The sequence below is a fragment of the Homo sapiens genome, chromosome 4, assembly GCF_000001405.40.
Source record: "Homo sapiens chromosome 4, GRCh38.p14 Primary Assembly".
NCBI lineage: Eukaryota > Metazoa > Chordata > Mammalia > Primates > Hominidae > Homo > Homo sapiens.
In genome coordinates this window covers 82237767-82462231 of record NC_000004.12, presented here as the reverse complement: position 1 = coordinate 82462231, position 224465 = coordinate 82237767, and the positions used below count along the sequence as shown (strand labels likewise).

Sequence of the window (224465 nt, the reverse complement as noted above, 5' to 3'; positions counted from 1 at the left end):
CTCTTTTTGGAAGTTCCAGAGGTTTTTTGCCTTCCTTCCCCTCATAAGGACTATGAATTCATCTGACTTCATCTTCTAGCTCATTATCCACATTAAAAAAAGTTTTTTAATGATGCATAACTGTGCATATTTATGGGGTACACTGTGGTGTTTCAATACATGTATACATTGTGTATCACTGCTTACATTCTTAGATAGGTATTTTTCCTCTCTTGCCAATCTACTTTATCTTTCAAATTCTTCCTACGACCTTTCTCCATCATTTGTGAATGGTTTTCCTAGGATCTAAAAACGATTCCATTCAACTAGTTTTTCCCTTACTTTGCAAAATAAATCTGATACTTCAATTTTCTCTTAATTCCTGAAATCTATTGATTTTCTGTCCTCCTTACTCAGTGTACATGGGTAGTAAAATGCCTCTCCACCTCAATCCTTTGCTGGCTAGATGCTGTGTGCCTTCCTTTTTATTCAATTCCTTTCTAATCTAGATCCTAGTGCCTAATCTTCTCATTTCTTCATTTTCCAACTACTCCTTAAATAACATTAAGATATACCCCTTTCTGCCATCTGCCTATGAGCTTTCCAAAAAAGGTATTAAGTTCATCCTTTTATTACTATTTGTGGTTTTATCATCATTTACAAATTATTCCCATTTCTAAGATGTACCTAAACTCATTTCCTTTCTTTTTTATTCATATATTTTCATAGACCCTAGATTTCTTAATTGGCTACTAGATCAAAATTATCAACATAAAATCTTTTATATCCCCTGTCCTCTCATAGTTCTAAGACTTCTTTTTCCTTATTCAAAGCATTTCTAAAATTGCTCCTCCAGGATTCGTGAGTTTTTCTTGATTAGTTAGGAGAGTAACTCCCTCCTTCAAGCATTACCTTAGAGACCTCAAAGTTAAGATTCTCAAAAATATAAGGAACTCCACTCATATCCTGAATGCTTACTATCCAAATGGAATAGTAACCTTATATGTATACATAACTCAAATAATAACCATGAATTGCCACCGGCACTCCATTAAAACACACACATGATACACGATTAAGATAAGAGCTAAATATTCTTGTTTTTCAGTTTCTCTTTTGCTATGGCGGCATGTGGATAGAGTTCAGGAACCTATATAAAACTGAGTGAAGAAAAAATGCTTTTATTAATCACAACATGAAATTAACATGACATCGTATTAGAATTAAACCAGGATAAATACTGCTGTTATAAAATTTACATTTCTCACATCCATTCCAGAGGAAAATCTTACATATTAGGGCTCATCTTAATGTTATGGACTGATTTCAGTAAAACTTTTTAAATAGTAAATAGCAATTAACGTATTCTCAAACTGTGCTAAGTAGTTAGAAAGGCAACTATAAAATCTATAATGATAACACGTGGCAGGATTAGAACTGTTCTGTTAAACATTAAGAACCACATCTCTGTTTTAGATGTTACCTCAGTGCACCTTTTTCACTGGTAAGGCAACTGCTTGCTGTGGGTGCCACAATGATTACCAAGTTTCTTCTTAAGTAAAAGACACTTGTTTGATCAAGACTCAAGTGAGTTTTCTTTCCCAATTTTGTTCTTTTGAAGCAGAAGGAAATACCTTGGTCTTTGATATATATAAGGAGGCAAATATGAAATACAGCTGTTATAATCTTCTAAATCACAAGGGCAATGAATTATTCATTTTCTTTGAAAATATTCAGTCTTTGAAATATTTCATTTTTAAAATAACAAGGCTTCTGAATAATTTCTCAAAACTAGCTTTCCATTTTAGTACACGATTTGATAAACATAGCACATTAGATAGGTATTTAGCAATTTCTTCTACCAACTACACTTTGCCCTCACTAAGGGTTAGAGTATGATTTGAAACAATTTCTACATATAAAGCATCTTTAAATAAGTTTTGTGTTCACTGAACTGAGACTTCTTTCACTTATGTACCTATGGAAGTTAATCTGAGCATACACATATATACATACTTGCATACATATGTGTACATATGTTTTTTAAGTAAGTTACTTTTACCATTAGAATAAACCTAGACACTACAGGGACAACTCTGGGGAACAGGGCGGTCTGCCTTAACAACCCTTCTCTAGGTTGAGGAAGGCAGGTATAGTTCACTGAAGGATGTGATGAGGCTGTAGTAAGTCTTCTCATCATCTGTTAATCCTGCGTTGCCTGGTCTCACCACCACAGCTACGTGCACATCTGCTTCCTCAGCAGCACTGGCCTCTGTGAAAAATCAAAGGATGTGTGTGTGTCAGAAACACCAAAAAATGATGTCTGAGATTTGCAGCAAAGTCAGCAGGGGGATGTGGGGATGGAAGAAATGAATTTGGCCCTGATTTGATGACTGTTGAAGCTAAAAGATGGGCACCCTGGGGTTGACTATATTATTATCTCTTTTATGTATGTTTTAATTTTTCCATGATAAAATTTTAAAAAATACGTAACTGTACTTGACAGAAGAGAATGGCAGTGTATCCTACACTTCTGAGCTTTATTAAGTACTTATGAATGCAGAAGGATGGAGCCATGTTCTGTCCTACACCTTTCCTCCACTTCCTCCCATCAGCCCATACCGAGAACTGAGCTGTTTCCCAAAGGACAAGCTGTTGGTAACACGAATTAAAATGATATGGGGCTGGGCACGGTGGACCCAGGAGTTCACTTGAACGCCAGACTTGAGTCCAAGAGTTCGAGACCAGCCTGGGCAACATGGTGAAACTCTATCTCTACAAAACAATACAAAAATTAGCCGGGCGTGGTGGCGTGTGCCTGTAGTCCCAGCTACTCAAGAGTGCTGAGGTGGGAGGATTGCTTAAGCCCAGGAGGTCAAGGCTGCAGCAAGCCGAGATCGCACTACTGCACTCCAGCCTGGGTGACAGAGTGAGACCCTGTATCAAAAAAATAAAAACACAAAGAAGATAATGGGACAAATGGAATCCTATGGTTTAATCAGCCCAAGATATCTGCTCTTACCTCCAGACCCTAAACATGTCATACTCCCAGCCTAGAATGGAGCAAGTTAGAGTGGGAAATGGGATACAGGCCTGTGATAAGAGAGATGGCGCTTACTAGGACAGATAGAACAAAACTGGTGAGAAATCTGGAATATATATATATAAATCCCGTGGAATTTAGATTTGGTGTAAGAGTAATCACCATTAGTTTCTCAGCCTTTGGAGAAGAGTCACAGCACCTGAACAGATTAACTGAAGGGCAGTCGTGCTGAGAGAGTTAAGTTCCCAGGAGACACACTGGGGCTGAGCTGTTTCTTCCACCCACCCACCTCCTCAAGTGCCTGCTTTCTGTTCTGCCTGTGAAAGGGCCTGTCACTTTCCCAGAGCAAACAGTACTCAAGACTCCCCTCTCTGTGTGGGAATGTCTTCTTCAGACCACCTCTGCAGATGCCATTGGAGAAAGGCAGCTATCTTCCACTCACCCCTACTTCCTAGCCTGACTGCCCTGAGCAAAGTTTTCATCGTGACTGGCAACCCGGGAATATGACCAAGTTAAGCCATCACAATCCACATGGGACTTGACACTACAAGTGGCCGTTCCATATTCAGGCTTTTTATCTAATTCACTGCAGGGCAAGTTTTATCCCTAAGCATCTATTTGCTCTACTGTTGTAATGCTGAGACACTTTTTCATACTTGGGTATTATTTGGGATTTTATTTTTTATTTTATTGTGTTTTTTCAGAAGGGTCTCTCTCTGTCGCTCAGGCTGGAGTGCAGTGGCATGATCTCGGCTCATCCCAACCTCCGCCTCCCAGGCTCAAGCAATTCTCCTGCCTCAGCCCCCAGCCGAGTAGCCAGGATTACAGGCGTGTACCACTACTGCCTGGCTAATATTTGTATTTTAGTAGACACAAGGTTTCACCATGTTGGCCAGGCTGGTCTTGAATTCCTGACCTCAAATGATCCACCCACCTTGGCCTCCCAAAGTGCTAGGATTATAGGTGTGAGTTACCGCGCCCAGCCATTATTTGGGATATTAACTTAGTTTTTCATTCTGCCTCAGCAGTGGAAGTCTGGGCATGTGGTACCAAAACAGGACCAGAGAGAAAAGAGCAAGCAGGCAGACAGCTCCCTGCCTCATCCCAGCTGCCGATGACCCAAGTTCTGGCCTAAGTGTGTATGGGGCCAGCAGAAGATGAAGGGCAGGAATAAAACCTCCTTACAGAGAATCAAAGGGAGCTAATTTCATTTTGAAGCCAATTTAGGGATTATTTCTATTCTCCAAAATTAGGAATAATTTCTACAATTGCAACTGAGGAAATGGCTTAAATGAGAAGAGAAAGATCTGAAATTATAGATGTACTATGTGATCCCAAATACAAAAATTAAGTGGCTAAACACAAGAATATGAAGAAACTATAAGTGGTCTAAGGACAGGGGTTATAATTCTTAATATTGAGATAGAGCAAAGGTCCGGGGATCACAAATGGAACTGTGCATTTAATCCCAGAACTGGCTGGCTCAACTACCTACCCCTTATACTCACAACCCCGCTTGCATGCTCCTTCCCATGACAACTCCTCTAAGTCTTCCTGTTAATTTCCTGTGTCATAGTGTGTGTGTGTGTGTACATAGCGATGGCTGGGAAATCACGGACAAGGAGTTAAACGAGAAGAGTTAGTCTTTTCAATGCCACTTCCCCACATGCAACCCCCAGAGTTGGTTCATTCTTTTTTGAGACAGTCTTGCTCTGTCACCCAGGCTGGAGTGCAGTGGCACAAACACGGCTCACTGCGGCCTCGACCTCCTGGGCTCACCTGATGCCCCTGCCTCAGCCTCCCATGCAGCTGGGACCACAGGAGTGAGCCATCATACCCAACTAACTTTCTGAATTTTTCTGTAGAGACAGAGGTCTTACATTGTTGCCCAGGCTAGTGTCGAACTCCTGGGTTCAAGCAATCCTCCTGCCTGAGCCCACAGAAGTGCTGGGATTACAGGCATGAGCCACCAAGCCTGCCTTCACTGCTGTGTTTTTTTTTTTTAATTCAAACATGAACTTGAACCAGACACTGTTTCTTTATATAAAACCGTAAAACTGTTTTATTTTTCAAGGATCCCCATATAAAGTTTCTTTAAAGAGGCAATGTATTTGTAGTGCCAGGCTCAGTTCATATCCTGGAGTATATAATATAAGAAGTCTATTACTCACCTCGAGTAACATCTGTCAGAAACAAAATGTTGTTGGTTGAGCACCCAATGCTGTCTGCAATCTTTCGGTAACTTTCACTCTCTACTTTGTGTCCAATCTTGGTATCAAAGTGACCATCAACAAGCTGAACAAAGAGAAGGGGAAAGACTGGCAATACAAATACACTTGCATGCCCCTCATGCCTTTCTCTGAAATACATGACAATCACAATTACTTCATTCGTTCAGTATTTTCTGAAAATCTACTTAATAGGGAACTTTATGGAGGCTATACAAAGTAAAAATAAAGATTTTATAGCAACAGACATTTGGAAGAAGAAAACTACCAGCTCAACATACATAAGATCATTTCATAATCTACCTGGTTTTCACTACCGTTCATTTTACATCTGAAATAGTTTAAAATAAACATGCCCTACATCCTACCCTTAAAGATGATTTGCACTCAAACTACTCACTGGATTGAATTTTACTCCTGATGAAAGATTCTGAACACTGTCCTTTAATCTTACGATGAAAAAATTTCTCTAACCTGCCTCATGAATAAGCTATTATTTTACTTACAAGAAATTCTCATTTTCTAGTTAAAACGTTTTGAAATTCTACCCAAGGGCTCGTCTATGTCTCTGCCCTCTTGGAAACAATTGGAGTCAAATCTGTAACTTGCTAATTTGACCAACAGTAATTAAAATAAGTCCATATTTAGGGTCAGTTACTAAGATGTGATCTTTTGAATGTTTTCAGAACTTTTCACAAACTAAAAACAAGCATAGTAAGCACTCAAACTGGGTTTGGCCAATGGGAAGGTAAAAAAAAAAAAAAAAGTAATTTTAAGTTTTTTTTTTTTAAAGTTAAAACTGATTTTGCTTATTTTCTTTTTCTTGCAGTTTGCCTCACTTGGTAACTAGAGAGTAAAATTCTTATTAGTGAACTCAGTAGGTACTTTTGTCCTGTCATGATTGTCAGAGAGAGCAGAAAAGAAGTTGTATCTGTATTAAGAGAACAGTCACCAATGATTAAAGGGTTTCATTATTAATATTTGATTTAAAAATAAGACAGAAAGTAGGAAAATACTAAAATTAGAATATTACAACCTCCAAAGCCAAAGTGTTCTTTGCACATGGTAGGTGCTCAATACATATTTATTTTAAAAACTTGTCTGGCCAAGTTACCTATTGTAAGTAACCTATTATAAGTTCGGTCTATATTCAAGTTACCTATTGTAAGTTAAAATAAGTAAATTTTTTTTTTTTTGAGATGGAATCTCACTCTATCGCCCAGGCTGGAGTGCAGTGGCACGATCTCAGCTCACTGTAAGCTCCGCCTCCTGGGTTCAAGCCATTCTCCTGCCTCAGCCTCCCGAGTAGCTGGGACTACAGGTGCCCGCCACCACGTCCGGCTAATTTTTTTTTTTTGTATTTTTAGTAGAGACGGGGTTTCACCATGTTAGCCAGGATGGTCTCGATCTCCTGACCTCGTGATCCGCCCACCTTGGCCTCCAAAAGTGCTGGAATTACAGGCGTGAGCCACTGCGCCCGGCCGGTAAATATTTATTTTTAAAAAGTATCTGGTCAAGTTACCTATTGTAAGTAACCTATTTTAAGTTAAGTCTATATTCCAAGTTACCTATTGTTAAGTTTGGTCTATATTCAGCTAATCAGCACTTCTTTTTAAAACCCTAAATGTAGTCACTTCTTTCACTGATCACCCCATCCTCCAGGGGGTGCAGGGATGATGACACAGAGGGGCTAGCAAGAATTTTCTCATGTACATGAAATGCAACAGGTGACGACCTTATTACATTTAAAAATGTGCCTGGTTCTCCTATAATAATGCTGGTTCTTCTTAAATGAAATCTATATTTCTTCAAAGAGCCAGAAACAAATGAGTGCACCTTGTTCTCTGCTGTATTCAAAAAGTCTTTATATATTTCTCAGGACTGCACAATCCTATTTTGCATCCTAACTGATTTTATTTTTCAAGACACAGAATAAACTTTATATAACAACCTTATATAGAAGAAACTGTAAATACAATATAATTAAAAGTGATTATTTTCTTCTTACCTAATTTTAAACAACCAAAAAAAAAAAAGCATTCTATTAGTTCCAATTAGTTTTCCATTAAGATTCATTATTTTATGCTTTGATAGCGTCAAAACAACAAAGTAAACTAGGTAACCTACCTCAAGAATATCTCCCTCCGTAGAATGCCCGAATAACAGTTTCTGTGCCTCCACACTCCCTGAGGAATAGATGTACACCTTCATTCCGGCCTCTCTCCACTTCCTGACTGCTGGAACTACATCTGCAAAGAACCTAGAGGGAAGACCACTAAGTTAAAATACAGGAACACCTCATCTAGCCAGATAAAAACCTGTCAAAACAGATGCCATATGTTTCTCTCTTTGTGCCCACATGGTAACCTGAGAAGCAGCTCCCTGAGACTACAAACTCCTGCAGTTCTAATAAACATACTGCCCAAGTTCCAGGCTCACAGCAGATTAGAAGCAACAATCTATGTGGAAAGGAGGATAGTTTTGAACAGACAGCCACTAGTGACAGTAAAAAGGGACTACAGATAAAAGGATGAAATGGGAAAGTGTTTTTTAAATTCCCGAAGAACTCAAAAAAGCAAACAACAGCAATGATATAATATAATCTTTGATGTTCTTCATGACAAGAAAAGGTTAAATTATGTCCACTGTGCTTTAAGAAAGCATGGAAATGCTTTTAGAAAGATCTGCACCCAAAATAATCAAAACAAAGTTTGAAGGCTCAAAGCTATAAACTTATGATTAGCTAGAAAATGGAATTACTTTTTTTTGAGACAGGGTCTTGCTCTGTTGCCTAGGCTGGAGTGCAGTGGCATGATCTCAGCTCACTGCAACCTCTACCTCCTGGGCTCGAGTGATCCTCCCACCTCAGCCTCCCAGGTAGTTGGGACTACAAGCATGTGCTACCACCCCCAGCTTTTTTTTTTTTTTTTTAATTTTTTGTAGAGATGGTGCTTTGCCATGTCACCCAGGCTGGTCTCAAACTCCTGGACTCAAGTGATCCCCCCACTTCAGCCTCCCAAAGTGCTGGGATTACAGGCATGAGCCACTGCACCCGGCCTGCATTTTTTGAGAACTAAGAAAACAATGTTTTATTATATGGGGAAAAAATTACATAACAAGTCAGTTGAGACTTGTACCAACTCACATTAACCAGTCAGCAAAAGATGTCTTTTTCTGACTTCTGACACTCAGTCTCTCTTACCAATTCTAGTGTTTTCCATAGTCATGGAGGAAATTAACATCACAGGAGAAAGGTGAAAAGAGAAGCACAAAGAACTTGGGTTGTAGAACCAGTCATCTCTAAAAGATTACCTGGAAAATGTCAGTGGAGTCTTCCGCTTTATATGTATTAACATGCTTAACATGTTGCACTAATTGAAGGAAAGAGATCAACGTATTCAAAACCAGTACACATGTAAGTATGTTATTCTGAGTACTAGTTTGCACTCATGGAGACAGGATTTTTCCTGTCTTCAGCAGTTAGTTGTATAATTAAGGAACCAAGACCAAGAGAAGTATGGGCTAACTACCGGGTGCACAGTCTCCTGTCTCCACTTTTTTGAGTGCTTTACAAAGTGAACCTGGCTGATATTCCCAGATCACTGGCATATCCTGAAATTCCAGTCCATCCTTTAAAAGGTAGAAGCTCCTCGTAAAGTACATAAATAAAGAAACAACATCTCATTTGACAGAAACACAAAAGAAATATATGCAGCTGGAAACAATCTTGGATCCTAGGGTTTACAGCAGGCAATGGCCTAAAATCCTTAAGAATTTCACACCCAGGTGCAGTGGCTCACACCTGTAATCCCAGCACTTTGGGAGGCCAAGGGGGGGCGGATCACAAGGTCAGGAGATCGAGAGCATCCTGGCTAACACGGTGAAACACTGTCTCTACTAAAAATACAAAAAATTAGCCGGGCGTGGTGGCACACGCCTGTAGTCCCAGCTACTCGGGAGGCTGAGGCAGGAGAATGGCGTGAACCCAGGAGGCGGAGCTTGCAGCGAGCTGAGATCACGCCACTGCACTCCAGCCTGGGTGACAGAGCAAGACTCCGTCTCAAAAAAAAAAAAAAAAAAAGAATTTCTCAGCAGGCCTGGCACAGTGGCTCACGCCTGTAATCCTAGCACTTTGGGAGGCCAAGGTAGGTGGACTGCCCTGAGCTCAGGAGCTTAAGACCAGCCTGGACAACATGATAAAACCCTGTCTCTACTAAAATACAAAAAATTAGCCAGGTGTGGTGGCACGCACCTGTAGTCCCCGCTGTTTGGGAGGCTGAGGTACAAGAATTGCTTGAACCCAGAGGGCGGAGGTTGCAGTGAGCTAAGATTGTGTGAATGCACTCCATCCTGGACAACAGAGTGAGACTATCTCCAAAAACAAAAATAGGCCGGGAGGGGTGGCTCATACCTGTAATCCTAGCAGTTTGGGAGGCTGAGATGGGGTGGACCACTTGAGGTCAGGAGTTCAAGACCAGCCTGGCCAATATGGTGAAACCCCATGTCTACTAAAAATACAAAAATTAGCATAGTGGCAGGCGGCTACTCCAGAGGCTGAGGCAGGAGAATCGCTTGAACCCAGGAGGTAGAAGTTGCAGTGAGCTGAGATTGCGCCACTGCACTCCAGCCTGGGCAAAGAGCAAGACTCGGTCTCAAAGCAAAAACAGAAACAAACAAACGAAAAGAATTTATCAGCAATATGGTATGGACAACATAGCAAGACCACACCTCTACAAAAATGTTTTTTGAATAGCCAGGTGTGGTGGTGCGTGCCTGTGGTCCCAGCTAATGAGGAGGCTGAGGCGGGAGGTTCACTTGAAGGCTACAGTGAGCTATGATGGCACCACTGCACTCCAGTGTGGATCACAGAGCAAGACCCCAGCTCTAAAAAAAAAAAAATAGGCCAGGTATTGTGACTTACGCCTGTAACCCCAGCATTTTGGGAGTCCAAGGCAGGCAGATCGCTCAAGCCCAGAAGTTTGAGACTAGCCTGGGCAACATGGTAGAACCCCATCTGTACTAAAAATACAAAAACTAGCTGGGCATGGTGGCACATGCCTAGTCCCAGCTACTCGGTAGGCTGAGGTGGGAGGATCACCTGAACTAGGGGAGGTCAAGGCTGCAGTGAGCCATGATCATGCCACTGCACTCCAGCCAACAGAGTAGGACCCTGTCTGAATCAATCAAGAATTTCTCAGTAAGTATAATACTCAAAAGTCTCCTCAGGCAGGAGTGCTATTAGGAACTCCATAACCAAGACTCAAAGAATCTGTGGAAGTTGCTCAAAAGAGCAAAGAAGAACGTGGTAGTGCGGACATCCTCTGAGTAACCTCAACACGGTGGGGCACAAAATTTCCTATGTCTCATAGAGCAAAAAGCAGGTAATTAACAGTCCAGGCAAGCAGCCCAACGGAGCTGTCACTCATGTGCTAAGAATCAAATATGACTTAGTTCAAGGAAGTCACCATTTTCTAGGAAGCTATTTTAAACGGAGACTTTGACAAGTCCTTCAATCAACCCACAAGACCAGACTGGCAGGTCCGGGTAATCTAGTCAGCTGAAATATTTTAGCCAAGTTTTGAAAAAATGAAACAAAGCTCACTTGTTAGACTAAAAAGAGTGTGGATTTTTATCTGTTTTACCAGTCTTGTGACTTACGCTGGAAAGAGAGGACTGGTGAAAAAACATATTTGGATTTGGGACTGGTGAAATGTTTAGGCTGACTCAAGCACATACTCTGCTTTCATGCGCCCAGCTGTGAATGCCGCCCTCCACATGTGGCCCTGCAGCTGTTTGAGTGCAGTGGTCTTTCGATCCAGGGACATCTGCCAGCACACATTATCTACCACGGCCTGGATCATCTGTTGCAGATCATCCACTCCATTCCCAGATGCTGCAGGGATAGGAACAGCCCCATCCAGGTGGGCGTCCTCTTCAGCCTTTAAGTCAGAAACAACATGATGTTTGTTTTTTGCTTATTCAAAAAACAGTCATTTAAAACGAGACCCAAAAACCCAGCAGAACAACTTTCTCCATCATTAGCCCTAGTATGGCTGCAAATTGAAACATCATATACTTTGGAGCTGATACAAATGATTCCTAAAAGAACCTGGATTAATAAATTTACATTACCTTTCCTTTTGCTAAAAGCTGAAATTTAAACTGAGACGCATGTTGTATATGAGAAGAGAGAGCACATAATGATAGAATTAAGATTTGATTTGTTGATTCACTACTGGGATCAACAAACCAGGACTTTAACTCAATCTGATAATTTTCTCTGCACTATAACTAATGGAGAAAGAAACAAAGAAAATCTCATAAATTAGTTTATGCCTGGAATTCAGCAAAAAGAAGCTAGTGAAGTAATGAGGTTGGTTCACATTCAGTCTCCTATAATCTCCCACATCTTGCAAAAATCCTAGTAGCCACTTAGAACAATGACCTTGTGACAAAGCAGTCCAATTTCTAAAGATACATGTGTACATATTTATATACAATAATGGGGGACTATGTATGTATGTTTCAACAAGGTTTTGACAACAAAAAAAGGTAAGGGAGGAAAGTAAAGTAAGTCCTCATTTAACATCATTGAAAGGTTCTTGGAAACTGTGACTTCAAGTGGCATGACCTTCTCAAGTAATGTCATTTCCTTCAACATCATTTTGTTATAACATTTATGTGGAGAAAAAATTGGTTTTGTTATGGTTGGTTTAAAATTGAAAATTGAAATTTAAGTGTCATTTCACTTAGTTTCCAAGAACCTAAAGACAACATTAAGTAAGGACTCACTGTATTTCAGATTAACCCTGAGTTATCCAGAAAATTAAAATCCCAAATATTCCATGCCCAAAGGACATAACTACATTTTGAATCCTAATTCCTAACAGTAAAACATCCACAGAGAGCATTCCACAGTATCCAATATAGAACTAGAAAATAACTGCCAGTGAGTTAGCTCTGCAGACCATGTAAGATCTTTGCCACTGAAGCAATTTTAACAAGAAAAACAACAGAGCAGGAGTTCCATAGCACACAATGTGGAAGGAAAAGACAGACTGATGACTGGTGGGGAGAAGAGGGTAGAACAAAGCACAGGAGACCAAAGGAGGTATGAGGGCTGGGCCAGAGTGAGCTGGGGTGAGGAGTCTGGAAGGGGAGTGTGAGTGTGAGGACCCAGGAGCACTGCAGAGGGGGCAGCAGGGGCTTGCAGTAAGGAAGGAGGGAGTGCAAAATGATGAAGTACTGTCATATGGAGAATGACATGGCTTGGATGTGTGTCCCCACCCAAATTGCACATTGAAATGTAATCCTCAGTGCTGGAGGTGAGGCCTAGTGGGAGGTGACTGGATCGCGGGGATAGACTTCTCGTGAATGGTTTGTTTAGCACCATCCTCCTTGATGCTGTCCTCACAATAGTGAGTTCTGGTTGTTTTAAAGTGTGTAGCACCTCCCCTCCCCACTCTCTTGCTCCTGACTTTCACCATCTGAGACGCCTGCTCCGGCTTTGCCTTCCATCATGATTAGAAGCTTCCTGAGGTCTCCCCAGAAGCAGATGCCGCTATGTTTCCTGTATAGCCTGTAGACCTGTGAGCCAATTAAACCTCTTTTCTTAAAAATTACCCACTCTCAGGTATTTCTTTACAGCAATGTGAGAACAGACTAATATAGAGACGTTAATAAAAAATGTAGAGACTGCTCAAAACCTTTTGCATTCTACCCAGAAAGGACTCTTTTTTTTTGAGACGGAGTCTTGCTCTGTAGCCCAGGCTAGAGTGCAGTGGCGCCATCTCGGCTCACTACAACCTTCACCTCCCACGTTCAAGCAATTCTCCTGCCTCAGCCTCCCAAGGAGTTGTGACTACAGGTGCCCGCCACCATGTCCGGCTAATTTTTTGTATTTTTTTTTTTTTTTTTTTTTTTTGAGACGGAGTCTCGCTCTGTCGCCCAGGCTGGAGTGCAGTGGCGGGATCTCGGCTCACTGCAAGCTCCGCCTCCCGGGTTCACGCCATTCTCCTGCCTCAGCCTCCCAAGTAGCTGGGACTACAGGCGCCGGCCACTACGCCCGGCTAATTTTTTGTATTTTTAGTAGAGACGGGGTTTCACCGTTTTAGCCGAGATGGTCTCGATCTCCTGACCTCGTGATCCGCCCGCCTCGGCCTCCCAAAGTGCTGGGATTACAGGCGTGAGCCACCGCGCCCGGCCTAATTTTTTGTATTTTTAGTAGAGGCAGCGTTTCACCATTTTGGCCAGGCTGGTCTCAAACTCCTGACCTCGAGTGATCCACCCACCTCGGCCTCCCAAAGTGCTGAGATTACAGGTGTGAGCCACCGTGCCCAGCCTAGAGTTGCCTTTTTCTAGAGCTATTTAAATTGCCTAACAATATCATATATTTGCAAACTTAAGCCCTTTTTGGGTGGGCTGGGGGTGGTAAGCTCATGCCTGTAATCCCAGCACTTTGGGAGGCCGAGGAGGGTAGATCACTTGAAATCAGGAGTTCTAGACCAGCCTGTCCAATGCGGTGAAACCCAATCTCCACTAAAAATACAAAAAATTAGCTGGGCATGGTGGCAGGTGCCTGTAGTCCCAGCTACTCGGGAGGCTGAGGCAGGAGAATCGCCTGAACCCAGTAAGCGAGGTTGCAGTGAGCTAAGATCACACCACCACACTCCAGCCTGGGCAACGAAGTGAGACTCCATCTCAAAAAAAAACAAAAAAAACAAAACAAAACAAAACAAAAAAAAACAACCAAAGAGCAACTCCAGAAACAACAAACTGACATGATCCAGCCTTTAATTATGTACTGTGAATTCCTAAGCAGGCAACTCACTAAGTCACTGCAACTTCTATCCCCTATCAAACCAGGGCACTTATTTTACAAAATGCTCAGAGCATGTCCTAAATCTCCAGGTACCCTCATTTCTAAGACACTTGGGAATTTAAGACAGAAATGTCCCAACCTGTTTCCTCAAAAGACTGACATCCTGCTGGCACTCCTCTTCTTCCCAATGTGTCTGCAGATACTCTTTAACATTTTCTTCGATGTAAGGAAATAAAATGTCCTGGATAAAAGAGTAAAAGAAAATACAAGAGTTAGCTTTTATCAGTTGTAAAAGATCCAGTTCTTCCACAATCTTACCTACATAACTGTAACAAATAAATCAATGGAACTCTATGAAAATTGCTGCTGTGAATATGAGCAAGAAAGAGAGACAGAGGCCAAGAAACAAATAAACTAGACCAAGAGTCGGCAAACTACAACCTGCAGGCCAAATCAAGTCCACTGCCTATTTCTGTAAATGAAGTTTTATTGGAACATAGCCACACTCATTTATTTAAATAATGTCTGTGGCTACTTTTGCATCACAATGGCAGAATTCAGTATTTGCAACCAAGACCATAGGGCCTGCAAAGCCTAAAATATTCACTGTCTGGTCCTTTACAGGAAAAGTCTCCCAACTACAGAACTAGATGGCCAGACCAAAGGTCCTTGAGGATATGGATTAAATGTGTCTTGCTCACAGCTTTATCCCCCATGCATACCACATTATTGTACATATCACTCAAATAATCTGCTGAAAAGAATGGTGTCCATACATGACAAGTATTTAAAAAAAAACAAAACAAACTTGATCACCATGACTCTTTCTTGGTAACTAGACTACCTTTGGAGCATCCTATAAGAAAGTGATATGCAGCTGGGCATGGTGGCTCACACTTGTAATCCTAGCACTTTGGGAGGCCGAGGCAGGCAGATCACCTGAGGTCAGGAGTTTGAGACCAGCCTGGCCAACATGGTGAAACCCTGTCTCTACTAAAAATACAAAAATTAGCCAGGTGTGGTGGCGGGTGCCTGTAATCTCAGGTACTCGGGAGGCTGAGGCAGGAGAATCGCTTGAACCTGGGAGGCAGAGGTTGCAGTAAGCTGAGATCCCATCATTGTATTCCAGCCTGGGGGACAGAATAAGATTCCGTTGGCCAGGCGCGGTGGCTCACGCCTGTAATCCCAGCACTTTGGGAGGCCGAGGCGGGTGGATCATGAGGTCAGGAGATCGAGACCATCCTGGCTAACAAGGTGAAACCCCGTCTCTACTAAAAATACAAAAAATTAGCCGGGCGCGGTGGCGGGCGCCTGTAGTCCCAGCTACTCGGGAGGCTGAGGCAGGAGAATGGCGTGAACCCGGGAAGCGGAGCTTGCAGTGAGCCGAGATTGCGCCACTGCAGTCCGCAGTCCGGCCTGGGCGACAGAGCGAGACTCCGTCTCAAAAAAAAAAAAAAAAAAAAAAAAAAAAGATTCCGTCACACAAAAAAAAAAAAAAGTGATGTGCAAAACAATTCAGTAATAAATAACCTGTCAGTAATCCATGCATTAGGAATTTCTTTCCCAGTCAGGCTTCTACCTCCGCTTTTTACTAGCTGTGTTCAAACAACTTATGCTCCTGAGCCACAGTTTTCTCATTTGCTACACAGGACTAACACAAGGCAAAGTCATCGGAGGATTGCACTGTCTAATGGAAAGCACCTGGCATCTTACCACTTAATATGTTCTTTTTTTTTTTTGAGATGGAGTCTTGCTTTATTGCCCAGGCTGGAGTGCAGTGGTGAGATCTCGGCTCACTGCAACCTCCCTCCGCCTCCCGAGTTCAAGAGATTGTCCTGCCTCAGCCTCCCAAGTAGCTGGGATTACAGGCACCTGCCACCACACCCGGCTAATTTTTGTATTTTTAGTAGACACAGGGTTTCACCATGTTGGCCAGGCTGGTCTTGAACTCCTGACCTCAAATGATCCACCGGCCTCAGCCTCCCAAAGTGCTGGGATTACAGGCGTGAGTCACTGTGCCTGGTGATATATTCTTAACATATTCTCCAGCACATGCAGTTAAACTGAGCAAGGATTACCCAAATTTCATGATAAATAATAGCAGAGAAGTTCCCAGAAGATAAATCACAAGCACAACCAACTTATTCATTCAACTTTCCTGAGAGCCTACAGAGAGCAGGACACTGGAGTTATGAAGCCACTCTTCTCAGAGAACTCAAGGAAATAAAAGGTGCAAGGTTTCAAACAATATTGAATGTTCGAGAACAGCCTTAGAAGTTGGAGATTACTTTAGAGTTCCTGATCATCCAATATGCCCCTCTCCTCATCTATAAAATGCGCCACTGTACTAAGTCATCACAAAAGCTAGACAATGAGGCTAGAATTTAGTATAACATCTGGACTATAAATATTATTTGCTGCTGGGCATGGTGGCTCATGCCTGTAATCCCAGCATTTTGGGAGGCCAAGGCAGTAAGATCACTTGAACCCAGGAGTTCAAGACCAGCCTGACCCTGTCTCCACAAAAAATTAAAAAGCTAGCTGGGCATGGTGATGCACATCTGTGGTCCCAGCTACTTGGAGGGGCTGAGATAGGAGAATTACTTGACCCCAGGAGGCTGAGGCTGCAGTGAGCTGTGATTGCACCACTGCACTCCACCCTGGGTAACAAAGCGGGACTCCTACTCAAAAAACAAACAAAAAAACAAATGATTTACAGTCAACATGTTAGCAGACGGTACTATTTTAGTGCAAAAGTGTTACTGCATAAAAGTATGTACATGAAATAATCAACTAAATTGTGAAAATTTTATCCAATCTTTCAACATACTTATTGAGAATATCTGTAAGACAAATACAATGCCTTCAAGTTGCTTATTAAATGGCCTGGCATGTACTATCATACATTATAAGAATTTTTTTTTTCTTTTTTGAGACAGAGTCTTGATCTGTCACTCAGGCTGGAATGCAGTGGTGACAATTACAGCTCACTCCTGTCTTGAACTCCTGGACTCAAGAGATCGTCCCACCTCATCCTCCTGAGTAGATGGGATTACAGGTGTGCACCACCTGTAATTAGCCTTGCTAATTTTTTAAAAAATGTTTTGTAAAGACAAGATCTCGCTATGTTGCTCAGGCTGGTCTTGAACTCCTGAGCTTAAGCAATCATCCCACCTCAGCCTCCTAAAGTGCTGGGATTACAGGCATAAACCACAGTACCCATTGACAATAAATGTTTTAACTTCAGTTATAATCCACTTACAGATAATTTCAGAATACTATAGTATGACAAATATGCTACAATAAACTCAGGATTCTACAAATAAATGTGCGAATATTTTCAGTCCACCAGGCACTTAGGGAGTTGTTATGATTTAGCAGTACATACAACAAAAGGCTATAGAACTAGAGTTATTTGCCTTGTAGGGGAATATGATTAAATTCCATTAGATGTTACAGAGGATACTGTGCAAGCAGCAATTTATATTACTCTGCAAAGCTCAGTGATCGCTTACTGAAAGAGCCATGAAATTTCGAAGACCTAATTTAAAAAGTTGCCTTGTAAATGTTTAGAAGTTCAAATATGGATATGCTTTACGGTCACGTGGTTGTTTTAATGAAAAGGTCATAGAATTAATAAAAATCAAACTGTTGTTACCGTATTTATTCATCTCCTTTGAAGAAAACGGGTAATAAAAGGTACCTCCTAAAAATAGTGCTGAGAGGCCAGGCCAACACAGTGAAACCCCGTCTCTACTAAAAAAACAAAAATTAGTCGGGGCGTGGTGGTACACGCCTATAGTCCCAGCTACTCCGGAGGCTGAGACAAGAGAAATGCTTGAACCCGGGAGGCGGAGGTTGTAGTGAGCCGAGATTGTGCCACTGCACTGCAGCCTAGGTGAGAGAGTGAGACTCCGTCTCAAAAAAAAAAAAAAGAATAGTGCTGAGAGTACAGCTACATAAAGAAACTACTTTAAAAGCTTTCTGGCCGGGCGCCGTGGCCCACGCCTGTAATCCCAGCACTTTGGGAGGCCGAGGCAGGTGGATCACTTGAAGTCAGGAGTTCGAGACCAGCCTGGCCAACATGGCGAAACCCTGTTTCTACTAAAAATACAAAAATTATCTGGATGTGGTGGCGCGAGCCTGTAATCCCGGCTACTTGGGAGACTGAGGCAGGAGAATCGCTTGAACCCGGAAGTAGAAGTTGTAGTGAGCTGAGATCACACCACTGTACTCCAGCCTGTACTCCCTGGGTGACAGGGAGACTCTGTCTCAAAAAAAAATAAAAATAATAAATAATAAATAAAACAAAAGCCCTCCAAGGGAACTATACAATGCAAATGATTTATAGTACTTGAGAACTTAGTATTTTTTAGAAAACAAATTAAACAACACAAAAGCAATATTGTGGGCTATTATTTCCCTTTTTTTTTTGAGACTGGAGTCTCACTCTGTCCCAGGCTGGAGGGCAGTGGCACAATCTCAGCTCACTGCAAGCTCCACCTGCTGGGTTCATGCCATTTTCCTGCCTCAGCCTCCCGAGTAGCTGGGACTTCAGGCGCCCGCCACCACGCCCGGCCAATTTTTTGTGTTTTTAGTAGAGACGGGGTTTCACCATGTTAACCAGGATGGCCTCGATCTCCTGACCTCGTGATCTGCCAGCCTCGGCCTCCCAAAGTGCTGGGATTACAAGCGTGAGCCACCGCGCCCAGCCCCCATTGGTGGGCTATTATTTCTTTCTTTTTTTTTTGGACGGAGTGCAGTGGCATGATCTTGGCTCACTGCAACTTCGTCTCCTGGGCTCAGGTGATCCTCCCACCTCAGCCTCCTGAGTAGCTGGGACTACAGGCGTGAGCCACCATACCCAGCTAATTTTTTGAATTTTTAGTAGAGATGGGGTTTCGCCATGTTAGCCAGGCTGGTCTCAAGCTCGTGGACTCAGGCAATCATCCCATCGCGGCCTCCCAAAGTGCTGGCATTACAGGCATGAGCCACCATGACCGGCCCCACATAAATTTATGTTGCTTTTTATTCTCTAACATTAATAGAGACATACGCCCGGGCGCGGTGGCTCCGCCTGTAGTCCCAGCACTGTGGGAGGCCAAGGCCAGTGATCACTTGAGGTCACGAGTTTGAGATCAGCCTGGCCAACATGGTGAAACCCCCTCTCTACTAAAAACAAAAACTTAGCCAGGTGTGGTGGCTCGCGCCTGTAATCCCAGACATGAGAATTGCTTGAACCCAGGAGGAAAAGGTCACGGTAAGCCAAGATCACGCCACTGCACGCCAGCCTGGGCGATAGAGCAGGACTCTGTCTCAACAACAACAAACAAAATTAACTGGCTTGATGGTTCCTAAATATAAATCACATCATACAAATAATTAATAAAACAGGTTACAAACAGTATGTACAGCATAATCCTATCGGGGGGATATTTAACACACTGAACAAAATATGAGAGAACATGAACTTAAATGTTTACAAAGGTTCTCTCTGGGTTATGACATTAAAAGAAACTTTTTTGCATATCTCTTTTCTGCAATAAAAATGTATAACCTTAATAGTGCTAAAAGTTAGCAAAACTAAGTGTTAAAAAAAAAATCATAGATTGCCGACAGTGTTTTTTTTGTTTGTTTTTTTGAGACAGAGTCTCGCTCTGTCACCCAGGGTGGAATACAATGGTGCGATCTCAGCTCACTGCAACCTCCACCTCCTGAGTTCAAGCAATTTTCCTGCCTCGGCCTCCTGAGTAGCTGGGATTACAGGTGTGTGCCACCACGCCCAACTGATTTTTGCATTTTTAGTAGAGATGGGGTTTCACCATGTTGGCCAGGCTGGTCTCGAACTCCTGACCTCTGATGATCCCCCGCATCTTGGCCTCCCAAAGTGCTGGGATTACAGGAGCCACCACCAAGCTGGCCTGCTGACAGTGTTTTAAATAAAATCACCCCCTACAAAGACAAATAATTAAAGGCTGTATCCAGTGAATAAACTTAGGGGAAATTACATGCAATGGACAAGAAGAGCTAGTTATCTGAGGCAGAATGACTGAAGAATTTAGCAAAATCCAAATTCCAATCAGAATGACTACACTGTGACTTCAAGAGAATAGAGCTTTATCGGCACAGGTAGTGAATCAGCTATACTATGATCAGTCTGAAGAAAGACCACATTTGTGCTGAGCCACTTTTCTTCCCTGGCTCAAAGTCACTTACTTTGATGATCTTGTCACCTAGCATCTTTCTCTGTTAAAGTTAGCCTTCCCATGTAGTTTTCCCACAGATGTTTACTGCCAGATGTCTGTGATAATAGTATTAGGAAAATGTAATACATTAGGCTTTTTTGGTTTTTTAAATTTATTTTTGTTGTTGTTGTTGTTGTTTTTGTAGAGACAGTCTCACTATGTTGCCCAGGCGGGTCGTGAACTCCTGGGCTTAAGTGATCCTCCCATCTCAACCTCTCAAAGTGCTGGGAGTAAATAACTGTCACAAGATCTGATGGTTTTTACTTTATTTTATTTTATTTTGAGATGCAGTCTCGCTCTGTCGCCCAGGCTGGAGTGCAGTGGCGCCATCTCAGCTCACTGCAAGCTCTGCCTCCCGGGTTCACGTCATTCTCCTGCCTCAGCCTCCAGAGTAGCTGGGACTACAGGCACCCGCCACCACGCCTGCCACCACACCCGGCCAATTTTTTGTATTTTTAGCAGAAACGGGGTTTCACCGTGTTAAACAGGATGGTCTCGATCTCCTGACCTCGTGATCTGCCCACCTTGGCCTCCCAAACAGCTGGGATTACAGGCATGAGCCACCACACCTGACAACCTGATGGTTTTATAAAGGGGAGCTCCCTTGAACATGCCCTCTTGCCTGCCACCATATAAAATATCCCTTTGCTCTTCCTTCTTCTTCCACCATGATTGTGAGGCCTCCCCAGCCATGTGGAACTGTAAGTCCATTATACCTCTTTCCTTTATCAACTACTCAGTCTCAGGTATGTCTTTATTAGCAGCATGAGAACAGACTAATACACCAAGCTTTGTTTAAATACTTCTAACAACGAGAATTGCTACTTTTTGGAGTGGTCCATGCCATCTGCCAGATAGTTTCAGCAGTTGTGGTATTAGAATTGCTCTTCAAAAAGGCTTCCTGAAGACCACAGTAGGAGCTATCAAGAAGTTTCTGTGTTCTGGCTGCCACATGGGGCCACATGGTCTCAGGAATTAAAATCCTACTGTCCTCGTCTTCATGGGAGTAAACAGGGCTGGACCCATACAAGGGGTGTAGGTTGAAAACTGAAAGCTTAGGAATGAACATCAGATTTCACATGTGCATTCAAAATGAATTAATCAATGTGGTGCTGATAAGACAAAAGATAGCCCCATTAAGGAGATTAAATTATAATTAACAAAAGATACACTGTTATCTAATTAAGTGCAATGAATCACACTGAACAAGGGATTGTTATCAGTACAAGAGGGCTAGTAATTGGAGTAAGGTTTTAAGAAGCAGCACAAAAGAAACAGAGTATCTCCAATGAGTTCCAGAAAGGGAACTTGACTGGCCCAGAGTCCTAGTCCTTAACAGTGGAGGGGAAAGGAAGGCATTCACATTCATCTCCTTGAATCTGCCTAACATCCCTGCAAAGTAAGCCTTCTTTCATAGAGGAAGACACTGAGGTTCAAAGAGGTTTCGCTGCTGGTGCAGAGTAAAGCCAGGACTCAAACCCAGGCCTATCAAATCCCAACACCTGAAGCCATCCAGCTCTCACGGGTGAATGACTTCAAGGAGCACTACTCACCAGGATCATCTAACTCCCTGGATCTTGACAGCATATTCTCTATGGAAATTTCTAATATAGCTTTGATTCCCCAAAGAGGTTTCATACAAAGAAAATGAGAGATTATGGTTCACCCAGTAGTTCTGTAACATTTCCTATAAAGTATCAGCAATAATAATTCAAGTAGTTATAGTAATGGGAGTAACTGCCAACATTTACTGAGCACTTACTATGACAAACACTTCTCTTTTCTATCTATAATCACTCCTTTGTGATCTTACCTAATTCCATGACTTTAAATACCATTTATACTAATGATCCCCAAATCCTTACCTTTAGCTTGGACCTTTTCCAAATGCCTACCCAATATCCCCACTTGCATGTCTATTCAGTATCTCAAACTAAACACATCTGAAACCAAACTCTTGATTCCATCCCTTAATCCTCCTCCTCCCCCTACATCTCCACATCACAGTAAATGACAGAACCATCCTTCCAGATGCTCAGGCCAAAAACCTTAGAGTCATCTTTGACTCCTCTTTCTCTCAAACTCCACATCCAACCAATCCATCAGCAAATCCCATCAGCTCTACCTTCAAAATATATTCAGATCCAATCACTTCTCACCACTGCCACCACCAAGCACTCAAAATTTACTCAACTTACTGATAATGTCATTTTAATCTTCATAATAACCCTGTGAAATTGGTGCTACTACTTCCTCCATTTTTCAGAGGCACATAAAGGTTAAGTACAAATTAACAAACTGAGATTATAGTTTACCAATCAGGTCTTTCTTTTTGAGTTTATAGAGTCAGATGCCTGGAATCTCCCCAGTATCAGATCGGGGGTAAAGATCCCACTCTTTACCCCCATCAAAGGGATCTAATTACCTTCCTGAACTTACAACGACTTGGACCCATACAAGACCAGTCCAGAGAGAGCTGGAGTAAGTATACACAAGCTTAACTGTCAAACACTGGTCTGATTGTGAGCTCCAAAGTCCCACCAAGGTCTCAATGCTGAAATTACCATTAGTTTCCAAACCGCATGCCTTAGTTTCTCTTTACTCAGTAAAGGGGTACCAGGTCCACACTTTTTAGACTTAAGAAAAGGAACTTGTTAGAAGGTCACATCATGAATCACTGGAAAGAAAATCAAGCTAAGAAATGAACCCCTCATGCACATACCTAGAAGGCAAACAACCCCTTTCTGTCCTAAAGACATTCTGTCTTTGAAAAGAAACCCATTTTCCTGAAATGGTATCACCTGGGAAAGGTCCAGAGAGGATCCAGGAGGGCCTCTGAGGATAAAGCTACCAACTTTCCACACGACTCTTTAGTGAGCTGATGGGAAAATGGGTGCAATAGGATTAGGGCAGGTTGGTTTCCACTCCTCTTCTGACCTGCACCTCCAACAAAACCAGTTTTGAAAATCAAATGAGTTGATAAATGTGAAATTCAAAGTTTCATATAAAAATAACCTTTTATTGTAAAAAAGAATACTTTGTTTTCTTTAGTGGAGTGGTAACACAGGGTAAGCTGCAAGGATAGAAAATTTTAAGACCCATCAGACAAAGAAGAAGTAAGCACTTTTCAGGGCTAAACACAGGGTATCATTTTAAAAGTCTGTATGAGCAAGATAAAATCCAGCCTATGTATTTAAAATATAGGGGTTATAGCTTAAAATCAGTGCCCCTTTTAAAAATTGTTATTTTTTCGATCACGCCACTGCATTCCAGCTCTGTCACCCAGGCTGCATGCAGTGCAGTGGCACAATCACACCTCACCACAGTCTCTACCTCCTGGGCTCAAGTGATCCTCCCACCTCAGCCTCCTGAGTAGCTGGGATTACAGGTGCACATCACCATGTCCAGCCAATTTTTTATTTTTTGTAGAGATGGGGTCTCCCTATGTTGCCCAGGCTGGTCTTGAACTCCTGGACTCAAGTAATCTCCTTGCCATGGCCTTCCAAAGTGCTGGGATTACAGGTGTGAGCCACCATGCCCAACCCCTTTTACTCAATAAGTCTGACTACATATCTTTCAAAGATCTGTATGACTTTACTGTGTACCTAGGGAAAAAAACAGAAGGAATATTCACCAAACTCTTAATGGTCACCTCTGGATGGCAGGAGCATATCAGGGCTTTCACTCTCTATATCATACTCTTCTTTGTCTGCAATTTTATAATCAGGGCGAACTAATTTTCTAGGAAGAATATTTGGGGGGGTAGAAAAACCTTTCCTCTAGTCTTACATTAACAGATGCAAGTTTCTATAAATAACATATTTCACTTTTTATCTTAATTTTGTTAATAAAATTTTCTCTTTTATGACATTTAATTTCCATTATCAGCTGGTTTCATCCTCTATAACTTGTAGGTTTTGGAAATGTTGAGTCAATGAATTCTAATGCCACTCTAGAAACACTTTCAGTTAAATTGTTCAAATATAATAGAGTACCACCTTGAGGAAATCTGAAATAGCAAGGATTGCAGAGTATGGAAGAAACTGAATCCCAGTCCCTCCCACACCCATTCCGGAATGCATATCACCATCACCCAGCATGTTACAGCATGCCTGATGTGTAAGCACTGTGTGAGGCTCTGGTCTCTGCCCTTGAGGAGCCTTCCACACAGCTTGAAAAAGAGGACACACATCCAACATCACAAGTCAGCTATTGGCTCCAGTAGCAAATACTACACATGGTACTGACAATGAGTTCAGAGGACGAAGAGAAAGGACTTTGAAATTCCTGCTTAAATAGGTCCTTTACAAGAAGAGGTAGCTCTTACTTCCATATTCCCACAGCTTAGCACAATAAGTAATTTTTTTTTAAGTTAATGAGTGCATGGGACCCACACTTGGAGACGAAAAGGTATGACATTCCAAGCTGGAAGAATGGTGGCAGCAAGAAAGGGCATGATTGGAATGTGCATGTTCAGCTATGTAAAGTGTAAAGAGAGGGATAGAAAGTTGGAAAACCCAATTTGTTGAACTCTCATCTCACAGCCAGTGAGAGACTACAGAGGACTTTGATTATGCAAAGGCGACCTATTTATGTAACTGTCTTCCTTTCTAGGTTCCCTGAGGAACCTGAGGGTGACAGCTGGGTCTTAAGGACTCTGGATCCCTACCATATCCTGGAACATGACAGGTATTCAATTAAATGTGAGGGAAAGGAAAGAAGGATTGATTAGGCTGGAAAGATTATGCTAATGCCACAATACTGAAGGTTCTAGAAAAATAAGGAACCAGAAATCAAAGTGAGAGGTGCTTTCTTTTTTTATAATTTTTTTTTAAGACAGGGTCTTGCTATGTTGCCCAGGCTGGTCTGAAACTCCTAGCCTCAAGTGATCCTCCAACCTTTGCCTCCCAAAGTGTTCGGATTACAGGGGTGAGCCACCATGCCCATACTGAATTATTTACTTAATGCAGATTCTTTGGGTTCCAACAACGATAGGATGATGATGATGATGATGACGACGATGACATATTCTGTGTGAGAGCAGGATGAACATGACAGTCCCAGCTTTAGGGAACTAACAGGTGGCTGGGTGAGCAGATTGTCTAAGGCTCATGTGGTAGGCAGCCCAGGTCTCCTGAATCCTAGGTGAGGTCCCTCCCAGCTAGGTGGGACAGCTTCCTCCCAGAGGCCAGAGGTGCTTTCTATCCACCATTTTTTTTTTTTTTTTTTGAGACAGGGTCTTGCTTTGTCATCCAGGCTGGACTGCAGTGGCACGATCATGGCTTACTGCAGCCTTGACCTCCTGGGCTCAAATGATCCTTCTACCTCAGCCTCCTGAGTAGCTGGGATCACAGGCACATGCCACTACACCTGGCTAACTTTTTTTATTTTTAGTAGAGACGAGGTCATGCTACATTGCGCAGGCTGGTCTTGAACTCCTAGGTTCAAGCAATCCTCTCACCTTGGCCTTCCAAAGTGCTAGGATTACAAGTGTGAGCCACCAAGGCTAAGGCTAGCCTCCATCCACCTCTTGATATACGCAAGACAGTGATTCTCCAAAGACTCCTCACCTTGTTTCAAGCTGAGTCAACAAAAATCCTCTCACGTACTACCATGAATGTAGCTGGGAAACACTGCCCTAAGCAGTAGAAAAGTTTGGGGAGAGGGGGGCAGTTGTTTATCAACCCATCAACAACTACTTATCTGCCATTCCAGTGCTTCCACAAATTCTTAGAGATCAACAATATCCTGCGTCTTATTTTTAACATATTTCTGGGTAGGGCAATAAGGAGCAGAAGTCACTGGGAGTAACCATGGTAGACGTAACTGGGAGCATGGTGGGTTTCAGGAAATGTAAGATCCCTCTTTTCCTTATCAATCCTTCCTTCATAAGCACTTTCTATTTCCTCCAGTCTGACACTTCCTGCATTATAATCAGTGTTTCTATAGGACTTCGTAATTTTCAAAGGCTTTTGAATTCCATCTTATTTAACCTTCATCACCACCTTTATAAACAAAGCATATCCTAGTAGCCCATCCCTGCGGATGAAAAAGCCTAAATCCGTAGACTGAATGAAGATAGGGAAAGAGACCCTATTACAGTTACTGGTGTCAATAATAAATAGCACAGGTAGAAGAATGCTTCCAGTGTGCCATTCCTTGTAGGCTGTCTTCTAGCTGTTTCATTGTGCAGGCAGAGTGCGCATCCTACACTTCTCAATGCTGGCAATAATAGAAGTAATACTACTTATCAAATGGATGTTTAACCAAAGTTGGGAGATAACTATCAGACTTTAAAGCTCTCTTCCTAAAAAGACCATAATTTAATATAGCAGTTTTCATAAGAAAGATGTTAACTGCAACACTCCCCAATTATTATCTTCTAAAATACATTATAAGAGGACATAAAGAGGACTGTTAAATAATCAAGAATGAATTCACTATTTCTAAAAATGCTTTACCAGCCTGGACAACCCAGTGAGACCCCATCTCTGCAAAAAATTTTAAAAATTAGCTGGACATGGTGGCACATGCCTATAATCCCAGCACTCTGGGAAGCCGTGATGGGAGGACTGTTTGAGTCCAGGAGTTTGAGAACAGCCTGGGCAACACTGTGAAACCCCATCTTTATAAAAAATAAAAATAAGCTAGCTAGGCATGGTGGTGCACACTCGTGGTCCCAGCTACTCAGGAGACTGAGGTAGGAGGATTGCTTAAGCCTGAGAGGTCGAGGTTGCGGTGAGCTGTGATCGTGCCACTGTACTCCAGCCTGGGTGACACAGCCTGACCCTGCTTCAGAAAAACAAAGACAAAAAAGAACAAACACCAGAGGTATGTGTCCTGCGGTAAAGTGCAGGGATGGTGGCGGTGGATTTAGATGCGGTGGGAACATCTAAGGAAAACTGGGCTCTGCTGCAGCTCTACTCCCAACAAATTTTGATGATCCTCAGGCAAGACACAAAGACATGCTATAAACTGAAATTTGTTACCATATACTTTTTTTTTTTTTTAAAGACAGTCTCGCTCTGTCACTCAGGTTGGAGTGCACTGGCACGATCTCGGCTCACTGCAACCTCCGCCTCCCAGGTACAAGCGATTCTCCCACCTCAGCCTCCCCAGTAGCTGGGATTACAGGTGTGCGCCACCATGCCCAGCTAATTTTTGAATTATTTATTCCTTTTTTTCTTTTCTTTTCTTTTTTTGAGACAGCGTCTTCCTCTGTTGCCCAGGCTGGAAGGCAGTGGTACAATCTCGGCTCACTGCAACCTCCACCTCCTGGGTTCAAGTGATTCTTCTGCCTCAGCTTCCTGAGTAGCTGGGATTACAGGTGCCCACCACCATGCCCGGCTAATTTTTGTATTTTTAGTAGAGACGGGGTTTCACCATGTTGACCAGGCTGGTCTCAAACTCCTGACCTCAGGTGATCCACCTGTCTCGGCCTCCCAAAGTGCTGGGATTATGAGCCACCATGCCTGGCCTACTTTTTGTATTTTTAGTAGAGACTGGCTTTCACCATGTTGGCCAGGCTGGCCTCGAACTCCTGACCTCAAGAGATCCACCTGCTTCGGCGTCCCAAAGTGCTGGGATTACATGCCTGAGCCACCGTACCTGGCTTGTTACCATATACTTTTATAGCACAGTACTTCACATTGATTAAAGAACTCTCATACTAACTGTGTCATTTAACATACACAACCACCAAGCAAAGGAGACAGGACAAACAGTAGCATCCCATTTCCAAGGCTGAGTGCAGTAATGGAAAAAATAAGAGTTTTTATGAATAAGACAATCTGAGTTCAAATCCCAGGCATCTTGTTCAACTTTTCAGAGGCTTTGTTTCATCCTAAGTAAAGTGTAGACAGTACATACACCTCATGGTCTTTTAGAATGAGTCAAGGATTGAGTACTGCACGTATACAGTACTCAATGTTTCCTTCCATCATTCCACAGAAGGAAGGGCTACAAGTTCACACACCTACTCTGACTTTAAAGCTCCAAGCAGATTATCTTTCAACTCCCATGCTCAACCTTTCCGTGCTCAGATTCAAGAATGTAACTCAGCATCTCTTTAAAAGGTGTTTAAAAGATTAGTCACTGAGATACTCTACTAAAAGTTTTTTGTTCAAGTAGATTTGTGAAATGTCACTCTCTTGAAATCTCACAAAGTGTGTATGTGTGTATATATATGTATGATACCGAAGGTTCTGAGAAGTCTTGCAATAAAGAAATCTATTTGAACTCATTCTAACTAGCATTTCCCAAAAGTGCATTTAATGGAATCCTTTTTTACATAATTACCATAAACATCCACACAGACCTAACTTTCTTTTAAACATACTTTTAGGAAAAATGGTTTTGATAAATTCATGTCTAACAAATTATAATAATAGATTAGATTATAATAGATTAACAATATTAATAACAATAGATATTATTATAGGACAGGGCACAAGAAATTATCCTTTAAACAAGATCCCTAAATCATTCTTTTGCAGCCTGCATTGAAATTGCACATTGCCTAGCGTCAAATTCAGAAAAATTTATTTAGGCAACTAAGACATTTTTATTTTTGGATTTCAGAATAAGTCTGCCACAGACACAAAGATTCCAAGAAGTGGCTCATAATGTCATCTAGCAGAAGACACACTTGGGGAAAAAGGTGGGGGAGGGGTATTATGTTTTGTTGCAAAATTGATTTTGTATGAGGTTTCTTACTCCCCAAATCTACCTTCAGAAAACGGTAGTATCTAATGATCTAATGCCACATCACTACCTCTCCTGTCCTTATCCTTGGTCTCCTGATGACCGCAGAAAGCAAGAGAGAGCCAGAGTGGAACGAGTGAGCTGTTAACTATAAATTACAAAAATGAGGACTCCTTTTTTCTCTGAAAACCAAGAAAGCGGTTACTCTGTCACAATCCAAAAAAAAAGGAAATTAATCAATCATCAGTATTTGTCCTGAAATTTTCCGCAGAGGTCTCTGGTGTGATTAAAAACGTGGGGGAAGGTCAGGCGCGGTGGCTCGCGCCTATAATCCCAGCACTTTGGGAGGCCGACACGGGAGGATTACCTGAGGTCAGACCAGCCTGGTCAACTAAAAATACAAAAATTAGCCGGGCGTGGTGGTGCGCGTCTGTAATCTCAGCTACTCGGAAGGCTGAGGCACCAGAATCGCTTGAACCCCGGAAGCAGAGGTTGCACCACTGTATTCCAGCCTGGGAGACAGAACAAGACTCTGTCTCAAACAAAACAAAACAAAACAAAACAAAACGTGGGGAAGAGGCCGGGTGCCATGGTTCACGCCTGTAATTCCAGCACTTTGGGAGGCTGAGGTGGGTGAATCACTTGAGGTCAGGAGTTTGAGACCAGCCTGGTGAAACCCTCTTCTACTAAAAATATAAAAATTAGCTGGGTGTGGTGGCACATGTCTGTAATCCCAGCTACTGGAGAGGCTGCGACAGAAGAATCGCTTGAAGCTGGGAGGCAGAGGTTGCAGTGAGCTGAGCTCACACCACTGCACTCCAGCCTGGGCAACAGAGCGAGACTCCGCCTCAAAACAAAAACAAAAACCGTGGAGAAAATGCTAAACTCGATTTCTTCTGAACCTATGCTAAGATGTCAAGGTACTGTGATTCTTCTAAAAGAATTTTAAAGGTTGTTATGTTTGGTGTCCTAAAAGTGTACATGGATTTTATATTATAACCTACATCAAGAAACTCATTCAGGCCAGGCGCCTTGGCTCATGCCTGTAATCTCAGCACTTTGGGAGGCCAAGAATTCCAGACTAGCCTGGGCAATATGGCGAAACCCCGTCTCTACAAAAAATACAAAAATTAGCCAGGCATGGTGGCTCTCCCTTCAGTCCCAACTACTCGAGAGGCTGGGGCAGGAGGATGCCTTAAGCCCAAGGAGGTAGAGGCTGCAGTGAGCTGTGATTGCACCACTCCACTCCACTCCAGCCTGGGAACAGAGTGAGACTCTCAAAGAAAAAAAAAAAAAAGCCTTATTCACAGATAATTTTTTTTAAAAATGGAAACTAAAATAGAATTTAAAACCCAAGCTGCTCAGTTTCTTGGAAGATGGATTTTTCCTACTTGGTAATATACTTTGTATATCTCGACTATTATTGTGCATGCAAGCACCTCTAAGAAGTACTTGTATCTGCAATGAATTCTTAAACCTCAGGGAGCCAAATAAAAAGACAAGGCCCGAGGAATTCTTTCAAAAATTAAAGTAACATTTCATATTTGCTTATTCTAACAGACAAAGAATAAAGAAGGAATCCGCTAAGTTGCAAGCTGAGGTGCAGACAAGTGCTGGTTCACAGTGACATCCTAGAAGGAATGCTCTGGATAAGAGCTTCAAGCTTCTGTGGTTTTCTGAGGAAAGTGAACGGAATCTAGACGTGTCCTATAGCTCAAAAAATCAGCGCTATGGACCACAGCGCCTAACAGAGTAAAATAATACACTGTGCAGTTTGGCCACTAACAGCAAGAGTGGGAAGGGGCGAAGAGGAACCTTGATTGCCCGACACCAGGGCCACCTGAAAAGTCATCTTGACACTTCAGTCTTTCCATTTTGAGATCGGAAGCTTTAAGGACCATTAAATCGCTGCCGCTGCCACACCAGGCCCGACGGAGCAGAAAGGCTGCGCTCACCTGCGGAAGCGACCGGGTGCACACCTGCCGGGTGGCGAGGCCCGCACCGTCACACCCCGCCCCGGCTTACCTGCCCTTCGGTGATTTTTAGCGTCAACTTCCATCCCTTCCCACCCATCTGGATCCAACCAAGCGCAAGGGCGGGGGAGGGAGAAGCTAGTGTCGCGAGGAAAAGCATCCCCGCAACCCACCGCAGGCTTTCTCTCCTTCCTCCCCATTCCACACAAGAGGCAGCCACACCGCCTCTCCTAACCCTCGTCTCCAATGCAAGGCCTGAAATACTTAGAAAAAATAATAACTGTTTTTAAGGAAAAGTAACATCCCCGCTCCCTTCCGCCCCTCACCTTCACGAAAGCAATCGGGGTTGTGGTACCTTCGATATCTAACAGGATCACGGTGACTTCGGCGGGGACCGAAAGCACGACCATTTCCCTACCGGATGCTACGGGACTCGGCCTGCTGTTGGGGAGGGCGGAGGGCGGCGCCGGCTGCGGCTGCGGCCCCCGGTACCGTCTTGGGCTTCCGGCGGCCCCGCGCGATCTCGGAGCCAGCGACCAAGTGCAGCCCGCCGCGCGTGGGGAGAGGACACTTCTGCACACCTGGAACTGGAAAAGGCGGCCGCCCAGGAGCCCTGAACTCGTGAGCAGGACGGGGCAGGAGCCCGAGACCACGTGGGCAGGAAAAGGGGCGGCCCTTGACGGGTTCGGCGGGGCGGGGAGGGTGAAGGCGCCAGCGCCGATTGGCCGCCGTCAGGCCTCGAACTGGATCCGTCAAAATGGGCCTCGCGTGGGCGGGAACAAAGAAGCGAACGCGGGAGCAGGGTGCGCGAGAGCGCGCCCTCCGCAGACAGGTTGAGCGAGCGGGAGAGGCCCGGGGCACGTGCAGAAAGGAGCCCCGCGAGTGGCGCGCCGGGGATGTGAGTGCCCCTTGCCCTCTACTGAATCCAGCCCCCTCCCCGCCCACCGCCTCCGCCTTTGCATAGATACAGTCATCTGGCCAGCCCCCGCCCCTCCTCCCGGCGTCAGCCCGCCAGAGGCCGCGCGGGGCCCGGGCTTCGGCCGATCAGCCCGGGAGGCCCCGCCGCGCCCCCTTGGCCCGCGCGCCCGTGGTCACAGTGGAAGAGGCGCCCGCGCTGCGCTGCCCGGAGGAGCCGTCGCGCGCCCGCTTCCTGTTCGGCTGGTTCCTGCCAGCTCGAGGACAAAACACGCGTGCGCGCGGCGGGCGAGCGCGCTCGCCGCCTCAGTCGCCAGCGCCGGGCGCAGTCCGCCTTTTTCCGGAGCAGACTGGCCGCGGTGCTAGTCGGTAGCAGCGGCCGCCGCAGCGGCTCCGCACTGGCGAACCGAGGGCAGAAAAAGGCGGGGTTGACGGCTTTTTGGTAGGAGTGGGCTGGACCGGACGCCAGAGACAAAGGCTCCCAAGGCAAGAGGGACTGTGGCCCTGCGTCGGCTCTGCTCGGGACTGCTGACCCCAGGAATTTACGCCCCTTCGTTTTTCTCTTCTGATTCTTCTCTTCTCCCAAGCCCGCGTCCCCTCACGCGTGGCCTCTCTCCTTGCCGGGAGGGCCGCGATGGAGGTCCCGCCCAGGCTTTCCCATGTGCCGCCGCCATTGTTCCCCTCCGCTCCCGCTACTTTAGCCTCCCGCAGCCTCTCCCATTGGCGGCCGCGGCCGCCGCGGCAGCTAGCCCCGCTCCTCCCTTCGCTCGCTCCCAGCTCCGCCCGGCAGGGGGCGCGCCGGGCCCAGCGCCACGTCACCGCCCAGCAGCCCTCCCGATTGGCGGGCGGGGCGGCTATAAAGGGAGGGCGCAGGCGGCGCCCGGATCTCTTCCGCCGCCATTTTAAATCCAGCTCCATACAACGCTCCGCCGCCGCTGCTGCCGCGACCCGGACTGCGCGCCAGCACCCCCCTGCCGACAGCTCCGTCACTATGGAGGATATGAACGAGTACAGCAATATAGAGGAATTCGCAGAGGGATCCAAGATCAACGCGAGCAAGAATCAGCAGGATGACGGGTACCGCACGCTTCTTCCCCCGCTCCCCCTCCCCCAGCGCGCCGCACGCGCCCTTCGTTCCTCGTGAGCCGCGCGCTGCCCCCATTCTTTCTCAGAGTCGATTCCCCGCGTGCCTTCTGGGCCCCACTAGATTGGAGGGAAGAGGAAAGTAAGAGATCGAGGGGGTGACTGGAGAGACCCGGGAAGAGTGGGGGAAGGGCGGAGGGGTTGGAGGAGGAGGGCGGCGGCGTCTGTGTCCCGAGCGCGCAGGCGCCGCGTGGGACCCGGGGGGGAGGGGCCGGCCTCCCAGCGCTGCACGCTGCAGCTGCCGCCGCCTCTTCATTGTGTCTCTGTTACCACTCGGCGCGGTTTTCCTGGGAAGAGTTTTAGAGGACTGAGTTGGGGCACAAGCAGGCGACTGGTACCCAGATTCACAAAACGTGTTATGATTGATGAGTTCTCTGGGTGGAACGTTGGCTTGACAGCTGAGAACGAAGATGGACCTAAGTAAGATAAGATGTGAGGGATTCATCTAGGAAGTTGTGCCTTCTACCTAAAGGAATCTGGGCAGAACCTTTACTGTATTTTATTGGTCTCTTTTGAGCTTTGCTTTATGTAGTGCGGACAGTGAGCTGTCCGCTGGTTTGAGTAACTTCGTTGGGATATTGGGATTTTTGTGTGACATAGATTAAATGTAAACATGAATTAAATTGCCTACACTTAGGGGGTAAATGTCCCTGTTTTTATTTCACGATTTAATTCCAGAACTGAAGGATCATTTGAGTTATTGTTAATTTTTTTTAAAAACACTTTTATTTCTAGTAAAATGTTTATTGGAGGCTTGAGCTGGGATACAAGCAAAAAAGATCTGACAGAGTACTTGTCTCGATTTGGGGAAGTTGTAGACTGCACAATTAAAACAGATCCAGTCACTGGGAGATCAAGAGGATTTGGATTTGTGCTTTTCAAAGATGCTGCTAGTGTTGATAAGGTAGGAACTATGTTTTGCATTGTGCTGCTTTTGTGGTGTTTTGCAAATTTTTCTGGGGGTTATATGGTGCTGTCAGATTAAATAAATCTGTCTTGTAGGTTTTGGAACTGAAAGAACACAAACTGGATGGCAAATTGATAGATCCCAAAAGGGCCAAAGCTTTAAAAGGGAAAGAACCTCCCAAAAAGGTTTTTGTGGGTGGATTGAGCCCGGATACTTCTGAAGAACAAATTAAAGAATATTTTGGAGCCTTTGGAGAGGTGTGTGATTATGTTTACACATGTTAAGCTTGATGTGTTTATAAAATGTTCAATCCTTGTCCGATTTATGCAGGGCAGATTCATGTTTCCTGTAAGAGTAGAATTAAATGACTGCTCAAGTCGCTTCCAGTGACTGTACCTTGATTTCATTGCTGCTCTGATGGAAACCCAACTATCTAATTTAGCTAAAACATGGGCACTTAAATGTGGTCAGTGTTTGGACTTGTTAACTAGTGGCATCTTTGGGTACAAAATAATATTAATTTCTCTCAATGCTTCAAATATACAACAAATCACTGTAGGCTGATGTTGATCATAAAGCAGTGATGTCTGTATAGAAGTCACCCGATAAGAATAACATGTTTAAGTTGAAGCCTGAAAAGGCCTTTGGCATTCTGACACTGTAACGTTTTACAATTATGGGATGACGTTGAGTGTGCATCTCGATTTCAGATTGAAAATATTGAACTTCCCATGGATACAAAAACAAATGAAAGAAGAGGATTTTGTTTTATCACATATACTGATGAAGAGCCAGTAAAAAAATTGTTAGAAAGCAGATACCATCAAATTGGTTCTGGGAAGGTAAAGCCATTTAAGCACTTTAAATGAAAATTTAAATAATTGAAATAATTTCTTGATGTGGAGAAAAATAAAATGATTTAATTTTAGAACTTCGGTAAAAATTATACTTTCATGTTTTTTGTTTATAGTGTGAAATCAAAGTTGCACAACCCAAAGAGGTATATAGGCAGCAACAGCAACAACAAAAAGGTGGAAGAGGTGCTGCAGCTGGTGGACGAGGTGGTACGAGGGGTCGTGGCCGAGGTGAGACTTAATTCTTGAAATATGACTCCGTGGTTTATTTAAGCTGTATACTGCTGAATATGAGTAGTCCTGTACCAAAGCAAAACTTTAAACTTAAAACCATTCCAGCGGAGGGGGGACTGTTCAGCTTAGTGGAGGTTGTGTGTGGTGGTTTTTTGTTGTGAGCTCACTGGTTTCAAAAAACTGTTAAAAGTGTGGCCACTTTGACAATTAGTGTCATCACTGATAGGAAAAGTGTACCATTACATGATACACCGTGGTGTGATAGGTTTTCTTGGGCAGGAGTCCTTGTTTTAAACAGAACAGTGTACCTGTCTTCGGCTTTAATGGAAAATTGAATGATTTTCCATTAAGTTTAGGAAGTTTGATACTGGCACAATTGGACTTTCTGCCTCCTTTTTTATAACAGCTGGAAAAATAGTTTTTCAAGCAGATAGCAATATATATGTCCATTCTGCCCTTTAAGATTTGCAGAGTGAGAGACAAGAACGCATCATTTTATGTTAGAATTGGGGGTCAGAAGTTGTTTCCTAACAATCATTGTGCATTGTTTCAGGTCAGGGCCAAAACTGGAACCAAGGATTTAATAACTATTATGATCAAGGATATGGAAATTACAATAGTGCCTATGGTGGTGATCAAAACTATAGTGGCTATGGCGGATATGATTATACTGGGTATAACTATGGGAACTATGGATATGGACAGGGATATGCAGACTACAGTGGTAAGAATATTTAACTTAATTTTATAAAGCAGTGGTATTAAAATTCATTGTTAACATACAATCCTGTTCTGAAATTGTGTGTATGGGCTTTCCATTAAAGTGTTCGGAGTTAAGTGTTTGAGGCATGTTACAATCATAGGATGATTATACTAACATAGACTGGTGGTTATAAATGAACTAGGATGTATGATTTATGAGTAGCATCTAATGGGTGCTAAAATATCTTAATACTTTTTATTTAGCATGCAAAGATTTGTAGATTTAATAGTTTGTGTTTGTAAAGAAAGTTTTGTAGAAAACTATCTTAATGAGAATTCTGTGTTTTCAAAATAGGCCAACAGAGCACTTATGGCAAGGCATCTCGAGGGGGTGGCAATCACCAAAACAATTACCAGCCATACTAAAGGAGAACATTGGAGAAAACAGGTGTGTATAAGAGTACAGGAAAACAGTAGAAATGTCTAATTTAATTTAAAGATCAATAGACAAATGAAACGTAAAAACAAAATACTATGTAGCCTGTTTTTACTAAATTGTTGATTTTTTAATTGCTTTATGAGCCTGTTTTGCCTAAAGTGTCTATAGATCTTTAACTTTAAAGTCTTATCTCACTTTCTTTAGTATTGCAGAAAAACTTAAGAGTTTTTCTGTTTGCTTTTGTGTACCAGGTGGTCTAGAGGAATAATTAAACATTTTAGAACTATTAACAGGTAAAGTACTGAAATGGGTACAACTTAAGGAAAACAAGAATGTTGTCTTCTAACTCTGACATTATACCTTGTTTGTACCCGCCAGCGGGAACTTCATTGCAGGCCGTGTGTCACCCTGACCACGTCTATCTCTGGGGGTCGCACGTTGCGGGCAGAGCGCAAGGCATACACCAGAAAACGCTGTCCTGTGGTATGGTCTCTTCCAACTTCATGTACCAGCGTAAAGATTAAAGTGGAAAACTTCAGACTTTGGCTTCATTTTTAATCTTTTTGGAGATTAAGTGTCTAAACTTAACTTAAATGGTTTTTTACAGGAGTTAAAGTACATAAATGCCTTTTTACAGCTTAATCATTTTGGTCTTCTGTTTAGTGTTGTATTTCAATTGTGGAGCCTCATTTTAAGTGTTCATTCTTTTAAGATTTAATGCTTGCTTTTTCTTTTTATAGCTAATAGTGAAATCTACAAACCAAAACAAGAACTTTTAAATCTGGGATATAAATTAAAGATCATATGCACAGATCAATTTATGTTCTTGTAATAAACTTATTAGAAATTGGTGTTTGTGATAGCATTTTACTTGGGTTACTAGAGATGCTTCTAGTAGACCTTAATCTAGCATAGTTGAACCTCTGAATATGGGAAGGTTGTATTCCCAGATTCTTTCCTGAATAGATTTGAATTTAATGTCATTTGGGAACTCCAGGGTGAGTTTATTGACTACCCAAACTGTATTTTACCAATAAATATGCATATGATCTTTAATTATTGAAGAAAATAAAGTGAGGACTTAAAACAATTCATGAAAGTGGACCTTTAAAAGCTTGTCAGAGTTGCACAAATCTAACTGGTATTTTGTTTTTGTTTTTAGGAGGAGATGTTAAAGTAACCCATCTTGCAGGACGACATTGAAGATTGGTCTTCTGTTGATCTAAGATGATTATTTTGTAAAAGACTTTCTAGTGTACAAGACACCATTGTGTCCAACTGTATATAGCTGCCAATTAGTTTTCTTTGTTTTTACTTTGTCCTTTGCTATCTGTGTTATGACTCAATGTGGATTTGTTTATACACATTTTATTTGTATCATTTCATGTTAAACCTCAAATAAATGCTTCCTTATGTGATTGCTTTTCTGCGTCAGGTACTACATAGCTCTGTAAAAAATGTAATTTAAAATAAGCAATAATTAAGGCACAGTTGATTTTGTAGAGTATTGGTCCATACAGAGAAACTGTGGTCCTTTATAAATAGCCAGCCAGCGTCACCCTCTTCTCCAATTTGTAGGTGTATTTTATGCTCTTAAGGCTTCATCTTCTCCCTGTAACTGAGATTTCTACCACACCTTTGAACAATGTTCTTTCCCTTCTGGTTATCTGAAGACTGTCCTGAAAGGAAGACATAAGTGTTGTGATTAGTAGAAGCTTTCTAGTAGACCATATTTCTTCTGGATTGTAATAAAATTGTTAGTAGCTCCTTTTACTTTGTTCCTGTCTCTGGAAAGCCATTTTTGAATTGCTGATTACTTTGGCTTTAATCAGTGGTCACCTAGAAAAAGCTTTGTAATCATAACACAATGAGTAATTCTTGATAAAAGTTCAGATACAAAAGGAGCACTGTAAAACTGGTAGGAGCTATGGTTTAAGAGCATTGGAAGTAGTTACAACTCAAGGATTTTGGTAGAAAGGTATGAGTTTGGTCGAAAAATTAAAATAGTGGCAAAATAAGATTTAGTTGTGTTTTCTCAGAGCCGCCACAAGATTGAACAAAATGTTTTCTGTTTGGGCATCCTGAGGAAGTTGTATTAGCTGTTAATGCTCTGTGAGTTTAGAAAAAGTCTTGATAGTAAATCTAGTTTTTGACACAGTGCATGAACTAAGTAGTTAAATATTTACATATTCAGAAAGGAATAGTGGAAAAGGTATCTTGGTTATGACAAAGTCATTACAAATGTGACTAAGTCATTACAAATGTGACTGAGTCATTACAGTGGACCCTCTGGGTGCATTGAAAAGAATCCGTTTTATATCCAGGTTTCAGAGGACCTGGAATAATAAAAAGCTTTGGATTTTGCATTCAGTGTAGTTGGATTTTGGGACCTTGGCCTCAGTGTTATTTACTGGGATTGGCATACGTGTTCACAGGCAGAGTAGTTGATCTCACACAACGGGTGATCTCACAAAACTGGTAAGTTTCTTATGCTCATGAGCCCTCCCTTTTTTTTTTTAATTTGGTGCCTGCAACTTTCTTAACAATGATTCTACTTCCTGGGCTATCACATTATAATGCTCTTGGCCTCTTTTTTGCTGCTGTTTTGCTATTCTTAAACTTAGGCCAAGTACCAATGTTGGCTGTTAGAAGGGATTCTGTTCATTCAACATGCAACTTTAGGGAATGGAAGTAAGTTCATTTTTAAGTTGTGTTGTCAGTAGGTGCGGTGTCTAGGGTAGTGAATCCTGTAAGTTCAAATTTATGATTAGGTGACGAGTTGACATTGAGATTGTCCTTTTCCCTGATCAAAAAATGAATAAAGCCTTTTTAAACAAAATCCAAACTTTTAATCAAGTCTTGATATGTATGACTGAGAAAAAATACACTACATCTAGAGATGATTGAGATGTTTTGCAAAGAATTGAAGGGGGAGTGAGAATTGGTTTTTCTTGCAGGGGCTTTGAACTCTAGATTTGGGCTTTGAACTCTAGATTTAATTCAGATTTCAGGGTCTATCAGTTCACCAACTGATGCAAATTTGAACAGATACTCTAAGGCTAAGTGTCCTAGGTTGGATGAACTGAAGCTACTATCAAGATCTCGTTCCCAAGGATTAATTTAGAACAAAGTAATTGGACAAGTTTATTGGGGAGGGGATAGAAATGAATTCTAAAGTACCTATAACAAATACTCTGTGTATGTTTTTTACATCGTATTTGCCTTTTACATTGTTTAGACCAAATTCTGTGTGATGTTATCCTCGGGAAGAGGATAGAAATTAATTCTAAAGTACCTATAACAAATGCTCGGTTTGTATATGTTTTTATACATCGTATTTGCCTTTTGCATTGTTCAGACCAAATTCTGTGTGATGTTATCCTAACAAAACACCTTAGTAATTTCTTTGGTTAACATGTTAATCTGTAATCTCACTTTTATAAGATGAGGACTATTAAAATGAGATGTCTGTTGGGATGCTAGCGTGGATAAGCAGAGCTTATTCCATTACTCTTCAGTGGATCTTTATTTTCATAATGGCAGAGATCCTCACTAATCTTCACAAAACTTAATACAAGGGCATATCTGAACAATTAAGCTACTTTCCAGTACCAAGATTTGATTTAATGTCAATCAGGATGCTAGGCTGCGTGCTGTAGATCATGCCTGTAATCCCAAGCACTTTGGGAGGCCAAGGCAAGTACATTACTTGAGTCCAGCCTGGGCAACATGGCAAAACCCCGTCTCTACAAAAACTACGAAAATTAGCTCGATGTGATGGTGCACACCTGTAGTCCCAGCTACTTGGGCTGAGGCGGGACGATTGCTTGAACCAGGGAGGTGAAGTGTGCAGTGAGTCATGTTTGCGCCAGTGCACTCCACCCTGGGCGACAAAGTGAGACCCTGTCTCAAAAAATCACAGGATGCTAAACTTCACCAATTAAAAAGTTGACTAAGCTGGCCGCACGCAGTGGCTCATCCCTGTAATCCTAGTACTTTGGGAGGCCGAGGCAGGTGAATGGCTTGAGTCCAGGAGTTCAAGACCATCCTGGCCAATATGTCAAAACCCCAGCTCTACTAAAAATAGAAAAATTAGCCGGGCGTGGTGCTGTGCTTAGGTGAGAGGATTGCTGGAGCCCAGGAGGTAGAGGTTGTAGTGAGATTTGTGCTCCAGCCTGGGCAACAGAGTGAGAACTTGTCAAAAAAAAAAAAGTTGACTAAGGCCAGGTGTGTTGGCTGCAGTTGAGCTATGGTCGCTCCATTGCACTCTTATCTGGCCTAGGCAACAGAGTGAGACCCTGTCTTTAATTTTTTTAAAAGTTGATTCAAAAACATGTAAGTGTATGAATAATTTTTAGTTATAGATGTGTGTGTATACCATTTGAATTGATTCTTGAGTAGTTAGAAAGGGTCATTCATAGAAAACCCCCTTTCCTTAAACTTTCAGCGAAATAGAGTTGACATCTAATCTGTGGTTTCAACTTTAAGCAAAAACAATCTAAATTTATATATTTTTTATAGTCACTAGAAAATATTGTTTATAAATATATAGGCTGTTCTTTTAGGATTGGTTGGGGTCTTACATTTGTCTTGAAATAGATTAGATGTGGAATTTCAGCAAGATTTAGTTAATAGCAAAAAATAAAAATACACCTTAGACTTTACTACTTTTTATAAACGGTAGGAAAGGATATACTGATGTTGTGGGTATTACAAGGTAATGCTGAACATTCTGAAGACCTTAACTTCTGCTGCTCTTCCCTCCCCCTCCCCCCGCCCCAACAAGAATGAGGTTGGAATTGTGCTTTTTTTTTTTTTTTTCTTTCCTTCCCTGAGTCGGAGTTTCACTCTTGTTGCCCAGGCTGGAGTGCAGGCTGGAGTGAGTGGAGTGATCTGGGCTCACCGTAACCTCCTCCTCCCGGGTTCAAGCGATTCTCCTGACTCAGCCTCCCAAGTAGCTGGGATTACAGGCATCTGCCACCATGCCTGGCTAGAATTTTTGTATTTTTAGTAGAGACAGGGCTTCGCCATGTCGGTCAGGCTGCTCTCGAACTCCTGACCTCAGGTGATCCACCCGCCTCGACCTCCCAAAGTCCTGGGGTTACAAGCATGAGCCACCGTGCCCCGCGGGAATTGTGCTATTCTTAAGTGTCAGTTTAATCTCTGGTTTTACCCTTTAAAGACATGTACCACTTCAAAGAGACCACTCAAAGAGATATACCCATTCGGAGAGCTGTATCATAATCTTGGAGAGTAGTGAGACTAAAGTGTAGTTTGAAAAAGTATATTCAGCCAGACGCAGTGGCTGGCTCATGCCTGTAATCCCAGCACTTTGGGAGGCTGAGGCGCGCGGATCACGAGGTCAGGAGTTTTAGACCAACCTGGCCAATATGGTGAAACCCCATCTGTACCAAAAATACAAAAAAGCAGGGTGTGGTGGTGGGCGAGTGTAATCCCAGCTACTTGGGAGGCTGAGGCAGGAGAATGTTGTGAACCCGGGAGGCAGAGGTTGCAGTGAGCCAAGATAGCGCCACTGCACTCCAGCCTGGGCGACAGAGTGAGACTCCATCTCAAAAAAAGAAAAAAAAAAAAAAAGTATATTCAACATAATGTTGTCACTTAAAATCCAAATAACCAAAAAGGCTAATTTTGGTTTCTTAAAGACCAGCACAAGCTAGAAAATGTGAGAAACTTTACTTGCAGGCAAGTTTTTCTCATACTCTTCCAATGGTAATCTCCTTTTGGGAGTCTGACCAAAAGTGAATTCTCTTCAAACCCAAAAAAATGCATGTCTATAAATATTTTCAATGTAGTTTCAGGAAAATTAGAGACTTAGAAAACTGTTTTAAAATGCTCTTGAAGCTGTTGGCTTTTATGGTAACAAACTGACTAAAATTGATTGAATTTGTTGTAATTGATGAGGTTCCACAAAGGGAGTTTCTTCATATGTTCTCCACCTTCCACCTGGGTATTTGTATTGGCTGGTGAACACTCATAGGGGATTGTTTTATTGATGACAGGGTCTCACTCTGTCGCCCAGGCTGGAGTGCAGTGATGCCATCACGTCTCACTACAGCCTCAACCTCCTGGGCTCAACCAATCCTCCCACCTCAGCCTCCCATGTAGCTGGGGCCACAGGCATGTGCCATCATACCTAGCTAATTTTTTTTTTTTTTGATTTTTAGTAGAAATGAGGTCTTGCCATATCGCCCAAGTTAAACCTTTTTTTTTTTTTTTTTTTTTTGTTTTATCATCTTAGAGACAGGGACTCACTATGTTGCCCAGGCTGGTCTCGAACTCCTGGGCTCCAGTGATCCTACCGTTTAGGCCTCCCAAAGTGCTGGGATTACCAGCATGTGTCACCATGCCCAGCTTTAGCTTTAATCCCCTGATTTTAAAATGAGGAAGTCAGCTAATTGAATGCACCAATGCTGATTACATTCTGCAGTCTATTAAACTATAAAACTCCTATCAGGCATACTTGACTTTAAGCATTAAGACTGGTCAGTAATCTTTAATACACTTGGTTTCTGAGTGTTGAGCTCTATTGTAGCAAAGTAGGATTATATTACAATTGATCCATTCTTGTTCCTCTAATGGAATTTGAGCCTGGATAATCTGGAGCAACTACTCTTCCCATGAAAGACATGGCCTATGAAATTGACTCACTATTTAGATTGCCCTTGAACCATGAAACATCTGGGGCATATATGTTTTTCATAGACCCTGCAAGCAGAGGAATGACAGGAGGGTGGGAGCAGTGGGGGTTAAGTGGTATTATAGAATAATTTCAATATTTCATCACCAGGAAACCCTTTAAATTTCTTCTCTCCATAGACAATGTGTTTTGAATGGCTTTATTTGTCAAATATATTGCTCTCATTATGTAATAACATTTCTATTAATCAAAGATATATAGCTGTCAGAACTACAATGTGATAATTCGCATCATACCAAGTTAATTTAATGGCAGCCAAATCAAGAATATTTCTGTTAACTTGTGTACATTTTTTAATGATATGTAACGTCTAACAGGCTTTTAAAATATCAAAAACGCTGGCTGGGCATGGTGGCTCACACCTGTAATCCCAGCACTTTGGAAGGCCAAGGCGGGCAGACCATTTGAGGCCAGGAGTTCGAGACCAGCCTGGCCAATATGGTGAAACCCTGTCTCTACTAAAAATGCAAAAATTAGGTGTGATGGTGCATGCCTGTAATCCCTGCTACTCGGGAGGCTGAGGCAGGAGAATCGCATGAACCTGGGAGGCAGAGGTTGCAGTGAGCCAAGATCGTGCCACTGCACTCCAGCCCCTAGGCGACACAGCAAGACTCTGTCTCAAAAAAAAAAAAAAAAAAAAAAATAGAGTTTTAGAAGTGAGAGTAAGAGGCAACATTTCAAGAGGTAATGGCTTAAAATTTTCCAGAAGTGACAAATGAATCTACAAATATAATATACCCTACAAATTGCAATTGCAATTAGGAAAAATAAATAAAAATCTCCACGAAGATGCACTATGGTAAAACCAAAAAAATCAACAACAAACAAAAGCAGCCACATCTAGAACCAACTACCAGTAATCAGGAAAAGAAATAAAGGCACATGTTAAACTACCATGAAGATGCAACCATCCAAATCTAAAATGTGGAAAATTCATAAGAATATCCCATTTCTTCAACAAGTAAATGACATGAAAAGAAGTGGGAAATGTAGGTGGATCTAAGATTAAAAGAGACTTATGGTAAGCAACATTTATTATAGTAAGCAAGAATATAAAGTGCAAATTAATGATCAAAAAGACAAAGGATCCAGCCTGGGCAATAGAGCCAGACTTTGTCTCAAAAAAGAAGAAAAAAGAAAAAAGGATAAGTGTGGGCAACGAATGTGGAGAAAAGAGAACCCTTTCACACTGTGATAATATAAATTAGTACAGCCATTATGGAAAACAATATAGAGGCTCCTCAAAAAATTAAAAACAGGGCTACCATATGATCCAGCAATCCCATTATTGAGTATATATCCAAAGGAAATGAAATCAATATGTCAAACAAATATCTGCACTCTCATGTTTATTGCAACATTATTCCCAATAGTCAAGATATAGAATCAACCTAAGTGTCCATCATCAGAAGAATGGATAAAAAAAATATGGTAGGGCTAGGCGAGGTGGTTCACACCTGTAATCCCAGCACCTTGGGAAGCCAAGGGGAGTGGATCACCTGAGGTCAGGAGTTTGAGACCAGCCTGGCCAACATGGCGAAAACCCAAAATAGCCAGGTGTGGTGGTGTGCGCCTGTAGTCTCAGCAACTCGGGAGGCTGAGGCAGGAGAATCACTTGAAACCAGGAGGCGGAGGTTGCAGTGAGCCAAGATCGTGCCAGTGCACTCCAGCCTGGATGACGAGTGAAACTCAATCTCAAAAAAAAAAAAAAAAAAAAAAGATAAAAGCAAAATCTGTGACAACATCGATGAACCTAGAAGACATTATGTTAAGGGAAATACACCAGACACAGAAAGATGAATATCACATGTTCTCATTTACATGTAGAATCTAAAAAAGTTGATTTCACAGAAGTAGTTAATGGAACAGCAGTTACCAGAGACTGGGGAGGGTAGGGAGAAGGAGGGGATGGGAAGAGGATGGTCAACGGGTACAGAGTTACAATTAGGAAGAATAAATGCTGGTATCCTATTTTACAGTAGGGTGACTATAGTCAAAAATAAGGTATATCTCAAAATAGCTAGAAGAAAGGATTTTTATGTTCCCACCATAAAGAAATGATAAATGTTTGAGATGATGGATATGTTAATTACCTTGAATTGATCACTACACAATGTATACAGGTATTAATACATCATATTGTATCCAATAAATATGTACAATTATTGTGTGTCAATTAAAACTTTTTAAAAATTAAGTACATCATTTTTATTATGACATTGTACAGGTTTTATGGAATATAGAGAGTTATTTCCCATGTTTGAAGAATTCCCATCCTATGAGTCGTGATGTACCAAGAGTACCACCCAATATAGAAATTTAAAAATCACTTTCCCAGGCTCCCATATACCCAGAGCATAGACATGTTAACTCAGCTCTATCGATCAGAATTCTCTTGCATTGGACTTTGAGCCTGAAGGGTGAATCAAAAGAAGTAGGAATTTTGTGGAATCAATGCTGGGACAGGGGGCAGCCATGGTGGCAATGACTTTTCAGAAGGAGCAGTGGTTCTAGCAACAACATCCAGTATCTAGCACTGATAATGGTGAAAGGAGCAGCATCTGTGTGTAGCAAGAGCAGCAGCAGCAGCAGAAACAGGTGTCTTTATGAATCCAGTTCTTGTGTGATTTTGGAAATATTTCCTGCATGAGCGTTTCCAAGTGTGGCTTTCCAACCCCCCTGCAGAGCCTGAGATATCAAAATAGTCATTATTAAAATCACTCTTAGCTAAAACAAAGACAAACAAAAAACCCATGGGAAATAAGAATGGATATTTAACAAACATATTAACCAGAAGCACTTCCACAATAGCAGAGTAAGGACATCCAAAAATCTGCTCTGTCAAAGTGTGTCCAGAATTGGTTCCTTCCAGTGGGTTCTTGGTCTCGCTGACTTCAAGAATGAAGCCACGGACCCTCGTGGTGAGTGTTACAGTTCTTAAAGATGGTGTGTCCCTTCAGATGTTCAGATACGTCGAGTTTCTTCCTTCTGGTGGGTTCGTGGTCTCGCTTGACTTCAGGAGTGAAGCCGCAGACCTTCACAGCGAGTGTTACAGCTCTTAAAGGCGACGGGCATCCAGAGTTGTTTGTTCCTCCCCATGGGTTCATGGTCTCACTGACTTCAGGAATGCAGCTGCAGACCTTCGCAGTCAGTGTTACAAAGAGTGAGCAGCCGCAAGACTTATTGTGAAGAGCGAAAGAACAAAGCATCCACAGCATGGAAGGGTACCCCAGCGGGTTGCCCCTGCTAGCTGGGTGGCCAGCTTTTATTCCCTTGTTTGGCCCTGCCCATGTCCTGCTGATTGGTCCATTTTACAGAGTGCTGATTGGTCTATTTTACAGAGTGCTGATTGATCAGTTTTTACAGAGTGCTGATTGGTGCACTTACAAACCTTTGGCTAGACACAGAGAGCTGATTTGTGTGTTTACAATCCTTTAGCTAGACAGAAAAGTTCTCCAAGTCCCCACCGGACCCAGAAGCCCAGCTGGCTTCACCTCTCAAAAGCAATGAGGAGAAGTGGCAAAAATGGTCAAAATCAACATTTTCAGAACTCTGGATAATAGTCTTGCAACAATCCAAGGAGTACTTTTTTTCAAAGGCTTTATTTCAAGGCCAGGTGTGGTAGCTCATGCCTACAATCTCAGCATTTTGGGAGGCTGAGGCAGGAGGATCGCTTGAAGCCAGAAATTAAAGAGTATCCTGGGCAACATAGAGAGATCCTGTCTCTACAACAAATTAAAAAAAAAGAAAATTGGCCTGGCACGGTAGCTCACGCCTGTAATCCCAGCACTTTGGGAGGCTGAGGTGGGAGGAACACGAGGTAAGGAGATCCAGACCATCCTGGCTAACACGGTGAAACCCCGTCTCTACTAAAAATACAAAAAATTAGCTGGGCGTGGTGGCTCGGGCCTGTAGTCCCAGCTACTCGGGAGGATGAGGCAGGAGAATCGCTTGAACCTGGGAGGCAGAGGTTGCAGTGAGCCGAGATTGCGACACTGCACTCCAGCCTGGGTGACAGAGCGAGTCTCCGTCTAAAAAAAGAAAATTAGCTGGGCATGGTGGCACGTGCCTGTAGTACCAGCTACTCAAGAGGCTGAGGCAGGATCGCTTAAGACCAGAAGTTAGAGGCTGCAATGAGCAATGATCATGCCACTGCACTGCAGCCTGCCAGGACCACAGAATGAGACTATCCGCACCACCTGCCCTAAAAAAAAAAGGGGGTTTTATTTCAGTAAGAACAGGGAGCTTTGTGTATTCTCATCCTCCTCTCTCCAGCTCCATGGTAGCCTTGAAAACCAACATCTCTGCAACTACAGTGAATACAAAAACCAGATGCTTAGGAACCACTGGGACACAACGGATTTAGAGCACCCCACAAAAACCAATTCCTATAGAACTGCAACTATTTGACCTACCTAATAATTCACTGAAACAAGCTCTATACTCAAATTTGTCCTTATCTCACCTCAGAGCTCACTCAATGCAAAAAGCCATAGCCCTAGATTGAGTCTCAAAAACATTCGATGGCAATTGTTTAACATCACACGCATCTGAGGTGGCAATATGAGTTAGGGCTAATTAGAGACTGACAAATAAAACCAAGAAATAAAAACTGGGAAATAAATTATCCATTGAGGGCTTTAAAAATCTCCAACACATTCTTGAGACTCTAGAAGGCCATACTTACAGGCAGACCTGTGCACATGCCCAGGAAACAGCTGAGAAAGGGCTAATCTCTCACTGTTGCTTGACCTTGAGGGTCTACACAAGCAGGAAGAGAAGGCTAACTCAGAATTGCTACCAGCCTGCTGGAGCATCAAAGTCATTCCCCAATACACTCAGAGAGCCCCGCGACAAAGGCTTGTAGTCTTATTGCTTCAAAGCATTTAAGGAAAACACATTAAGTGAAATTGACAGAATTCAAGAACAACAGTTGTAAACAATGAAACTTCATTTTGAATAATGGATAGAACAACCAGGCAGAAAATCAACAAGGAAACAGAAGACTCAAACAACACTATAAAACAACCAGACCTAATAGACATCTATAAAACACTTCTCCCAACAATAGCAGAACACATATTCTTTTCAAATGGACATGGAATATTCTCCAGCATAAGCTGTATGACACATTATTTTTAAAAAAAGCCTGAATAAATTTAGAAAGATTGAAGTCATACAGAGTATTTTCTGTGACCACAATGAAATCAAATAAGGACTTAGCAAAAGGAAATTTGAGAAATTCACAAGTATGTGGAAATTAAACAACAAACTCCAAAATAGTCAATAAGTCAAAGAAAAAATACAGGGGAAACCGAGAAGTAATTTGAGATGGATAAAAACTAAAACAGCATATGAAACTATGGGATCCAGCTAAGTTAGTTCATGGAGGAAAATTTATAGGTGTAAGTGCCTATATTTAATTAAATTAATTAATTTATTTATTTGAAACAGAGTCTCGCTTTGTTGCCCAGGCTGGAGTGCAGTGGCACAATCTTGGCTCACTGCAACCTTCGCCTCCCAGGTTCAAGCGATTCTTCTGCCTCAGCCTCCCAAGTAGCTGAGATTACAGGAATGTTCCACTACGCCACTATGTGAGCTTGTTTTTGGTATTTTTTGTAGAGACTGGGTTTTGCCATGTTGCCCAGGCTGGTCTCAAACTCCTGGCCTCAAGCAATCCACCTCGGCCTCCCAAAGTGCTGGGATTACAGGTGTGAACCACTGTACCCGGCCTGACATCTTGCTTTTTAAATAAAATATTGGGACTGGGCATGGTGGCTCACACCTGTAATCCCAGCACTTTGGGAGGCCAAGGCGGGTAGATCACTTGAGGCCAGGAGTTTGAGACCAACCTGGGCGACATGGCAAAATCCGGTCTCTACAAAAAATACCAATAATTAGCAGGGCCTTGGTGGCCTGTGCCTATAGTCCCAGCTATTCAGGAGGCTGAGGTGGGAGGACCACTTTACCCTGGGAAGCAGAGGTTGCAGTGAGCCGAGATGGCACCACTGCACTCCAGCCTGGGCAACAGAGTGAGACCCTGTCTCAAAAAATAATAATAATAATAATAAAATAAAATAAAAAGTAAGATGTGAAATCAATAACTAATTTTCCACTTTAGGAAACTAGGAAAAGAAGAACAAATCAAACTCAAAGCCAGGAGGAGAAATGAACTAATAGGATTAAAGTGAAAATTAATGATATAGAGGATATAAAAACAATAGCGAAATCAACAAAACCAAAAATTGGTTTTTGAAAATCAACGAAATTGACAAACCAATAGTTATATTGGCCAATAACAAAAGAGAGAAGACTTAAATAACTAAAATCAGAAATAAGAGAGGAGACATCAATACAGACCTTACAGAAATAAAAAGGAATATAAGAAAGTACAATGAACAACTGTATAGCAACAAATTAGATAGCCCAAATGAAATGAGTAAATTCCTAGAAAGCAAAAACTATTCAAATTAACTCAAGAAGACATAGAAAATCTAAAGAACTCCAGTCTGGGTGATAGAGCAAGACCCTGTCTCAAAAAAATAAAGTAAAATAAAAACTAAAACAAAAAGAAAATCTGAATGGATATATAATAGGTAACGAGATTGAATTAATAATTTAAAAAGAAAAACTTTCCATGAAGCAAAGTCCAGGACTAGATGCTTCCAAGGTGAATTTTACCACAATGTTTAAAGAAGAATTAACACCAATTCTTCACAAATCCTTCTAAAAAACAAGCGAGAACTCTTTGCAATTCATTCTATGAGGCTAGTATTACTCTGATATTAAAGAATGACATAGACATAACAAGAAAAGAAAACTACAGACCAATATTTCTTATGAATACGTACACAAAAATTCTCAAAACAAACCCCAAGCCTGGGCATGGTGGCTTATGCCTATAATCCTAGCACTTTGGGAGGCTGAGGCGGGCGGATTGCTTGAGGTCAGCAGTTCGAGACCAGCCTGGCCAACATGATGAAACCCCCATCTCTACTAAATATACAAAAATTAGCCGGGCACGTTGGCGCATGCCTGTAATCCCAGCTACTCAGGGGGCTGAGACACGAGAATTGCTTGAACCCAGGAGGTGGAGGTTGCAGTGAGTCAAAATCGCCCACTGCACTCCAGCCTGGGTGACAGAGTGAGGCTCTGTCTCAACAAGAACAAAAACAAAAAACCCTAAAAGTTAGGAAACTGAATCCAGCAATATATAAAAAGGATTATACACGATGAACAGAAGGGATTTATCCCAGGAATGCAAAGTTTGTTTAACATCTGAAAATCAATATACCACACGTATTAATATAAAGAAAACCACATGCTAACCTTAACAGATACAGAAAAAGCACTTGACAAAATATAATACCCTTCCATGATAAAAACAAATACACACAACAAACTAGAAATAGAAGGTGTTATCAAGTAAACTGTGTTCCCCCTTCAAATTCATATGTTGGAACCCTAACCTCCAATGTGGTTGTATTTGGAGACAGGGTCTTTATGGAGGTAATGAAGATTAAATGAGGCCGGGCGCAGTGGCTCACGCCTGTAATTTCAGCAGTTTGAGAGGCTGAGGCGGGCAGATCACTTGACGTCAGGAGTTTGAGACCAGCCTGGCCAACATGGTGAAGCTTCGTCTCTACTAAAAATACAAAAATTAGGCCGGGCGCAGTGGCTCAAGCCTGTAATCTCAGCACTTTGGGAGGCCGAGGCGGGCGGATCACGAGGCCAGGAGATCGAGACCGTCCTGGCTAACACGGTTAAATCTGTCTCTACTAAAAATACAAAAAATTAGCCGGGCGCGGTGGCAGGTGCCTGTAGTCCCAGCTATTGGGGAGGCTGAGGCAGGAGAATGGCGTGAACCTGGGAGGCGGAGCTTGCAGTGAGCCGAGATCGCGCCACTGCACTCCAGCCTGGGCGACAGAGCGAGGCTCCGTCTCAAAAACAAACAAACAAACAAAAAAACAAAAATTATCCGGGCGTAGTGGTGCATGCCTGTAATCCCAGCTACTCACGAGGCTGAGGCAGGAGAATCGCTTCAACCCAGGAGGTGGAGGTTGCAGTGAGCCGAGATCGCGCCACTGTACTCCAGCCTGGGTGACAGAGCGGGACACTGTCTCAAAAAAAGAAAAGAAAAGAAAGGTTAAATGAGTTCATATGGGTGGGGCCCTAATCTAAGGGGACTACTCCCATTATAAGAAAAGGAAGAGACATCAGATCTCCCCCACTTCACCAACACAAACGCAGAGAAAAGGCCATACGAGGACACAGTGAGAATGCAGCCATCTATAAGCCAGGAAGAGGCCTCAACAGAACCCAATCCTGCTGGCACCTTGATCTTTGGATTTTAGTCTCCAGAACTATGAGAAATAAATGTCTGTTGTTTAGGCCACCTAATTTGTGGTATTTTCTTATGGTAGCCTGAGCGGACTAATGCAGAAGGAATTTCCACAACCTGATAAAGACTATCTAAAAAAAAAAAACCCCACAACTGGCTGGGTGCAGTGGCTCCTGCCTGTAATCTCAGCACTTTGGGAGGCCAAAGTGGGAGGATTGGTTGAGCCCAGGAGTCTAATACCAGCCTGGGCAACATGGGGAGACCTCATCTCTACTAAAAAATAAAAATAAAAATTGCAGGGCAAGGTGGCCACGAACCTGTAGTCCCAGCTACTTTGCAGGCTAAGATGGGAGGATCACTTGAGCCCAGGAGGTCGAGGCTGTAGTGAGCTGTGATCGTGGCACTGCACTCCAGCCTGAGCAAGAGAGCAAGATCCTGTCTCAAAAAAAAAAAAAAAAAAAAAAAAAAAAAAAAAAAGAAAGAAAGAAAGAACAAAAGAAAGAAAGAAAAGAAAAAGCAACAGTAAAGCTGATTTTTTACTCTTTTGACTTCTGAATAGAAACCGTGAAAAACAGTTAACAGTGGAATGATGTGCTGAATGTGTTGAGGGTAACTACAACTGAGAATTGCCAATCAGTCAAAATTCTTTTAAGGTTGGAGGTGACTCCAGGTGCAATGGCTCATGCCTGTAATTCCAGCACTTTGGAAGGTTGAGAGGGGAGGATTGCTTGAGCTCAGGAGCTCGAGACCAGCCTGGGGAACATAGCAAGATCCTGTTTTAACAAAATGTTAAAAAATTAGCTGAGTGTAGTGTGCGCCTATGGTCCCAGCTACTCAGGAGGCTGAGGTGGGAGGATCACTTGAGCCCAGGAGGTCAAGGCTGCAGTGAGCTATGATGGTGCCACTGCACTGCAGCCTAGGAGACAGAGCGAGACCCTGTCTCTAAAAAAAAAAAAAAAAAAAATTGGGGTGATAAAAGACATCTTCTAATCTTCTGCAAGAAAAAAATTAACACATAATCACCAGAAAGCTGTCACCAAAGGAAATTCTAAAGCTAATTCTAATTGTAGAAGATAAGTGATCCCCCAGGGGTACATAAAGGAATGAAAGGGAAAGAAGGTGGTATAAATGTGGGAAAATGTAAATGACATTGATTACTGTAAAAAACTAAATGTTCATAGAGGAGTATATATTTTTGTATACATGCCACCAGTTTTATAACATCATGGATAAAATTTAGTTTTCAGAGTTTTATTGTTATGAAGACTATAAACCTCACTGTACAATATTCCTTATTCCTTTGGATTGCGGTAATTGTTGGTTGTACATTTCCCAAAGTAGTATAATTTATCACTATTGCCATATTGCTCTCCAAAAACACTGAATAATCTACGGAGCTACTTACAAAATTTTTGTATTAATTAATTTGATTTTGTTATATTTGCCAACATTGGTCTTAACTTTTTTTTTTTTTTTAGCTTAAGAGAGATGTAATGGTAACTTAAAGTTCCTTTAGTTTTCTTTCTTTTGAGAGGGAGTCTTGCTCTGTCGCCCAGACTGGAGTGCAATGGCGCAATCTTGGCTCACTGCAACCTCTGCCTCCCGGGTTCAAGCGATTCTCCTGCCTCAGCCTCCCGAATTGGTAGGATTACAGGCACCTGCCACCAGGCCTGGCTAATTTTTCTAGTTTTAGTAGAGGCGGGGTTTCACCATGTTGGCCAGGATGGTCTTGATCTCTTGACCTCATGAGCCACCCGCCTCGGCCTCCCAAAGTGCTGGGATTACAGGTGTGAGCCAATGTGCCTGGCCTAGTTTTCTTTCTTTACCTTTTAATATGACTGAACTAATTAGTAGTTCCCAAAAACGCAAAAAAAAAAAAATTTGGATTATTTGCCTTATAAGTTTGTCATTGAAGCAGGGTATTTTGACTGTCAATGTGACCATTCAGAATATTTAATATACCACGATTTCTTCTTTGTAATCGTCACAGTGTGGACAGTTATTTATACAGAAACTAAGTGTGTGGGAAAATTAGATTAGTAATATATTAGAGCATCTACTACAATGGATGAAGCTGAATGATGAAAAAGGAATTACTCATTATTTCTCATGGATTTTCTAAGAAAAAATGCAAATTATTGGCCAGGCACGCGGTGGCTTACACACTTTGGGAGGCCGAGGCAGGCGGATTGCCTGAACTCAGGGGTTCGAGACCAGCCTGGGCAACATGGTGAAACCCCGTCTCTACTAAAATACAAAAAATTAGCCGGGCGTGGTGGCGGGCACCTGTAGTCCCAGCTACTCCGGAGGCTGAGGCAGGAGAATGGCTTCAACCTGGGAGGCAGAAGTTGCAGTGAGCAGAGATCATGCCATTGCACTCCACCCTGGGCAACAGAGCAAGTTTCTAAAAATAACATCTCTTTTTAAAATTTTTATTTATTTTCTTTTCTGGTTCATGTTCTCTCATGAACATCTTTTCTCACTGCAGCCTGAACCTCCTGGCTCAAGTGATCCTTCTGCCTTGGGCTCGCAAAGTGCTGGGATTATAGGCGTGAGCCACCTCACCCAGCCATAAATTTTCTTTTTATTTCTCTGAAATTATTTAATCAGAATCAGTTTTTTTGTAATTTATCTATTTATTTTATTTTATTTCGAGATGGAGTTTCACTCTTTTTGCCCAGGCTGGAGTGCACTCGGCTCACTGCAACCTCCGCCTCCCGGGTTCAAGCGATTCTCCTCCCTCGCCTCCCGAGTAGCTGCTAATACAGACGCCTGCCACCACGCCCGGCTAATTTTTTTGTATTTTTAGTGGAGACGGGGTTTCACCATGTTTGGCCAGGTTGGTCTCGAACTCCTGGCCTCAGATGATCCACCCGCCTCGGCCTCCCAAAGTGCTGGGATTACAGGCGTGAGCCACCACGCCCGGCCCTATCTATTTTTTTAACAGGCTCTCGCTCTGTTTCTCAGGCTACAGTGCGGTGGTACATTCACGACTCATTGCAGCTGCAAACTCCTGGGCTCAAGCAATCCTCCTGCCTCAGCCTCTGCCCGCCTCAGTGTGTGGTGTGTGCCTGTAGTCTCAGCTACTCTGGAGGCTAAGGCAGGAGGATAGCTTCAGCCCACGAGGTCGAGCTGCAGTGAGCCATGACCACATCAATGGACTTCAGCCTGGGCAACAAAGCAATACCTTGTCTCAAAAAAAAATTTTTAGGCCGGGCGCGGTGGCTCACGCCTGTAATCCCAGCACTTAGGGAGGCAGAGGCGGGCAGATCACGAGGTCAGCAGATCGAAACCATCCTGGCTAACACAGTGAAACCCCGTCTCTACTAAATATACAAAAAATTAGCCGGGCGAGGCGGCAGGCGCCTGTTGTCCCAGCTACTCAAGAGGCTGAGGCAGGAGAATTGCGTGAACCTGGGAGGCGGAGCTTGCAGTGAGCCGAGATCGCGCCACTGCACTCCAGCCTGGGCAACAGAGGGAGACTCTACCTCAAAAAAAAAAAAGAAAAAGAAAAAGAAAAAGAAATACCCTATTAAATATACATGAAAGATTTTAAGTTGTATCCTGATTTCAGAAATATTAATATATGAAAAAGATCATTTTAGGAAAAATAACATACCATATGTCTCTGGTTCTTTTTTTTTTTTTTTTGAGACGGAGTCGCTCTGTCGCCCAGGCTGGAGGGCAGTGGCGCCATCTTGGCTCACTGCAAGCTCTGCCTCCCGAGTTCACGCCATTCTCCTGCCTCAGCCTCCCGAGTAGCTGGGACTACAGGCGCCCGCCATCACGCCCAGCTAATTTTTTTTCTACTTTTAGTAGAGACGGGGTTTTCACCGTGTTGGCCAGGATGGTCTCGATCTCCTGACCTCGTGATCCGCTCACCTTGGCCTCCCAAAGTGCTGGGATTACAGGAGTGAGCCACCGCTCGCGGCCTTGTCTCTGGTTCTTTTTTTTTTTTTTTGTGGTGGAGTCTCCCTCTGTTGCCCAGGCTGGAGTGCAGTGGTGCGATCTCGGCTCACTGCAAGCTCCGCCTCCCGGGTTCACGCCATTCTCCTGCCTCAGCCTCCTGAGTAGCTGGGACTACAGGCGCCCGACACCACACCCGGCTAATTTTTTGTATTTTTAGTAGAGACGGGGTTTCACCGTGTTAGCCAGGATGGTCTCGATCTCCTGACCTCGTGATCCGCCTGCCTCGGCCTCCCAAAGTGCTGGAATTACAGGCGTGAGCCACCACACCCGGCTGTCTCTGGTTCTTAAAGATTATCCTTAGACTCCTGCTCCCCTCGTGCAAGCTGCAATCATTTCTGCCCCTATTTGTTAGGATCCTGACCGCCAATGAGTCGACAGTCTCCTCCTCCAGACTTTTCTTTACATTTCAAAACTCAGGGTAGTATATTTTGGGGGACAGGAACAGTGCTAAATATATTCGCCTGCTAACATACTTAATTCTCACAATAATCCTGATGAGAGAAATCCAGTTTAGAGCCTTGTAGAGTAACTTGCTCCATGAATATCTGTTAATGAAAACCTCAGCAAGGACAAATGATTTGCCCATGTCTTGTCCTGTTAGAGACAGAATTCAAACCTGACTGGCTAGAAAGCCTGTGCCCTTTTCTGTACATCAACCTGCATGCCAGTATTGTGTTCAAAGGTGTTTTCCCTATCTTGGATTCCTGTGGAAAAGTTTATCAAGACCATCTATGTACCAGTTGATCTATAAAATCTCAATGCTTATTCGTTTTCTTTTTCTTTTTTTTCTTTCTGTCCTGAATGGTGTTAGAGAGAACACTATCTCACCATTTCTGCAGGCTATTTTATTTTATTTTTTGAGACAGTCTCGCTCTGTCACCCAGGCTGGAGTGCAATGGCTTGATCTCAGCTCACTGCAAACTCTGCCTCCCGGGTCCCAGCGGTTCTCCTGCCTCAGCCTCCTGAGAAGCTGGGACTACAGGCACCTGCCGCCACGCTCAGCTAATTGTGTCTTTTTAGTAGAGACAGGGTTTCACCATGTCGGCCAGGCTGGTCTCGAACTCCTAACCTCAAGTGATCCGCCCACCTCAGCCTCCCAAAGTACTGGCATTACAGGAGTGAGCCACGGTGCCTGGCCCATTTCTGCAGGCTTTAAAACTGAGAAAATAAATTAGCTGGGACTGAGAAAATAAAAATATGCCCCGCTATGCATGAATCTGGGAGGACACATACAAATAAAGTTAGCTGCAAAGTTAAAGAGAAATAATGTTTCTCTCAAGGACATGCTGCAGCTGTAAAGCATAAAAACAACCCCCTTGCTGGTGTGACTACTGTTTTGTCTCTGACTGAGAAGCTTAGTTCCCTGAAATGATAGACCAGAAACCACGGAAATTATGTCAGGAAAAATGAAATATCCCACTCTTACTTGGAACATCTAAGGCACAAAGAAGCAACTTTGATTTCCAATCCAGGTGCAAAGCTTCAGAGAAGGACTTTCTGAAAACAACATTCCACCTTAACTTCCTAGTACCCAAAGAGACGGGAACCATGGCCAGGCGTGGTGGCTCACCCCTGTAATCCCAGCACTTTGAGGGGCCGGGGCAGGCAGATCACCTGAGGTCAGGAGTTCGAGACCAACATGGCAAAACCCCGTCTCTACTAAAAATAACAAAATTAGCTGGGTGTGGTGGCAGGCACCTGTGGTCCCAGCTACTCAGGAGGCTGAGGCAGGAGGATAGCTTGAGTCCAGGAGGCGGAGGCTGCAGTGAGCCGAGGTTGTGCCACTGCACTCTGTCTCAAAAAAAAAAAAAAAAAAGAAAAGAAAAAGAAAAGAAACAGGAACCTGTTCTCCTTTGCAGTCCAGATCTGATGTTGTCCCACTTTACATACAACCCTATTTTGCTTTGATCCTATCAAAATACTGCTTTATTTAATTTTCACCTAAATGTCTCTCTTCCCCAAATCCTATCTTTTTTTCTTTTTTTGAGACAGAGTCTCCCTCTTGTCGACAGGTTGGAGTGCAGTGGTGTGATCTGGGCTCACTGCAGCCTCTGCCTCCCAGGTTCAAGTGATCCTCCTGCCTCAGCCTCCCGAGTAGCTGGGACTCCAGGCATGTGCCACCATGCCCTGCTAATTTTTGTATTTTTAGTAGAGACAGGGTTTCACCATGTTGGCCAGGATGGTGTTGATCTCTTGACCTCATGATCTGCCTGCCTTGGCCTCCCAAAGTGCTGGGATTACAGGTGTGAGCCACCATGCCCAGTCCCTATCTTTTTTTTTTTTTTTTTTTTTTTTGGACATAGGGTCTCACTGTAGCCCAGGCTGGAGTGCAATGGTGCAATTACAGCTCACTGCAGCCTCCACCTCCTGGGCTCAAGTGATCCTCCCACCTCAGCCTCCTGAGTAGCTGGGACCACAGGCGCATGACAGCACACCAGGCTAATATTTTTGTATTTTCTGTAGAGACAGGGTTTCACCACGTTGCTATGCTGGTCTCAAACTCCTGGGCTCAAGTGATCAGACCTTCTTGGCCTCCCAAAGTGCTGGGATTATAGGCTTGAGCCACCATGCCCAGCCCCTTATCTTATCTTTTCTTCTGTTTGGTGAGACATCTCATAGTTTCTCTGATGTGCAGTCTCTCTTGTTGCAGCAAGTCAGTAAACCGTACTTCTTTCAACTACAGGTTTGTCCCTGATGGTCTGAGGCTGATTGGGCTGGAACAGTATCATGGAGGTATGGCCAAGATCCTCGGTGCCGTGAACCAGAACCCTTGGTAATAATATGCGCATCTGAGACTTCTTGAGTCTCCCCTGCATTAGGCCTCTCTGTCCTTGATTACATGGGTTTTGCATTGAAACTGGACTTTTATTATCTCTTTGGTCCCTTAGGGTCATGCTGATTTCTTGAGTCAGCAGGCAGAGCAATTTATCCTTGGGGTTAGGGCCCAAATTCATGAGTTTTTCTTTTATGTTTTGTATTTTAAAAAGAGAGAGAATTTATTTTAAAACAGTTTCTTTTATATTACTTATAAAAGTAATATTTTTATTTTTGACCACCAGCCAACCTCTTGTGGTTTGCCTCTAAGATACTTGCACTACTTCCTGGCATAACTTGACAGAGGACCGTGAATTATAGAGGCTACTCTGGAGAACTTTGGCTCAAATAAGATTGTTCATTTTAGACATGTCTTAGAATGAAAAAGGAAAAAAACCCAAGTCTCATGAGGGTACTGTCTTCTCTATTCTTTTTCTTTTTTATTAAAATTTTTTTTCTCTTTTTTAAATGTTTTTTCTTTTTTGTCTTATCTTTCTAAAAGAGAGATCATTTAGTTTAATGAAAGACTCCCTCCCTCCCCAAACATCCTTCATTTCCATTCTTAGGGGTTTAATAAATATTGGCTGCTTTATTCTATGAGTTGGCAAAATTGTCAAGGGCCCAAGTTACTGTTTCAACCAGGTGTAACAACTTGTGTGTGTGCAAGTGTATCCTGAAATGGGTTTTTCTATATCTAAACTTCTTCCCTCTCCTTAGAGCAGAAAGATTATTAGCTTTTCTCCAATAATTGTATATGTATCTATAGCTGGCTCTTGCTTTTTCTTTTATTTTCTTTTCTTTCTTTTTTTTAAAGAGACAGAGTTGCACTGTGTTACCCAGGCTGGAGTGCAGTGGCTATCCACAGGTGTGATTACAGTACACTACAGCCGCGAACCCCTGGCCTTAAGCGATCCTCCTGCTTCAGCCTCCTGAGTAGCTGGGACTACAGGTGCATGCCACTGTGTCTGGATTCTTCTCACTTTCTTTTCCTGTTTTCTCCCTCCTATCCTCCCTCAAGAAATTTTAAAGGTGAATTGACTTAAAAAAAATCATTTTGTTGTCATGTGTGCACTCTAGAAATATCTAGTCCACATAAATAATCAAAAATTTCTAAACAGAAAAAGTTAAAAATGGTATTTTGTTATGTAAAAATGCTAACACTGTATTTTAATTTTCATAATACTGAAGTTAAATTTCTAATGCTTTAAACTTTCTAAATTTTTATATTGGGCTTAAGAGTCAAATAACTTATTATTTCCAAAAATTGTTTAAGATTGGAAATATAATATGGTGTTTAATTAAATAAAAATGTAATTACAGATGTCTTTTGAAAGGTTTTGATTATGTGAAATTCCTGTAATACTATAAAATGTGTTAATTAAAATTTTAATTTCCAAGTTATTAAATCTTTAAGAACTTATAAAACACATTAATTGATATATGATCTTTGGATACTTGAACAATTTTAAGTTAAAAAATGATACAAAACTCTGGTCATAGCATATGATGGAAAAATCTTAATCTTCTGAGACTTGTGATGTCTTCAAAGGAACCACTTCAATGCAATTTAAAGAAAAAGAAAAGTAAAAAAAAGCCCTCCCCAAGATGGCTGCTGAAGACGAACTACTGCTCCCGCTGCCCCCCGCCGAGCTGCTGGAAACCGGCAAACAGATTCTGGACGAAGTAGAAGTAGCGACTGAACCTGCCGATTCCCGGATAGTCCAGGAGAAGGTGTTCAAGGGCCTGGATGGATCTCCTTGAGAAGGCTGCCGAAATGTTATCGCAGCTCGAGTTGTTCAGCCGAAATGAAGATTTGGAAGAGATTGCTTCCACCGACCTGAAGTACCTGGTGGTGCCAGTGTTTCAAGGAGCCCTCACCATGAAACAAGTCAACTCCAGCAAGCGTCTAGATCATTTGCAGCGGGCTCGAGAACACTTTATAAACCACTTAACTCAGTGTCATTGCTATCATGTGGCAGAGTTTGAGCTGCCCAAAGCCAAGAACAACTCAGCCGAAAATCACACTGCTAATTCCTCCATGGCTTATTCTAGCCTCGTTGCTATGGCATCTCGAAGACAGGGTAAAATAGAGAGATACAAGCAGAAGAAGGAGTTGGAGCATAGGTTGTCTGAAATGAAACCTGCTGTGGAAAGTGGTCAAGCAGATGATGAGCGTGTTTGTGAATATTATCTTCTTCACCTTCAGCGGTGGATTGATATTAGCTTAGAAGAGATTGAGAACATTGACCAGGAAATAAAGATCCCGAGAGAAAGAGACTCTTCAGGAGGCATCAACTTCTAACTCATCTCACCAGGAGAGGCCTCCAGTGAAACCCTTCATTCTCACTCAGAACACGGCCCAAGCCAAAGTATTTGGAGCAGGTTATCCAAGTCTGGCAACTATGACGGTGAGTGACTGGTTGAGCAACATCGGAAATATGGAGCATTACGAGATCAGGAAATAGCCAAGGCAACACCAGAGGAATTCAGAAAAGCGGCTCAGCAATAGGAACATCAAGAAGAAAAGGAGGAAGAGGATGATGAACAAACACTCTACAGAGCTCTGGAGTGGGATGACTGGAAGGACACCCATCCTTGGGGCTATGGCAACCGATAGAACATGGGCTGATGTTCCCACAACACTGACAGGACTGCAGGGTGCACACCTCCCACGCCAAGGAAAGCCAGACAGTCCTCCCCTCCCTGGGCTCACGCTTCAGCTGTGTACAACGAAGGCAAAGATGCTAAATCTTGTTTTGCATTCAATAAAGTGTCAAGTGATTAAAAACAAAAACAAAACAAACAAAAAAAACCTCTGGTCACTAAATACAGATGTGATCTATTCTTATTCTTATAACGTTATAAAATGACTATAAACAGGATGTGTAAATGTGCTTTTCCGAATAGGGGATCTGATAAAAAAATAAAATAAGCAAACAAACAAGCAAAAATAAACTGTGTAAATGCTTTGAATGATATCATATATTGGTTTGTTTTGCCAGCTTAACATTTATGAAGATAGTCTAAAATGTGTACCAAAAAAATTAGGTAGATATTTCTTGGTTTACTGTCTTCTAGACATCCATGCAAAAAACAAAAGTTGGTTGCTTTGGCTAAAAGTGATAATTAATAAAACAATAAAGGCTATACTCATAATAATTACAGAGAAATATGAATATGTATGCAAGATAATATAGTTTATTAAATAAATTCTGGATATATTTACATTATAATTTCAAGTATAAATACATTGATTTATTTAATATACTGATTGGATTAATTTTATCTTAAAGTTAAAAGCTTTAATTTTGTAACTTATTTACATAGCCATGTAATTATATATGTCTAAACACACACATATAAATGTATATTAAGATCAATTGAAGAATCATCTATAAATGGTTAAAAAATTTTAAGGTGAAATCAATGTTAGTAGATTTATTAAAAACAGATAAATTCTTGACTAAAAATTGTTGCATGGATGATATTCTAAAATAAAAAAAGTCAAATTAGAATTTGGATTTTCTTTTTGGAAAATGACTAAGTTAGTCTGTGACCAGATAACAGCTATCCTTTTGAAACACCAAAATACTCTATTAATTCTCTAGACTTCTTGGCATACTCTGGAATAATTTTGACCAAAAATTCCTCACTTTTCAGTTAAGTTCCTAGTAATAACTGTTCCCTACTGACGTGGTTTTTAAATACGTATAATAACTATAACTGTCTTTTGGAGTTTTTGTTTGTTTTGATAGGGTCTCGCTCTGTCACCCAGGCTGGAATGCAGTGGTACAGTCTCCACTCACTGCAGCCTTGACCTCCTAGGTTCAAGCCATCCTCCCACCTCAGCCTCTCCAGTAGCTGGAGCTACCAGCATGTGCCGCCATGCCCAGATAAATTTTATTTTTTTAATTTGAGACGGAGTCTCCCTTTGTTGACCAGGCACAAATTGTGCAGTGGCACAATTTGGGTTCACGGCAACCTCCACCTCCCGGATTTAAGTGATTCTCCTGCCTTGGCCCCCCAAGTAGCTGGGATTACACCACTGGGCGCACCACCACACCCGGCTAATTTTTGTATTTTTAGTAGAGACGGGGTTTCACCCTGTTGGCAGGCTGGTCTCCAGCTCCTGACCTCAAGTGACCCGCCCGCCTCAGCCTCCCAAAGTGCTGGGATTACCGGTGTGAGCCACCGTGCCCGGAGGTCTTGGATTTTAAAAATTATAATTTCTGTTCATACCTTATATCTTCTGACAATTCTTCTTCATTCTGCCTTTATATTAGGCCCTAAATTCAGAATAATAAAAATGTTAAGATGTTTTTTATCCTTCAAATATCTTTAGACTTCCTGAAATGACTGTTAGGTATCACAAATATTTGCTCATTCACTTTCTACTCAGGAAGAATAATTGAAATAATTGTTTGGCCTAGAGTGGTGGCTCATGCCTGTAATCCCAGCCACTTTGGGAGGCCAAGGCGGGCAGATCGCTTGAGCCCAGGAGTTTGAGGCCAACCTGGGCAACACAGTGAAACCCATCTCTGTGAAAAATACAAAATACAAAAAATTAGCCAGGTGTGGCAGTGCACGCTTGTGGTCCCAGCTACTTGGGAGGTTGAGGTTGGCAAATTGGTTGAGCCCAGGAGGCAGAGGTTGCAGTGAGCGGAGATCATGGGGAGATCATGGCACTGTACTCCAGCCTGGGCGACCCCAACTCAAAAAAAAAGAAAAAGAAAGAAAGAAATAATTAAGTGTGGGCATTTTTCAAACTTAAACAATGGTGAGAACTACTTTTTAGTAGCAATTAAAAAAAAAGGACAAAAGAAAAGGAAAAAACCCATATTTTATGAATTTTCTACAATGTGACATTTTTATTTTAAAAATAAGTAACTTAAAAATAGATATTACTCAGCCGGGCATGGTAGCTCATGCCTATAATCCCACACTTTGGGAGGCTGAGGCAGGCAGATCATGAGCTCAGGAGATTGACACCATCCTGGCTGACACAGTGAAACCCCGTCTCTACTAAAAAAATACAAAAAATTAGCTAAGCGTGGTGGCGGGCGCCTGTAGTCCCAGCTACTTGGGAGGCTGAGGCAGGAGAATGGCGTGAACCTGGGAGGCGGAGCTTGCAGTGAGCAGAGATCGCACCACTGCACTCCAGCCTGGGGGACAGAGCGAGGGTCCGTCTAAAAAAAAAAAAAAAAAAAGGTAAATAGAAATTTAGTTAAAAATAGAAAGTTAAAGAGCATATCAATCATATACATATTTAATGTATTTTAGTTTATCTAAATCTCTCTTGGTAAGCCAACAGCTGGAAGACATGCACTAAGAAAATGGGAAGCAGTTGGTAGAAATAATTTTTGGATATGTGGAGAAATAGCTGGGATTAAAAAAAAAGTGCTGTGGGAATCTGGGGTCATAAAGAGACTGTTGCAGAAGGGGGATGTTAGAAAGAACAAAAAACCGGGAATTTAATTTTTTTCACAGGAAAATGAAACAGAAAAAACTGCTTTGGATATAGCACAGAGCCAGTGAAGGATATACAATGGTACTTCTGAAACAAAGGGAAGAAAAGAATGCCCAGAAGTTTGTGTATAGGAGAACCTACCCAGCAGTTCTGCTGTGAGCATCAAGAGGGAAGGCTAGGTCTTTCTTCATGAAATGGAGAGCCTGGAGAATGCTGGGCTGGTAATGTCAGCAGATCAATTTACCTACTCAAAACTCATATTTCCACTTTCCTTTTGGGTTCACAAGGGTGATCTGCTAAGATGGCTAAAGTCTCTGGGGACTTTTTTTTTTTTTTTTCTGAGACAGCGTCTTGGTTTGTTGCCCAGGCTGGAGTGCAGTGGCATGATCTCAGCTCACTACAACCTCTGCTTACCTGGTTCAAGCTATTCTCCCACCTCAAACTCCCAAGTAGCTGGGATTATAGGTGTCCACCACCATGCCCAGCTAATTTTTTTTTTTTTGAGATGGAGTCTAGCTCTGTTGCCCAGGCTGGAGTGCAGAGGCGCGATCTTGGCTCACTGGAACCTCTACCTCCCAGGTACAAGCGATTCTCCTGCCTCAGCCTCCCAAGTAGCTGGGATTACAGGTGCCCGCTACCACACCCAGCTAATTTTTGTATTTTTAGTAGAGACGGGGTTTCATTGTGTTGGTCAGGCTGGTCTCAAACTCCTGACCTTGTGATCTGCCTGCCTCTGCCTCCCAAAGTACTGGGATTACAAGTGTGAGCCACTGTGCCCAGCCTAATTTCTGTATTTTTAGTAGGGACAGGGTTTTCCCATGTTGGCTGGGCTGGTCTCGAACTCCTGAGCTCAAGTTATCTGCCTGCCTGGGCCTCCCAAAGTGCTGGGATTACAGATATGAGCTACCACGCCCGGCCTCTGGGGACTTATTAATTTACTATATTTTGTTCTAAAGGAGGACTTTTAATGTTAGCTAGTAGTACAGTATATTGTATAGAAAAAAGGATAGAGGCATGCATAACAACTATTAGCACAAATACATATGTGCATTTTTTCTCTTCTAGCACTGATGTGACTCCTGTCATTAGCAGTTGTGACACACATTGCTTAAAATCAACAGCTGATTCAACATTTGGAAATATAAACTTTATGAATAAAAATTATATAATCCAATTGAAGATTTCTATAAGCTCACCCAAGAAGTATAATACCTCAGCTAACTACATTCTCGTTTGGGATTTTATTCTTCCTTTTTGCTTACAAATATTCTTGAATTTATATTCCTAAAGGCAAAAAAAAAAAAAAAAAAAAAGGCACATACTAAAATGAGCAACTGCTTCTCTTCTTTCTTTCTTTCTTTATTTTTTTGTTTTTTGGAGGGTGTGGGGACAGTGTCTCGCTCTGTTGCCCAGGCTAGAGTGCAGTGGCGCGATCTCAGCTCACTGCGACCTCTGCCTCCTGGGTTCAAGCGATTCTCTTGCCTCAGCCTCTGAGTAGCTGGCACCACAGGCACATGACATCGCGCCCAGCTAATTTTTGTATTTTCTGATAGAGGCGGGGTTTTGCCGTGTTGGCCAGGCTAGTCTCGAACTCCTGACGTCAGGTAATCTGCCTGCCTTGGCCTCCCAAAGTGCTGGGATTACAGGCATGAACACTGCGCCCGGCCCCTTTATTTATTTATTTACTTATTTAAAGACGGAGTCTCGCTCTGTCGCCAGGCTGGAGTGCAGTGGCGTGATCTTGGCTCACTGCAACCTCTGCCTCCCGGGTTCAAGCAATTCTCCTGCCTCAGCCTCCTGAGTAGCTGGGACTACAGGCGCGCGCCATCACACTCAGCTAATTTTTTGTTGTTGTTGTTGTTGTTGTATTTTTAGTAGAGACAGGGTTTCATCATGTTGGCCAGGATGGTCTCAATCTCTTGACCTCATGATCCACCCGCCTCGCCCTCTCAAAGTGCTGGGATTACAGGCGTGAGTCACCGCACCCGGCCACATTCTTTATTTTTAACAGCTTTTTTGAGCTATAATTCACATTTCATGCAATTAATTTATTTAAAGAGTAAAATTGTATGGTTTTTAGTGTATTGACAAAGCTGTGTACCCATTACTGCAATGAATTTCAGAACATTTGTATAGCCCCAAAAAGAAATTCTTTACCTATTAGCAATTGCTCCTTATTTCTCTCTGACGTCCCAGCCCTAGGCAACCACTACTGTCTGTTCCGTCTTTATAGGTTTGCTTCCGGGCATTTAATATACATGGAATCATACAATATGTGGCCTTGTGTTACTGGCTTTTTCACTTAACGTGATGTTCCCCGCTTCATCCATGTTGGAGTACATATCAGTACTTTATTCCTTTTTATCACTGAATAATAGTCTATCCTATGGTGTGAAAAAAAAAGCATGAACACAGCAGGCTGGAGACTGCTATCCTTAGAAAAGCCTGCTTACGGCCGGCCGGGCGCGGTGGCTCACGCCTGTAATCCCAGCACTTTGAGAGGCCGAGGGGGCGGATCACAAGGTCAGGAGATCGAGACCATCCTGGCTAGCACGGTGAAACCCCGTCTCTACTAAAAATACAAAAAATTAGCCGGGTGTGGTGGCGGGCGCCTGAAGTCCCAGCTACTCGGGAGGCTGAGGCAGGAGAATGGCGTGAACCCGGGAGGCGGAGCTTGCAGTGAGCCGAGATCGCACCACTGCACTCAAGCCTGGGGGAGGGAGCGAGACTCCATCTCAAAAATAAATAAATAAATAAATAAGTAAATCAATCAATCAATAAATAAAAAGAGAAGCCTGCTTACCAGATTGGCCCTTGACTGGTGTCTGGGACCTTGAATTTGGGGAGATTTCCACCATTCCCTAACTGATATGGATGGTTTATTCTGCCTTAACTATTTGTATGAACTCTGGTTTGTGCTATCCACCTGTTTTCCGCCTAGAGTCTGCAATCTTGGTACATGCTACGCAGAGGGTGCCTACATGATCAGCTCCCAATAAAAATCTTAGGCATTGAGTCACGAATGAGTTTCCCTGGCAGACACCATTTCACAAATTATTACAATTCATTGCTGGGGGATTTAATCTCATCCTGGGTGACTCCACTGGGAGAGGACTCTTGGGAAGCCTGTGCCTGGCTTCCTCTTGACTTTGCCCTTAGTTGATTTTGCTTTGTATCCTTTTGCTGCTATAAACCTTAACCATGACTATGACTACATCCTGTGGGTCCTCTCATCAAATACAGGGGTGAGCTTGGAGGCCTCCAAGACATATGAATATAGCTTATTTTACTTATCCATTCATTAGCTGATGGACATGTGGATTATTTCCACTTCTTGGCTATTATGAATAAATGCTACTATGAACATTCATGCACGGGTTTCTGTGTAGACTTTCATTTTTCTTGGTTATTGTTGTATAATAGAGAATTTGGCCTCATCCGTGGTTCCTGGGGAGAGACTCTAAATCCTTGTAATTTCCGAAGTAATAGGAGTATCTTTGTTTTTCATGAGGCTCTCAGATCACACCTGAGTTTACACTGAGGTGACTCATGCTGGGCACCTTAGAAAGCTTCAGGAAGGGGGCTGATCATGTGATTACAGAGTTGGGGCTTTGAGGCATGTGATATCACCCAGTGTCCTGGGAGGGGAAGAGTCTGAGTCCATTCCTGTGGCTGTTGATTCAATTAATCATGCCTACTTAATGGAACACCAATACTGAATACTGAACCTCAGTGGAGCTTCCTGGTTTATGAACACGTCAGTGTGTCAAGAAGGTGACACATCCAGAGACAGCACAGCAGCTCTGTGTTTGGGACCCTCCCCGACCTCTCCCCATGTGTCTCTTCATTTGGCTGGTTCTGATACGTATCCTTTATAATAAAATCGTAATCACAAATATAGAGCTTTCCTGAGTTCTGTGTCATTCTAGTGAATTATCAGACCTTAAGGGGATGTGGGAGCTTCCAAACTTATAGCCGGTAGGTCAGAAGTGAAGGTGGTCAGAAATGTAGACTACAGTGAACCATGATTGCGCTACTACACTCCAGCTGAGCCTATGGAGTGAGACTCTGTCTCTTAAAGAGAGAGAGATTGGAAAGAGAGAGGGAAAGAGAGAGAGAAAGAGAGAGAGAGAAACAGAGAAACAGAGAAACAGAGAAAGCTGACCAGAAGATCTTGGTGGCAGAATTCAGGAATGGTGGTAACACTCTAAACTTTATATGCCTATTTTCAGAGTGAAAGTGCTTGGGGGTGGAGTGTAGAGGACTCTCTTTTGTTACTGTATATATTTCTGTGTGTCTGGATTTTTAGAATTAAATTGTATTCATATAGTACTTGTGTGTTTTAAAATTATTTTAGGTCTGGTGTGGTGGCTGACACCTATAATCCCAACACTTTGGGAGGCCAAGGTGGGAAGATTGCTTGAGCCTGGGAATTCAAGACCAACCTGGGCCACAGAGTGGGACTCTGCTTCTACAAAAATTATCCTGGCATGGTGGCACACACCTGTAGCCCCAGCTACTCAGGAGGCTGAGGTGGGAGAGTTTCCTGAACCTGGGAAGTTGAGGCTGCAGTAAAACGTGATTAAGCCACTTCACTCCAGCCTGGATGATAGGAGTGGCCCTGTCTCAAAAATAAAATAAAATAAATAAAATACTTTTAAAGTAAAAATGAGAATACATAAACTGGGTATGGTCCTCTTATCTCAGCTACTGGGGACCTAAAGCAGGAGGACCCCTTGAGCCCAAGAGTACAAGACAAGCCTGGGCAACATAGCAAGATTCTGTCTCAAAAAAAATATATATAGTACAAAATAATATAACACAGTGGTAGACAGTAGAAGGAGACTGACTTAAACCCAGGAAGAAGAGATGGGCTATACTATGTGCTAGGCCTATCATGCTGTTTGCAACACACAAGAGGTCACAATGAACTGTTTGTGAACTGAATGATGTAGTGATGTTGGCAACTTCCTGAGGAAGAGCATGAAGGCAGCCTTGGTCTCTGCTGTAGCCCACAGGGAGGTATGCCATCTTCCTGAGCCTTTAGCTGGAAAGTGATCTATGGTCTACAGCAGCGATCCCCAACCTTTTTGGCACCAGGGACAGTGACACCCGAAGTGTGTTGCTTATGTCCAGTCTACTCCGTAATCTCGTTCTGGTTGCTGTCACTGCAGAAAACCCTGCTTCACAAAGATAGGACGCTGGAAATGGAAGCAGGCTTTCCAGTACTTTTGTGGCAATCTCAGGATAATCCACCTTGACTTTAATCCAGAACATATGGAGATTTGAAGTTGACTCAAACATACTGTTTTTTTTTTCCTTTTTGTTTGTTTGTTTATGTTTGAGACAGAATCTTGCTCCATCACCTCATTAGTGTAAACTCAGGTGTGATCTGAGAGTCTCATGAAAAACAAAGATACTCCTATTACTTCAGATATTACAAGGATTTAGAGTCTCTCCCCAGGAACCAGGGACGAGGCCAAATTATTATACATGGATGCTCTGCATCCATCTCCTCACAGAGCTACAAGAAAAATGAAAGTCTACACAAAAACCTGTACATGAATGTTCATAGTAGCATTATTCATAATAGCCAAGAAGTGGAAATCGCCCAGGCTGGAGTACAGTGGTGCAATCTCAGCTCATTGCAATCTCTGCCTCCTAGGTTCAAGTGATTCTCCTGCCTCAGCCTCCTGAGTAGCTAGGCCTACAGGCACGCACCAACACACCCAGCTAATTTTTGTATTTTTAGTAGAGATAGGATTTCACAATGTTGGCCAGGCTGGTCTCGAACTCCTGAACTCAGGTGATCTGCCTGCCTCAGCCTCTGAAAGTTCTGGGATTACAGGTGTGAGCCACCGCGCCTGGCCTCAAACTCTTTTGAAAGCTGAGAGAGGTGATTACGCACCAGCTGGGAGAAAGAAGGCCCTGGCTCAGCCTCTTTCAAAATCTCTGCTAATGTTTGAAACGTGTCAGAAATCCCAATGTTCACTTGTCGGCCCCATAATTCCAGTTTGGTTTTGAATGCAGCCACCTTATCTGCTGACTTGAACAAAGTTGTCGTTTTCCCCTGAAGTGACAGATTGAGTTTGTTGACCAGGTTGATATGTCACACAAGTAAACAAGTTTTGTGACCCATTCTGTGTCACTGAAATGTGCTGCCAGTGGTGATCGTTTTTCTAAAAGAAATACCTGGAGCAGCTCTTGTAACCCAAAAACTCTGGCCAGTGAGCTACCTTTAGAAATCCATCTCACCTCTGTGTATAAGAGAAGACGTGTGTGCTCTGCATCCGTCTCCTTGCAGACCTGCATGAACAGATGAGTTAAGGGCATGTACTTTAATGTGGCTGATAATTTTAATCACATCCTGCAAAACGTTGTTAAGTTCAGGTGACATTTTTTGGCTAGCCAGCATTTCTCTATGGATGACACAGTGTGTAGACTCATATTCAGAAGTGACCTCATGGCTGGGGACGGTGGCTAATGCCTGAATTCCCAGCACTTTGGGAGGCCAAGGCGGGTGGATCACCTGAGGTCGGGAGTTCGAGATCATCCTGACCAACATGGAGAAACCTCATCTCTACTAAAAATACGAAATTAGCAGGGCATGGTGGTGCATGCCTGTAATCCCAGCTACTAGGGAGGCTAAGGCAGGAGAATCGCTTGAATCTGGGAGGCAGAGGTTGCAGTGAGCCGAGGTCAGGCCATTGCACTCCAGCTTGGGCAACAACAGTGAAACTCCATCTCAAAAAAAAAAAAAAAAAAAAAAAGGTGATCTCTTTCACCCAAGTAGTGAAACCAGAAAGCTCTCCAGTCATGGCAGCCGCTCAGTCCATGCATATACCAACACAAGATGACCAATTCAGTTTTCCTGATATGTAATTATTCAAAGACTTGAATAGTTCTGCAGCTGTGGTGTTGGTTGGCAACAAAAGTGCATATAACATATTCTCATGCACATCCTCCTGAAAAAATATCACACAAAAACAAGCATTGTTGCCTTGTTGTCAATATCAGTAGACTCATCAATCTGGATGGCATACCATGGTGACTCACTAATCTTGACAATCGTGCCTCAATATCCTCTGCTATTTCATCAATTCATCTAGTGCCTCTGCAGCCTCTCCTAAAAACTAACGGCAAATGTCTTTAGCAGGAGGCAGGATCAACTCTTCACCAATAGCAAAGGGCTTCTTAGCTTTTGCAATGTGGTTAGCCACTAAGAATGATGCTCTCAGTGCAGACACATTTGATGAAGTGGTGGCCTTCAATAATTGCTTTTGTTCTTTGTGTTCACTTTTTTTCTTTTTTTTTTTTTCTGAGATGGAGTCTCGCTCTGTTGCCCAGGCTGGAGTGCAGTGGCATGATCTTAGCTCACTGCAACCTCAGCCTCCCGGGTTCAGGCAATTCTCCCTGCCTCAGCCTCCTAAGAAGCTGGGATTACAGGCGCCCACCACCACACCTGGCTAATTTTTGTATTTTTTAGTAGAGACAGGGTTTCGCCATGTTGGCCAGGCTGGTCTTGAACTCCTGACCTCAGATGATCCACCTGCCTCAGCCTCCCAAAGTGCTGGAATTACAGGCATGAGCCACCGCACCAGGCCTGTTTTTTTCTTTTGAAAAAATGCCAAAGGCTGGCCGGGCGCGGTGGCTCATGCCTGTAATCCCAGCACTTTGGGAAGCCAAGGTGGGTGGATCACCTGAGGTCAGGAGTTCGAGACCAGCCTGGCCAACATGGTGAAACCCCGTCTCTACTAAAAATACAAAAATTAGCTGGGCGTGGTGGCGTGTGCCTGTAATCCCAGTTACTCGGGAGGCTGAGGAGGAGAATCACTTGACCACGAGAGGCGGATGTTACAGTGAGCCGAGATTGTGCCAATGCACTCCAGCCTGGGTGACAGAGGGAGACTCCCTCTCAAAAAAAAAAAAAAAAAAATCCAAAGGCTTGTCTTTTAGTGCAGGGTGCTTGGTCTCCATGTGGCAAAGAAGTTTTGAAGGTTTCATGGCTTTGCTGGATAGCCGGTTGCCACATATTATACAAGGCAGGCTTGGAGAATGTGAATCGCCTGTTGCAATGAACCTGTAATTTAAGTAGGACTCTTGGCATTTTCTTTTAAATGCACCTTTCTTTTTGTTGGCAGTCTTCTGCTGTCTCATTATTGGGTCTTTCCCCTTTTTAAGGAAGCTCTTGGCCGGGTGTGGCGGCTCATGCCTGTAATCCCAGCACTTTGGGAGGCTGAGGCGGGTGGATCACGAGGTCTGGAGTTTGAGACCAGCCTGACCAATATGGTGAAACCCCGTCTCTACTAAAAATACAAAAAGTAGCCAGGTGTGGTGGCGCACACCTGTAATCCTGGCTACTCAGGAGGCTGAGGCAGGAGAATCGCTTGTTGCAGTGAGCCGAGATGGCGCCGCTGCACTCCAGCCTGGGCGACACAGCGAGACTCCATCTCAAATAAATAAATAAATAAATAAATAAATAAATAAATAAAAATAAAAGAAGCTCTCCAGTGACATTTGCTTTTTCTCATTTTGGCTAGGGCTAGCTTGTGGGCTTAGCAAAACTGTGACTGAGACAAGTGCACAGTGATGGAAAGAGGCAAAGACAGAAGTGGTAAATCAAATAAAGGGCAGGCCACACATGGACTAAAATAAACGTCAGATTCTGACTTAAAGCCTGCCACCAGATGCAGCTGTACAATTGAAGTACATCGACTCATCTGCCACTTTAAAGCTTGCCACTAGATGAAGCTTAATTGTCACTTGCTGATAAGGTTTTGATATGAGTCTGCAAACAACTAATTTATTATGGTCTCTGCCGTCAAACCTCTCTGCTAATGTTAATCTGTATTTGCAGCCACTCTCCAGCGCTAGTGTCACCACCTCAGCTCCACCTCAGATCATCAGGCATTCAATTCCTATAAGCAGTGCACAACCTACATCCTTCACATGAGCAGTTCACAGTAGGGTTCGTGCTCCTGTGAGCATCTAATGCCACAGCTGATCTGACAGGAGGTGGAGCTCAGACTGTAATTCTCATTCACCTGCCGCTCACCTCCTCCTGTGCAGCCCGATTCCTAACAGGCGTGGACCAGTACCAGTTTGTGGCCCAGGAGTTGGGGACCCCTGGTCTACAGTCTTATCAAATGTGGTGGACACTATCTGCTTTCACCGATTTTTTTTTTTTTTTTTTTTTTGAGACAGAGTCTTGCTCTCTTGCCCAGGCTGGAGTACAGTGGCACAATCCCGGCTCACAGCAAGCTCCGCCTCCCAGGTTCAAGCCATTCTCCTGCCTCAGCCTCCCAAGTAGCTGGGACTACAGGCACCCGCCACCTCGCCCGGCTAATTTTTTCTATTTTTAGTAGAGACAGGGTTTCACCGTGTTAGCCAGGATGGTCTCGATCTCATGACCTTGTGATCCACCTGCCTTGGCCTCCCAAAGTGCTGGGATTACAGGTGTGAGACACTGCGCCCGGCCAATTTTGAGGGAAGAAACCTAGAATGTATATTAAATATTTTGAGGTGCTGGGCCAGAATATGAAGTACTTGGAAATACAAACAGCATTCTCAACAGGGTTTTCAGTAGAAGATTGGCAATGGGAGGGAAGAAGAAGGGTATGGTATGTAGATGTACAGCTGCATAGAGTTTGGTTTCCTGAATCACATCTTTGGATAATCTTGGCTAGGGGCAGAGTGAATCCCTAAAGGACTATGGGAAAACACATTTTCCCAGAAACATGCCAAACTGATCAAGAGGGCTTTAAGTAAAATGTTGAAGGAAGGAAAGGAGGAAAATCAGGATAATGCCAAGTCTGTATGTGATAGAAGACACCTGAAATGACAGAGAATAACAATGAGCAGAAATCCGACACCTTAAAAGTTATCAGTATGAGACAGTATTTGAAGCTCTGAATACAGATGAGGTTACTGTATCCTCTTCTCTGCTACATTCTGCAAATTAATCTGCAATTGTTTGGCTGTCTTCTGTCAGTTTCAGTTTGGAGGTCTTCCATAGTCAGCAAGGACAAAGCTCAGAAGACAGAGATTGGAATGAAAGGGGCTGGCCAGCCTCCCCAGAAGGGCCACAGGGTGGCATCTTAGTACGCCTACCACAGACCAAAGTCTAGTTCTCAGATTGTGCTACCACACAATCAAACTCACAAGGCACCACTGCAAAATCCAAAACACTAATTCATTTATTTAGTAATGTACAATTGTAAGGACAAGAGAAGCCTTTCTTTCCCATGGCCTGACCTTTATAACTGCCATAAAAAGTGATGCTTTCCTTGCATGAGGGTAACTAGGAGGCTGAATTGTTTATCAAAGAGTGATTAATCCACAAAAAAAGGAAAAGATGATGAACATTAATCTTGAGGGAGGCATGAAATGGTAGTCTGATTAACTATTTCTAATTCTACCAAAGAGGCCTTCTCTAGTGACAAAAATAGCCATATTCTCTAAGTTTGGAATTTCAAGCTGGTGAGTGCTAGATAATCACCACAGTGTTATTTTTATACCATATTCAATAGAATTTTAGGCATCCATTATAATTTTAGCTATGAAGACTATGCAGCAAGGAATATAGGAAATATGTATGGCATAATATCTAACGAGAAAAGCAGGATATGCAATTGTATTTTGTACTCTAATTTCATTGTTTAAACCAAACACATAAGGAAAAAACTGGTGTGAAATACATAAAACTGCTCAGAGTAGTTATATTCAGAAGGTAGTCTTATGACCTTATGAGTGATTTGTGTTTTTCCTTTTTATTTCTTTTTTTTTTCTTTTTCTTTCTTTCTTTTTTTTTTTTTTTTGAGACAGAGTCTGGTTATGTTGCCAGGCTGGAGTGCAGTGACGTGATCCCGGCTCACTGCACTCTGCCTCCCGGGTTCAAGCGATTCTCCTGCCTCACCCTCCCCAGTAGCTGGGATTAGAGGCACGTGACAGCACGCCCAGCTAATTTTCGTATTTTTAGTACAGACCGGGTTTCACCATGTTGTCCAGGATGGTCTTGATTTTCTGACCTCGTGATCCACCTGCCTCGGCCTCCCAAAGTGCTGGGATTACAGGCGTGAGCCACTGCGCCTGGCCTGTTCTCAGCTTCTTTAATTCACATGGTGGAAAAATGCTGCTCAGTCCTATAATATAATTTCTTCCTACCTCCAGCACCTCTGGCCAACTGTTTAGAGACCCAGTATCCCAATTTCCATTCCAGAACATAAAATCCAATTGATCGGCAGGGTGCGGTGGCTCACGCCTGTAATCCCAGCACTTTGGGAGGCCGAGGCGGGTGGACCACAAGGTCAGGAGATCGAGACCATCCTGGTTAACATGGTGAAACCCCCGTCTCTACTAAAAATACAAAAAATTAGCCAGGCATGGTGGCGGGCGCCTGTAGTCCCAGCTACTTGCGAGGCTGAGGCAGGATAATGGCGTGAACCTGGGAGGCAGAGCTTGCTGTGAGCCGGGATTGTGCCACTGCACTCGCCAGCCTGGGCGACAGAGCTAGACTCCATCTCAAAAAACAAAAAACAAAAAACAAAAAACAAAAAAACCCCAAAAATTAGCTGGGCATAGTGGCATGTGCCTGTAATCCAGCCTGGCGACAGAGTGAGACTCCATCTCAAAAAAAAAAAAAAAAATATCCAATTGACCAGTTTGGGTCAGGTGTCCACCGCTGGACTTGGCAATGGCAAGGGAGGTGGGGGTGGGGTCATGTAAAATTGGCTGCTAGCGACCACATCTGGTTAGGAGAAGAGTTCAGAGAAGGGAGTCATGCTTTGGCACACAATTCAAAAGATAATTAACTTTCTGGGTTTCTCAGGAGTCCTCAGGATCAAGGTGGAGAAATAAGAGTGGGTTGAAGAGATCATAAGATAGATTGTAACTGCTTAAATGACCAGAATCTAAAAAGATACATCAATGATATCCTGCCAGAGATTTCTGGAGGGAGTGGCTCTCAGATCTTAGAGGTAGATTTCTAATAGTACTTGTTGGGAGCAAGCCCCCCAAAATCTGGCCATAAACTGGCCCCAAAACTGGCCATAAACAAAATCTCTGCAGCACTGTAACATGTTCATAATGGCCCTAACGCCCACGCTGGAAGGTTGTGGGTTTAGGGGAATGAGGGCAAGGAACACCTGGCCCGCCCAGGGTGGAAAACCGCTTAAAGGCGTTCTTAAACTACAAACAATAGCATGAGCAATCTGTGCCTTAAGGACATGCTCCTGCTGCAGTTAACTAGCCCAACCTATTCCTTTAATTCGGCCCATCCCTTCGTTTCCCATACGGAATACTTTTAGTTAATTTAATATCTACAGAAACAATGCTAATGACTGGTTTGTTGTTAATAAATACATGGGTAAATCTCTGTTCAGGGCTCTGAGGGCTGTGAGACCCCTGATTTCCCACTTCACACCTCTATATTTCCGTGTGTGTGTCTTTAATTCCTCTAGCGCCACTCGGTTAGGGTCTCCCTGACCGAGCTGGTCTTGGCAAGTACTCACCAAGGCTCTATGTGGGTCCTATCTTTTTTCTGTCATCTTTATTAGCCTTAAATTCCCTGGAGCTAGTGAATTTGCTCTTCGTCTTTCTCTAATACCCTTAAATCTCCTCCCTTGTCCACACTCTCAGCTGATGACAGATTTCTTAACTGACTGAGAAAAGTGAAAGGAATCAGAACTGATCATGTTTAACACCAAACCTACTAACTGAGTTACATCAGTTCACATAAGCTTCCTCCCTTCCTATAGAACACATGAACTGTCTCTGCTTCACCTTGTGTGCTGGATTCCATCTCCTCTCAGCTACTTAAGAACTTGGCTTCTGCAATTATTCCCCTATTTCTACCCCTACATCACCAGTTTTTCTCTTTCTACTGGATCATTATCATCATCTTACAACCATGGTGTAATATGAAGGGAAAAAAATCAGCCCCCACAAATAAAGCTATATGTTACCTAGGCTGCCAGTTGGCTATAAAGTTAAGCTATCAGCAGACCCAAAAGCTACTTCTCATGTTCCAGTCCATATGAACAAATACTGTGTACCCATTGAAAAAATATATTTTAGCAGTCTTTACAAATCGCTTTCTGAATGTGTTCAACTATGGTCAACATTATAGAATGTTATGCAATGCACTTGTTCTGTTGGGGTCATCAAGGACTTGAATCTGGTCTCAAGTCTAGTTATTCATCTAGAAGCAATGATACGAGAGGTGATAGGTGTGGGTCTGAAGGTGCATCAGTGTTTCTCTGCAAAGCAACTACTTCAGGAATGGTCATTATAGGTTCTTTAGGCAAGGAAAGACTAATCTCTACAGCAGTAGATGGACCAGATTTCTATTGCTGCTGTAACAAGTTACCACAAATTTAGTGGCTTAAAATAACCCATTTATTATTTTGTAGTTCTAGAGGTCTCACTGGACTAAATTAAGGTGTCAGCAGGGCTGTGTTATTCTGGAGATTTTTAGGGAGAATTTCTTTCCTTGCCTTTTCCAGCTTCCAGAGGCCACCTGCATTCCTCGGCACGTGGCCTTCTCCCTTCATCTTCAAAGCCAGTGGTGCAGCACCTTCAATCTCTCCAACTGTAATCTGACCCTGGCCCTCCTGTCCCCCTCTTACAAGGACCCTTATGATTACCTTGGGTCCACCTGGATAATCTAGGATAATCTTTCCATATCAAGAATCTGAAATGTCCCTCTTGCCATGTAAAGAAATATATTCACAGACTTTATGGATTTGGATGTGGACATCTTTGGGGGCCATTATTCTGTCTATCACAGTAGAGGAAGAATGTTCACAATGAAGGCTTGGCAGAATTTTGAGGTTCAAGGTCATCTGGTTCATTGGAATTTGTTTAAACTCTAATTTCCAAAGTTTCACTGTTTCCTGATCAATACCTTAACTTTAGCCTAAGAGATCATGCAAGTTAATTCCATTTGCTTTATAATTCAGCCATCTTTATGGTCAGAATTTGGGTTCAATTTTCAAAAATCTTGACCATGTAGCTACATGAGGCAAGATTTTCTTTCTTTCTTTTTTTTTTTTGAGACAGTGTCTTGCTCTGTAGCCCAGGCTGGAGTGCAGTGGCGAGACCTCAGCTCACTGCAACCTCTGCCTCCTGGGTTCAAGCGGTTCTCCTGCCTCAGCCTCCTGAGTAGTTGGGACTACAGGTGTGTGCCACCACGCCCAGCTAATTTTTGTATTTTTAGTAGAGACGGGGTTTCACCATGTTGGTCAGGATGGTCTCAATCTCTTGACCTCATGATCTGCCCACTTGGCCTCCCAAAGTGCTGGGATTACAGGCATGAGCCACCACGCCTGGCCAAGATTTTTTTTCCCAGGCAGATAAGAAACATTCTGGTTCCTTGTCCAGGACTTGAAGTAGGAATTTAAGGCCTTGAGCTTATCTTTTTCTTTTTCTAAGTTCTCCAGTGTACTTTGAAATAGTCAACCCACTCCACAATCCTTGTACCCTTTATTTCCATTATATAATCCTATTGCAGCAACTTCTTGGTCATCCAAGGTAGTAACTATTTTGCCACTGTATGCCATGGACCACCAATGCCATTATCACTGGCAATGAGGTCGTTAAAACCTTTAAATCCCATGGGATCAGAAAATTTTTATCCTTAAAGTGTAGCTTCCTGGAAACTACTTATCTTACTAATAACTGGGTATAGTGAGAAAACAAAGTCACTGCAAGTATTCTGGAATAAAGAGATTTAATGTAGGAATTGAGGGTTAGATGGATGTAGGAGAAGCTGGAGGAGTGAAGGTCTGGAGCTGCAGCTGAAGGATTGTAGAACATTCACTAATGACTTCGGCTTGAAGCATTGGAGTTGATGAAAAAGCTGAGCTCATGGAGAAACATAAGAAACCAGAGATTGTGGAGGAGCCTGAGGAGCTGCCATTTATGGCCACCTTGGCCTCAAAGCAGGCACTTGCACGGAAGTCTGGGAAGCTGTCGTGATTGGCTGACACAACTGCAAAGTGGGAGCTGGTGGAGAAATTGAGAAATTGAAAACGGCCACAACTTACTGGGAGAAGTGGGTGATGCTTCCACATCCTGAGAATAAAAGCTTCCTTGCTTTGCCTTCTTATTCTATTGTGAGTACCTGCTATGGGCTGAATGTATCTCCCCAGAGGTCATGTTGAAATCCTAACCCCTAAGGTAACGGTACTAGAAATGGGGCCTTTGATAGGTGGTTAGATTATGAAGGCAGAACCCTCATGAATGGGATTAGTGCCCTTATAAAAGAGATCCCAGAGATCTGCGTTATCAATTCCGCATGTGAGGACCCCTGAGAAGGTGCCATCGATGAATCAGAAAATGAGCCCTCACCAGACACAGAATCTACCAATACCCTGATCTTGGACTTTCCAGCCTCCAGAAGTGTGGGAAATAAATTTCTGTTGTTTATAAGCTACCCAGTCTGTGTCATTTTGTCACAGCAGGCAAAAGGGACTAAAACAGCACCTCTCACTGGCATATCCTAACTTGGGATCATAACGGGAAGGGGATTCTAGGAAATGTTCCTGGTTTTTCCTCTTCAAGGCAGAGATATTACAAGTGGGTGGTATAATGCAAAGTTGACAACCAACAAATCAGTTAGGATACCTTTGATTTAGAGAAATAAACTGGCCAGTCAAACTAGCTTAAATGATAAAGGGAATTTACTGAATCATGTGACTAAGTCTAGAGGCAGAGATAGCTGTAGGGAGAAGTCGATCTGGTTGTTCAAAGAATGTGACCATGACCTGGTATCCTGTTTACCACATCTTAGTAACTCTTCCTTGCTGTTTGATTCCTGTCTTCATAGGGATCTTTCTGCTGTGAAACGGCTGCCAGTAGTTGGTTCCCTTAGCTACATGCTCTGTTTATGACCAATAGGAGAGTATTTCTTCACTCAAATATCAAAAGGAGGCTGGGAGTGGTGGCTCATGTCTGTAATCCCAGCACTTTGGGAGGCCAAGACCAGCAGATCACTAGGTCAGGAGTTCGAGACCAGCCTGGCCAACATGATGGAACCCTGTCTCTATTAAAAATACAAAAATTAGCCAGGCGTGGTGGTGGTCACCTGTAATCCCAACTACTCAGGAGGCTGAGGCAGGAGAATCACTTGAACCTGGGAGGCGGAGGTTGCAGTGATCTGAGATTGGGCCACAGCACTCCAGCCTAGGTGACACAGCGAGACTCCATCTCAAAATAAAAATGAAAATAAAAATAAAATAGAAAAAATAAAAGGGGGCTGGGCACAGTGGTTCACATCTGTAACCCCAGCACTTTGGGAGGCCAAGGTGGGTGGATCACTTGAGGCCAGGCATTAGAGACCAGCCTGACCAACATGGCAAAACCCTGCCTCTACTAAAAATACAAAAATTAGCCAGGTGTGGTGGTCCACATCTGTAATTCCAGCTACTCAGGAGGCTGAGGCATGAGAATTGCTTGAACCCAGGAGGCGGAGGTTGCAGTGAGCTGAAATTGCACCACTGCACTCCATCCTGGGTGAGAAAGCAAGACTCTTTCTCCAAAAAAAAAAAAAAAAAAAAAAAAAAATTCAAAGGGAAGTTCTTCAAATGTGACTAGCTGACTTAGGGGCTGTGCCTGGCCACAATGTTACCAGTGGTGATGAGTTCATTCTGATGAGCTGGCTTGCTGTTCTGTATTACCTCCTCTGGCTCCACTTGTTTCTCCTATGCTATTTATTACTAAGAGAAGGAAAAACTGATGCTGGGGAGCCCCAAGTAGCAAATGTCTACTACAGTAGCCAAAACATCAAGGATATAAATTAGTTAAACAGAAAAACCCCTCCTACAGAGGTACTATCTAATTATGTGTTACTATTTTTGAAGTGTGACTTTTAAGCAATTGTACTGAGTCTGAGAGCCTGAGAACTCTCAGCCCTGGCATGAGAAAGTGATTATTCTGAGGCAGCTCTTATGGAGTAAGGAAATATCAAATAACTGAGAGCCACTGCAACAAATGAAAAGGCCCCAAAGAGCCACAGGACAGAGACACTTTCCTAAACGTTTTCTTAGGTTTTCAATATTTCTAAATTGAACCTTAATCTGAAAACCCTGACTCTTCTGTATTCTTTCAATAATTATTCTCTTGAACTGCAACTCCTGCAAACTAAGTGGGACAATTATAAACTTAGCAGCTAAAAGAACCTTAAAAGTGGCTGGATAGGCCAGGCGCCTTTTTCCAGGCCTGCCCATGGACCAGTCAGCATGCACTTCCTCCTGCCCATGGACCAGTCAGCATGCACTTACTCCATGCTGAGCCCATAAAAACCCTGGACTCAGCTATACTCAGACTCTGGTCAGGACTGCCTCCCTGAGGATAGGAGATACCCACTTCAGGTCTCCTCTCCACTGAGAGCTGTTTGATCTCCCAATAAAGCTCTTCTCCACCTTGCTCACCCTCCAGTTGCCCGCATAACCTCGTTCTTCCTGCAAGTGGGACAAGAACTTGGGACCTGCCAAATGGTGGGAGTGAAAGGAGCTGTGGCTGTGGGTGGGAGCTAAAGGGGCTGTAACACTTTTCTGGTTGGCTCACCGAGCTGCAGGCAAGTGACACTCTCCCAGACTGTGGGAGTGAAGAGTGACAACCCTTCTGGGGTTCCAGACCTCAGGATTTCCCAAGCCAGAGCTGTAACCCTATAGCCTTCCTGTCTTCTGCCGGCACTGGGCAGCTGCCCCACACAATGGGAAGCAGTGGTGGGGCTGGGCCAGTCCAGGAGCCGCAGGCTGGAGCAGAGTGGCAGCACTGAAAGAGCTGTTAACACAAATGGGCTGAAACATGCCCCTCAACTCCCCAAGCTGTGGGTGACAAGAAGGAGAAAAGAGCTGTGGCCCTTCTGGGAGCCCAGACCTCAGGGTTTCGAGCTGGGGCTGTGACATGCTGTAACACCCTCTTTGGGGTTCTGCGGTTCCTGGTGTCTCTGAACTTTCAGGCGCCACTATGTTCCCCTCATCCAGACGCTGGTGCCTGCAGTGGAAGCCACCTGCAGTACATCTTGTCCAGCCGCAGCCTCGCATGGAGCCAGTGCTTGTGCTGGTGCCTGGAGCTGCTCACCCTGCTGCAGCAGCCAGCGTGCTTGGCTGTACACAGTGGCCAGACTCCATGCTCACTCACTCACACACCCCTCACTGCTCTGTGCATGGCTCACCCTTGGCAGGCATGAGATCTGGGCTGGTAGTGCAAGTGGAGTGCAGCCTGCTGGGCCACGTGGGCGGAACAAGCCCAGAGGGCATGGTAGCAGAGGTGCTACCAACCGCAGAGCTTTCCGGCTGGCAAAGAGACACCCAAAGGATCCTGTGACGTTATGGACAAACGCCACCTGCAGTAGCTAATCAAAATCTCATTCCAGAACTTCAGAAAGGGGTGGAAAATAAAGGAAAAAATATTGCATTGGATGAAAACGCTAGTCTGAGTCTTTACTGGAAATATTATCAATAATATTAATTCAAGTCTTTCTTGTTTAATTTTGAATGATCCCTTATTGTCATTAGAGCACGATTTTTCTTTGCAGAAAAATATCCTTCTAGGAAAAATAAGCAAAGTCACATGACCACATGTAAATAACACCCTCTTTGTAGATTTATCTTCTCAGAATAAATTAACCAAGAAAGGCTAAAAAAATAGTCAATTCATGGCCTGTCGCGGTGGCTCACGCTTGTAATCCCAGCACTTTGGGAGGCCGAGGCAGGCAGATTACTTGAGCTGAGGAGTTCAAGACCAGGTTGGGCAACATGGTGAAACCCCACCTGTACAAAAAATACAAAAATCAGCCAGGTGTGGTGGTGCACACCTGTGGTCCCAACTACTTGGGAGGCTGAGGGTGGGAGGATCACTTGAGCCCAGGAGGTTAAGGCTGCAGTTAGTTGTGATTGTGCCACCGTACTCTAGCCTGGGCAACAGAGCGAGATCCTGTCTCAAAAAAAAAAAAAAAGTCTTTTCTTGACAGTGCCCTTTTAACTCATCTCCCTGATGTCCTCCCACAGTCCACCGTCCACACAGCATCCATTATCTTCCACTTAAAGTCAGGTCATGTTCTTCCTCTGCTCAAAACCCTTCCATGGTTTCTCATGACTTTGATAATAAAAGTAGAGTGCCAACCACAGTTTACAAGACCCTGAGTAAGCTCATTACTGGCTACCTCTCAGGTATGATCTATTATACTTGCTTTCCTTCACTTTAGCCACACTGGACTCCATTTTTCATTGTAAGCACAAATCACGCTCCTGCCTCAGGTGTACCCTTTGCCTTGTAAAGTCTTCCCTAAGCTAAGTATATGGTTTTCTCTCTTACTTTCTTCAGGGCACTACTCAAAAAGTTATTTCCTTGAAGAGTTTTCTCTGACTGTCCTATAGCACATATCCTATGTGTAGCATTTTATCTTTTTCTTCCTATCACTTCCTAAAATTATATTACATATCTATTTGTCTGTCGTTTGTCTCTGCCACTAGAATGTCAGCTCCATGAGACCAGAGACCTTGCCTATTTTGATCACTGTTATATTTCCCAGTCCTAGAAATGTACATGTGCCATTAATGTGTTGCATGGTTGAAAGTGAATAACTACCTAGAAATTACCCCAGTATTTATGTTCTAAGAAGCATTTAGATGAATCAAGATATATCTTGGAGGTGGGAGGAGTTGGTGATTGATTGGATGTGGGGGGTGAGGGAGGGGGGATATCAAAGATGATTCCCTGGATTTTGGCAGGAATATATGGGTGGGTGGAGATGTCATTTACTGAGAAGAGGAAGACCAAAGAAGCAGGTTTGTAGGGAAAGTAGAGTTCAGTTTTGGACATCTAAAGCTTGAGATTCCTGTGAACATTCAAGTAGGGATGTCAAATAGGCAGTTTGATATGTAGGTCTGGAGTGAGAGGAGTGTATTTCCTTATTATTTCTTTTTTAAAGAGATGGGGGTCTCACTGTATTGCCCAGGCTGGGCTTGAATTACTGGGTTCAAGGGAATCTCCTCTTTCAGCCTTCTGAGTAGCTGGGACTACAGGCGTGTGATCAGCTTTGTCTGAATTCTTTTTTGAGCTACGTTTTAAAAAACTGTATCTAAAAGAAACTATTGACATCCTCATGAGTAAGCAGAACTGACTCTACAGTATTAGACTTTATGGCTGAAGTAAAACCCGACTTTTCAGAAGTTGATAGGGCTTTTATTTTCTGAATAAAGTGAAGCTTCCTGATAACCAAGGAATATGACAGAGAATGTTCACTGCATGGGCAATTGGTCACTTCACGTAAAATCACAAACTAACTCTCCAACAAAATGCTTAAATCCCACTGATGGTGTTCTGCAAATAGGTCCAGATAGGTTATAGGCTGTTTAACATGGTTGTAGAAGCAGCTCAAGTATGTGTACCTTGTATAAAAAAATGGGTTCTTTGGCTGTTTCTTCCACACTGTTTATTCCAGGTTGCCAACTGGCATACATACCCTATTAATACTTTAAAAATTTGAACATAAGGGAACCTCCTGCTGCATTTGCAGACTGCACCTAGCAGATGAAAACTGACTTCCTTGGCTTAGGTGTATGCATCTTGTTCTAGGTAAAAGTGATTCCAGTTTAATTCTCAAACAGACTTCATTTTTGGCCTTTTACAAGTACTTTAGTTTTTGCTGCAGAGAATAATTGCTTTACAAAGGCTAAATTCAATGATGATCTAGCATTTTAGTGTGTTATCTGAAACACACTGGGAATCTCCTAAAGCAATGGAATAGTTCATGTCTGTACATTGACAGGGGATATTCCTTCCTTCTACTGTTTGGGGCAAGTCCAATACAGCATCTCCAGCCACTTAAACAATTAATTGTTACCTATGAATGTGTAACAAAAAGTTTCATTTCATTCTCAAGAAATTTCATACATCCATCACCAGGTCATTTGAAGAAGCGTTTCGTTGTTGTTGTTGTTTTTGAAACAGGCTCTTGCTCTGTCGTCCAGACTGGAATGAAGTGGCATCACTGCTCACTGCAGCCTTGAATTTTTGATTCAAGCAATCTTCCCACCTCAGCCTCCTGAGTAGCTGGAACCACAGGCTCACGCCACCACACCCAGCTAATTTTTTTTTTTTTTGAGACATAGTTTCACTCTGTCACCCAGCTTGAGTACAGTGGTGCAGTCTCTACTCACTGCAACCTCTGCCTTGTGGGTTCATGTAATTTTCCTGCCTCAGCCTCCCCAGTAGCCAGGATTACAGGCGTGCGCCACCACGCCCAGCTTATTTTTGTATCTTCAGTAGAGATGGGGTTTCACCACATTGCCCAGGCTGCTCTCGAACTCCCGGCCTCAAGTGATCCACCCACCTCGGACTCTCAAAGTGTTGGGATTAGAGGCGTAAGCCACCGCACCCGGCAACAGAAACGGGTTAAACACAACCCAAGGCGTCCCTGGGTGGGCAGGAACTGATTTTTTAAATTTTTTGTAGAGATAGGTTTTGCTATGTTGCCGGGGCTGGTCTCAAATTCCTGGCTTGGCCGGGCGCGGTGGCTCACACCTGTAATCCCAGCACTTTGGGAGGCCGAGGCGGGCGGATCACGAGGTCAGGAGATCGAGACCGTCCTGACTAGCACAGTGAAACCCCGTCTCTACTAAAAATACAAAAAAAATTAGCCGGGCGTGGTGGCAGGTGCCTGTTGTCCCAGCTACTTGGGAGACAGGAAGGAGAATGGCGTCAACCCGGGAGTGAGCCGAGATCGCGCCATTGCACCTCCAGCCTGGGCAACAGAGTGAAACTCTGTCTCAAAAAAAAAAAAAAAAAAAAAAAAATTCCTGGGCTCAAGCAATCATCCCTCCTTGGCCTACCAAAGTGTTGGGATTATAGGCATGAGCCACAGCACCTGGCCAAAAGTTTTTTTTTTTTTAATGCCAGAGATGAAATGAGATGGTGTGGAGAGGAGACTTTCAAGTCCCTGGAAGAACACCTAGTTTGCTTGAAAGCCCCTTAATCTAACAAGTTGGACATACTTATTATTTTGTCATTCAATAATTCAACTGGCAATTACATAGTGTGGATATACTGCTGCTGTGTTTATGTGTGTGTGAGAGTGTGTTAGGGAGGGAGAGATACATAGAAGACACTGTTTTCTAAGAACTCATGGTCTAGTAGAAAACAATGAAGAATAACAGAGGTAAAGATAAAGGGCTGTGAAAAGGGATCATTAATTCTGCCTCAGGAAGCCTGGGAAGACTTCACATAAATAGTAACATTTGTTTGTTTTTGAGACAGGGTCTCACTCTGCCTTTCTCACTGCAGCCTCCACCTTCCAGGTTCAAGTGATCCTCCCACTTCAGCCTCAGGAGTAGCTGGAACAACAGGAACCACCATGCCAGGTTAATTTTCTGACTTTTTGTAGAGGCAAGGTCTCACTCCGTTGCCCAGGCTGATGGCCAACTCCTTGAGGCAAGCAATCCTCCCGACTTGGCCTCTCAAAGTGCTGGATTACAGGCGTGAGCCACCACGCCTGCCAGAAGTTAAGTGAGTTCCAAGAAGAATATTGTGTGGATGCAGGAGCACATCCTGGATGTAGAGATCTTGGCCATAATATCAAGGACTATCAGTGATATGGACATCATACATCCTCATAAAGCATGTAAAGGTGTTAGCTTTAAAATCATTCCTAGGTTGTCTGGAACTTTTGACATAAATTCTAAGAATTCCAGAAGCTCCTAAGCTACATGTGAAATCAAAATGAACCTTTTGGAAAAGTCACTATTACCAAAAGGTGGGTATGTCTAATGATATCTTAAGATCAAAATAAATGACAATTACCGTCACTTGAGCCAGAAAAGATTAAACAGACTTCCCTTCAGTCAATCATCTTAGTTGTATCTAACCCGGAATATATGGTTTGAGCACCATATCCACTTTATCCTTTGCTAATATTCTGGCAGGTGGAGACAAATGTGGAGTCACTACCACTTTACGGTAAACATTCTTGGTATTACCTTTATGTGACTTGATTATTACGGGAGTTTGGTAAGATTATATTTTTAGGACGTTTTCAGAATTTGACCTGTATTCTTGAGTTTTAATTATTCTGTAATGTAAATTCTACTAACTTGATTAATAAAACTTACTTATAATCTTCCTTTGAGATTTTTGGATAGTGTCCAATTAATACAAATTCGTTTAACTGCAGTGGAAAATACCTAAACTTTTTTTTTTTTTTTTTTTTTGAGACGGAGTCTCGCTCTGTCGCCCAGGCTGGAGTGCAAGTGGCATGATCTCGACTCCCTGCAATCTCCACCTCCCGGGTTCAAGCGATTCTCCTGCCTCAGCCTCCTGAGTACCTGAGATTACAGGTACCGGCCACCACGCCCGGCTAATTTTTGTATTTTTAGTAGACACGGGGGTTTCACCATGTTGGTCAGGCTTGTCTCGAACTCCTGACCTCGTGATCCGCCCGCCTCGGCCTCCCAAAGTGCTGGGATTACAGGCGTGAGCCACCGCGCCCGGCCCAAATACTTAAACTCTTAAGATTTTTGCTGGAGTCTGCAAACTCGTCTTTGTTTCCCCCGTGCCCGAACACTTTAATTAAACAGGCAAATAATTATTTGTTGACTACAGAAGTACCTAGAAGCTTCATTTTCTTCTAAGGATACTGCTGGAAGCAGCAAATCCCAAAGCCCGAATAATCCAGTCTCCAGCCGAGGCAGCGGGAATTTTTAATAGGTGTATAAAATTACTTTTTATACACCTTAATGAAACGCCTAACGGTGTTACAAGAAAAGAAAAAAAAAAACCACGCACACACAACAAAAAAGCCAAACCCGAACACAAACTCATAAACCTCGTAAAGATGACTCACGACATTTATATATTCTATGTACAAAGGCTAAAGAACATTAAGCGAACCCTTGATTTAACACACTTTCCAATTATTAGTAACGTAAAGGAATCACGGTACGTTTTAGGATCTTTAAACAACAAAAGCAAAGCAAAAACAATGTTTTCCTTAAGATATGCAAGTTACCTGCTTCTTCGACCAAAAACAAAAAAATTCCAGGAGAAAAGCAGGCAAACAAAAATCTTACTTGGAAAGCCAAATCTTAAAAAGAAGCCCTATCGGCCCAGCGGCGATAGACGAAAACCTCAATGTCACCCGGTCCCGGGCGGCGACGGCAGGGAGAGTAGCTGCGGCAATCAGTGCGCGCGCGGTCCGCTGCGGCGCCTGGCGCTCCGCGGGCGTCCGGGTGGACAGCGCCAGGGGCACAGGGCTGACATCTCAGGGCTAATTCCCTCCTCCAGTGCGTAAATCCAGGCTTAAGCCGCCGCAGGGTGTGAGCCTCCCCTCCCCCACCCGAACGCCGCAGCTGCACGGGGCACGACAGCCTTCGCAGAGGTGCAGCCACACCCCGGCCTAACGCTGCTGCTCCCGCCGCTACTGGAGTGGTGGGGAGGGGTGAGTGGACTCCAGGAATCCTCGGAAGGGCGGGGGCGGAGGCAGGGGGCCCCTCTAGCCGCTACTTCGAAACAGCACTCCTTGTTCTCGATGGTCCCCGCGCGACTGTCTTAGCTCACGACACTTCCGGTTCCTTTTAAAGGCCCCCAAGGCTGTGCAACGCGGAGCGTGAGAGGAAGGTATAAAGGGTAGCGAGAGGGCGGGACCGAGGAGGAAAGGGAAAAAAAAAAAACTAGGGGGATAGGGGTGGGGGGACGCGCGAAGGGCGCGCTCTCGCGTCACGTGACCGGGACGCGCCGTTCTTCCGTCGGCCATTTTAGGTGGTCCGCGGCGGCGCCATTAAAGCGAGGAGGAGGCGAGAGCGGCCGCCGCTGGTGCTTATTCTTTTTTAGTGCAGCGGGAGAGAGCGGGAGTGTGCGCCGCGCGAGAGTGGGAGGCGAAGGGGGCAGGCCAGGGAGAGGCGCAGGAGCCTTTGCAGCCACGCGCGCGCCTTCCCTGTCTTGTGTGCTTCGCGAGGTAGAGCGGGCGCGCGGCAGCGGCGGGGATTACTTTGCTGCTAGTTTCGGTTCGCGGCAGCGGCGGGTGTAGTCTCGGCGGCAGCGGCGGAGACACTAGCACTATGTCGGAGGAGCAGTTCGGCGGGGACGGGGCGGCGGCAGCGGCAACGGCGGCGGTAGGCGGCTCGGCGGGCGAGCAGGAGGGAGCCATGGTGGCGGCGACACAGGGGGCAGCGGCGGCGGCGGGAAGCGGAGCCGGGACCGGGGGCGGAACCGCGTCTGGAGGCACCGAAGGGGGCAGCGCCGAGTCGGAGGGGGCGAAGATTGACGCCAGTAAGAACGAGGAGGATGAAGGGTGAGTAAGGGGCATCCCAGGATAGTCAGGCCCAACTAGTCCCCCTCCCCCTCTTTATTCCCCCGCCATTAGGCCTGGTTCCCGCTCTCAGCCCGTTCTCCGGGCCCCCATGCAGCCTCCTTGCACTGGTCTCCCTTTTTCTATGTTGGGTTCCCCGGACCTTCATTTCCTTCTTCCTTTGCCTGCTTATCGCCCCCCTCCCCCATCACACACGTTTCCACCTTTAGCCGTCACCATGCTGCTCCTCGGCCCGCCCTCCTTTCCTCCCTCGCCATGGGTCTCCTCCCACCGACTTAGCCGCCAGGATTTTTTCCCGCCTGTCGTGGGGTACCTTTTTTCTTTCCATGCTGTCCCCTCTTTTTCCCTTTTTCTACAGTCTTGGGCATAAAAACACAGACACAAACAGCTTCTCTGTTTGTATTACTAAGGTTTATTTGGTGCTTCTCCACCATCCTGAAACGATGCGATTGTTTATAAGCACATGTTTTGGGGAACGCGTAGGCTGTCCACCTCTGCCTCTCCCTTGTCGGCCTTAGGCCGACTGTTTTCTTGGGATTTTGAATAAGTTTCGCCTAAGGATTTACTCATTTTCTCCACCATACGCTATCGCACAATGGCATACTCATACAGGCCCTACATTTTGACATGCAGACCAAATTGGGTCTGGTGAAATGCTCCGAGTTTCTTGTTGGTACATTGGTTTTGCTCCGCGGGCTCTGGTTAAGTTCTTAGTCGATCGGGCCTGCACTTGACTGGAGCTGTTCCTATCTCCGGCCTAGCATCTACCCTTCCCCCACCCCACTGAGTTATTCTAACCGCGCACCCTTTTCGCGCCCTCAGCTATTGGGTTCCCCAACTGTTAGTACAGATTGTACCTTACTTTTTATGTGCAACCTAATTTTTTACAACCCCCAGCCCCCTTTTTTTCCCGGTGCCCAGGATCCTATTTTGGTGTCTTGATATCTGTTTCCCGCCCACTAAGGGAGGCCTGTAGTCCTCTTAAGAGAAACAAATCCTGTATTGTGCTATGGGATACTTTTTTTTTCTTTTTGGTGCAAATTTCTTAGTATTAACTTGCTTCCTCCAATTGAAATAACAGTTGTATATACTACCTAAATCTGCATTTAGTGTATTAAAATGCAGCATTTGGGATTGGGAACATAATACGGGAGTTAGCAGGAGGGACTAAATCAGGTTTCTTGGTTGAGTTTTCTTAGCTCCGATTACTGACCGATGATCGTGGGTTCACGCTTCCATTCCTTTTTGTAATGGGGAGGGGTGTGTGTGTGTCTGAATTTTTTTTTAACTGTAAAGAGAAAGGTGTTGGTGGATATAACAAGATGTCGCTTTAATCTAGTATTAGAAAACACGATTTCCTTTACTGAGAAAGAGCCCAGGATTTGGAGGGAAAGTTGGGAGGGGAGAAGCACTTTGGAATATAGGGTTTATTAAGCCCAGCCTAGGCAGATTCTTGTCAGGCTGTTTGATGATAGTGCTGGTTTTGGGGGAGTGGTGGTGGGAAGGGAAGCAAACTTTTAAAAATTAAACAGAACCAACTCGAATTGTATATAGCTTATTTGAGAAAGGAAGATGTTAGATATTTGGAAACTTAAAACCTTTAACATTTTGGTTTTCGTTTGCTGAATTCTGTTCTTTGGACAGAGGCACCAAAATGATTAATTGTATAACTTCCTGTTTGGGGCAGGCTTTCTGTTAGCCCTGATAATTCAAATCGCAAAGCAGCTGACTTTATAGTTACCTACTGTTGAAGTGTAAATGAATTAAAGTTTTTAACCCTAACAGTGTCAAAAACTAAAACTAGAATTTTGATTGGTTGCTGTACCGGTTGTTAATTCCCTAGCCATTCAAACTCCTCCCCACGACACTCTGAAGCAGCGACGGCACAGCGGGAAGAATGGTAAAACTTTTAAATTTTATTTCTGTATTATAAAGGTTTCAGTAGTCATAATATGTAGAGGCTGTGTATTGGTTAGTTGCCCATTGATCCCCAGGAAATTCTAGACCATAGTACATACAGTAGGTTTGTACCTGGGATATATACCTTTTATAGGCATCATGTGTAATCTTTGGGCAAAATTGATGCCGTTACATGGTATTTGGTCTGTGGTAATGCATGTAGTTGCAGTTTGGCAATTTAAGCTAAACAATTAGTAACGATATTTTTATATCGAGCAAGAAAAAATATTACCGTAATCTTCACATTTGATTTATTTTAAGATGAAAAATATTTTTGTTGGAATTTAAGTTTAATGGCTAAATATGAAGACTCCTTGATATAAAATATTGTGTTTAAAATGTCATGCATGTTATACTGAAATATTCTGGAGATGTCTGAAGCAGTTCTTTAAGCAGCACTGTGTATTATGGAAAAATGTTTGTCTTTTACCTAGCATATTTGTAAATAGACCTTTAATAAGAAGTGTGTGTGTGTGTGTGTGTGTGTATATATATACCATTAAAAGGTGGGCTAATGTGGCTTTCCACTACAGCTCTTACCAGATTTTTTATTTTCAGTGTGATTTGGCTGGAATATTAATAACAGTTGGTTGACATGTATTCACAATTGCATGACTTCTCTTTGGAGGCTGGTAGGTTGAGTATTGTTCTTTTTATCCATCCTTTCCCCTCCCCTAAATGTCAGTCTTTCTGCTTTTAGGATTATATTTGAATTTTCAGGGGTTTATACACCACCACTGGAGAGTAGAAGGCCACTAACTTGCAGGCAGTTAACTTATATCTTTACAAGCTACATTCTATTTTAAGAGCCTATTTAGGGTAACATTTAAAGATTTGCTTATCACTGTATTCTCATCCACTGAAATCAGTCCAGCTTTACCTTGGAGAAAAAGCAGATGGGAAACAGGCAAGGGGAAAAGCAAAAAAGAGGAAAAAAAAAAGACTGGGGTCACAGTTTCGATGAATGTTATTCCCTGTATTTGGTGAGTGGTGGGCACTAGCAGCTCAATTTCACTGCTAGCTAATAGTGGCAAATTAAGATTAAACTATAAACTATTTGACATTACTCCATTATGTATTTTGAGTCTCATGTAATTGTTTCCAGTGATTTGAAATGACCATAAACTTAAATTTGAAGGTCAGTGTTTTGACTCTTCGAAGTAATTACACTTGACCTGCTACCTAAAACGATGTAATATTACAACTTTTTTGAATAATCTCAGGAAAAATGGAGAAATGTTTATATTCATAGTTAATAAACATTCTAGATAGTAACCAACTGTCATTTACTGAAAATAAAATTTTACCCAGGTTTATTTTATTTTTGAGACGGAGTTTAGCTTTTGTTGCCCAGGCTGGAGTGCAGTGGTGTGATCTTGGCTCAGCGCAACCTCCACCTCCCAGGTTCAAGCAATTCTCCTGCCTCAGCCTCCAAAGTAGTTGGGATTACAGGCATATTCCACCATGCCTGGCTAATTTTGTATTTTTAGTAGAGACAGGGTTTCTTCATGTTGGTCAGGCTGGTCTCGAACTCCCGACCTCAGGTGATCCGCCTGCCTCGGCCTCCCCAAGTGCTGTAATCACAGGCGTGAGCCACTGCGCCCGGCCTAGCCAGGTTGATTTTAAAATTACACTTAAAAATAATGTTCTCATTTTTAAGGGCTCTAATATTTGACTTTTCTTAACTTTCCAATTATGCAGCCCTATCCTGTTCCAGACGTTAAGGCTTTCTTTTTGAATGAAAAACTTTCAGACTTTTTTCTCTCTCTTTTTTTTTTTTTGGTGTCTGCACTCCCCACCGTATCTGTCCCTTCCTCTTTCTCCCATTTTGAGGGATATTATAAGGGCAACAGTTTTATAGTCTCAATATTGAGGGTAAGACTGGTTAATAGAGTATCCAAATTGAATTTATTAAACACAGTTCTGTGTGCATTTCCTTCTGCAAATCTGAGAATAAAGTGATTACAGTTTCATCCTAAAATACTTTAAAAATCAGTTGGTTTTAGAAATAGGTTTTTTTCCTTTTGCATGTAAGAATGGACAGCTATTTTTAGGAAGGCATGCCTGTTACACCTCTAGTGGATGTTTCTACAGTTTACTATGGGACTTTAGAATAAGTAATTATTTCCATAGTATGCCCTCCTGAGTTCACTTTGATTTACTCTTTCCCACATTAACATCCGTAGTTTTTACTTATAAGCATTGGAATTTCTCATTTTACTTTGTGGTGTGGACCCATTCTGTTCTCTGCAGTGCTGCAGTTCATTTGGGGTAGGTACTTTAAAATTATTTAGTGTCTGGCAAAATATACATGCCATGTAGCAAGCTCTCTGAGGGCAGAGTTTTTAAAGTTTAAAAATCAATGGAAACTACAATGTTGTGTTAACTTTGAGATAGTTTTACAAGGTAGGTACATAGACTTTCCTGCATTGGATTGGGTAGGAAGCAAAAAAGTCCCCCCATTCACTTAGCCAAAGTCCAGCAATGCTTCTTTAATAACAGGACAGTAGATATTGTCCTGTTAATGGTTAGTGTATAATGAGCCCAAGTGTGATTCTTCCCATTTGGGAATTCTGTGAATCCTGCTGTAGGTTGTTGCCTGTCTGATTATAAAAGACTAGGCTCATGTTTTTGCTTTAAATGTTTGAGATTATGGTCTTATACCTTAGTGCTTCTGGGGCAATCTGAACATTGTTTGCTTTGTAAAATAATTTCTTTTAGAGTAGTCTCATGCCAAATTTACTGGCCTTTGATTCAGTACAGTTGGGTTTACTGTATGTAGTAAAGTTGAGACCCTGCGTAGATTGGTCTCAGTGTTAGCATTCTTGGGAGCCTTTGACAAATTTCCCGAGTTAAAAATTCCAGAAATTGATGTCCCCAGATCTTTAGATGAACATTTAAGCGAAGAGTATTAAATACTTCTCACTGTAAATTTTCATCTATTATGAAAGATACTAAAAATAATCTCGTTTTTTAAGTTTGGAATTGGGAGAATGTCATTGAAGTTTTTCAGTGCTTGTTTTTGAGATACACATACTTTGCCTTAAATCTGGGGTTTTTTCCCTTAAGCCATGTGACCCTTTCTACAAACTCAGTGTATGTTTTTAATATTTCCTGGGTACTCTGCTATCGTCCTAATACATAATATTAGGGTAAGGCTGCCCTAATACGAGAACATTTTGAGTATACTATTGAGTATACATTTGAGTATACATATTGAGTATACTATTTATGCCAACGTGAAGGATGTGATTAGTTTTAGCCTTCAAGTCATAATACATACCATGCTTGAAAGCATTTAAAAAGGAATAGAGTAATTTTTTTTCCCATTCCACTTGGAAGCTGTGTACCTCAAGTGTGTGCACATTTACAAATGGGTGAAACATAACTTATGTTAGTCCAAGCTTGATTTGACTTCAGTTCTGCTTCAACGTTTTAGTAGATAGGGCACTGAACTGGATGCTGAAAGCGTGGGATCTCTTTCTGTTGCTTCACTTCCAACAGTGTGGTTTCAGGTAATACGACATGTTTGTTACTTGGTTTGCTGATCTATGTGTTGGAAACAATGCTCACCACAGGAGGATTGACTACATAGCCTGCTTTCATAGCTTGTGTGTATTTATCCAGTGCCCTAATAGTTGATACTGCCAGTGATTTACTCCTGTGGAGTAAAGGTAAGCATGTTTTAGTTTCTGGAGTATTATATTGTACGTTGGAGCTAGGTATTTAAGAATATTTGGGGGTGGGGAGGGAAGACTCCAATTTACTGGTGGTGCTTGGCCAGTAATCAAGGTGACAGTTTAAGTATTGGGTCTTGCACTGTAAACTCCTGCTTATCTAGACTTCAGACTACCACAGAGCCCACACAGCCAGGAAGTCTGTCTCCCCATTTAGTCTTATGAGCAAGATAGATGAAGCCATGAGAAAATATACTCAAAAAGCAACCAACAGACAATGTCATGGAATGAATCTCCTACAGATTTTTCCTTACACTTTTGAAAAGTAACATGATTTTAAAACGTTGGAAAATTCATCAAGGTACAAATCATTTTCTGACTTCAGCATTGATACCTAAATTGATTTCCAGTACACAGTTTTATAGAATTGTGAATATGTAGTAATCTCAGTTAACCAGAACCTTAACCTTCAGGTTAAGGAAAATACCTATTCCTTAACCTCTAGGTAAATGGGAGTTTACCTTACAAAGCTGATTGAGAGCTTATTTAAAACGTAAACATACAAGATGTCATTGCTTCCTTGTAGTGAAGTGAAAAGGAGGTATTGGATTAAGCATTTAAAGTTAATTAAAGTAGTGGCTCGTGCCTGTAATCACTGGCTACTCAGAAGTCTTGAGGTATGAGGATCATTTCATGCCAGGATTTCTAGACCAGCTAGGCAACATAATATGACCCCTGTTTCTTTAAAAAAAAAAAAAAAAAAAAGGCTAGTGTGTTGGGGGGTGTGTTTGTAGTTGTAGTTACATCTACTCAGGAGGCAGAGGCAGGAGAATGTGTTGAGCCCAGGAAGGAGCTCAGGGCTGCAGGAAGCTATGATGGAGCCACTGCATTTTGATAGTGAGACCTGGTCTCTTAAAGTGTTTTATTTTTAGGCCAGGCGTAGTGGCTCACACCTGTAATCTCAGCACTTTGGGAGGCCAAGATGGGTGGATCACCTAAGGTCAGGAATTGGAGACCAGCCTGGCCAACATGGCGAAACCCCAGCTCTACTAAAAATACAAAAATTAGCCAGGTGTGGTTACATGCGCCTGTAGTCACTCAGGAGGCTGAGGCGGGAGAATCACTTGAACCCTGGAGGCGGAGGTTGCAGTGAGACAAGGTTGCACCACTGCATTCCAGCTTGGGCAACAGAGCAAGACTCCGTCTCAAAAAAAGAAAAAAAAAGTTTATTTAAAAAACTGTCATGTTGGCCGGGCGCGGTGGCTTATGCCTGTCATCCCAGCACTTTGGGAGGCTGACGCAAGCGAATCACCTGAGGTCAGGAGTTCGAGACCAACCTGGCCAACATGTTGAAACCCTGTCTCTACTAAAAATACAGAAATTAGCCGGGCATGATGGTGGGCATCTGTAGTCCCATCTACTTGGGAGGCTGAGGCAGGAGAAGAGCTTGAACCCGGGAAGCAGAGGTTGCAGTGAGCCAAGATCGCGCCACCGCACTCCAGCCTGGGCGACAAAGCGAGACTCTGTCCCCCTCCCAAAAAAACTGTCATGTTTCATTTATTAGATGTTTATTTTTTCAACTTCGCTTTTTAGTAGTCATTTAGTTAGGTTCATTCTAAAGTGTGAAGTAATGAGATTTAATACAGAGAAGTCTCTGAAAATGTTTGGTCCATTGTATATTAGTCTTGAATAAATGGAATTCTTTTTCACACTTACCTTGAAAATGTCATCTGTAGAAAGCTGGGGGAGAGGAATACCTATTCTTTAATGATGGGGAAATAATACCAAAATTTATATTTTTATTGACTAAAGTGTTTTTTGGGGAAGATTTGTTATTGGCTAACCTTAATGTCTCATTAGTTTTAAATAGTTAAAAAAAGTGGGCTGGGTGCGGTGGCTCACGCTTGTAATATAGCACTTTGGGAGGCTGAGGTGGGCAGATTGAACCCAGGAGTTCCAGACCAGCCTGGGCAACATGATGAGATCCTGTCTCTACAAAAAAAAAAAAAAAAAAAAAAAATTAGCTGGGCCTCGTGGTGTGCACCCATAGTCTCAGCTACCCAGGAGCTTGAGATGGGAAGATTGCTTGAACTTGGGAGGCAGAGGTTGAAGTGAGCCAGGATCACACCATTGCACCACAGCCTGGCAATAGAGCGAGACTCTGTCTCAAAAAAGTGGTTTTCATGAATTTTATACCAGATCAGATCTAAAAAGGCTGGTTAGTATTTGAACTCGATGAAAGCTTGTCAAGCTCTCTCCCAAGGTAGTTTTCATACAACTTGTAAAATACCCTAACGTGTGATATTATCTAGTTGCATTGTAACCTCCTCCCTTCCCCTTAGGTAACTAGTGACTTAGCTTTAGTTTGTCATTTTAGGATTTTAGAAGAATAATTATGATGGATAAAATACTGGAAAAATTCAGTAAGGATTTAATGGTGTGCTTGAGTAACATTACTTTAAAAGATGACAGTGATTGGTCATTTATGTTTTATACCTGAAATGTATATCAGGTTGACATTCTGTTGTATTTTTTAAACTGTCAGAACTTGTTATAAAGCCATGTATGTAAGATCATAAGTTGTTAGGAAGTGTTTAAAAGTTAAAGGATTGGCTGGGTGTGGTGGCTCATGCCTGTAATCCTAGCACTTTGGGAGGCTGATCGCTATGTCCAGGAGTTCTGTGACTAGCCTGGGTAACAGAGCAAGATCTCGTCTCTAAAAAAGTAAAAATAATACGAAGTTATAGAACATAGAAAAAGAATACTATTCCAAAATTGGGAGTGAGTATAATGGCTAACTTTTTACCTTGAATAAGGTGTTTGACAATAAAGACTTATTAGGGGAGGTATCTTGGAATAAAATAGTTAATATTGACTGGGAATGTTAAAAACCTAGTGACCTAAATAGTCCAGAGAATAAGTTTATTGATGGGGAAAAGCCAGGATTATTAAATCGGAACATTTTCCACCAGCCAGGATTGCTCCATGTATATTTCCTTTTATGTTTTAAATTATTCTTTACTAAAATTACTGGCATAAATGTAGGGTAGACCAAGTCATCAAGGTGATTTTGGAAGCTACATTTAAAGGGTCTTAGTTGAAATACCACCTAATTTTTAGTTTATATATTTTTTTACATGGACTATTTAAAAATTTCTGGGTTATTTCAAGTTGGCAGCATTGAAAATATTAGAATATGTTTATATAAAACTCATTGTGGCCTTTTCCTTTTAATGTTGGAAAGTTTATAAAGCCTATGCAGTTTTAAAAAATTAAGCCATTGAGTAAATAAAAAGTTTGCTTTATTAAATTATGTTTAGATAGTGCTTATAGTGCTTTACCCCTTCAAAATAGTAACTTCTATCAATCATTTAGGATGTGTGTCAGACTATTCTGTGTCCTTTAAGTGTGTTAACTAGTTTTAACCCTCTGCAAATATCTGAGGTATGCTCTTTTTACAGATGGGAAAACAATCTTGGACTTTAATATTTTTTCTTAATGTTACACAATTAGTAAGAGGCAGGGGGCCAGGTGGAGTGGTTCATGTTTGGAATTCCAGCACTTTGGGAGGCTGAGGTGGGCAGCTTGAGCCCAGGAGTTGGAAGACTAGCCTGGGCGACATAGTAAAACCTGATCTCTGCAAAAATATTAGCCGGGTGTGTTGGTGGGTGCCTGTAGTCCGAGCTACTGGTGAGGCTGAGGTGGGAGGACCAACTGAGCCCAGGAGGTCAAGGCTGCAATGAGCTGTCATGGAGCCAGTGCACTCCAGCCTGGGAGACAGAGTGAGACCCTGTCTTAAAAAAAGGCAGCAGTAGGGTTTAAACCCCGGCATTTTGTCTTTATTGCCTCTAAACTTAACTTGCTTTAAAAGATGATAAAATGTCCCACAAAGGAGCCTAAATTCCTGAATGATACTGCATATCACTTGGATAGTTATCTATGCTGAGTTGTATAACTTTATGCTTGTCATTTAATTTTACAATTTGGTGGAAGCCAATGTGAAAGCAAGGAGACTTCTGTTGTGGAGTAGGTGTTTTAAACTGAATACCATATTCAGCCTTGGGGTGCTGAATATTTAGTTCACAGCTAGGATTAAGATACTCAACTATGTTAATAAAATACAGTAGATGAAGTCCTGCATTTTAATTGGGATTGATTCACTTAGAACTAAGGATCAAAGTTTAAACTTATTGCAGCGTTAGGGGCCATCTTTGTTGCTAGTTGAACAAGTCTTGGTCGTTTTTAACATGGCTCCTTAGGGTATTTTCTGAAGTTCTGTCTACTTCATTGGAAAGTGTTTGCACTACGCAGGAGTGACAGCAATATGAAATGCTTTGTATTCAAGGCAGCAGAGGTAATCTGGACAGACAGTACATGTGCTTTAAAAGCAAGATACAGTCATAGAAAATATGTAGATAATTTAGCCGGGCATGGTGGCTCGCGCCTCTAATTTGGGAGGCCGAGGCAGGTGGATCACGAGGTCAGGAGTTCGAGACCAGCCTGACCAATATGGTGAAACCCCATCTCTACTAAAAGTGCAAAAAAAAATTAGCCTGGCATGGTGGCATGCACCTGTTATCCCAGCTACTCAGGAGGCTGAGGCAGGAGAATTGCTTGAACCCGGGAGGTGGAGGTTGCAGTGAGCCTAGATCATGCCATTGCACTCCAGCCCGGGCGACAGAGTGAGACTCTGTTTAAAAAGAAAAAAATAAGTATTTGTAAATGTATATATATATATATATACACACACACACACACATATATATATAAAATCATTATGCCATCAGTTTGAGGGAGAGCATGTATGCCAACATTGTAGAGACTAAGTGCCCATTTATCCATAATTAAGATAAGCAGACTTTTCCCCATTGTACTATAAAGTTAGAGTTTGGGGCTGGGTATGGTAGCTTCCGCCTGTAATCCCAGCAGTTTGGGAGGCTGGAGCGGGCGGATCACTTGAGGCCAGGAGTTCAAGACCAGCCTGGCCAACGAGGGGAAACCCCGTCTCTACTAAAAATGCAAAAATCAAGTCAGGCGTGGTGGTGCAGCCTGTAATCCCTCCCACGGAGGCTGAGGAATGAGAATCACTTGAACCTGGGAGGCAGAGGTTGCAGTGAGCTGAGATTGTGCCACTGCGCTCCAGCTTGGGCGACAGAGTGAGACTGTCTCAAAAACTAAGCAACCAAAAACAGAAAAAGATGGAATGGAATTAATATGTTCCATTTAGTAAAGATGGAATAGAATTGGTCCAGTTTGTGTTCATTGTAGCATATTCACCTATTTGGTCAGCAACCATTTTTTTTTTTTTAAAGCCTAAGCATACCCTGAGAACAACAACCTTTTTTGATTAGAACAGAAGAAAAAGCCAGAGTGTTCTTGGGCTGCCAAAATATTAATACGTTTGTCTCAAAGACGAGCCACTTAGGTGCTTGCTTAGAGACTTCTACTTTACACAGAATTTGAAAAGTTTGACAGCTGGCTACTTACTCTGCAAAACGGAAGGGAGACTTTTTAGAACAGCAACTGGTGATCTGGCAAAAATGAAAAGTAGAACTTGTGAAGAAATGAGATGGACTTGGTGTATTAATAGCTAATTTTAGAAGACCCTGTGGATATTCTAAATCAGCATAATAGTGATGTCTGAGCCATAGTGTTAAATTATGATTACTGTATTTGAAGTATAAGAAGGCAGAAAAGTGTGATGCTGTTAGAAAAAAATCTCATTTCAAATGATTGAAGGTTAAAAACAATTGGGGAAAGATTAGAGAGGGCAGGCGGTGCTTTAAGGGAGGTGGAATAATACTTGGCTCCTTATTCTCCAAAAGTGCTGGATAGCTGAAGTTTTTAATATTCTGGATAATTGATATTTGATTATTAGTTTAGGAGGGATAGCATCTTCAGTGAACCCTTGTAGCTCTAAGGTAGGCATATTAAACAACTACCATACTAAAGGTGGGGAGTACGTTTGGAGAGCACTTTGCTGGGCCAGCTGATGATATGCTTAGGTGATATTTAAGAAAATCTGCTTCTTGTCTGAAAAACATTTGGGGCTTCAGAATAATACCACATACCTCATTCTTGGTGTTTTAATTTATTTCTTTGTAATTGTTTTCTGTTTCTTAATAATTTTAAATTAAGGGTATTTTCCCAATATAAACATTGCTTTTTGGTTAAATAAAATCAAAACTAGTTCTGTCTCCATATCTGAATAGACCAGACAGAGAATTTTCTTGCCTTTCAACAGCTTAAAAAATGTTTTTGTTAGAACTGTTGTGTTCAGGCTGAAATACTTTCAAAGTTTGTTAGTTATTATTGAGAAATTTCTGTAATAATCATGGAAAGGGTAATTTAATAGTTAAATCTCAACTTAATTGAAGTTATTTCTGTTGTGGAACTTATGGTCATCTTAGCAAGAGGTCATTGCTTTATAGTCAGTTCTCTTTCTCATTAAAAATATAGTGTACTCACCTTTACAGGGTGAATGTTGGTAAATAACTTCTGTCTGTGAAGGAAGTATTCTGGACCTGTAAGTTAAAAATAAGGTGTTTATAGCAAATTATGTAAATAAAGATTGTATATTAGAAGGTACACACTATTCAAATTAAAGAAAATGTATATTGAGAAAATAACTCAAATTTCTTCCATGAAATTGGCAAGAAGTAAACATTTCAAATACACAAAACATTATGGGTATTTTTGTTCATTTGATTATAAAATGCCAAAGTTGTTTTATAAATGCTACTTCAAGCCTGGAAACTTTGAGGAAGTCCTGAACATTAAGCATATAAATGGCCCAGCTCTAGAATACATGTAAGTTGAAAAGCTAACCTGAAGTGGGAAGCGCAGTATATACCTAAGACTTACTCTGCACTGAAAGTTTGCTTTGTCACTAGAAGTAAAACAAGACTGTGGTAGGATAGTAAGATCAGTAACACCTCAGTTAATCAGGTATCTTGGAGGAAGTGAAGAAAGACCCTAATTCAAGGGACAGTTAATTGGCCTTTTATTCCAAGAATGGGCCTTAGTGGCAGTATCTTAAAAGCCCACAAGATGGAGATGTTTCCTAATGAAAGGCCTTTAATTTCTTTATAGAGCTGAGTTAGTGTCACATCCCAGTCCCCACCCATGACCCTTCCCCAGTTAAAAAGAAGAGAAAATGTTGAGCAAGTCTGATTTGATTCCCATGGTGACATTTTTAGCCATTATGTAACAAATTCTGACAGTTTACCCTTAAAATTAAAAACCTCCAGTCCTGTCTTTTTAAAGGGTAGAAAGAAGGTTAGGTATAGGATAGCTTTTTATTTATTTATTTATTTATTTTTGTACAAAGGGAGCCTATGTAAAGCTGCCAGATCTGAACTTTCTGGTGTTTTGCTGTAATGTTAGTAAGATTTCGCCTTAAAATATTTTATTTTGAGTATATACGTTTGGTCTTAGAGTGTCTTGGTGGATTTCCGCTTACCACCCATCACTTTCTGCATTTTAAAGGCTTAAATACTTTATTGCTGGTTAACTGAGGTTCTACTGTAAACGAATCATCTAAGTTAATTAGTGGATTGTACTTCAATGGATAATTTTCACTAAATTGTTTATATTGCACATTACTTTTGTCTTAAGGACTCTTAGCACATCAAAAAAATTGGCTCACAACTTAATTGTGAGATGTAGAATTTTCCATTTTATGTGCTAAGAGTTTTGTTAATGAGAGAACTGTTAAAATAGAAAAGGAGCTTCAGCATAGACACCAATGCTGGTTGCTGAGATCAGTGGGGAACTGCATAGCATTTTAACAAGTTTAATGAACATTTGGAAGAGAAATTTGAAGCTAAGATTCTGGTTTTTTTGCTGTTAACTTTTTAATCTAAGGAAAACTTTTATGTACAGTATTTTTACTTTGGGTATATGTTTATCTTTTAGCAAGTTGAAAGACTTAATTTGCTGCTTGCTCACTATTTTGTAATTATTTGGGAGCAGCAGTAATAAGCCAGCTTTTTGGAATAGGATGTTCCTGATGTGTGGTTATGTAGGAAGAATGATGTTTTAATATACTGCCCAGTAAACTGGTGCAGTTTGGAAAAGGTGTGTTATTGATGTGGATAATATTTAAGGCAATTTTTTTTAAGCATTTTAATACTGCTTTTTGTCTTTACAGGAAAATGTTTATAGGAGGCCTTAGCTGGGACACTACAAAGAAAGATCTGAAGGACTACTTTTCCAAATTTGGTGAAGTTGTAGACTGCACTCTGAAGTTAGATCCTATCACAGGGCGATCAAGGGGTTTTGGCTTTGTGCTATTTAAAGAATCGGAGAGTGTAGATAAGGTAGTGTGTTACGTGTTCTGATCAGTTAATAATATAAAATATTAACATATGGATAGTTTGATACAATGAGTTTGCCTATTTGTGGTTCCCCATTTTGATAGTATAGGAAGGAAGAATAGTTCTTGCCCCAATACGTTTTATGAAGATAGAGGTAGGTTCAGGAATTATTTCCTGAATAATTTGTGTTCCAGGCTCTGCTAAATTTTGAAATTAACTTTAAAGATACTATAGACTTAAAGATGCCTAGTTAAAAGGATGTGTTTTAGCAATTCACAGAAGTCCATATTTTGAAATTTTGTTAGGCAAGCAACTTTTAACTGAATCATTATTTTGATCCTGGGCTAAAGGGAAGTAGCAGTTATGTTTGTATATAGTGCTAAAGGGAAGTAGCAGTCATGTTTGTATATATTGAAGGTAATGGTTATCTAGTAATTGGTTAAATTTGTGTATGTCCTACCATTCTTACCTTTAGATTTAAACAGTATATGTTAGTTGATGTTACATCACCACCATGACTTGACAGTTTAATCTTGAGCAAGTCAACATATGCTTGGCATTATCTGTATTTATAGTTATTTTTAAGTAAGTTAATAGTCTCTGAACTTCAGTTAAGATATATATTTTTTAAATGAAAACTTCAATTTCCTTAGGTCATGGATCAAAAAGAACATAAATTGAATGGGAAGGTGATTGATCCTAAAAGGGCCAAAGCCATGAAAACAAAAGAGCCGGTTAAAAAAATTTTTGTTGGTGGCCTTTCTCCAGATACACCTGAAGAGAAAATAAGGGAGTACTTTGGTGGTTTTGGTGAGGTATGTTATAAATGTTTTGACCCAGTTTATGTCAAAATTAGTGTGAATGTGATTGTCCCATTATGGACTCAGAGTCACTTGGCTTTTCAAAGCTGTTAGGGTAGATTATGTGATCTGTTTTGGAATAAGGATATTGTAAATACTTCATTAGCAGGTCTTTGAAGGTTGGATAATGTGTTTTTCTCATTGAGCACCTACTCTATGCAGAGTATTGCTGGGGTAGAGTATACAAAGATGAAATAGACAAACATTCTTAAATACAGACAATTAAGAGGAAGAAATCTAGATTAGAAGGAGACTTTTGTTGAAAATAGGAAAGGAATTAAGAATAGGGTGTAGTGCCTTATCAGTTGAAATGCATGTGTAAGTGCAAATTTAATGAGACTAATCATTATAGACTCATTAGTGAGGCTGGACGCGATGGCTCATGCCTGTAGTAATCCCAGCACTTGGGAGGCCGAAGTGGGTGGATTACTGGAGACCAGGAGATGAAGACCATCCTGGACAACATAGTGGGACCCCGTCTCAATTAAAAGTAAAACAAACTTAGACTCATTAGTGAAATAGGTAGATAATAGAGGTTTCTTTTATGAATTAATGAAAGTTGAGAAATTTGTGGCCTTGGGCTCCAGATACGTCCCACAGACATTTATTGCTTGATTGAAACAATAAGTGCTTTTTTAGTGTTGAGGATTTGAGATATTGCCCACAAAACTCAGTATCTAGCTTTTTAAAAAATACTTGCAAGAGCACGCAACATGGGAACTGACGCTGCCCTCCTGTACGGCAGCATCTCTCAAACTGAGTAGTAGCTTCCATCTTGGTTTGGGCATATGCTCTCCAGTTTTTAGTAGTCCTCACCACCCTACTTCCTGTTTTCTCTCAAATACATTTTTATTCTGTTTTTCTTAGATTTGACTGTTTTCTTCTTGTTCTTTGTGGGCATTTGAATTTGTGACCCTTGAGTTAGGTAGTAAATGTCAGTGCGTGGTAAAGCTTATTTTTGTAAATAGTTGTGAAGACCTTAGATGGAATGGGTGTTCTAATTTGAAGAATTCCTTAAAAGGATTAGAATAAATAGGGAGAAACAGGAGACTAGAACTTCAGTGCCAAATACATGTTTTCTTTGTGTGTTTTCCCCCCTCTAAACTTGTGTTTCTTTTAAGGTCAATAAAATGCATGTTAGCATATTAAAATTTGTTTTTTAATACCAGGTGGAATCCATAGAGCTCCCCATGGACAACAAGACCAATAAGAGGCGTGGGTTCTGCTTTATTACCTTTAAGGAAGAAGAACCAGTGAAGAAGATAATGGAAAAGAAATACCACAATGTTGGTCTTAGTAAAGTAAGTTAAGCATCCATTTACTTGTAGAGAAAACTAGCTGTTGTAAAGAGCTTAACCATTTATCTTTCTCTGTAAAGGCTTAAGTTCTTTGCATGCTTTAAAAACTTCTCATTGGTTACTTACCATTGACCAACTTTTTGTGGGGAGCAGGATGGACACATTTGTTAGTGTTTTTGTCTAGGCTTTCACAAAAATAGTTTTTAGAACTTGACAAGTAAAATGAAGTAACATCACTAGCAAGTACTCATAAGTGATTACTCTTAAGTACTAAATATTGGTTTAATTAATAAACTGACTGAGGAAAGTTTCAAATTAGCCTACTCTATTTAAACATGTTGGCTATTCTGGTTATTAGAAACTTATTTAGCAACTTTTATTTTCTTGAGTCAGTTTAATAATGTAATTTTTCTCTTTTAGTGTGAAATAAAAGTAGCCATGTCGAAGGAACAATATCAGCAACAGCAACAGTGGGGATCTAGAGGAGGATTTGCAGGAAGAGCTCGTGGAAGAGGTGGTGGTAAGCTAGAGCCTAAGTTTACTCTATCTTAAGCTTTTCTGCTTTTTAATTATCCTGAAGTAAAGATCTTTGCTGATCTTCTGACTTTAGTGAACCTATTAATGTGCTGCAGGCCCCAGTCAAAACTGGAACCAGGGATATAGTAACTATTGGAATCAAGGCTATGGCAACTATGGATATAACAGCCAAGGTTACGGTGGTTATGGAGGATATGACTACACTGGTTACAACAACTACTATGGATATGGTGATTATAGCAGTAAGTACTATACTTTTTATATTAACTGCTATTTGACATTTATTTTGTACAAATTTGGATAGGCAGAAAGGTTAGTGTAGCCTTGCCAAGTGCAAATGTCTTCAGGTTTCAAATTCCTGGAAACTTGAAACTGCAGCCATTTTATTGCTTGGTTCCTCCCAGCCTATATCACACACACATTATAAGGGTAGGGTGTATGTGTGGTTCTATATATGTTTGCTGGGCATTTGTTTTACTTGGATTTAAAAATTTTAAGCTCAGTTCAGATCTTTTAAGCTCAAGGTATTCTAAATGTCACTTCTTGGACCAACCAATAATCTTGGCATGATGTGTCTTAATCCTATAAAACTGAATAATACCACATGTTGCCAGTTAAAACTAATAGTATCCTCGCTTTAGGATTATTAATGTAGAAACTCTTAAAACAGATGTTGAGCTTGATAGAACCAAAAAACTTGACTTTTAGACATGGAAAGCCCTGACTTCATTGTGCAACTAAGGTAGTTGCTCTCCACCTGATTTGTAGCAACTGTTGAGTCGTCAGGTAAAGGGTTCTACTAGAAGCAATCTTACATTTTTTTGGAGGAGAGTGGTTGCATTGGTTGCATTGTTTTAAGTGGTTTTTCTTTTCCTTCCTTGGTTAGACCAGTTCTTGGAGTTATATCCTTTCTTAGGTGACTAGGCCTGCTGCACAATAATAGGTTAATTAAAGTCAGAAGAAGGTCAGCAAAGATGGATTGGGTGAGATTGGGGCCCTTTTCTTAGAAGGGCAGAGATACTAAGCACTGATTGTGGTTGACAATTTGTTCTAAATTTTAAGATATTTTTTGCTGGTGGTTGTGAAAGGGTCAGCTGTCCATCCTTTGAAACTTAAAACTTTTAAACTGTAAGGGTGAGGGGATTGTCTCCCATTTTATACAATAAGTCAAGTAATCAGCTCATTCTGAATGCCTGCCATTGTATGCATTCACTACATATTTGGTAAATTATTTGATAAATGATTGCTCAGGGTGAATTTTTCACACTTGGGAATTAAGCTACCCTTAATTTTTTGAGATTGTTTAAAATTAGGTACTGTTCTGATTATTAGTATGTAACCACTACCGTTCTGGTTCTAACACTTGTTTTATTTTAGACCAGCAGAGTGGTTATGGGAAGGTATCCAGGCGAGGTGGTCATCAAAATAGCTACAAACCATACTAAATTATTCCATTTGCAACTTATCCCCAACAGGTATGTTCTAAAAATAGTTTTTTTTTGTCATTTACAATAGTAGTTTTTATAATCTATATTGTTCATAAAACAATGCTTAATTTAAGAGTTTCACAGCACCCAGAAGTGCTTACCATATTATAACATAGTGACTTTCAAAGATATGTAACACAGGTGCTCTTAAGCTTTTGCCTTTTTGTCCTATTATTAACAAGTCAGTAAAGTTAACAGGTAAAGTACTGCTAATGGGTACAAATTAAGGAATTGCAGCAAAAAAGTATTGCCTACTAACTCTGACATTATACCTTGTTTGTACCCGCCAGCGGGAACTTCATTGCAGGCCCTGTGTCGCGCTGACTTCACGATTCTCACAGGCCCGCTCAATGCGGACAGGGTACGAGATGCTCACGCTCTCGAATGCTGCCGTTTGGTATGGTCTCTTCCAACATCCTGTATCAGCATTATAAAATAAAATGGATACTTCAAGCTTTGCCTTCACTTATTTCTTTGCTTTTTAAAAACTATTTGTAATGTAATTTTAATGCATTTTTTACAGGCCCAGTAATGGTTAAATACGTCAGCTTACTGAATAATTTTAACTATTTATTCTTCTAAGGATACAGCTTGTCTCTGGATTTTCCAGTCTTAATTTTATATTTTATTAATCTATTTTAATGCTTGCTTTTCCCATTTATAGACGTTGTAGCAGTAATTGCAAGAAGTTCTTGAGCTGAATTCCTGTTGTGACAACTTCCTATAATTACAGTAGATAACTTTTTCTTTTAGTCGTATATAACTTTTCTATAACTTGTGATGGACAAGAGATATGCTTATCCAATAAAATAAGCTTAAATATTAGATGCTCTTGGGTCAAAATGTCCTTTTACCAAATTGACCTTTTTATGAGTTCTTTGGGTAAATACTTTAAAGCTTTTTATATTTTAAAGAATACTTGTAAAAGCATATCACATCTTAAACCAGTGGTGCACATGTGGATTTACAGCTCATGGACTCTACTGTTCAGCTTTAATTTATAAAACATATCACACATTTAATGTTATACAGTATTTACATATAGTGGAACATAGGGATAACTCAGTTTTATGTAAATTTTTGTTAAGTGTTGTAGCCTGCCCAGAGTGACTTCTATTTTTTCTTCTTTGTCTCCAGGTGGTGAAGCAGTATTTTCCAATTTGAAGATTCATTTGAAGGTGGCTCCTGCCACCTGCTAATAGCAGTTCAAACTAAATTTTTTGTATCAAGTCCCTGAATGGAAGTATGACGTTGGGTCCCTCTGAAGTTTAATTCTGAGTTCTCATTAAAAGAAATTTGCTTTCATTGTTTTATTTCTTAATTGCTATGCTTCAGAATCAATTTGTGTTTTATGCCCTTTCCCCCAGTATTGTAGAGCAAGTCTTGTGTTAAAAGCCCAGTGTGACAGTGTCATGATGTAGTAGTGTCTTACTGGTTTTTTAATAAATCCTTTTGTATAAAAATGTATTGGCTCTTTTATCATCAGAATAGGAAAAATTGTCATGGATTCAAGTTATTAAAAGCATAAGTTTGGAAGACAGGCTTGCCGAAATTGAGGACATGATTAAAATTGCAGTGAAGTTTGAAATGTTTTTAGCAAAATCTAATTTTTGCCATAATGTGTCCTCCCTGTCCAAATTGGGAATGACTTAATGTCAATTTGTTTGTTGGTTGTTTTAATAATACTTCCTTATGTAGCCATTAAGATTTATATGAATATTTTCCCAAATGCCCAGTTTTTGCTTAATATGTATTGTGCTTTTTAGAACAAATCTGGATAAATGTGCAAAAGTACCCCTTTGCACAGATAGTTAATGTTTTATGCTTCCATTAAATAAAAAGGACTTAAAATCTGTTAATTATAATAGAAATGCGGCTAGTTCAGAGAGATTTTTAGAGCTGTGGTGGACTTCATAGATGAATTCAAGTGTTGAGGGAGGATTAAAGAAATATATACCGTGTTTATGTGTGTGTGCTTATTTGTTTGAATGATTTTATTTTCCATTTCTCAAAGGTTTTATTTTTTTGGTTAGGGCCTTAAAATTTCAGGACTGTGATTATTAGTATGTGTGCCTAAGGAACTTTTTGAGTCACTCTTAAGAAAGTGAAACTGAAGAGTCTAAGTGATAACTATAGGATTAAGTCAGAATTGTTTTTCCTGTCATTTGTTGGAAGCTTCTTGAGTTCTGTTATTAGCATTCAGGGAATTGATACCCATCAACTTGAATGGAAAATCGTTTGTAGGTATTACTTAAGTGAATGTTAAGAGTTCCACCCTGAGTGGTAATCTAAGGCTGTGCAGTCAGTTACTTCAGACTGCTCAGAATAGTTCATTAGAAAGGTAACAAATGAGAAATGTATTATTATACAGTTCTATAGTAGTGAAGTGATGGAATACCTTTCTTACTTTTGTGGAGTTACATCTGATGCTAAGAATTTGACCTCCAACTAAGCAAACATTTTAATGAGCAAAAGTTAGTGTTATTAAAGTTTTTTTATGATAGATCCAAATTGAGGACCTGTGTCCTGTTTTTATAAGATTGCAACCCAGCTATGCTCATTTGTTTATGTTTTGTATATGGCTGCTTTTGTGTTACAGTGGTAGAGTTTAGTAGTTAGGACAGAGACCTGCAAAGCAAAATAATTTACAGTCTGGCCCTTTACAGAAAAGTTTGCTGACTCATGGTCAAAATAAATGAAAATTTTTTGTGTTAGGGTTGTTAAGCTAGGGTTCTTTTTGGTATCATATGCTTATTTTATGTAAATCTCTCAATAAAAAATTATTTTTAAGAGACAGGGTCTCCCTCTGTCGTTCATGCTAGAGTACAGTGGCTCACTGCAGCCTCCAACTCCTGGGCTCAAGTGCTCCTCATTAGCCTCCTCAGTGATTGGGACTACAGGCGCATACCACTGTGCCCAACTAATATTTTTATTGTTTGTAGAGACAGGGTCTTGCTATGTTCCCCAGGCTGGTCTTGAACTCTTGGCCTCAAGCAATCCTCCTCCTCCTTCGGCCTCCCAAAGTGCTGGGATTATAGGCATAAACCACCGTGTTCGGCCTTCACATCAAAAACTTTATAAATGTGCGGGGAGGGGGTAAAAACAGATTGAATTAAAACCAGGTTTAGTGTGACTAAAAACATGCTACCAGATTAATTTTGATTGTTGTGTTAAAATGTTTACAAGCTGCACTTTTGGCAGTTAATTAGTACTAAATGAGAGACACTACTTAGATTTAATTTTAAGGATTAATTTTGGAGATCAAACCCATTCTTGAAAAAAACTTGTAACCCGATTTTTGTACTGTTTTGTTTCTGTATGTCTGACTCATTTAAATTGCAATTCTCAGAGCCGTTTCTAGCAGTACCTCTTGGCCTAGATAATTTTCTGTCCAGCAGACACTGATTTTCAAACGGTAACAAGAATTGAAAAAAGATTTTTTATATACATTAATTTGGTAATTAGTTTCATGTTTTTCTTGATGGTTTTCTGTGTTCTAATCTGAACTGTTTGCCCTTTTTGAATTGTTGAGTAACTGTTGAGTTGGGGCTTTGCCATTGTTCTGGGTTTCCCTTTGCCTCTCAATTTATGATCTGTTTCCTAGATCTATGGCTTTGTTGGTTTGGTGTAGGATATCTTCCAATAGGTTAGAGACCTTCCTGTCTGTAAAGTTCTATTTTGCATTGGATTACTAAGTTTAGCTATGTAGAGAATTCAGGTTTGGTGAAGAAATTTATTTTATTTGTTTTTGAGACAGCATCTCACTCTGTTGCCAGGCTGGAGTGCAGTGGTGCGATCTCAGCTCACTGCAACCTCTGCCTCGTGGGTTCAAGCGATTCTCCTGCCTCAGCCTCCTTAGCAGCTGGGACTACAGGCCTGTGCCACCATGCCCAGCTAGTTTTTGTATTTTTAGTAGAGACGGAGTTTCACCATGTTGGCCAGGATGGTCTCAATCTCTTGATGCTGTGATCCGTCCGCCTCGGCCTCCCAAAGTGCTGGGATTACAGGTGTGAGCCACCATGCCTGGCCAGAAATTTATTTATTTTTTTTATTTTTGAGACGGAGTTTTGCTTTTGTTGCCCAGGCTGTAGTGCAGTGGCATATCGGCTCACGGCAACCTCCGCCTCCTAGATTCAAGCAATTCTTCTGCCTCAGCCGCCTGAGCAGCTGGGATTACAGGTGTGTGCCACCAGGCTCGGCTAATTTTTTTTTTTTTTTTTTTAGTAGATAATGGGGTTTCACCATGTTAGGCTGGTCCTGAACTCCTGACCTCAGGTGATCCACCTGACTTGGCCTCCCAAAGTGCTGGGATTACAGGTGTGTGCTACACTGTTCTTTGACCCAGAAATTTATTTTAAATCTTGGTCTTACATATGGAATCTTTCTTAACGCTGAAATCACTTGGAATTTTACCATTGTTCTTATGGTTCACAACTGTATCTTGGGTTTATTTAATACATTGTACTGGTCACTCACTGAATCTTGTCATTGTATAAACTTGCTCTTCAGATACGGGAAATATTACTGAACTGATTCTTCTTTCCCCATCTACCATCTCGATCTTTGTTCTCTGGAATTCTTGTTTGGGTATAAGCCCTGGACATGTGTTTCTGTTAATTTAATCTTTCTCAATTTTTGTAGATACCAGGTCTTGCTATGTTTCCCAGGCTGGTCTTGAACTCTTGGCTTCCCAAAGTGCTGGAGTTACAGGCATGTGCCACTGCACCTTGCCTAATTGTCAACTTTTAAAAACATCCCAAAATTTAAGTTGTGTTAGTTTCTTTTTTGGGTGTGGGTGTGTGTGTGGGGTGGAGTTCTCTCGTCGCCCAGGCTGGAGTGCAGTGGCACTATCTCGGCTCGCTGCAACCTCTGCCTCCTGGGTTCAAGCGATTCTCCTGCCTCAGCCTCCCAGGTAGCTGGGACTACAGGTACACACCACCATGCCCGGCTTATTTTTGTATTTTTAGTAGAGACAGGTTTCACCATCTTGGCCAGGCTGGTCTCCACCTCCTGACCTCAGGTGGTCTGTCCGCCTCAGCCTCCCAAAGTGCAGGGATTACAGGCGGGAGCCACCGCGCCTGGCCAATTGTGTCAGTTTCTAAGACCACCCCCTCATCTGTTATAAATAAATATCAACATACCTTTTTCTTATCTCTAAGGTTATTAATGATAACCTGTTTAAAAGTTTGTTTCCAAGATGCTTTGTTTTCCTGTTGCTTTGGCTTCTGGTTTTCATGTTAGAAAATTTCTTCAGGTGTTTGGTGATCCTTGGGTCATATTTAGGAGTGGAACATTTTAAATGCTAATTGAATGTTATGTGTGTGGGTCTGGCAGGGTGCTTTTCAATCACTGGCTTCACTGTTGGGTGGTATGGCTGTGTCATTTTATTGAGAAATCACTTGATACATTTCCTTGTTTTGTTTTCTGAAGCTGGTCATGCTTACCAGAGGTGTCTTACTCTCCTCCCTAAAGGATAAGAAAAGGTGGTCAGTTTCTGATCCCAGTGGAAAAAGAAGTTGAGGGATCTCAAAAAGTAAACTGTTTATTTTCATCACTGTGCCTATTCAGTCCAACAGCTCTTTTCTAACTTGCTTAAGAGAGTACATCTCCAGTTTTCTGCCAGGGTTCAGGAGTCAATTGCCAGCAGTATAGAGGATCTGGAGGTTTAACTAATTGTTAAGCGACTTTGAATCGATCTTTTGACCTGTTTCATCTATGTTTCTACAGGTATTTGGACTGCCAATTCCTAAATCTTTGCGGGGAGTCAGGGTGTTCTGTGGTGTAATCTGTGATATCCACACTGCTGACAGCTGGCAGAATATTGTTTTTTTCCTTCCTTCTTTCTTTTTTTTTTTTTTTTTTTTTTTTTTTTTTTTTTTGAGACAGAGCCTCACTCTGTTGCCCAGACTAGAGGGCAGTGGCACGGTCTTGGCTCCCTGCAACCCCCACCTCCTGGGTTCAAGCGATTCTCCTGCCTCAGCTTCCCAAGTAGCTGGGACTAGAGGGATGCGCCACCAGGCCTGGCTAATTTTTGTATTTTTAGTAGAGATGGGGTTTCACCATGTTGGCCAGGCTGGTCTCGAACTCCTGAAATATTATCCCCCCCATTCCCCAGTTTTTTTAGATAACTCGTTTTTAGTGTGACTTCAGAAGAGACTGGGCATGACACAGATTATTTTTTGTAGCTTTTTTGTGTAGGTGGGTGATTGGTGTAAGGTTTAGGAGAACAAAAAAGGACAGGTAAATCAATATTAACAGGGAGCTCGGTACCCCTGCTTCTAGAATTTGACCAACAAAGTGAAATTTACAAGTAGTTTGCTGGTTTATTATCAAATTAACCTGTGTTTACTAATGGGTAGTGTCATGTAGCTTTGATCTCAATTCTCAAAACGGTTTTGTAGACTCTGGTTGGAATCCCACTTTTTCTCAAGTAATGAGCTTTCTAGGTCTGTTGTTCTGAATCAGATTTTGATACCTTTTGGTTTAGTAGGTGTCTGCTACCAGGTGAGTTAATTTCTCTTCCTTGGGTCCTGGGTTTCCTTTTTTGTCTGTTTCTTTCCTAACCTTCGATGTGTATAGGGTTGCAAGTCATGTAAGCATAATACTCTTTACATCCTGGGATAGTATTTGCTTCTTTGTACTTGGTTGTGCACAGTTGAGAATACAGTGTGGGTGTGGAACACCTGTCCAGGTGCCAGTTCATGCTGACAGTTTTGAAAGGTAGTCTCATTAGAATCCAGTTATTAAGCCTGTCTGTTGTATACATGAGAAACTAATTTAGTCTCTGCTTTTACTATTTTAGTGCTTGGGAAAGTTTCTTTTTGTAATTAAGACTAGTACTTTAAACGTATGTTTAGGGCCTTTGAGGTATTAGGAATTTTGGAAACTGGAAAGATACAATCTTTCTATCACAGTATTTGTGTTGATCCTGAAATGTCTGAGTTTATTTTGTTTGGAGTGAGTTTAACCTGAAATGTCAAAACCTAGATCCATAATATAGCATCACATCTCAATAAATTTATTTGGAAGCAGTTTCTTAATAGTGCAGTTTATCAATGAACTAACATTTAAGGATGACCCTAAACTATCATAAAATTTGATTTTTTTTGAAAGCTACCTTTCCTTTTTTTTTTTGGTGGGGGGGGGGGTGGAGAAAGGGTCTTGCTCTGTCGCCCAAGCTGGAATGCAGTGATGTGATCACAGCTCACCTCAGCCTCAACCTGGGCTCAAGCGATCCTCTCACCTCAGCCTCCTGAGTTGCTGGGACTGCAGGCAAGCACCACCACATCCAGCTTATATATATATATATATATATATATACTTTTTTTTTCTTTTTTTTTTTTGAGACTGAATCTCACTTTATTGTCCAGGCTGGAGTGCAGTGGTGTGATCTTGGCTCATCAAAACCTCCGCCTCCCGGGTTCAAGTGATTCTCCTGCCTCAGCCTCCTGAGTAGCTGGGACTACAGGTGCACGCCACCACATCCGGCTGATTTTTGTATTTTTAGTAGAGACGGGGTTTCACTGGATTGGTCAGGCTGATCTTGAACTCCTGACCTGGTGATCTGCCCGCCTCAATCTCCCAAAGTGCTGGGATTGTGTGAGCCACCTCGCCCGGCCCAGTTTATTTATTTTTTTTTTTCATTTTTATTTTTTGAGACGGAGTCTCGGCTCTGTCTCTCAGGCTGGAGTGCAGTGGCGCAATTTTGGCTTACTGCAACCTTTGCCTCCCAGGTTCAAGCTATTCTCCCGCAGCCTCCCGAGTAGCTGGGATTACAGGTACACACCACCACACCTGGCTAACTTTTGTATTTTTAGTAGAGACGGGGTTTCACCATATGACCAGCCTGGTCTCAAACTCCTGAGCTCAGGTGATCCGTCCACCTCAGCCTCCCAAAGTGCTGGGATTACAGGTGTGAGCAATTGCACCCGGCCTAATTTTTGAAATTTTTTGTAGAGATGGGGTCTTACTGTGTTGCTCAGGCTGGTCTCCAACTCCTGTGCTCAAGTGATCTGCCTGCCTCGGCCTCCTGAAGTGCTGGGATTACAGGCGTGAGCCACTGTGCCCAGCCTAAGATACCTACTTTTGATAGGGTTGAGAAGGGTATATCCTTTCTTTAATACTAGCCATATTCAAACTGTTACTAGGCATAGTTAGGAGTCGCCTGAAAATTTCCATGGGTAAAATGATTCTAGCAAGATAAATATTCAGTTGTGCAAATGGAGTCCGCTTGTCCTGTTAGTTGGTAACAGTTGCTTTTAATCTGGTAAATTGGGTAAGGGTTGATTATAAGCTGGTTGGCATTTCAAAGAGGCTTGTAGGCATCTATATCAGAATCACTTAGAATTGTTTGGGAGTGTTGCCTGGGATTCTGTATTTCACATACACCATGTGATTTTTTTTTTTTTTTTTTTTTTTTTTGAGACGGAGTCTCACTCTGTTGCCCACACTGGAGTGCAGTGGCACGATCTCAGCTCACTGCAATCTCTGCCTCCCGGGTTCAAGTGATTCTCCTGCCTCAGCCTCCCAAGTAGTTGGGATTACAGGCTCCTACCACCATGCCTGGCTAATTTTTGTATTTTTAGTAGAGACAGGGTTTCACCATGTTGGCCAGGCTGGTCTTGAACTCCTGACCTCAGGTGATCCGCCTGCCTCGGCCTCCCTGTGTGCTGGGATTACAGGCGTGAGTCACCGCCCCTGGCCTCCAAGTGATCTTAATTGCATACTAATGTGTTAAGGACTTTAATGTGTTAACTCTTTAAGATAGAGTTAAACACACTGTTTCCTAAGGGTTTGTTTTTACATCTTCTGTAAAAACAAAGGTATATGTTTTACTAAACCAGCATTTTAGTTGTGGACCCTAAGTCTACCTTGAAAAAAAAAATGATATGATTTTTAACATTCTAATGAGTACAAGATGACAGTGAACAACAGTAATGTACCAAGTCAGGGAAAGTAGGTGGTGGGGGTGGCTACAGGCTGGGAACATGGTGAGTTGCTTGGTATTGTTTTAAAATTCTCTACAGCCAATACACTCCCCTTATTGTCTGTATCTTGCCTCTGCCCTGATCTTAGCCATCCATTGCATTATTATGAATTGGTAATCAACAACTCTGATAGAAATTGACTTGCTATTTTCTCTAATTGGGCTGGTTATATATTGCCCTATTGTCCTTAGCGCCTTTTCGATTCTCAAGAAGGTTGCATAATTCCAGCAGCCTTCCATGTAAATGGCAGTAGTATAGAGTAGCTGAGATAAAGAATAGTCTCCAGGGGACTGACTATATAATATAGGAAGTTGAAGCAGTAGGGTAGTTCCTAAATGTTAATAAATTTCCCCCAGTAAGCCCTGTAAAGGCAGGGAATTGGAGCGGGGGGTGGGGGGTAGGGGGCAGGTGTTCTCCCAAGGGCAAGGAGAAAGGACCTTACAAAATTATTGTATTAAAGTCTGAAATGCTTTATAGGATTTAGAGCCTAAGTAGGAGCATGGTGTTCTTGTAATAGCAATCCAAATCTGTTATTTTAGTTGTTAAGGGAGAAATTCTTTAAAAGTCTTCAAAGAAATTAGAGATAGGCATTAATTTATTAAACAGTGATAATAGAGGTTATTGGAATCTATTTTGGGAAACTTTAAGTCATTTGGTATTGGGAAGAGAGTACTTCAAGGTTAATTTGTATAAATTTAATTTTGTTATAAGAGGCTGTACTCTGTTTGCACTCTAGAATTAGGAAGGTTACTTTCCTGACTTTTGTATTTCTCAGGAAAAAAAGAATTGGAAGAAACTTAAGAGGTCTGTTAATGCCAGTACCTAAACGTGACATTTAACATGGCATGGAAGCTATGCTTTGAATAAACACTTGAGAAAAGGAATTACATAATTTCTTTTTTGTTGTATGGATGGCTTTGGATTATACAGAGCTTAACATTTATATAAAACACCAGTCTGAGACTGATGAAGTGAAAACCTTTTTATTATAAAATAAAAATTGGAAGAATGGCATTTTATTACAGTATAGTTAAGAGATTGGCTAAGGCAGTAAATAAAACTTAGAAATGCTCAAATTTATTGTAAATTGCTTTTATAATCATTGATATATAAAGCATGCTACTGCTAATCAATTAGTTTTATGTATTAAGACCTATCAGCATGTCTTTTTTTTAGTATCTGGTTGACTTAAACATGATGTTCTCTGTACCATTTAACATTTTCAAGACATATTCTCCCCAAGCAAATTCTGTTGGAACCAAGTGTTTCCAGTTCTAGAAGTTTACTTCTAGAGTCTTCATATGAAATTTACAGTTGGGCTTTCATAGGGTTTTAATTTGCACTGAATCCTTCCTTCTGAAAGATGACTTATGTTTAAAGTATAATGTAGCAGTGCTTTTGTCTTACAATTAAACTCTTACAGCACTCATGCATTTTTTGCACTGTCTGTTTTTTTTGACTTAAGCTTTTTTCTCTTGAATGAATACCTTTAACATAGAACTTATTAGTTGAAAAGGTAAGGCAACTACTGGAATGTTAACACATCACATAAAATTTTTAAATGATGGGATTGTTTGGAAAGTTAGCTTATGCTAAGGAGCAATTTCCAGCTTTCTTCGGAATGTTTATGAGGCAGGGTATTGAGGGCAGGAAGATTTTTTGGGGATGTTCAATCTTTGTAATCTGCTGGGCTTGCTATCAAATGTGAGACCACTACAAGTGCTGGTAGGCATTTACCATTTTATGTTACAACATTTTTGGAAAATGGTAAATTGAATTTGATGGCTAAGAGCAATAATGTTAGCAAAAGTACTCATTATAAATGCACTATTATTTCACTATTCCACTTTTACTTTTATGTCTCAAGAACTGTTAAAGGAATGCGGGTCACTTAGTGCTGGTCTGTTAAGAGAGAAGTCACCATTATGTTGGGTCATGATGTGGTGCTAAGCAGGTCTGCTCCTCAACAAACGACCTCTTTGTCTGTAACCAGCTTGTGATTTGCCTTTTTGTTCTAAAAAATCGGAGGCCGGCCGGGCACGGTGGCTCACGCCTGTAATCCCAGCACTTTGGGAGGCTGAGGTGGGTGGATCACCTGAGGTCAGGAGTTCTAGACCAGCCTGGCCAACATGGTGAAACCCCATCTCAACTGAAAAAAAAAAAAAAAAAAAAAAAAATTAGCTGGGCGTGGTGGCAGGTGCCGGTAATCCCAGTTACTTGGGGGGCCAAGGCAGGAGAATCACTTGAACCCGGGAGGCGGAGGTTGCAGTGAGCCAAAATCGCGCCATCGCACTCCAGCCTGAGGGAAAAGAGTGAGACTTCGTAAAAATAAATACATAAATAAATCAGAGGCCAGAATTTAATGGTTTTTGTTATTCTAGGTTCTGCCATGATTCTGTGAGATTCTCTGAGAGGCCTTGATCCTATAGTGGGATAATATAAACTTTCAAAACAACTTAAAATAATCCTTTTTAGACTTATTAAAATATGTGGGGCATTCTATTTAGCAGATTTTTAAAAGTTTCTAGTTTAATACATTCAGTGGAATAGATTATTTCAAATGAATGCTTTTGTGGCCCAGCTCTGTCATTTGCCCAGTGATATTGGGTAAATTAACCATCTCCAAGCCTCAGTTTTTCCAAGTGTAAAATTATATTACCTTTCTTAGGAATGGACATTAAATGATAGTCATGTAAAAGTGCTTGAGGTTAGCAGTTCTCGGCCTCATTGTGAGGTTAAACAAACATTTTGAGGCCCCATCCCAGGCTTATGCAGAATCCTCAGGGGTGGAGCCGAGGAACATGTATTATTAAGATCATTAGGTGACTCTGATGCTGAGAATTGAAAACCAAAGCTTCACATTTGTTGATATTAACCATGTTTAAGAGCTATGGAAATCATGCATCTGAAAATACCAAATGTTAATACTTACATGTGCTGGGCATACTGAATACAAAGAGGAGTGTGATGTGGCCAGGCTCGGGAGTAGAGACAGCCATCAACCATGATAGAAGGAGTACCCTTTCTCGAAGTTTGCCTCGGCACCCTCAGGGAACTCCCTACTTTTGCTTCTGCAGCTCTTCTGGACTTCCTTGGCTGATGAACCTTCAGGAGATTTGACACAGAAGCCCTATGATTTTGGTGACTAATTAGGAAAGAGAAGATGAGCAGAAGGGAGGAGTCAAGGTAGGCTAAGAGTTTGTAGATTACAGGATAGCTGTGATCCCATTTATTGAGATTGGAAATCAAGTCAAATAAGCAGGTTTTGTGGGGGAATGGAAGAATGTATAGTTTGGGGATCTAAACTTAAGTGTTTGCGTGGTATCCAAGTGGGTATATCTAGTAGAGAATTGGGAAATGATTTGGAATTCAGAAGAGGGGTTAGATCTGGAGAGAGCAACAGCATGGGAGTGAATAAGAGCACGTTGCAGAGTGGGAAATGAAGAGAACCCAAGACAGAGTTCTGCTGCAGGCCACTTGAATGACTGAAAGATAACATAATTGAACACCACCAATGCATAGTCCACCTTGTGCACCCCCACAGCAAGCTGTTCCTCTTACTAGTGCAGTAGACTTGGGCATTTATGCTTCTGTTTTCTCATGTGTAAAATGGAAATAACAGTAGTGCCTACATCAGGGTTGTGAGAATTAAAGAAGGATTTCTAAAGTACTTACAACAGTTACTGGAACACAAGTGCTCAATAAGTTAATTGTTATTGTTAACTGCACTGCCTTTACCTATTGATATAAATTCGATTTATGACACTTCATGGTAGAAATAAATTCGATTTCTAATAAGATCCAATTCCTATCCCACTTACAACCAATGGAATCTTCCTCAGTGATTTGAGCCTGTGTTGATCATCATCTCTTAACTTATTCTCTGCCATGCAATGTACCACTTAAATATTGATGCTGTTGCTTTAACCTGTTTATGATATTTGTTGGACTTCTTCCTTCAACTGGAATGTAAGCTTTCCTAAAGGATTAGAGATAGGCCTTAGGGTTTTTTATTTTTATTTTTTGAGATGGAGTCTCACTCTGTTGCCCAGGCTGGAGTGTAGTGGCGCAATCTCAGCTCACTGCAACCTCCGCCTCCCAGGTTCAAGTAATTCTTCCTGCCTCAGCCTCCCGAGTAGCTGGGAATACAGGTGTCTGCCACCACGCCCAGCTAATTTTTATTTTGTATTTTCAGTAGAGACAGGGTTTTCCATGTTGGCCAGGCTGGTCTTGAACTCCTGACCTCAGGTGATCTGCCTGCCTCGGCCTCCCAAAGTGCTGGGATTACAGGTGTGAGCCACTGAGCCTGACCAGGTCTTACATGTCTATATACAAACATCATTCTATTTTTTCAAACATCAGTTATTTCTATCTATGTAGTAGCTTAGGATAAACCATAATGTTTTAGAATTGTTTTGGTGCAGAGTAGGAGCTCAATACTATTTGAAAGCATAAATAGATGAAAAATCCAAGATCACTTAATATTTGTTTCTGCCAAGCTATGTTCTGACAGTTCTAGCATAAATACCAGGGAAACAATCCTTACTAGGCAGCATTCGACAGCCCATAAAAATATAAATTATCTTGAAAACTCTTAAACTCTAAAGACTGCCTTAGAAAACAAGTATTATGTAGGACTTCTTGCTTGGAACCAGGGTGATAGCCTGTGCTTTAAGCATGCTACCAGTGAAGAGAAAATCTCAAAGACACATAATTCACTTAGACTTTTGGTCTTGATATCCTAACATGTAAAGTGCAAGAGGTTAGATTAGGTGATCTTTAAGTTCACAGTTCTCTAGCAATAATTATGCTACTAACTGGTGATCAGGATACAAATATGTTTTATACATAATTTTACTTTACAGAGATGTTAAGGGGCAAGTTTTATAGGGCTTCGAAAATAACAGCAGCAAAATACATGACTATTCCTCTTCCAACTACTCTTGTCTCTACCCTGCCAAAACAACCTACTAAACTGACAAGAAGTGAAATAATACGATGTATCTTGTCTGACCCATAATTAAGGGATCTTAATTATTACTCTATGGGTTCCATGGCTATATGCCACAGTAGGGCTTATCTTAGCAGTCAGTAAAATCTTAGCTTTCCAGCTGTGTGACCTTGAACATGCCATTTAACTTTGCTATTTTCTCATCTGCAAAATAAAGCTGATAATATGAACTAACTTACACAGCACTTTTATGCCAGCCACTGTTCTGTGTGCTTTATGTGATACTCGCTTAATAGTATTATTGTAAAATTAAATGAGACACCCCTCTTCCAAGATACTTAGTACATTGTATCAGAGTAAGCAGTCAACATATCGCCTATTTTTTCCTGAGTCTGAACTACAGAAACTCCAAAGTTTCTAACATTTAAGATCCTTTAAAAAATATTTTGTGAATGGAAAGGTGGTATTGCATTGGAGGAATAATGAGCTTGGTGGCTATTTAAAATGCTGGTATTTGATCATTACCAGAATTAAAATGAGTTATCCTGAAGTCAGGATGTCTGTTCCTCAGGAATCACTAAGGGACTTATAAAACAGACTTCAGACCTCAGTTTCCCACTTGGGAAACAGAACCCATGACGCCTTGTTACTAACTGCAAAGTAAAGTTGGATGCTTTAGTTATTTGAAATCTTAATAAGTTGAGGTTACTGGAGGAAGTGTATTTTTTTAAAGGCTGTTAGGATGGTGAGATAGGAGGAGAGGACCTATGTCCTCTCTCTATGATTTGTTAGAGAAAATGATATGACTTACTAATTTTTTAATCCTTACACAAGGAAATACATAGTATAAAACATGATAGTTTGAATTTTCATTTCAAATGAAAAAACTGTAGAAGAGGTGAATGTGTATCTCTGAACTGTACTGATGTTAAAATTCTCATTTCTAAAATCTGATTTTAAGGTCAAAGTCATTTCACTTCTGGCTAAGCAGGAAGATTACAATAATTTAATCAATGCCACAATTGCAATTATCTTTTCCTATTAAGTAAGAGTTAACATGTAAATAGCATTTACTATGTGGGAGACATAACTCTATTCATTAAATATTACTAACAGCCCCATTTTACAGATGAGGAAAAGGTGCACAGGTTAAGTAGCCTGTCGACATTACAGAAATGGGAGAGGTACAGTGACAAGAGTTAAGGGACAAGGAAATACTTCCAACCTCCTTTTCCTCCAATCTTATTACCACTACAGAATGATTTCATAACTGTTGGTTGTAGAAATCTCTAATTATGTATAGCCATTTACTGGTGTCTGTTGAGGATGGGAAGAAAAAGGGTCATGTTGGTATTACATTTGTACTTAAAAGAATGATAATAATTGAAAGGAGGATTGCAATGGTGATAATTATGATCTTTTTGAAGTATTTCTACCAAATCCTCCTAGGAATCTTTCTTGTTTTTTGGAATTCTTTGGCCTGAAATAAAAATAAATACAAATGTCATGTTTTACTTCCATTTCTGGATTAATGTGCACACTCTAATACTTCTCAGAGCTATCTGAAAGAACAGATGTAGCTTTATTTTGACGAATCCTAAAACCTCTTAATAGGATTCAACAGATTTTTATAAAGTGATGCATCAAGGTTCCAGGCAGCTGCCTTGTTGTGTTCAGCTGTAATTTTATTAGCCTTATTAGCTCTGTGACCTTGAACAAGTTATAATTCTTTTAGCCTCAATTTCCTCATCTTCCTGTATGATTTTACTTAAATGCTATCATCTCTTACAATAATTGCTACCTCCATTTCTATTCTGAAAACCCTATTCTCCTTCAATACTTAGTTCTTCTCCACAGTACTTACCTCTTAACTAACATTAGGTAAATTTTATTTATTGTTTGTCTAGAATATAAGCTCCATGGAGGCAAGGATTCTTGTGTTTCATTTACTGCTGTAGTCCCAGCATGGAACAGTGCATGACGGACAGCAGATGTTCAATAAGTGTTTGTTGAATGAATGAATACATAAATCTATAAAATTGTGATAATAGTGAGAGGTGAAGCCAGCTGGACTTCCTGGGTTGAGTGGGGACTTGGAGAACTTTTCTGTCTAGCTAAAGGATTGTAAATGCACCTATCAGCACTCTGTGTCTAGCTAAAGGATTGTAAATGCACCAATCAGCACTCTGTAAAAATGCACCAATCAGCGCTCTCTGTCTAGCTAAAGGTTTGTAAATGCACCAATCAGCACTCTGTAAAATGGATCAATCAGCGCTCTGTAAAATGGACCAATCAGCAGGACATGGGCAGGGGCAAATAAAGGAATAAAAGCTGGCCACTCCAGCCAGCAGCAGCAACCCTCTTGGGTCCCCTCCCATGCTGTAGAAGCTTTGTTCTTTCACTTTTCACAATAAATCTTGCTGCTGCTCACTCTTTGGGTCTGCACTACCTTTATGAGCTCCAGCATTCACCTCGAGGGTCTGAGGCTTCATTCCTGAAGTGAGACCAAGAACCCACCGGGAGGAAAAAACAACTCCGACATGCCACCTTTAAGAGCTGTAACACTCACTGTGAAGGTCTGCGGCTTCACTCCTGAAGTCAGTGAGACCATGAACCCACGGGAAGGAAGAAACTCCAGACACATCTGAACATCTGAAGGAACAAACTCTGGACACACCATCTTTAAGAGCTGTAACACTCACCACAATGGTCTGCGGCTTCATTCTTGAAGTCAGCGAGATCAAGAGCCCACCAGAAGGAATAAATTCCGGACGCATTTTGGCAAACCAGCTGGGACTGTCACCAAGTGGTGAGTGCTATTGGACCCCTTTCGCTTGCTATTCTGTCCTATTTTTCCTTAGAATTTGGAGGCTAAATACCAGGCACCTGTTGGCCAGTTAAAAGCGACTAGTGCAGCCACCGGACTAAAGACACGGGTGTCAGGCTTTCTGGGAAAGGGCTCTCTAACAATCCCCGACTCTTCGGAGTTGGGAGTGTTGGTTTGCCTGGAACCAGCTTCCGCTTTTCCTGTACTTCTGGGCTGAGCCAAGGGTTGACAGAGAGGGAAGCCATTCAGCTCCAGGGTCCCGACAACAAGTTGGTTGACCCTGCGGCCATAAGTGGAACTCTCAAAGTCATGTTGCCCAAGCGAGACTCACCCATCTATCCTATCTATCCTGACCCTTGCCTCCTGGATCCTAATGCCTGTCAGACAAACTTCCTCTTGCCTCTCTTCTTTGAGGCTAGTCCCACTTCTAAAAACCACTCCCTGTCTCTGGTGCTTTTCTAGTTTCTCCTATAATAATGATTTCTAGTATAAACCTCAGGACTTTGTTCCCTTCTTTAGGCACCCGGGCTCACCAATCAGAAAGACATAATTTTTGCCCAAAGCCCCATCTGGGGGGTGGGACCATCTGGAATTTTAGGATCCCTCCTCAGACTAGCAGGCCTAACAAAAGCTATTCTTGAAGCTAGGATATGGGGAGCTTCAGAAATGATATCCTTCCTATTCAAGTGAGGACAAAAGGTGTCACATTTCCAACCTTGAAGATCCCTTCCCTCCCTCAGGGTATGGCCCTCCCCTTCATTTTTGGGGCATAACATCTTTATAGGACAGGGGTAAAGTCCCAATACTAACAGGAGAATGCTTAGGACTCTAACAGGTTTTCGAGAATGCATCGGTAAGGGCCACTAAATCCGATTTTTCTCAGTCCTCTTTGTGGTCTAGGAGGACAGGCAAGAGTGCAGGTTTTCGAGAATGCATTGGTAAGGGCCATTAAATCCGATTTTTCTTGGTCCTCTGTGGTCTAGGAGGACAGGCAAGGTGCACATTTTTGAGAATGTGTTGCTAAGGGCCACTAAATCCAACCTTCCTCGGTCCTCCTTGTGGTCTAGGAGGAAAACTGGTGCTTCTGCTGCTGTGTCGGTGAGCGCAACTATTCTGATTAGCAGGGTCCAGGGACCATTGCGGGTTCTTGGGCGGAGGTGGAAACAAACCAAAACTGTGGGTGGTTTTTTCTTTCAGATGGGAAACACTCAGGAACCAACAGGCTCACCCTTGAAATGCATCCTAAGCCATTGGGACCAATTTGACCTGCAAACTCTGAAAAAGAGGTGGCTCATTTTTTTCTGCACTATGGCTTGGCCCCAGTATTCTCTCTGATGGGGAAAAATGCCACCTGAGGGAAGTATAAATTACAATACTATCCTGCAGCTTGACCTTTTCTGTAAGAGGGAAGGCAAATGGAGTAAAATACCTTATGTCCAAGCTTTCTTTTCATTGAAGGAGCATCCACAACTACGCAAAGCTTGCAATTTACATCCCACAGGAGGACCTCTCAGCTTACCCCCATATCCTAGCCTCCCTATAGCTCCCCTTCCTATTAATGGTAAGTCTCCTTTAATCTCCCCTACCCAGAAGGAAACAAGCAAAAAATCTCCAAAGGACTACAAAAACCCCTGGGCTATTGGTTGTGTCTCCTTCAAGCTGTAGGGGGAGGGGAATTTGGCCCAACCTGGGTACATGTCCCTTCTCCCTCTCTGATTTAAAGCAGATCAAGGTAGACCTGGGGAAGCTTTAAGATGATCCTGTTAAGTACATAGATGTCCTACAGGGTCTAGGGAAAGCCTTTGACCTCACTTGGAGAGATGTCATGCTATTAGATCAAATCCTGACCTTTAATGAAAAGAATGTGGCTTTAGCTGCAACCCAAGAATTTGGAGACACCTGGTATCTTAGTCAAGTAAATGATAGAATGACAGCTGAAGAAAGGGACAAATTCCCTACTGGTCAGCAAGCCATCCCCAGTATGGATCCCCACTGGGATCTCAACTCAGATCATGGGGACTGGAGTTGCAAACATCTATTGACCTGTGTTCTAGAAAGACTAAGGATAATTAGGAAAAAGCCCATGAATTATTCAAATGATGTCCACCATAACTCAGGGAAAGGAAGAAAATCCTTCTGCCTTCCTCAAGAGGCTACGGGAGGCCTTAAGAAAATATACTCCCCTGTAACCCAACTCACTCGAGGGTCAACTGGTCCTAAAAGATAAGTTTATTACCCAATCAGCCGCAGATATCAGGAGAAAGCTCCAAAAGCGAGCCCTGGGCCCTGAACAAAATCTGGAGGCATTATTAAACCTGGCAACCTCAGTGTTCTATAATAGGGACCAAGAGGAACAGGCCAAAAAGGAAAAGTGAGGTCAGAGAAAGGCCACAACCTTAGTTATGGCCCTCAGACAAACAAACCTTGGTGGTTCAGAAAGGACAGAAAGTGGAGCAGGCCAATTGCCCAGTAGGGCTTGTTACCAGTGTGGTTTGCAAGGCCGCCTTAAAAAAAGATTGTCCAACGAGAAACAAGCTGCCCCCTCACCCATGTCCACTTTGCCAAGGCAATCACTGGAAGGCACACTGCCCCAGAGGACAAAGTTTCTCTGGGCCAGAAGCCCCCAACCAGATGATCCAACAACAGGACTGAGGGTGCCTGGGGCAAGCGCCAGCTCATGTCATCACCCTCACTGAGCCCCAGGTATGTTTAACCATTGAGGGCCAGGAAATTGACTTCCTCTTGGACACTGGCGTGGCTTTCTCAGTGTTAATCTCCTGTCCTGGACAGCTGTCCTCAAGGTCCATTACCATCCAAGGAATCCTGGGACAGCCTGTAACCAGGTATTTCTCCCAACTCTTCAGTTGTAATTGGGAGACTTTGCTACAGATAGTAAGTATGCTTATCTAATCCTACATGTCCATGCTGCGATATGGAAAGAAAGGGAGTTCCTAACCTCTGGGGGAACCCCCATTAAATATCACAAGGAAACCATGGAGTTATTGCATGCAGTGCAAAAACCCAAGGAGGTGGCAGTCTTATGCTGCCAAAGCCATCAAAAGGGGAAGGAGAGGGGAGAACAGCAGCATAAGTGGCTGGCAGAGGCAGGGAAAGACCAGCAGAAAGGAAAGAGAGAAAGAGACAGAAAGTCACAGAAAGAGAGAGGAAGAGACAGAGACAAGGAGTCAAAGAGAGAGACAGAGGAAGAGACAGAGTCAAAGGGAGAAGGAAAGAGAGGAAGAGACAGAAAGTCATAGAAAGACAGAGAGAGGAAGAAACAGAGAGACAAAGAGAAGGAAAGAAAGGAAGAGACAGAAAGTCATAGAAAGAGAGAGGAAGAAACAGAGACAAAGAGGAGACAGAGGAAGAGATAGACAGTCAAAGAAGGAAAGAGAGGAAGAGACAGACAAAGAGGGAGTCAGAGAGAAAGTCAGAGAGAAAGAGAGAAAGACAAAAGAGTCAAAGAAAGAGAGAAAGAGAGAGAAGTAAAGAAAAAACAGTGAACCCTATTCCTTTAAAAGCCAGGGTAAATTTCTGTCCACCCAGCCAAGGCATATTCTTCTTATGTGGAACTTCAACCTATATCTGCCTCTCAGACAGTTTGCAAGAAATAACAAAATCTATCCTTACTCTACAATCCCAAATAGATTCTTTGACAGCAGTGACTCTCCAAAACCACCGAGGCCTAGACCTCCTCACTGCTTGAGAAAGGAGGACTCTGCACCTTCTCAGGGGAAGAGTGTTGCTTTTACACTAACCAGGCAGGGATAGTATGAGATGCCTCCTGGCGTTTACAGGAAAAGGTTTCTGAAATCAGACAATGCCTTTCAAACTCTTATACCAACTTCTGGAGTTGGGTAACATGGCTTATCCCCTTTCTAGGTCCCGTGACAGCCATCTTACTGTTACTTGCCTTCGGGCCCTGTATTTTTAACCTCCTTGTCAAGTTTGTTTCCTCTAGGATTGAGGCCATCAAGCTACAGATGGTCTTACAAATGGAACCCCAAATGAGCTTAACTAACAAGTTCTACTGAGGACCCCTGGACCAACCCACTGACCCTTTAGTTGGCTTAGAGAGTTTCCCTCTGGAGGACATTACAACTGCAGGGCCCCTTCTTTGCCCCTATCCAGCAGGTAGTAGCTAGAGCAGTCATCGCCCAATTCCCAACAGTGGTTGGGGTGTCCTGTTTAGAGGAGGGATTGAGAGGTGAAGCCAGCTGGACTTCCTGGGTTGAGTGGGGACTTGGAGAACTTTTCTGTCTAACTAAAGGATTGTAAATGCACCAATCAGCACTCTAAAAATGCACCAATCAGCGCTCTGTGTCTAGCTAAAGGTTTGTAAATGCACCAATCAGTGCTCTGTAAAATGGACCAATCAGCACTCTGTAAAATGGACCAATCAGTGCTTTGTAAAATGGACCAATCAGCAGGACGTGGGCAGGGACACATAAGGGAATAAAAGCTGGCCACTCCAGCCAGCAGCAGCAACCCACTCAGGTCCCGTCCCATGCTCTGGAAGCTTTGTTCTTTCTGTCTTCACAATATATCTTGCTGCTGCTCACTCTTTGGGTCCGCACTACCTTCATGAGCTGTAACACTCACCGCAAGCATCTTCAGCTTCATTCCTGAAGTCAGCTAGACCAAGAACCCACTGGGAGGAACAAACAACCCCAGACACGCCACCTTTAAGAGCCGTAACACTCACTGAGAAGGTCTGCAGCTTCACTTCTGAAGTCAGCGAGACCACAAACCCACCGGAAGGAAGAAACTCTGGACACATCTGAACATCTGAAGGAACAAACTCCGGACACACCATCTTTAAGAGCTGTAACACTCACTGTGAGGGTCCGTGGCTTCATTCTTGAAGTCAGTGAGACCAAGAACCTGCCAGAAGGAATAAATTCTGGACACATAGTACATACCACATAGTACCCTAGATTATGCAGATTAACTGAGATAGTGAATACAAGACATCTAGACTGCCATATAAGAGTAAATTATGTCACTATTCTTGTGACACTTTTTTTTTTTTAAGACAAATACTCACTCTATCGCCCAGGCTGGAGTGCAGTGGCACGATCTCAGCTCACTGCAACCTCCACTTCCTGGGCTCAATGGATCCTCTCCCCTCAGCCTCTCAAGTAGCTGGGACTACAAGTGTCAAAAATTAGCCACCATGCCTGGCTAAGTTTTGTAGGTTTTGTGGAGATGGTTCACAATTTGACCATGCTGGTCTCCAACTCCTGGCCTCAAGTGGTCCAGGTGCCTCAGCCTCCCAAAGTGCTGGGATTACAGGTGTGAGCCATTGTGCCCAGCCAATTGTGACAATTTTTTGATGAATAATGAAATACAGATCTTGTTAAGTATTTTGTGATACAAAAAAGCATCATATTTTAACCCAGCTAAATCTAAATAAGCTTACTTTCATTAACATGCAAAACATTATTAAAACAATTCAAGGATTGCTGAGCACAGTGGCTCACACCTGTAATCCCAGTACTTTGAGAGGCCGAGATGAATGAATCACTTAAGGTCAGGAGTTTGAGACCAGCCTAGCCAACATGGCAAAACCCCGTCTCTACCAAAAATACAAAAATTAGCCAGGCGTGATGGTGCGTGCCTGTAATCCCAGCTACTCGGGAGGCATGAGAATCACTGGAACCCAGGAGGCAGAGGTTGCAGTGAGTTGAGATTGTGCCACTGCACTCCAGCCTGGGCAACAGAGTGAGACACTGTCTCAGAGAAACACAAAACAAAACAAAACGGCCAGGCGTGGTGGCTCACGCCTGTAAGTCCAGCACTTTGGGAGGCTGAGGTGGGCGGATCACCTGAGGTGAGAAGTTCGAGACCAGCCTGACCAACATGGTGAAACCCTGTCTCTACTAAAAATACGCAAATTAGCCGGGTGTGGTGGCACGTGCCTGTAATCCCAGCTACTCGGGAGGCTGAGGCAGGAGAATGGCTTGAATCTGGGAGGTGGAGGTTAGAGTGAGCTGAGATTGCACCATTGCACTCCAGCCTGGGCAACAGAACAAGACTCCATCTCAAAAAAAAAATTATATGTAACTGTTTCTGCTTCTTATATAGCTATGATACAACCACATTGCTTGCTGTTTTACATGGACTTCTGCTATCTGCACCTGGATAAGAAGTAAAATTGTAACATATTTCAATTAACATTCTTTATGTATCAGATAAGTTTCTTTACTCAATATGTATGGTCACTTTCCACAAGCAAAGTCAAATGTACATGGTTACAGTGTATGCTATAGGTGGCCTTGGTCCTGGTATGCCACATGGCCTCACAATTCTAATGTATAAGTTATGGGAGCCCCAGGTTTATATATCCAAGATACTGTTGGTTGTTTGCAAGAATCTGGCATATGGAAGCAAGGCGAATTGGTGTACTTTCCGGGACGTTTTAATTTATTGAGTGCTTTAGATGCAAGTACTATATGACACACATATGTATTTTTGCATCTTAATATGCAATACTCATAGTAATCTTGTGAATATTCCTATTTTACAGTGTTGAGGAAAATGAGGCTCAAAAAGGTTTAAGTTACTTGCCTAAGGTTATATAGCTAGTAAGTGGTGGAGTTGGAATTCAAATCCAGAATTGCATGACTACACTGCCTTGTGTAGAAATTTTTAACTAAGGTACGAATGGAGTTTATATTCTCTTAGATGATTTGCTTTCTTTTTTATTAATGAAATGTGCATATATAGTTTGAAAATGCAGAATTCTGTAAAGTTTATGAGTAAACACAGAAGTCTGTTTTCCTACTCCTTACAACCCCCGAATCTATTTCTCAGAGGTAACTACTTTTAGTTCTTTTTGTCTGTTTTGTTTGTTGCGGTATCCCTATTATTTAGATCAACGGCCCTCAACTGGGGGTGATTTTGCCCTCCAGGAGACATTTGGCAAGGCCTGTAGATATTTTTGATTCTCACAACTAGAGAGCGTGCTACTAGCATCTAGTGGATAGAAGTCAAGGATGTGCTAAATATCCTAAAATGCATAGGACAGGCCCCCCACAACACCGAGTCCAAAATGTGCTAAGGTCAAGAAATCTTGACCTAGAACAGTGTTTGATATATAGTGGGCACTCAATAAATATTTGTTAAATGTACCTCAGTTAGATGTTTATTTTTTTCCCCTGGAGTTTGTTTTCCTCTGCATTTCTAGAAAGTGTATATATTTCTTGATTTTTCTGTTTTCATCTATGGAAAAGAGGATTTAACTCTTATCATACTCCCGTATTCCCCTTCCTCAAACAGACATCTTTTCCTTCTTTTCTGTCCTTTCTTTTTGTTTAATCAAAACTGTAAATATTAACTGAGTCATGGATTAAACTGACTTTAATGCATAACTCTTTGGTTTTTGTAGAGCTAATTATATATATATATAATTATATATAATTATATATTTATATATATTATTGTATATTTATATATATAAAATTATATATATAATTAGCTCTAGATATATATATACACTTTTTTTTTTACTGCTCCTTGCAGAGCAGGGCTACCCCGTAGGCAGTGTGCCCAAAATAGCCATATACCTATTATTCATTTGGTCATTATGTTGCTTCTCTAGAGCTAATAATAGGTAATAATATACCTATAATTAAACAACATGTTTTCATTTGTCTTTAATCCATCAACCATTATTTAATTCTCAAACTCTCCAAAGGAGCTGAAAAAACATCCTCCTATTGTTCATTCTTGCGTTGGATCTTTCTGCTTTATCCTGAAGAAGTCCTTAACAGAGCCTTTTGACCTGCTGCAGTCTGGTTTGGTTGGGCTCCATGCAGGTTTTTTATAGAGTTTCAATCTTGGGATCATCGCTAATATCCTGGTAATGTCCTCCTCTTGTGTTGAGTTTTCCTTTTTTTTTCTTTCTTTTTTTTTTTTTGAGATGGAGTCTCACTCTGTCACCCCAGGCTGAAGTGCACTGGCATGATCTCGGCTCACTGCAACTTTCGCCTTCTGGTTCAAGTGATTCTCCTGCCTCAGCCTCCCGAGTAGCTGGGACTACAGGCATGCACCACCACACCCGGCTAATTTTTTATATTTTTGGTACAGATGGGGTTTCACCATGTTGGCCAGGCTGGTCTTGAACTTCTGACCTCAAGTGATCCGCCCGCCTCAGCCTCCCAAAGTGTTGGGATTACAGGCATGAGCCACTGCGCCCGGCTGTGTTGAGTTTTCTATTTTTGTCTCATGTCTTTCTTGATTTATTCACTCTTGTTGGTGGAAAATACCTGCTAAAAACTTTCTTAGGATAAATGGGAGGTATATTTCTGAGAACATAAATGCCTAGAAATGTCTTTATTCTACCCTTACATTGAGTTGGTAATTTGGTTGGGTATATAAATCTAGTTTGGAAATCATTTTCCCTCAGAACTTTGAAAGCATTCCTCCATTTTTCTTTAGCTTCCAGTATTATTATTAAGAAATTGATAGCATTCTAATTGCCAATTTTCTTTTGTCTCTCTCTCTGAAAGACTTCACAATCCTCTCTTCTTGTTTCATGTTTTATAATTTCAAGATTACAGGCTTTCCTGTGGTCCTGATTTCTGTTCACTGAATCTAGAAACTCATGTTATTTAGTTCTAGGAATTTTTCTTGTATTACTCTGATTTCTTCATTTTCTTTTTCTGGAACTCCTGTTATTCATATGTTGGATCTCTTAGATTGATTCTTATTGTCTTTCTCTCTGAGTGAATATCTCAACTTTATATTACAATAATTCTATACTGAATTTTGATTTTTTTACTATTGTTTTAGTTTCCAAAGCTCTTTTTTTCTGTGAATAAGCTTTCATAGAGCTTTCTGTTCTTATTTTAGGAATACATTTTCTTCCATTACTTCTCTCAATGTATTAAAGACTTTTTTTTGAAAAATGAAGCTTTCTTTTGTTCCTGCCTTATATGTTTTGTCTGAGCTCCTTTCCCCCATTTTTTTTTATTATAAAGGATTTTCTCAAATATCTCATGATCTTTATTGTTGATTTACTAAAATTATAACTGGAAACAGTATGAGTGAGTGAGGCTTGTGATTTGGTGGGGTTCATTGTAGAATAATTCAGTGTGGATCTGGCCATTTCAGTGAGGGTATCTGTAAGTCCTTTTCCTTGGACTAGTCAGCTTTTCTAGAGAGGAATTTTTTAATCTCTTGCTGGGGTGAAGCTGGGTAGGAGAGAGGTTGGGGAATGATGACCATATTCAGGATGCAGACTTCCACTTAGGCCATCTGATGTTAATATGCTCATCACTCTGGCCTCAACTGGACCTAGTATCTGAGTTTAGAGCCTCTCTGCTCTGTTGTCTTTAGACAATAAAATTTCTTTTCTTTTCTTTTCTTTTTTTCTTTTTTTGAGATGGAGTCTCACTCTGTCGCTAAGCCAAGGCTGGAGTGCAGTGGCGTGATCTCAGCTCACTGCAACCTCTGCCTCCCAGGTTCAAGCTATTGTCCTGTCTCAGCCTCCTGAGTAGCTGGGATTACAGGCGGGCGCCACTACGCCCGGCTACTTTTTGTATTTTTAGTAGAGACAGGGTTTCACCATGTTGGTCAGGCTGGTCTTGAACTCCTGACGTCGTGATCCGCCCACATTAGCCTCCCAAAGTGCTGGGATTACAGGCATCAGCCACTGCGCCTGGCCAAGAGAATAAAATTTCTATCCCTTCTCAGGGATAAGGCGAGGAGGCAGCATGGCTGTATAAAATAGGTAAGGGGATCTATGGGTAACATGTTCCTTTTAAAGGCTTTACACGTAGTTTTTTATTTCTGGACTAATACTGCATGTCTACTTTTAGAAGTACCATTGCATCTCCAATTTCTTATCCAATTTCTTTCCAAGGTTCTATGGCTTGGATCAGTTTGCATTTTAATGCCTTTTCCTGTAATAAACTTATGCTTTGCTCTATCTACTGAGGCTAATAACAACAGACATCCAGTTTCAGGGTGAAATAAAATATCTTAATTTTTTTTTTTGCCATGGTTTTCTCAAATTTTGATGTTGCCTCTTTTCCTGTAAGAGACACTTCATACAGTCATGTGCTGCATAATGACGTTTTGGTGAATGATGGACATATACAATGGTGGTTCCATAAAATTATAATACCACATTTCTCCTGTACCTTTTCTATGTTTGCATATATTTAGATACACAAATACCATCTTGTTTCAACTGCCTAGAGTATTCAGTACAGTAACATGCTGTACAGGTTTGCAGCCTAGGAGTAACAGGCTATAGTATATAGCCCAGTTGTGTAGTAGGCTATACCATCTAGGTTTGTGCAAGTGCACTCTATGATGTTCACCCAATGATGAAATCACCTACTGATGTGTTTCTCAGAATGCCTCCCAGTTGTTAAGTGATACATGACTATACATATAATGAAAAACTTAATAGATCCATTAATATTGTGGATTATGTATCTCTATAATCCTGCCACTATTACTACCCAGAAATACTAGATAAACAACAAGAAGCAAACTTTTAAATGCAAAACTGAACTTGAAAGAAAGTAAGGGTAAGGCCAGGTGCAGGAAACTAGGAAAGCAGTGAAAATTCACACTGATGCTGCTGCTTCTCTGAATTTGAGAGAGTGATGAAGATGTTGGCCTCTGTCATCCATGGCTTAGGATTTTGGGGCTCACAGGAGACAAGAGGCCAAGCGTGGGCTCACATGAGGAGTACAATGGAACTACACTGAGGTTCCATCCTTCCTGCCTAAACAAACAAACAAACAAACAAAAAACCAAGAAAATAGCAAGCGTTGGAGATAATGTGGAGAAATTGGAACCCTCTTACATTGCTAGTGGGAATTAAAATGGTTCAGCCACTATGGAAAACAGTTTGGCAGTTCCTCAAAAAGTTAAACAGAGAATTACCATATCATCCAGCAATTCCACTCTGTTGCATATACAAGAGAATTGAAAACTGGTGTTTCCAATTATGAACAAAGTTCTATTCAAAAACAAAAATGTGTACACAAGCATTCATAACAGCATTATTCACAATAGCGAAAAGGTAGAAAAAACCCAAATGTCTATTAACTGATGAAGAGGTAAGCAAATTGTGGTATATGTGATATTGGAATAATGGAATTTTTTTTAGTCTTCAGAAGGAATGAAGTACTGATATGTGCTACAACATGGATGAAGCTCGAAAACATCATACTAAGTGAAAGAAGTCCAATACAAAAGATCACATATAAGTCAATTTATAGGAAATTTCCACAGTTGGTAAATTCATAGAAAGAGAAAGCAGATTTGTGGTTGTCAGGGGCTGCTTAATGAGTATGGGGTTTCCTTTTGGGGGTGACAAAAATGTCTTGTAACTAGATAGAGGAGATGGGTGTACAACATTGTAAATACACTAATTGCCACTGAAATGTATACTACAAAGTGTTAATTTGATTTTATGTGAATTTTACCTTGATTAAAAAATATTCTGCCCTGCAGTAGAGAACAGATTGTGTATGTAGGCTTCCTACTCAAACCTAGTGGCCTCAAGGTAGTTGCAAATAAAGAAAGGTTAGGAGTGAGAAAATAGAACTGACCATTGGCACAGGATGGACTAAATGAATTACAGTCATCTTTCAGTATCCATGGAAGGAGGAGGGCTTGGTTCCAGAACCCCTGAGAGTATCAACATCCAAGGATGCTCAAGACTTTTATATAAAATGGCATAGTATTTGCATAACCTATGCACATCCTTCTGCATACATTCGATCATTTCTAGATTACTTAGAATACCTAATACAATGTAAATATTATGTAAATAGCTATGTTGTATTGTTTGCATTTATTTATTTATTTTTAAAATGATACTTTAAGTTCTAGGGTACATGTTCACAACATGCAGATTTGTTACATATGTATACATGTGCCATGTTGGTGTGCTGCACCCATTAACTCGTCATTTACATTAGGTATATCTCCTAATGCTATCCCTCCCCCCTCCCCCAACCCCACGACAGGCCCCGGTGTGTGATATTCCCCATCCTGTGCCCAAGTGTTCTCATTGTTCAGTTCCCACTTATGAGTGAGAACATGTGGTGTTTGGTTTGCCATCCTTGCGATAGTTTGCTGAGAATGATGGTTTCCAGTTGCATCCATGTCCCTACAAAGGACATGAACTCATCCTTTTTTATGGTTGCACAGTATTCCATGGTGTATATGTGCCACATTTTCTTAATCCAGTCTATCATTGATGGACATTTGGGTTGGTTCCAAGTCTTTGCTATTGTGAATAATGCCACAATAAACATACATGTGCATGTGTCTTTATAGCAGCAAGATTTATAATCCTTTGGGTATGTAATACACACCCAGTAATGGGATGGCTGGGACAAATGGTATTTCTAGTTCTAGATCCTTGAGGAATCGCCACACTGTCTTCCACAATGGTTGAACTGGTTTACAGTCCCACCAACAGTGTAAAAGTGTTCCTATTTCTCCACATCTTGTTTGTATTTTTTAATGTTGTATTTTTTTTGTTTTTGAGATGGAGTCTCACTCTGTTGCCTAGGCTGGAGTGCAATGGCACGTTCTCGGCTCACTGCAACCTCTGCCTCCTGGGGTCAAGCGATTCTCCTGCCTTAGCCTCCCGAGTAGCTGGGACTACAGGCACCCACCACCACGCCCAGCTAATTTTTTGTATTTTTAGTAGAGACGAGGTTTCACCGTGTTAGCCAGGATGGTCTCGATCTCCTGACCTCGTGATCCGCCCTCCTCTGCCTTCCAAAGTGCTGGGATTACAGGTGTGAGCCACCGTGCATGGCCTGTTATTTTTTTTCATTAATTTTTAATTTTAATTTTCAAATTCATTATTATTATTATTTTTTGAGATGGAGTCTTACTCTGTCACCCAGGCTGGAGTGCAGTGGTGCAATTTTGGCTCACTGCAAGCTCCGCCTCCTGGGTTCAAGCGATTCTCCTGCCTCAGCCTCCCAAGTAGCTGGGACTACAGGCGCCCGCCACCACTCCCGGCTAATTTTTTGTATTTTTAGTAGAGACGGGGTTTCACTGTGTTAACCAGGATGGTCTCGATCTTCTGACCTCATGATCCACCCGCCTCGGCCTCCCAAAGTGTTGGGATTATAGGCGTGAGCCACTGCGCCCGGCCTAATTTTTATTTTTTTGAGACAGGCTCTTGGTCTGTTGCCCAGGTTGGGGTGCAGTGGTGCGATCATGGTTCACTGCAGCCTTGACCTCCCAGGCTCAAGTGATCCTCCCACCTCACCTTGTTGAGTAACTGAGACCACAGATGCACACCACCACACCTGGCTAATTAAAAAAATTTTTTTTTAGTAGAGAAAAGGTCATGTTGTGTTGTTCAGTCTTGTCTCAAACTCCTGAGCTCAAGCAATCCTTCTACCGTGGCCTCCCAAAGTGCTGGGATTACAGGCATAAGCCACTGTGCCTGGCCTCTGTCATTATTTATGTACGGTATGACTTCTATGTAGAAAATGCAAAGACACTTACAGACAACAATATTACAATAATAGAGTTCAGCAAGATTTGGGTCATAAAAAATCTGTAAAAACTGATGTGTTCGGCCGGGCACGGTGGCTCATGCCTGTAGTCCCAAAACTTTGGGAGGCCAAGGCGGGTGGATCACTTGAGGTCAGGAGTTCGAGACCAGCCTGGCCAACATAGTGAAACCCCATCTCTACTAAAAATACACACACATACACAAAATTAGCTGGGCATGGTGGCGGGTGTCTGTAATCCCAGCTACTTGGGAGGCTGAGGCAGGAGAATCACTTGAACCCGGCAGGCAGAGGTTGCAGTGAGCCAAGATTGCACCATTGCACTCCAGTCTAGGTGACAGAGTGAGACTCCCTCTGAAAAAAAAAAAAAAAAAACCAAAAACTGATGTGTTCCTGTTAAAGAAAATTAAGATGCATTTCTAAAAATATTTACTATCAAGCAAAGTCCTATGGATAAAAAACATTAATTTACAGTAGCAACAGAAACTGTAAAATATAAAGAAATAAACCTCACCAAAGGTGTACAAGACCTTTATGAGAAAAATGATAAAAATCTATTGAAAGATTTTGAAAGAGGCCTAGAAAAAGAGGAGTAGCGTGTTCAGAGATGGGAAACAATATTTTAAAGATGTCAGTTCTCCCTATATTAACATAATTCCAATTAACATACTAATATTTATGTGTGTGTGACTTAAGATGTAGATTCTAAAATTCATTGAAAGAGAAGCCTTGCCAACCCAAATTTCAATAAGTATAAAGTAGGCAAGCTTGTCCTACAAGACATTGAGACTCCTTCTAAAGCCAAAGTAACTGAAATGATAAAGTACTGGCCCAACAATATATACATAGACCAGTAGAATAGGCTATATAAATCAAAAGCATAAAACTTTGTCTGTAATCCCAGCAGTTTGGGAGGCTGAGGTGGGTGAATCACCTGAGCTCAGGAGTTCGAGGCCAGCCTGGCCAACATGGTGAATCCCTGTCTCTACAAAAAATACACAATTAGCCAGGTGTGGCGGTGCGCGCCTGTAATCCCAGCTACTCAGGAGGCTGAGGCACCAGAATTGCTTGAACCCAGGAGGCGGAGGTTGCAGTGAGCCGAGATCACGCCATTGCACTCTAGCCTGGGTGACAAGAGTGAAACTCTGTCCCCCACCCCCGAAAAAAAACAACTTTGTCTATGAAAACTTTATATATGACAGAGTTGGCAGTATAAGTTAAGTAGGAAAGGATAATATAGCCAAAAAATAATGTTTGGTCTACTGGTTATACAGAAAATAATAAATGATTCCTATCTCATACCATATGCAGAAACAAATTCCAAGTGTTTCAAAGATCTGTTTGAGAAACAGAATTTAGAGCTTTTAGGGACAATATAAGAGTATCTTTATAACCTGGGGTAGGGAAAGAGTCCTTAAACAAGACACGGAAAGCATAAACTGTCAAGGACAAGACTGACAAATTTGACTATGTGAAAGTTAGACGGTTTTGTCATAAAATGTTACTATGCGCAAAGTTGAAATTATTTATTAAAAATTATTTTTTCCCTACCACATTGTTAAAAATTGTAAGTATCAGAAAGAATAGGCCAGGTGTGGTGGCTCACACCTGTAATTCTAGCACTTTGGGAGGCCAAGGCGGGTGGATTGCCTGAGCTCAGGAGTTTGAGACCAGCCTGGGCAACATGGCTAGACCTTGTCTCTAATAAAAATACAAACAATTAGCCGGGCGTGGTGGTGTGTGCCTGTAGTCCTAGCTACTCGGGAAGCTGAGACACGAGAATCTCTTGAAACTGGGAGGCAGAGGTTTCAGTGAGTGGAGATTGCATCACTGCACTCCAGCCTGGGCGACAGAGTGAGACGCTGTTTAAAAAAAAAAAAAAAAAAATGCAGAGCAACAGGAACTCTCAAGTATAAACTGGCATAACACTTTGGAGAGCAATTTTGAAATATCTGGTAAAATTAAAGATGTACATATTTTAAGATTCAGCAATTCTATTTCTATCTTTACATCGTAGAGTAAAGGTCCCCAAAATGTGGTGCAAGCAACCCAGTGGGTGCCAGCAACCCAGGAGATTGCATAAGATGATCTACATTTGAGGGCAGGAAAACAAGGTTGGACTCTCTACCCTATGTGGGCATAGGGGCACCGCTGAAGGGTTTGAAGAAGTCCACAGATAATGATCATACTTGGATTTTAAAAGATCACTCTGGTGCCAGTGTGGAGGATGACTGGAGTGGAATAGAACAAAAGGCAGGAAGAACATTTAAATCTGGGGATTACCACAGTCAGACAAGAGATACAGAGCTTGGAGTGACACCGTGAGTGGCCTGGGGAGGAGCAGGAGAGGAATTTTAAACACAATTCAGCTGTACTGTATGATTCTATTTATATAAAATTCTAGAAAAGGCAAAACTATAGTGACAGAAAGCAGATCAGTGGTTGGTGAGACTCACTGTCAAAGGGCATGAAGATTTTAGGATGAAGGAACTCTTATATTTCGATTGTGGTTACAGACAGTATACAATTACCAAATTCATCAAATGCTACCCTTAAAATGAATGAATATTATTATATATAAATAATACCTTTTTTTTAAGTGAAAAAATGGGGCTAAGAAAAAAGATTTAGGAGGTAGAATCAATAGAACTTGGTTATGTGCATATTTTGCTTTATACATAGTGGCTGTTTTTCTAGAAAAGATGTATAGAAATAAAATTGAAAATGCTCTAAGGGAACTATCCAAACTAGTATTCAGACTAATTTATAATAGAGAATTTCAAACATACACAAAAGTTGACAGAATGACATAATGAAACCCAATATACTCAATATTCAGCTTTAACAATTGTCAATTTATGGCCAATTTTGTTTCATTTATATCCCATTCTGCTTTTACCCTGCTACTCAGTTATTCTGAAGCAAATGCTAGATATTATATAATTTTAACCGTAAAAATTTTAGTATAAATCTGTAATAAGTAGAGTTTTTTAAAAAAATAACCACAATACTATTACACCTAAAAAATTAATAGTAATTCTTGAATGTCATCTAATATCCAGCCATAGTTCAAATATCTAATTTTCTCACAAAGTTATATATTTTCCTTTTTACAGTTTGTTTGAATTAAAATCCAAATAAGGACCATTTGATATACCTTTTAATTCCATTTAAAAATTATTATTATGGCCAGGCATGGTGAATCATGCCTGTGGTTCCAGCACTTTGAGTGGATTTCTTGAGCCAACATAGCAAGACACATAAATTAGCCAGGCGTGGTGGCAAGCTCCTGTAATCCCAGCTACTCAGGAGTCTAAGGTGGGAGGATCGCTTGAACACGGAAGATCAAGGCTGCAGTGAGTTATGACTGCACCACTGCACTCCAAGTTGGGTGACTGAACGAGACCCTCTCTCTCAAAAAAAAAGAAAAACAATTACTATCATTTTAAAGAGACGGAGGTCTCACTGTGTTGCTCAGGGTGGAGTGCAGTGAATATTTACAGGCACAATCACAGGTCATTGCAGCCTCGAACTCTTGAGCTTAAAAAACCCTCCTGCCTCAGCCTCTTGAGTAGCTGGGATTACAGGCTCATGCCACTGCGTCTGGCTTTAACTTCATTTTTAAAATAAGTTCCCTTTCTCTTCTTTTTACCTTTGCAATTTATTTGTTGACTAATCTGTATTTTCTTAATGTAAGAACTCCTTCTATTATGCAAATAAGCACTGTTTAATTTAGTGAGTTTCTTTTCTATTTTTTTTTTTTTTTTTTTTCAGAGACAGAGTCTCACTCTGCTGCCCAGGCTGGAGTGCAGTGGCACGATCTCAGCTCACCGCAACTTCTGCCTCCTGGGTTCAAGTGATTCTCCTGCCTCAGCCTCCCGAGTAGCTGGCACTACAGCAGCGTGCCACCACAGCTGGCTAATTTTTTGTATTTTTAGTAGAGATGGGGTTTCACCGTGTTAGCCAGGATGGTCTCGATCTCCTGACCTCGTGATCCACCCACTTCGGCCAAAGTGCTGGGATTACAGGCGTGAGCCACCACACCCAGCCGAGATTGTCTTGCTCTGTCACTCAGGCTGGAGTGCAATGGCATGATCATGGCTCACTGTAGCCTCAACCTCCCAAGTTTAAGCGATCCTCCTGTCTCAACCTCCTAAGTAGCTGGGTAGCTGGGACTTCAGATGGCTCACCACTGCGACTGGTTAATTTTTAATTTTTTGTAGAGACAAGGTCTCACTATGTTAGCCAGGCTAGTCTGAAACTCCTGAACTCAAGCTATTCTCTGGCTTTGGCCTCCCAAAGTACTGGGATTACAGGCATGAGCCACTGTGTCTTGCCATGGGTTTCTTTATTTGGATTGTTTTATAATTAATTCTTTTAATATTTTAGTTGCATTCCAAGAATTTTTTGATGAAGGATTATCTCACAGTATGCCTAGTATGTTTTTGCTTTTGGCAATTTGTCTCAAGGGCAGCAATCGTATGACTTACAGCACTGTTTAGACATCAACACAGGTGTGAGTCACTTAACAGTTGTTTGGAGATCATCTGTTCTATCAAGGAAGGTATTCAATCTTTCTTCTTTTTCCAAAATTTTATCGATATTTTGTGTCATTACATTTTTTACATCAGTCACTTGACGGCTCATTGTGGAAATGGTGCGGTCACCTTGATTTTTATTGTATTTCATCTATATAGAAATGAAATATAGAAATTTTATTTTATAAACAAAATCCATTATAATATACTGTACAAACTGGAACAATAATGTGAAAGGCATATTTCACTTTTATTTCAGTATAGAGAATCAATTAAATCTCACATTGTCCCCCCTTCATCTTGCAAAACAAAACGAAACAAAAAGGCAGAGGGAACGGATAAATCAATGTATTCAATCAGCAGTGGAAAGTTTTAAAAAACTTAAATTTGTTTATTTTACAAAATAGACTTTATTTTTTGGAGCAGGTTTAGGTTCACAGTCAAATTGAGTAGAAAGTAGACAAATTTCCCATATATATTCCCTTGCTACCACAAATGCACAGCCTCTCTATCAACATCCTGCACTAGAATGGTACATTTGTTACAACTGATGACCCCACAGTCTATGATTAGGGCTCATTCTTGGTGCTGTATCTTTTATGTGTTTGGACAAATGTAAAATGACATGTATCCACCATTACAGTATTATACAGAATAGTTTCATTGCCCTTAAAATTCCATGCTCTGCCCATGCTCTGCCCATTCAGCTCTCCCTCCCACCAGGCACTGGCAACCACTGACTTTTTTTACAGCATCCATAGTTTGCTTTTTCCAGAATGTCATAATTGTTGTAATCATATAGTGTGTAGCCTTTTCAGATTGGCTTCCTTCACTTAGTAATATGCATTTAAGTTTCCTCCATGTCTTTTCATGGCTTGTTGCCTCATTTATTTTTAGCACTGAATACCATTCCACTGTCTGGAATTACCACAGTTACATCCATTCACTTACTGAAGGACATCTTGGTTGCTTCCAAATTTTAACAATTACAAGTAAGGTGGTTATAAACATCCACATGCTAGTTTTTGTGTGGACATGTTTTCAACTCATTAGGGCAAATACCAAGGAGTGTGATGGTTAGATTGTATTGTAAGAGTACGTTTAGTTTTGTAAGAATCTGCCAAACTGTCTTCCAAGTTGGCTGTACCATTTTGCACTCCCACCAGCAATGAATGGAGTTCTTACTGTGCCACATCCTTGTCAGCACTTAATGTTGCCAGTCTTTTGGATTTTGGCCATTCTAATAGTTATAATGGTATTTCATTGTTATACTTTGCAATTCCCTAATGGCATATAATATTGAGCATCTTTTTATATGTTTATTTACCATTTGTATATCTTTTTTGGTGAGGTGTCTATACAGGGTTGTTTTGTTTTGTTTTGTTTTGTTTTAACCAGCATTCTCTATGACTCACCTGATGCCTATTTTAAAATCAGGTTCTAAAAAATTATTGTTGTTGAGTTTTAAGAGTTCTTTGTATATTTGGGATAAAAGTCTTGTCAGGTTTGTCCTTCTTCTTCTTCTTCTTTTTTTTTTTTTTTTTTGAGACAGGGTCTCACTCTGTTGCCCAGGCTGGAGAGTACACAACACATGGGAATTCTGGGAGATACAATTCAAGTTGAAATTTGGGTGGGGACACAGCCAAACCATATCATTCTGCCCCTGGCCCCTCCAAATCTCACGTTCTCACATTTCAAAACCAATTATGCCTTCCCAACAGTCCCCCAAAGTCTTAACTCATTCTCATCTCAGCATTAACCCAAAAGTCCACAGTCCAAAGTCTCATCTGAGACAAGGCAAGTCCCTTCCACCTATGAGCCTGTAAAATCAAAAACAAGCTAGTTACTTCCTAGATATAATGGGGGTACAGGTATTGGGTAAATATGGTCATTCCAAATGGGAGAAATTGGCCAAAACAGAGGGGTTATAGGGCCCATGCAAGTACAAAATCCAGTGGGACAGTCAAATCTTAAAGCTCTAAAATGATCTCCTTTGGCTCCAGGTCTCACATCCAGGTCACGCTGATGCAAAAAGTAGGTTCCCATGGTCTTCGGCAGCTCTGCCCCTGTGGCTTTGCAGGGTACAGCCTCTCTCCTAGCTGCTTTCATGGGCTGGCATTGAGTGTCTGTGGCTTTTCCAGGTGCACAGTGCAAGCTGTCAGTGGATCTACCATTCTGGGGCTTGGAGGATGGTGGCCCTCTTCTCACAGCTCCACTAGGCAGTGCCCCAGTAGGGACTCTGTGTGGGGGCTCCAACCCCACATTTCCCTTCTGCACTGCCCTAGCAGAGGTTTTTCATGAGGGCCCCACCCCTGCAGCAAACTTTTGCCTGGGGGTCCAGGCATTTCCATACATCTGCTGAAACCTAGTTAAAGGTTCCCAAACCTCAGTTCTTGGCTTCTGTGCACCTGCAGGCTCAACACCACGTGGAAGCTGCCAAGTCTTGGGGCTTGCACCCTCTGAAATCACAGCCTGAGGTGTACATTGGCCTGTTTTGGCCATGGCTGGAGTGGCTGGGACACAGGGCACAAAATGCCTAGACTGCACACAGCACGAAGACCCTGGGCCCAGCCCAGGAAACCATTTTTTACTCCTGGGACTCCAGGCCTGTGATTGGAGGAGCTGCTGAAGGTCTCTGACATGGCCTGGAGATATTTTCCCCATGGTCTTGGGGATTAACATTAGGCTCCTTGCTACGTATGCTAATTTCTGCAGCTGGCTTGAATTTCTCCCCAGAAAATGGGTTTTTCTTTTCTATTGCATAGTCAGGCTGCAAATTTGCCAAAGTTTTATGCTCTGTTTCCCTTATAAAACTGAATGCCTTTAACAGCACCCAAGTCACATCTTGAATGCTTTGCTGCTTAGAATTTTTTTCCACCAAATACCCTAAATCATCTCTCTCAAGTTCAAAGTTCCACACATCTTTACAGTAGGGGCAAAATGCCACCAGTCTCTTTGCTAAAACATAACAAGAGTCACCTTTGCTCCAGTTCCCAACAAGTTCCTCACCTCCATCTGAGACCACCTCAGCTTGAACCTTATTGTCCACATCACTATCAGCATTTTGGGCAAAGCCATTCAACATGTCTCTAGGAAGTTCCAAACTTGCCCACATTTTCCTGTCTTCACCTGAGCTCTCCAAACTCTTCCAACCTCTGCCTGTTACCCAGTTCCAAAGTCACTTCCACATTTTCAAGTATGTTTTCAGCAAGGCCCCCCTCTACTGGTACCAATTTACTGTATTAGTCTGTTTTCATGCTGCTGGTAAAGACATACCTGAGACTTGGAAGAAAAGGTTTTAATTGGACTTACAGTTTCACATGGCTGGGGAGGCCTCAGAATCATGGCAGGAGGTGAAAGGCACTTCTTACATGGGGATGGCAATAGAAAAATGAGGAAGAAGCAAAAGCGGAAACCCCTGATAAACCCATCAGATCTGATGAGACTTATTCACTATCACAGAATGGCATGGGAAAGACCAGGCCCATGATTCAATTATCTCCTTATGGGTCCCTCCCACTACACGTGAGAATTCTGGGAGATACAATTAAAGTAGAGATTTGGGTGGGGAAACGGCCAAACCATATCACATTGCTTTCACTGTATCCCACACGTTTTGATACATTGTATTATTATTTTCATTTAGTTTGAAATATTTTAAATTTTTCTTGAGATTTCTTCTTTGACTTGTGTTACTTAGAAGTATGCTGTTTAATGTCCAAATACCTGGGGGACTTTCCAGCTATCTTTCTGTTACTGATTTCTAGTTTGATTCCACTGCGGTTTGAATAACTATATATTGCATTATTTCTTTAAAATTTATTAATGTGTGTTTTATGGCCCTGAATGTGATCTCTATTAGTCAATGTTTCATGTGAGCTTGAGAAAAATGTGTATTCTGCTGTTGTTGAATAAAATATTCTATAGATGTCAATGATAACCAGTTGATTAATGGTACTGTTCAAGTACATTCTTTCTAATTTTCTGCCTGCTAGAACTGTCTATTTCTTAATGAGGGGTGTTGAAGTCTCCAAATATAGTAGCGGATTCATCTATTTTTCCTTGGGATTCTATCAGTCTTTGCCTCATGTATTTTGCCATTCTTTTGTTAGGTGAATATACATTAACAATTGCTATTTCTTCTTAGATAATTGACCCTTTTATCATTATATAATGTCTTTTTTTATCCCTGACAATATTCCTTGCTCTGAAGTCTACTGTTTGATATTAAAATAGCTACTCTAGCCTTCTTTTGATTAGTGTTAGAATGATATGTCACTCTCCATACCTTTACTTTTACTCTCTATGTGCCTTCGTATTTAAAGTGGGTTTCTTTTAGCCAACATATAGTTCAGTTATGTTTTTTGCTCCATTAGGACAATTTCTGTCTTTTATTTAGTATATTTACACCATTAATGTTTACAGTGATTATTAGTATAGTTGTATTAATACCTACCATATTTGTTACTGTTTTCTATTTGTTGCCCTTTTCCTTTGTTCCTATTTTTGTCTTCCACTCTCTTCTGCCTTTTTTTGCTTTTAATTCACCATTTTTATGTGACTATATTATTTTATTTTCTCTCCTGTTTTTAAAAGTATCAATTATACTACTTACTTTAAAAAAGTGGTTTCCAGGCCGGTGCGGTGGCTCACACCTGTAATCCCAGCACTCTGGGAGGCCGAGGCAGGCGGATCCCCTGAGGTCAGTTCTTGACCAGCCTGGCCAACATGGCAAAACCCCGTCTCTAATAAAAATACAAAAATTATCCGGCATGGTGGCAGTCGCCTAATCTCAGCTCTCGGGTGGCTGAGGCAGGAGAATCGCTTGAACCTGGAAGGTGGAGCTTGCAGTGAGTTAAGATTGTGCCACTGCACTCCATCCTGGATGGCAGAGCGAGACTCCATCTCAAAAAAAAAAAAAAAAAAGAAAAAAAGTAGTTTCCCTACAGTTTGCCATATACATTTACCACTAATTCAAGTTCACTTTCAAATAATACTATACTACTTTATGGGTAATGTAAGTACTTTATAATAACAAAATAATCCTAACTCCTCCCTCCTGTCCCTTGTATCATTTCTACCATTCATTTTACTTATATATAAGCTATAATCATCTAATACAGATGCTCCTTGACCTATGATGGGATTATGTCAAGATAAACCCACTGCAAGTTGAACATATGTGTCAAAATGTATTGAATAACACCTAACCTACTGAACATTATAGCTTAGCCTGCCCTACCTTAAATGTGCTCAAAACACTTACATTAGCCTACAATTGGACAAAATCCTCTAACACAAAGCCTATTTTATAATAAAGTGTTGAAAATCTCATGTAATTTGTTGAATATACTAAGCTGAAAGTAAAAAACTGAATGGCTATATGGGTACTTGAAATGCAGTTTCTACAGAATGCATATTGCTTTTGCACCATCATAAAGTTAAAAAAATCATAAGTTGAGCCATCACAAGTTAGGGACAGTTTGCATATTGTTGTTATATTTTGAACAAACCGTTATCTATTAGATCAATTAAGAACTAAAGTTTAGGCCGGGCGTGGTGGCTCATGCCTGTAATCCCAGCACTTTGGGAGGCCGAGGTGGGCGGATCACGAGGTCAGGAGATCAAGACCATCCTGGCTGACATGGTGAAACCCCGTCTCTACTAAAAATACAAAAAATTAGCTGGGCATAATGGCGGCTGTAGTCCCAGCTACTCAGGAGGCTGAGGCAGGAGACTGGCATGAACCTAGGAGGCGGAGCTTGCAGTGAGTGGAGATCCCACCACTGCACTCCAGCCTGGGTGACAGAGCAAGAATCTGTCTCAAAAAAAAGAAAAAAAGAACTAAAGTTTATATTTTACCTTCATTTATTCCTTCTGTAATCTCCTTCCTCCTCCTCCTCCTCTTCTTCTTCTCTGTATATACTGTGGTTTTAATGTGTCCCACAAAGTTCATGTATTGGAAAGTTAATGCAATAACCCAATAGATGTGTTCACTGTAATATCCAATAATCCAATAAATTTCTATTCATTATAAATTACCCATTCGTAGTATTCTGTTTTAGCAGCACAAAATGGTTGAAGACAACACAGATCCAAGTTTCTGACCTATATATTTTTCTTTATCTTAGATTCTATATAATTGTCTTTTTAAAAAAATCTTTTATTTTGTTTTTAACATGATATACCTAGGTGTAGTTTTTTTTCTTTTTTTTCATTTATTCTACTTGGTGTTCTCTGAACATCCTGGATCTGTGGTTTGATGTCTGACATTAATTTGGGGAAATTATCAGTCATTAGTGCATCTAATATTGCTTTTTTTCCTTTCTCTCTTTCTTCTACTTCTGATATTCCCATTATGTGTATTGATCCTCACAAAAGTGTGGGAGAACCTCCTATTACTGGGCCCCCACTGAAGCAATTTGTCAGTTACTGTTTAGGTTTTCCTACCCTATTACTGGTTCATGTGAAGGTTTCTGCTGACGGGTTTCTGTTCTGGTAAGTTGTGAATCTCTGTATTTGTCTGTCTGGATCTTCAAGTGGCAGCAATTTGCCCTATGACCTCACTTCTCTGATGGATATACAAAAAATTGGTGATTTTACAGTTTGGCCAGTTTATTACTTGTTGTTAGGATGGAGTGGTAACCTTCAAGGTCCTTACATGGTGGACCCGAAACTGGAGGGCCATATAAATTTTTTTTTATTATTTCTAAAAAAATTTTTTAAAAATTACAATGGATTTGGGGGTACAAGTGTTTTTTGGTTGCATGAATGAATTACATAGTGGTGAATTCTGAGATTTTAGTGTACCTGTCACCTGAGTAGTGTACATTGTACCCAATATGTAGTTTTTAATCCCACACTCCCTTCCTACCCTTTCCCTTCTTCTTTTTTTTTTTTTTTTTTTTTTTTGAGATAGAGTCCCGCTCTGTTGCCCAGGCTGGGGTGCAGTGGTGCGATCTCGGCTCACTTAATCTCTGCCTCCTAGGTTGAAGTGATTCTACTGCCTCAGTCTCCTGAGTAGTGGGGATTACAGGTGCATGCTACCACACCGGCTAATTTTTGTATTTTTAGTAGAGACAGGGTTTCACCATGTTGGGCAGGCTGGTATCGAACTCCTGATCTCAGGGATCCACCTGCCTCGTACTCCCAAAGTGCTGGGATTACAGGTGTGAGTCATCGCGCCTGGCCACCCTTCCCCTTCTGAGTCTCCAAAGTCCATTGTATCACTCTGTCTGCCTTTCTGTACTCATAGCTTAGCTCTCACAAGTGAGAACATGTGGTGTTTGGTTTTCCATTACTGAGTTACCCACTTAGAATAATGGACTCCAGCTCCATCAAAGTTGCTGCAAAAGATATTGTTTCATTCCTTTTTAGGGCTGAGAAGTGTATTCCATGAAGTATATACACCACATTTTCTTTATCCACACATTAGTTGATGGGCACTTAGGCTGGTTCCATATCTTTGCAATTGTGAATTGTGCTATAGTAAACATATGTGTGCATGTGTCTTTTTCATATAATGATTTATTTTCTTCTGGGTAGACACCCAGCAACGGGATTGCTGGATCGAATGGTAGACTTGCCTTTAGTTCTTTAAGGAACTTCCATGATGTTTTCCATAGAGGTTGTACTAATTTACATTCCCACCAGCAGTGTATAAGCATTCCCTTTTCACCACATTCATGCCAACTTCCATTTTTAAAAATTTTTATTTATTTATTTATTCATTTATTAACTATGACCACTCTTCCAGGAGTAAGGTGCTATCTCATTGTGGTTTAAATTTGCATTTCCCTGATGATTAGTGATGTTGAGCATTTTTTCATATGTTGTTGGCCATTTGTATATCTTCTTTTGAGTAATGTTTATTCATGCCATTTATCCACTTTTTGATGAGATTATTTATTTTTTCTGCTGCTTTAAGTTTCTTGTAGATTCTAGATACTAGTCCTTTGTTAAACACAGTTTGCAAAATTATTTTTCCACTCTGTAGGTTGTCTGGTTACTCTGATAATTATTTCTTTTCCTATGCAGAAGTTTTTTAGTTTAATCAGGTTTCATTCATTTATTTTTGTTTTTGTTGCATTTGCTTTTGGGGTCTTAGTCATGCATACTTTGCCTAGGCCAATGTCCAGAAGAGTTTCCCCAAGGTTATCTTCTAAAATTTTTATGGTTTTAGGTCATATTTTTAAGTCTTTGTTCCATCTTGAGTTGATTTTTGTACAAGATGAGAGATAGGGATCCAGCTCCATTCTTTTACATGTGGCTAGCCAGTTTTCCCAGTACCATTTATTAAATAGGGTGTCCTTTCCCCAATTTATGTTTTTGTATGCTTTGTCAAAGATCAATTGGTTCTAAGTTTTTGGCTTTATTTTTGGGTTCTCTATTCTATTCCATTGGTCTCTGTGCCTACTTTTATAACAGTACCATGTTGTTTTGGTAACTACAGCCTTGCAGTATAATTTGAAGTACAGTAATATGCCTCTAGATTTGTTCTTTTTGCTTAGGATTGCTTTGGCTATGCGGGCTCTTTTTTGGTTCCATATGAATTTTATAATTCTTTCCTAATTCTGTGAAAAATGATGTTGATATTTTGATGGGAATTGAATTGAATCTGTAGATTGCTTTGGGCAGTGCCCTGGGGATCTAAATAAACTTGAAAGGCAGTCCTCGGCCACAAGGAATGCAATTCCTGGACAAGTCCTGGTGCTGTGCTAAGCTTGGAACTAGTGGACTTGGGGGGCAGGTGAGCTAGTGAGACACTAGCCAGGGAGGCCAAGGGAGTGCTTGTGCCAACTCTCCCCCAACCCCAGGCAGTGCAGCTTGCACCTCTGGGAGAAATTCTTTCCTTCTGCTTGAGGAGAGGAGAGGGATGAGTAAAGAAGACTTTGTCTTGCAACTTGGATACTAGCTCAGCCACAGTAGGATAGGGCAACAGGTAGAGTTTTGACACCCTCATTCCAGGCCCTAGCTTCTGGACAATATTTCTAGACATATTTGGTGCCAGAAAGGAACCAAAGGAACCTGCTGCCTTGAAGGAAAGAACCAGTCCTGGTAGGATTCATCATCCACTGACTAAAGAGCCCTTGGGCCCTGAATAAGCAGCAGCAGTAGCCAGGTGTTATACGCTGTGGGCCTTGGGGAGACTTTGAGATGTGCTGGCTTCAGTTGTGACTTAGCACATTCCCAGCTGTGGTGGCTACAGGGAGAGACTCCTCCTGCTTGAAAAAAGGTGATGAAAGAGTAAAGGGGACTTCATCTTGCAGCTTAGATACCAGCTTGGCACTAAGTGGGTTCTTGGGATCCCTAAATCCAGGCCTTCACTCTTGGATGGCATTTCTGGACCTATCCTGGGCCAGAGGGGAGCCCAATGCCCTGAAAGTAGAGTCTGTGGCCTGGCAGCATTGTGTGAAATGCCTCTGGGTCTTGCGTGAGTATCAGCAGTAGCCAGGCAGAACTTGCTACGGGCTTGGGGAAGTGCTGGCCATGGGGAGAGACCCCTCTCCTTATGGAAGGGAGAGGGAAGAGTGAGAAGGACTCTGCCTTGTGGCTTCGGTGCCAGCTTAGCCATAGTAAAATAGAACATCAGGTAGATTCCTAAGGTTTCTGACTCCAGGCTCTGGCTCTTAGATGGCATCTCTGGACCTGCCTAGGGCACTGGGGGAACTAGCAGTTCTGAAGGGAAGGACAAAAGCCTATCTGGCTTTGCCACCTGCTGATTGTAGAGCTCTAGGGCTTTGAGCAAACATGGGCAGTGGGCCTCGGGTGAGACCTAGTGCTGTGCTGGCTTCAGGTCTGAATCAGAGCAGTCCTAGTGGTGGTAGCCACAGGGTGCTTATATCACCATTCCCCCCAAGCTCCAGGCAGTTCAGCACAGAGAGACTCTATTTGGGAGAAAATAAAGGAAGACAACAAGAGTCTCTGCCTGTTGATCCAGAGAATTCTTCTGGATCTTACACAAGACCATCAAGGGGGTACCTCTATGAGTCTGCAAAAGCCACAGTGTTACTGGCTTTGGGGTGCCCCTGAATGCAGATATGGCTGCAGTGACCAAAAACTTAGATCACAATACCCAAGTCCCTTTGAGTACTTAGAAAGCCTTCCCAAGATGAATGGGTATAAATAAGCTCAGACTGAGAAGACTACAATAAATATTTAACTCTTCAATGCCCAGACAACAACAAACATCCAGCATCAAGACCATACAGGAAAACATGACCTCACCAAATGAACTAAAGAAGGCATTAGTGACCAATCCTGGAGAGACAGAGATATATGACCTTTCAGACGAGAATGCAACATGGCTGTTTTGAGGAAACTCAATGAAATTCAGAATTCCATCAGATAAATTTAATAAAGAGACTGAAATATTAAAAAGAATCAAGCAGAAATTCTGGAGCTGAAAAATGCAATTGACATACTGAAGCATGCATCAGAGTCTCTCTTTTTTTTTTTTTTTTGAGACGAAGTCTCACTCTGTCACCCAGGCTGGAATGCAGCAGTGTGATCTCGGCTCACTGCAAGCTCCGCCTCCCAGGTTCATGCCATTCTCCTGCCTCAGCCTCCTGAGTAGCTGGGACTACAGGTGCCCGCCACCAAGCCCCGCTAATTTTTTTGTATTTTTAGTAGAGACGGGGTTTCACTGTGTTAGCCAGGAAGGTCTCGATCGCCTGACCTCGTGATCCGCCCGTCTTGGCCTCCCATAGTGCTGGGATTACAGGCATGAACCACTGTGCCCAGCCCACATCAGAGTCTCTTAACAGCAGAACTGATCAAGTAGAAAAAGAATTAGTGAGCTTGAAGACAAGCTATTTGAAAATACACAGTCAGAGGAGAAAAAAGAATAAAAAAGAATGAAGCATGCCTATAAGATCTAAAAAATAGCCTCAGAAGGGCAAATCTGACCAGGTGCGGTGGCTCACGCCTGTAATCCCAGCACTTTGGGAGGCCGAGGTGGGTGGATCACCTAAGGTTGGGAGTTTGAGACGAGCCTGGCCAACATGGTAGAACCCTGTCTCTACTAAAAATACAAAAATTAGCCGGGCGTGGTGGTATGTGCCTGTAATCCCAACTGCCTGGGAGGCTGAGGCATGAGAACGGCTTGAACCCGGGAGGCAGAGGTTGCAGTGAGCTGAGATCATGCCACTGCACTCTAGCCTGGGTGACAGAGTGAGACTGTCTCAAAAAAAAAAAAAAAAAAAAAAAAGGCAAATCTCAGAGTTATTGGCCTTAAAGTGGAGGTAGAGAGAGAGAGATAGGAGTAGAAAGTTTATTCAAAGGGATAATAACAGATATCTTCCCAAACTTAAAGAAAAATATCAGTATTCAAATATAAGAAGATTATAGAACACCCAAAGAGGATTTAACCCAAATAAGACTACGTCAAGGCATTTAACATTCAATCTCCCAAAGGTCAAGGATAAAGAAAGGATCCTAAAAGCAGCAAGAGAAAAGAAACAACATTCAATGGATCTCCAATACATCTGGCAGCTGACTTTTCAGTGGAAACCTTATAAACAAGGAGAGAATGCCATGACATATTTAAAGTGCTGAAGAAAAAACCCTACAATAGTGTATCTGGCAAAAATAAAACATAAAAGGGAAATAAAGACTTTCCCAGACAAACTGAAGCTGAGGGATTTCATTAACACCAGACCTTTCCTATAAAAAATGCTAAAGAAAGTACTTCAATCAGAAAGAAAACAATGTTAATTAGCATTAAGTAATCACCTGAAGGTACGAAACTCACTGGTAATAGCATGTACACAGAAAAGCACAGGATATGAGAACACTGTAACTGTGGTGTGTAAACCACTCTTATCCTAAGTAGAAAGACTAAATGATGAACCAACAAAAAATAATAGCAGAAACAACTTTTCAAGACATAGACAGTACAATAAGATATAAATAGAAACATCAAAAAGTTAAAAAGCAGGGGGGATGAAGTTAAGATATAGAGTTTTTATTAGTTTTCTTTCTGCTTGTCTGTTTACGCAAACAGTATTAATTAGTTATCAGGTTAAAATAATGGGTTATAAGATATTATTTGCAAGCCTCATGGTAACCTCAAACCAAACAAATATACAGTGGATACATAAAAAATAAAACACAAGAAACTAAATTATATCACCAGAGAAAATCAACTTCACTAAAGGAAGACGGGAGGGAAAGAAGGAAAAGAAGACCACAAAACAACTAGAAAACAAAGAACAAAATGAAGAGTAAGTCCTTACCTATCAATAAAATAACATTTAATGTAAATGAACTAAACTCTCCAATCAAAAGACATAGAATGGCTGGCCAGGCACATTGGCTCATGCCTGTAATCCTAACACTTTCGGAGGCTGAGGCAGGTGGAATGCCTGAGCTCAGGAGTTTGAGAACAACCTGGGCAACATGGTGAAACCCCATCTCTACTAAAAAAAAAAAATACAAAAAATTAGTTGGGCATGGTGACGTGCGCCTGTAGTCCCAGCTACTCAGGAGGTTGAGGCATGAGAATTGTTGGAACCCAGGAGGCAGAGGTTGCAGTGAGCTGAGATAGTACCACTGCACTCCACCCTGGGAAACAGAGTGAGACTGTCTCAAAAAACAAAAACAAAAACAAAACAAAAAAACAAAAAACAAAAAAACACACATAAAGGCATAGACTGGCTGAATCAATTAAAAAAACAAGACCCACTGATATGTTGCCTTCCAGAAACACACTTCACCTATAAAGACACACACAGATTGAAAATAAAGGACTGGAAAAAGATATTCCATGCCACTGGAAACCAAAAAAAAAAAAAAAAAAAGAAAGACTGGAGTAGCTATATTTATATCAGACAAAATAGATTTTTTTTTTTTTTTTTGAGATGGAGTCTCACTCTGTCGCCCAGGCTGGAGTGCAGTGGTGCAATCTTGGCTCACTGCAAGCTCCGCCTCCTGGGTTCATGCCATTCTCCTGCCTCAGCCTCCCGAGTAAATGGGACTACAGGCACCTGCCACCATGCCCAGCTAATTTTTTGTATTTTTAGTAGAGACGGGGTTTCACCATGTTAGCTAGGATGGTCTTGATCTCCTGACCTAGTGATCCACCCACCTCAGCCTCCCAAAGTGCTGGGATTACAGGCATGAGCCACTGCGCCTGGCATTTTTTTTTTTTTTTTTGAGACGGAGTCTCGCTCTGTCACCAGGCTGGAGTGCAGTGGCGTGACCTTGGTTCACTGGTTCACCACAACCTCCACCTCCCAGGTTCAAGCGATTCTCCTGCCTCAGCCTCCCGAGTACCTGGGACTACAGGCACGTGCCTCCGTGCCCAGCTAATTTTTGTATTTTTAGTAGAGATGAGGTTTTACCACATTGGCGAGGATGGTCTCGATCTCTCAATCTTGTGATCTGCCTGCGTCAGTCTCCCAAAGTGCTGGGATTACAGGTGTGAGCCACTGTGCCTGACCTGACAAAATAGATTTCAAGACAAAAATATAAGAAGATACAATAAGGTCACTATATAATAATAAACGGGTCAGTTTGGCAAGAGGATATAACAATTTAAAATATATATGAACTCAACACAGGAGCAACCAGGTATATAAAGAAAACATTAGCACTATATTGCCCAGGTGGAAGTCTCTTTTAATCTATGGTTTCTCCTTAACTTTCTCCACTTGGCAATTTATTTTTTGAAGAAGTTAGGACATTTGTCTTGTAGAGTTTTTCATATTCTGAATTTTGCTGATTATATCACTTCAGTATCATTTAATGTGAATGCTGATCTCTCTATTTCCTATAAACTGGCAGTTAGAGCTAAAGGCTTGGTCTGATCCAGTTTTGATATTTTTGGGTAAATGTGTTTCAGATGTGTGCTTTATAAGACTCATTGTGTGGCATCAAGAAGCACATTACTGTCTCTCTTATTTTGAGCTTAAGAAAAATTAGTGGGTTTAGGTGTTCTGAGCCTGTTTCATCCATTACAAAGTTCCTCATCAGGTTTTTACCTAAATTTTTTTGTCAGTTATTGATGATGATTGTCTAGGTCCATTATTTCATTAGGGATTCCACAATGGTGATATTTTATCACCTCTTCATCATTTATTAGCTAGAATACTTCCATAAAGAGAAATGACTTTTCCCTATCAACTTTCTGGTTCCTTTGAGGTATGGTTCATACAAGAATGTTAGAATAAATGCTTGATTCCTTCCTTTTATTTATCAGTTTTCAGAGTAATGAGGTAGATTAGTAGTACTTATCAAAGTTGACTGATGAAAAATTTTTCCCCCTTTGGTGGTATCTAGCAACTCATGGAGTTTAACATATTTGATGTGCTAAAATCCACTGCAGTTAGGGTCCTTTTCGATGCTCAAATAATTCTATCACTGGCCAGAGGCAACCTCTTCAAGTTGTCTCCTACAGTCTTTTGACATGAGCATAGACTTTGATAGCATCTTTGTTTTTGATGGGGCAAAATGTTTCTGGCTTATATGTTACCTGTCCCATATTTGGAACCAGGCTTGATTTCATTGAGGGGAGGGTGCTGAAGGAAAGTGCTGAAAGAAAGGAAATTGCTGAAGGAAAAAAGTATTTAGAGACTATAATCTAGAAACTAAGGTGGCTGACTACTGTTGGGGTTGGTCATTGTTTCTAGGCTTTTTCAGTGGATAGGCTAGGAAATTTTGTTTAAGAGAAAATATATCATGTAATATATTTTCAATGAAATATTTTTAAATATTTACTTTATTATTATTATTATTTTTTTGAGACTGGATCTGGCCCTGTCTCACAGGTTTGAATGCAGTGGTGTGATTGATCCCAGCTCACTGCAACCTCTGCCTCCTGGGCTCAAGCCATCTTCCCACCTCAGCCTCCTGAGTAGCTGGGACAACAAATACATACCAACATGTCCAGATAATTTTTTTTTTTGTATTTTTTGTAGAGATGGGGTTTCACCATGTTGCCCAGGCAGGTCTGGAACTCCTGAGCTCATGTCATCTGTGCCCACCTTGGCCTCCCAAAGTGTTGGGATTACAGGCATGAGCCACTGTGCCCGGCCCTAATTTTCAATTAAAATTTGGGATTAGAAGTTTTACTTGACTTCTTTGATTTTATATTTGCAACTCTTTTTTTTTCTGAAAAACTTGAGTCTTAACAACATTAACAATTATACAAAGTAATATATCTATATCTATAAAAACCAATTTTAGAATAGCAATACCAATATTATTAGCAATAATGTGACTCTTAAAAATAAATACCTTGAGATTTAGTTCTTCAGTTTTTTTTTTATTAGGGTATAATCCCACTAGGAATATATAATCAAATTACTGTGTTTTAGAGCCACTTGAAATAAATCTTCACTGTCTTTTAAGCCACTAACTCAATACACAGGTTTTTTGTTTTTTCCATGTTGTTTTAGAGTTTTAGAGATTATCCTAAAAATTAGAATAAAATTCTATAATGACAAAATATACATAAAAATTTTACCATTTTTCCTATTTTTTTCTTTTTTCAATGATCCTAGAAATCCTTCCAACTGACAATTTTTAAGTATATAGTACAGTGGCATCGAGTACATTCACATTTTGTGTAACTATCACCACCATCCATCTCCAGAACTTTTTTCATCTTCCCAAACTGAAACTCTGTACACATTAAACACGAACTGCTTGTTTTCCCCTCCCCTGATCCCCTGGCAACCACCCTTCTATTTTCTGTCTCTGTGAATTTGGCTACTCTACATACCACATATAGGTGGAATCAGGCACTATTTGTTCTTTTGTGACTGTCTTATTTCACTTAGTGAGGATTACTTTAAAGTTTTAGAATTAAGTGATATTTTAAGCCAGGCGAGGTAGCAGGCGCTTGTAGTCCCAGCTACTCGGGAGGCTGAGGCAGGAGAATGGCGTGAACCCCGGGGGGCGGAGCCTGCAGGGAGCTGAGATCACGCCACTGCACTCCAGCCTGGGCAACAGCAAGACTCTGTCTCAAAAAAAAAAAAAAAAAAAAAAAAAGAATTAAGTGATATTTTATAATTGTGTAAAACATCTACATGGTTTTGCAGTCAAATTTGCCAAATGAGCTTCATACAGAAGGACCTAGTTCCTTTTTTCTCTTTTCCGTAAGAAAACATCAGCAAGAAAGAGAGGTCCACTTTCTACTCTTGTCATTTCTTTTCCCCCTCATCCTCACATAGGTAACCACTTAATGTTTTTGGTTTGCCTTTCCCTGCCTGTAAAAAAAACTGTAAGTAAACAAAAAATAGATTTGTTCTTATTCCTTCTAAAATAGTTGCATATAAGAATATTAAATAAATAATAGTGTATCATAAATTCTTTCCTTTTTTTTTCTTTTTTGAGATGGAGTCTCTCTCTGTTGCCCAGGCTGGAGTACAGTGGTGCAATCTTGACTCACCACAACCTCTGCTTCCTGAGTTCAAGAGATTCTCCTGCCTCAGCCTCCCAAGTAGCTGGGATTACAGGCATGTGCCATGATGCTTGGCTAATTTTTTCTTTTTTTTTTTGTATTTTTAGTAGAGATGGAGTTTTGCTGTGTTGGCCAGGCTGGTCTTGAACTCCTGACATTAAGTGATCTGCCTGCCTTGGCCTCCTAAAGTGCTGAGATTACAGGCATGAGCTACCATGACTGGCCAAAAATTCTCAACCATTATGTTGCTTTATTAGCTTATCAATATATCATGGATATCATTCCTTATCATTTTAAAGAGATAGTTTCTTATTCATCTTTACAGCTCTTAACTCATAATTGCTAACTGATTTGTCAGCTTTGTAAAACTGGTAATACGATGGGTTCCAAGATGGCCGAATAGGAACAGCTCCAGTCTACAGCTTCCAGCGTGAGCGATGCAGAAGACGGGTGATTTCTGCATTTCCAACTGAGGTACCAGGTTCATCTCACTGGGGATTGTCAGATAGTTGGTGCAGGACAGTGGGTGCAGTGCACCGAGTGTGAACCAAAGCAGGGCGAGGCATCGCCTCACCCAGGAAGTGCAAGAGGTCAGGGAATTTCCTTTCCCAGCCAAGGAAAGGGGTGACAGACGGCACCTGGAAAATTGGGTCACTCCCACCCTAATACTGCGCTTTTCCGACAGTCTTAGCAAATGGCGCACCAGGAGATTATAACCCCGCGCCTGGCTCAGAGGGTCCTATGCCCACAGAGCCTCGCTCATTGCTAGATCAGCAGTCTGAGATCAAACTGCAGGGCGGCAGCGAGGCTGGGGGAGGGGCGCCCGCCATTGCTGAAGCTTGAGTAGGTAAACAAAGCGGCCAGGAAGCTCGAACTGGGTGGAGCCCACCACAGCTCAAGGAGGCCTGCCTGCCTCTGTAGGCTCCACCTCTGGGGGCAGGGCACAGACAAACAAAAAGACAGCAGTAACCTCTGCAGACTTAAATGTCTCTGTCTGACAGCTTGGAAGACAGTAGTGGTTCTCCCAGCATGCAACTTGAGATCTGAGAACGGACAGACTGCCTCCTCAAGTGGGTCCCTGACCCCCGAGTAGCCTAACTGGGAGGCACCCCCCAATAGTGGCAGACTGACACCTCACATGGCCGGGTACCCCTCTGAGACGAAACTTCCAGAGGAACAATCAGACAGCAACATTTGCTGCTCACCAATATTTGCTGTTTTGCAGCCTCTGCTGCTGATACCCAGGCAAACAGGGTCTGGAGTGGACCTCTAGCAAACTCCAACAGACCTGCAGCTGAGGGTCCTGACTGTTAGAAGGAAAACTAACAAACAGAAAGGACATCCATGCCAAAACCCTATCTGTACGTCACCATCATCAAAGACCAAAGGTAGATAAAACCACAAAGATAGGGAAAAAACAGAGCAGAAAAACTGAAAATTCTGAAAATCAGAGCGCCTCTCCCCCTCCAAAGGAATGCAGCTCCTCACCAGCAGCAGAACAAAGCTGGATGGAGAATGACTTTGACGAGTTGAGAGAAGAAGGCTTCAGACGATCAAACTTCTCCGAGCTAAAGGAGGAAGTTCAAACCCAATGCAAAGAAGTTAAAAACCTTGAAAAAAGATTAGACGAATGGCTAACTAGAATAACCAATGCAGAGAAGTCCTTAAAGGACCTGATGGAGCTGAAAACCATGGCACAAGAACTACGTGACAAATGCACAAACTTCAGTAGCTGATTTGATCAACTGGAAGGAAAGGGTATCAGTGATGGAAGATCAAATGAATGTAATGAAGCGAGAAGAGAAGTTTAGAGAAAAAAAGAATAAAAAGAAATGAACAAAGCCTTCAAGAAATATGGGACTATGTGAAAAGACTAAATCTACGTCTGATTGGTGTACCTGAAAGTGACGGGGAGAATGGAACCAAGTTGGAAAACACTCTGCAGGATATTATCCAGGAGAACTTCCCCAACCTAGCAAGGCAGGCCAACATTCAAATTCAGAAAATACAGAGAACGCCACAAAGATACTCCTCGAGAAGAGCAACTCCAAGACACATAATTGTCAGATTCACCAAAGTTGAAATGAAGGAAAAAATGTTAAGGGCAGCCAGAGAGAAACATCGGGTTACCCACAAAGGGAAGCCCATCAGACTAACAGCGGATCTCTCGGCAGAAACTCTACAAGCCAGAAGAGAGTGGGGGCCAATATTCAACATTCTTAAAGAAAAGAATTTTCAACCCAGAATTTCGTATCCAGCCAAACTAAGCTTCATAAGTGAAGGAGAAATAAAATCCTTTACAGACAAGCAAATGCTGAGAGATTTTGTCACCACCAGGCCTGCCCTACAAGAGCTCCTGAAGGAAGCACTAAACATGGAAAGGAACAACTGGTGCCAGTCATTGCAAAAACATGCCAAATTGTAAAGACCATTGATGCTAGGAAGAAACTGCATCAACTAATGAGCAAAATAACCAGCTAATATCATAATGACAAGATCAAATTCACACATAACAATATTAACCTTAAATGTAAAAGGGCTAAATTCTCCAATTAAAAGACACAGACTGGCAAATTGGATAAAGAGTCAAGACCCATCAGTGTGCTGTATTCAGGAAACCCATCTCATGTGCAGAGACACAAATAGGCTCAAAATAAAGGGATGGAGGAAGATCTACCAAGCAAATGGAAAACAAAAAAAGGCAGGGGTTGCAATCCTAGTCTCTGATAAAACAGACGTTAAACGAACAAAGATCAAAAGAGACAAAGAAGGCCATTACACAATGGTAAAGGGATCAATTCAACAAGAAGAGCTAACTATCTTAAATATATATGCATGCACCCAATACAGGAGCACCAGATTCATAAAGCAAGTCTTTAGGGACCTACAAAGAGACTTAGACTCCCACACAATAATAATGGGAGACTTGAACACCCCACTGTCAACATTAGACAGATCAATGAGACAGAAAGTTAACAAGGATATCCAGGAATTGAACTCAGCTCTGCACCAAGTGGACCTAATAGACATCTACAGAAACTCTCCACCCCAAATCAACAGAATATACATTCTTCTCAGCACCACACCGCACTTATTACAAAATTGACCACATAGTTGGAAGTAAAGCGCTCCTCAGCAAATGTAAAAGAACAGAAATTACAACAAACTATCTCTCAGACCACAGTGCAATCAAACTAGAACTCAGCACTAAGAAACTCACTCAAAACCGCTCAACTACATGGAAACTGAACGACCTGCTCCTGAATGACTACTGGGTACATAATGAAATGAAGGCAGAAATAAAGATGTTCTTTGAAACCAATGAGAACAAAGACACAACATACCAGAATCTCTGGGACACATTTAAAGCAGTGTGTAGAAGGAAATTTATAGCACTAAATACCCACAAGAGAAAGCAGGAAAGATCTAAAATTGACACCCTAACATCACAATTAAAAGAACTACAGAAGCAAGAGCAAACACATTCAAAAGCTAGCAGAAGGCAAGAAATAACTAAGATCATATTGGAGCAGAACTGAAGGAGATAGAGAAACAAAAAACCCTTCAAAAAATCAACGAATCCAGGAGCTGGTTTTTTGAAAGGATCAACAAAATTGATAGACTGCTAGCAAGACTAATAAAGAAGAAAAGAGAGAAGAATCAAATAGATGAAATAAAAAATGATAAAGGGGGTATCACCACCGATCCCACAGAAATACAAACTACCATCAGATAATACTATAAACACCTCTATGCAAATAAACTAGAAAACTAGAAGAAATGGATAAATTCCTTGACACATACACTCTCCCAAGACTAAACCAGGAAGAAGTTGAATCTCTGAATAGAGCAATAACAGGCTCTGAAATTGAGGCAATAATTAATAGCTTACCAAACAAAAAACGTTCAGGACCAGACGGATTAACAGCCAAATTCTACCAGAGGTACAAGGAGGAGTTGATATCATTCCTCTGAAACTATTCCAATCAATAGAAAAAGAGGGAATCCTCCCTAACGCATTTTATGAGGCCAGCATCATCCTGATACCAAAGCCTGGCAGAGACACAACAAAAAAAGAGAATTTTAGACCAATGTCCCTGATGAACATCGATGCAAAAATCCTCAATAAAATACTGGCAAACCGAATCCAGAAACACATCAAAAAGCTTATCCACCATGATCAAGTGGGCTTCATCCCTGGGATGCAAGGCTGGTTCAACACACACAAATCAATAAACGTAATCCAGCATATAAACAGAACCAGAGACAAAAGCCACATGATTTTCTCAATAGATGCAGAAAAGGCCTTTGACAAAATTCAACAGCCCTTCATGCTAAAAACTCTCAATAAATTAGGTATTGATGGGATGTATCTCAAAATAATAAGAGCTATCTATGACAAACCCACAGCCAATATCTTACTGAATGGGCAAAAACTGGAAGCATTCCCTTTGAAAACTGGCACAAAACAGGGATGCCCTCTCTCACCACTCCTATTCAACATAGTGTTGGAAGTTCTGGCCAGGGCAATCAGGCAGGAGAAAGAAATAAAGGGTATTCAATTAGGAAAAGAGGAAGTCAAATTGCCCCTGTTTGCAGATGACATGATTGTATATCTAGAAAACCCCATCGTCTCATCCCCAAATCTCCTTAAGCTGATAAGCAACTTCAGCAAAGACTCAGGATAAAAAAATCAATGTGCAAAAGTCACAACCATTTTTATACATCAATAACAGAGAAACAGAGAGCCAAATCATGAGTGAACTCCCATTCCCAATTGCTTCAAAGAGAATAAAATACCTAGGAATCCAACTTACAAGGGATGTGAAGGACCTCTTCAAGGAGAACTACAAACCACTGTTCAATGAAATAAAAGAGGATACAAACAAATGGAAGAACAGTCCATGCTCATGGGTAGGAAGAATCAATGTCGTGAAAATGGCTATACTGCCCAAGGTAATTTATAGATTCAATGCCATCCCCATCAAGCTACCAATGACTTTCTTCACAGAATTGGAAAAAACTACTTTAAAGTTCATATGGAAGCAAAAAAGAGCCCGCATTGCCAAGTCAATCCTAAGCCAAAAGAACAAAGCTGGAGGCATCACGCTACCTGACTTCCAACTATACTACAAGGCTACAGTAACCAAAACAGCATGGTACCGGTACCAAAACAGAGATATAGACCAATGGAATAGAACAGAGCCCTCAGAAATAATACCAGACATCTACAACTATCTGATCTTTGACAAACCTGACAAAAACAAGAAATGAGGAAAGTATTCCCTATTTAACAAACGGTGCTGGGAGAACTGGCTAGCCATATGTAGAAAGCTGAAACTGGATCCCTTCCTTACACCTTATACAAAAATTAGTTCAAGATGGATTAAAGACTTAAATGTTAGACCTAAAACCACAAAAACCCTAGAAGAAAACCTAGGCAATACCATTCAGGACATAGGCATGGGCAAGGACTTCATGTCTAGAACACCAAAAGCAATGACAACAAAGGCCAAAATTGACAAATGGGATCTAATTAAACTAAAGAGCTTCTGCACAGCAAAAGAAACTACCATCAGAGTGAACAGGCATCCTACAGAATGGGAGAAAATTTTTGCTATCTACTCATCTGACAAAGGGCTAATATCCAGAATCTACAATGAACTCAAACAAGTTTACAAGAAAAAAACAAACAACCCCATCAACAAGTGGGCAAAGGATATGAACAGACACATCTCAAAAGAAGACATCTATGCAGCCAACAGACAGATGAAAAAATGCTCATCATCACTGGCCATCAGAGAAATGCAAATCAAAACCAAATGAGATACCATCTCACACCAGTTAGAATGGCGATCATTAAAAAGCCAGGAAACAACAGGTGCTGGAGAGGATGTGGAGAAATAAGAACACTTTTACACTGTTGGTGGGACTGTAAAGTGGTTCAACCATTGTGGAAGAAAGTGTGGCGATTCCTCAGGGATCTAGAACTAGAAATACCATTTGACCCAACCATCCCATTACTGGGTATATACCCAAAGGATTATAAATCATGCTGCTATAAAGACACATGCACATGTATGTTTATTGCGGCACTATTCACAATAGCAAAGATCTGGAACCAACCCAAATGTCCAACAATGAGACTAGATTAAGAAAATGTGGCACATATACACCATGGAATACTATGCAGCCATAAAAATGATGAGTTCATGTCCTTTGCAGGGACATGGATGAAGCTGGAAACCATCATTCTCAGCAAACTATCGCAAGGACAAAAAACCAAACATCGCATGTTCTCACTCATAGGTGGGAACTGAACAATGAGAACACTTGGACACAGGAAGGGGGACATCACACACAGGGGCCTGTTGTGGGGTGGGGGGAGGGGGGAGGGATAGCATTAGGAGATATACCTAATGTAAATGATGAGTTAATCGGTGCAGCACACCAACATGGCACATGTATACATATGTAACTAACCTGCACGTTGTGCACATGTACCCTAGAACTTAAAATATAATAATAAAATAAAAACTGGTAATACTTAGGAATACAGTTTGAGGTTACATACCATTTACTTTCCTAACACTTGTTGAAAATCTGCAGCAAATGCATTTGAAGGAGAAAAATGTTCTTGTGACATCAAAGGATTTCTTGTAAAAGTATCACTAATCTGGAGAAATTAATGGAACTATTTAACCTATATAGATCATTTTAACTGGAGAATTATAGAACAAACATTCATTTGAAGCAAAGTCTAGCAGAATCCTGAAAAATAAAAGAAAACACATCATTTTTGGCTTTTTGGTGGCAGGGCATCCTTTCCATTTAAAGATGGCATATTCATAAACACCGTGTTTGTCCCAGTCTTACACGCTGCTGTTGTACAGATTAGAACCTCATACAGTATGATTGCAGGTGCTATTCCTTGATATATCTGAGGACTTGAGGGGAAGAACAGATGTTTACCTCTGGCAGACAAGGAAAGATGGAATTTTATGGTATTTTTAAAATAGTGCTTTCATTTTCCTCTCTCACCCATACCCTCAAAATCCATTCAACAATAATGAAACAATGCTAAATAAATGTCTTAATAGAAGTACTTAATGAATTTCTCAGAAGCAGTGGTAAAAATGACATGGTTAGTAATGTTGTGTTACCTAGTTTTGGAAAGGTTACAGAGTTGGGATGTTTTGTCATAATACATAGAAAAGAAAAAAAATTACAGTACATTAAGCTAAAATGACTTACAGTGTTTAACATCTGGACTCTGGCAATTTTCTAGGCATAATTGTGGAGTTAATTTTAATATTTAGGCCTTATAGCCTTTAACTCTATATTAGTTTGAATTGGGTTAAAGCAAGCAGATATATTAAACAGAAAATATATGCATGATTCATGAATGTGACTGGCAAATAACTACTACATTGGTAACTATAGTATAGCTGACTAATTTTCGCATTAATATTTTTTACTAAAATATTTATCCTGAATTATATATTTATAAGTAATTTGAAGATTAGTATAATTTACTTTTTAAAATAAGAAACAGTCACACTATTTGAACCATAAAATTACCAGAATAACGGTTTGGCTCTAGTCTGTCTCAAAGACTGCGTTTCATGAACTCTCCTTCTGCTCAGAGATCACACTCAGGATGCTATGAGCAGCAGGTGATATCTAGTGAGAAGGTTAATCACCTTTTAAGATATTTATAAAAATCTTATGTATCTACATAAATACATACACAAAAGTACTCTGTTTATCATAGTTTAGACATGCTGGCTATTGTCAGTTAAAACTTTCCCTAGAGATGGTATGTCTTGATTTAAAAAACATTTTTTGATTAACTCTTCTAATTGATATATATACTTTAACACAAGTGTCTTTAGACTACCGATCTAAAAAATTTTTGATCACTTACCTCCTCACATACATACTTTGTAAATTAAGTACATGTGCCATTGAAAAAGTATATTAAACACTAGAGTAGCTTAATTTCTTTCTTAATTTTAAAACAAAATAAATATAAGGAGAGGTTCTAATAAATCTGAGTGGATGATCTTTGCAGGCCTTACTTTAGGGCCAGGCGAAGTATGGAAACACGAGCCAGATGAGTGATGCAGGTAATAAATCTCTGAAGGTCATGAATGGCTCTGCTTTACATATAGCAGGTGAGTGAGCTGCTTTTGGTTAGCACACTACTACTAATAAACTATAAAGCAGAGACCTCACAATTTCAGTAACTCAAAAAGTCCTTACAGTACAATAAAATTACTTACGTTTTTAAGAAATGCAGATGGTGTCACAGAATCCAAAGCATTGTCTGTAGCACATACATAAGTGATTCCATCAATAAAGACAGTATGGCAAACATAGCTTTGAAAAGAAAACATGATAATATTAAAGAAGTACCCACACAGAGAATTTAACCTCATTTTTCAAGCTTTCATTAGTGGTATTAAGAACTATATAGATAACTTTTTATAATCAGAATAATTGGATGGGTGCAGTGGCTCATGCCTATAATCTCAGCACTTTGGGAGGCTGAGGTGGGAGGATTGCTTGAGCCCAGGAGTTGAAGATTGGCCTGGGCAACATAGCAAGACCCCATTTCTACAAAAAATACAAAAAAATTAGCTGGGCATGGTGGTGCACGCCACACTGTATTTCCAGCTACCTGGGGGGCTAAGGTGGGAGGATTGATTGAGCCAGGAGGTTGAGACTGCAGCGAGCCATGATCACGCCACTGTACTCCAGCCTGGGCGACAGAGTGAGACCCTGTCTCAAACAAAAATAAAAAAACCAAAAACAAAGAAGCATAATAATTAGAAGACCTCTCATATATTTGAAAAATTGAAGTAAATTATGTTAAGTGAAATCTGTAGAATTTAAATATGTATTTAAAATTGCATCAATAAAAATAAATCAAAGAGAAAACTAATAATTTGGTATATATATATATTTTATTTTTTGAGATGGAGTCTCACTCTGTCGCCCAGGCTGGAGTGCAGTGGTGCAATCTTGGCTCACTGCAACCCCTGCCTCCCGGGTTCAAGCAATTCTCCTACCTCAGCCTCCCGAGTAGCTGGGATTACAGGCATGTGCCACCATGCCTAGATAATTTTTGTATTTTTAGTAGAGACAGGGTTTCACTATGTTGGCCAGGCTGGTCTCGAACTCCTGGCCTCAAGTGATCTGCCTCCCATGGCCTCCCAAAGTGCTGGGATTACAGGTGTGAGCCACCACGCCTGGCCTATATATATATCTATATTTGAAGTCACTCACATTCTAAGACTGAATCAAGATTCTGACTAAATAGAAAATGCTATGTTTGGCTGGATGCGGTGGCTCATACCTGTAATCCCAGAACTTTGGGAGGCTGAGGCGGGTGCATCACGAGGTCAGGAGTTCAAGACCAGCCTGGCCAACATAGTGAAACCCTGTTTCTACTAAAAATACAAAAAATTAGCCAGGTGTGGTGGCGGGCACCTGCAATCCCAGCTACTCGGGAGGCTGAGGCAGAAGAATCGCTTGAACCCAGGAAGTGGAGGTTGCAGTGAGCCAAGATTGCGCCATTGCACTCCTGCCCAGGCGAAAGTGTGGGACTCTGCCTGTAAAACAAAAACAAACACAGAAAATACTATGTTCATTGAATTTTAGTATGTCTATATTTTAGGTAGACATATTTAATTTTGGTACATCTTGGTTTTCTATACATTAGAATTAAAAATTTGTAAACTGCAAATACCAAATATTCAGGATGAGTTGGGGAGGGAGGAATGAATGTTAAAGTGAACCACAGTATGTTAAAATGAACCTTAGCATGACCACTCAACCATCTAGACCTTTCTGCCTTCTCAGAGTCCCACAGTAGGGGCTAGAATCCCCTTGGAAAGTGCCTCCATCCTTTACTGCCCAACAATCCAGAAAATGCAGGAATATGCAACAAAAATAGTTGCTTGGTGCCTAGACTTTAGTCTTTGTGAATACTATCTCTAAATGGTTAACAGGCAACAGACATGGTCAAATGCTAAATTGAATATATATGAGAATGAGGAAACTCAGAAACAGGAAGAAAAGATAATTTCAGAGGCAGAAAATTTAACATATGAACCCTTTCAGTGTAAATCCTTCACATCATATCATGAATACAATATGCTACAAATGTTTTTAATGATTATATTGATTTATACACATAATCTCCACCTAGAAAACATTTTTATTTAAAAATTTGGTGGAGTCCGCTGAAAAAGAGTTGCTAATTGTACCATCTATCTGAAAGTTACACATGTAATTTGAAGTAAATTGATACTGCATGTGAAAAAGAGATATTTTAAATTTATGCTTAGTATGTTATTAATACTATGAGTAATATTCAGAAAGCATCTATAATCTTAAAAACAACTTGAATATCTGATGTTCAGGAGATATCATTAATTGACAAAAGCCAGGTGGAGAAAAGTGTGCATGATGTGCTATCATTTATCTATCACATCATACGCTACCATAAGGGAAGTTCAAATGTACATACAGTAGTCTCTTATTTGTGGCTTCACTTTCTGTGGTTTCTGTTACTCATGGTCAACCGCAGTCCAAAAATAGGTGAGTAAAATGCAATGAGATGTTTTTGTGAGAGAGAGAAAGAAAGATGACATTTACATAACTTTTGTTACAGAATATTGTTATAATTGCTCTATTTTATTATTATTGTTGTTAATTTCTTATTGTACCTAATTTATACATTAAATGTTATCATATATGTATAAAAACACACAGTATATTTTATAGGGTTTGGTACCATCTGTGGTTTCAGGTATCCACAAGACTGGGGGTCTTGGAATGTATCCCCCTCAGATAAGGGAGGGCTACTGTATGTACTCTATATTGTGTTCTTTTTTTTGAGACAGGGTCTGGCTCTCTCACCCAGGCTGGAGTGCAATGGTGTAATCTCTGCTCACTGCAACCTCCACCTCCCGAGCTTAAGCCATCCTCCCACCTCAGCCTCCCAAGTAGCTGGGACTGCAGGTGTGCACCATTATACCCGGCTAATGTATTCTTATAGAATGTATTTCTTATAGGAAAAAAGAAAAGAAAAAAAGATAAACCAAAAACTTGTTCAAAATGGTTACCTACATAGGGGGAAAGAGTAGTAAGGAGAGGAACAGAATGCAAATTAGACTTCTCGAAGGAACTGTTTTGTAGATTTGACTTTGGTACTGCATATATATTTTGCATAATAAAAATGTTATTAATGAAACTTTTAAAAAAAGTAACCATTAGGTCCGGGCACGGTGGGTCACGCCTGTAATCCCAGCACTTTGGGAGGCCGAGGTGGGCGGATCACAGGGTCAAGAGATCGAGACCATCCTGGCAAACATGGTGAAACCATGTCTACTAAAAATACAAAAATTGCTGGGCATGGTGGCGCGCACCTGTAATCCCAGCTACTTGGGAGGCTGAGGCAGGAGAATCGCTTGAACTTGGGAGGTAGAGGTTGCAGTGAGCCAAGATTGCACCACTGCACTCCAGCCTGGCGACAGAGCGAGACTCCGTTTAAAAAACAAAGAAAAAAGTAACCATTAGAAATCAGAAACAAAATGAGAAAGATGGCTTTGTATTGAGTGATCAAGGCAGGAGATGATGGTGGCTTGGTTACTATTTGGAGAGGACAGGCAATGGGATTTGCCCATGGATTGGATTTCAATATAAAAGAGACAAGAGTCAAGAATACTATAGGTTTTAGGCCTGAGGAACTAGAAAAGTGATATGTGGAAGACTTCTGGAAGAGGCTTAGCTTTGGATATGTTTGAGATACTTTAATTAGACATTCAAGCAGAGTGGAACAAGTGGGTATACGAGTCTGGAGTTCAGAAAAAAAGGTCTTCAAAAGATTCAAATTAGAATGTAGAACACAGGTAAGCAAACAGCAAATAAGGAAAGTATCTCTTTTTAAAATCATTTCAGCTAATTTTGTCTGTGAATACAAAACTAGATTATTACCATTTTGCAATCCCTTATAAATTAGTGGCTCTTGGGCCTAGCAATGAGTATCGATAGCTGCTAACATCTCAAAAGGAGATATAATCAGATACCATGTACCATCTGATGCAAAAACACTCGTACTATAGTCCTGCTGAAGGGGTTGAGCCTCTGGGTTGGCTACTTGGTAAATGGTGACCTGAATTTTGAGTATGCAATCAGCAAACCTACACTGTGGGAAACTCTGTCAGTTCTTCAACAATAAACTGCAAGGGAAAAAGAAAAAAAGAAATGGAGGGGGAATAAGTGTATTTAAAGAGATTTAAAAGACATCAAATTAAAAAATGGGCAGGATTGGGCTCCCATCTGAGGATGTGTATTTGGGTGCTGATGCAATGAAGAAACAGGGAAATGACTACTATGGAAGCTGGGATGGTGTCTGATTTTGCTGGGATGGTGTTTGATTTTGCAGGGATGGTGTTTGATTTTGCAGAGATGGAGGAAGCGGTGAATGGGACAGGACATATGGTGGGGGTGGCTGGCAGTATTCCGTTTTCTTTGGCCTAGATGATAATTGCTGCTGGAGAGAGTCCCTTGCTACACTTCACAAAGCTATACATTCATTAGATGTGATATCTTTGTTTCTCTGTTTTACTTACGATAGAAAGGTTAAAACAAACCTACTCTAAAAAAAATGAAGAGCCTTAAAAATAATAGAATCTTTCTTTTCCCTCACTTCCTCCTTTACTAGCAACTGTTTTCAAGACTGATTTAGGCCATACCATGTAATGTCCTAAGTGAAGCTTAAGAGTGATGTCCACTGTTTTTTGTTGTTGTTTTGTTTTGTTTTGAGACAAGGTCTTGCTCAATTGCCCAGGCTGGGGCGCAGTGGTGCGATCACAGCTCACTGCAGCCTTGACCTCCCTGGCTCAGTTGATCCTCCCACCTCAGTTTCCCAAGTAGCTGGGACTATACAGGTGCTTGCCACCACACACAGCTAATTTTTTGTAGAGATGGGGTTTCACCATAGTGCCTAGGTTTGTCTCAAACTCCTGGGCTCAAGGGATCCACCCGTCTCAGCCTCCCAAAATTTTGGGGTTACAGGCGTGAGCCACCATGCCCAGCCAGCCACTGTTCTCATTCTTATTAAAGATATTTTAAGGTAGATGTTTCCTTTTTTATTAATGAAATGTTTTGGGTATACCCAAAAGAATGGAGAATAAGATAACAAGAACACTTTTAGACCTGTCTAAAAGTGCTAGACTAGTTAGATAAGGTTAATATATCCTCTTTATACCCTTCCTTAAATTTATTTTCTGTTTTCCATTTGAAAAGGTAAACACTATCTTAATTTGGTGTTTATCATCCCCATTCCTGATTTTATACTTTTACAGATAGAAGTTCTCCTTTCTGAGGGTTCGATCAAGAGTATGTGTAACTAGTGTTTACGTCATCATCGGAATTATTTTCTGGTAATTGTTCAAAAACAGATCTGTATTAGAACTTACTTTACCTTCCCATTTGAATTATGGTCTTTGGTTCAGCTCTAAGAAGCACTAATCTAAGCACTTTTGCCACTGCTTCCTAAAAATAAATTGTCAGCATTTACTTTGCAGAAGATTGTAGTGTATTTCATTATTCTCCTCCTAAATTTATCAATGTTCTAATTAGTTTATTAAGGAAAACCAGTTCACTAGGAGAACTAATGAGTGGGGATTCATAATGCATGGTAACAGTCAAGTGATCCTGAAATATTCATATGAATCTGAAGAAAAATATTAAAACCACATAAATATACATATAATATACACATATATGTGTGCAAATATAGGTTGAACTACATAATCTTATTTTTATTTTTTGTTTTTTTTGAAACGGAGTCTCGCTCTGTCGCCCAGGCTGGAGTGCAGTGGCGCGATCTCTGCTCACTGCAAGCCCTGCCTCCTGGGTTCACGCCAGTCTCCTGCCTCAGCCTCCTGAGTAGCTGGGACTATAGGCGCCCGCCGCCACGCCCGGCTAATTTTTTTGCATTTTTAGTAGAGACGGGGTTTCATCGTGTCAGCCAGGATGGTCTCGATCTCCTGACCTCGTGATCCGACCGCCTCGGCCTCCCAAAGTGCTAGGATTACAGGCGTGAGCCACTGCACCCGGCCCCATTTTTACTTCTTTTGTGATACTGCAGTTGCTTCAGGCCATCTGGATCAATAATCTTATTTTTACAATCATATCTTATACATGGTTTCAAGGCTGGAAAGCACTATCTAATCAAACATCTTTTCAGTAACCACTAGCTACTGAAACTATAAATAAAATGTTAATAGTTAAGGATATTCATCTTTTATTTTCTGAATACCCTAAGCAGTCTTACCTTATTTTTTAAGATAAAAATTTTTATTCACTATTGTTCACTGATCTCTTTCTAAAAAACAAACAATTGCTAAGAACTCTTATACCTGTTTCTTATAAGGCTCATTCTTTGGGGAAAAATTTGTAAGATACTATGACTATCCAGAATAACTTAAATGTAATCAGTTATATGCAGTCCCATTAATTTACTTTAGAAGTGTTAAAGAAATCTGAAAGTTACCCAAGAAGTCTTGAATGGCTATAATCCCAATTAATTTTTCCATTTTCACAAAATAACAAGAAATAAAAACATTTATGGAAGGGTAAAAGTTATTATTAATGGTAGAAAGTAAAACCTGAAACTCTTGGTATTGCCTGAAAAGTCCCAGTGATATTTTCTAGGAAAGGATTTCCTAAAAAACTTGAAAAATTAAAGGGACACACAAACTCTCAATTATTAGTAATGGAACATATTCCCACATTTTCCCCCAAGTGTCTCTTTTAGTGTATAGTGTAAACATTGGTATCTTAGCAAAATTTGAAACAAAACAAATGGCAATATGAGGCAGTAAAATGAATGGCAAAGTGGGTTCTAGTTGTGTTTCTAGAATTAATGTGTTGCATGACTTAGTGACTTGTCTGGGTCTGTTTACTCGTGGGAAGAATGAAGAGATTGGACAGATGATCTCTAGGATCCCGTTCAGTGCCAGGATTCTATAATAGCAGTTAGTTGGATCTCATGATTAAACTTTGGTACTCATGTTTTTCAAATGGATATAAAATTTTTTATATCCTTGGCATTGAGGGAAGATGTGATACTTTTTTCTTTCCTTTTAACCTGAACTATTTCTTGAAGCTCCTTGCTATTCTTTTTCTCCTCCCTAGTCAGCTTTCTGCACAGCAGTCATTCCAGGCCTTCAGTGCTCTCCTCCAATTATATACTGCCTTATACCTCTACTTTCTTCCCTTCCTGTATGCTTCACCAAGAGAGGTCACTTGGGGCTTATGAAAGATTTTAGTTTTCTCTCTCCTTTCTTAATTAACAAATTAAAAAAACATTTATTGAGAACTTACTGCCTATTATGTATTAGGCATTGGACACCGGAAAGACAGAGATGAAGACTGTCCCTGTCCTTGAGTTCGATGGCAGAGACAGACAAGTGAAAGAAGATTCTAATTCAGCCTGGTAAGTAGTTTGGTAGAGGAATGTAAGTTAACCTGTGTGTAGTGGAGGCTTCAAGGAGAAAAACTGAGAAGAGTCTCAAAGCATAAATGTTATACTGCCCCAAAATGGAGAAAAGTAATTTCCAGGTAGAGGGAAAAGGAGATGCAGAGGGAGACCATGGTGAGATAGCAGAACAGCACGAAATTCAGGATAGTTGGAGCACATGGGTATGTGGGAAAGGGAAGGAGATAACCAGAGAGGGCCTTGAGTGCCAGGCTAAGGAGTGTGGGTAATGTAATCAGTAGCCACCAAATTATTTTAAGCAGGGGAGTGATATGATCCTATTTGCTTTTAGGAACTATCATTGGGGCAGCAGTGTGGAAATTGTTTTTTAGTAGGACAAGGCTGAAGTCTGGGAGATTAGTTAGGAGGTGTTTTCAATAAGCCTGGTGAGAGGGGCTGGGATGAAGACATGGTTCAGAAACAAGGAGATAGATTTGAGATATACTCAGGAGATACAAAACTGATAGAACTGGGTGATGAATGAACAGATGTGAAGCGGAAGAAGGGAAACAACTGGAGGTGACTCCCAGTTTCCAGCTTGAATAGCTCAGTAGAGCTACTAAGCAAGATCAGAAATAGTCACGTGTCACTTAACGACAGAGATACGTTCTGAGAAATGAGTCATTAGCCAATTTGCTTGTGTGCAAACATCATAGAGTGCACTTACACAAACCTAGATGGTCTAGCCTACTACACACCTAAGCTATTATGGTATTGCCTATTGCTCCTAGGCTACAAACCTGGACAGTATGTTACTGCACTGAATATTGTAGGCAATTCGAGCACAATGGTATTTGTGTATGTAAATGTCATAAACATAGAACAGGTACAGTAAAAATGTGGTATTATAATCTTATGGGACCACTGTCATATATATGGCCTGTCATTGACCAAATCATCATTAGGCAGTGCATGACTGTATGCAAGGAGGAATCTGTTAGGAAAGACAATTAATTTAGTTCTGGACATGATATGTTCTATTAGGCAATCTAACTCAGGAGAGAGATAACTTTGGAAGTGGGTTTGGCTGTAATCAGAGGAAAGGTGTCTATGGATGTGAATGAGTGTGTCAAGTTAAAAGAGGACTACAACGAGAACCTTAAGGAACACAGCATGTAAGGGATTGGTAAAGAAGAGAGCCCCAGGAGGAGACTGAATCATATGTCTATATTCACATTCTCCTTTCCTGAAGAGAAAGAGGGTATTCCCCTAATCTGAGGCTCACATCTCTACTGCCAAATTGGATTCCATCCTTTTGTGCCCCTTAAAGCCTTACTCCACCAATAGCCCCCTCGTCTCTTATATCTTTGACCTTTTCTTTCCATTAGCTTAACTTACATGTGAAAGTTTTCCTTATATTAAAAAAATGAGGTGCCTTCCTGGATCATGCTGCATCTAGCTTTCACTCCATCTCATTCCCTTTCTAAATTTTTGAAGGAACAGTCTAACCTCATTCTCCCTACTTTCCTATCTCTCACTCATTTGGCGTAAAGGTACTGGGCTTCTGCCTCTGCTCTTCTCCCAAACTGCTTACAGTACAATCACCAATCATCTTCCCATTGTAGAGTCTAATGAACACCTTTTAGTTCTTGCTCAAGGTGTTGACTGGACTAGACATGAACTTATTGGGGACATGCTCAACTTACTGGGGATATGAGAAATTCTTGTAAATTTCTTCTTTTGGCTTGTAGGACACCACAGCTCACATTTGGTGACCCATCTCTCTACTTTCTTCTTAAACCATGTTCTGCCTTTTGGTCCTCCTCTTTTCTCACTTTCTATACATTTCCCGGGCAGTCTTACCCATTTCTACTCCTTTTAACGGTCAGTCTTGACTCTCTGAATGCTAGAGCAATATATTCATTACCTACTAGACATTTTTCTGACTTAAAACCCTTTGGAAATAGGTGGAAAAATAAATACACATATAGATTTGGCCATTTTCAACAGGTAACAAAATTCAGCATGTCCCAAACTCTATTCTTCTCCCCTACATTCCCTCCCACCATTTTTCTCCTCTTTCTATGTTCTCTTTGTAGTTCAATGCCACCTACGAAAAAATTCTGAGGCTTATCCTATGCATTACCTTGTCCAGCATCTGACATATTCAACCAGTTATCAACTCCTGAGAATGAAGTTTAGAGAGTCTCCTTAGGGGCCAGGCTCGGTGGCTTGTGCCTGTAATCCTAGCACTTTGGGAGGCCGAGGCAGGCAGATCATCTGAGGTCAGGAGTTCGAGACCAGGCTGACCAACATGGAGAAACCCCGTCTCTACTGAAAATACAAAATTAGCTGGGTGTGGTGGCGCATGCCTGTAATCCCAGCTACTTGGGAGGCTGAGACAGGAGAATTGCTTGAACCCGGGAGGCAGAGGTTGCAGTGAGCCGAGATTGCGCCATTGCACTCCAGCCTGAGCAACAAGAGTGAAACTCCGTCTCAAAAAAAAAAGAAAGTCTCCTTAGGATCTGCCCCTTCTTTCCATTTGCACCATCATTGTCTTAGTGCAGGCCCATCCATTCTAAATGGATATCACCCTCCCAATCTACCTTCCACATTGTAACCAGACCAAACTTATCAGAAGGTAAATCAGATCTTGCTATTCCTCTGTTTATAAATCTTAGTTGCTCCCCAGGTTCTCTGGGATGAGAAAACAGCTGTATATAGGACCCTTCATTTGCTGTCTTCTGCCCACTTTCCTGGCCTTATCTCCAGCCTCTACACCCTCATCCTTGTGTTCCAGCCACACTGAGGTTCCTGGGAATCTGCAGACACACCATGCTCTTTTCTCTGCATGGAGTTCTCATTCCCCTTTCCTGTGCCAGGCTAGGACTAATTCTTACAAGTTTATAAGCCAAGAGCCCATCTTGAAAACTACAAGAACAATCGCAACCTACCTCCGTTGAAATACTTTTTACACTCTAGGACAATTGTCTATAGCCCTTGGATATAAAGGGGCAATGCCAGGCTCATGTTCACTGCTGAATCCGTGATATTCTTTACTCTGGGATTTTGTGACAGAGATATGTTCAATAAATGTGTGCTGAACTGCAGGTCATTTCTCCGCAGGAGAAAGACAAATTTTAGGGTCTATCAAAGTTGGACCTGGGTTCAAATAGCCACCAAACCCAGCACGTGCAGCGCCAGCTCTGTCCCCTAGGTGGCGCACGTGCGGCAGCCGCCGGGACGCCAGCCTCTCGCGGGGGCGGGGCCTCTTGCGGGGGCGGGGTCTCTCGTGGGGGCGGGATCTCTCGCGGGGCGGGAGCTTGTGTCCCCCGAGCAGGTTCCGGACCACCTCGCAGCGCCGCGTCCTTAGGGGCGGGCTCGGGGGGCACCACCCTCGAGGGGCGGAACCCGTGGGGGCGGTGGCGTGGATCCGGAGGTACCTGGTAAGAACCTCCAGTCAGTGTCAGCTCCGCTAGGACCGCTCGGCCATTAGCAATGCAGCTGTACATGATCGTCATAGCAGGCGGGCCAGTGAAGGAAAGGCTCCTCTGGACCCAACCGTCCGGGACAGCCTCGGGGCGGTGACCGGGGCGGGGCTTCGGGAGAGGGCGGTGCGTGCGCAGGCGCGAAGAGGGACTGATTGGCAGGGAGAGAGGCGGGGCCGTCTCCAGCCCTAGCGGCGCGTTTGACGGGACACGGGCGGGGTCTCTGGAGAAACCTGCTTTGGGTGGCAGCCTTTCTCCTTAAAATCATTTGTCGAGCGCCAGTGTACTTCATAGTGTTTACCTCCTTATGATTTATTCACAATCTAGAGCATGTGAAATGTAGACCTTGATTTTAAAGAAAATTAATTCATTAATCCAGGCATTTATTGAACTCCGGCTGTGCGCTAAATGCCTTAGATTCCTGGGTATGCAAGTAGGTCGGCCCCGACCTTGAAGTTGAGGAGTTCATATTCTAGTAGTGGTTACAGAGGCACAGGCGGAGAAACGCCAGTCTCAAGTGGTATGCGTGTGCTATCAGGGAAAGATGAACAAAGCTGCAGAAGATGGGATGGAGAGCTAGCAAAGCTTTAAAAGTCCTTGACTTAGAGGATGGGTTGGCGTTCTCTAAGTGGGGAGGAAAGAAAGATAGGAGAGTCTAGGCAGAGGGAATAGCTTCTGTAAAGGCTTGAAAGAAGGCAGGTGGGTTTGGGGGATGAGTGTGGCAGAGAAAAGGTGTATGAGAGAGTAGGTAGGAGGGCAGAGTGGAAGGAGTGGTAGCATGACTTTTGTTGTCTTAGACCTTGGGTGCCTTGACAATAATTTTTTAAAAGTGTGACCTTATATATTTTCATCACCAAGGTATTGTGGTAGAGTGGAAAGAGTTTGCCTTTGAAGTCAGACAAACTTAGATTCATATATGGGCATTGCCCATGTACTCCATGAGTTTATGTAACTTAATCTTTCTGAGAGTCAGTTTCCTAGTTCATAAAATGGGGGTAATTGTCAAGTTTAAATGAAATAATTATGCAAAAATATTAGCATACAGTAGTTATGCAATTGCAGTAATTTGTGATAAGTACATATTACTTTCTTGCTCCCAATGGTGTAATCTTTTTTTTTTTTTGAGACAGGGTCTAGAGTGCAGTGGCATGATCACGGCTCACTGCAACCTCCACCTTCTGGGTTGAAACGATCCTTCCACCTCAGCCTCCTGAGTAGCTGGGACCACAGGTGTGTGCCACCACGCCTGACTAATTTTTGTATTTTTAGTAGAGACGGGGTTTCACCATGTTGGCCAAACTGGTCTTGAACTCTTGACCTCAAGTGGTCCACTCTCCTTGGTCTCCTAAAGTGCTGGGATTACAGGTGTGTCACTGCGCCTGAACCCAATGGTGTAACCTTAAAGAATGACAATCAGTATCCTTCTGGGTGTCTGGGTGAAGGCAGGTAGTCAATTCCATTTCCTTTAACACAGGGTAATCAAATTGGATTTGACAAGGAAGGAGCGAAACTGGTCTGCACTATAGCTCCTGAGAAAAATGCCTTGTTGAATCATGTATCCTATATACAGGAAATCTCGAATCAGTGTGTCTTATCAGCTTGATAAGTGTGTCTGTGTTACAGGCAGGGTGACTGATTAAAACCACTGGTCACATTACTTATACCTGGGAAGAGGAAATTTGTTAACTCTGGGGTAATGCTTTTGCTTACCCCAGGGTCTTGCTTACAGTAAAAACAAACCGAATAAACCTCACCACAAATCTATCTTTTTTGAGCCCCTTCTCCCTGGTGAGCTTTCAGCACAGCAGTCATTCTAAGCCTTTAATCCTCCCCTCCAATTGCATACTGTCCCTTGTGCTTTCTTTCCTTCCTGTATGTTTTCTGTATGCTGTATTATGCCTGATAGCCAAGGCTTACTCTAGTCAATGCCAGGTTTCCTCACTTAACTCAGGATTTCTCCCTTTCCTTCTTTCCCCATGGGGTGGCATCTCTGAGTGTGGGAAACTTGGTGGAGGGAAAGAGCTTCCAATTAGTGACCTTCGTCCCTCTAAGGTGGAATCTGCAGCTAATGTTTGTTTTCTGTCTGTCTCTGATCACCAGTCACACACTCTACTTGGAACCCCAAGGCCCCTTTAGGTGCTCTGTTTCTCTTTCAGTCACTTTTTTGGTCCTCTTGGAGGCGAAGAAAAATTCCCACTGCTCCCACATGTCATTGTGAGGCTGCGGGTGGCTCCAGAGGCTGTGTCACAATATGCCCTCCTGTCGCACTCTCCTGTTGTGCTGTGTCACTGCTATCATGTGGGGAGCAGCTTTTAGACCTTACTTCATTTGGGAAGCAAGCTCTTGGATCCCCAATTTACTAGGAGTCTTCTCATCACCACACTATGTCACCCCTCACTTCCTAGAGAGGGCTCTAGCTAGTTGGAGTGCTTCCTTCTCATTCTGTCCTTCTCTGACATGTGGACATTCCAGCAAGTCTAGGTAGGGCAACTCTGACCACCCTGGGCGTTTTCCCAGTTGATGCCATGAACGTTGATTGTCTGAAACCTTTTTTTCCCCATATACTCTGTTTTCAGAGAGTTCCCAAAATCTATTTTGAAACTTTTTAGAATGAGAAGCTTTTCTGTCTTACTCTCTTCTTCCTCCATCTCTCCTTCCTCCTCCTCCATTTTTTTCATTCTCCATTTTTGTGCCAAAGAGAATAACTGAGAATGAAAACCACGGCAGGTAATATAAAATATCACAGACATTTCCACCTTTCCCTTGATAGTTTGATACAATCTTGAGGATGCAGCAGAAAGAGTGGTGAGAAGCTAGGATCCTGGGAAGGTGAAATGGGACATTTCACTGTTGTTAATTTCTTTCACAACATGCTTTTAGACTCATCAGTACTTTGACTGGTGAATACTACTATCATTGCTTTTTATTTTATTTATTTTTGAGACAGAGTCTTACTCCGTTGCCCAGGCTTGAGTGCAGTAGCACGATCTCGACTCACTGCAACCTCTGCCTCCTGGGTTAAAGTGATTCTCCTGCCTCAGCCTCCTGAATAGCTGAGATTACAAGTGTGCACCACCACACCTGGCTAATTTTGTATTTTTAGTAGAGACAGGGTTTCATCATGTTGGTCAGTCTGGTCTCGAACCCCTGACCTTAAGTGATCCGACCCCCTCAGCCTCCCGAAGTGCTGGGATTACCTGCGTGAGCCACTATGCCTGAATTATCATTGCTTTTTAGAGGTTAGCTTCCCAGAAGGAAGAGCAACTAATTTTTTAGTCATCTGACTTCTTAGGTCATTAGAGAGTTTGTAAGTGTTTTTGTCAGCTGGAGACTTTCAAGCACTCACTAATTCAAGATGAGTCTTATTAAGTATTGAAGTTCTCTCATAAAGGACTGTTTTTTTAGTTATTGTTCTTCAAAATGGAACATTTTTATAATTTTTTTATTTACGTATGTGATCACTGTAAAAATTTAGGCTGGGCACAGTGGCTGAAGCCTGTAATCCCAGCAGTTTGGGAGGCCCAGGTGGGAGAACCACCTTAGCCCAGGAGTTCAAGACCAGCCTGGACAACATGGTGAAACCCCGTCTCTACAAAAAATAGAAAAATTAGCTGGACGTGATGGTGCGCACCTGTGGTCCCGGCTACTTGGGAGGCTGAACTGGGAAAATTGTTTGAGGCTGAGAAGTCAAGGCTGCAGTGAGTCATGATCGCACTGCTGCACTCCAGCCTAGGCAATAGAGTGAGACCTTGTCTAAAAAAAAAAAAAAAAGTAAACAATACTAGAGTAAAAGCCTGTCTATTTTTACCATCCCATAAAAGAACCACTGGAATAATCTAATTTATATTTGTCTTTTCATTTTTGTGCATTTTATATACATTTTTCTGAAAATTTTTTTTTTTTTAGACCGAGTCTTACTCTGTTTTCCAGGCTAGACTGCAGTGGTGGGATCATAGCTGACTGCAGCCTCGAACTCTTGGTCTCAAGTGATCTTCCTGCCTTCGCCTCCTGAGTAGCTGGGAGTACAGACAAGTGCCGCCATGCTCTGCTAATTTTGTTCTTTTTATTTTTAGGCAGGGTCTCACTGGTCACCTAGGCTGGAGTGCAGTGGCACAATCTTGGCTCACTGCAGCCTTGACTTCTCAGAATCAAGCTGTCATCCTACCTCAGTCTCCTGAGCAGCTGGGAATACAGGCACATGCTACCATGCCTGGCTAATTTTTGTACTTTTTGTAGAGACTGGGTTTCACCATGTGGCCCAGGCTGGTCTTGAACTCCTGGACTCAAGAGATTCATCTGCCTTGGCCTCCCAGAGTGCTGGGATTACAGGCGTGAGTCACCATGCCCAGCCTGTTCTTTCTTTTCTTTTCCTTTTTTTTTTTTTTGAGATGGAGTCTCCCTCTTGCTGCCCAGGCTGGAATGCAGTGGCGTGGTCTCGGCACACTGCAACCTCCATCTCCTGGGTTCCAGAGATTCTCCTCCTCAGCCACCCAAGCAGCTGGGATTACAGGTGTGTGCCACCACGCCTGGCTAATTTTTATATTTTTGGTAGAGACGGGATTTCACCATGTTTGCCAGGCTGGTCTCGAACTCCTGACCTCAGGTGATCTGCCTGCCTTGGCGTCCTAAAGTGCTAGGATTACAGGCGTGAGCCACCGTGCCTGGCCTGTTTTTTAAATTAACAATGTTTTCTTTGACTATCATATATATATCTCAGATGTTTCTTTTGAGGTTTATTATTTGATTTTTCTTTTTCTTTATGGTGTCTATTTTTTTATTTAGACATTTTTGTTGGACCTTAGTGTCATACTAGGCAAGGCCTCTTTTTCTATCCCCATCCCCAAATGTAAATGTTTTCTTATTTTTTTCTGTTACTTTTATATGTTTGTTTTAATGTTTAAATCTTTAATCCACCTGGAATTTGTTTTTGTGCCCTTTATGAGGTTGGAATTTGCATCTTCCCAAATGGACAGCCAACTATTCTATTTTTTTAATTATACTTTAAGTTCTGGGGTACATGTGCAGAATGTGCAGTTTTGTAACATAGGTATACACGTGCCATGGTGGTTTGCTGCACCCATCAACCCATCAGCTACATTAGGTATTTCTTCTAATGCTATCCCTCCCCTAGTCCCCCACCCCCCAACAGGCGCTGGTGTGTGATGTTCCCCTCCCTGTGTCCATGTGTTCTCATTGTTCAACTCCCACTTATGAGTGAGAACATGCGGTGTTTGGTTATCTGATCTTGTGATAGTTTGCTGAGAATGACGGTTTCCAGCTTCATCCATGTCCCTGCAAAGGACATGAACTCATCCTTTTTTATGGCTGCATAGTATTCCATGGTATATGTGCCACATTTTCTTTATCCAGTCTAATATTGATGCACATTTGGGTTGGTTCCCAGTCTTTGCTATTGTGAATAGTGCTGCAATAAACATACGTGTGCATGTGTCTTTACAGTAGAATGATTTATAATCCTTTGGATATATACCCAGTAATGGGATTGCTGGGTCAAATGGTATTTCTAGTTCTAGATCCTTGAGGAATCGCCACACTGTCTTCCACAATGGTAGAACTAATTTACACTCCCACCAACAGTGTAAAAGCATTCCTATTTTTCCACACCCTCTCCAGCATCTGTTGTTTCCTGACTTTTTAATGATAGCCATTCTAACTCGTGTACGATGGTATCTCATTGTGGTTTTGATTTCCATTTCTCTGTTGACCAGTGATGATGAGCATTTTTTCATATGTCTGTTGGCTGTATAAATGTCTTCTTTTGAGAAGTGTCTGTTCATATCCTTTGCCCACTTTTTGATGGGGTTGTTTTTTTTCTTGTAAAAGTGTTTAAGTTCTTTGTAGATTCTGGATATTAGCCCTTGGTCAGTTGGATAGATAGCAAATTTTTTCTCCCATTCTGTAGGTTGCCTGTTCACTCTGATGGTAGTTTCTTTTGCTGTGCAGAAGCTCTTTAGTTTAATTAGATCCCATTTGTCAATTTTGGCTTTTGTTGCCATTGCTTTTGGTGTTTTAGACATGAAGGCTTTGCCCATGCCTGTGTCCTGAATGGTATTGCCCAGGTTTTCTTCTAGGATTTTTATGGTCCTAGGTCTTACGTTTAAGTCTTTGATCCTCTTGAGTTGATTTTCATATAAGGTGTAAGGACAGGGTCCAGTTTCAGTTTTCTGCATATGGCTAGCTAGTTTTCCCAACAACATTTATTAAACAGGGAATCTTTTCCCCATTGCTTGTTTGTGTCAGGTTTGTCAAAGATCATATGGTGGTAGATGTGTGGTGGTATTTCTGAGGCCTCTGTTCTGTTCCATTGGTCTATATATCTGTTTTGGTACCAGTACCATGCTGTTTTGGTTACTGCAGCCTTGTAGTAAAGTTTGAAGTCAGGTAGTGTGATGCCTCCAGCTTTGTTCTTCTTGTCCAGGGTTGTCTTGGCTATGTGGGCTCTCTTTTGGTTCCATATGAAGTTTAAAGTAGTTTTTTCCAATTCTGTGAAGAAAATCAGTGGTAGCTTGATGGGGATAGCATTGAATCTATAAATTACTTTGGGCAGTATGTCCATTTTCACGATATTGATTCTTCCTATTCATGAGCATGGAATGTTTTTCCATTTGTTTGTGTCCTCTCTGATTTCCTTGAGCAGTGGTTTGTAGTTCTCCTTGAAGAGGTCCTTCATATCCTAGGTATTTTATTCTCTTTGTAGCAACTATGAATGGGAGTTCACTCATGATTTGGCTGTCTGTCTATTATTGGTGTATAGGAATGCTTGTGATTTTTGCACATTGATTTTGTATCCTGAGACTTTGCTGAAGTTGCTTAAGGAAATTTTGGGCCGAGACGATGGGGTTTTCTAAATATACAATCATGTCATCTGCAGAGACAATTTGACTTCCTCTCTTCCTATTTGAATACCCTTTATTTCTTTCTCTTGCCTGATTGCCTTGGCCAGAACTTCCAATACTGTGTTGAATAGGAGTGGCGAGAGCGGGCATCCTTGTCTTGTGCCGGTTTTCAAAAGGAATGCTTCCAGTTTTTGCCCTTTCAGTGATATTGGCTGTGGGTTTGTCATAAATAGCTCTTATTATTTTGAGATACGTTCCATTGATACCCAGTTTATTGAGGGTTTTAGCATGAAGCAGTGTTGAATCTTGTCGAAGGCCTTTTCTGCATCTATTGAGATATTCTGTGGTTTTTGTGATTGGTTCTGTTTATGTGATGGATTATGTTTATTGATTTGCATATGTTGAACCAGCCTTGCATCCCAGGGATGAAGCTGACTTGATCATGGTGGATAAGCTTTTTGATGTGCTGCTGGATTCGGTTTGCCAGTATTTTACTGAGAATTTTCGCATCGATGTTCATCAGGGATATTGGCCTGAAATTTTCTTTTTTTGTTGTGTCTCTGCCAGGTTTTGGTATCAGGATGATGCTAGCCTCATAAAATGAGTTAGGGAGGTTTCCCTCTTTTTTAATTGTTTGAAATAGTTTCAGAAGGAATGGTGCGAGCTCCTCTTTGTACCTCTGGTAGAATTTGGCTATGAATCCATCTGTTCATGGACTTTTTTTGGTTGGTTAGCTACTAATTACTGCCTCAATTTCAGAACTTGTTATTGGTTTATTCAGGGATTTGACTGCTTCCTGGATTAGACTTGGGAGGGTGTATGTGTCCAGGAATTTATCAATTTCTTCTAGATTTTCTAGTTTATTTGCATAGAGGTGTTTATAGTATTCTCTGATGGTAGTTTGTATTTCTGTGGGATCAGTGGTAATATACCCTATATCATTTTTTATTGCATCTATTTGATTCTTCTCTTTTCTTCTTTGTTAGTCTGGCTAGCAGTCTATCTATTTTGTTGATCTTTTCAAAAAACCAGGTCCTGGATTCATTGATTTTTTGATGGGTTTTTCCTATCTCTATCTCCTTCAGTTCTGTTCTGATCTTAGTTATTTCTTGTCTTCTGCTAGATTTTGAATTTGTTTGCTGTTGCTTTTCTAGTTCTTTTTTTTTTGTCAGAATCAGACTTTATTTAACAATCTGAAAATGTGTTCTTCTGGCTTTAAGTCTTGCAAAATGGGTCATAAGTCAAAGACAGATTTATTCACTGTCCTCTGAGTATGTGTGGTTATGTCTCTGTGTAGACAAGTGTCTGTGTCTATAGATACTTTTGCTTTTTATAGTGATTATAGCTCCACCTTAATGTATAAAGTCTTATTCTAATAATGCTAAAACCTGAATTAAATATTCCCTGAGTCTAATGTTCTCTTCTCCTCCCCAGCCTGCCTCCCTCCATCCCTCCCTTAAGGCTGCTCCTCCACCTCCATTAATGCCAGGTCTTTAGACAGCACCATCATTCTTACTGAGAACCCAGGGATGGATGCTGTCTATTATATCCCTCTGACCTATACCCTCTGGTTGAAGAGCTTCTCTGGGGAGGTGTGGGGCTTGGGGAATCTTGGCAGTTTCTCTTCAGAGTTGTGCATTTTCACTTGTAGATACCTCTTCTTGAGGTTCAGGTGCTGTGAGGTTGCTCTTGTCTGGTACTGTGGAGACTTTAAGCTGGTCTTGGCCCTCCGAGGAGTCAGCTGAGACAAGCTTGTTATCATTTTCCTTGTCTTCCATCTTCTTTGCCTCTCCAGGCTCTGAAGCAATGTGAGATGTCATTAAGGTGGGGGAAGTACAAAGTTCTTCGAGGTTCTGATTGTGGATGTTTTCATTTTCTTTGGCCTCAGGAGTTCTTACTGGCTTCTCTGGTGGTTCTGGATTAGGAGAGACCTCTAGGGAGGTCCTAGGACTTGGAGTCCCAGTCCCCAAGGAGGCCCTAGGGCTGGTGGGTGAACCCCCTCCAGAGGCTGGAGGGCTGGAGGGTATGTTCCCTGAGGAGGGCCTGGGGCTTGCAGTGGCTCTGGGTGGAGGAGGCCTACTAGGGGGTGCTGAGGTCCTCTGGATAGAGGCTCTCTTCTTTGATTGTTCAGATTTGTCACCTGCGGTGCGGGTTCGGAGGACTACTTCTGCGGCAGATGATAAAGGGTGTCCTGAAGGGCTTAGGGCTCCACCTGGTGATAGAGCAGGGGAGCTGGGGGGAACTTCTTCCTGGGACCTGGCACTCTCAATGATAGGAGAGGGCTGGGCCTGGGAGGGGCCGTTGCAGGTTAGTAGAGGCTCTTCTTCCTCAGAGGAGCTTGCTTCAGATCCTTCCTTCCCTATTTCCTCATCTTCTAAGAGCTCCTTGATCTCAGAATTGTCTTCCCCCTGGGCTGCATCAGGTGCCAGATCTTCAGTTGCTGAGACAGATTCACTCTTACTCTTCGAGGAAAGTGTAGAGGGACTAGTAGGTGAGGTAAGTGGACTGGAGACTGTAGATGTTCGAACTGGGGGAGAAATGACTAAAGAGCGCCTGCTGCTGCTTGATAGTCTCTTCACCACAAAGACTTTACTGGAATGTTGCTTCTCCAGTTTGCTCATCACCTCGGAGAGATTGTGGTTCAGTTTGCTCATTTCCCTGTAGAAGACATCCCTCAAGTTGGAAATGTTTTGGAAGATGGTCACATAGAGCCAGTATGACTATTATAAAGAATAGACAACTCCTCTAGTAGTTTGTTGATTTGCATATGTTGGTTCAGATCTTCACACACAGTCTGGGCTTTGTTGAACTATTCCTCTGCCTTGGCAGTCTTGGCCTCATCTTTCTTGGCATTCTGCACTGCCTCCAGGTGATGTCGGGCACTGTCACAGTCCACGAGTTTCCACCCCGCTTGGCAATTCTCTCCTTACTTTTGCTGAACTGGGTAATGTACTTTTCCATGGTCCTCACAGCCCGATCAGCAAGTTTCTCCTCTAGTCTTCCCAAAGGAGATCATTATTCTCTATGATGGCCTTCAGCTCCTCATGACCATCCCACTCACTGCTGTAGATCTCCTGCAGGGTTTCTTACACTCTTTTTGAGCTTTCATGCATCACTTTGACTGCACTAAGGAAGTTCTTCAGGTCCTTGTATAGTTGTGGCCTTCTGCCTGTTGTTGGTAGAAGTTGTTAGCACTTTGTTCAAATTGTTCATCTTTGGTTTCTACAGTTTTCCCCGATTTCTGCAGCACCTTCTCCTGGGCCCTGCTGAACTTCTGCACCTGCTTGGTGAAGAGGCCGGCTGTGCTGCCCGCCTTGCCCTCTGCCATCCTGCCGGCTCCCTGGGGGCTGCCACCCTGGCCCCATGCCCTGTGGTTTTCTTGCTTCCCTAGTTCTTTTAATTGTGATGTTAGGGCGTCAATTTTAGATCTTTCTTGCTTTCTCTTGTGGGTATTTAGTGCTATAAATTTCCCTCTACACACTGCTTTAAATGTGTCCCAGAGATTCTGGTACGTTGTGTCTTCGTTCTCATTGGTTTCGAAGAACATCTTTATTTCTGCCTTCATTTCTTTTTACACAGTAGTCATTCAGGAGTAGGTTGTTCAGTTTCCATGTAGTTGTGTGGTTTTGAGTGTTTCTTAATCCTGAGTTCTGGTTTGATTGCACTGTGGTCTGAGAGACTGTTTGTTGTGATTTCTGTTCTTTTGCATTTGCTGAGGAGTGTTTTACTTCCAATTATGTGGTCAACTTTAGAATAAGTGCGATGTAGTGCTGAGAAGAATGCATATTCTGCTGATTTGGGGTGGAGAGTTCTGTAGATGTCTATTAGGTCCACTTGGTCCAGAGCTGAGTTCAAGTCCTGAATACCCTTGTTAATTTTCTGTCTTGTTGATCTGTCTAATGTTGACAGTGGGATGTTAACGTCTCCCATTATTATTGTGTGGGAGTCTAAGTCTCTTTGTAGGTCTCTAAGAACTTGCTTTATGAATCTGGGTGCTCTTGTACTGGGTGCATATATATTTAGGATAGTTAGCTATTCTTGCTGCATTGATTCCTTTACCATTATGTAATGCCCTTCTTTGTCTCTTTGATCTTTGTTGGTTTAAAGTCTGTTTTATCAGAGACTGGGATTGCAACCCTTGCTTTTTTTTTTGCTTTCCATTTGCTTGGTAAATATTCCTCCATCCCTTTATTTTGAGCCTATGTGTGTCTTTGCATGTGAGCTGGGTCTTCTGAATATAGCACACTGATGGGTCTTGACTCTTTATCCAACTTGCCAGTCTGTGTCTTTTAATTGGGACATTTAGCCTGTTTACACTTAAGGTTAATATTGTTATGTGTGAATTTGATCCTGTCATTATGATGCTAACTGGTTGTTTTGCCCATTAATTGATGCAGTTTCTTCATAGTGTCGATGTTCTTTACAATTTGATATGTTTTTGCAGTGGTTGCTACCAGTTGTTCCTTTCCATGTTTAGTGCTTCCTTCAGGAGCTCTTGTAAGGCAGGCCTGGTGGTGACAAAATCTCTCAGCATTTGCTTGTCTGTAAAGGATTTTATTTCTCCTTCGCTTATGAAGCTTAGTTTGGCTGAATATGAAATTCTGGGTTGAAAATTTTTTCCTTTAAGAATGTTGAATATTGGCCCCCACTCTATTCTGGCTTGTAGGGTTTCTGCAGAGATCTGCTATTAGTCTGATGAGCTTCCCTGTGTGGGTAACTCTACCTTTCTCTCTGGCTGCCCTTACCATTTTTTCCTTCATTTCAACCTTGGTGAATCAGGCAATTATGTGTCTTGGGGTTGCTCTTCTCAAGGAGTATTTTAGTGGTGTTCTCTGTATTTCCTGAATTTGAATGTTGGCTTGTCTTGCTAGGTTGGGGAAGTTCTCCTGGATAATATCCTGCAGAGTGTTTTCCAACTTGGTTCCATTCTCCTCGTCACCTTCAGGTACACCAGTCAAACATAGATTTGATGTTTTCACGTAGTCTTATATTTCTTGGAGGCTGTGTTCGTTCCTTTTTATTCTTTTTTCTCGAATCTTGTCTTCTCTCTTTATTTCATTAAGTTGATCTTCAATCTCTGATATCCTTTCTTTTGTTTGATTGATTCAGCTATTGAAACGTGTGTATGTTTCACGAAGTTGTCGTGCTGTGTTTTTTAGCTCCCTCAGGTCATTTGTGTTCTTCTCTACACTGGTTATTCTAGTTAGCCATTTGTCTAACCTTTTTTCAAGGTTCTTAGCTTCCTTGCATTGGGTTAGAACATGCTCCTTCAGCTCAGAGGAGTTTGTTATTACCCACCTTCTGAAAACTACTTCTGTCAATTTGTCAAACTCATTCTCTGTCCAGTTTTGTTCCCTTGCTGGCGAGGAGATGTGATCCTTTGGAGGAGAAGAGGCGTTCTGGTTTTTGGAATTTTCAGCCTTTTGCACTGGTTTCTGCCCATCTTTGTGGATTTATCTACCTTTGGTCTTTGATGTTGGTGACCTTTGGATGGAGTCTTTGAGTGGACATGCTATTTCTTTCTGTTTGTTAGTTTTCCTTCTGACAGGCCCCCTGCTGCCCATCTGCTGGAGTTTGCTGGAGGTCCACTCCCAAACCTGTTTGCCTGGGTATCAACAGCGGAGGCTGCAGAACAGCAAATTTTGCCGCATGATCTTTCCTCTGGAAGCTTTGTTCCAGAGGGGCACCTGTCAGATGCCAGCCAGTGCTCTCCTGTGTGAGGTGTCTGTCGGCCCCTACTGGGAGGTGTCCCCCAGTCAGGATACATGGGGGTCAGGGACGTACTTGAGGAGGCAGTCTGACCCTTAGCAGAGCTTGAACGCTCTGCTGAGAGGTCCGCTGCTCTCTTCAGAGCCATCAGGCAGGGACGTTTAAGTCTGCTGAAGCTTTGCCCACAGCTGCCCCTTTCCCCAGGTGCTCTGTCCCCAGGGAGATGGGGGTTTTATCTATAAGTCCCTGACTGGGTCTGCTGCCTTTTTTTCAGAGATGCCCTGCTCAGAGAAGGGAAATCTGGCAGTCTGGCCACAGCAGCCTTGCTGAGCTGCTGTGGGCTCCACCCAGTTTGAACTTCCCAGCAGCTTTGTTTACACTGTGAGTGTAAAACCACCTACTCAAGCCTCAGCAATGGCAGGCACCCCTCCCCTCACCAAGCTGGAACATCCCAGGTTGATCTCAGACTGCTGCTGTGCTAGCGGCGAGAATTTCAAGCCCGTGGATCTTAGTTTGCTGGGCTCCGTGGGAGTGGGGCCTGTTTAGCCAGATCACTTGGCTCCCTGGCTTCAGCACCCCTTTCCAGTGGAGTCAGCGGTTCTGTCTTTCTAGCATTCCAGGTAACACTGGGGTATGGAAAAAAAGAACTCCTGTAGCTAGTTCGGTGTCTGCCCAAATGGCCACCCAGTTTTGTGCTTGAAACCCAGGGCCCTCGTGGGGTGGGCACCGGAGGGAATCTCCTGGTTTGCAGGTTGTGAAAACAGTGGGACAAGCATAGTATCTGTGCCGGCGTTCCTCAGGCTCAGTCCCTCACGGCTTCCTTTAGGTGGGGGAGAAAATTCCCCGATCCCTTGCACTTCCCGGGTGAGGCGATGCCCCACTGTGCTTTGGCTCACCCTCTGTGGGCTGCACCCACTGTCCAACCAGTCCCAATGAGATGAACCAGGTACCTCAGTTGGAAATGCAGAAATCACCTGCCTTCTGTGTTGATCTCACTGGGAGCTGCAGACCGGAGCTGTTCCTATTTGGCCATCTTGCCACAGAATCCTACTGCCAACTATTTTATAAGACTTACTGAATATCCTTTCCCCACTCATTTTTTTTTTTTGAGGGATGGGGTCTCACTCTTATCACCCAGGCTGCAGTGCAGTGGGGTTATCATCACTCACTACAGCCTCGAACTCCTGGCTCCATCCTTCCATCTCAGCCTCCCAACTAGCTGAAATTATAGGCATGAACCACTGCATCTGGCTTCCACAGTAATTTGAAATGCCACTTTTACCGTAGGTTAAAGTCCCATATATATATATGACTTTATATATATATATGACTTTATATATATTGTATATTGTTCTATATATATATATTGTTCATTGGACTTTAGGGTTGATTTCTGTGCTCATTTCTGTGCTAATATCACAATGATTCGGTAATTGTAGCTTAAATGACTTTACATTTAACAATTTGGAGATAATTAATATATTTACAATATTCAGTCATTGAGTCTTCCCATCTAGAAACATGAGTTGTCTTTCTGTTTATTCTACTGACTTCCTATGATCTTTTTCATAAAGGCTTGACAAATTTTTGTTACATTTATTCTGGGATATTTTGGCTGTTCTTGTTAATGGAATTTGTTCTCCATAAGGTTTTCAAACTGGCTAATTTTGGCATGTAGAAAATCTATTAGCTATATTTAATTATTTGCATATAGTCCGTGCTCCATTATATTTTAATTTCCTTAAGGCCAGCGGCTTCCCATAGAGCTCAAAGAGCTTTGCTCAGCATGAACATGACATAGGATACTATTGCTGACTGTCATATTAGTCTTTTCCACTATGCTTAGCAACCAGTGGAGGAAACCTCAGGTAACAGTATTTGTGGAAACTGGATAATGATTCAAGGTAGCGTAGTAAGAAGACACTGAAGGGACTTTGGCATCAAGCATACCTGGATTTGAATCCTTACTTTGCATCTCTGAACTACACTTTGTTCCTTAGGCTCATCTCTGTGCCTAATTCATAAAATGAGCTAAGGCATATAAAGCATAAAGCATATAGTGACTGGCCCTTAGTAGGTGTCCATAATGGGGGTAGCCGTAACAGATGGCAGTTATGATCATGATGGTTTCATATTTTCATGTAACCAAATCTATCCATTAAGATGCACATTACATTTTTTTTTTAATTTCTTCCTTTTCTTTTTTTTTTTTTTTTGAGACCAAGTCTCACTCTATCGCCCAGGCTGGAGTGCAGTGGCACGATCTCGGCTCACTGCAACTTCTCCTCTTGGGCTCAAGCGATCCTCTCACCTCAGTCTCCCAAGTAGCTGGGATTACAGGCATGCACCATCCCACCAGGATAATTCTTTGTATTTTTAGTAGAGACGGGGTTTCGCCATGTTGGTCAGGCTTGTCTCAAACTCCTGACCTCAAGTAATGCGCCCGCCTCGGCCTCCCAAAGTGCTGGGATTACAGGCGTGCACCATCATGTCTGGCTAATTTTTGTATTCTTTTTGTAGAGATAGGATTTCATCCTGTTGCCCAGGCTGGCCTTGAACTCCTGGGCTCAAGCAGTCCTCCTGCCTCAGCCTCCCAGAGGGCTGGGATTACAAGCATGAGCCACGGCACCCGACCCACACCTGGGTCTATATTTACAAAACTTTATGGAAGGTATATTAATATAAATAATAAAAAATCTATAAAAAGAGTTATTTGAAGTGTTGGGTGTGTGTGTGGGGAAGGGTGCGTGTGAGATGGGCTGGTCAGGAACACTACAAACCTGTGATTACAGAGTGGTTGTATCAAATATTTCCTTTGACCTTCAGAAATACCATATATCCCAAATCCAAAAACAGTCATTTGCTACCTGAACCTTCTGCACCAGCTACCAATTGTGAAACTCAACATGATGGGCTTCTGTTCTTTGCCTAAATCATGGTGAAAACATTCACACAAAGCCATTAGTTCTCTCTCTCTCTGTGTCTCTCTTTCTTTCGATGAGGTGTCTGTCACCCAGGCTGGAGTGCAGTGGTGCGATCTCAGCTCACTGCAACCTCTGCCTCCCTGGTTCAAGCGATTCTCCTGCCTCAGCCTCCTGAGTAGCTGGGACTACAGGCATGTGCCACCATGCCTGGCCAATTTTTGGGGTATTTTTTTTTTTTGTAGAGACGGGGTTTCACCATGTTGCCCAGACTGGTCTCGAACTCCTCAGCTCAAGCTCGAACTGCCTCAGCCTCGAGTGCTGGGATTATAGGCGTGAGCCACTGCACCGAGCCCAAGATGAATATTTAAGAAAGTCCAGCCTGGACTGTGTGAGGTACCTCTTTATACGTTTAGAGGACATGTTTGAGTCATCATTTAAGGCATATGTTATAGGAATTTTCTAAAATTCTTCGTTTTGAAAAGTGTGTTATATGTCAGTCTCCCCTCACTAGCTTGTAAATTTCCTGAGAGCGGGGACCATGTATTACCAAATCTTTTTATCCTCAGTACCTCACACAGTTGTGGACACAAATTAAGTGGCTGCATTTCATAGTATGAAGTACAATAATTTATTTAATCATTCCCTTCCTGTCTCCACTTTTTTTTTATAATACAAAAGAGGTTGAATTTTCATTTTTTGCTAAGAAGTATAGCCAAATTTAAGACAGCATGTACAAGTGGGAAACATTGCTGAAGGCCACCCAAATGTGGGCATTGTACTATCCTGTGGTTGTTTTAAATGTAGCTGGCATGTGAGAGCCAGCAGAGGGAGCACAGAGCACAGCGTTGAGGGAGAAAGCAGCCTACAGTTGTGCTAGGGAAGAATTGAAGAGGACACTCAGGGATTTTACAGAGGAAGGAAATGAGAGCTGGGAAGAAGGTCATTTCTCATCTTCATTCTTGTCTGCCTTGCTCTCTTTTGTAACTCATTCAGGCTCAGACAGGCTTGTTCTTATCTTTTGTCCCCTGCACTGCAGCTTTCCACAGCCCATTCCTGTCCTTTAGTTAATTACACAAGAAGACCCACAAGTGCCATCATGTTCTCCACGCTGGTTTCTTTTTGGGCCAGCTCAGTTACTTAGCTCAGATGCAGCGGGTAAGTATTGGTGAGATTCCCAGAAAAACACTGAGGAACCCAGGAGCCTTGATCACACATCTGTACTGAATAAAGCCAAGTGGGGACCTGAAGGATGGGAGAGAGGACTGGGCTTAGCTCATCTCTGCACTAGGATTTAAAGAGGCAAATGAAGCCTGGCCAGGGGAGTGCTGTAGGGAGTGGGGTTTCTGGAGAGAGGAAGGAATACCACTTCCTGTTATATTGTCTTGCATAAGCAGATCTGAGGCAAGCACAGAACCACATGTGACATGTCCCCGGTCACAAAGAAGCCAATGTAGACTGGAGTTTCTCAGCTTTTCCTGTGCAATACTAGAGTGTTAATAGGTATTCTGTAAGAATAAGATTTGTCATCAAATGTGTGTGTGGATTGAAAAAATTAAACAGTTTTCTTTACTGTGGGAGTCCTTAGGTCCTTCATTAGGCATGTTAATATAGTTGGTGAAATTCTGATAGAAGGGGCTATGCTATGTGGGCTTTCCCAGCTTATGTGGACTGAATTTATTTTATTTTATTTTATTTTAGAGACAAGGTCTCACTATCTTGCCCACACCTGAACTCCAGTGCTCAAGCAATTCTCCCACCTTAGTTTTTTGAGTAGTTTGGACTATAGGTGCATGTCGTCATGTCTGGCTTAATTTTTAATAGATGGTATCTTACGAGATGAGTATACTATGAATTACATTTTGGAAAGTGTTGAAACAGATTTGCCTAATGTTTAGGAAATTAGGTCATTAAACCATGAAATACAGTCGTAACACTTTCAAAAGGGCACTGTCTTCTAAGGTCTCCCGTGGCTTTTCATTCCCAGGGAGGTGTGGAGGGGTAGGATGGTGAAGGGAGGCATATCAGAATCCTGAGTGGGGCTTTTTGAAATCTCTTCCTCTCAGTTATTTCAATAACATTCTTACTATCTCTTCCTCATAGTTGAGGACCTTTTGAATAGTGAGCCACTGCTATTACTGGAAATGATTGCATCTCTCAGGTGTATTGGAGGAGAGAAAGCAATTGTAAACCATTGTTCTACAAGTTGAGTCAAAAATTCTCTACATGGCTGGGCATGGTGGCTCATGCCTATAATCCCAGCACTTTGGGAGGCTGAGGTGGGAGGATCACTTGAGCCCAGGAGTTCAAGATCAGCCTGGGCAACATAATGAGACCCTATCTCAAAAACAAACAAACAAACAAACAAACAAACAAAACCCAAATTCTCTACATGTTGTTTAAGGTTTTCTATTGCATTCTCCAACTCCAGTGTTTTCCTTACTTTAACCTTCTTCTCCTCCCCATGTTAATCACTACCATAGCCAATTTAGTTTACTCACTTACCTGAGATTATATTATGCCAGTGACAGACTGGAAGCTTGTGGTTATACAATCTTTCCCATGTTCTCCTAATTCTTTCTCCATCTTTCAACATCTAGCTTAAGTCTTACTTCCATCTGAGGTCTCTGGTAATCTACAAGCCTACATCACCTAATTTTTACATTATTGGCTTCTGTCATTAATTGCATACAGCTGATTCTTTGTTATCAAATTTATTTGGTTTCAAAAGTTTGTAAAGTTGATTGTTTGGAATGTAGAGCACATTTCTCTGCAGCAATATTGTAGCTAAGTCAAGGCACATTTGCAGTAAAAATAGTAGAAAGCAATCTCTAGCAATTAAACAAATCAGAACTCTAGTAATTAAACAAAACAGGGAATCAATAAGACTGAATTAGCTTATTCTCATTTATCTTGGGGTGCTGGTTTTTAAGGAATAGTAGGTTTAATTAAAAGAGGATGAAGAGGTATTGGAAATTCATGGATATTCTGAATGGGCCTTATGGGGCAATTTCACAGAAGACATGGGCTCTTTGTTATGTCTTCATTATTTCGCAACCTGTAGCCCTCCATTTCCATGATGCTGATATCTAGCTACTAGTGCTTTTGTACTTAGCCACGATTTGGATTATTTTTGTCTTAAAAAACATTGTGGGAGAATGTCAGCAAAAATGGCTGAGTAAGGACCTCTCAAAATTTTCCCTTCCATAAGAGAAATGAAAAAACTGGCAAAATTATTCAGAATTAACATTTTCAGAACTCCAGAAATTAACTAACAGCTTGTAGCAAACCAGGGAACATTTATTTAAGAAAAATGGCTGCATCTCAGTAAGAACAGTGAAGTCTGTGGCATTTTTTTTTATTATACTTTAAGTTCTAGGGCACATGTGCACAACGTGCAGGTTTGTTACATATGTATACATGTGCTATGTTGGTGTGCTGCACCCATTAACTCATCATTTACATTAGGTATATCTCCTAATGCTATCCCTCCCCACTTCCTCCACCCCACAACAGGCTCTGGTGTGTGATGTTCCCTACCCTGTGTCCAAGTGTTCTCATTGTTCAATTCCCACCTATGAGTGAGAACATGCGGTGTTTGTTTTTCTGTCCTTGCAATAGTTTGCTCAGAATGATGGTTTCCAACTTCATCCCTGTCCCTACAAAGGACATGAACTCATCATTTTTTATGGCTGCATAGTATTCCGTGGTGTTTATGTGCCACATTTTCTTAATCCATTTGGGTTGGTTCCAAGTCTTTGCTATTGTGAATAATGCCACAATAAACATACATGTGCATGTGTCTTTATAGCAGCATGATTTATAATCCTTTGGGTATATACCCAGTAATGGGATTGCTGGGTCAAATGGTATTTCCAGTTCTAGATCCTTGAGGAATTGCCACACTGTCTTCCACAGTGGTTGAACTAACCCTAGTCCCACCTTCTACTTTCCAGCTATGCAATAGCCTTAAAAAGTAACAACCCATATTTTTGGGGGCAGCCACCAGAGTGGGTCTATAACTCTTTCCAAGCCTTGTGCTCTAAGAATTGTCATCCAACTTGTCTGATGGTTCCCTAGAAGACCCCACCTATAAGGCTGACTGAGAACTCACTCAGTGTTAAGTCCCTTTCTGTCCTAGGGGGCATTGTAAAAGACAATTGTAGGCAAGTGTTTTAACTTTGCCTACAAAGTTGCCTGAGGTGATGGACAATAACTGGGGCAAAATAGACTAACAAAAAGCTTAAAAGGACTAACTGGAGAATGAAATATGCATAGGGGCTTTGCAAAGCTTTAATATATTCCTGGTATCTGGAAGGTCATTTACATGAAAGGGCTGTAAGCACGCTTAGAAAAGAATTGAGAAGACTCTAAGCTAAGCTCTCAACTCTGGTTTATCTTGAGATTCTGTACAAGCAGGAAGTGAAGGCTAAGGTGGAGTTGTAAGATTTTCTAGTTTTAAAGGTGTGCACTAGTACCCATACAAAGTCACTCAGAAAACTCTGGGAGATGTATTGGTTCCAGATGTAAGGAAATCTCTGTTTAATCATTAGCTTGTCAAAAGTTAACCAAGTAGAGACAGGAACATGGCAATGAATACAGACTTTACAGAATTAGTTCTGAATAGTCACTAAAACAAACAACAACAATTCCTGTAGATGAGGAGGGAGGGATCTGATTGTAAGAGTTGTAACATTATATTATTATATTTTTTTATTTTTAATGTGTTTTTTTTTTGAAATATAGTCTCACTCTGTTGCCCAGGCTGGAGTGCAATGGCGCGATCTTGGCTCACTGCAACCTCCATCTCCCGGGTTCAAGCGATTCTTCTGCCTCAGCCTCCTGAGTAGCTGGGATCACAGGCACCCGCCATTATGCCCAGCTAGTTTTTGTATTTTTGTAGAGATGGGGTTTCACCATGTTGGCCAGGCTGGTCTTGAACTCCTGACCTCAGGTGATCTGCCCCCCTTGGCCTCCCAAAGTGCTGGGATTACAGGCATGAGCCACTGTGCCTGGCCAACATTATATTATTTTAAATGTCCAGTTTTCAACAAAAAATGAGTGTGCTTTACTAAGTTTTGAACTTACTTGGGATCCATTACTCTTTCTTATATCCTATTTTTCCCTTTTGGTATGGGAATGTCTTTCCTATGCCTGTCCTACCATTGTATTTTTGAAGTGCATAACTTTTTTAGTTTTACAGGTTCATAGCTGGAGAGGAATTTTGCATCAGGAAGACTTGTCACTTGTCTCACCCACATCTGATTTAAATTTTTTTTTTTTTTTTTTTTTTTTTTTGAGACAGTCTCACTCTGTCACCCAGGCTGGAGTGCAGTTGCATGATCACGGCTTACTGGAGCCTTGACTTCCTGGGCTCAATCGATCCTCCTGTCTCAGCCTCCTGAATAGCTGGGACTATAGGCATGTGTCACTACGCATGGCTAATTTTTGTATTTTTTGTAGAGATGGGGTTTTGCTGTGTTGCCCAGGCTGGTCTCAAACTCCTGGGCTCAAGGGATCCTCCTGCCTCAGTCTCCCAAAGTGCTGAGATTACAGGCATAAGCCACTGCACCTGGCCTGATTTAAATATTTAAGTGAGACATTGGACCTTAGACTTTAGAGTTGATGCTGGAATGAGTTACGATTTTGGGGGCTGTTGAAATAGAATGAATGTATTTGGCATATGAGAAGGACATGAATTTTGAGGGGCCTGGAGTAAAATGCTATGGATTGAATATCTGTGTCCCCACAAAATTCATATGTTGAAACCTTATTCCCCAATATTATGGTATTTGGAGATAGGCCTTTGGGAGGTGAGCAGGTCATGAGGTTGGTGCCCTCATGCTGAGATTAAAATGCTCTTATAAGAAGAGACATAAGATAATTTACTTCTTCCCTCTCCACTGTGTTAGGGTACAATGAGTAGGTGGTGGTCTACAAACCAGGAAGAGCCCCTTGCCAGACACTGGATCTGCTGGTGCTTTGGTCTTCCCAGCTCCCAGAACTGTGAGAAAAACACGTTTGTTGTTTAAGCTACCTAGGCTATGGTATTTTTGTTATAGCAGCTGGAACTAAGAAAGAGTCCTTTAGGTTGAATCGAAAGAACTCTATACAGTAACTCAAACCTATATGGAGAAATAACACAAGTAAAGTAATCATGTAGGTAAATATTAAAGGCATATAAATGTATTTGTTGTTTATTATTTATCTTTTTTTCTCATATCTGACTTAGAAGGCAATTGCATGGGGCAATAACTATAAATCTGTATTGATGAGCACATAATAATAATAGCATAGAGGAGTTGAACTATTTAGAGCATTTAAAAAAATATACCATTGGGCTGGGCACGGTGGCTCATGCCTGTAATTCCAGCACTTTGGGAGGCCAAGGTCTGTGGATCATTTGAGGTCAGGAGTTTGAGACCAGCCTGACCAACATGGTGAAAACCCGCCTCTACTAAAAATACAAAAATAAGCTGGGTGTGATGGCACTTCCCTGTAGTCCCAGCTACTTGGGAGGCTGAGGCAGGAGAATTGCTTGAGCCTGGGAGGCAGAGGTTGTAGTGAGCCGAGATTGCACCACTGCACTCCAGCCTGGGTGACAAAGCAAGACTCCATCTCAAAAAACAATTTTTTTAATATATATATATAATTGAAATTAAGTTGATATTAATCAGAACTAGATCGTTATAAACTGAGATGTTAATGGTAACTCCCAGGGCAGCCAATAAGAAAATAACTCAAAAATATATAATAAAAGAATTGACAAGGGAATTAAAATGGTACATGAAAAAATATGTATTTAACACCAAAGAAGGCAATATTGGGGGACTTGAGGAACAAAAAAGACAGGTAGAAAACAGATAGCAAAATGGCAGACATATATCCTACCTTATCAGTAATTAAATTAAATATAAATGGGTTATGCTCTCTGTTTGAAAGCAGAGATTGGCAGCATGAATAAAAAAAAGATCCAACTGTATGCCATCTACAAAAGACTCACTTTAGATTCAAAGACACAAGTAAATTGAAAGTAAAGGTTGGATAAAGATATGCCATGCAAATAGTAACCAAAGAGATGGAGTAGCTATACCAATATGAGACAAATAGATTTTAAGACAAAAAATGTCACTAGAGACAAAGAAAGACATTTTGTCATGCTTAAAAGGTCAATCCATCAGGAAGACAAATTTATAAACATATATGCACCTAACAACAGAGTCCCACATTACGCAAACTAAAAACTCAGAGTTGAATAAAAAAAATAGAAAATTAAAAAACAATAGTTGGGACTCCACTTTCAGAAGGGGAGAGAACAACTAGGCAAAAAAGTAAACAAGGAAATAGAAGACTTAACACTATAAAGCAATGATGCCTAATAGATAACCATAGGACACTCCAACAGCAGAATGCACAATATTCTCATGTACCCATAGAATGAATATCCTCCCAGGTAGACCATATATTAGGCTACAAAAGAAGCCTCAGTAAGTTTAAAGGGATTGAAATTATTACAAAATATGTTATCCAACCACAGTTCAATGACATTTGAAATCAGTAGCAGAAGGAATTTCTGGAAATTCAACATATGTGAAAATTAAACAACATACTCCAAAATAACCGAGAAGTCAAAGAAGAAATCACAAGAGAAATTCAGTCACACTTGGAAATGAATAAAAATGAAAACACGACCATGAAAACCTGCCAAAATATAGGATGCAGCTAAAATAGTACTTAGAGGGAATTTATAGAAATATAAATTCTAAATTCAAATTCTGTCAATTAAACAGTCAATCAATAACTCTTTAGATTTAGTAGAAAATCCTAAAGAATCCACTAAAAATCTGTTAGAACTAGCAAACTATTTCAGCAAGATTGCAGGATACAAGATCAACACACAAAGGTCAATATACAAAGATTAATTATAGTTTTAGACACTTGCAATGAGCAATCAAAAAATAAAATTAAAAAAATTCCATTTATGATGTTATCAAAAATAATTAAAAGAATAGGAATAGATTTAACAAAAGAAGTACAAACCTTATAGTCTGAAAACTAGAAAATATGTTTGAAAGGAATTAAAGAAGGTCTAAATAGAAGAAATCCTATGTTTATGGATTGGAAGACTAAACATTGTTAAGATGACAGTATGCCTCCAATTAATCTACAGATATGATACAATTCCTATTAGAATCCCAGTTGACTTCTTTATAGAAACTGTCAAGCTGATTCTAACATATGTCAAGAGATATTAATAGCCAAAACAATCATGAAAAGGAGGAACAAAGTACAATAGCTCACACTTCCCAATTTCAAAACCTACTACAAAGCAATGGTTATCAAGACAGCATGGTACTGGCATAAGAATAGACATGTAGATTAATGGAGTAGAACCGACAGTACAGACATCGGTCCTACATTTATGGTCCACTGATTTTTGACAAGGGTGCCATAACCATCCACTGGGGAAAGAATAGTCCCTCCAACAAATGTTGCTGGGACACCTGGATAGTTACAAACAAAAGAATGAAGTTTACACTGTATAAAAAACTAACTCAAAATAGATGAAAGACCTAAATGTAATAGCTACAACTATAAGACTCTTAGAAGAAAACACAGCCAGTAGGTAAATCTTCATGACCTTGGATTTGGCAAAGCAGTCTTAGATATGATACCAAAAGCATAAGTAACAAAGGGAAAGACAGATAAATTGGACTTAATCAAAATTAAAAATGTTTGTGCTTCAAAGGACACCAACAAGGAAGTGAAAGGCAGCCCACAGAAAGGGAGAAAATATTTGCAAATCATATATCTGATAAGGGACTTGTACCTAGAATATATAAAGAACTCTTACAACTCAGTAATAAAAGACAAGTAACTCAATTAAGAAATGGGACCTAAATAGTCATCTCTCCAAAGAAGATATACAAATGTCCAATAAACACATGAAAAGATGCTCAGCATTATTAGTTATCAGAGAAATGCAAATCAAAATCTTTCTGAGATATCACTTTAAACCCAGTAGGATGGCTTGAATCGAAAAGCCAGATAATAACAAGTATCACTGAGGTTGTGGAGAAATCAGAACCTTTATACACTGCTATTGGGAATGTAAAATGGTGCAGCTGCTGGCAGTTCCTCAGATGATTAAACATAGAGTTACCATGTGACCCAGGAGTTCCATCCAAGAGAAATGAAAACACATATCCACATAAAAACTTGTACATAAAATTTTACATTATTTTTAGTTGACACATAATAATTGTACATATTTATGGGGTACAGTGTGAGATTTCAATACATGTATACAATATATGTGCAATGATCAAATCAGGGTAATTAGCATATCCATCACCTCAAACATTTATTATTTCTTTGTGTTGGAAACATTCAAAATCCTCTCTTCTAGTTATTTTAAAATAAACAATAAAATATTGTGAACTATAGTCACCCTATAGTGCTATAGGACACTAAAACTTATTCCTCCTATGTTGCCATACTTTTGTATTCATTAACCAATCTCTCCTTATTCCCCTCTCTTCCCACATTTACAGCCTTGAGTAATCACTACTGTACTCCTTATTTCTATATGAACTTTTTAAAGATTCCATCCAACCCCATTGGAAATGAGGAAAAATAAAAAAAATAAAAAATTAAGATTCCATATGAGTGACAATATGTGTTACTTATCTTTTTTGCCTGGTTTATTTCACTTACTAACGTAATCACAGCTATACTGATTTATGTTCCCACCAACAGGGTGTAAGAACTCCCTTTTCTCCATATCCTTTCTGACATTTGCTATTTTTTGTCTTTTTGATAATTGCCATTCTAACTAGGGTGAGATGATATCTCACTGCGGTTTTGATTTGCATTTCCCTGGTAAGTGATGTTGAGCATTTTTTCATATACTTCTTGACCATTTGTATGTCTTCTTTTGAGAAATGTTCAGTTCCTTTAAAAATCAGATTATTATTATTATTATGTTGAGTTGTTTGAATTCCTTGTATATTCTGCATATTAATCCTTTGTTGGATAAATAGTTTGCAAATATTTTCTCCCATTCTGCAGGTGGTCTGTTCATTCTGTTGATGGTTTCCTTTTCTGTGCAGAAGCTTTTTAGTTTGACAGAATTTCATTTATCTGTTTTTGCTTTTGTTGTCTGTGCTTTTGAGGTCTTATCCATAAAATCTTTGCCCAGATGAAGGTCCTGAAGCATTTTCCCTGTTATCTTCTGGTAGTTTCTTAGTTTTGATCTTACATTAAAGTCTTTAATCCATTTTGAGTTGCTTTTTGTATATGGTGAGAGATAGGGGTTTGGTTTCGTTCCTCTGCATCTGGATATCTAGTTTTCTCAGCACTATTTGTTAAAGAGACTATTCTTTCCCCAATGTATGTTCTTGGTGCTTTTGTTGAAAATCAGTTGGCTGTAAATATTTGGATTTATTTCTGGGCTCTCTGTTCTATTCCATTGGTCTATGTGTCTGTTTTTATGCCAGTACCATGCCATTTTGATTATTATAGCTTTGTAGCATATCTTGAAGTCAGGTAGTATGATGCCTCCAGCTTTGTTCTTTTTGCTTAGGAGTGCTTTGGCTATTCAGGGTCCTTGGTGGTTCCATATAAATTTTAAGATTGTGTGTTCTTGTATGTGAATTTTTTTTTTTTTTTTTTTTTTTTTTTTTTTTTTTTTTTTTTTTGAGACGGAGTCTCGCTCTGTCGCCCAGGCTGGAGTGCAGTGGCGCGATCTCGGCTCACTGCAAGCTCCGCCTCCCGGGTTCACGCCATTCTCCTGCCTCAGCCTCCCGAGTAGCTGGGACTACAGGCGCCCGCTACCACGCCCGGCTAATTTTTTGTATTTTTAGTAGAGACGGGGTCTCGATCTCCTGACCTCGTGATCCGCCCGCCTCGGCCTCCCAAAGTGCTGGGATTACAGGCGTGAGCCACCGCGCCCGGCCCATATGTGAATTTTTATAGCAGCATTATTCATAGTAGCTGAAAGATAGAAACAACCCAAATGTCTATCAGCTGACAAATGTATAAATAAAATGTGATGCATACTATAATGGAACATTTTTAAACCATAAAAAGAAATAAGGTACAGATAAATGCTACAACTTGGGTAAACCTTGAAAATACACTAAGTGAAAGAAGCCAGACACAAAAGTCTATGTATTACATGATTCTATTTATAAGAAAGTCCAGAATAGGGAAATAGATGAAGACAGAAGGCAGAATAGTGTTTGCTTTGGGCTGCAGGAGAGATAGCAGCCCAGAGGGAGGGTTATAACTAAAAGACATATCACCTTTTTTGAGGTGATGAACTGTTCTAAAATTGGCGATGGTTGCACATATCTGTGAATTAAATCTTTGAACTAAAAATCATTGAGTTGTATACTCTAAATGGGTGAATTGTATGGTATGTAAGTTATAGCTCAGTAAAGCTGTTTTTTTTTTTTAAGATATCAAATCTACAATCTCATCTTCCATCTTAAAGTAGAAAAAGAAGAACAAAGCCGGGTGTGGTGGCTCACACGTGTAATCCCAGCACTTTCGGAGGCTGAGGTGGGTGGATTACTTGAGGTCAGGAGTTCCAGACCAGCCTGGCCAACATGGTAAAACCCCTTCTCAACTAAAAATACAAAAATTAGCCAAGTGTGGTGGCACGTACCTGTAATCTCAGCTCCTTGGGAGGCTGAGGCAGGAGAATTGCTTGAACCTAGGAGGGAGGCGGAGGTTGCAGAGAGCCAAGATCATACCACTGCACTCCAGCCTGGGTGACAGAGTGAGACTCTGTTTCCAAAAAAAGGAAAAGAACAAATGAAACCCAACATAAACAGAAAGAAAAAAATTAGACTGGCAATAATGAAATAGAGAATAGAAAAACAGTAAAGAAAATCAACAAAGCCCAGGTGCAGTGGCTCACACCTGTAATCCCAGCACTTTGGGAGGCTGAGGCGGGTGGATCACAAGGTCAGGAGATTGAGACCATCCTGGCCAACATGATGTGAAACCCCATCTCTACTAGAATACAAAAAAAAAAAAAATTAGCCGGGCATGGTTGTGCACACCTGTAGTCCCAGCTACTTGGGAGGCTGAGGGAGGGGAATAGTTTGGACCTGGTAGGCACAGGTTGCGTTGAGCCAAGATTGCGGCACTGCACTCCAGCCTGGTGACAGAGCAAGACTCCATCTCAAAAAAAAAAAAAAAAAAAAATCAACAAAACTAAATGCTGGTTCTTAGAAAAGACCAACAAAATTGAGTGAAAAAGTAACTAATAGGAAGTCAAATAAGAAAAATAAGAATTATTATTATTATCTTTAGAGATATGGTCTCATTCTATTGCTTAGGCTGGAGTGCAATGATGTGATCATAGTTCACTGCAGCCTTGAACTCCTGGGCTCAAACGATCCTCCCACCTCAGCTTCCTAAATAGCTGGGACTATAGGCGTGTATCACCACACCTGGCTAATTTTTAAATTTTTAGTAGAGATGGGATCTAGCTATGTTGTCCAGGCTAGTCTTGAACTCCTGGCCTCCAGCAATCCTCACGCTTCAGCCTCCCAAAGTGCTGGGATTACAGGTGCAAGCCACCGCACCTGGCCAAATAACTATTTATGTACTTGGGAAACTGGATTTGAGACCTAAATCTGCTACTAAGTTTCTGATGTGAGTTTGAGAATTTCCCTTAACCTTCTTAGGTTTCACTTCCTTATCTTTAAAATTAAAGCAGTTCATATGGATTCAATAAACTCTATTTCAACAAATTCAGCATTTGCAAGGTCCTACCATTAATAAGATATAATTCCTGTTGTGCCAGATGTGGAATTATTCTGTTTTGCAAACTGACATAAGCCAATCTGGCTATTGTCAACAGACAGATTCTCTCAGTAAATGTTGGTACCTGTGATCATTAGAGGTGGGTGGAAGCTGTATCTCCTTTGCTACAACCTTGCTACCTAGAGCTATTTTTTGATAAAAGCAAGCTTTGAATCAAATTTTGCCTCAGGTACAAGGATCTATTGTTCCGCAAGCACAAAAACAATTATATAGCCAGTTCATATAAGCACAGTGAAGTCCTCATTCTCTCTCCTTTCAGGTTTCTGAGCAAGATGCTTGCATGAAAGATTCAATCTAAGGCCAATGCAAAAATATTGTGAAAGCAGCAGGATCAGCTAGCCTTCCAGTTGGGTGAGGCAATCAAATTCTTTGTTTTGATGTAGGTAGGGGGAATCATAGCATTGAATGCACTTCTATTTCTAGAGTCAATTCTAAAGATGTTAAGCTGCTAGTCTTGGCTGATTCTTACATCAAAGGGCAGAAGTGACTGCACAATTTATTAAGCTAACTACACATTAAGAACATCACTCATTTCACCAATGAAACATTGTATCTAACCTTGTATCAGCTATCTGTTGCCACAGTGATACCGCATAACAAACAATCAGAAAGCCTTAGTGCATAAAAAATAAGTTTATTGCTCAAGTGCCTGAGTTCAGTGGAGGGTCAATTAAGCAGCTCATCTGATCTTGCCTGGGTTTGCCTACATATGTGGGGGTCAGTTGGCTGTTGGCTGGGGCTACTGGGGCAGCATAGTTTTGTTCCATGTGCCTGTCGTCCTCCAGAAGACTATGCAGGGCATGTTCTCATGGTGATAACAGAGATGCAAGACCAAATAAGCTCAATCAGCAAGCTCTTTCCAAGTGTGTGCTGATGTCATGTCTGCTAACATCCTATTGGCCAAAATAAATTATGTGACTGAGCTAGAGTCAAGGGGTGGGGCAAACACACTCTCCATAGTGGAAGGGCACTGGTGTTCTCACTGTGTTATTCTCTGTAATGTTGCTTGTTTCTGTTTTTGAATTAGGTGTAGAATTTTAAAAACCCAAGATAAAAGCAGTGAACATCATGTGGCTTTCATTATCCAAGGTCTGTGGCTGTGAATTAACACATGCCGTGAGTTCATATGTCAGAAAACTGCTTCAGTGTTGTATTCTAGTCATTGGTGTCCATGGAGGAAATATTTATCTACTGTTACACATCTTTATCAGCAGTGTTAGATACCATGGTTTAAATGGTACTGGAAAATGATTTTTAAATCTGGCTTATCTTTTGAGGCTATCAGTCTTCAAATAGTGAGTCTTGCTGGGGCTCTATTAACTAGGCCAAATCAAGAACGCTTTGCTAACCTGTGAAGTTGGAGAATAGAAATGGAGAAAGTTGAACATCATGTAAGCTAATTTTTGTATTGTCCACTTGGTGGTAGAATTGTTTTCAGGAAGTAGTGTGAAGAGTAATGAGCCAAGTACAAGAGAAATAGAATGTTATGAATTCTTAGCCAGGAGAAAAATGCAGCACATGTTTTAAATAGGTATTCTAATCAGCATTATTACTTTTATTAAAGTATAAAAGATAGTATAATCCAGGGTAGGTGTGTTTATATAATAAGTTTTAAATGTTTTTAATTTTTTTTAAGGAGTAGTGATAATTCTATTTCCCAACACATCAAATGCAGCTACTTGCTTACTGGTTAGAGTTCGGTGCTCAGAAATACAGATTTTAGAGATTGTCTTAATTTGGGTATTCCTTAGCACCATTTAATCTTTTCTTTCTCCTATTAAAATTAGAAAAGTTCTTGTATATAACACTACTCTTACAATGTTATGTAAGTCCTTCCTACTCAAATTGTGCCGGGAGTTCACGATCAGTCTGGGCAATATGGCAAAACCCTGTCTCTACAAAAAAGAAAATACAGAAATTAGCCAGGCATGGTGGTGCACACCTGTAGTCCCAGCTACTTAGGAGGCCGAGGCAGGAGGATTGATTGAGTCTGGGAGGTCGAGGCTGTAATGAGCCGTGATCATGCCATTGCACTCCAGCCTGGGCAACAAGCAAGACCCTGTCTCAACAAAACCCCCAAAACAAAAAACAAAAAACAAAGTGTGGTGAGCAACATTGGCATCACTTGGGAGCTTGTTAAAAACATGTAGAATCTTGGCTTTCATTCCACACCTACTCAAACAGACTGAAATTTAACAAGGAGAATCTCCCAGGTGATTTGAGTATAGTTTTACATGCACTGTTCTCCACTGGTAGAATGCAAACAGTGGATGATGAGGTACGAAGTGAAGAAAAGTGGGACAGATATCAGGACTGGAACCATTTAACAGGTATTCATGGATCTATTCTGAACTTTCAATTGCCCATGCTCCAGCACTGTAGATTGTGTTTAAGAAGCCATCTGTAGTTCTTTTAGATTCTAAAAGAAAGAAGGCAGAGTGTGTCACTAATTCACCAACTTATCAATCAATCATCAAAATACAGGAGATTCTATTTTGGCCTAGCCAGCCACTGATGGTGTGACATTTAGTAGGGCATTAATCTCTGAGTCCTTAGCATCCTTATCTGAAAACAATGAGATGGTTGGGCAAGTTCATCCTTTTCAGCTTTTTGGAAGATGCTATGCTTTTAGGCAGGGTTGATAGTCAACTGGTAAACACAGGTGGCCCTGTCCCCATCTTTAGACTGGGTTTTGTTTGGACTGGCTGGTGCCAGTCACCTACTGGTACTTAGGTGGTTTGAATATTTTTCCAAACAATGATTATAGGGGAACTTGCCAGGTGCAGTGGCTCTGCCTGTAACCCTAGCACTTTGGGAGGCCAAGATGGGAGGATCGTTTGAGCCTTGAAGTTTGAGACCAGCCTGGGAAACATAGCAAGACTCTGTCGCTATCAAAAAATTTTTTTAGGCTTGGTGCAGTGGCTCACACTTGTAATCCCAGCCCTTTGGGAGGCTGAGGTGGGCAAATTGCTTGAGCCCAGGAGTTTGAGATCAGCCTGGGCAACATGGTGAAACCCCATCTCCACTAAAAACACAAAAATTATCCAGGTGTGATGTTATGTGTCTGTAATCCCAGCAACTCGGGAGGCTGAGATGAGGGGATTGCTTAAGCCTGGGAGGTCGAGGCTGCAGTGAGCTGTGATCATGCCACTGCACTTCAGCCTGGGTGGCAGTGAGACTCTGTCTAAAAACATTTATTTTTCTAAATTTAAAAAATAATGATAGGGGAGCTAAGTGTCAGGGACTGTTAGGGACTAAGTAGTACCATCATAGGTTCCAGAGTACTTGCTTGTCATGGACTCAGATACATGTCTATGTAGAACTGAGGAATCAGAAAGTTGAATTAGGCGGAGCAGAGAATGGAAGATACATGGGCTTTAGTGTCAGTCTTGGGTTTCTATGCTAGTTCTGTTGTTTACTAGTTATATGGTTTTGAGTATATTACCTGAAATCACTTAGTATCTTTTTTAGGCTATAACATGAGATTAACATAATAATAACATGTACCTCAAAGTAAAATTGTGAGGAATTAATAAGAGAATTTATGTAGAGGGTCTGGCAAGTGGCAGATGCTCAGTAGATGTTAGTTTCCTTTTCACATGTGTGTCCATACCCAAATAGCTTGTATGTAGAGCTTTACTTCTGCAAACTTCTATAAGGTGATACAGCAAATGAACAAAGACACCAGGTACCTTAATAAATTACAAAAAAAGCTAATCATTAGGGCAATTCTAGTTGGGGTGGAGGGAGGTTATACATTCACCTGAAACTCTTGCCAAAATCAAAGATGGACTTTCTTCTTTCAGCCAGTGATCTTTCAACATTTTTGCTTGCATGCTCTCTTCAAGCATTTTGAAAAAAACAAACACAAAAATAGCTATGTATTCCACATACATTTTAGAGTTGACATCTAAAATTAATCATCATAAGTTTAAATAGTTGCAAAGGATGTAATTTCTGGCATATATAAATATTGCCATTTGAAAATAAAACTATTGTTTATCTATCATAGATTAGAATATTTAAAGCAAGAAGCAAGAAGCACACTGGGAAATACCAATTTACAAGGTGGACCATTCTGAATTTTTACAGTTCTTAGTGAGAAACAGCTTGGTGAGGACTTGCTTTCCCAGCATCTCATTCTGTGTCCTGGGTGCTCCTTTAGGTTTATTTCAAGGAAGAGAAGGTGAAAGTTTACATATTTATTCCTGACAGTTCAACGCTGCATCTTTGAATAAAAGCTGGGGTTGGCAAACTTTTTTATTTTTATTTTTTTGAAGAGGAGTCTCGCTTTTGTCACCCAGGCTACAGTGCAATGGCACGATCTTGGCTCACTGCAACCTCTGCCTGTCGGGTTCAAGCAATTCTCCTGCCTCAGCCTCCCGAGTAGCTGGGATTACAGGCGCCTGCCACCACACCTGGCTATTTTTTTTGTATTTTTAGTAGAGACGGGGTTTCACCATGTTGGCCAGGCTGGTCTCGAACTCCTGACCTCAGATGATCCACCTGCCTCTGCCTTCCAGACTGTTGGGATTACAGGTGTAAGCCACCGCACCTGGCCGGCAAACTTTTTCTTTTCTTTTTTTTTTTCTTTCTTTATTTTATTATTATTATACTTTAAGTTTTAGGGTACATGTGCACAATGTGCAGGTTAGTTACATATGTATACATGTGCCATGCTGGTGTGCTGCACCCATTAACTTGTCATTTAGCATTAGGTATATCTCCTAATGCTATCCCTCCCCACTCCCCCCACCCCACAACAGTCCCTGGAGTGTGATGTTCCCCTTCCTGTGTCCATGTGTTCTCATTGTTCAATTCCCACCTATGAGTGAGAACATGCGGTGTTTGGTTTTTTGTCCTTGCGATAGTTTACCGAGAATGATGATTTCCAATTTCATCCATGTCCCTACAAAGGACATGAACTCATCATTTTTTATGGCTGCATAGTATTCCATGGTGTATATGTGCCACATTTTATTTCTCAAACTTTTTCTTAAAGGACAAAATAGTACATACTTTAGGCTTTGAGGGTCATACAGCCTCTGTTGTAATTACTCAGGTCTCCCATTGCAATGTGAATGCGGCCATAGGCAATACATAAATGAATGAACAGGCCTATGTTCCAATAAACTATGTACTCTTTTAGCAGTCACTCCTCATCTCCCCCATCACACTCATAACCCCTATGTCCCATCCTCTGCCCCCATCCCTAGGCAACCACTTACCTACTTTCTGTCTCTGTGCATTTACCTATGCTGGACTTTTGGAAGCCTAGAGCTCGCTCTGTGATTTTGTAAAAACCCAATTCTCTATATTAAATCTCTTTTTGCTTAAAATGCCTTGAGTGGTTTCTGTTTCTTGTACTGAACCCTAAGTGGTTCAGAGTTAAAGGAGAAAAATGAAGAATTTTCATCTTTTAAAGAAGAGGTTTTTGTTTTTTTTTTTTTTTTCTGAGAAGGAGTCTTGCTCTGTCGCCCAGGCTGGAGTGCAGTGGCATGATCTTGGCTCACTGCAACCTCTGCTTCCTGGGTTGAAGTGATTCTCCTGCCTCATCCTCCTGAGTAGCTGGGATTACAGGCATGTGCCACCACTCCCAGCTATTTTTTTTTTTTTAATGGAGTCTCGCTCTGTTGCCCAGACTGGGGTGTACTGGTGTGATCTTGGCTCACTGCAACCTCCACCTCCCAGGTTCAAGCTATTCTCCTGCCTCAGCCTCCTGAGTAGCTGGGATTACAAGCACGCACCACCACGCCCGGCTTAGTTTTGTATTTTTAGTAGAGACAGAGTTTCACCATGTTGATCAGGCTGGTCATGAACACTTGACCTTGTGATCCACCCGCCTCGACCTCCCAAAGTGCTGGGATTACAGGCGTGAGCCACTATGCCTGGCCTAATTTTTGTATTTTTAGTAGAGATTGGGTTTCACCATGTTGGCCAGGCTGGTCTTGAATTCCTAGCTTCAAGTGATCCGCCCTCCTCGGCCTCCCAAAGTGCTGGGATTACAGGCGTGAGCCACTGCGCCTGGCCAAGAGCTTGTTTTTTAATGAGTGATAATGAGTCTCAAATTGCTATATTTAGATTCGATTGTACACATGTTAAGACACCAATACAGCACGCCAAAAATTATCCTTTTAAACTAATTATAATAAAAATTTAGATGTTTCACTTAAAACTATGCAGAAGAGCACTAAAGTCCTAATGGCAAGCTCACTAGTTTTGCAAATTTCTTAGAGGTGAAATGCAAGTGCAGGAGTCTGAAGACTTGCTTCAGGCTGCACATGATTATCTCCAGAATGTTCTTGGAACCTAAGCCTTTGACTTTATACTTTCTGGCTTCATTCTTTAAAATATGTCTATTAGCATTACAAGTCATTTTTGTTTGATTCCTTAAATGTCAAAACACCATGTATTTATTATTTAAAACTTTCTAACAATACAGACATGAAGGTTCTACCTTTAACTACACTTTCTAGGGGTCACCGTGATTAACATATTTTATCCTTTGAGATCTTTCTCTGAGACAGGATCTGTAAGGGAAACTTACTCTGTATAGTAGATGACTTCTTGAGGTGTCTCCGAGGATCTAAGATCTACATACAAAATTAGTGTATTTCTTTGAAAGCCTAGCACAGTGCCCTACCTGTGGTACTTAAATGAATCTTTGTTGATACTCTTCTCCAATTTAAATGATTCAGAGCCGTGACAAGGAGTTAAAAAGTAAATCATTTAAGACATGAGTCTGAACTGCACATCTTTATAAGATCCTCTGCACAGCCAGTGCTTTTTTTTTTTTTGTAATTACGTTATTCACCTTTTAAAGAATGTGGATACCTATAACACAGAAATAACAAATGTCTTTTTTTGTCGTGTTATTTTTGTGATGTGAACAAAATGAGGTGATACTTTATGCTATATCATATTCAGTAAAAATAATACTGATAATACCTGAATTTATAATTGTTTTATTAAGTGCTTTATATTTTACTTCATAGGACTTTGAAATGTATCTTATTTGATCCTAGTGAGGCAGACTTAATAAGGTCATGCGCATTTTAGAGATGAGTAAATAGAGGCTAACAGAGGTTCATCAACTTGTGAAGGTCACACAGTTAGTGGTAGAACTTCAACAAAAACATTTTGACCTTAATGTTCTTTTCCCTATGAATACACCTGACATTGTCTAGCAATTGCCTTTATTAATTGGGTAAGATGACTTTGGGGGACAATTTTGAGACAGTTGGCATATGCCTCTGCAATTTTTGCTTATTATTGCATCACTTTCTCGTTTTGGAAGCCAAATGATAGTTTAGCACAGTTACTATAACTCAATAAATTAGTTGTGGCCTGATGAGGGTGCTCTTATCCAATGCATGATTTGAGAATTGATGTTCAATCTAGTTTATAACATCACATATTGCTTAAGTAAATGAGTGTGTGAGTATATTTATCTTGGACCAAATAGAGTATTTTAGTTTAGATCTTCCTCTCTTTTCCTACCTGTGCAAAGAACTGGAACCTCCACTTTCCCCCTTATTCTGAAGACACCACAGTGTAGTTTTAAAATAATAATGAACCTTCCAGAGATCAGATTGATTTAACTCTGATTCTGGAGGGAGAGTATGGGAATATGGGAAGGGAGGCTGGATCTGTCCAGCACTGAGAATGGTCAGCAGCTGAGGAAACTCCTTTAAAAAGCCCTTCTGACCCTCTTCTCCCAACCCCAGTCCTAGCAGTCCGGGCATCACATAGGTACGATTCCTTTGTGCATGTCCTCAGCTCTTAGATTAGCTTCCCTAAACTTTTGGCTGACGACAAAAGTTCTGAAGTGTAGATCTGTCCTTCTTGATTTACTGATGGAAAAATTACCTTTAGGTTCTGCTTTTGTATCCTATCTGCTCATTTATGCACTGACATGGATAACGCCTTCCTGGCTGGACCTTCTTCTCCGCTTCCGCCATCATACACACACACACACACACACACACACACACACACACACACACACACACACACGTCTCTCTCGAGCAGGTGCCGTTCCACCCCCTAATCCTGGGAGGCTCTAGATAGTACAGGAACATCCTGTGCTCTGTCAACCCATTAAGCACTTTCATTGGCTTGCCTCTGGACAATACAATAATTTATTGAAACCCATTATAACTTGGAACATTTGATTCCTTAAATTAAATAGTATCAGACAGCAGTGACTCTGCCACTTCCTAGCCTGGAAACTCTGGACAAGTTACCTAACTTCTTTAGTTTTCGGTTTCCTCTTTTACAGAGTAGGGCTAATATGATAGTGCCTACCTTAATGTGTGGTTGTGACAATTTAAAGATTCTGTAGGAAAACCAGTTCACTTATGGCCTGATCATTATGTCTAGAATATCCTTTAAAATAAACTGACTTTATACTTTGTGGCTTCAATCTTTTAAAAAAAGTTTTTTAACTTTTAGAAATAATTTTTCTTTGATTCCTTAAATCAGTGGTCCCTAATGTTTTTGGCACCAGAGACCAGTTTTGTGGAAGACAATTTTTCCATGGACTGGGGAGGTGGGGTGCAGGGACATGGTTTTGGGATGATTCAAGTGCATTACATTTATTGTGCACTTTATTTCTATTATTATTACATTGTAATATAAAATGATGTAATTATACCACTCACCATAATGTAGAATCAGTAGGAGCCCTGAGCTTGTTTCCTGTAACTAGACGGTCCCATCTGGTGGTGATGGGAGACAGTGACAGATCATCAGGTATTAGATTCTCATAAGGAGTGTGCAACCTAGATTCCTCACAGGCACAGTTCACAATAAGGCTTGTGCTCCTATGAGAATCAAATGCTGCTGCTGATCTGACAGGAGGCGGAGCTCAGGCAGTAATGGGAGCCATGGGGAACAGCTGTAAATACAGATGAAGCTTTGCTCACTCACCTGCCACTCACCTCCTGCTGAGCAGCCCAATTCCTAACAGGCCATGGACTGGTACTGGTCTGTGGCCTGGGGGTTGGTGACCCCTACCTTAAATGATAAGACATCATGTATTTATTATTGATATATGACAAATACTCAGTATTGTTAAACATACTTGGTCATAGGCACCAACTTTAGGGACCAGGGTATTTTGGAGTGGGGGCAGGACTAGTAAGAATAATCTTAGGAACAATAGCTTGAAATAGGGACCAAAGAATAGATCCTATAAAGTCAAAAGCAGGAACTTAATGATAAAAACTTAGGGTAGGGGGAGAGATTCAGGGTCCACACAGGAAATTAGTTATCATTTTGGGATATAGCATCTTGGGTATAAGTGGCAGTAAAGGGTGCTCGGATTACATTGGGAATCCCAGTCATTCCCTCCCTAAGCAGCCTAATAGGAAGGATGACTCAGTGTGAAACCTCCCCAGGTTGAGTGCTGGAGCAGCTCAGGGAAACTCGGATCAGTCCATGCATTATACTCAGAAAGGCAGAGGTAGAAAAATCTACAGATTGGCACCTGAAATGATAAAATACAAGTATTTGCCTTCCTCCCCCAGCGTTTTACTCTTTCACAGTTTATTTTTATACATTTGAGATGATGTAGGTGCCCAGGATTTTTCTAGTCAAGAAAGTGCTCATTTGGAGATCTCAGATATTTTTGGTTTGGCACACTCTTTATAGTAATGGATTACTGAATTCCAGAGCATTTGAAATGATACAATTGATATGATTTTTAGTGCTGAAAAAAGAGGACTCTCCCAATATATATATAACCTTTCAGTGATGTTCTTTTTCTTACCATCACTAAGTTGGTGTTTTAAACTTATCCTTGTCTTCTTTCTCTGTTTTCAGCTTCTTAAATGCTGCATTGAAAGGATGAAACAGAACGGATGTGAACAAGAGTTCCCTGAGAAAGGACAGCTCTTAGAGAGATAGGATAATTACTGGACTCAAGAAGATACCAAATCATGGTGTGCATTTCTGCGTTGTGTTTGGAAGAGGAACTAGGATTGTTATGAAAAGGAAGGATGTGTTCAACTTAGAAGAATTAAACCTCAACCATCTGTCTCTTCCAAATGGCATTCTTGATTCTAAAAATCTTAAGTAGAGTGTAAAGTTATTGTTGGATACTGTAGTAGCCAGGCTAAGCTGAGCTATTCAGTGGAACAGATAAACCCGAAAATCTCAGTGGCTTAACACAACAAGATTTATTTCTTTTTAGTATCACAATCTGATGTAGATTGGGTTGGTCTCCTGCTTGGCTTTCCATCAAGTGACAGCTCAGGGATCCAAGTTGCTTTTATTTGGAAACTGTCATCTTGAGAGCATTTTGTTTCCAGCTGTATGGACAGGAGATCCAGAAGGTGTGGAGAAGTGCATCCTTCCTGGATCACAAATGATACATCACTTTAGCTCACATTCCATTGTTAAGAATTAGTGACATGATCCCACTGGGATTCATGGGGTCTGGGATATGGAACACTTGGATATTTGGCGAGCATGAACAATCTTTGCCATAGAAACATTGCCTCTATAATGTTATTCTATATCCCTTATCTTCTCATGGTAGATTTCACATAGGATTAGTATCAGGAAAACGTTTTTCTCTCCTAAAATGTTGGTATTCTTCTTTTTTCCCTCTGGAGTCAGGAACTTTAGATTTAATATTAATGACTATCTAATCTGAGATTTTTAGTAGCATCATGTATCCTATTTCTCTATTGTGTTTCTGGAATAGTTTTATTATTGTATTTTAACTGACTAACTGTATTTGATTTTTTAAAAATTGCCATAATCCTTTCTAGTTTTAGCTGTTCATTTAATGAACACTTACCAATAGCAGATGTGTTGATAAGGATGAAGGATGTTTTTGGCTGCAACAGAAAAACTAATAAGTGGTTTAAGCAATAAGAGTTTAATTATCTGACACAAGAAGTCTGGCAGTTTCAGGATAGGTTAATTCAATGGTGTGATATCATAGAGGATCATGTATACTCACTTTTTCTGTTTTATAAACTTCAGCGTTTGATGGTGTTCCCCCTTCCTGTCACATACAGGTTAGTAGTTCCAAGTGTTGCTTGTCATGGTAGACCCTAGTCAGGCCTGGGTCTTGTGACGCAGGAGACAAATATGCTCATAGACTTGTCGTTATGACATGGCTGCAGTGTGGTGCCACCAGGCCTGCATCACGCCTACTCATCATATAATATTAGATTATATAGTCTGTGGAAAATGTTGCAAAATGATACTGGTGGCAGGGTCAGAAATTGTATTCAGACTTTGATGTTAGATCCAGGCAAATGGCTTGTTGAAAAGAGATTTCTCTTTAGAGAGAAATCATGTTGGTGTACCAGGTGACATGTTTGGTTGGGGGTGGGGTGGGGGGACTGCTTGGATAGCATGGTAGTGATAGAAGTGTGATAAGCTGGATGCTGGATATAGTTAGAAGGATTTACTGATCAATTGGATGTGAGGAGTGATATAGAGAGAGATGTTGGGAATGACTCCAAGTTTTGGCCTGAGTGATGGGAAAAATTGAGTTGCTATTTATCAAGATAGGGAAGACCAATGAGTTTGGTGCTGTCATAAAATAAAATGTATCAGATTTTTAGCAACAACTGGAAGTAAGACATTGCAAGGAGTCTGGGCTGGGCTGAGATAGAGTTCAGATGGGGAGCTGGAATCAGACTGCTGCCCCAGGTCCTGGGACCCTGCCATGCAGAAAAGACACCTGGCATGGGCAAGGACTCCAGTATGCCGGAGCCTCTTCCTCCTTTCTCAGGCCAAATTTGTGTCCTTGCAAAATTTGGCTACAAATGTTAAATTTACAAAGACCTCTGATACCCATTATCCCACCCAACTCTCTGGAGAGCCTTTGTAATGTGGTAACTGCTCTTATGCACATAGCCAAAGACTTGAAAACAGTCTCAGAAAAGCTGTAATTTCTACCTTCATTCATTTAAAGAAAACTTACTAAACACTTATTTATTTATTTTTATTTTATTTATTTATTTATTTTTGAGGCACAGTCTCAGTTTGTTGCCCAGGCTGGGGTGAAGTGGCACGATCTCGGCTCACTGCAACCTCTGCCTCTCGGGTTCAAGCGATTCTCCTGCCTCAGCCTCCCAAGTAGCTGGGACTACAGTCATGCACCACCACCCCCGACAAATTTTTGTACTTTTGGTGGAGACAGGGTTTCACCATGTTGGCCAGGCTGGTCTCGAACTCCTGACCTCAAGGGACCTGACTGCCTCTGCCTCCCAAAGTGCTGGGATTACAGGCATGAGCCACTGTGCCTGGTCCCAAACATCTATTAGGTACTTGCTGTATGTGGTGAAATAAACCCCAGCTCTCCTGATTCAAGGTTAGTGTTCTTTTCACAAATCTACTTCAATACATCAAATCCTACTTCTCTTTCTTTCTATATTTAACTCATAAATATTCCTCTTCTGTCATTTGTGGTTTTGAAATGTCTGCAAACTCATGGATACTATTCACTTCTAATGAATAGAATAAAGCAGAAGTGATGGAATATAACTTCAGAGGCCATTTCATGAAAGCCACTGTGGCTTCCTACTTGTTCTCTTGCTCTCTCTCTTAGAACACTTGCTCTGGGGAAAGCCAGCTGCCATATTGTGAGCAGACCTATGAAAAGGCCCACTTGGTGAAGAACTGAGGCCTCTGGCTGATGGACACATGGGTGACCTTGCAATCAAGTCTTCTGGCTTCAACCAAGCCTTCAGCTGAGACTGCAGCCTCATGAAAGATCCTGAGCTAGAAGCATCCTGCCATCCTAATAAGCCACTCTTGAATTTCTGACCCTTAAAAATTGTGAGATAAGCACCTGTGCTTTTTTTAAGTGTTAGATTTAAAAAACCCTGAAAAAATAAAGAAGAAAAAAGACAACTCATAATCTCACCACATTAAAAAGAATAGCTATAGAAAAATTCCAGTAGTATAAAAAGGAAAAATGGAAATAACTTCCCACCATCCCTGATCTTTAGTTCTTTTTCCCACAGTGACATTTTCTTTCCCAAGAAATGTTCATGCATATGCAATATATGTGTAAACCCTTTAAGATGTTCACAAAAGGATCATGTTACACTCATTCGAAAAACTTAATATTATATCTTGAAGGTGTCTTCATATCAGTATATATATATCTATCTTAGTTTGTTAATAGATTTCCCATAATTTAAATGTACCATATTTCTTTTACCAGTCCCCATATATGGACATTTAGGATATTTCCAGTATTCTTTTCTGTTATAAAAATATGGTGATAAACATTTTCATGCTTTTTTGAGTATCTTCAAGTAAAGTCCTATGGGTAGCATTCTGGCATCACGTTGTATATGCATTTAAAGTTGATGCTATTCACTTGTTCCACAATCTTTGCTCCGAGTTTACACTGATGAAGCATGAGAATGCTATATCCCCACAAACCTGTGCATATTGTTGATAGTAAGCATTGTTTGCTATTTTCTGACTATTCATTTTTCTTCTTTTGAGAATTGCCATGCCTAGAAGAGTGCCTGTCTTGTAATATATAAGATAATAACTTGATAGCTAGCATTTCTGAGGCTTCTTGTGCCTTTAACGTATATTTACTGTTTTGATACTTACAAAGACCCTATGAAGTACGTACTATTATTATCTGCTTATGGCTGGTGGGAAAACTGAGCTGTACAGAATTTAAACAAACTGTCCCAGGTCACACAACTAGGAAGGGTGGAGCCAGGATGCAAATGATACGGAATTTTAAAAAATGGGTAGTTGAGTGAATGAATAAATGGATGACCTGTTTACATCCTTTCTCATTTTTAATTGAATTTTGTTTCTTTTTCTTTCTTATTTGTAGGATCTTTGTATATATTATGAACATCAACTTCTTTCCTTTTCTACATGTTGCAGATATTCCCTCTGGTCTGTTATTTGTCTTTAACTTATTTATTTGCCACCTTTTGATATTCATTTCTTATTCACATTAGAAAACCCTCAAAGTACTTAAAACTATGACTCCAGATATTGTTGTTAGAACATGTTTGAGGAAAATAGTGATGATAATTTAGGTGTACAGAGAAATTCTGACGTGGGTAATACAGAGTCTCCCTAAGTTAATCTAAACATGAAAAATAACCACAGGGGAATTAGTCGCTTTGTTCACACTGCGGTACTTTAACATTATAATTCCCCTTTAGGCATATTTATAATTGAAAAAGAAGGTGTTGGGGGCTTTTATATTATTAGATTGACATTTGGGGAAATGAATTTTTACTTTATCTGCAACAAATGAATCCCAATTAGTTAAGTGGCTCTGGGCTAAAGGAAGTATAGTGACTTTCTCATTTTCTTTCTACTTTTTGAAATGCCCTTCCTTCCCATTCCTATGAACTTCTCTCATCCTGCTGAGCCAAGTCACATTTCGCTTTGCTTGAGGCCTCTAACCCTTCTCTGATGTCCTGAAGGATTCTTCAGGGAGACTCTATGGCAAACGTCTTTCTTTCCTGTGACAGCCCCACATTTGATTAGGTGTTCACTTTCCCTCCTGTGTCCTCAGGAATGTGATCATATCTCTAGCTTCGGAGTTTAAGTTTGAATTAGTCTAAGCCTAAGCCAGTGTTCTCAAACTCTAGCATGCATGAGATTCACTTGGGGAATGTATTAAAACACAGGCTGCTGAGCTGCACCCCCAGAATATCTGATTCCATAGGTCTTGGGTAGGGCATTTCTATCAAGTTTTGAGGGAATGCTGATGCTGATGGCCCAAGGACCAAACTTTGAGAATCAGTGTTCTAAGCCAGTCATGATGATCCAGTATTCTTTGCCCAGGATTCGTTTAGGAATGGACATGTGCCCCAAATCCTGGTCAATGGCACTGAGGGGACGTCTTCTGTAGAAGGGTTGTCTCACTAATAAATGCATGGATGGAGACCCTCCTTCTTTGCTGGGTATATTCCTGGGTTTTTGTAACATTTGGAAGTTCTGTGGTCAGTTTGTGAGCAGAAGGAAAGACTGTTGATAAATTGAGGATTGCAAAGTGAGCAGAAGAGTGGAGAGGATCTTGATCCTGGATGATGTCATTGTGCCACTGAAGAGCCAGCTCTGGATCCAGCCTAACCCTGGGCTTTTTTGTAGAGTTGTCATAGATACTTTGTGGAGTTTTATTAATAATTTGTGTTAAGCATTAAATAGCATTACATCTATAAAATACAGAGAATAACAATATATGAACACGCATTCACACAAAGCCTAGCATAAGAAAATGATATTACCATTACCCTTGCGGTCTCCCAAAGGCAATAATGGGTATTGAAGGTAATAAGGGGATGGAAGCTCCTGCTTCCCCTAACAAAATTTCCATCCCTGTAAAATTTGTGTACATCATTCTCTGGCTTTGTGTATGTGTTTTCAGTTCATTTGTTTTTAAATGTTTTTTTTTCCCACATGTATTTGTATTCTTAAAAGTATATTACTTAATTTTGCCTGGTCTTCAATATTGTACACATGGTATCATACTGCATATTTTTTTAACTTGTTTATGCTGGACATTATGTTTCTCAGATCCATTCATGTTGTTATTGCAATTTATTTGCTTTTACTGCTATATTCTGCTACATGACTCTTCTGTTAATGGATATTTTGATTGTTTCTAGAGTTTTCTATTCTTTCTGTATTTCTCCCTCTCTTTCTCTCCCTCTTTTTTTTTTTTAGAGTCAGGATCTTGCTTCTGTTGCCCAGACTAAGGTCCAGTGGCATGATCATAGCTCACTGCAGCCTCAAACTCTTGAGTTCAAGCCGATCCTCCCACCTCAGCCTCCTGAGTAGCTACAGGAGAGCACCACGACTCCTGACTATTCTTTTTTATTTTTAAAATTTTATTATTATTTTTTCCAAATAAAAAAAATAGAGACAGAGTCTTGCTATGTTGTCCAGGCTGCTCTCAAACTCCTGGGTCAAGTGATTCTTCTGCTTCGGCCTCCCGAAGTGCTGGGATTACAGGCACGAACCACCGTTCGTTCTTTCTTTCTTTCTTTCTTTTGTTCTTTCTTTCTCTCTTTCTTTCCTTCTTTCGTCTTTTCTTTCTTTCTTCTTTCTCTTTCTCTCCCTCCCTTCCTTCCTTTCCCTCCTCCTTCCTTCCTTCCTTTCGTTCTTTCTTTCCTTCTTTCTTTCTTTCATTCCCTCCCTCCCTCCATTTCTCTCTTTCTTTCTTTCCTTCGTTCCTCCCTCCCTCCCTTGCTCTTTCTTTCTTTCTTTTTCTTTCTTTCTTCCTTTCTTTCTCTTCCTTCCTCTCTCTCTTTCTTTCTCTTTTCTCTTCCTCTCTTCCTTCCTTTTCTCTCTCTCTCTCTCTCTCCCTCTCTTCTTTCCAGGGTCTGGTTATTCATGTGATCTCGGCTCACTGCAGCCTCAACTTGCCAGGCTCAAGTGATCCTCCCACCTCAGCCTTCCAGGCAGCTGGGACTACAGGCACACACCACTGTGCCCAGATAATTTTTATATTTTTCATAGAGATGGGTTTCGCCACATTGCCTAGACTGATCTCAAACTGCTGAGCTGAAGCGATCCTCCCATCTTGATCTCCCAAAGTGCTGGGATGACAGGCTTGCACCACTATGACCGGCAGTCTCCTATTTCCTATGGTGAACATGTGAGAGTGTTTTTCTACGGCAGCATTTCTCGAGTGATGTGCTTTGCACATTGCTGTGCTGCAAATGGGTTACAGGGGTGTGGAGATACTGATTCCCTCTGGCCCTTGGGGTGACTGGGCAGGGCCTGGGCAGTGATAGCCCTGGAGCATGTCACCCCCTGGCCCAGTCAACTCTGGTTCAGAGCAAGGAAGGCTTCCCTAAAGATGGAATTGCTGGGCTGCAGGAAGGTACTTTTCAACCCTGCTAAGGATGAAGTGATTCCCAAGATGCTTATATTTATTTATCCTCTTTCCATGGAAATAAGTGGTCTCTTGTTCTACATCCTTGAGAATCCTTGCTGTCTGACTTTAAAATTTTTGACGATATGTTGTTGTGAAATATTTCACTGAGATTTTAATTTGTATTTATATGATTATATTTTTGTATGTTCATTAGCTATTTGGCTTCCTTCTCTGAAATACTTAATTTTTTTGCCTGTTTTTTCCTATTTTTTTTTCTATTGGATTCCATGAATTTTACTTACTTATTTTTAGAAGTTCTTTATATATTTTAGATGTGAATTCTTTAATAATTATATAACCTACAAAGATCTTTCAGTGAAGACTTAATTTTTGACTCATTTTATTGTGCCTTTTGTTGAATAGAGTTTCTTAATTTTAAGTTACTCAAATTTATTATTTTATTTTATGGCTTCTGCTTTTTGTGTCTTGTTAAATAAATCCTTACTTTGAGTACACATTATCTTCTAACAGTTTTATAATTTTGCCTTTCACAGCTAAATGTATAATCCACCTGGAACTGGTGTGAGGAAAGAGGTCCAATTTATTATTATTACTATGATTATTATTTGAGGCGAGGTATTGTTACATTGCCCAGGCTGCCTTTGAACTCCTGGACTCAAGTGATCTTCCTGCCTCAGTCTCTTGAGTAGCTGTGACTACAGGTGCACACTCCTGTGTGCAGCTTTTATTATTTTTTTAATACAGTTAACCAATTATCCTAGGAGTATTTATTGGTGTCTGCCCTCTTCAGTGATCTATCTTACCAGCTCCATCGTATCAGGTTTCCATATGTGTGAAAACTGCCTATCCCTTCACCAATACCAGTATCTTAAAGCCTTGTAATAATTTTTGATATCTGGTAAGATAAGCCCCTTCACCTCCAACTTGTTCTTCTTTATTGCTTTCTTGGCTATTCTTAGCCCTTTGCTCTTCCATATTTTTTTTTAGAATCATGTAGCCAAGATCTGAAAAAGAGTAGCTTTTGGGAATTTGATTAGTGTTACATTCAAACCATGGATTGGTGTGATGAGAATTAACTTTTTTTTTTTTTTTTTTTGAGACAGAGTCTCACTCTGTCACCCAGGCTGGAGTGCAATGGTGCGATCTCAGCTCACTGCAACCTCTGCCTCCTGGGTTCAAGAGATTCTCCTGCCTCAGCCTCCCTAGTAGCTGGGATTACAGGTGCACGCCACCACGCCTGGCTAATTTTTGTATTTTTAGTAGAGACGGGGTTTCACTGTGTTGGTCAGGCTGGTCTTGAACTCCTGACCTCGTGATCCACCCACCTTGGCCTCCCAAAGTGCCTGGATTACAGGCGTACCACCACGCCTGGCCTGATAATTAACATTTTTATGATACTGAATTTTCTAATCTGTTAATATGATATTTAGCCTTTTTTTTTTTAAAATGAAGTTTTATAGTTTTATCAGAAAGGTATTGCTCATCTTCTAATAAGTTTATTATTAGGGACTTTATATGTTTTAGTGCTATTATATATGGTACGTATTCATTAAATATTTCCTTTTTGTTGAGAGTGAATGGAAATGCAATAGATTTTTATACCTTGATTTTGTATTGTTCAACTTTGCTAAACTCTTTTATTAACTCTCTTATAGGTTATTATTTAATCTTTTACATAGACAATTACATCATCTGTAAACATGACTGTTTGTTTCTTCCTTTTGATTCTTTATTTTTTTTTCTTGCATTACTATGCTGGTTAGGATACCCAACCAATGTTGAGTAAGAGTGGAAGTACAGGAACTCTTGTCTTCTTCCTAATCTTAAAGTGAATGCTTTTGGTATTCTTTTTTTTTTTTTTTTTTTTTAGTCAGTCTTGCTCTGTCGCCTAGGCTGGAATGCAGAGGCGTAATCTTGGTTCACTGCAACCTCTGTCCTATGGGTTCAAGTGATTCTCATGTCTGAGCCTCCTGAGTAGCTGGGACTACAGGCACCCGCCACCACGCCTGGCTAATTTTTGTATTTTTAGTAGAGACAGGGTTTCACCATGTTGGCCAGGCTGGTCTCAAACTCCTGACCTCAAGTGATCCGCCTACCTCAGCCTCCCAAAGTGCTTGGATTACAGGCA

The 224465-nt window shown here is 41.4% G+C and overlaps 3 protein-coding genes, 2 long non-coding RNA genes, 1 other non-coding gene and 3 pseudogenes across 18 annotated transcripts, besides 22 other annotated features; 5 read left to right on the top strand and 4 right to left on the bottom strand.

The window, feature by feature from the left end:
- Nucleotides 1-1054: 1054 nt before the first annotated feature.
- On the bottom strand, nt 1055-31642 carry ENOPH1 (enolase-phosphatase 1). 3 transcript variants are annotated; one of them, NM_021204.5, is made up of 6 exons: nt 31319-31642; nt 14211-14312; nt 10987-11189; nt 7378-7510; nt 5194-5317; nt 1055-2251 (listed from the first exon to the last, which is right to left on the bottom strand). In NM_021204.5, the coding sequence occupies exons 1-6, from the start codon at nt 31400-31402 to the stop codon at nt 2112-2114; spliced, it is 786 nt and encodes a 261-aa protein (NP_067027.1). In that variant the 5' UTR covers nt 31403-31642; the 3' UTR covers nt 1055-2111. The 3 variants fall into 3 exon arrangements, 2 of the variants coding, with proteins under 2 accessions (NP_067027.1, NP_001278946.1); NM_001292017.2 differs by having other exon boundaries at nt 31348-31642; NR_120457.2 differs by lacking the exon at nt 10987-11189 and having other exon boundaries at nt 31348-31642.
- Nucleotides 31052-31151: an enhancer, noted in NCBI's record as "active region_21664". NCBI's record gives its function as "activates an Ori minimal core promoter by ATAC-STARR-seq in GM12878 lymphoblastoid cells {active_cell/tissue: GM12878}" and the evidence as "EXISTENCE:reporter gene assay evidence [ECO:0000049][PMID:35858748]".
- Nucleotides 31392-31711: a silencer, noted in NCBI's record as "silent region_15532". NCBI's record gives its function as "represses an Ori minimal core promoter by ATAC-STARR-seq in GM12878 lymphoblastoid cells {active_cell/tissue: GM12878}" and the evidence as "EXISTENCE:reporter gene assay evidence [ECO:0000049][PMID:35858748]".
- Nucleotides 31392-32310: a biological region, named in NCBI's record as "NANOG-H3K27ac-H3K4me1 hESC enhancer GRCh37_chr4:83351075-83351870".
- Nucleotides 31515-32310: an enhancer, noted in NCBI's record as "NANOG-H3K27ac-H3K4me1 hESC enhancer chr4:83351075-83351870 (GRCh37/hg19 assembly coordinates)". NCBI's record gives its function as "activates a minimal SCP1, AML or CMV promoter by ChIP-STARR-seq in primed H9 embryonic stem cells {active_cell/tissue: H9 hESC(primed)}" and the evidence as "EXISTENCE:reporter gene assay evidence [ECO:0000049][PMID:30033119]".
- HNRNPDL (heterogeneous nuclear ribonucleoprotein D like) lies at nt 31770-39668 on the top strand. 3 transcript variants are annotated; one of them, NR_003249.2, is made up of 9 exons: nt 32007-32984; nt 33786-33954; nt 34053-34214; nt 34668-34799; nt 34928-35042; nt 35599-35769; nt 36103-36195; nt 36565-36669; nt 37349-39668. NR_003249.2 is itself a non-coding variant. In NM_031372.4 (8 exons), exons 1-7 carry the CDS (start codon nt 32542-32544, stop codon nt 36171-36173), a joined length of 1263 nt encoding a protein of 420 aa, NP_112740.1. In that variant the 5' UTR covers nt 31770-32541; the 3' UTR covers nt 36174-36195; nt 37349-39663. The 3 variants fall into 3 exon arrangements, 2 of the variants coding, with proteins under 2 accessions (NP_112740.1, NP_001193929.1); NM_031372.4 differs by lacking the exon at nt 36565-36669 and having other exon boundaries at nt 31770-32984; nt 37349-39663; NM_001207000.1 differs by lacking the exons at nt 35599-35769; nt 36565-36669.
- Nucleotides 31832-32231: a silencer, noted in NCBI's record as "silent region_15531". NCBI's record gives its function as "represses an Ori minimal core promoter by ATAC-STARR-seq in GM12878 lymphoblastoid cells {active_cell/tissue: GM12878}" and the evidence as "EXISTENCE:reporter gene assay evidence [ECO:0000049][PMID:35858748]".
- Nucleotides 32311-33106: an enhancer, noted in NCBI's record as "NANOG-H3K27ac-H3K4me1 hESC enhancer chr4:83350279-83351074 (GRCh37/hg19 assembly coordinates)". NCBI's record gives its function as "activates a minimal SCP1, AML or CMV promoter by ChIP-STARR-seq in naive and primed H9 embryonic stem cells {active_cell/tissue: H9 hESC(naive and primed)}" and the evidence as "EXISTENCE:reporter gene assay evidence [ECO:0000049][PMID:30033119]".
- Nucleotides 32462-32551: an enhancer, noted in NCBI's record as "active region_21663". NCBI's record gives its function as "activates an Ori minimal core promoter by ATAC-STARR-seq in GM12878 lymphoblastoid cells {active_cell/tissue: GM12878}" and the evidence as "EXISTENCE:reporter gene assay evidence [ECO:0000049][PMID:35858748]".
- Nucleotides 32602-32841: a silencer, noted in NCBI's record as "silent region_15530". NCBI's record gives its function as "represses an Ori minimal core promoter by ATAC-STARR-seq in GM12878 lymphoblastoid cells {active_cell/tissue: GM12878}" and the evidence as "EXISTENCE:reporter gene assay evidence [ECO:0000049][PMID:35858748]".
- Nucleotides 32872-32931: an enhancer, noted in NCBI's record as "active region_21662". NCBI's record gives its function as "activates an Ori minimal core promoter by ATAC-STARR-seq in GM12878 lymphoblastoid cells {active_cell/tissue: GM12878}" and the evidence as "EXISTENCE:reporter gene assay evidence [ECO:0000049][PMID:35858748]".
- Nucleotides 33152-33321: a silencer, noted in NCBI's record as "silent region_15529". NCBI's record gives its function as "represses an Ori minimal core promoter by ATAC-STARR-seq in GM12878 lymphoblastoid cells {active_cell/tissue: GM12878}" and the evidence as "EXISTENCE:reporter gene assay evidence [ECO:0000049][PMID:35858748]".
- Nucleotides 40064-40153: an enhancer, noted in NCBI's record as "active region_21661". NCBI's record gives its function as "activates an Ori minimal core promoter by ATAC-STARR-seq in GM12878 lymphoblastoid cells {active_cell/tissue: GM12878}" and the evidence as "EXISTENCE:reporter gene assay evidence [ECO:0000049][PMID:35858748]".
- Nucleotides 45770-46302: an enhancer, noted in NCBI's record as "NANOG hESC enhancer chr4:83337083-83337615 (GRCh37/hg19 assembly coordinates)". NCBI's record gives its function as "activates a minimal SCP1, AML or CMV promoter by ChIP-STARR-seq in naive H9 embryonic stem cells {active_cell/tissue: H9 hESC(naive)}" and the evidence as "EXISTENCE:reporter gene assay evidence [ECO:0000049][PMID:30033119]".
- Nucleotides 50216-51170: an enhancer, noted in NCBI's record as "H3K4me1 hESC enhancer chr4:83332215-83333169 (GRCh37/hg19 assembly coordinates)". NCBI's record gives its function as "activates a minimal SCP1, AML or CMV promoter by ChIP-STARR-seq in naive H9 embryonic stem cells {active_cell/tissue: H9 hESC(naive)}" and the evidence as "EXISTENCE:reporter gene assay evidence [ECO:0000049][PMID:30033119]".
- LOC124900890 (small nucleolar RNA SNORD42) lies at nt 59526-59594 on the top strand. The gene has a single exon (XR_007058524.1). It is a non-coding gene; the product is annotated as a small nucleolar RNA SNORD42 (small nucleolar RNA).
- Nucleotides 59625-60813, top strand: IGBP1P4 (IGBP1 pseudogene 4; annotated as a pseudogene).
- On the bottom strand, nt 78207-87664 carry HNRNPD-DT (HNRNPD divergent transcript). Of its 2 annotated transcripts, none has more exons than NR_183812.1 (2): nt 87506-87664; nt 78207-78498 (listed from the first exon to the last, which is right to left on the bottom strand). It is a non-coding gene; the product is annotated as an HNRNPD divergent transcript (long non-coding RNA). The 2 variants fall into 2 exon arrangements; NR_183813.1 differs by having other exon boundaries at nt 87567-87664.
- Nucleotides 81413-81986: an enhancer, noted in NCBI's record as "H3K27ac-H3K4me1 hESC enhancer chr4:83301399-83301972 (GRCh37/hg19 assembly coordinates)". NCBI's record gives its function as "activates a minimal SCP1, AML or CMV promoter by ChIP-STARR-seq in naive and primed H9 embryonic stem cells {active_cell/tissue: H9 hESC(naive and primed)}" and the evidence as "EXISTENCE:reporter gene assay evidence [ECO:0000049][PMID:30033119]".
- Nucleotides 88113-88282: an enhancer, noted in NCBI's record as "active region_21660". NCBI's record gives its function as "activates an Ori minimal core promoter by ATAC-STARR-seq in GM12878 lymphoblastoid cells {active_cell/tissue: GM12878}" and the evidence as "EXISTENCE:reporter gene assay evidence [ECO:0000049][PMID:35858748]".
- HNRNPD (heterogeneous nuclear ribonucleoprotein D) lies at nt 88241-109734 on the top strand. Of its 4 annotated transcripts, NM_031370.3 has the most exons (9): nt 88241-88786; nt 90648-90704; nt 102593-102761; nt 103412-103573; nt 104788-104919; nt 105337-105436; nt 105549-105695; nt 106831-106928; nt 108078-109734. In NM_031370.3, exons 1-8 carry the CDS (start codon nt 88554-88556, stop codon nt 106896-106898), a joined length of 1068 nt encoding a protein of 355 aa, NP_112738.1. In that variant the 5' UTR covers nt 88241-88553; the 3' UTR covers nt 106899-106928; nt 108078-109734. The 4 variants fall into 4 exon arrangements, with proteins under 4 accessions (NP_112738.1, NP_112737.1, NP_002129.2 ...); NM_031369.3 differs by lacking the exon at nt 90648-90704; NM_002138.4 differs by lacking the exon at nt 105549-105695.
- Nucleotides 88643-88742: a silencer, noted in NCBI's record as "silent region_15528". NCBI's record gives its function as "represses an Ori minimal core promoter by ATAC-STARR-seq in GM12878 lymphoblastoid cells {active_cell/tissue: GM12878}" and the evidence as "EXISTENCE:reporter gene assay evidence [ECO:0000049][PMID:35858748]".
- Nucleotides 89643-89692: an enhancer, noted in NCBI's record as "active region_21659". NCBI's record gives its function as "activates an Ori minimal core promoter by ATAC-STARR-seq in GM12878 lymphoblastoid cells {active_cell/tissue: GM12878}" and the evidence as "EXISTENCE:reporter gene assay evidence [ECO:0000049][PMID:35858748]".
- Nucleotides 95691-96362: an enhancer, noted in NCBI's record as "H3K4me1 hESC enhancer chr4:83287023-83287694 (GRCh37/hg19 assembly coordinates)". NCBI's record gives its function as "activates a minimal SCP1, AML or CMV promoter by ChIP-STARR-seq in naive H9 embryonic stem cells {active_cell/tissue: H9 hESC(naive)}" and the evidence as "EXISTENCE:reporter gene assay evidence [ECO:0000049][PMID:30033119]".
- Nucleotides 99594-99643: an enhancer, noted in NCBI's record as "active region_21658". NCBI's record gives its function as "activates an Ori minimal core promoter by ATAC-STARR-seq in GM12878 lymphoblastoid cells {active_cell/tissue: GM12878}" and the evidence as "EXISTENCE:reporter gene assay evidence [ECO:0000049][PMID:35858748]".
- On the bottom strand, nt 164722-177261 carry VAMP9P (vesicle associated membrane protein 9, pseudogene; annotated as a pseudogene). Of its 2 annotated transcripts, XR_938935.3 has the most exons (4): nt 177102-177261; nt 176613-176719; nt 166445-166541; nt 164722-164930 (listed from the first exon to the last, which is right to left on the bottom strand). The product of XR_938935.3 is annotated as a vesicle associated membrane protein 9, pseudogene, transcript variant X1 (transcript). The 2 variants fall into 2 exon arrangements; XR_938934.3 differs by lacking the exon at nt 176613-176719 and having other exon boundaries at nt 164842-164930.
- Nucleotides 168619-168819: a silencer, noted in NCBI's record as "peak5068 fragment used in MPRA reporter construct". NCBI's record gives its function as "represses an SCP1 promoter by STARR-seq MPRAs in K562 erythroleukemia cells {active_cell/tissue: K562}" and the evidence as "EXISTENCE:reporter gene assay evidence [ECO:0000049][PMID:32103011]".
- Nucleotides 176820-177209: a silencer, noted in NCBI's record as "silent region_15527". NCBI's record gives its function as "represses an Ori minimal core promoter by ATAC-STARR-seq in GM12878 lymphoblastoid cells {active_cell/tissue: GM12878}" and the evidence as "EXISTENCE:reporter gene assay evidence [ECO:0000049][PMID:35858748]".
- LOC105377308 (uncharacterized) lies at nt 176951-219278 on the top strand. Of its 3 annotated transcripts, none has more exons than XR_938936.3 (3): nt 176986-177104; nt 205733-205824; nt 215299-219278. It is a non-coding gene; the product is annotated as an uncharacterized LOC105377308 (long non-coding RNA). The 3 variants fall into 3 exon arrangements; XR_001741753.2 differs by lacking the exon at nt 176986-177104 and having other exon boundaries at nt 205553-205824; nt 215299-215417; nt 218048-219278; XR_001741754.2 differs by lacking the exon at nt 205733-205824 and having other exon boundaries at nt 176951-177104.
- Nucleotides 177250-177409: a silencer, noted in NCBI's record as "silent region_15526". NCBI's record gives its function as "represses an Ori minimal core promoter by ATAC-STARR-seq in GM12878 lymphoblastoid cells {active_cell/tissue: GM12878}" and the evidence as "EXISTENCE:reporter gene assay evidence [ECO:0000049][PMID:35858748]".
- On the bottom strand, nt 185432-187383 carry BIN2P1 (bridging integrator 2 pseudogene 1; annotated as a pseudogene).
- Nucleotides 219279-224465: the final 5187 nt, after the last annotated feature.

What these genes read in the sequence shown, in the direction of transcription:
- ENOPH1 (NM_021204.5), bottom strand. Translation starts at nt 31,402, where the DNA reads ATGGTCGTGCTTTCGGTCCCCGCCGAAGTCACCGTGATCCTGTTAGAT. An exon ending in CCCCGATTGCTTTCGTGAAG is followed by an intron (nt 14,313 to 31,318) that starts GTGAGGGGCGGA and finishes TCTTTTATCCAG; the next exon opens with GACATTTTATTTCCTTACAT. An exon ending in TCTGACAGATGTTACTCGAG is followed by an intron (nt 2,252 to 5,193) that starts GTGAGTAATAGA and finishes GATTTTTCACAG; the next exon opens with AGGCCAGTGCTGCTGAGGAA.
- HNRNPD (NM_031370.3), top strand. Translation starts at nt 88,554, where the DNA reads ATGTCGGAGGAGCAGTTCGGCGGGGACGGGGCGGCGGCAGCGGCAACG. An exon ending in ACTTTGGTGGTTTTGGTGAG is followed by an intron (nt 103,574 to 104,787) that starts GTATGTTATAAA and finishes TTTTAATACCAG; the next exon opens with GTGGAATCCATAGAGCTCCC. An exon ending in ACAATGTTGGTCTTAGTAAA is followed by an intron (nt 104,920 to 105,336) that starts GTAAGTTAAGCA and finishes TTTCTCTTTTAG; the next exon opens with TGTGAAATAAAAGTAGCCAT.
- HNRNPDL (NM_031372.4), top strand. Translation starts at nt 32,542, where the DNA reads ATGGAGGTCCCGCCCAGGCTTTCCCATGTGCCGCCGCCATTGTTCCCC. An exon ending in AAGAATCAGCAGGATGACGG is followed by an intron (nt 32,985 to 33,785) that starts GTACCGCACGCT and finishes TTTTATTTCTAG; the next exon opens with TAAAATGTTTATTGGAGGCT. An exon ending in ATCAAATTGGTTCTGGGAAG is followed by an intron (nt 34,800 to 34,927) that starts GTAAAGCCATTT and finishes TTTTGTTTATAG; the next exon opens with TGTGAAATCAAAGTTGCACA.